Source organism: Aedes aegypti, chromosome 3 (genome assembly GCF_002204515.2).
Source record: "Aedes aegypti strain LVP_AGWG chromosome 3, AaegL5.0 Primary Assembly, whole genome shotgun sequence".
Classification (NCBI taxonomy): domain Eukaryota; kingdom Metazoa; phylum Arthropoda; class Insecta; order Diptera; family Culicidae; genus Aedes; species Aedes aegypti.
The window spans coordinates 278,810,667-279,054,459 of NC_035109.1; the positions used below are offsets into that span (position 1 = coordinate 278,810,667).

The following is a 243,793-nucleotide window of genomic DNA, read 5'->3' on the forward strand; positions in this document are numbered from 1 at the left end:
TGATCAGACTACAAAAAAAAATAGTTAGATTTCAAGTTTTGCTCATTTGAAATCTCTAAATTCTGTTAAAACCTTCGGGCTGTCGCGTTGTTGTACTTTGTACAGCAGCTATGATTTATATGCTTATATCATTTTACAACAAAGAATCTGCTTAAGAACAATAATCAAAAGTTTTTGTTTACAGTTTGGTCCTTTTTAATGCGGAAAATCAACAAATGTACATAGAAGTCGCATGATAATGAACGCACTGTATACGATTCGAGTAGACTACAATATGAAATGGATATATCTCAAAATTCAAATAATTTCGTTACATAGGGCTTGCAGTAAAGTTGTTCTGGAGGTGGAGCGCTATCTGATGGTACCTTGTTTAATTCGGAATTTGTCCGCTAGGTGGCGCTAGTGTGCATGGAACTTTTATTTTTGTTTTGCCATTATCTGGGGAGCCTGTCCATTTATAAAAATGGCTTCTTTGACAAAGTTGTTTAGTGACTCAAGGGCTATCATTGTTCTAGCAAGTTGATTCAAAATTTTTCCACCAGGTGGCGCTAGTGAGCACGAAACTTTTGTTTGCAAATATCTCAGGAGCCTGACTACTTAGAAAGATGGCGTCTTCGGAAAAGTTGTTCAGTATCTCAAAGGCTATCATTATTTTAGTCAAGCTTTTGGCTATGGTCCCTTCGATATCGAGATGTCACCTCTCGTATTTGCAAAACAAAACTTTCGTGCACTTTTTTCTCTTATAAGCAGGTGAAATCAACTCACCTGTAAACAATCTGAACTGCTATGGCAAATGAAATTTAATATGTTGTTAACAAAATCTTAATAAAATCTTAGATTTGTTTTAAAAATTAGGATGATAGTGTTGTCTAATAACACAGAATTCCTAGATATAAGAAATGAATGTAATGTTTGGAATGATACTAATAAAGAAATTAAAAAAACGAAACTTTCGTGCACACTAGCGCTACCTGGTGGTGGAATCACCGCATGTCAGCTCTTGATCTCCTGAACATCTTTGTCGAAGATGGTTTTACAATATTTATTCTAGATCACGATCTATTTCATGTTGGCTACTCGCGTTACAAAAGTTTGCGCGACAACCGGAAGGTTAAAATTTGAGCAAAATACGTCAATTCTAGGGGGAGGGCTAAAAAAGCTTGAAGTTTGTGTGAAGAAAATCGTCTGAAAAAAAAGGATCCCAATCACATTCTCGGCCATAGATGGCACTGTAGGCGATGGATTTCTTTCATAATAATTATGAAATTATTTCACTAGAGAAGTCATTATTTAAAATATATCTGGACAAACATTTCAAAAGGGCCCAAAAGGTCTTGAGCCTTTTTTTTAGAAACGTTGCTGTTGACCCCTTTTTAGCCCGGCCACGCAAACTAAAGCAATAGGGTAACGACTGTTTATTCCGTTCTTGATCGCTAACAAGTGGCGCCAGCGCCAAAAAGTACAGGCAACAACCTTTCGAACATTCAGTTTCTTTCACCGGCCGCCGAGCGACGACACTGTTGTTTGTATTCCTCCCACTGATCACGCTACGCTGGATTCTCAAATTTCTGAAACTTTCAACACAAGCGCATGGAAGAATGGTAGTCGGAGAACTGTCAAAAAGTATGGAAAATAATGAAAAACGTAAATTACTTGCAATTTGGAAACTGGATCAAAAAAGTAGTGATTAGAAATCAAGTGTAAAGTGAATACATAACTTTTTGTGTTTAGTTCATCTTCCGTAGAGCTTTCTTTGCTTCAGGATTTCGTTTTTACTACCACTGAAAAAGAGCCATCTATTGCCTTTTCAGTTTTGAATATCGCCCTATTATCAGAAAGATTGGTGTTAGCTCTTCCTGGTAGTGGTATTGGTGAGCGTGATCGAGTTGAATTGGGCTCAACAGCGTCTTTCAATTACCAATGTCGATGGGCCCTTTTGGAATGTTTGACCAGAAATGGGCCTCAAAATGCCTCACACTGACATGAGATGTTTGAAGCATTATGCGTGATAAAACGTCAACAGCCCACTGTAAAATCGCTAGTGTTTGGTAGTGATGTTTAGGGCAACTTCACCGGTGGTCCAAATCACTGATTTGGTCCAAATTTTTGGACCATGTTAGCTTTCACCGGTGTTGCAAATGATGTTCCAATTTTATTTTATACCAGTTTTCTGGTCTATTTTTTTGGAACATCCAGGAATTTTTTCAAGGATTTTTTTCAGAGAATTTACACAGGAATCTCCTCCAGGAATTTTGCTGGGAACTAGCTCCAGATATTTTTTCCAAGAACTCGTCCGAAGATTTCCCTCAAAAACTCTTCCAGGGATTTCTCCAGGAATTCCTCAGGAGATTTCCAAAAACAATTCCTCTGGGGCTTTCGTCCAGGATTTTTTCTAAGGATTTCGTCCAGAAAATCATTTAGAAATTCCTAGAAGGTTTTTCTCCAGAAATTCTTTTGGAGACTTTTTCAGATAATTTATCCAGATATTTCCTCCTGGAAGTTCTTTAGGGTTCCGAAGTTCTTCAATCAGTTATCCTGGAGTTCCTTTAGAAACGCCTCCAGAGTTCCTCCAGAAACACATCCGGAGCTCCTCCAGGAATTGCTCCGTAGTTCCTTCAGGATTTCCTTTGGAGATTCTCTAGGATTTTATCCAGAGTTCTCTAGGAATTCCTTCAGAGTTCCTCCGGGAATTTTTTCGGAGTCTCACTGGTAATTCCTCCTGAATGCTCCAGAAATTCCTCCGGAGTGCCCTCAGCAATTCTTCTGCATTGTACCCAGCATATCCTCCGAAGTTCCTCCAAAGATCCACCGGGAATTCCTTTGGATTTCCTTCATAGCCCCTTTTAGAATTATCCCATTGTTCTTTCAGGACTTTTTTCTGGATTTCCTCCATTAATTCCTCCGCAGTTCCTCCAGCAATTCTTCCAGAGTTCCTCAAGTAATTTCGCCGGAGTCCATCCAGCAATTTATCTGGAGTTCCTCCAGAAAAATCTTAACTCGTAAAGGCCTGAGTAAAAGCGGCAAACATACTAAAACCCTCACCGCTCAGCGAATACTATACAAATTCAAATAATTTCTTGTCAGTATACTGGCCCACATATCTAGTTTCTAAAAGTGGCCAGAGAAACTCAAGAATATTTCTGTGGCCGGAGTTATTCCGGTGGGTCACTGGGTCGGGCAAATAAGGGCTATATTTTAGGACATGCCGAGTTAGCATTAGTTATTCTCAATTACAATCATTTCAATTTGCATAAATCTGACATTCAGCATTATGAATGAAAAGTTTTGGACCGTTTGCAATGATCTGGAAGAAGCCACTCGGACGTAGTACTCTGGAAAACCAGCTAGAGAATTGATGGATACTAAACCGTTTAAATTCTCAAAAATTAGAGATCAAACCTAATAGTTCACAAAAATGCATTTCCGTTAATCTGGCACAGATGTTAGGATATAAATTGGCCACTTTATAATAAATTTTAGACGTCTCGGGCCCGAAAATGGTAATTTTTAAGATCATTTAAATGCACGAAACGTGGTTATCCAATTTCAACGTTTCTCCAAAGGTTTGAACTGGTGCGTTTATCTTAAAATTTTTTGATATAGTAACCACCTTATAACCGATTCCGGAAACTATCTGTGACTTGAAGATTTTATTCAGAAATTCTTCTCGTGAGTTTGTTCAGAAATTATAAGGGACTTTCCTCCAGAAATACTTCCGGGAATTTCTTCGAGCAATTCCTTAAAAAACTGCTCTGGCGTTTTGAACTTCTACGGGAATTCCTCATGGGATTTTCAATAGCAATTCTTTCGGGGATTTCCAGAAATTCCTCCGGGGATTTTGTTCAGGACTTTCTCTGGGAATTTCATCCAAGAATTTCTCCGGAAATTTCATTAAGAAATTCCTCCGGATAATTTCTCCAGAAATTTCCTCGAGATTTTTTTCAGAGAATTCATTCGGAGATTTCCTTCAGGAATTTCTTTGGATATGTGCATCATTAATTACTCCGGAGTTGCCTTTTGTTTTTTTTTCGTAGTCTCTCCAGGATTAGCTACGCAGTTTCTCCAGGAATTCCTTTAGAGTTCCCCTATAAATTCCTCCGGATTTCCCTTGAGAATTCTTTCAGAATACTTGTCGGGAATCCTTTTGGAGCTCCATCGGGAACTTCTTAAAAATTCATCGGAGAATTCTATAGTAGCTACTACGAGAATTCCTTCGGAGCTCCACCGGGAACTCCTACGGTTTTTTTTATTTCAGGACTCTCAGGGTATTCTTTCATTGTTCCTTCAGAAATTCCCCGGATTTCCTCCATAAATTTCTAGGATCCTCCAGGATATTCTCCAGAGTTCCTCCGGGCATTCCTTCATAGTTCCTTTAAGAATTTCTTCGGAGTTTTTCTAAAAATTATTCCGCAGTTCCTCAAACAATTGTTTCGGATTCCCTTCAGGAAGTCTTTTGAAATTTCTTCAGAGTTCCTCATGGAATTTCTTCGAGTTCTCCATTGATTTTCTTTGAAGTTCCTTCAAAATCCGGGAATTCCTTTGAAACTCCATCGGGAATTTCTTCGGATTTCTTCTATATTTCCTCCCGGATTATTTTTTCGGAATTTCTACAGGAATGCTTCACAGTTCCTCTAGTAGTTCTTTGGAAATTCTCCGGTGTTTCACTAGGAATTCTTCTGGAGTTACTTCGGAAAATTCTCTTCTTTTTCTCCGGGAAATTCTCCAGAGTTCCCCAAAAAAATTTCTCAAGAGTTTCTCCGTGAATTCCTCTAGACGTTCTACGGTAATTCCTTCAGTGTTCCTCGTGTAATTAATCTGGAGGCCGTCCAGAATTTCTTCTTTGAGGATTTTATCATGAAACTCTTCTAGGCAACTACTCCAGGTATTCCTTGAGGGATTTTTTTAAGAGAATTTATCCGGGCATTTCCTGCAATAATTTCTTCGTAGAATTGCACCAGGAATTTCTCCGGGAATTTTCCCCAGACATTCCTACAGAATTTTTTTTTCCAAGATTTCCCCCGAGGATTTCCACCAAGAGCTGCTCCAGGGATTTTCTCCAAGAATTCTCCAGGGGATTTACAATAATCATTCCTCGGGAATTTTGTCCAGGAATTCATTAATAAATTCTTCCGGAGATTATCTCCAAAAAATTTTTCGTGAGATTTTTCCAAGGTATTTCTCTGAGGATTTGAACCAGGAATTTCCCCGAAGATTTCCTCCAGCAATTGCTCCGGGGATGTTTGTCGGGGACTACCTCAGGAGATTTCCTCCAGGGATTTCTTCGGGATATCCCCCTAGAACTCCTTCGTGGAGTTTCAATAGCATTTTCTTCAACAATTTCGTCCAATATTTCCTCCGAGGATTTTTTCTATGACCCCGGAGAATCCGGGGTTTTCTCCAAAAACGCCTCTGGAGATTTCTTCCAGGAATTCTTTTGGGGATTCTTTCCAAGGATTCTTCCGGAAATTTTTTCCAAGAATTCCTTCAGAAAACCTTCGGGAATTTTCTCCAAGGATTCCACCGGGGATTTCGTTCAGAAATTATTTCAGGGTTTCCTCCGGGGATTTTCTCCTGAAATTCCTTCAGGGATGTTTTCAGAGAATTCATCGGGAGTTTTTCTCCAGGAATATCAGCTGGGGATTTACCCCAGGAATTTCTCCGGAGATTTCCTCCAAGAGATTTGAACAATTCCTACGGCACTTCTCTGGGGATTTTCCAAAAGCAATTCCTCCGGGGATTTCGTCCTGGAATTCATCCGGAGATTACCAGGATTTCTCCGGAGACATCCCCAAGAATTCCTCCGGGCATTTTCTCTAGGATTTCCTCAGGAGAATTCCAGTAGCAATTCCGGGAATTCCTTTGGAGATCATCCAGGTTCTCCTTCGTAGTTCCTTCGGTGAATCTTGAGGAGCTCCTATGAAAATTCCTCAGGCGTTCCTTCCTCAACTCATCCGGAGTTTCTCCCAGAATTTTTGCGGAATCCAGGAATTCCATCCTGCTTCCTTCAGGAATTTACCTGCAAGTTGCTCCAAGAATCTCGCTGGCAGTTTCACCAGGAATTCTACCGGAGTTCCTCCAGGAATCCCGCCAGGTGTTCCTCCAGGAATGCTCCTAGGAATTTTCCAGGAAACACACCACCCTCCCCCCACTGAACCATGAATTCCCCTGGGAGTTTCTCCATAAATTCCTCTAGGAGATCCTCCAAGAATTTCTGAGGATTCCGTACCCAGGAATTCCTAAAAAAAATCTTATCGGGAGTTCCATCAAGAATTCCTAAGTCCGTCTTCAAGGATATAATTTCTCCGGAAATTTTTCGATGAGTTCCACTACGCAGAGGTGAATATGCAAAACGCCAAGAATTCCTAAGTCCGCCAGAAATTCCAGGATGAATGAACTCAGCCAGGAATTCCTTTGTAAATTTCGCGATATGTTTAGTACGCATTCCTCCGGTGGTTCGTACGTGAATTTCTACAGAAATTCCTCCAGGGATTCAGCTTGAATTTCGCTTTTCCTAAGCATCACCTACATGTTTTTGTTTTCGTTGATCATTAAAAGAATGGATCATAAAAAAATACATCAACCGGTGCATGCGGGTGCTGTTTGGTCTATTTTTACTGGCCTAATTAATTTTGGTACAGTCCCCCCACAGTTATGGATCAGCTAAGGGTTATTTTTTAGAATAAAATATGATTACAAATCATGGTGACCTTGTACAAAACAAAATTACCTGCCAGGCAATGCCCAATATTTTTGTTTTGTTTTCGAGAATACATATGAAAAATCGCGGTTATTTACGAAAAAGTGTCGATTTCGATAGAAATTTCAAACGTTGTCCATCCCACAGATGTAGGGTCCTCATTATGGATCAAATCGACTCATATTATGGATCAGAACACTATAAAAGCAATTTATCTGTGAAGTAAACGAATGGTGTGTTAGCGAAAGTATACATTTCGGCGTTTCTTTCGAAATCGTCTTATCGTTGATTCATAATTGTGGTACGGGTTACAATGCCCCACAGTTATGAATCAATGATTATATGAAAACGGATAACATTTTATTTCAAACGGACGAATAAAATATGCTAGAAGATGTTATGAATGATTGCAATGCTGTACAGATTTATGGTTCACGTAGATGCAATGTGTTCTGCGTTTTTGCAACTCTATTTGATGAGATATTCTCCGTTTAAGCCAACTTTGATCCATATCTGTGTGCTATCCATAACTGTGGGGAGACTGTAGGTCCATTTTTGGAATAAATTAGGACAAAAAAAATGGACCACCGGTGAAGTTGCCCTTTTTCCAGAATGCGAAATCATCAGCAGTGTTCTGAAAAACTCAATTTCTCATATCTCACGATTGAGATTTTTCATGCGTGAGTTGTCAAACACGCAACTCAGCAGTCAAAAAATCATGGGTGAGTTGGCTCACTTTTTTGACTCATTGTCTCGTATTTCCATTGTTTACTCACACACGGCAATAATTTCTTGATAGTCTGGTAAAATTATAATAATCCTTTCTAACGTTAACAACAACATTCGGGTTTCACGAGTTTTTGACGGGTTTTGCGACTGAATCATTTTTTACGGTTTCAGTTGATTGAGTGATTTTGCATCAAAATCTCAAGTGTGAGATTTGCGAAGCAGATCTCTAATGAGTTTACTCTCTCGTGAGAGCGTATTCATAGAGATTTGAGTGTGAGTCTATCAACACTGATCATCACCTCCAACTTAGTTTCAATACCCTCCGTTATATGAATTATGGTGGCGCGTCAATCGTCGCAAGTTTCTCGTTAATCAATCAATACCCAACTAGAGGCTTGTAACAAAAATGTAATAAAATTTTATCAGAATATGATATGCATATCATATTATGATATAATTTTGTTAGGCTCCGTTATCCATAGAACATAATAAAACAGAAATATATATTTATATTCATAAAGACTTCCAAGAGATAATTGTTACATTTCATCTTATAAATCATCCAAAGAATATTCCGACTCAATTGATCTACCTTAAAGATTCTTTAACAAACATCAATCAACCTATTTACCCTTGTAACTTGCTCGACAACGGAATCGAAAAGTTTTTCTTTCTCAAACTGGATTCAACCGTCAGGAGCTTATAAATGTCACGACACGCGGCTTTTTGCGTGACTGGGACTTCGCCGAAACCGGAAAAATTTCGAGCAAATTATAATTAGGACTTTTCCATTATTGATGTCGTCTCATTCTTTGTTTGACTGTCGTCGTGACATTCTGAATTGGTCACGCTTCAGAGCTCTGTCATCTTCTGCGACTCCTAGCTGGAAATCGGAAAACCAAGCCCTATGTCTATTTCTGGCGCAAAGTCAGTCCATTTTGATTTGTACGCCCTTCTCCTACGGTTGTCTGCTGCATAAATAGCCAGAAAACCAAATTTTAATTAAAACATTCAAATGAGATTTTTTGCGGGACTGTTTATGGTCTTCTGATTTCTCAATTATGTCTCGTTCGGGAAGCTCTGAGCGTTAAGCTCATTAAAATCAAACTCAACCATTGAATTTCCAAATCATCTATTTGATTTTAGTATTTTCTCTCAATGTTCAATAATTCGACAATATTAATATAACAAAAAAGCGTGGCAGTTAGAGAATGGATTTTCTTTGCGCTTATAGGGTCAACTTTTTAAATCCTTGATAACTTGATTTTTAATTGGACTAGTGAGTCCTAAATTAAAATTATGAGCGCTTTCAAACTGCATAGCCAGTTTTTGAGGTTTTTCGCAATTAGTTAGTATTTTTCCCTCTTTCAATGCCGGAATTGGCTAAAAAGTTTTTTGTTTCAACTTTTAATAAGGGATTAGAGCCAGGATCCAATTGAGAAATTATATTTATTTCCTAATTTAGAAAATCGTTTTAAATTTCTTTTTGTAGATGCTGCTCACGTTTTTAAGACGGATCAGGACCTTGGATCATCGTCTGTATCACGGATTCAAATTTTACTTCAAAATTTGGAATTGCAATGCCCATGGCTTCAACAATGCAATTTGTTAAAGTTTCAAGAGCATTGTCAATATCAAGTTTAGTTTGTAAAGAAATGTTAACATTAGATGACTATCCATATATGTTTCATATGTACTCCAGTCGGCTCGAAAATAAATAAAAGTGGATTAGGATTGAGAATCGCTCCTTGGGATATTTGAAATGTAACAGGGACATGATCAGAAGCAAAATCAGCATGAGTAACCAGTTGGCTACAAAGGAGACAGGAATCTATTAAGACCAAATCAATCGTAGAAGGGTTCTAGAAGAGTAAAAACATGTAGGGCTAGCAGGATATTGAATTGAGAAGTATCCTGAAGATCACTCATCAAGTAAAATTCTGCCGTTGAAGCGAATAGGGTCCTAAAGCCCTGTCTCAATTTTATTACCAACTGCTTAAGTTAAGGGCAGAAACACATGTTTACTCAATGTTTAAATGATTTTCATTGGTTTAAGTAAAAAAAAAACATTTTTTTATGATTTTTGAGATTTTGTCACACCCCTTGGTTTAAACTCGAATTTTGGGTATATTTTGTTTTCCGTGTCCCTTCCGAAATGTCAGATAGGAACAACCCCAGTGTTAAAACTGTGGCATTTTTGTCGAAAAAGTGAATGTCAAACAAGATTACAAGTGTCAAGGTTGATATTTGGAACCATTTTTAAAATTGAAGTTAAAAAATGATATAGCCGTTATTTGAGCGGGAAAACTTGCTAAAGTAGTTGCAAGAACATGCTCTTTCGTATTATTGAATAAAAACGAGAATTCATCAAACATTTTAGGACCCAATTATTCCATGACCGATGTATGGCATTAAAGTCACCAATGACAAATTTTTTTTGACTTATTGCTAGTCAATTTTCGCAAATCAGTTTGGAGCAAATTAACTTACTATCTTGAAAAGGCAAATAAGCAGCTATTAAAGTATATTTACCAAGTTGTGTTTCAACAGAAACACCTAAAGTTTCAAAAACTTCAGAACCAAAAAACGAAAAAAATATGTTTTATACGCCTATGAATGATATTTGCAACTCCCCCACATGCCCCATCAAGTCGATCATTACGATAAACAAAAAAGTTTGGATCCATGTTTTAGTAATAACTACTATATGTATGTTATTAGCTGTTAGAAAATTGAACAGCTCGTCCTCTTTACCATTCAAAGAACGAGTATTCCAATTTAAAATATTTAAAAAATATTTGGATCGACTAAAATGTAATCCAATAACAATTTTGTCAGTAAATTTTAAACCAACTTGGACTGTTTCAGTCATAGTGGTGGGTTTGGACATTGCATCAATCATTAGATTCAATTGTTCAGTTAGGAAATTGAAATCAGAGGGCAACATATTACTAGAAGCAGGCAGATTATCTGATGATTTTCCGTTTGGATTTTCGGTAGACGAAGAGGCGGAATAGAAGTTTCCTGTGGCGGCAGGGTTTTTTGTATTTGATTAGAAACAATTAGAACGGTTGCTCGTAGTATGAAAAGGGGAGGAGGAGAGGGATCAAAATTAGTTTGTAAATGAGTATAATCATGCTCATTAATCGATTAAGCGATAGGTTATTGAAAAAAGGGGTATTATTGAAGATTCTACCTGGATAAATCTGGGAACGAAAAATGCCACCGTTCATCTGCCTGGTTCGAGCCTCGACGACTCGCCTAGGTGAAGGGCAATCTCAAAAGTTAGACTTATTATTGTACCCGCAAATCGCTCATAAAAACTTTTTAGTATCTTCCTCCACAGGACAGACGTCCTTAGCGTAAGGAGAACCTCCACAAATCATGCATTTGGCATCCATGCATAAATGTTTAGTACCATGACCCCACTTTCGGTACCGACGGCACCGAATGGGGTTCCGGAAATTTCCTCCAAATTTTTGGAAATGTTCTCATGTCACACGAGCATCGAACATAAGTCTTGCTTCTTCAAAAGCTATAATATTATTTAGATCACTTTTGTCACAGTTAACTAAATAATATTCTTGAGATCAGAAAGAATTTGTGTACACACAGCACGAAGGTACGATGCATACCAACAGTGTAGTTAACATTGTGGGCTAGTAGTGAAGTTCATCGCTTTTCATACCACCCAATTTCTCATACGTATGTACGTTTTCAACCATAGTATTGAACCAACTATTTCGCAAGTCTAACCCATATCCCCCAAAATCCAATTCCATCCTGCACCGAACGGATTGATAATTGATGTAACCATAAAATGTGGTATCATTCATTACACACTCGGCTTGCCAACCCGTACATACTGTGATGGTGGTGGTGGGTGCCTTGAACCGATTGTGTGACGGTTCGGTTTCTGGATTTTGAGCCCGGGGCAGCGGGGAGAGGCCAAGCGGAAACCAAAGTAATTTCAGGCTGACCCTTTCTGTCCCGTGGGACTGCCACTCCAATTTATATCAATTTCGGTTGTCACCCCCTGTCCAACCGTCCAATCCTTCTTCAACATCAAGGATGACACATCGCTGGCATTCATGTGTTTGCTGGCTCAAGAGATAGATCTATTGGAATGGAAGCGGTTGCACCGTGTAGCCAATGCCAGCTACAAAGAGCAGCAAAGTGACAAGCTAAACCCGAACAGCTGCTACTCAGCCTTTTCCTTTCTGTTCCATTGAAGGGTGCTCCACATCAAATTGCTTCACGGATAAACACTTTAGAAAATTACCCTGTAATGAGCTTTTTGCATATGTATTTATTTCATTCAACTTCAGTATCATAACCCTACGCTCGCACCTTACGCTTCACCCCACTCATTAGGTTATGTAGAACATGTGGCTACAGTTTCTTCTGCACGATAATCCGCTTTTTTCTTCATGTCTTTCAGATATGACCTCTTTGGGATGCTACCATAGTGATAACTTCATAATAGCTTAGTATTTTTCGATGGGCCTTAGTTCCGGTCCGATGCGGTGGAAGGGTTGTGTTCTCAATGTGACGCCGTTAGCTTCGTATTACTCCAGGATAACATTTGAATAGTGTCACGAAGCTATATCCGGCCAAAAGATCGTAGGGTTCTCGTGTTGCTTCAACAGAGGAAGCAGACACTCCTTGAGGAAGATCTCTCCGTTTACAGTCCCGGTACTCACGAATGGCGCACTTCGTTTGGCACATGAGCAGATCGCTTGCCAAATCATGTATTTCTTGGCATACTTTGAAAGTTTCTGCTGCCTTACTTCCTCCAGAACATTAAACTAACTTGTAATGAGCGGTGAAGGACAGTAGCCCGGAACTGCCAGAAGTAAGTCTCATCTTTCATTATGAGACAATGAGGCTTCGTTAGCATCTGTATGTACAGTTTCCGGGCCCGTAATTTCCTAATCGTATTTTGCCGTTCGTCACGATTTGGAGCCTTCTACACTTTGTACGCATCCAGGCTCTCCAGGTCTTTGTCTCTCTGAACGAAAGACTGGGACATATTCAACTTATTTGGCCCTATCCCTGACCAAAGCATTGGGATTCCAGTAGATCGTTTTCATGACACGCTTGTGATCCTGATCACTAAAAGAAAATCCGTTCTGACCGTATTTCTCCTTCCGTTCGATGCTCAGAGTTTTGTAGTTACGTTTAATCACACGACTCACTGTACGATTCAGAGTTGTTCTCCGATGTCTCGGTAAGAGAACCGAGAATTTTCCAGGTGCTTACGCAAAATCAATTCCCAAAGTTGTTTTCTAGTGACGCCATGTTTTTCAAATTTCGAAAACCTGATGGCGATGCAGTGTACAGTGTAAACAATTCACTCTAAACTACTTCTACCCAATTTGATTTAGGACACCCTTTACAGCACACATTTCCGTATTTAGCTATTCCACTTTCACTTCAAGTGGCACTGAAAGAGTTCCGATTCTACGTCTGACGAACACACGACGACGCCAGCAGCATAAGCATTGGTCAGTCTAGGGTTGCGAATTACCATACTTTGCATAAACGAAATCAACGGAATTGCGTGAAGAGCATCATTCCAGCAGGGGAATGGGGATACCGAAGAGAAAGAGGGGAGTGTTTTATGGCCGGGTATGGGTCTGGTCATTTTGGATGTTATTCGTCCACATTCTGGAAAGGAAGCAACTTTGTAGCAAAAGCAGTGCGGACTACGAAACGTATTTGGAGTTTCAATTTAGAAGCGAATCTGCAGGTCACAACGACAGGCGAAACAAACCTTATCATTGATGACCGCTTGTCGTAGACAATCTCGGAGCGGACAAGACGGAAACACTCGTTGGTCAAAGTGAGGATGCCAACAAGAGGGCAAATAAATTGATGGACGTAAAAATAACAGCTCTCTAGTCTAAAGTGGGTAAAGGAGCTAGCCATCATTCTGATGGTGCTCCTTCGTTAGGGGGTGACGGTATCCGTCAATGGATACAGAGCATCGTCACGGTTGTCGTTGTTCTTGTCCTAAGATGTCGACACTGCTGACTGTTATTGTGGTGATATTTTCTTGGGTACGAAGCTGACAACTTTGCACCTTTGGGAACCAAGCTGTGGGTGCATCAAATAATAACTTTCAACAACAACAAAAATTGAATAGGGCAAACGTTCCCTTAGTGGAGGTAGCTCCAATAGTGGAGGTAGGGTAGGTGTACCAGTTATGGCCATAGTGGTTCCCTATTCCGCAATACGTGATAACTTGAATGTCTCCACATTTTGAGAAGTTTTGTGTGTTTTAGCTGTAAGATATAGGATATATCTTGATGATAAAACATTCAAAAAGATTATAAATGAGAAAGTCATCTTAATTTCACATATGGCCAAATAGGGAACCACTATGGCCATAACTGGCAAACTTTCCCTAGTGTGTTTTAGCATGTTTCGCACTAATAAATGACTATGTGATATTTTTTTTATGATTTAACATGCGAAAATGATACAAGAAATTGAATAACATTCAAGAAATTTAACCGTTAAACTATTTAAAACAATTATTTTGCTTAACATTTTTGCTCCTCTGCACCTATAGTGGTGCATCAGAACCCATAGTGGAGGGTCCCATAAGAAATCAATGGTTTACGCCACCAAAGGAACCATTCTTTTTTTTTTTTACTTTATTAACGAGATTTTTAACCCTGGGCTAGTTCATCTCGAGACCAACGGCTTTACTTCCCTTCCGAAGGAAGTCGTCACTGAAATTTTTTAGTGACTATCTCGAGAACGGGATTCGATCCCAGGTCCTCGGCGTGAGAGGCGTGTGTTCTAACCACTACACCAGGTCCGTCCCCCCAGGAACCATTCTTAAAACATACCTCCACTAAAGGAACAGTGTTCCTATTATTGGTGCAAGGCTTTTTTCAGGGACATTTCAAATAAATTGTAATTTTTATACGTTTGAATGATAGAAGGATAAGAAATCTATTGACTGATACGTTAAAATAATATATTTCATGATTTTATCGTAATGCTTTAGCAGTTTTCCCTTAGGTGCACCACAAATGGTACATTTGCCCTAACACATCCACGTGGCCGCTGTCCCAGCATATCCAAGCTGAGGGTCGTAAGTTCGAATCTAGCTCTTTTCGTCAAGGAAGTTTGAAGTATATTCGTTCAGACAGCTGTGATGTTGAGATTGCTGGCTTCTTCGACGTGGTCTATGGTGATCCGTTGGAGGAAGTAGAGTTGACCGCACCGCACTCTATCTCCATAGTTGAAGAATTTCCTAGTGTTCAAAGAATCTTACCTGCATTTCATTTCATCTTTCGATCATCTGAGCAAGATATGGATCGAATAAAAAGATATCATCTAGAGCTCTTTGGTCATATTTTTCATGATAATCCTTGGCTCTTGTGATGCTCGATATTTTTTTTTAACTCAGCAATCCTTGGGTTCATACAGTGACAGCATTTAAATATTTAGGTTCAGTACAAATGTAGTGGATGATTCGCGCACTCAACGGAAGTTAGTTAATTTACACATTCCAAAGAACTGATTTTTATTTTAATTAGATTATTGATTTTGCGGCAAAATAGGTGCTTAACGACATTGTTCAACGGAGTATTTTAGAGGAAAATATGGTTTTACAATCGACATCTCGATATCTCTCCATGTTGGCTGTATGACAGATTTCTGAGATAATATTAAAAATGTGTGATTTTTGACGATTTTTTCAAAATGGGGTGTCAAGGAATTTGAGCTTTGTATATAAAACTACATTTTGCCAACAGCAAAAAAATATTATTTTGGTCAACATCGTTCATGTGTCCCTTCAACTCTAAAGGTCTTGTTAAATCTAAAGATGATATTACTTCAATATAATTCAAGTTGGAACTCCTGAAAACGCTAATCATTTTAATTTAACTGCTAAATCTCTCATACCTATTGATTCTATTTTCAAGCAAGCTATCAGTGCATCGCACAATTGTCTTGAACAGATTTTTATACTTATATGCAGTATCCGTATTTTAGAACAGTGCAGAGCAATCTTGTCATGACTTGACAAAAGATGGATAATTTCAACAAGCTCCAAATGTGAATAGGCTAAGTGTCCAATTTGTCTTTTAAATAAAGCACCACACCAAATAACGGATTTGCATGTAACACCCAGTGGCACGATCGGGAAAAATCCTAACGAAAAGTTTCTAGTACAGAGCGGAATCGCTCACACTATACCGCACACTATATATTTTCCAAAAAAGTTCAGAAATAATCTCATACTATGATTGTTTATCTAGGACCTAGGTAATACTTAAAAAATTTAATGGAATATCGACCGTCTAAACTGATTTTGAGATTTAGTGGCGTAATTTAGGTCAAACCTGTTTAGATGTGCTCGGGTGAAAGCTGTGTAAGTTTGTGCTCCGTTCAAATTAAAATTATGTGAGTTAAGTTATTAGGGGTATTCACTTAAAGCTGCGTAACTTGAGATTTTGCGTAATTGTAGCGAAAAAATATTTCAAATGAAATATTCCTCATATGACTCAGTGCGATGGCAAAAATCTAGTTACCTACAGCAAACGGATGTCATTTCAACGATTGTTGTTGTTTGAACTTGAAAAAATGGAATGGAATAAATAGAAAACGAAAGATTTATTGGTAGATTTGGCTGCTGTTTAGATGATGTAATTGTGATAGGTACATTAAAAGATTGAAAATTGAGTGTCGCAAGATGAAGTGTTGTTAAGTTCTATAGTTGTGTTGCATAATATTCAAGTAATTAAGTGCAAGGAAATTAAAACTGAATTCGATTGAAAAAATGGGCTTCGATAACAATTGGGTTGCATGAATTGGGTCGAGTATTTAAATATAAGGAATTTAACACACAACTCGTGCTTGAAACGCAATCACCGCCGTCAGTTGCATCACTCACTTCTCCCCTGTGGCCACCTCCCACAAAGGCGCTCCAAATCACTGGCATAATTTATTCTCATGATTGTTCCCCAGGTATTTCGGACTTGGTCGAATCACCTAAAGATCAACATTTTTACTCGTGAATCTCAACTCATTTTTTGCTGACTTTATTTCCCAAATTGGAAAAAATGTTTGCTTGTTATTTACATGACGACAGTTGTTACAATAAACAACGCCTTCCTTGTTGGAAAACTAACGAGTTTCAACAATTTGAAATGTTTCCTTCACAGTTTACGCAATTACGTGAAAGATTCTATTTAATCAGTTTTCACGATATACGCGAGGTTTTACGCCGTTTAGTGAATACCCCTATTATGTTCAAAATTTATTTGTAATTGCAGTGTAATGTTGTTAGCCGTTCAATCAATGTTTGTCCAAACCCACTTGACTTAAAAACAAATCAATGATGTAAGTAGTATTAATTAATGTTTCGGACTTGACCAGACAAATAGTGTATATTTTTGTAAATTGTAGTTTGCCCTGAAGATGAGCAAATAAATGCTCGAAAAGTCGGACCGAAATTACCCCAATAAATCTCAAAACTTAAAAGAATTAATAGCTCCAAAACCATTTCAAATAAGATAATTATTCCTATATGCAAACTTTTCTCCAATGTGATGGAACGACCTATGGAAATATTATCATAAAAAAACCATATTCACATTAATCAGTTTTTATTTAGATTTTCCTACCAATTTTACCAAATTTTGAAATACGTCATTTTTGGAGATATCTAGTGACTAAATAAATAGATCCCTTAACTTTACATTGTAGTTCAACTTGACGGAACAACTCAAAACTATATTGAAATATATTGAGGTGAAGATCAATCGAAGCCAAACCTCAAATTTTCAAGAGCACGGATCTGGAGAACCAAACATCCGTTTAAGCTGAAACCTTAATCGATTGGTCACTCGCTGGCAGTGACCAATCGATTAAGTTTTCAGCTCACACGGGTGTTCGGTTCTCCAGATTCGTGCTCTTGAAAATTTGAGGTTTGGCTTCGATTTATCTTCACCTTAAGGCATAAATTTAATGAGTTTAGTTACTTAGAAAAGTTAGAATAGATAATTCCTTAACATTCCACTTATTTTCAAAACGAGACTTTTTTCATAAAAGTTTCTGAAAATTGAAACCCAGACATAATTTTATGAAGTTATTGTCTGTACTATAATCTTAATTAAATTTCCTTATCTTCTACCTTACTCGTGAATTTTTCTCAAATATATTCAAGGGGTGGATCACTTCTGATGCATCTGATATATCGCCTATATTAATTAAATGCACACTCGATTGACTCACAATGCATGGCTTGCTCAAACCTTTAATTGTTGTTCTTGTCGAAGTGTCAAACTATTTTTTCCCTAAATTTGAGAAGAGCTGTGCTACCTTTCCCAAAACATGGTCGACACGGTTATATTAAGAGGACTAAAAACATTCTTCATTAAAGTACCGGATATCGACATTTAAGTAACTACTTCTTTAAAAAGCGCAACATTTATGAAGCTGATGATAAGATGGTCTGCAGCTACCGGGAACGTGAAATCGGTCACATAGTAAGAAAGGAATGCTGGCGTGCTCCAATAAAAAGAAAACTTGTCCGATATGAGTAGGGGTTGTTTTGTTGTAAAAGCAACTATTTCATAGACAACAGATCAAAAGCGAAGGAGAGTTTATCCGGATGTGACTATTAACACGCTGTGCTACGTGTTTCATTACCTAAAGACCAATTCTATTCTCTCTTACAAATCTGATGATAGGATATCGACTTGCTGTCATTCATCAACAGTATTATCAGAGACATGTTTCAGAAAATATCTGTCCCATAAAGAACATATTCAATAACTACGTGAACATGTTTGTATAACTAAGCCGAAAGAATATTTGTCTCGGTGTCGAGAAAAGCCAAAATATAATATCAAAAAAAAGTTAGATTATCGTTGTATTGTTTAATTTGTACTTCCATTTCGACCAAAATAATATTTTTGAAACTAGTTAAGCTGAGGGGCTGGCTCTGTTCCAGTAGGGACGTAATGTCAGGGAAAAGAAGAACAAGAAGAAAATTAAGTGTAACGGTAGCATTAAAATTCAACATGTTGAGTGCTATCAAGGTGAAAAATTCATTCAACTAATTAAAACCAAGATGGCGTCAAAATCCAAGACGGCCGCTAGATTTTTTCACTCAAAATAATGGACCGATGCACGCGTTCACTGTTTGACGTTTGAGCGGTGCCGTGTTATTTATGTGACCATGGAAACCAGTGAATTTGGCTTCGCTAAAATGTCAAATTAATGAACTCGTGCAAAGGTCCATACTCTTATTCTTCACTCGACTCGAATGAAACACCAACGATTGAAAACTTGTTTCTTTGTTGTAAAAAAAAAATGTTTTCATTGATTGCACCCGCCATATACGTCAAAATCGTAGAACGTGATCTAGAAAATCTTTCATTTCGTAGGGTAAATACCATTGCTCACCTAGTTTCTGATGGTGATCTCAGAATTCAAAACGAGCGGTGCGCTAATGGTGAAAAAAACGATTTTTCTAACAAAATTCAAGATGGCGGCCAAATTCAAAATGGCCGCCAATATTTTTTTAACTTCAAGTGAAAGCTATATCTTTTCTCTATACGATGCGACTAAGTTTGCTATGTGTTCCAAGCGAAATAGGAGACATATCACATGAAGAAATACCCTATATTTATCAAAAAATGGGCTTTTTCGCAAACTGTTTAGCTAGCTGGCGTACGAGGGGTCCACCAATTTGAGAAAACAATAAGGACCACCCTTAAGTTTTATCGAAAACTAGCGATCAGTGCCATAAAATTGTAATTCTAACGATGGGTGCCGATGGCGGCCTGGTTTCAGCGAGAATGCTCATTACATTACAGTGCACCCCCGTCAATTTGAACGGTACCTCATGCAAACCATCGGGGTTCATTTTTAATTTGAACATCTAGTCACCCTAGAAACGTGTTTCTGGTTACCTCTTTCACTGTTTTGTTTTGATTCTGCATTTCGTTCCACAGCGTTCCATTTCAATTTACTCCGTTCCATCAGCTAAATGACGTTTGAACCATTTTTAATCTGAACGACGTGCAAATTTGCGGGGTACAAATTAAAAAGGGTTCAGATTAAATGTGGTCAAACCAACGGGGGTACCCGGTATTACGACATTCTGTCCTGAACCTAACAAGGTAGTGGAGTTAGTAAGTTTTGCAAATTTAAATATTTTATACCTTATTGTAGGTATTGTCAGCAAATTGTTTTATTGCTTCTCAGTTGGGAACCATTGAATTTTGTGTTTACGGTTTTAGAAACCTTCGGTATTCATTTGCTTCACCATCCGTAAGGCCAGATTATGGAGAACCCACATATAAACGTGATTTAACTCAATAATGGTGAACGAATGTATGTCCAACTTTCATGAAAGCACCAATTTTCAAGAATAAGATAAGAATCTTGATACATATGGGTTTTAGTTAATTGATGGCAGCCAACTAGTGACACTATTTCATACTAATCAGGTATGCTAATGATTGTGCGATATTTGCCAGAAAACCATTCGCCAGAATGACATACGCCAGAAAGTACCATATGCCAGAAAGCCATTTGCCAGAAAGTACCATTCGCCAGAAAATTATTCGCCAGAATGTACCATTCCCAAGAATATACCATCCCCTAGATTTTTTTTTCAGATAAATCAAGTTTGCCATTGTATGAGAAATAATAGAGCCAGAGCATTAAAAAAATGTGAGATTATTTTTGTTAGTATACTCAAAAAAGTACAGGGTCTGTTGGACACCATCTCCAGTTGACTTAGTGAGCCAGCTTCGAATATCCATTTTGGGTATTGTGTTTTTAGTATTCTATTGTTGGACTAGGTACACATTAGACAGTTTCACAAAAATCAAAGTTTCTGGGATTCAACCAGTCACCCCATAGTCCTAGTTGCAATACTAAAACAAACTACCAGACAAATGACCTCGGGGCTATATCACATATGTAATTACTTGGCATCAAATGCGAATGTTGTTTGAAACACGATTGCGTTGATGACATTTGATAGCTGTTTTCTTCAATCATCATCCATCATTGAAAAAGCAAAGCTACTATGTTCAATTTTGTAACATGTCAGCAATTGCGCCATTTGGCAGCAGCTTTAAATGCAGGGGAATGAGGAATGTCGTATTTCCGACGATTTTTTACAATTAATCTGTAATTCGGCTACAAAAATGATGTACTACAATAATGTTCAAAAATGACAAAGGAATGATACTACGGTTGAACTTTTATGATTGAGCATGAGGTTAAGAATCTTGTAGAACAAAAACTGTAGAGAAATGTATGTTTTACATGTACTTTAATGCACAGAAATCAATTTTATGAGGTCAAAACCATCTCTAATCGGCATACAGCGTTCTCAAAAGTTGTAAAGTACTAATAATACGTTCAACTAGTGGTATTTATTTTGATTTTCGTTTTTCCAAATTCTCGTTAGAATTTTTTTAATGTAAAAAATAGCCAAAAACACAAACTCAAATTGAGGCACCTCCTAATCTTCTCCAAATTGGATGAAAATTTGTCTGGTAGTTTGTTTTAGTATTGCAACTAGGACTAGGGGGTGACTGGTTGAATCCCAGACATTTTGTTTTTTGTGAAACTGTCTAGTACACATGAATTCCTTACGGTTCAAAAAATATCAATTTCTAGAGTATTCAACGATCAATTTCAACATTTGAAGCTTCATAAATATAAATTGAAAAAAACAGCACTTAATCCTGAGGGACCGTTAAACTAGAAAGAGGAAAACATACAATAGAATAACAATTGCATTCATTAAAAGCTGCTCTACTATGTATGGAAGATACTGCTTACTGATGTAAAGATTTGATATTCAGAATGACGGATAATAAGGTAAGGTTTTTTTTAAATATATGCTGTCTCTGTAAAATGATATTATGGTTTGGAAGTGAAGTCATGAAGACATGTAACCAACAGTTTTTCGTAGTTTTTTTTAAGTATAAGAAATATTGTGTAAATTAAAAGTTTTACCTCTGTTCAGACGAACTGACTACACTTCCACAATCAATGTTTTGTTGAAAAAATTACATGTCATCACCATGAATTTTGATTTACAGGCTCAAAAAGCTCAAACCTAATTTAAAACAATGAGGATTATCTATTTTTTAGCAAAATAAATTTTGAGTGTAATCTGATTACCGCAAACATGTTAACTGAGCTTCTACAAGCAAATTAATGCCAACAAATATATATGTCATCGCTTTGACTTTATTTTTATTGTTTGGAAGTGTTTTCCAAAATGCTAGGAAGTATCTGTTGCTAAATAACTTTGAGTAGTCGGGTTGATTTCCAGACAATTAAAATTTCTGTGGATCTTAAATGAGTTCGGTTTCATTGCTGAAAGAGTTTTCGAAATCGTTTCGAAAACACCAGACAAAGCTGGACTTCCGACTTTTGCGTGGGATAAAATGTGCAGATGTTAAGGTACATTTGATCATGCTTTGGCGCCACCTGGTGAGTGAATTCTGAGATAAAATGTCCATTGAGTGGAATATATCAGGTCTACAAACAAGTAATCCAGTAAACAAGTAATAGGACTCTGTACTTAAACTGGTAAATCAAGAATTTTTTTTTAGTGTTATTCCAAACATTACATTCATTATTTCTTATATCTAGGTGTTCTGTGTTATTAGCCAACACTATCATCCTTATTTGGTAAAACAAATCTAAGATTCTATTAACATTTTGTTAACAACATATTACATTTCATTTGCCGTAGCAGTTCAGATTTTTTACAGGTGAGTTGATTTCACCTGCTTATAAGAGAAAAAAAGCGTTTTCAATTTACTTAACCTAACTTAACCTAAACATATAACGCATTGATCGTGGCAATAGAAAATTATCGATTTTTGCCTGAAATTATTGATTATTTTATTTGACATTTGTTTCAATGTTTCAACATTGGATATTCTATGTAACTCATTGGTACTATACCAGGGAGGAAGCCTCAGAATCATTTTCAAAATTTTATTCTGAATTCTCTGCAGAGCTTTCTTCCTGGTATTACAACAGCTAGTCCATATTGGTACAGCATACAACATGGCTGGCCTGAAAATTTGTTTGAATATCAAAAGCTTGTTCTTAAGACAAAGTTTTGATCTATTAATAAGTGGATAGAGACATTTTACATATTTGTTACATTTGGCTTGAATGCCCTCAATGTGATTTTTGAAAGTTAAATTCTTATCTAGCATGAGCCCTAGATACTTAACTTCATCTGACCAATTTATTGGAACCCCTCTCATCGTTACAACATGTCTACTTGAAGGTTTCAAATAAAGAGCTTTTGGTTTATGTGGGAATATTATTAGTTGAGTTTTGGAAGCATTAGGAGAAATCTTCCATTTTTGCAAGTATGAAGAAAAAATATCCAAACTGTTTTGCAATCGACTACAGATGACACGCAGGCTTCGTCCTTTGGCGGAGAGACCTGTGTCATCCGCAAACAAAGATTTTTGACATCCCTGAGGTAAGATTCAATTGTTCAGTTAGAAAATTCAAATCAGAGGCAGACATATCACTTGAAGTGGGTACATTATCTGATGATTTCCCATTAGAATTTTCGGTAGACGAAGAAGCGGAGTAAGAGTTACCTGTGGTGGTAGGGTTTTTCCATTTGATTTGAAACAAGTAGAATGGGTACTCATAGTACGAACAGGGGAGGAGCTACGATATCGGCAAAGGATTTTACGTGGGTAGATAGATTCGAAATTGAAAGATTCGAACGGCTAACCGACGGATTAAAATTAGTTCGTGAATGAGCATGATTATGATCTTCCTGATGGGTATGATTCATGATCAAACGATCGTTAACTGAAAAATGAGTATTGTTCGATATTCTACCAGGGAAATTCCGGAAACGACCGTTATCGTAACGGATATTATCTTTCATCTGCCTGGCACGAGCCTCAATGACTCTTTTGCGTGAAGGGCAATTCCAAAAATTTGACTTATGATTAGCCCCGCAATTAGAGCATATGAACTTGGTGGTATCTTCCTTCACTGAACAGACGTCCTTGGCGTGAGAAGAACCTCCGCAAATCATGCATTTAACATCCATGCGACAATTTTTTGTACCATGACCCCACTTTTGGCACTGAGTAGGGTTCTGGTAATTTCCTCCAGGTTTCTGGAAATGTTCCCATGTCACACGGACATCAAACAAAAGTTTTGCTTTTTCTAAAGCTTTAATATTATTTAGTTCTTTTTTGTTATAGTGAACTAAATAATATTCTTGAGAAAGCCCTTTCCGAACAATGCCAGATTGGGTTCTCTTTTTCATAATGATTACTTGGACTGGGGGAAAATCCAAGTAAATCATTTATTCCATTTTTTATCTCTTCAGGTGATTTATAGTCACTTGAGAGACCTTTCAAGACAACTTTTGTCGTCATAAGTAAAAAATTGGTGCTTCTTCTCTTCAAGATGTTTGAGAAGAAGTTCGCGATCTTTAAGAGTTTCCGGCAAAACGCGACAGTCTCCTTTCTTTGCGATTTGGAAGGAAACCTTGATTCCCCTAATGGAGTTCAAGATCTTCTGCCTAAATCCCCCAAATTCGGAACAACTGACCACAATAGGCGGCACTCTTTGCTTCCTCACTTGAATCAAAGAGCCTGGGCTAGAGGCTGCTTCGATTTGGTGTTCGGAAAATTTGTCTAGAGCATCGAACTGATTGCTCATTTTGATACAATTATTCATTTCACCCTTGGAAGAAAGTTCGCATTCCGGGGAAACGTCCTTTCTTCCATTCTTGCCACGTGTTGTGACAGTTTTAAAACCCACTTTTTTGGAAGGAAGTAGTGAATTCAGAGATTCAGAGGATCAAACATGTCGCGCGTCGGTCGAGTGAAAGTGAAAAAGTGGCGTGATCGTTTGATCTTCCGACCTTGACGCTTGCTTCTGCGGGAGCGGGTGACGAGGGCAGGATCAAACATGTCGCGCGTCGGTCGAGTAAAGTGAAAAAGTGGCGTGATCGTTTAGTTCCGTTTGATCTTTCGACCTTGACGCTTGCTTCTGCGGGAGCGGGTGACGAGGGCAGGATCAAACATATCGCGCGTCGGTCGAGTAAAGTGAAAAAGTGCCGCGTCCGATTAGTTCCTTTTTGATCTTTCGACGTTGACGCTTGCTCCTGGGCAGTGCGTCAAGAAAGCCCGAGCAGTCGTCAGTTGTTTTCCCTCTCGGGTCGCGCACCTATTTTCTCTGAGTGCTTTTATATAGCCGAGCAAACGAGTGAAGCTGAAAGTGGATTATTGCTGCTCAAGGATGACGGATCAATTGGTGAGCTCGTTTCATGCTACTATTTCTAATCTTTAAAATATGTATGACTGCACCTTTAATCGTTACAACGGTGAGACGTAAATATGATTTTTCAACAAACTATGAAAGGTTCGTCACTGTGAGTTTCGACATAAACTCTGATTCATAAATTATTTATGTCTTAATTTTATTTTTTTTTTTTTTTTCAAAAAACCTTCTTTCTTTTACCTTTATTTTTGTAATTAAAAAAATAACTTTGAATGGTTCGACACTTCGAGTGTAGACTTGCGAAAGGTTCACTTTATTCAACATACTTTGAAAGGTTCGTCACGTCAAGTGTCGGCATGATTTTTCTCTACATAGATATTGTTTATATCAAATGAAAATATTATATTCACATATTAGCATGTTTATATCTCACCAATAATTATTTATCATGGTCTAATCGCTTATCAAAGTGAATCCTGTGACCCAACGATCCTCCCCATTAACAAACATCCCTCCCAGTAACCTTTGTGGAGATGCAGAGGCAAACACGGTCTCCAAATAGCAAAGGTTACACACTAACATTCCTTCCCCCAATCCCACCTGACTGCAAGGACGTGGCCGGCGCCGTTATTGACCATGTAAATAGAGGCACTGAATTATGCACACTGAAGAAGATTATGGCCAATCCCAGCCGATCTTCTAGTTGATTCTTTGTGCATTTTCACTGACTTCGGTCAATCACGGAATAGCAACCATTGATATGTGTAGTCAGTCTAAGCTAAGCTAAGCTAAGCTAGGAAGTAGTGAATTCAGAGATTCACCCTTCCTTTTGTTAGTTGTTGATACCATGTTTAATGAATAAACGAAAGAAGACGTGATCTCCTAAGAGATTTTTTCCCAAGACGATGTCCAAGAAGGATTACCACCGCTAGCTTTCGCCAGCGAGTCCAACGAAAAATCGAAGGCACGGGTCCAAACAAGGATCGAAAAGGGATGAATAGTAGAAAAAATAGTACTGAAAAGTACTGTTTTAGTAGCACTGAAAAGTACTATTTTATTGCTTTAGGTAGTTTTTAAGAAAACTTCCAAGAGCAGAGAGAATTCGTGTACGCACAGCACGAAAGTACGTTGTGCACTGTGTAAATCAATCATTAAAAACGACCTGCAGGCTTCGAAGCCAAGCGATTAGTGTCACCAGACCGTAAACGCATCATGCCAGGGGTATGGATTCGATTCCTGCTTCAGCCATTGAAACTTTTCTTCAGGAATGCGGCTTTGAATTTTCCTATATTAAGTTTCTAGCAAATTTTATTTTAGAACTTGTTGTTTAAACAATAAAATGTGGTCGGTAGGCAGCGGGTTGTAATAAAATATATCGTTCTGTCTCGAATTCCAAACATGACTCATATAGCCGAACACACGACTTTTTTAACAATTTGTCAAGAAATCTACTCCAATTTCTTCAGAATGTGATCAATTCTTTGAAAAAAGTAATCTGAATTAAAAAATGAAAATACTAATACTTATATTTTAAACCGTCACTGTTTGGAATATGATTTATATTGGGAATTCGAGACAAAACGGGACAAAGCTGCATGCTTTTTACACCAAGAGATGATAATTCTAGCACTTCATATTTTTCAATTACTAGAAAAGACAGCTCACTCGAAGTTATGCACCCAACCAGCAGCAATCATGCGACATATTTTAACTAAATACCGATGAAAATGCCACTTAGACAATTCCACAATGAAAGGCATCCCGACAATAACTGCCATTTCAATTTAATACATCATTCAAAACCTGTTTACCAGAACGCAAGTACGATACTAACTTAAGCACAGAATGTCTTTCAAAGCACAAATTCCCCAAAAACTTTTAATAAGAACAGCCATCCAAAGCCGGAGTAAACCTGTGCAGCTGCTGCATTCCAAACGCAAGCAAATTGTCAACCGGAAACTCTCGAAACAGACCGGAATTCCTGACAGCAGATTTGTGCCAGACTCCGAATTCCTCATTTACACGCCTTTGACCAACGGGCAGAGGCAGCATTCGCTCGTGCAGTTTGCTCTATAAGACAGATGCCACATCCTTTGGAAGATACGCTCAACGGCAGCTACAAAGGAGACAGAAGCAAATATCTCTTACACTTGATTGAATGTTATAATCACCTGATTCCGGTGTCCTCCCTGCTGCAAATTAGATTCGCTCCAATGGATGGTGAGGTTACTTGTGGCAACTGACACATTTTCACACCAATTCGAGCCGATCTGCCTCAAGGCAATCCTTAACATTTCTATGGTTATGAATGTTCCAGTCTGGTTTCAATAGATCTGCAAAGCAGGAAACACTTTGAATGAAATTTATAGGTAGATGGATTGTCATTAATTGATTTGCCTGAAACATTCCTAGTGAAAATCCCTTCCTCGAAGCAATTTCCTATTAAGCGAAGCAAGCTGCTTTCAAGCTGGTATGTGCAAATCATGAATTAGATTGAATTGAACGTGTAACTTTGAGCTGGTTTCGCTTCCGGCATGATGACTTTGACGTGCTCTGTACCATTGTGGTAAGAAAATTAAATGGAATTTAGATCGGAATAATTATACTGTATCTAATCATTCCTAAGTGTCAGTTCACATTACGAAGCTTGAAAACGACCGGTTGTAGTCGATACATGCAGTGTTTCTAGAATAAGATGCACCCTGAAATGATGCATTCTTTCTGATGTTAGAACTTGGGAAACCAAAAACACAATAGCTTTGGAACTTTGGAATCTTTGCCTGGTACGTATCATAGAAAAATCATTTCGGTTGAACACTGAGTAATTGATTTAAGCAACAATCAGTTGTACTTACCGTGACAACTCTTAGGACTTTATTGACATTTAAACTTTGATATCTCGATTTGTGCACAGTGAGAATGATAATCTGATCCCATTAAATCTCTGTGCAACTTCGATTGTTCTGGTCAATCACGATGTGCAACTACGAACTAGACTAGACGTGCTATGATATTTCTGAAAACGGCAATGGATTCAGCAAGCCTTAAACAAGTGAATAGCGGTATTTTGGTACTGGAGACAAAAACGTGTTCCGCAGTGTTATTTGTCCGGTCATTACTTTTCCTTACCCCTAGAACTTCACTATCATTTTGATTATTGAGAGCTGTGTTACTGGTACATGGGGTCTTCCATTGCTGAGTGGTTAGAGTTCGCGGCTACAAAGCAAAGCCATGCTGAAAATGTCTGGGTTCGATTCCCGGTCGGTCCATCTTTTCGTAATGACTATTTCCTTGACTTCCCTGGGCATAGAGTATCATCGTACCAGCCACACGATATACGAATGCAAAAATTCATGCTCATTACATCACGTTCGATATAGGTACACCGATTATTTTTGCCATATCTTGAAAAACGTTTTTACATCAAATGTGGAATAATAAAGAGAATTTGATTGTCGGTAGTCACTAGCAGGCACACTCTACTACTTATTTAGTTGTCACACATCGAGCGTACCTGGCATCAATGAAAATTTTCCATCGATGTTCACCTCAGTTTCCTTCCTCAAGATTCCATGATAAGTGAAGAAAGATGAAGACCACACAAGTTGACTCAATTTTCCACTTGGCGATGCGTTTTTTCTCTTCTACCATGCTGTTCACAGATGCTGTCGGGATTTTTCCTCGCTATAGAATAGTATCCTATAGAAAACGTCCTGCTTACCACCCGGTGTAGCTGCATTCTATAGCATTCTTCTGGTGCACTGAAAATAAGGAATGTACCGAAAAGAAATTAACGATCGTCAAAGATGCTTGGTCTCCAAACATAAAGGGGCAGGATCTGTAAATGATTTTGGAATTTTCAAAAGCGGGTTTCTCGTTCAAAATCACGAAAAATTACACGAAAATGTGTTCATTGTATTCTGTTCTCCAACCGGATCACAGTGATCAAATTTTCATCGAATAATTTTTAGTTTTGAACAGAAAAACTGCTTTTGAACTTTCGATGATGACGATGATTACGATAACGGATCCTTGAACGTTAATGCATATTTTTGTACCGAAGTTTCTTACAAACCGTGAATATTATATACATAGTTTAAAATTGAGATATAAACTTCTTTAAAAGATTTGTTGTATTAAAAATAGATAAGGCACAATCCACAAAATACGTAACGTTGGCAGGGAGCGGAAGAAGTTAGGCTAAAGCTTTACAGATCATACAAATAATTTTAATTTTTCGTACATAAAGCATTACGGAGGGCAAGAGTTGACAATGAGCTCTCGCCGAGCGGTGTCACGAACACGTGCGCAAATTTGCTTTTGAACCGCTCGGCGAGAGCTCATTGTCAACTCTTGCCCTCCGTAATGCTTTATGTACGAAAAATTAAAATTATTTGTATGATCTGTAAAGCTTTAGCCTAACTTCTTCCGCTCCCTGCCAACGTTACGTATTTTGTGGATTGTGCCTTATCTATTTTTAATACAACAAATCTTTTAAAGAAGTTTATATCTCAATTTTAAACTATGTATATAATATTCACGGTTTGTAAGAAACTTCGGTACAAAAATATGCATTAACGTTCAAGGATCCGTTATCGTAATCATCGTCATCATCGAAAGTTCAAAAGCAGTTTTGCTGGTTGAAAATACTGCCATTTGATTTTGATGGGAACAGCTGATCTATGTTAATATTTTCCACCAGCAATTTTTAAGTAGTGTTGGTGACATGTCCTGTGTATGTACACGAGCGCAGAAACCACTATTTTCAATGTTTACGTTACCGTTAAATGGGATATTGATCGAAATCAGCTGGGTAACATTAATCGAAATGGCTCTCTCCTCCTCAAGTTTGAAAAGGGTAACGACTGTTTACTTCGCTCTCAAATGCTACCATTGGCAAAAAGTACAGGCAACAACCTTTCGAACGTTGAGTTTCTTTCACTGGTCGCCGAGCGGCTATACTGATGTTTGTATTCCACTCACTGATCGCGCTACACACGGTACTCAAATTTCTCAAACTTCCAACACAAGCGCATGGAAGAATGGTAGTCGAAAACTGCCAAAAAGTATGGAAAATAATGAAAAACGTAATTTTTTTGCAATTGAACTGGATGAATAAGGGAATGATTAGAAATCAAGCGTAATGTGAATACATAACTTTTTGTGTTTAGTGCATTTTCCATGGTGCTTTATTTGCTTCAGGATTTCGTTTTTACTACCACTAAAAAGAGCCATCTATTGCCCTTTCAGTATTGAATATCGCCATCAGAGCTGGGAATGGTAATAGTAGTAGGCTTGAGTTTTTGTGAAAATCACGTGGTTCTTCTTATGCAGTAGTTTAAAATTGTGAATTTCATCAAGTAGCCTATGTTGGATACATGAATTTTCTTAATCAGTAGTGTCATTGAAGGCTGTGAATGCGGGAAATACAGCGGGAAATAGAACATATTTCTACAGTAGTTTTTGGTTGCCCTTAGCAACGGGTGTTTTGCTATTAGGTATTGCTGTTTGCATTTGAGGTGCAAATCTTGACTAAATGTCCTCCAAATGCGGTAACACAAACCAATCAAAGGACTCCTAGCAACGATTATCTAAATCACCGCTGACCTAGATAGAAAAACTTTTCTTTGACATCGCATTTCTTGTGAAATATCTTACCGCGTTTGGTGTTCCCGCATTTGATATTTGCGTTTCAAACGCACACAGCAATATTAAGGCATTTTGCGTACAGCAGCGATACGCGTGAGTTTCACTGGCTTCGCTGACTGTGATTTGCTATGCTTGCCTACTGTAGTGTGAATTTCAGAACTTTTTCCAACTCTGATCGCCATATTATCATTGTGCAAATTTATCAACTCATTACGCGTTATTATTTATTTATTTAGATAACATCTAAACAGATAACACTGAATCAACAATGTAGCGCCCCAATACTCGGTTCGTGGCCGCATCTCTTCATCCTCGGTTCTGCCCCACGCTCGCCAAATCGCTGCGCGCTTGATCCGCCCACCTAGCTCGCTGCGCTCCACGCCTTCTTGTACCAGCAGGATCCGAAACGAACACCATCTTTGCAGGGTTGCTGTCCGGCATTCTTGCAACATGTCCTGCCCAGCGTATCCTTCCAGCTTTGGCCACCTTCTGGATACTGGGTTTGCCGTAGAGTTGGGCGAGCTCGTGGTTCACTGTGAGCTGGGCGAGCCACACGCCGGCCATAGTAGGCCCGACTTCCACAGATGATGTATTTCACGGCTAACGTTATTGTCAGCCGTTAGCAAGGATCCAAGGGAGACGAACTCGTCGACCACCTCGAACGTATTCCCGTCTATCGTAACACTGTTACCCTGTCGCGCTCGGCCCCACCAGCTAGCATGTAATTTGTCTTGGTCACATTAACCACCAGTTTGCTGCCTTGCGTTTCAGGCGGGTGATCAGGTCTTCAACCTTTTCAAATGTTCGGCAACAATATCCATATCATCCGTGAATCAAACAAATTAACTGAATCTCGTAAAAATCGTACCCCGGCTGTTGAGCCCGGCTCTCCGCATAACACCTTCTAATGCAATATTGAACAACAGGCACGGAAGGTCATCACCTTGTTGTAATCCCCAGTGGGATCCAAATGAACTGGAATGTTCGCCTGAAACCTTAGACAATTTTGCACATCTTCTATCGTCGCTTTTATCAGTCTCGTGAGCTTCACTATACTATCGTATGCCGACTTGAAATCGATAAAAAGGTGATGCGTTGAGACCTGATATTCACGACATTTTTGGAGGATTTACCGTACAGTAAAGATCTAGTCCGTTGTCGATCGGCCATCAACGAAGCCAGCTTGATAATTTCCCTCGCACTCGTTTACTACAGGTGACAAACGAACGACGTAAGATGTTCTGGGATAATACTTTGTAGGTTGCATTTAGAATGGTGATCGCTCGAAAATTCTCACAATCTAACTTGTCGCCTTTCTAGTAGATGGGGCCTATTATCCCATCCTTCCACTCCTCCAGTAGCTGTTCTGTTTCCCAGATTGTGCCTATCAGCCTCTTCGGTCCCATCTTTATGAGTTCAGCTCCGATACCATCCTTACTAGCAGCTTTATTGTTCTTGAGCTGGTAAATGGCATCCTTAACCTCCCTCAAAGTGGGGGCTGGTTGGTTTATATCGCCCGCAGTACTGATAAAAGCATTTCCTCCATTCAACGCCATTCAGGTGTTCATCGGAGTGCTCGATAGATTGAGTTCATCGGAGTGCTTGATAGATTGCCAAAAGATTTATTCTGAATGGATATACAATTTTTATATAATCGAAAGTCGATTTTCTGTTTTGGGATAACTTTGATAATGGAGTATAAATCGAACAAAATTAAATCAATAGGGCGATATTCAAAACTGAAAAGGCAATAGATGGTTTTTTTTCAATGGTAGTAAAAACGAAATCCTGAAGCAAAGAAAGCACCACGGAAGATGAACTAAACACAAAAAGTTATGTATTCACTTTACACTTGATTTGTAATCATTACTTTTTTGATCCAGTTTCGTAATTGCAAGTATTTTACGATTTACATTATTTTCCATATGTTTTGACAGTTCTCCGACTACCATTCTTCCATGCGCTTGTGTTGAAAGTTTGAGAAATTTGAGAATCCAGCGTAGCGCGATCAGTGAGTGGCATACAAACTTCAGTGTCGACGCTCGGCGGCCGGTAAGAGAAACTGAATGTTCGAAAGGTTATTGTCTGTACTTTTTGCTGCTGGCGCCAACTGTTAGCGGTTATGAACGAAATAAACAGTCGTTACCCCATAGCAGAACATTTATAGGGCGTTGCATACCTCTAGGCGTTTAACGCTATATGGAAATTTCTGACTTAGATTACAAAAAAGTCCCAGTAGGTAGAAATTGCTTTCGCTAAGAGATTTGAGACTGAATTCATGTTCTACTACAACAAGGCTGTCAAGGATAAGCGATGAACTCACTATGATTCCATCAATTAGTGATCGTAGAACAGATTGTTTGTGAGCGTTTCAAAAATGCTAAAATGTTATTTTTTTTTATATTTGCATATAAATCCTCAAATGTACTTGATTCCAACGAAAATAGCTTTGACATGAAGTTTTATATTAATACTCTTTACTTTTGCATTCATTTTGCTTAACTGATTAACAGAAACTTTGTTATTTCGTTAAGTATGTCGTGGGTCTCGCACTATCAAAGTTACCCGCATTATCAATGTTACCCCGTTTTACGGTACTAACAGGATTCTATTTATTTATCTTTTTTAGGACAAAGTAAAAGAAAATCGGTCAATGCTTTGATTCTCCCATTATTTTTAACTTTAACTAACTTTTCTTTGTTCCTGACCTGACCCATGTATCCTTCGGGTAAGTGATGAGATGGCTATGACGTGCGAGGCACAAACCTCGCAAAACTTATGATCTCGCCCTAAAAGCCATTGGTCACCGAGTGTGTAGTTCGTCGTTTTTAAGGTGAAGATGCACCGAAGTCACACCACAAAATTTATCAAGAGCACAAATCGGAAAATTAGACATCCATTCAATTCGAAAACTTTTTTTTATCTTTATTAACGAGATTTTTAGCCCTGGGCTAGTTCATCTCGGGACCAACGGCTTGAATTCCCTTCCGAAGGAAGTCTTCACTGAGATTTTTAGTGACTATCTCGGGATGGGATTCGATCCCAGGTCCTCGGCGTGAGAGACGTGTGTTCTAACCACTACACCAGGTCCGTCCCCCAATTCGAAAACTTGATCGATTGGTCACTCGCTGGTGGGGTAACTAATCGATCAAATATTGATCGTGAACGGTTCTCTGGCTCTTCAGATTTGTGCTCTTGAAAATTTGAAGTTTGGCTTCGATTCATCTTCACCTTGAGCAAAAAATATTGACAAATATTTCAACTAACACCACTAGGAGATAGAGGACGGTCTTCTCTTCATCGTGGCATTGTGAAATAACGTGTAAACCCATTCGTTTGATCAGTAATAACAAGCTACACGCGTTGTAACCCGACCAGTGGATTACAACAGAGTTGTAACAGATTTTGTTACTCACTTAGCACAGTTTTTAACAAAATGTGTTATAATTCTGGCTGATTAGTAGTTAAATTAACAAATATCATAAGACAATTTCTTCTACACTAAACAAAATTGAAACCAAATATGTTATAATTTAAACAAACATATAACTCATTTTGTTATTTCCCATAACAGAGTTATAACAAAAATTGTTATTTTCTTTGCTCTCAGATTTTTCGAAACAAATTGTGTTATAATTTAGATTTAAATTTAAACAAATTTGACACAACTTTCGTTATTATAACTGATATTGCTTTATTTGTGTTATAATTTTCTCCATCAACGCAAAGTGCTTCTAACAAAAATGAAACATAATTTGTTATTTGTAACAAATCTTGATATAATTTTGTTGTCACACACTGGTCGGGAACCAATGGTTTTTAGGGCGACATCATAAATTAAGCGATGAATCTCACATTTGTAGGGGAACATGCCGCCTGAGCCACATTTTCTGAACCTAATATCGCGGTTTATGGTGATTAAACCTTTTTAGTATTGGGTGCCGGCATCGAAGTCACAAAATTCTAGAAATTTGCCATAGCTCCTTATTTTTTTTCGTTATTCTTTGCATGGAGCAGAGAAAAGTTCGTTTGAGTTGAGCACCTCAGCTATATTTCAAATGGGCACAAAACCTCCTCGTCTTTTAGTACCTACAGAAAAACATACTTGACCAGTAAATAACAACAAAGTTGTATCACAATTATACTAAAATTTGCTACAACTAATAAAATTTGTTTCATTTTTGCTACAAAAAATCTGAGTTGGTCGAAACTATAACACAATTAGAACAAATTAAGTTATAATGTCAAATACTATTCAAAATTGTAACACATTTTGTTACAATCAATTTAAGGCTAAGTAGCCCGTCATTCGTTTTGGCACCCATGTTGATTTTGCAGCTTGCAATTTCAAAGTGATAAAACTCTGTCATCTTAAGTAATATTGGTTCAGAAAAGTATTACTACTTGCGCTTACATGCAGAAAGTATGCAGATACATTTTCAGCTATGTCAATTCAAAAACGAGTGATTTTCTTCAATTCGCAATCGTGAGACGAATTAGCCACAATTATCGATGCCCAATACAAACTTCAATGACGGCCTACTTCGCCTTGAACGCAATTTGAAATTGATTAAAAAAAAAAACAAATTGTGTTATATTTCAGGTATGAGAAATAACACAATGAGTTGTATTTTGTTTAGTTTGAAATATAGTAAGTTATAATTTTGTTTAAATTATACCATATTTTGTTTAATGTAGTTTAATCCGTAATTAGTATGAGCAACACGTTGAAATTGAAGAGCGACAAAAAATGTGGACAATCAATTTTCAGTTTCAGAAGATCTAATACAAACGAAGATTTCAAAATTTCACGGCGAACGCTTAACAACTCTAAACCAATAAGTTTACAATAGTCTACATAAACAGGTAAGTAAGTTGGGTTGTTTTATGACAGATGGCGTTCGATTGATGTTGATGGAAATTGCCAAGAAAAATCACAAACGGCTTATCACACCAAATTTTCGTTGCTGTAAATCATCAAATTTTTGCTGATTTTTTTTTTTTTTGGGCTGTAAATCCAGCGATACATCCAGCAGAATAATAAATTGCTGCTCATACAGCAAGATGAATTTTGGTAAAATAGACAGTTGTTATGCTGGATATTCAGCAAACTATTTTTCAATTTGCTGATAGATCAGTAATGGGGATTTTGCAAATTTTACTACTATCCAGCAATTATTGCTAATTACACCCGTTTAAAAAAAAACTGATGTGATCATTATCACATTGAAGATTGTAAGATAAGGGGGCAGGCTCCGTCATCAACTTGATAATTTTCAAAAGCAGTTTTCTCGTTCAAAATCATGAATATAAAATATGTGACCATCCTAGAATATGACGGCAATTTAAAATTAAGCTATAAATGGATGTTTTGCACTTACTAGAATCTCCCAGAATGGATTATCTATCAAAACACAAACTAATTCAAATAAATCACAATTAGTTTAATTCTTCACATTACCAGAGCGGTTATAACGAATGAGAAAGTCTTTGCTAGTTTGCTAGTTTACAGTAAAAACATAATTGCTGAATTGAGTTCAGCAATTAAGTTTACTGATCAAAGTCGGTTTTTGAAATATGTCAAATAAATTACTGTAAATCAGCAAAACTGTATCAACAAAGTATCCAGCAAATAATATTGCTGTATTTCAGCAAACAAATCCAACTATGCATTGCTGAATTGTTTTCAGCAAACGAGATTTCTGAAACATGGATAGAAAATTTGATGAGTAAGTTTGATGCATGCATTGGAAACTATGAATTCGGTACGGCTTCGGGTTTAGGTTTTAAAATGTTGGGATACCTAAGGATTTCTAAATTAAAATAATGGGATAACGCAAAAAAAAACATTGTCAAATGTTTTGAACATTTTTTTTTAAGTGGACCACTTTGTTGTTTGCATACAAAAGAAGAAAGAAGAGGAAGAATATGAGATGATGTCAAATCACTCATGCGTGAAAAATCATAAAATTCAAGCTACCGTAATTCGGGGTGTAGTTGATCAGTGGGGAGAAGTTGATCATTCCCGTACCCACATGTATAAACTGCCAAGAGAGCTATTATCCGTTTTCGATTATCACAAGTTATGTCATATCGTATTACCTGATAGCTACTCTTGATGTTTCCAAATTCGGTTCGTCGTGCAAGATAGTTATATCACAGACAAACAGACGTAACACTGACGAAATTTCCATCGACCACACATTTAACGACCATTTCAAATTTGCTATGTTACAAATCTCACAACCAGAGGCGCGCGCATCGTATTTCTTCTCGTTTGACGTTTCACACTACCGCCCTCTGTCGGTCTTGTTGCACGAAACACCTTTTCGTGCCACATGCTCACCAGATGATGATGGTGTAAACTGGGCGATGGATTTTGAAGAAATTTGTTCTAAGTGTTACGTCTGTTTGTCTGTGGTTATATCATGGAAAAACAGATTTTTAAAGAAATGTTCGATGAACCATTGAAGGGTTCTACCCCAAACATTCGACTATTGCCAAGGCTTTATAATGACACCATTTAAATAAACTGTTTCGTACATTCCATATACCCATGTGAACCCAGTTTTATATTTGCATTGAGGATAAAAAATCATTTTCGGCGATAAAAATGTTCTTTTTGTGAGCGGGTTGCTAATTTCAAAAGATAATTGCATACCTTTAGGCGTTTTATTTGGTGTATTCTGGATTTCACAACATTCAATTCTAAAATTGACCGATTTATCAACAAGTTGTAAGATTTTTGAGACTTGGTTCGGGGTCAGTGATCCCAAATTTAGTAAAAAGCATGTCTCTTTATTTTAGGAAACGTTTCACAGTAATTGATCAACTTCACCCCGGAATCGAAAATTCCATTTTTTGATTTCTAAAAAATGTTGTTGTTATTATGATAACAATTCGTAAAAATTTCATTTGTATAATTCGATAAACATCCAACCTGTACAGGTGTTAAAAATATTTGGGTGAGAATACATGCATCCTACTACGAATTATAGAACAGAATCGCTCAAAAGTGATCAACTTCACCCCATTTTACGGTACCGACAACCGCAGAAGAAGCTCTAAATATGGCCATTTGGATCCCTATTGGAATCTGTCTCAGAGTGTCCGGAAATGGTCAAAACCACTTTAAAATTCATGACACGATATTTAATCACTTCTGGGTGCAAAATTATGAATTTTGAGCCGTCGAAAGATACACAGCGTAACAAAAATGACATTTTTGCATGTCTCAAGGATCAAATTATGTGTCTCTAGTAGATTTGGGGTTGCTGAATCTGGTGCCGTTCTCTGAAATGTTCCAGCACGTCACAATTTTTAGCTACAGGTCGCCAAAGTTGTATAAAACACTGGTTTTATTAATGTTTACATGAAATTTAAAGTACAATTTATCAAACTTTTTTGTAATGTAATCCACCAAACATGCAAAAAAGAACTTGAACATCCATTTCAGACATAATTTGATTGAAATTGCACGATAATTTTTCGATTAAACCGATTTTTTCAACATGCTTGCAGTCTCCATACAAAATTCTTCGTTTCTTCTGTACGGCAAAAAACAACAATTCTTTAAACCATCAAAAAATAAGTTTTCCGCATCGAAAGTATTACAAACTTTGATGATAAGTATTGCTATACACATAAAGTTTGAATTCTGTGGCAAATTAAGCCAATATAGTACCTTACAAGCTGGCAAACTTGCATGCAAGTTGGCTGAAATAGTCATTTTTTGTATTTTCTACAGCCAATATCTCAAAAACTAGACGTGCTATGATATTTCTGAAAACGGCAATGGATCTAGCAACCCTTAATTAAGTGAATAGCGGTATTTTGGTGCTGGAGACAAAAACGTGTTCCGTAGTGATATCAGTGCATAGTATTCTTAAAATGTGTTGTTGAAGTTGTTCCTTCCCTACCAGAACCGATATGCGGTGACCATAATCTTAAAATTACCACAATAGTGGTCGTAATGAAAAATTTTAATACATACACTCCCATGCAAAAGTTTGAGTTCACCCCCTAAAAAACATACAAAAGTGTTTTGCCCATATCTCTGTGATTACACGTCCAATTGAAGCTCTCTATGGCGCATTCGAAAGACAATGAGTTATTCTTACTTCGGAGGTATTTTTTCTCCAAAAACATTTTTTTTAATTTTGTTTACTAAGTTTTTACTTAAAGTTGAGACATTTTTCAAAAAACACACTGAACAAACATGGCTGATTTCTTCAGCATTGGATTGACCAAAATTTCAAATCAATATGTGATAAGAATTGTAATCTCATATTCTTTGAACAGCTTTCACGAAATTTTGGCGGAAAAATCTGAAAACTATTTATAATCAATGAGACAGTCATTCAAGTCATCGTGTAAAAGTTTGGGTTCGCCCCTGAGTATGGTGCAAATCGTGCAAAAGTTTGGGATCACCTGAGCCACACGCAAAACATTTTTATCAATATCTCTGCTGTTTTCCATCCGATTTTAATAGTTCATAGTTTTATCATCACAAATAATGGCACGTACATAATTGGTTTGAAATTTCACAGAATTTTCGCGTTTAAGGTAAGTTCAGGTGAACTTTTTCACGATGACTTTAATAACTGTTTCTTTAATTTTGAATAGTTTTCAGATTTTTCCGCCAAAAATTTGCAAGTTCTCTTCAAAGAATATAAGATTACGCTTCTGATGGTACAATGATTTAAAATTTTGGTCGATCAATTGCTGAGGAAATTAGCCATCTTTGTTTAGAGTGTTTTTTTGAAAAATGTCTCAACATCAAGTAATAATTTAGTATACAAAATTTGAAAATTGGTTTTGGAGAAACACCCATGAAGTAAGAATAATTCATTGTCTTTCGAATGCGCCATAGAGAGTTTCAATTGGACGTGTAATCACAGAGATATGGGCAAAACACTTTTGTCTTCGATTGTCTTCGTTACATGAGTTGAATATGTGTAAGAAATGTAAACACAGTTTATATGTAAAAAAAAAAACAAATATATATGTGTGTTATATTTAGTCCGTTAAATCGGAAAAGACGATGCATACCGTCCTTAATTATGTAGCCCATATGTTGAACTTGCCGTTCAATATGAATAGGTTCCCTACTGGTGAGTTTGAGAAATATCACTCAAACGATTGTAGACTGCATACCTAAAGGCGCACTCCACTCAGCTCGACTCGAGCTCAGCTCGACAACTTGAGAAATTTGAAAATCCTTAAACAGGAAACCCTTTTCCACCAATGAAAATTCAACACCAATCTGAATAGAAAACCGGAAACCAAAATCGAACCAATCAAAATGTAGATAATTAAAATGGTGGAAACTGTCGTTGAGTAAAGGTGATTCTAAGTGTCGACAGCAAAGTACACGCGTGTGACATCTGAAATACGGTGAAATCTCTTTGGCTAGTTTTCGGTTTGAGGTTCATTTACGTCAAAATAATAGTGTCAGGAAAAATCGGTTGGACTATAAGGTGACAACCCCATTCAACGTGGCTGTTTGGACTGGATTGCCAAGATCCATACCGTCGGGACACTCGGTCGCCGCTAGGTGGCAAGCAGCTACTCCACCGCATGATAATTCCGGAACGCCAACCAACCCGTGAATACGCTGTGCGGCCATCCTAGACTAGGGCGATAGGAACCAAGACCGTATTTCAAGCCCTCACCGTCCCTGAAGCGCTTCCTACGTTGGGCATCTAAGCCATACGCCCTCTGGCGACCAAGTAAGCTTGTCCTAAGTGCACTCCATGATTCGAGCTCAAAAGGCCTGTAATATTGTAAAAAGATAGTTGTTGGGTACCAACTGTTTATAAGTTTTGTTTCACACTCTTTCGGAAATTAAATCGTTAGAACATGAATTCGTTTGAACTATTTGATTTATTTTGGATATTTTTTTTAGAATTAGGTTTGATAAAAGTAAGTATTTTGAATTGATTTCCAACTATTCAACGGTCTACTTTCGAACAACCGTGAAAGACCAGGCGTCTCCACCATTAACTTGAATTTCATCATCTAGCAGTTTCGAGTAGTCGTTTATAGTTGCTAATTATTATGGTTCGATTAGGTTTCGATGAGTAGAATTGATAAGTTGACTTGAATTCGATTGGTCGAGGTATACTACGTATTTGGGAAAACAAACCCGCCCTGTTTAGTCTCTAGCCGGATTTCAACGGTGACAGTGACGCTTCTTCCGAAGGTGGCGCTTAAGTCACTGTCTACGAGTAACCATTTACGTTGTTTAGTTTCTCTTTTCGTCTTTTGGGTCGTAAAATCAAGGTTACAATCACAGAGATATGGACAAAACACTTTTGCATGTTTTTTAGGGGGTAAACCCAAACTTTTGCACGGGAGTGTACATCAAAACTACAACTGATTTGTGATTTTTTCTAAAAATCTCATCAAAATCGTTTGAGCTTCGTCATCGCGCACTAGAGAATTTAAAAACTTTGATGTCGGCACCCAGTACTGTGAACGTTAATTTTAAAATAACTTAATAAGCAAACTACATGCAAGTGCTTGGCCTTCTTATTCGGCTTCAGGGTTCATGATTTTAATAAGAAACGATATTTTCAATATTACGAATAAACAATTTTTCAAACGTTCTTATTAAAAAAACAACATACATTATACAGACTCGATCAATGGGTGCCAGTATACTTATTTATATGAAGCTTGCAACCTTGCAATATTTCAAATGTATTTTTTTATAAATATCTATAAACTGATCAATGTTACCCCATATTACGGTAATTATTTAAAAAAACAAGTACTGATATGATGTTTATCGAACTATGTAATCGAAAGACTGACAGACAGTTGTAATAATAATCAAAACAATTTTTGAAAACAACAAGGTTAAACATATTCTTTTCTATTATGAAGTTGATCGATTACTGCGATAGGTTTCCAAAAAATAAAAGATATGCTATTCACTCAATTTTTATTACTCAAAACTCTTACTGTTAGTTTTTTGATCGGTAAATTTTAGCATTGCATTTATGAATCACTAAACATTACATTAAACGCCTAAAGGTAGGAAATTTTCCTCTTTACTGTAAATCTCTTCATGGGAAAAATGGTTTTTTCTTTTTGAAAATAAACTCTGTAACGAGTATGTACGGTAGTGCTTCGTGAAGCCCAAGCAGGACAGTTCGGTTTTGCGTCGTCCGATAGATTTGGCTCACGGTTTCGCGCATGTTTTCGTCGCCGGAAATTTTTTTTTTTCCTGGTTTGGACCGTCTTGCTGGGTAGTGCTTCGTGAAGCCCAAGCAGGACAGTTTTTACATTCAGAAATGGAATAGTGAAAAGTAAAAAATGAAAAAGTGATTTGTTTGATTTGTGTCCTCAGTACTGTTGGTTTTTGGCTGCCCTAAGTTCACCGAACCATCCGGAAGTGACAGGCAGCACATAAATTTAGAGAATCAATCCGGTGAGTTTGTTCCAGTATGATACTTTTTCTTTGTGAGCCTTCCGGATCGTTTTTGTCCGCGTCGTGGAACTTCTGATCGTTTCTTGAACGGAAAATGTTATTTTCGAAGTTTGATAATTATGTTCAGATTGCGCATTCTGTCCGGGCGGGTGTTACGCAACTAACAATCGGTTGTGGATGCTTTTTAACCGTTCGATGACCCTGGAGGGATCGATTCTGCTTTTCGTATAATTTTGAGCAGAAAAACCGACTGTGTTATCCTAGGATGTTTAGTTCGAACGCGCTTCCTTTCGTTTTTCGATTATCTAAAAATACAGTACCACCCAGTACAGTTTTTCAATGGGCACAGTACAGTTTTTCAATAGGCGTGATTTTTTTTTTTTACGCGTATCGTTATTTTATACAATCCGATGACCCTGAAGAGATCGGTTTTGCTTTTTACTGGTTATTGAGCAAAAATATTACTGCACAATCGACAAGCATTTCGCGAAATACTATTTATACTAAAAATAAGCTATTGTTTTCTCTTTTGATTGCCGGCATTCAAAGATTAATTTGAAAACGCTTAAATAACAAATATTTATGGTCTATCGCCAGCTTTCTAGGCGAATCCTGACAATATACCTTCCCCAACCTCCAACTCCGTAGCACTTATGAGGGTGTCGCTGAGTCGGTGGCCTCTCATTAAGTAAGTGCTACATCTACATTTCCTTCCCCTATCCCAAGTTACGGTAAAGATGGGCGTGGCCGGGAATAGCGATATTCATGCTTTTAGTATTCTTGTTAATGATTTGAACAAGGTATACTCCCCTGCCTTGTTCTTGAAAGTAGTCATGATGAGATTATTAAAAAGAAACATGAATGTTGCTAGTATCCAATCTACGAAGTATACCGTAACTACGCTAACGCTAACGCTATAAACTCTGTAACGAGTATGTACACAGCACTTAGAGACATGGAAAATTGCTAAGATTGACCCAATTTCTCTACCACCGCTGAATATGTTGCTAATTACTTTCCGATACTGTCCTTAGGAACATACACCTACGTCTTAGCACTGCCGTCGACTGGGTGACTCCCGTGTGGCAACAACCACTCATGACGGTTGAGAAATGGTAGTTTATAGTTGACGACTTTTCCTCAATGGCAAACAGGAAGCATGTTACACAAATTACGTTTCAATTAAATCGACCATCTGTCCCCTCTTCTCTGTTACGTCATTTGTGCATGATGCCGAAGAGATTTTCTCCCACCCTCCCCGTCAGTGGGCGTATGTGTGCGAATGTGCATTATGAACAAGTTTATCAAACTGCAAGAATCACTAGCAGCTTATAGTCACTCACTGTTGTGGTTGCATGCGTTCTGTATTGCTCGTTTCTGTTCTTTGCCGCCCGGTATCCGTCCGTGAAGCTTTCAAGTTTGGTCTACTCTATGGTCTCGGTAATCCTTCCAAAGAAACCGTTGAGCTTGAATAGGGCGAAATGCGGTAAGTGGGGCTTAGCTCCCATAACAATGAGTATGTGTGTACCTATACCTAGCTCTGATGGGAAGTGTGCTTGGAATTCAGACTAAATCCACATCGTTTAGGAAGCACATGAAAGCAGCGAAAGCTGCCGGAGCCAACATTATTTACTAAGGACAATGTAACAAGCGTTTACTGAGTCTTTCGTCTGCACTTTTATTTCTTCAAAACGAAAATATACCTTCAATTTTTCATATTTGTTTTACAGCAAACATATTTATTTTCAGTAAACAAGAAAACTAGCGAAGCGTAGATGGAAATTTGCTATGTAAGCGTTATTTAAAATGTGTTTAAAAATTTTGTGATTTTATGGGATTAGCTTACCATTCTCGATGTGCACAAATCAAATGCTTAAAATTTAAAAGTCGACAATGGCGCCGGCCACGTCCTTAGGTCTTCGGGGGAGGGAAGGAATGTTAGTTATACAACTAACTAGTTGTTAGTTAGACAACTAACTTAATGTTAGTTAGAGAACTTACTAGAGACCGAAGAATCTTCTGCATCTCCACAGTTGTCATGGGAAGGATAGTGGATAAGATAAACATATTTAAATGTCAATGTAGTGTAAACTGAAGAGTAGTGTAGAAATAAATCAAATTCATGTATTGTCTCACCTGTAAACCTATATGAATATACATTTAATTTTCATCGAAGAATGCGTTAATGTTACAAGATCGTGTAAATTGAAAGTGAATTATATTGGAAAATGATAGACTTGTCATTAAAATTTACGTTTATTTTGATGCTCCAAACATGTGCATGAAAATAAACTTAAATTTGCAACATATTTTTAGCTGTGTTGGATAAGGTCAATCTGGGAGTCTTTGATTAGTGATAAGATCCATGATATATTCACGCCTAACTGGATTTGCCCTCGCAAGAGCAAGCGATACGGTCAAAATATCAAACACTACTAACGATTTAGGTGATTCACAACTGTGGGGTGACTGTATGTACCTTTTCGATGTACATTTTCTATGAATCAAATATGAAATAGTATTTTTGCTTCCTTTTTTAGATGATGTTTGATTGGTCCCTGAAACAATACCTCCATGAACTCTTTGTTGTCCCCTCGCTGTGCATGTTCTACAGGGTGCGGCTTATTTTTCGAAAGCTCTCAAACTCAAAAAATTCGTGTGCTCTTCTGAAATGACGTTAAAAGAAAAATCTCAAAGTTTGAGCTAAAATATTAAGATTGAGAGGTAGCGAAAGCGTTTTGAAGGTTTGAAGGTTGAATTTTCAATTTATATAGAATGACCTTCAGCGTAGTCATCATAACTTCATTATTTTCTAACCAATTTTGAAACTTGCAGTACAATTCTCTTCAAATTTAAATTTAAAAGAACAATATATTTGTCAAAATTCAAAACTAGTGTTGCTTAAGAGTAGTTTTCTCCTAAAATTTGCTCATTTCACTGAAAAAATCATCTTTGTTTGATCATAACTTCATGAATACTCAACCAATTCCAAATCTTTTTACATGATTTGGAGCTGAATTAGTAGTTTTCAAACAGTGTATACAACACATATAACTAAAAACTAGTTTTTATTAAAGGCACGAGTTGAAAAGTGCATATAATTTTTAACAAATACATTTTTTAAGTAGGGGTTGGTTCATATATTTCATAACGCTTAAATTGACCATTTTGGACACCCACTCACCCCCTCGTGACGCTTTTTGTGTTTATACTCTACAATTTTCGTATGAGTCGTAACAACGTTGGGACCAGTTTTGGCCATACGCAAAAATTAAGCGAATGAATTGCCATACAAGTTGGCTGAAATAGTCAAATTTTGCATCTAAAAAATGATGATAGTTTTGAAAAGGGCAATGGATTCAGAAACCCATAATTTAGTAAATAGCGGTATTTGGTGCTTGAGACAAAAATGAGTTCCGCAGTGTAATTTGTTAAAAAAAAATATTTTAGTCAAACCGTTATTGTTCCTGAACTCGGGATTGGAAAACCCACTCAAACATACGTATGCATATATCCAAATTAAAGTTATGTTTAATGTGTTGTAAAAATTTCATTAGAATCGGTCAATAAATAATTCAGATCAAACCGTCTTAAGTTGACCATTTTGTATGGAAAATAGAAAAAGTTTCAAATGTATTGTCCAATACTGTATGTGAAGCTCTATCTTTTTCTAACTCATTTGAAAAACTCTCTTAAAAACCTGAAAAAAACATCTATACAATGGTGATTGCTCAATCACGTTAATAGACAGTAGGTACCATATGACCTACATAGATATAAAACAATTTTATATCCCTTTGTCCGGATTGCAAGCAGTCAAACACAATGAGCTCGAAACGGACGCTTTTGGACTCCAGTGACAAATGGCACCAAGGAAGTGGACAGGTCCGATCACAAAGAGGTGTATACCGTTATCGAAAAGAGAAGAAAACTCATTTTCCTCCATTCATACTTATCTCACGACCGACGATGCTGCGAACTGAGAAATGGCAGACAATGAAAGTCCAGTTCGCTTTTCTTAGTTGCATCCTAGCCAAAGATCCCACAACCCACCAGAAGCACCTATAATATCACACTTCTCGCAAAAGACCGATGATCTGGCTTGATTCCTGAATCGAATCTAAAACGTGTTACTGAGATTTCATGAACCAACTGAATGAAAAAGGTTTGAAGCACCAGATAGCCAGCCGTGAATGAAGAACAATATGGGTTGGCGTAGTAAACAGGGGCTAAGGGTAAAATTTATCGGATAGGTGCATAGGAAAAGCATTCAATGTTATATAACAACCACAGATATTGATGGTTTGCTTTAAACATAACTCTGTATGATAGATTTAGGGTATCTGAATTTGCATATGCTAGCTAAATTCTTACCAATGCAACATTTTGCAAATGCAAATTGATCACTGATTCACAAATTTTTGTTATATCATCCTTTGGAATTCAAATATTGCTAAATCAATTTCGACAAATTCAGTACTTCAGTACCTGATAGAGATAGTTTATGTTATCGATTTTTCGTGAAATAACATTTGACATTGCATTAAATTATTTTTAACATCAAAAAATTAAATCGACACATAATATAACAAAGCAAATTTAAGAATAAAAAAATCTCATTTATTTCATTTATTTAGTTAACATCTAAACAGATAACACTGAATCAACAATTTCACGCCACAATACTTGGTTCGTGGCCGCATCTCTCCATCCTCGGTTCTGCCCCATGCTCGCCAGATCGATACGCACTGGATCCGCCCACCTAACTCGCTGCGCTCCACGCCTTCTTGTACCAACCGGATCCGAAGCGAACATTTTTGCAAGATTGTTGTCCGGCATTTTGGCAACATGCCCTGCCCATTGTATCCTTCCAGCTTTGGTCACCTTTTTGATACTGGATTCGCTGTAAAGTTGGACGAGCTCGTGGCCCTTCGCTGCCACACACCGTTTTCCTGTACATTGCAAAAGATCGTCCTAAGCACCCGACGTTCGAAAACTCCAAGTGCTTGCAGGTCTTCCTCGAGCATCGTCCACGTAGAGGACTACCGGCTTTATGAGCGTTTTGCACATGGTACATTTGGTGCGGGTGTGAATCTTTTTTGACCGTAGCTTCTTGTGGAGGCCATAGTAAGCCTGACCTCTACTGATGATACGCCTCCGTATTTCACGGCTTACGTTATTGTCAGACGTCAGCAAGCATCCAAGGTAGACGAACTCGTCGACCACCTTGAACGTATCCCCGTCTATCGTAACACTGCTACCTAGCTGCCCGGTGGGATCCAAATGAACTGGAATGTTCGCCTGAAACCTTCACACAATTTTGCACACCTTCCATCGTCGCTCTAATCAGTCTCGTGAGCTACCCGGGGAAGCTGTTCATGTTCTCGTCCATGATTTTCCATAGCTCTACGCGGTCGATACTATCGTCTGCCACCTTGAAATCGATGAAAAGGCGATGCGTTGGGACCTGGTATTCACGACATTTTTGGAGGATTTACCGTACAGTAAAGATCTGGTCTGTTGTCGGCCGTCAACGAAGCCGGCTTGATAACTTCCCACGAAATCTTTTACTACAGGTGACAGACGACGGAAAATGATCTGGGATAATACTTTGTAGGCCGCATTTAGAATGATGATCGCTCGAAAGTTCTCACAATCTAACTTGTCGCCTTTCTTGTAGATGGTGCACAGTGTTGTGAAAAACTCAATTTCTCACAACTCACGCTTGAGATTTTTCATGCGTGAGTTGTTAATCATGCAACTCAGCAGTCAAAAAATCATGGATGAGTTGGCTCACCTTTTTAACTCATTGTCTCGTATTTCCACAGTTTACTCACACACGGCAATCATTTCTTGCTAGTCTGGTAAAATTATGTTAATCCTTTCTAACGTAAACAACAACATTCGGTTTTCACGAGTTTTTGCTGGGTTTTGCGACTGAATCATTTTTTACGGTTTGAGTTGATTGAGTTGATTTTGCATCAAAATCTCAAGCGTGAGATTTGCGAAGCAGATCACTAATGATTTTGCTCTCACGGGAGAGCGTATTGATTGAGATTTTGAGTGTGAGTCTATCAACACTGGATGGTGCATATTACCCCTTCCTTCCACTCCTCCGGTAGCTGTTCTGTTTCCAAGATTGCGCTTATCAGCCGGTGCAGACAAATAGCCAGCCTCTCCGGGCTGTTCAGCTCCGGTACCATCCTTATCAGCAGCTTTATTGTTCTTGAGCTGGTGAATGGCATCCTAAACCTCCCTCAAAGTCTCTAGGGAAAATAATGGTAGAATTTTCTATATGAATTGCTGATGGAATCCTTATTCTTCTGAAAGAATGTCACTGAAGACATAATCTGTTGAATCACCGGATGAATTCCTGTTGAAATCCTTGGATGAAATACTGGTGAAGTTTCCAAAATAATTCCTGGGTGAATCCTTTAGACAAAAAATTCTGAGAAAAAAAACCTTGAAAAAATCCTGTTAATCTTGAAGGAATTCCCGATAACCTTTAAGGAATTCCTGATAACGTTGGAGGAAATCCAGGCAGAGTTTATGATGGAATCTCTTGAAAAATCTTTGAATAAAATATGATAGAATATCTGAAGGAAATCTTCAATTGCGGTGTTTTTGGAGGAATTCTTTCATTCTTTGGACTGCATTAAACTCTAACAAAAATAACTTCTTTAAGAATTCCTCCAGAAATTTCCTAAATTTTCATTAAAAATTCGTTAGAAGATTCTGAGGCAAATGCCTAGAAGCATTTCTTGATAAATTAGTTGAGGATTTCTTCGAAAAATCATCAAAGAATCTTCAAAAATTTCTACATTAGTCTGGATTACTTCCTCAGAGAAATCCTGGGTTGAAATTATAGACTTATTGAAATTTTTGGAGGAAGCTTGTTTAAGGCAATATTTGTGGAGACATTAATATAAGACTAATTTCTATAAGATTTGATAGAGGAATCTCTACAGTAGTGCCTCTTAATATACTTAGATACATTACTGATAATATTCATGAGATTCTTAACGAAAATCTTAAAAAAAAAATCTAGGAAAGTTCGCGGGAGAACAACAACATGGATTGAACGCCTTTTTTTATTTATTTTTTGAGAGAGTGTCTGGAAGAATTCCTGAATCCCTGACAAAATTCTTGAAAAGCCGGTTTATGATTAGGTACTGTTTAGCGATCTTCTATGGTGTTCTAGTACTATAAAGTTCTTCACTCACTGGGAATTCTGGCCTCCATAGTTATAAAAACATAAATATAATACTTAATAAGTACAATGTAGCTTCACTGTAGTAACAAATGAAATAAAATCAATATTCCATACTTGATAAGGTTTTGAAGACAATCAATGAGTGAAAGAACTACCTATTAGAAAAGCCACGTCAGCTAAGCCTTTACATACACAAATGGTCATAGGGTCATGGCGAGCATTCGGTGTGTATGTCTATGACTGATTCTTATCTAACAGGGGCACTAGAAGACCACGCGGACAATTTCGAAACAAATTATTTTTATACATCGGTCTTATGATCCGAAAGGCTCAGGTATGCTGTGAAATCATTCTTTTCAAGTTACTCATTAGTACTGTTACATTGTTTTAATTCTCTAACAAAATTACATAATCAACTCATTACTAATCACTGTGCCTATATTCTCTCTTTCTCACCTTCTTATCTGTTGCATGCTTATGATCATTACTAATATAATGCATGAGCAAGCACAATAAGAATAATTTCAGGATTGTAATAAGTACATGGATAACTGGAGAGAATAGCTTCGAAAAGGGTGCTAAAAATATGATAATCCTGGTCAGAGAAGTATTATCATCAAGAGTAAGTTACAATTCTTTATTATTAACTCCTGAATCACACATACAAATAAACTAATAATATCAAATATCTTTATTTAAATCAGTTCTGTTGAATTGCGTTCTTTACAGTAATGTTCATCCATTATCAAAAACTCCTAAAGCATCTTAGGAGCAGCCCGCGGCATCACTCTCATATTTTGTTATTTATAAAATTTATGAAAAACGATCAGCTCATTCTTCCTAACGTGTACAATTGCCAGTCTATTTAAAATTTTAATAAGCAAATCAAATTCCAAAACTCAAATTTAGTTGCTACCAGCACATTTACATTTTGCAGCATTAAGCGAAGTATGCACTTCAACAGAAAAGTAATAGCACAGACAAACCCAAGAAACATTTGCCTATTTTATAATCATTTCTTAAGCAATTTCTCACAACTACATACTGAATAGTTGCTTTATTATATTACTTTGCAGCTGCTACGCACACATTGTTCAAGCAAATCTGGCGAAATCATTAGGCTACTTATCATTTAGTGATTGTAATCATGTATTGTAATGATGTTTATTCAGGTTTCACTTAGCCTAATAAGTGTTGGAAGCACCACACAGCGGACAACAACAAACGGCGGACGAGAAGCAATTCGCGGACCGGAGAAGAAATAAAACACCGGCGTACTTTCCAACTGTACACGAACGAATGATCACTTTATTTACATTCTCAACATAACATAAACATCAATAATCGAAAACACACACATGAACGTGGTGTATCCATCAAACATAAAAGTTGTCTCGATACGAGGGGCGCTCGAATTGGACATTACACTCAACACTCCCCCTCAAATCGAAAACCGAGTATCACAGTTGTTATCACAGATCCATCTTGAAATAGTCATCCAAAAAAAAAAACACTTTGAACATCGACAACTTTCAACTACAAAAGTTCATTACATTCATCGTCTTATACAAATCATTTTTTTTTCATCAAACACAGATCGAAACTTAATTCTTCAAACACATCTTTTTCTCTACAAATCGCTCGTTCAGTTCTTCTTACAGGAAATCTCGTAGTAATCGCTTCTTCACAAAGCTCATCGTTACACCACCGGGAAGCGTCTCGATCGCGGTAACAACCGAATCAAACGACGAAGGCAATGTTAATAACAAATGGCAAATTGCATCGGAGTCCTCAACTGCCGCGCCACTTTCCTTCAACTCCCGAATTAAACGGTCAAACTGCAATAAGTGTTCCGGCAAACTAACACCAGCTCCCTCCACATACTTCAATGTGAGTAGCTGCTTTCTGACGAACAATTGCCCGGCAACACCGCGACGCTCAAATACAGCCCTCAGCGTATCCCAAATTCGCTTCGGGGTCGCACAATCTTTGACCAGTTCGAGTTGACTGTCCGCAATGGCTGAAATGATCATTGCCTTACACTTCTTTTCCGCGGCACTTCGTTCGACCATTTTACTTTTCTTCTCGGATTTCACTACCGCAGTATCACCAGCCATCACTCGCAATTCTTCGATCTCAGCAATTTCCCGGTTCACACAATCCAGCAGATCGAACGTATCGAGGATGGTCTCCATCCGGAACTTCCAGTTGTGGAAGCCGGAACCATCAAACGCGGCAATTTTCACCTTCTCGTCCATACCTGGACCCATAACCTGTTGGAAGCACCACACAGCGGACAACAACAAACGGCGGACGAGAAGCAATTCGCGGACCGGAGAAGAAATAAAACACCGGCGTACTTTCCAACTGTACACGAACGAATGATCACTTTATTTACATTCTCAACATAACATAAACATCAATAATCGAAAACACACACATGAACGTGGTGTATCCATCAAACATAAAAGTTGTCTCGATACGAGGGGCGCTCGAATTGGACATTACACTCAACAATAAGGACTGTTGATTTAACAACGCTAATCTAATAAACAACATTATTGCAGTTAAAATTCAGCATAATGTTTAACAACATTTTAATTATTTCCATGTGAAGCCTTTGTTCAGGCGTTGTTCACACAAATTTGGAGAAGTTTTGAAGCGTGTCATTGTATATTTACTTTGTTCTACAACTTCAAAATCACTTTATAAGCATTTATCTCAGCTTTTATTCAACTGCCACAAAATTAATTGAAAACAAATAAATAACCAAAAATCGCTTAACACTGTACTTCAAATGCAGTGTATACTTTTATCATGAATTAATAACCACTTTTAATAATTACCTGGATACTGGATTCAAACTCGAGACCTTCCCATCGTCAGCGGTATACCTTGCCATCTACGCCATCCTTGAATTCATATATCAGCCTTCCAGTGCTCAATATAAACCGCTTGTAGCTGAATATTGATCATGCATGCGCTTCTTTTCAACAATGTCTAAACAACACGTGCTATGCTGATCAACAACTGAACAAGCGCATTATTTCTGCTGCTGTTCAGTACTGATGTAAGCTGAATTCAGTCGGCTATTTTTAGCGCACGGTGAGAAATTTTATGACAATGCTGGCCAAAAATAAAGTTTATTCATAACTACGCTAACGCTAATGCTGGCCAAAAATAAAGTTTATTCATAAAGTAAAAACAGACTGAAATGATTAATTGAATTTCATAATAAGTTTTAACTTGTTAAAACTTTAATTCAATTGATCATTTAAGCACAGACAAACAGACGTAACACTTAGACCAAATTTCTTCAAAATCCATCGCCCAGTTTACACCATCATCATCTGGGGAGCATGTTACACAAAAAGGTGTTTCGTGCAACAAGACCGGCAGATGGCGGTAGTGTGAAACGTCAAACGCAAATTAAAACGATGCGCGCGCCTCTGGGTGTGAGATTTGTAACATAGCGAATTTGAAATGATTGTTAAATGAGTGGTCGATGGAAATTTCGTCAGTGTTACGTCTGTTTGTCTGTGATTTAAGTATACTAAAATTCATTAATTTCATATATTATATTTTTCATTAGGTTAATATTTTAATCATTTGTCGTATTTTTTCTATCTATTAAGCATTATAGATATACAAAATATATTTCAATCATTTGTATGTTAAACGTGCTCTTTTTGTTTTTCAAAATAATCCTATATCAGAAGACTGATTCAAAATATTTTCTAAACGTAATTGAATAATTGTATTGAGCACGTTATGATTGTATCCAATATGTTTTTATATATTAGTAAGCTAGTGACGAATTCGCCAAGGGTAAAAGGCCACTCAAATAGAGATAAATAATAATAATATTAGTAAATTGAACTTTCCAATACATTATGAATACAACGCAATTTTTAGATATTTTGACCATTTTTCGAAAATTTGGCTATAGTTTGACTTCTTTCTAAGGCTTATTTGTTGCTGAACAATGTGCTTAGTAATCGTTATTTTGGACTTCTTCGGATTAACTGCTCGGATGATATATCTATGTTGTATTAGGATTTTATAAAATACCTATTCAGCGTTTAATCGTGTTCATGTTAAGCATGGAAACAGCTGAAGCGCGAAGCAACCAAAACGTTAGTTCGTCTCCTGTACATCTGTTTACCCAATTATATTTGTTTGGTAGAATATTGGCTCTTTAATAGAAGGAAAAATAACTTGTTCAACTCATTAGTAAAACAATCTTGACAAGTCGACAGAGATTCTTTGGAAAAGTTTAATAAGTGTTGATTCTACTATTATTCATTTCAATGAAAAATGTTGAATATTGACTTAAATTGTAGTGCATTTTTTTCAACTGTCACCGTTATTCAACAATAACTAAATATGTATGTTTATTCGTGACTCTGGACTGTAAGTTGGGTTACCACTTTCATGTAATTATTGTTAAATTATTATTTGTACTTTAATTATCATTTATAATATTTCATCAAAATCAATTATCATCAAAATTTATGGTAAGTAACTTTTTCCGATATCAATAACGTCGCAGATGATAATCACTACATTTGGAAAATTTAAATTACTTATGATCATTTTAATCTAATGTGATTCGAACTTTACCCTCGTTGATCCATAGTCACCTACATGTCTTAGACTTGATTTGAAAAACATTTGAAACATTTGAAAATAACATAAAAAAGACATAATATGTTTTGCTTGAATAAAAGCATACTCGAATATTGTTATTCGCATTGTTTTTAAGTTTTACTAATCATGCTGGTCAACATTTTAAGTATGAGACTCTGAAACTTTTGTACGATTTATTGTTAATCAAATGTTCAATAATCTACTAAAATTATGGCTACAACCTATAGAAGCTTTTAATCAGTCAATTGTTAAACTTCTTATGTGTTGTAGAACAAAAACTACTTTAAAAGCATTTTCGGAGGTTTATTCAGCTTTTACTCAAAACACAAACTTCATGTGAAATAACAGCTTTTTTATAAGCGGAAATTAATTTTATTCAATTAATGATTCAACTAAAAATTTGTTCAGCAATGGTTGCTGCTATGCAGCTTGTGTTAAACACGTAAGTATTTTAAAAGCTACCAATTGTTCCTTGGGAACAGACGTAACACTTAGAACAAATTTCTTCAAAATCCATCGCCCATTTTACACCATCATCATCTGGTGAGCATGTAGCACGAAAAGGTGTTTCGTGCAACAAGACCGGCAGATGGCGGTAGTGTGAAACGTCAAACGCAAATTAAAACGATGCGCGCGCCTCTGGTTGTGAGATTTGTAACATAACGGATTTGAAATGATCGTTAAATGAGTGGTCGATGGAAATTTCGTCAGTGTTACGTCTGTTTGTCTGTGGTAATAGCCTATCTCGATGCGTGTAAAATTTCATGCAAGAAATCCTCAAGAAAAGCATTTTTCTTTGATCGCAGTACGCAGTTGAAAAGAAATGTCAATTCAAATGGAGCTCACTGTAGGAAATTTCTTGACCATTTCTTGAACAGAAATTTTTACTTTTCTTTAGCGGAACAGCATACTTAGCTTTAATCGCATTATTGTGTCAAGTCTTATCCAATTCCCTTTACCCTACCCCAACCCGTCCTTTCCTTTTCGATGGTGTTCAAGCGGTCCGCATTACGGCCATTACATATCCCTTCCCCGGCTTTCGACTGACTTGCGCTCTCAATGCCCCACAAAACGCTGCAAAATGAAAATGAAAATGAAAATAACAATATCAAAATGAATCTTATCTCTATAAAATAAATGTGTGAGAAAGTTATGTATAAACATGTGTCGATACACTTATAGAAAATTAATACAATTTTTGCAGTGTAGACATGTATAAAAAAACTCAATATTTCTCGATTACTTTTTCAAATCGACGTAAGTAACTTTTATACGGTTTTGAGAAAATTAAATAGGAAAAATCAAAATCTATCTTCTAAAACTGTTTTAAAATGAATCACCTTTTTAACATTTTTTTGCCGTGTACTTCGCTCAAATTTTGCATACACTCAGCTCACGTTCAAAAACTAGGTAGTTTCTATTATTTCCCACAAAAATAATTATAAGAAAATGATAAGCCGTTTCATTCAGTTACTTTCGACGTTTTTCTACCAGTGAAAATCTGCTCAAGTAGTGTTTTGTTTTGATTCGTGGTTAAGTCACTTTGTCTCTCCATACAGCGGGGCGGCGAAAGTAGTGGTTAGGTTGCGAAAGTTGAAAATGTTACTTTCGTCGTTTTGTAAATCCGGAAATTAAACGTTCTAAAAGTGAAAAGTTGAGTTGGTACAGACCGGTACGTATAGATTTCCGCCTGCTTAACACGTAGGATCGATAAAGTAAGTTTGTATACTTTTTTGACTTGAGTCTGTATGAATAAGTTTTCGAGATTTTCTTTTCTTTTTTCTCAGATCGGTACGTAAACCATGTATGGGTCCTGTGAATCATTCTACCGTTTGCCGAGGAAATCAACACACCCTGGAGTGCCTTATACTTGCATCACAGACAAACAGACGTAACACTGACGAAATTTCCATCGACCACACATTTAACGATCATTTCAAAATCGTTGTGTTACAAATTTCACAACCAGAGGCGCGCGCATCGTTTTCCTTCGTGTTTGACGTTTCACACTACCGCCATCTGCAGATCTTGTTGCACGACACAGTACTTCGTGCAACATGCTCACCAGATGATGATGGTGTAAACTGGGCGATGGATTTTAAAGAAATTTGTTCTAAGTGTTACGTCTGTTTGTCTGTGCTTGCATGTTACCTGGAAGGGTCCATTGCGGTCCCTTGGATTCACTGTTTGAAGCGTCCATTATGCTCCATAATGTGAATTATTCTGCAAAAATTGTATAATAAATGCTGCAATAGGAAATAATTGATGACTCAAATGACTCCGTATTGATATACTTTTGTGTTTGAAACATATTTCATATCTTTCCCATCAAATTCTCGTGAATGGTTGATTAAATTGCTTTTATCAATTCCAAAATTATAATACTCTATAACCCAAACTGCATGGGTGAAGCTCGGTTTGAATCATGAATAATAACTTATCACGAATAAGAATAAAATAAGCAACCATTGAGCAGAATTTGTTATTGCTGTTTTCTCTCAAATTGCTTAGATTACATAGCTCTCATATTACATCGCATCGATGTAATAATTACATAGGAAAAATTACATCGGTCGCATTTATTACACCAATCGCTCACGAATACGTCGGGCTGTGTAATATTACACGATCGATGGAACGACTTGGTTGCAGCGGTTTTGATGTAATATTCAACAACTTTTTTTGCTGTGTAGTTGACAGCCGTACACCCACCCTGGATCACAGTAGTTTGTCCTTAAAAAACGCCATCTAGCTCTCATCTGACGCAACCACTTGGTCTGCTTTACCGACTCGTACTGGGAGCACTTCCACGAAGCTGTCACTGTCTTTTTTGTTTTTGCTTCTCTTCTTTCCTCCGCGCATTCGGTGCGCTTGTGTGAGTGTGGCAAGAAAATTTTCCGAATTTTTCATTGCGGTGTGCTGAACGCAGACGGAAAGCTAAAATCTCTATTTTCGGCGTGAAAAATGTTTTAGAAGTGTGATTTTACGATGAATATTGATAGAGGTTACAGCCAGTCGTGTGATTTTGGTGAAATTGTGTGGTTTTATTGGTGAACATAGGTAAATATGGAGATAAATTATTGGACTTTTCATTCTACATAAGTGCGGCAGCTCAGCCATGAGATAGTGCAGTGTATAATAGTGTTAGTGTGCTTTGCGGTGCATTCGTATTGACACACATAAGGTTTGTTTTGTTTGGATGTGTTTTTTGGGAGAGTTGCTAGTAATTAAATTTTTAACTGTTGTATTTTTGTTTTAGAGTTTTGAGTCAAACATTACGTTCCAAATTCATAAAAGAGCGCTTGTAACTTGATTTATTTTTTCCCCTTTGGATTATCGTATTTGACAGGCTAAGTCCTCTGGTTGGTCCATATCACAAAAAACTTGATTTCTTGACTGATTTTCTTTTCTTCATAAGTTTCTTAAAATAGTCAAGGGTTCATTCACAAATTTCATAACGCTGAAGGGAGTGTCGTCATGATATTACGGCTCATACAAAATTTGTAAAACATTCATATTAAAAGCGCTGGTGGGTGTCAAATGGTCAATTTCGTCATGAAATATATGAATAAACCCCCAAAGTTCCGATATTCATAATGTATAATTCTTGTCGCGATCATTAGAGGTCTTATGAATATCTCTCTCTTTTCAAATTTAAAAAGTAATGCTCTGGAAACATAAGGGCCCTTAAGAATTCCATTATATGGCGATTTTCAAAGCTCAAAAAGGCAATAGATGGCTCTTTTTCAGTGGTAGTAAAAAAGAAATCCAGTAGCAAAGAAAGTACCTCGGAAGAAGAACTAAACTCAAAAAATTATGTATTCACATTACACTTGATTTCTAATCACTACTTTTTTGATCCAGTATCCTAATTGCAAGTAATTTACGTTTTTCCATTCGTTTTGACAGTTCTCGACTACCATTCTTCCATGCGCTTGTGTTGGAAGTTTGAGAAATTTGAGAATCCAGCGTAGCGCGATCAGAGAGTGGAATACACCATGTAAGCTAACATTGTTGTCTGTACTTTTTGCCGCTGGCGCCAACTGCTAGCGTTAAGAACAAAATAAACAGTCGTTACCCTATTGATATATATGATTCTTCATATGAAAGTATCTTGTTATCAAATTGACCCACTTGTTTGAAATGAAAGAATGGTAACCGAGACCTGTCAAAACGCATGGAACGTCATAACGAAGAACGTAAATTACTAGCAATTAGGAAACTGGATCGAAAAAGTAGTTATTAAAAATGAAGCGTAATGAGAATACATTATTTTTGTGTTAAGTTCATCTTCCATGGTGGTTACTTTGTTTCAGGATTTTGTTTTTACTAGCACTGAAAAAAGCCATCTATTGGCGGCGAAAGTTTTGCAAATTCAAATGAATATCTAAGGTTCCCTGTGCTATAAATTGCCAGAATCTTATCAGTTTAATGATTGTGGTGATTTTTCTTCCACCGTTATCATTTGTAACTTCGACTGGGATGCACTAATAACCATTCTAGAACAGCGCCACCTTGGCATTTTAGTTTTGCGTTAGATCACGAATTGCCTTTCCAGTTTTGAATATCGCCCTATAAGGGGAAGGGGAGGAACAGTAGATCGGATATATCCTTGCAGCTACGCCAGTTTATGCAGGAGGGTATGAGTATTGGGAGTGAGGCAATTTTATGTCAGAGAGGTCTTGCTTTGGTTAACAGAGTGCCTTGATGGAAGAATGGAAGCGTAGGGAAACGGTTTGTTGTTTGTCTCTGGTTCTAGTGATTGCTATGAACCAATAGTTTAGGTGTGATAGATTAAAAGTGGAAGATAGAAGACAAAAGCAAGTGAAAGATACAACTACAAAGTACGAAGGACGGGCCTGGGATTGAACCCATGACCATCTGCTTATGGAGCAGAAGCGGTAGCAATATGTATTACCTCTTATTTAGCAATATTACTTCTTATTATTCTCTAAGTATGTTATGAAAGTTGTTGAGATTCTCGAATTGAAAAACAAAATACTTTTACGTCATTCCATAAGGAAATCGCTTGTCTCGCATATATTTTGTTTCCTCAGGGCATAATTTTATCCTAATGTTGATAAGCCTGATAATTTGTTGTAGTCTGACAATAAAAAATGTACAAACTACTCCAACCTAGTTTGTACATTTTTTATTTAGTAATAGTTCCAGCTAAATGTATTGTAAATGAATGAAATAGCTTTAAAAAAACGTTTTACTATTTTCAGGCAGCAACGCTGGCACCACTGCCAGGTGCAACTCTCCGGAACGAACCAAAAGGGAAGGCAAGAAAACTCCACTTTTTTCCGTACCATCCTAAAGGCTGCTAGTGACAGACGTAGAAAACAACAATGGAGGCCATCGTGGAGCAATTTTTGTGCTTATAACATTGTGCTTTTTGTGCGTTTACGTTCGCGGAAACATAACTTTTGATCTGTGCCGTGTGTTGACCGTTTTGTGGTTCCCATTTTGAAAGTGCAGTGAACCAGCCAGCAGTCATGGATTTCGACGAAGATTCTTCCAATACTAGGGAGGCATCCTGCACTCCGCCTCTGCCGACGACCGATTTGACACCCAACGAGATTATGAAATTCGGTCCGGGTGGTGAGGATTTGCCAACACCGGAGAGACTGGTTCCCTCGGAAACCGTGCCGGAAAAACCTACATTGGAAGAAGCGGCCGCCACCACTACAGAGGAGGTTCCTAAGCAACCAGAAACGACGAAGGACGAACAGCAGCAAGGTGTCGTCCCCTCGGAAGCAGACAAAAATGGCGAACAGAACTCGAACGACAAGGACGGTGCTTCCTCCCCCAAGGGGGCAAAGTCTGCCGTCGGAGAGATAGGCGAGAAAACACCGTTCAAGAAGCCGGAAACCGTCGTGGATGAAGGGAAACGATCTGAAAGTGAGTAGATTTCTATGTGTAGTGTTCATTAGCTTCTCATTGTTGAGGTCAAGTTGAAAAAGTTATGTTGGTAAATCAATACTCATGTTGTTGGAAAAGATTTCGCATCTCATGTACAATATTTGCAGCAATTTAAAATTAAACAGAGCGTCGATTCTATTCCCATATATGAGGTAAATATCACCATCGCTGCTAAAATTAATTGAGCAGGCCATTACAGGTTTGCGTGAAAGGTTCGTGTATTTTAGTGTTCTTGACAGAAATGAAATATTGATTACGAGACCTATTATTTTTATTATTATTTTTTTTTATTATTTTTACACTCCCTTAGTGGAGGTAGCTCCAATAGCACAGCTATTTGGGCACTTCAATGATTCACACTGGCACCCCCATGCCAAATGGCCAAATTGTCTGAAACTTTGCAATAAGCAGCACTTTAAAACGACGCATAGGTATTGTGAATTTGATCACAATATGCGTCGTTTTAAAGTGCTTCTTACTATTCTTATTCTCAGTAGCTCAAAAAACTGCCGTAGTGAATATAAGTGCAAAGAATAGGTTCCGGATCCTTATCATATTTGTTGTACGATGTGAAATTTGTGACTGGCATTATGTATAAAAAATAGGCTACGTTAGGGGAGGAGGGTGTCGGATATCTGCCAAAAAATGCTACGTCATTTATGGACGTTCCCAAAGGGCAATTTCTCCACTGGTACATTAAAATCAAGCGTGTGCTAGAATAAGGGCTTGAGTCGCATGATCGATTTCTCTTCATGTATCCTATGTTTTGTGAAAAAAGGTGACAAGACAAGATGCTAGTTTTTCAGCATGTTTTTACTTCAGGACGTAAGATTGCCAAGCGGTCCAAAGAGAAAAAATGGTAACAAACTTGAATCTTGTCACCTTTACTCACAGAAGAGAGGATCGATAAAGAGAAATCGATCATGCGACTCAAGTCCTTATTCTAGCACACGCTTGAAATCACATATTTCTCGCGTAACTATTCAAAAGGGCCAATCCTCAGCTCATTAGTTCTTGTAAATATTTTTCATCACATTTTCAATTGCTATTATCTATTCTACACTGAGCTAACGTCGACAGTGAAAGCTATATGGCACCCATATGAAGCTAGCCGGATAAATTATATGCAATTGATATTAGCTTTATCAATCATACAAACAATTTTCGTATGTAAATACAGTCCACTCTCCACATCTCGGTATCTCTCCCTATGCCGATGATTTGTTTGGTCCCTTCATACTGCATACATTTTCACTCTCTTTATCTCGATGTGATTCTCGTTCCCGATTTTCACTCCGTATTTCGATATGCATATTATTAAAGGATACAAGACTAAATTTTAAGGATTCAAAACGATTTGCGAAGACAAAATGACTTTCTTTTTCCTGATAATGGAGTGATTTCCAATCTAGTTTTCATTAAAAATTAGTTCTACGTCTCAATCTCTCTCTATCTTGATGGTCCCTTCAATATCAATATGTTGTTTAGCTCGAAGGTAATTCAAACCGTGCAGCAGGTCCGCTGCCGGCGGCGCACAGTGCTGCGTCCCTTAGACAAAAGTGAAGAAATCAACTATTTGATTGCACCAAATCAAGTATGCTACCATCAGTGCACCAGTATCCGCTCATGCCCCTATTTCCGCTCACTAGTGTAAACATTGATTTTTCGTGTCAAAAATAAACATTTTTCGCACGGATATATTCTAGCAATATTATCAACATTCAAATGAAGTAGTCTGACATTATTTTCATTTAATAAAATAATTCTTTATATTGAAAACACAAGACCTCGTGAGCGGTTATTGGATCACTAGGTATTTTTGTTAGTTCCAATAACCGCTCATGCAAAAAAATAAACAAAATTTTAAAGAAATGTCGAATTTAGTTTAAAGCCTTCTTTATTGCAGTAGTAGCTATGGTTTGACCATAAAAAAATATCTGGATAAATAACGAAATTCGAAATAATGCATTTTTAGTAAGTTCATCACGAAATCTGCCTACCGTGAGCGAAAATAGGAACACTTAGATGCAGTAACAAATGCAATTAAATAATTTGTTATGGAAGTTTTACAAATTCTTTTTTCTAATTATCAATACTAAATAAAATATAGTATTGATCGACACAATAGTTATTTTATAATAAGCATTTGAACACATAACTTCCCTTAAATGAGCGGAATCTGGTGCACTGATGGTACTTCGCTTACATATATTTGGTATGTGTTACAAGAGTAGTAAAACATTGTGAACTCAGTTATTTATAAGACTAAAGCAACCCAAGCTGTTGAACGAGGTTCGGGCAACTAATGAACATTATTTATTTGAAAATAATTCATGGATTACTACTAATACGATCTATAATTCAATGATTACTTAATTTCTAACATTCCCCCTTGATCTTGAATTACAGAATTCCAAGGGTCTTCATCACTCCTTCAAGCTTCGCTACTGGAATCGCCTTGGTAAGAGCATCCGCGATTTGCTCACCTGTTCCAACGTGCTCAAGTTCGATGATGTTCTGCGCCAATTTCTCTCGCACGAAATGGTGTCGGATATCAATATGCTTGCTGCGGGTTGAATATCCGACCTCTTTCTTCGCCATATGCACAGCGCTGAGATTATCGCAACGGATTTGAACAGCTTCGGATATCCCTTGGAGCTCTTCACGTAGTCCACGCCACCACAGGGCTTCTTGGGTCGCCGCTGAAACAGCCATATACTCCGCCTCCATTGTGGACAAAGCAACTGTGGCTTTCTTCCGACAACTCCACGAAATCGCACCACCTGCTTGCTTGAAAACATAGCCAGTGATCGAACGACGAGTATCGGGATCGTTTCCACAGTCCGCGTCACTGTAGCCGACGAATGCTTCTGCCAACTCCTTCGAATACGTTAGTTTCATCGACTTCGTACCTTTCAAATAGTATTCGTTTCGCTGCTGTCCAAAGTGCCTTTCTTGGATTTTGGCAGAACTGGCTTACCATGTTGACCGCGAAACTAATGTCCGATCTAGTCGACTGCGCCAAGTACTACAGACTTCCCACCAGTTCTCGGTATGGCACGCTCTCCATCAGCGTTCGTTCCTCATCGGTGTTTGGACACGTCTCCTTCGTTAGCTTCTGGTTTGGATCAGCAGGATTCGCCACGACATTGCAATTGGCAACATTGAATCGCTGCAGCAAATCGTTGATGTAGCTCTCTTGATCGAGCATCACTCGGCTATCGTCTCTGATCACTCGCATTCCAAGAATTTTGCTGGCCAAACCGATGTCCTTCATTTGAAATTTGGCCATCAGGTCCTTCTTCAGCCTATCCACCCAACGCTGGTTGTTGGAAAACACCAACATGTCATCCACGTATACGGCTACAATCAAAATCATACCACCTTCAACTTTGAAGTACACGCACGTATCGTAGGATGATCGCTTCAGTCCTATCCGTTTCAACTCAGCGTCCAATTTTTGGTTCCACACCCTACTGGCTTACTTGAGGCCATAGAGTGCTTTACGCAGCCGACAAACTTTCCTGTATGAATTTGGATCGACGAATCCTTCTGGCTGTACCATGTAAATGGCTTCATCACCTAGATCTCCTTGCAAAAACGCCGTCACCGCATCAAGCTGATGGATTTGGAGGTTCATCTTGGCAGCCAACGACATTAGGTACCGAATGGTAGCATAACGAACTACAGGTGAAAACGTTTCGTTGTAGTCGACGCCTTTCACCTGGAAAAAACCCTTTATCACCAAACGGGCTTTGTATCGCTCCACAGTTCCATCCAGGTTCGTCTTCACCTTGTAGACCCACTTGCATTGTAAGGGTTTCCTCCCGCTCGGCAGGTCGACCAGATTCCAGGTTTCGTTCACCGCCAGGGCCTCGAATTCCGCCACCATCGCTCCCTTCCATCTGTCGCTGTCATGCCCGGTAATGGCCTCACGAAATGTCTGTGGTTCGATCCCCGTGTCAACATAATTTATCTGCTCGGGTTGGGAAACGCTATCAGGAAAAATATTACAGCTCATGATATAATCACGATACTTGCCTGGGGTAACGTGCTCCCTCGCACTGCGCCTTACCAACAATTGTGGGTCCTCTGATTGTGGAGGGAGCACGGAAGGTTGTTGCTCCTCATCGATAATCGAATCTGCATCGCTGTAGATCGATTCGTCCATCCGATTCTCCTCATTTGCAGCGCCATCGGATGCATCGTCAGCCTCCATTGGATCCCTCTGGATAATCAACTCACTCCCTTCCACGTTGTCTTCTGGCTCATCTATCGTGTTGTTGCGCTTCGATTGGCATTCATCAAGGAATATCACATCCCTGCTGACAAACACTTTCTTGCTCACCTTGTTGTACACCCTGTACGCCTTGGAGCCTTCGCTGTAGCCAACGAAAATACACGCTTCAGACTTCTTGTCCCATTTCTTCCGCTTCTCCTTCAGTTCATGCACCATCACATTGGTTCCGAATATGCGAAGATGCGATACATCCGGCCGTTTGCCAGAAAACTTTTCCTCCGGGGTTACCGATAGTCCCTTTGTCGGCGAACGATTGACCACATGCGATGCAACTGCGACTGCTTCTGCCCAAAAACTGTTATCCAGATCCGCATCGGACAGCATACTCCTCGCTCTCTCGACCAAAGTCCGATTCATCCTCTCTGCCAATCCATTTTGCTCCGGGTTGTAGGGAGCAGACGTCTCGTGCTGGATTCCTTCCTTTCGCAAAAAATTTCGGAAATTTCGGTTGACATACTCTTTGCCATTGTCTGTCCGTATTCGCTTGATCCGTTCTCCAGTTCGGTTCTCCGCAATAGCCTTATATTCTTGCAACGCCTCGAGCACTTCCGTTTTAGACTTCAGAAAATAAACGACGGTTTTTCGACTAGCGTCGTTGCTGAAGGTCAGAAAGTAACGGCTGCCTCCAATCGACTTGGTTTCCATAGGGCCGCACAAGTCCGAGTGGACCAGTTCCAATACTCGGTCTTCTCGGTGCCCCTTCGCCTTGAACGGTTGACGACAATGCTTGCCTTGAATGCACGGTATGCATCTCTCCGAGGTTTCCACATCATATTCCAGTCCGGTTACCATCTCCTTCAATCGCTTCATTCCACCGGCGGACAGATGCCCCATACGCCGATGCCACATCTCGTACTTGTCGTCCTGAACCAAATTCGCAATGGGCTTCTTCACTTCGGATAGCTTGTAGAGGCCATTCACTTCAAGGCCAATCGCAACTAACTTGTTGTCGGGGTTGACAACTTTGCACTCCTCCTTCGCAAACACCACCTCCTTGCTTACGGAAAGTAGATTAATCGCCAAATCAGGGACGCAAAGAACATCGCTCATCGTGAGGTCCACTGTCGCTTCACCGCAATCTGCCTCCAGCTTCACCGATCCTTTCGCCACAACGGCCACCTCTGCATTGTTGGCCACGTTGATCCTCGTCGACACATTAAACGGATTTTCCAGCATATTTTTGTCCCGGCACAAGTGTGCGGTTGCACCAGAATCAAAAAACCAATCGCTGTCGTTCCGCTCAGATGACTGCACTGCACGTGCAGCAAAGAATGCCGCATGCCCTTTTTGAGTATCACGCTTCTCTTTCTTCTTCTCGCTCGTTTCCTTCTGGCATACCGACGCAAAGTGTCCCAGCTTCCTACAACGGAAACACTTCACGCCAGACTTCTCGACTTGCTTCTTCGATGCGTTTTGTTTGCTGAAAAACGTATTATTGTTTTCGGACGCTTTTGAACCGCCCGTGACCTTCAACTCCTGCATGATCTTAGCCTTGACCATGTCCGCTGTCAGTGCCACTCCGGATGACTCCAGACCCAAAATCATTGGATCGTACTTCTTCGGCAAACCTTTCAGCAGCAAACTGCACATCCAAATGTCGTCCACCTTGAAGCCGACTTCCGCCAGCTGGTTACACGTGAGCATAATTTCGTTCACGTACTCCTGTGGAGACTGGCAAATGACATCATCGTCCCTCTCGGCACCTACCAGTCGAATGCCCGTCAACTTACGAAGAAGACCAATCCTGCGGGTAGAACCGCTGTCCTCGAACGTGTTACGCAAGTTGTCCCACGCTTCTTTAGCAGTTTTCGCATTCTGCAACAGCCCGTAAATGCTCCGATCGATATTCAGGCAGATGGTTGCCAGAGCTTGTTCTGACAATTCCTCACTTACTTCCGGATCTCCTTCATTACGCTGCTTCACGGCACACCAGGGCCGCTCCTTGATGAGGACCATCTTGGTGCAAAACGCCCAAGAATTGTGATTTTTCCGATCCACGAAGCACTTCTCTTGCTTGCAACGAAACCATACCTCCGGGTAATCTCGTTCCGCCAGCTTGCGCACCGGGACGTCTTCCATCTCCAACGACTTGATCTTGAGCACCTACGGCACCATCATTCTTCACGAAAGTCTTCAAAATTTTCAAGATTGAAAAAAAAAAATCCTCCGCCAAACAACGCCGTTTCTATGGAAACTGTTCTGGGCCAATAACCTGATAAAGTACGTCTTACTCAGGCGAGGTTCGGGCAACTAATGAACATTATTTATTTGAAAATAATTCATGGCTTACTACTAATACGATCTATAATTCAATGATTGCTTAGTTTCTAACACCATTAGCCCATATGATGAAAACTAGTGATCCTTTATAGAGAGATAAGTGGAAGTAAAATGGAATTATTTGGCAACAGACCAGCAGTGCTGATTTTTCTCGGCGTCGAGAATAATATTGTAACACGGACATGACTTCCTCATTGCTATAAAGTGTATTTTGTTTCGTTATAGATTTTTAAGCTACATATCAAAACTAATAAACAGCCGAAAAAATCAAAAACTCAAAATCGCATTGACAAAAAATCAAAAAAAGAAAAATATTTCATTTTTTTGCTTCATGTAACATTAGTTTTACCGAAATAATTTCAAGCGGATTACATTACTCTTCAAGAAAAGTTCAAAACAAACATAACGCATGTTCGTTTGGCTCACACTTTGACAGCTCTCGCTGCTCGATTGGCTCACACTTTGACAGAAATGTCAGCTTCCGCGAATCTCTCTTATAAAGGATTTCTAATGAAAACCAAAGGCGTAACCTGTAGTGGTGGTATCACATTTTGGCATTTTTTTGCTTAAAGCCGCGTCATAATTTATATGGCATAGACGCACTAATATCTCGGATGTGATCCAACGGACATTCTGCGTCAATGATAGAATTGATACCCATTTCAAATAATTAATCTATTCGAAGTGGACATTAATACTATTCGCGACGATCAGTTTGCCTTTTGCTAACCAGAATGTTCCGCAGCCACTCTTACTATTAGCTAGCTAGACACATCGTTATCATGTACGACGTAGGGAATATAGAAATAAGTGGCGACAATCTTATTTTAATATGGTTTTTATTACGCGTTGCAAGAAAAAATATCTTTACCACGCGTAATGAGTTAATTAATTTAATAATCATGCGGATTGGATTACCGAACAGCTCAATATAAGCGTCAATTTAGAACTACTACTAAACAGCCTAATTTTGTCAAGACTTCACGACAATTGACATTTAAGCCTCTAATCTTACGTAAAAGACAGGAGTAATCAGAATAGCACTTAAATGAAAACATTCAAAACCATTTCGACTTGACAGTATAAGAAATGACACTACTACACTACTATTTCAAACAAATTCTGATGGAGCAGCTAATTTTCACAATGCTTCCTTTTCTTAGAAGCAAGGGAATATGGATATTTTTCAAAAACTATCACGTCACAACATTAATGAAAAAAAACAGAGTTCATGTGGGCACCAAAGCCTAGTCCGTCTGAGTATTGGTCCTGGTAGATGGGAAACTTGGCAAAAGCCAGACCGAGGGTTCAGCCTTGACAAGGTAAGCTGTCAGGCAGCTCCAACTGAATACAACACAAAAAAAAACGAGAATACCCGCACCGACTGATGTTTCGACGTTGCGCTCATTCCTGGGTGCAGTCAAACCTCAAATTTTCAAGAGCACGGATCTGGAGAACCAAACATCCATTTGAGCTGAAAAATTAATCGATTGGTCACTCGCTGGTGGTGACCAATCGATTAAGTTTTTAGCTCAAACGGATGTTTGCTTCTCCAGCTCTAGAAAATTTGAGGTTTGGCTTCGATTCATCTTCACCTTAACGACGTATTTAAAACGTATTTCATTAAAATAAAAAACATATTTTTGGGGCTACAAATCGACAAGGACCATCAGTGCACCATATTCCGGAAGAGAAGTTAATTATGTGTTCAAATGTTTAGTTTAGTTACTTCAAACTATTGGGTCGATTAATATTTCCCAATGACAAAAAAATTTGACTTATTGCCAGTCAATTTTCGCAAGTCAGTTTGGAGCAAATTAACTTGCTGTCCAGAGCATTGAAAAGGCAAATAGGCAGCTATGAAAGTATATTTACCAAGCTGTGTTTCAACTGAAACACCTAAAGTTTTAAAAAACTTTAGTTTCAAATGACGAAAACAGTTGATGTTTTATACGCCTATGAATGATGATTGCAACTTGCAGTTTAGATCCAGGTTTCAAATACGTTTCAGTAATAACTGCTATATGCACGTTATTTGCTGTAAGAAAATTAAACAGCTCGTCCTCTTTATCATTCAGAGAAGAAGCATTCCAATCTAAAATATTTAAATTAATATTTGGATCCATTAGTATACCATGGATCGTATCACCAGTCAAAGATGACTCCAACATGTGTACCTTATCCTACTAACCCAATATCCTCCTGATATCGTGAAGTCAGTGATTAACATTATGAAATATCCTGCTGATGACCATTCTCATGTTATTTTTTTCTTTGTTATTTGTGATATTCATTATCAAAAACTGTTCGAATTATCCCCAACGTTTGAGCGGATGACGAGAAGATTTAGCAATAATACCCTAATGAACACATTGATATATATTTTCTTTTTTTTTTTCAGAATCTTCATCAAAATCAGAAAAGTCTCACAAGTCGCCTATCAGAGACAAAACTGAACGAAAGTCTGATTCAAAGGATTCGGAACGATCTAAAATCAGCAAAGGCAAAGATCGCGAAAAAGACCACAGCAAGGATAGGGACAAGGCAAAAGAAAAAGAAAAGGATAAGACTAAAGATAAAGAAAAGGAAAATTCTAAAAAAGTCAAACAGAAAGATAATGAAAAAGGTCATTCTAAAGATAGGAAAGACAAAGATAGGAAAGAGCTTGATAAGCGGAAAGACCGTAGAAGTCGTAGTCGTTCAAAGGACGATCGCAAAAAACGCGACGAGTCGAAGTCAGATTCGTTGCGAAGCAAATCGGATGTAAGAAAAGATAGCGAAGATCGATCCAAATCCAACCGTAGCCGAAAATCACGATCGAAGGAACGTGATAAGAAGAAAAGAGGCGTCACTCCGTCAGTCGAGAAAAATCGTAATCTGGATCGCAAAAAGAGCATGTCACGCCAGATTTCCGAGGATCGAAGCAAATCCCGTCGGTTTGGTTCGAGAGATCGGTCGTTGGACGTGAGATCCAAGGAAAGCATCTCAAGTGGAAGCCAAGACCCATCCGGTCGTTTTGGTGCTCGAAACAGTTCCATTGACACATCCATACAGAAGCGTAACGAAAGATCGCCTGTAGCTCTATCCTCGATCAAGCACACGATCAGTCTCCCCATAATAACATGGCGACAAAAGGTTTTCCCCAAGGCACCCGTTCGCCCAGCTCCGATAACTCCGGCAATTGCAGCACTACAGGCTTACGATGATGACACCAACTCGTCGGAAAATGAGGAAACGCCCAAAAAGAAACCCAAAGGGTTAGCGGAAAAGTCCAAGAAAAAGAAAAGTGTAGTTGAAAAAAATAAAAGCAAAGGCAAGGACAAAGAAAAAAGCATTTCAAAAAAAATAAAGGATGGCTCTTCCCATAAGAAAAAGTCTAAAGAAAAACGTAAAGCGGATAAAAAACGGAAGAGATCCTCATCTGAAGCAAAGAAGAAAAAACACAAAGCAAAGAAGCCAGAGGAAGTTCCCGCGAAAGATACCACGGATACGGAGATGGATGTTTCACTGCCAGAAGACGGAGAAGACTTGTTGGAAGAGGAAGAGCAAATTATCAAGCGGATTAAATTGGAAAAGCTAGACGAGAGGGATGAATTGCAGTTCCAAAAAATCGATATCGATTACAGTATCGTCAAACAGGAGCCTTTAACAGATGAAGAGAAAGACAAAGATAAACAAGTTTCTGCTGCTGAAAACACACCAGAAGCGGTACCACCAGAAACAGTGGAGGAGAAAGAGGTACCTCCCGATAAGGTTGACAATGTAGAGCAGAAAGATCCGGTATCATCTGCGCGGCCCAAATTCAGCTGTTCATTCCTGAAAGATTTGAGTAGCGACAGCAAACCAAGTTTATCTCTGAGCACCATTGAAAAACCGGATCTAGAGGATCGCAATCGTAAGGAAACCGATTCTCCGGATACCGATGATTATGCTTCTAATTGGGAAAATGACGAGTTCAGTAGCCCGATAGTAACCATCAGTAAAACATCGATTGAAGCCGCCCCTGCGAAAGAAGAAAGTATGTCTACAACAACGGAAGGAGACAGCAAGCGTTTGAGGCTGGCTCCAAAAAGTATTCACGAGCAGATTATTCCGCTGGATGATTTGCTGGACATACAAAGCAAATTGCAAACCATAAAATCCCAGATGGAACAAAAAACGGAATCGTTGGAAAACACTGCTAATGTTGTTGAGAGTAAGAAGACAGCGATTGCAGGAGATGCTGTTCCGGAAAAACTTGCTAGCGAATACGAAAACTTCATTCAACTGTTGGATCCATCGAAGGAAGTTGCACCAGAAATTGCTTCAAAAGCAGAAGTCGATGATGCAGCAGATGGGAAAAAGAAATCCGCTGAACGAAGGGCTTCTTCAAGCACGTCTACAAGCACAACCACTACTTCAGAGAGCTCAAGTTCTAGTTCCGACTCGAGCTCGTCAAGTTCTTCTTCAAGCTCGAGCTCCAGTTCGTCTGAATCATCAACTGAAAGTTCTGGCGAAGAGAACGTAAAAGTCAAAAAGAAAAAGAAGGTGGTGCTTGTGAAGAGAAGGAAGAAAACACCCGTCAAACCCATTGTTTCATTTGAAGACATTGAAAAATTAGCCAGTGAACTTGTAGAGCCTGACGACAACGAAAGCAACACTGCAATTGAACTCGCACCCCCGGTTGTAATTCCTGTTGCACCAGAAGTGACACCTCCAAAACTCCCTACGCTAGTCTTACCGGATCATCTATTGCCGAAGATAAAAACGCCATCCATCCCATTAACGACACCTCCCAAAATCTATAGCATCCGAGATGATTCGTTAGTAGAACCGATCAGCAGTCAGGAATCCATTACTAGTGCTATTAAGCCATTAACGCTGGAACGTGAATCGCCATTCAAACTAAAACTACAAAATAAGAACAAAGTGATTCCCGCGATGACAACTGCCTTGTTGGGACCGGAAGATGAAGAAGAAACACCAGCAAAAGAGGCGAAAAAAGAGGACCATTCCAAACCGCCGCCTGTCCCTAAAGAAAAAAGTCGACACAAAGAAGAACGCCGTGATTCGAAACGTTCTCGGGAGCGAAAAACCAAGGATCGTTCTCCCAATCGTGCCCGGGATAGAAGTACACCACCCAAGAAACGGCGTTCGAAAGATCGAAGGAGCAAATCAAAGGATCGAAGTCCAATCAGGAAGCGTATCTCGCAAGACAGAGAACGAGAACGTCGAAGGGAAAGAAGTCATCTGGCGCGGTCTCCGCCGTCACGCAGATTGAGAAGTCCCCCTCCGCCTCCCCCGCCTCGACGACGACGAACGCGTTCCAGATCCAGGAGTCTCAGTCCTAAACTTGTACGAAGGCCGCCCAGCCCACCAGCTGAAAGAAGTCCTCGAAGATCGTCAACCGAACGCGAATGGAGACGTTCCAGATCTCCTTATTACCAGCGGCCTCCTTCTCCCAAGGAAAAACCGCCGACGGAGAATCAAATCGATGTGGTCACCAGTTCCGGAACCTTCACCTCTCCCAAAGACCAATCGCCGGTGGCGGGATACAAGAAAAGCATTGCCGATTCGACTATTAGTGATGCTGAGTTGGAAAACCAGAAACGGAAAATTACAGCTTACAGTGAAAGCTCCGCCTATAACAACGTTTACTCCAAAAATTATGGATTCTACGATCCTCAGGATATGGTTCTCGAAGGACCAGAAGGTGGAGATTCACCCAAGAGGATACCATTGGACGATAGAATTAATATTGTGTTAGGAATCAATGGCACTGAAGTACCGAAAAGGATTGAAACTACATCTCAACAACCTCCACCTGAAAGCTATGGCGATTATCAACCAATTCAAACTATTAATCATGACACACGCCAACAACCGCCCCCGCTTCACCCACATCAACAATATCCACCTCAATTCGCTGGATCGATCAACTCCCAAATAGTGCATCCTCCTCCTCAACAACACTACCAATCAGGTTATCCCCAAGAATACCATCATAATATCCCTCCCGGACCATCTGGTCCACCCGGATACGCATACGGTCAAGGGCCGCGTCCTCAATTCTGTCCTGGTCCACGTGGACCTCCGCAAAACTGGCAACGAGGACCACATCCTCCTATTCCGCCACAGCCAATTCCCTCGCATGTCAATCTATACCAAAACGACATGTATCTTCATAATCCCAGCATCCCACCTCCGCCGCCGACATCACTGCCGGTGGATCCGGCCAAAACCCACGTCAAACAGGTAGGTAATGTGTTGGAGATTGTTCCTGCTATCGTCCCGCCTCCAGTTCATTCGATCAAAGTAACTCCACCGCCAACTCCCGTCGAACCTCCCGTGGTCCAACTTCAAAACTTCCCTGTCCAACCGTCCCCCTCGATTGCTCCCATTACTATACCGCCGCCTGCTTCTTTTATCCTTGTAACTCCCAAGATCCTAACCGCCGAAGAGTTGAAAATCCGTCATGAACGAAGGCTCGAATTGAAAAAGAAAATACGCACCGAACGGGAGAAGAAGCGCATGGAGAAAAAGATGCGCAAGGAGAAACTCAAAATGGAGGTCAAACGTCTACTGTCCGAAACGGCCTCGGTGGCCAATGCGTCCTCGTCAGATGAAGAATTTGCGGCCATCAAACATCAAGATTTGGTTTCCTCGTTGAATCGGAACTACGATCGGAGCATACTGCGAACGAAAACCGGTTCATGGTGAGTGCTATTTCAACTGTTCTTCAATTGAATTGTGTCATTAATGCGATCATTTCTTTCTTCAGCGTTGCCAGGAAAAAGGTTCTGTTTGCCGACGGTGTGGCTCCTGGCGACGAATCCTCATCATCTGGTGCCGAAGCGCTCCGGTCCCCTGCCAAGATTGCCGCCTCCAAAACGCGCAAAAAATTGCGCCGGAAACGAACATTGAAGGCCACCGGAAGGAAGCGGTTGATCGATCGGCTGAAGCTACCGGTAAGTGCGATGAGTACATTTCGTTTGATTTGCAGTTTTCCACATACCAGGGCTGGTACATGATTGCATTTTAAAGACTAGGTCACTATTTGAATGCAAGTTCTCATTTCCAATGGACAGTCTCTCAAGCCTTTAAGTCAAATGGTCTTTAGAGTAACTTTTTTCCTTATTTTTGTCCGGCGCTGAATCCTGGTGTAAATTCTTGAATAATTAGAGATTTATATAAAACCATTTCACTGTTTCTTCAGGATTTTTTCACAGATTCCTCGATTCAATTTTTTTTAAGAAGTTCTAATAAATTATTCTGTAAGATATTCTTAGAAAAGCTCCGAAACCAATGCTCTTGGACATTCACTTAAGGATTAGTCTAAAAAATGTTTAAGCGATTTCTCTATGTACCTATGCTAAAAGAAATAGGGATGATCGGGGCAATATGGGCCTGCTAAGGAAAACGTCATGGAATACATAGAAAAACAGCAAAAATTATGCTTTTAATGCAAGTAACTTGTATACTATAAAATGTTATCTTCCATGTTACGTCGATAATTAATGTTAACATCAACTTGCAAATTATTTCCGGAACTTTTTGGAAAACCATGTTTTTCTACGTGGTCACCAACCATATGAGCCACCCTACGGGGCAGTATGAGCCACCTCATTCAATCGAATGATTTTTATTTAAAACAGTATAGAGAAGGGTTAGTGGTGAAAAGTACTTATTGGAAAGGAAATTGTATTAGCTTTGCTTGAAATTGCGCGTTGTGTGTACGTAAGCGCAATTGTTGCGGCTTTGCTCGATCGCTACCGTTTTTCCCTGAATTTCGTGAAATTCGTTTGTTTTATTTCTGGTTTGTGTATGTTATTACGCAAAGTATTCGTCTTCATCCGTTAAGTTCGTCGATAGTCGCAGAAATTGTTATCTGTAGTATTTCCAAGCCGGTAAAAATATCGTGGAATTGTGCCTCTGCTCGCCTCCATTGTTTTGCGCTGCATCTCAACATTCATCGATAAAGCACGAGATGGAAACAAAAAATGATACGATCTGCTCGAAGTGTAACACTGCTGTTGCTGATGGACAAACGTATACAATATGCCAAGGCTTTTGCACTGATGCCTATCATGCAGAGTGCGTCAAATTAACAGATGCCGATGTATTGAGCTTCAAACGAAATCGTTGTATTTGGTGGTTGTGCGTAAGCTGTACCAGCCTGATGAGTCAAATACGGAATGACAAATCATTGCTCTCAAAGCGGTCGAATTTCGCCCCCGAAGACAATCAGTCGATGAATATGGTACTTGCGAACGATATACTGGAGCTGAAAAAGGAAATCGCTATCATCCAACGCACTATTGCCGACCAGAGTGATCGCACTGCTACTACAACATCGATCAATGATAGTCCTCCTTTGGCTCGATCTTCCCCGAAGTCAAACAGAAAATTGATGCATGGCTCGAAGTGCTCTAATGATGGTTCCTCAATTTCATCTGTACCTCGGGACAAAGTTTGGCTATTCTTCACTCGATTGAGGAATACTGTGAGCGAAAATCAAATGCTTAGGATGGTGTCAACTGCTATCGGATCGAAAAATGTTATAGTGAAGAAACTTGTCGCTGACTGGAAGGACGTTTCCACATTGCCGTATGTTTCGTTCAAAATTGGAATTGAAGCAGAATTCAGGAATATTGCTATGCGTCGCTCTACTTGACCCGTTGGAGTTTGCTACAGAGAATTCTACAACGAATATAATATCTGGGAACCTGAATAAGATGATATATTTGGTAGAAGTGTGTTCCATCCATAATCACGTTGTTTTTGTTTTTAGACTTTTTGGCTATATTTTGTGAAGCTAGGTGTTCATTCATGTTGGAAGAATTAGTAAGATGTTATAACCCAATTATGTTGAAAATTATCTGTTTGTTTCTGTTATGTCGTCGCTTGCTCTTGTTTTGAAGTAATTCCATTAGTTTTAAGATCATTCAATTAGACCATATGTAGTCCGTTGAATTAACCATGAAATAAATAAATAAATTCTAGTGGATTATTTATTAAAGATACATAATACATAGTAAACAGACCATGTTATACTAGTACTAAATTGCGATACTTATTCAACGTATTTTCTAGCAAAGTGTTCCACTTGTAAAGGTGCATAAAAATGACTATGCAGTAAAAAAATAATCTGGTATATTTAGTCAATGCATTTGTATGTTCAAAACATCGTTTGTTTTTCTTAAATCTAGGTGGCTCATTTTGCCCCGCCCTCTCATCTTGAAAATAATTTTTTTTTTCAACAATTTTGTTTACGAACAAATCTAATTTCGCTCACGAACTGTTCATTATGATCAGAAGTTTCAATGGATTGGTAAAATTTACCAGAATTATAAAAATAATTATCTTATACCTAGGCTTAAATAAAAACTGACAAAATTATAAGCTTTTCTTGACGAAGGACAAATTTGTACATTTTCGTTTATATCTTGAGTGTTCAAACGAATATTCTTACGGTTTTTATTGTGGTGGCTATTTGAGGCATCCTTTTGCAGATCATAATGACACTAGACATTAAAACACTGTTTTTGAGGTCAAAACCGGGGTGGCTCTTATTGCCCCCATTGCCACTATTTCTAGTTTTCCCATATCTGAAATATCTTCCAATTTTTCTTACAGAATTTTTTTCCCGGAAAATACACAGAGTTAAAAAAAATGTTTGGAAATCATTACAATTTTTTATTATTTATTTGGCTTTACATCAATTATCTTGATAAAACCTCGCCAACAACATTTCGCCAATTCACTCGATTCAAGGCCGCTTCTCTCCATCCTCGACTGCGACCCACGCTCTCCAGGTCCTGGTGCACCTGGTCAATGCACCTTGCTCGCTGCGCCCCACGACTTCTTGTTCCGACCGGATTCGTAGCGAAAACCATCTTTACAGGGTTGTTGTCCGGCATTCTTGCAACATGCCCTGCCCAGCGTATCCTTCCAGCTTTAGCTACCTTCACGATACTGAGTTCACCGTAGAGTTGAGCGAGCTCGTGGTTCATCCTTCGCCACCACATGCCGTTCTCCTGCACGCCGCCGAAGATCGTCCTTAGCACTCGGCGTTCGAAAACCCCAAGAGCTTGCAAGTCCACCTCGAGCATAGTCCACGTCTCATGCCCATAGAGAACTATCGGTCTTATGAGCATTTTGGGTGAATCTTTCTTGACCGCAGTTTCTTCTAGAGCCCATAGTAGGCACGACTTCCGCTGATGATGCGCCTTCGTATTTCCCGACTAGCGTTGTTGTCAGCCGTCAACCAGGATCCGAGGTAGACGAACTCGTCCACCACCTCGAAGGTATCCCCGTCTATCGTAACACTGCTTCCTAGGCGGGCCCTGTCGCGCTCAGTTCCGCCAACCAGCATGTACTTTGTTTTCGACGCATTCACCATTAGCCCGACTCTTGTTGCTTCGCGTTGAAGGCGGGTGAACAAATCTGCCACTGTTTCAAATTTTCTCCCAATAATATCCATGTCGTCCGCGATTGTCCGGATGGTGCGTAGGGACCTGGTACTCACGACATTTCTGGAGGATTTGCCGCACGGAAAAAATCTGGTCTGTTGTCGAGCGGCCGTCGATGAAAACTGCTTGATAACTTCCCACGAACTCGTTTGCTATAGGTAAAAGACGGCGACGGAAGAATCTGGGATAGCACTTTGTAGGCGGCGTCCGCTGTGCTCACGTAGCCATCGCCTTCGCTGTCCTGACCTTCTGTGCCTATGTTCAAGGATGTTTTCTCTCGCCTCAATGCACACTCAATCCGAAATTATTGCCGAATCGATTGTTGCACTTGGAGAGGGCAACCGAGTTCATCCTCTCAGGCGAAAGGCGACATGGCAAAGAGAACGTTGAAATGAACATTGCGCGAGAGTCAGCATCGTTCGATTGGCACGTATGGTCATTGCAATCTACTTGTGTTAACTGGTGATCCATTCTTCATTGCCAGCAGGCTGTTCATTATCGTTTCGTGATCCGATCCTGCGCGTCAATTTGCACCGCTCGATCGGATCACTATTCGATTGTGTGAAGATGCTATCGGTACCTGCATCAATGCGTCGGTCGCTCGGGCGCTCTTAAGAATATTTGCGACCATATAGATTATAGACGGTGCGTGTCAGCAAACTGGCAATGTTTTGAAAACTCGACCCGTTCGTCACGTTTTTTTAAACTTTGTAACAGAATGCATAAAAGACTCCTACGGTATATCAGAAGATACCTATTGGCATGGTAGAGAATTAGAAACTGTCTGCCGAATCTTGGATGTGATTCTTATGATTAGAATTTAAATGTGTACTCGTATATGCGCTGGTATTAAGTACGGCATCTTGCAAGGATTTCAAGATATTTTTTTCCTTTAATTACTATGCGAATAAATATTTCAACAATGTCAATGTTCAACAATGTTTTCAATTTTTAATCAAAAAATCTTACACTTACATCTTACATTGCTAAATGGGGAAGAAAGGTTCTAAAAACCGACGAAAATTCTAACGCAAACAGTCCTATAGTATAATGTTTTCACAAATGATTGTGATATATGAAGTAGCGTCTTCATCTTCTTGTAGATTTGAACTTTCAATTCAATCTTGTGAAATGATTTATCGAGCTAAACAATTCTTTTTCCATTGGTAATGAGCATTTGAATGAAATTCGATGCATAAGGTAAGTTAGTCACATTGATGAGATACACGGAGAAATATTTTTACCTAATTTTTGAGTTTACTTTACCCAAAATTAAGTATATCGATTATAGTTTCAACCCAAAATCTCTCGGTTTTCTCTTTCTCCCACACGAATGTTGTCAAAAATAGAGAGAGCTGCATCTACCCAATGGGGGTACTTTGGTCCAATAAGCCAAATTTGGGTAAATGCAACTTTTCTTATGTTTGGGTCGAAAGAACTCAATTTTGCGTTAAATCAACCCAAAATTGAGTATATTTTTCTAATGGAATTAAAGCCAAACTACCTAGTGGGGACCTTGGAAATTTAGCCAAAATTGAGTTATTGTGCTCAACTACGGAATTGCGTTGAAACAACCCAAAATTGAGTTGAATTCCGTCTCCGTGTAAGCAATTTATAGCATTCGAAATGGTTCTGTAGGTAGGAGTATGACATATTCACTGAAATTTTTCTTTTTTTTCTAGGTTTTTTTTATAGCATTTATAATTAGAACGTGATAGAAGTTTTCTGGATGAGTAATGTTCGAATGTGTCATTATCCAGTGCTTTAAGGCTAAGTAGCCAGTCATTCGTTTGGCAGCCATGTTGGCATAGCAGCTCGCAATAGTCCTCATGGATCATATTGATCCGGAAAAGTATCGCTACATGCAGAAACTATATATATATATATATATATATATATATATATAGGGTCGCAAATCACTGCTAAGTGAGTTATTCACGATTTTAAGATTTTCGACTTGGTCACCTTTGAAACCTCATATCTAATTAACTATGCGTCATACTTTCAATCTCAGCGCATGAATCGAAAGCTTATGATCTAATCTATCTTAGTTTCTTGGACATGATTTTTGTTGAAAATGATTCAAAGGCTCAAATTACGAAAAGTTTGCAAAAAGTGACGGAAAAATCAGCATTTTTCGACGTATTTTCATGAATTTTATTAAAATTATCGTAATTAATGTTAAAAAAGTTCTTCTACAAAATATGCATTAACTCGTTAGCTACCAAAGTGTCTTTGAGAGCAAAAGTGTATCTCTTGTAGATTCGTCACAATATCATGTTAAAAGTTGTGCTTCAAACAGCAAAAATATCCAAAAAAATATCGGCTGATAACTCTATTCGTTCGTCCGTTCGTGTGTTGATGCCTCCGCGTGTGAATGAAGTGCTCGGATGCGACAGATGTCGGTCGTGCCGAAGCGAAGGGAAAATGAAATCGCTTCGCAACATGCGCCATTTTTTCTTCTCTTCGCTGCGTTTGGTTTGCAAACAGTCGCATAAATAGATTTAGTGCGGTCGCCGCACGACCATCGCAGTAGCGAAAGTGTGTTCATAAAGACTGATCCTTTTAAATTCCTCGCACTAGTAGCTGAGCTACGGTGCAGAGCAGATGGGGGATGCGCTGCGCGTGTAGCGAGAACTCAATTTATGCATTTCTCGCTTATGACGTTGAACTTTTGATGCATTTTGAAGGGTTTTAGGTCGTCTATTGATTACATAGAGGTGGACAAGGGAGAGTAGAATTTATGACGTGCCATTCACGCCGTTGTGAAAGTACAACACTACCAAGTAAACCTCGCCCGTGATACACAGCACGAGCGAGGTGAATTCTTAGGTTCAAAAATGTAATTTAGGTATCGCACTAATGCTCAGCGTGAACTGTAGGAGCAGCAGGATGAAATATCTCACAAAATTAGTGACCGTCTATCCTACTACTGCTTGGTTTTCTGTATAAGGTTGCTTACAAATTATGTTCAATAGATCAATAATCTCTCAGTTAACTATTTTTATAAAATCAAATAAAAGACCTACATGTAATATTCCTTATAATTTGCAGTGTCGTATCCAGAAAATTGCTCAGGGGAGACGAACGACGCAAAAAAGCAGATATTTTTTTCAAAAATTGGGATGGCTTAAGACGGTTTAACCAAATCATTTTGTTTTTGTTTTATCCAGCAAAATAATAGAACAACTGCATAAAATTAAGAATTTCTTTTGAAATTGAGTCTTTGGCAGTTTAATAGGTACTTTGTGCAGTCACAACAATTAAAAGTCACAATTTGTAAATCGGTCATTTTCTTAACAAAAAGCCTTAAGCCTTGCAATGTTTGTAATACGAAATCGAATATTTTGAAAAAAAAAATATATCAAATAATTCATCAAATTCCAACATTTTTACTTCATTATTAACACAATTTATGATATTTTGAACGAAATCGACACAATTTTATCAAGCAGGTTGATGCGGTTCTGTACAAGAATAATAAAATATTAATGAACCTCTTGTTATGCTCTAAATCAAATAGTAATCAGATCAGTATCCAAATATTAGTAGTTCAAAATTTCATTTTTTATTCTCTCTCTCTGTTGAGTAACTGAGTTTTATTTTTTTTTAAATTTGAATTAAAAACCAAGAGAAGTGTTAATTTTGAACGATAACATTTGAAATATTTGCAGTTTGCTATAATAGATGGGAAATTAGAAATTAAATTGAATATAATTTAACAATTGAATGTATTTAAATGAACTTAAAACAGTCACAGTCACAATAAGAAATTGAAGCTTTTTCCAAACTTTAGTCAAGTTTTAATCATCAAGTTAACTGTTACTCTAGCGATGGCAAAATCATTTGAAATTTGACTCATGGAACATATTCACGGCATAAATGTGTATGATTTTACACGAATTAAATTAAAACAAAATACCTGCTGGAAACCCACCAAATCCCGGAAATATGCGAATATGTCATTTTTCAAACAAAACTAGTTTAATGTTAAACTGACACTTATATTGAGCTGTTCGGTAATCCAATCCGCATGGTTATTAAATTAATTAACTCATTACGCGTGGTAAAGATGGACAAATTATGGGTGAAATTATGAAAAAAATCCACGTGCTCGGCTGGGATTTGAACCCAGGACTCTTGTATGCTAGACGAGCGCTTTACCAACTCGGTAGCTCGGTAGCTTAGTTGGTAAAGCGCTCGTCTAGCATACAAGAGTCCTGGGTTCAAATCCCAGCCGAGCACGTGGATTTTTTTTCATAATTTCACCCATAATTTGTCCATCTTTACCACGCGTAATGAGTTAATTAATTTAGTTTAATGTTATTTAAAGCTCCCGCAGCAATTTACGGATGCTAATGGTCGTCACTATGGCAAGCCTCTAAAATTTCGTTAAGGGAAATATCCTTCATCATTTTAGTAATAAAACCTCCGAATTGTCAACCCTCCGAGAGGGCAAAAGTGTAAACACGATACGTAGCAAAAAATTTTTTGGGATGAACAATATGTCATTAATAGTATGTCTCACTATCAAGAACTTTGGTGATCACCAAAGCCTCTCACTAATTTGATTTTCAAATCCAAATGTTTAATTTGAAAAATAAAATTCAATTCACATTTTCAAAACTGAATTAGCCAAACATGCTTTTAGAGCGTATTTCTAGTAGATTCACGCCAAAAACTTACTCCAAAATCCACTAAGGTGGAGAGGAAGGGAGGGTGGACCCCTAAACACACCTCCTCCCACTGATCACTTGTTTCTGTTTTGTAGACAATATGATCTTAATTTTCTTTCTGGCGTTATGTCCCAACTGAGACAGAGCCCTGCTCCTCAGCTTAGTGTAGTGAGCACCTACATAGTTATTAACTGAAAAGTTTTCTCCAACAAAGTTGCTGTTTTGTATGCGTATATGACAAAGGCATATACAATTAAAATGTTTCATATTGAACAAAGTCCATGAGACCCCTCCCAGCTCTGAAATTCTTTGGAAATGAGCATGTAGCTTAAGGGCCGCCATAAAAGCACTGCAATATTAAATAAATGAAAAAAATCTAGTGGAATTAAATGGTATAGTACTAAATTCGGGTTTTCTTTTATTTATAGGTATTCCACTAAACAGCACACAATATTCTTAATTTTTCTATTACACAATATTCTTAATTTTTCTCATGACCTCAATTAAATGCTTTTCACACAAATCAAAAGCATGATTACTGCATCCAGATGAAAATATTAATTTAGAAAATTTTCAAGAGTCTATCCTGCAATTTCCAAGTTGTTCATTAGTAAATGACCAATTACCTATGCTACGAATTGTAATATGAAAACAATCAATTCCTGATTTCTTTAGACACCAAAAATATGGAATAAATTCAGCGAGAAAAAACTTTTTTTTTTGGAAATCATCCATCCATCCCTTCAAGAATTCTTTCAATTAATGTTCTCAGGAATTTCCCAGGGATACCACTTGAGGAATCCTTTGTCGGCCAATACCAGGCTGGTTTTCGGGAGGGCCGCTCCGACAACGAACCAGATATCACCGATACATCTTGCAAATGATCTTAGATAAATTCTTGGAGTATAACTAGCAGACTCACCATCTGTTTGGATCGGAGACGAGGTGTCAATCAGGCGTGCAAAGAAATGACACTTTTTCACACCTTCCTCTTCTCTTTGACATTACGTCCTCACTGGGACAGAGCCTGATTCTCAGCTTAGTGTTCTTATGAGCACTTCCACAGTAATTAACTGAGAGCTTTATTTGCCAAAGTTGCCATTTTCGCATTCGTATATCGTGTAGCAGGTACGATCACACTTTATGCGCAGAGAAGTCAAGGAAATTTTCATTACGAAAAGATGCTGGACCGACCGGGAATCGAACCGAGACACCTTCAGCATGGCATTCAGCATTCAGATTTCGCGGATTTCTCCTAGCACTCCTTCACTTAGGAATTCCACTAGGGATTTGTTCAGAATTTCCTCGAAAAATTTTAACAGGAATTCTTCCAAAGATGAATGCTTGTAAATGCTCATGAAATACTTCCAGAGCTTCCTTAAATTACATTCCTTCAGCATTTTCTCCAGAAATACCACCAAGAATACCTCCAAGAGTTTCTCTAAGGATTCCTCTTAAAATACGTCCAAGGTTTCCTTCACGAACTACACAAGAAATAACTTTAAAAAATCTACTAAGGATAGCTTCAGGGATTCTTTAGGATTAATTTCATGGTTTCTTCCAGGAATACCTTCAGGTAGAGGAATATCTTTCAGGATTCGTCCATAAATTACTGCTTACTGGATTATCTCCTATGAATTGTTAGGAAAACCGTCAGGGTTTACTCTAGCAATCAATAATATATCCATTGATTTTTTTTTTTTTCAAAAGTACCACTAGGGTTTTCTTTAGGAATACCTCCATGGATTCCGTCAGTTATAACCCCATGAATCCTCTAAAGCAGTGATTCCAAAAGTGGGCGAATTCACCCCCCTAGGGGCAATTTTCAGATCCAAGGGGGTGAAAATTCGTTAAACAGAAATTGGGGGCGAAAAAGCTGACTGGGAGCAGTTGAAAATAATTACTTATAACCTTTGAAGAACACACTCAAGTACAACTATACAACAAGAAACTATTACTAATGCATCTGAAGGATAATCAATTCTAAACTGAACCATTTTCATGAATTTCTTTATCTTAGACTGCTTAGAACTCTAAGCATGTTCCGTTTAAAATTATGATAGAAAACACTGAATGATTGTCAAAAATAAAATGTTTGTAATATGCAATCATTTTTTCCATATCATGTGAATGATCGGTACTTGAGATTTTCTCTGAATCGAAAAGATTATTCACTGATATCATTGAGAACACAGATAACATGTTTTGAAAGTTCAAAACATTTATCTGAGAATTTAAAGAAATAGTTCCAAATGCTCAATATTGAATACCAGGAACTTTTTTGTATGGAACTTTGAAATAAAAGACTATTCATTTTATAAAGTGGACACTTTGTGCATGCTGTAACTTTTTTAATTTATCAATGAAATTTTAATCGGGTTTCTGTGCATCGTTCGACTAGTATTTTACAATGTTGTGATAATGAAAAATCTCCAAAATAATTAAATTTCACACGAATATGGAACAACGATTAGAACGGTTGATTTTTGGAAGTTATCAAAACCAATGATTGTTAAAAATTGGCTGGAAAATTTAAATATGCAGTTATGGGCAGTACATCGATCGACGAAGATATCGACACATGGAGAGGATAATTACATGCAGAATAAAAGGACCGAAGAATTCATCGACATAGGGTGAGATATCGAGATGTGGATAGTCGACTGTATAAAATACTGATCAGTTAATCGTTTTTAATCATTGTCCGATAACCGACAATATTAAGGGATATGCAAATCGAAGACATTTTTTGGCATACATATGTGTTTCATAAATTAGGGGGGCGATTCCAAAAAAAACATAAGCCTAAAGGGGGCGAAAGGTAATAAAGTTTGAGAAACACTGCTCTAAGCAGTTCCTCCAAGAATTCCTTTAGGGTTTCATCCAACAATTTTCTTAGGAATCTCTCCGATGATTCCTTCCGGAGCTTCTCCATTGGTTTCTCCAGGAATTCTTCCAGAGTTTCTCCCTGTTTTTAAGAATAAATTCTTGGATTTTCTCTTGGAACTTCAAAAATGCCTTCAGGAGTCCTTCTTGGAATAATTTCAGGATATTTTTCATGATTTTTTCAAGAATTCTTATGGAGATTTCTACAGTGACACCTTCAGGAATCGTTCAAAAAAATCTTCCAACAGTGTCTCCATGGATATTTTTAAAGGTTCTTCCAAATATACCTCCAAACATTCCTTCAATAGAATTTCTAAGGTTTTCTTCAATTATACCCGGAAACTCCTCTAGCATGTTCGTTAAACTATTCCAGGAGCTCCATAAGAATTCTTGAAAAGATCATGAAAAATATCCTGAAATTATTGTAAGAAGGACTCCTGAAGGCATTTTTGAAGTTCCAAGAGAAAATCCAAGAAGTTATTCTTAAAACAGGGAGAAACTCTGGAATAATTCCTAAAGAAACCAATGGAGAAGCTCCGGATGGAATCATCGGAGAGATTCCTAAGGAAATCGTTGGATGAAACCCTAATGGAATTCTCGGAGGTAATCCTTAGAGGACTGCCTGCAGGAGTCACCGAAGAAAAGTTTAAACAGAATTCCAGAAAGACTCCCTGAAGGAAATCTTCATAGTTTACTTGCAGCAATCTTTTGGGATATTCATGGAGGAAGGATATTTCTGAAGAAATCTTTGAACGTTTTGCAGTAAGGATTCATGGGTTTATAACTGACAGAATCCTTGAAGGTATTCCTAGAGAAAACCCTAGTGGTACTCTTGAAAAAAAATCAATGGATATGTTATTGATTGCTAGAGAAAACCCTGACTGTTTTCCTAACAATTCATTGGAGATATTCCTGGAGGAAAAATGAAAGTATTTCTGGAGGAGTTTCTGCAGGAATCTCCGAAAGAATCACTGGAGGAGTTACAAGAAGCTACTAGATAGCTCCTATACAAATCCTCGGAGAAATTGATAAAAATATCTTGAAGTTCATCCAGGAGGAACCCATGGTGAAATTTCAGGAGGAATCTTAGAAGCTATTGCTAGCGGAATCTAAGCAGTAATTTATGGACAAATCCTGAATGATATTCCTCTACCTGAAGGTATTCCTGGAAGAAACCATGAAGTTAACCCTAAAGAATCCCTGAAGCTATACTTAGTAGCATTTTTAAAGTTATTTCTTGTGTAGTTCGTGGAGGAAACCTTGGACGTATTTTTAGGGGAATCCTTAGAGAAACTCTTGGAGGTATTATTGGTGGTATTTCTGGAGAAAATGCTGAAGGAATGTAATTCAAGGAATTCCTGGGGGAAGCTCTGGAAGTATTTCACGAGAAATCCTTGTAAATATTTCCTGAGGCATTCAAAGAGGTATTCCTGATAGAATCTTTGGAAGAATTCGTGTTAAAATCTTTCGAGGAAATTCTGAACAAATCTCTAGTGGAATTTCTAAGAGAAGGAGTGCTAGGAGAAATCCACTAAATCCCCGACATTTTAGAGGAGTTCCTAGAGGAATCCTTTGATGTATCTCATAGGAAATCCCTGAAAAAAAAATTGCTATAAGTTACCTAACAATTTCTAGAGAAAATCCTGGAGAAATTCATAAAATAATTCTTGAAGGAGTATCAGGGGTAATCCCCAAAAATATTGCTAAAGGAAGTTTTGCAGATATTCCTCAACGAATTCTTGGGGATATTCAGATTCTCCAGAGCCACGAAAACCTCCTCCACTGACCTGCGATCGATTTAAATAAGGCCGATATCGTCCGCAAGTGCAAGGACCATATGTGACCGTAGGCCTTCCTTAGCCGAGTGGTTGTAGTCCGCGGCTACAAAGTAAAGCCATGCTGAAGGTGTCTTGGTTCGATTCCCGATCGGTCCAGCATCTTTTCGTAATGGAAATTTCCTTGACTTCTCTGCGCATAAAGTGTCATCGTACCTGCTACACGATATACGAATGAGAAAACGGCAACTTTGGCAAATAAAGCTCTCAGTTAACTACTGTGGAAGTGCTCATAAAGACAATTAGCTGAGAATCAGGCTCTGTCTCAGTGAGGACGTAATGTCAAGAAGAAGAAGAAGAAGAAGAAGAAGATGTGACCGTGTCATGATAGTGTCATTTCTTTGCACGCCTGATTGACACCTCGTCTCCGATCCAAACAGATGGTGAGTCTGCTAGTTATACTCCAAGAATTTATCTAAGATCATTTGCAAGATGTATCGGTGATATCTGGTTCGTTGTCGGAGCGGCCCTCCCGAAAACCAGCCTGGTATTGGCCGACAAAGGATTCCTCAAGTGGTATCCCTGGGAAATTCCTGAGAACATTAATTGAAAGAATTCTTGAAGGGATGGATGGATGATTTCCAAAAAAAAAAGTTTTTTCTCGCTGAATTTATTCCATATTTTTGGTGTCTAAAGAAATCAGGAATTGATTGTTTTCATATTACAATTCGTAGCATAGTTAATTGGTCATTTACTAATGAACAACTTGGAAATTGCAGGATAGACTCTTGAAAATTTTCTAAATTAATATTTTCATCTGGATGCAGTAATCATGCTTTTGATTTGTGTGAAAAGCATTTAATTGAGGTCATGAGAAAAATTAAGAATATTGTGTAATAGAAAAATTAAGAATATTGTGTGCTGTTTAGTGGAATACCTATAAATAAAAGAAAACCCGAATTTAGTACTATACCATTTAATTCCACTAGATTTTTTTCATTTATTTAATATTGCAGTGCTTTTATGGCGGCCCTTAAGCTACATGCTCATTTCCAAAGAATTTCAGAGCTGGGAGGGGTCTCATGGACTTTGTTCAATATGAAACATTTTAATTGTATATGCCTTTGTCATATACGCATACAAAACAGCAACTTTGTTGGAGAAAACTTTTCAGTTAATAACTATGTAGGTGCTCACTACACTAAGCTGAGGAGCAGGGCTCTGTCTCAGTTGGGACATAACGCCAGAAAGAAAATTAAGATCATATTGTCTACAAAACAGAAACAAGTGATCAGTGGGAGGAGGTGTGTTTAGGGGTCCACCCTCCCTTCCTCTCCACCTTAGTGGATTTTGGAGTAAGTTTTTGGCGTGAATCTACTAGAAATACGCTCTAAAAGCATGTTTGGCTAATTCAGTTTTGAAAATGTGAATTGAATTTTATTTTTCAAATTAAACATTTGGATTTGAAAATCAAATTAGTGAGAGGCTTTGGTGATCACCAAAGTTCTTGATAGTGAGACATACTATTAATGACATATTGTTCATCCCAAAAAATTTTTTGCTACGTGTCGTGTTTACACTTTTGCCCTCTCGGATGGTTGACAATTCGGAGGTTTTATTACTAAAATGATGAAGGATATTTCCCTTAACGAAATTTTAGAGGCTTGCCATAGTGACGACCATTAGCATCCGTAAATTGCTGCGGGAGCTTTAAATAACATTAAACTAGTTTTGTTTGAAAAATGACATATTCGCATATTTCCGGGATTTGGTGGGTTTCCAGCAGGTATTTTGTTTTAATTTAATTCGTGTAAAATCATACACATTTATGCCGTGAATATGTTCCATGAGTCAAATTTCAAATGATTTTGCCATCGCTAGAGTAACAGTTAACTTGATGATTAAAACTTGACTAAAGTTTGGAAAGAGCTTCAATTTCTTATTGTGACTGTGACTGTTTTAAGTTCATTTAAATACATTCAATTGTTAAATTATATTCAATTTGATTTCTAATTTTCCACCTATTAGAGCAAACTGCAAATATTTCAAATGTTATCGTTCAAAATTAACAATTTAAAAAAAAAAATAAGACTCAGTAACTCAACAGAGAGAGAGAATAAAAAATGAAATTTTGAACTACAAATATTTGGATACTGATCTGATTACTATTTGATTAAGAGCATAGCTACAGGTTTATTTATATTTTATTATTCTTGTACAAGAACAGCATCAACCTGCTTGATAAAATTGTGTCTATTTCGTTCAATCTATCATAAATTGTGTTAATAATGAAGTAAAAATGTTGGAATTTGATGAATTATTTGATATATTTTTTTTTTTCAAAATATTCGATTTCGTATTACATACATTGCAAGGCTTAAGGCTTTTTGTTAAGGAAAGTACTGATCTACAAATTTTGACTTTAAATTGTTGTGACTGCACAAACTTACATGTAGGTTTATTATATGATTTTATGAAAATAGTTAACTGAGAGATTATTGATCTATTGAACATAATTTGTAAGCAACCTTATACAGAAAACCAAGCTGTAGTAGGATAAACGGTCACTAATTTTGTGAGATATTTCATCCTGCTGCTCCTACAGTTCACGCTGAGCATTAGTGCGATACCTAAATTACATTTTTGAACCTAAGAATTCACCTCGCTCGTGCTGTGTATCACGGGCGAGGTTTACTTGGTAGTGTTGTACTTTCACAACGGCGTGAATGGCACGTCATAAATTCTACTCTCCCTTGTCCACCTCTATGTAATCAATAGACGACCTAAAACCCTTCAAAATGCATCAAAAGTTCAACGTCATAGGCGAGAAATGCATAAATTGAGTTCTCGCTACACGCGCAGCGCACCCCCCATCTGCTCTGCACCGTAGCTCAGCTACTAGTGCGAGGAATTTAAAAGGATCAGTCTTTATGAACACACTTTCGCTACTGCGATGGTCGTGCGGCGACCGCACTAAATCTATTTATGCGACTGTTTGCAAACCAAACGCAGCGAAGAGAAGAAAAAATGGCGCATGTTGCGAAGCGATTTCATTTTCCCTTCGCTTCGGCACGACCGACATCTGTCGCATCCGAGCACTTCATTCACACGCGGAGGCATCAACACACGAACGGACGAACGAATAGAGTTATCAGCCGATATTTTTTTGGATATTTTTGCTGTTTGAAGCACAACTTTTAACATGATATTGTGACGAATCTACAAGAGATACACTTTTGCTCTCAAAGACACTTTAGTAGCTAACGAGTTAATGCATATTTTGTAGAAGAACTTTTTTAACATTAATTACGATAATTTTAATAAAATTCATGAAAATACGTCGAAAAATGCTGATTTTTCCGTCACTTTTTGCAAACTTTTCGTAATTTGAGCCTTTGAATCATTTTCAACAAAAATCATGTCCAAGAAACTAAGATAGATTAGATCATAAGCTTTCGATTCATGCGCTGAGATTGAAAGTATGACGCATAGTTAATTAGATATGAGGTTTCAAAGATGACCAAGTCGAAAATCTTAAAATCGTGAATAACTCACTTAGCAGTGATTTGCGACCCTATGTTCCATGGGCACTTTTTCATATCTCATGGAGACCTATCGACCCTCAAATTATTAAAAACATGGAACCAAACACCCTGTATATATATATATATATATATATATATATATATATATATATATATATATATATATATATATATATATATATATATATATATATATATATATATATATATATATTCACGCCTAACCGGATTCGCGATATTATTCGATTAACACATTGCACGCCGAACAAGTGTTCGCTCGCCCTCGCAAGAGTAAGCGACACGGCCAAAGGATCAAAACCACTGAGATTAAACCAAATTCTATTGAAACTAGTATTTTAATGAATTTATGATAATAAAGATGAATATCTATCTATATAAATAAAAATGAAATGATGTTTTTATGTCACGAAATAACTTGAGAACGAGTCAACGGATTTACCTGATTCTTTCACTGTTGCATTCGTCTAGGGTTCCGACGTGTTCGTACGTAGAAAAAGTTTAGGAAAGGTCTTAAATACTGGAATAGTCTTAAACACTGGAGAAAACTAATGTGTCATTTTGTATGGGAGATTGCATGCCAATTTTTCAACAGCCTACTTGATGGCAAGACGAAGTTTGCCGGGCTCACTAGTATGCGATAAAGTTCAAAATATATACTCAAATTTGACAATATGAATGTTGAAATGGAAATTTATTTATAAGATTTCTCTATAAAAGGACCCATTTCTGGTATTTTAAATTAAATTTTATAATATGCATTTTCTACGATTGCTATATTTTACTAATTTTGGTTTACACTATTTCGTTGTACAGTGAACTCACTTTAAATGTTTTCTTTTCAATTTTGATAAAATTCTTATCAACTAGTTCAAATTACTGTAAACGAGTTCGTCCACATAAACTTCACACGAACGCAATTCGTCTTTCCATTATTCTTATAAAAGTATCCAAAAGTATCTACAGTCGAAGCTTGTTATAACGACATCGCAAGGGACCGTCGTTAAAGAGAAGAGTCTCTATAGAGAATAGTTATTACAATAAAATATTTCTCAAGGTGCCGAAAAATGTCGCTATAGAGAGCTTTTGTCACGATAAAAATTATAGTTATAACGAGCTTCGACTGTACAAGACTTTGAGAAAGCCTTTCAACTAATCAATCAAGATTAGTCAATGCTTAATGCTCAATGAGCGACCTCCGGCGCTTTTTATTTGCCAGGATAAATTTTCCTATAGTAAATCTCATACAAATTTTGATCGGCTGGCGCTAAATTATAGTATCACTGATCGAGCTGAAATTTTGCACAGTTTTTACACGACCCAAATGCAATCCAAAAAGTGGAATGGAGCGAGAATCTGATTTTTGTCCCATACTAATGTACTTAGCGCATTAAGGCTAAAAGGATCAATTTGAGCAATGTTAAAAAAAGCTTCCCTTGGTTTGAATTAAACATAGTGTTTAATTTAAACATAGTGTAGTGACATGACAACAACACAACATTTTGAATTGAATTAAAAAAGTGTTTACACCAAGAAATCAAAAACAAATATTAACATGGTATATACCTATCCATTTCATAGTCACCAAATAAACACATTAGGAAAAGAGCCTCATTATTATAGAGAATAATAGTTTCGATTGACACCAACATAACTTTAATATACATTGGTCCATAATGGTGAATTTTGGCCAATATTTTTACAGCAAATTTAAACCAGAATAATGAAAAGAATGTGGTATATTTTAATAATACATTATAAATATACACTGGATACAATACGCACGTCAGTTTTCGTATTAGATGTTCCATTTTCTGAGTTAGGAATATAATCATTGAATCCGTATTATTATTCGCTCAAATGTTCGAAACTTATTTCAAAATGTCCACTCTTCCAAACATTTTATGATGTAGGTCGTTCTAAATTTGGCTTTTATTGCAAACGAAAATTGTGAAAATAATACGAAATAAATTGTTGAAAACATTTTAACTCCCGTTTTTACTGAACAATCCGATTTGGACAATTGGATTTTTAACAAATAAAATAAAATTAAAACAGTTTTCTTCAGCTTTTTAATAAGCAGAACGCTTTGTTGAATGCGAAATAGGGCGATTAAGTATTGCAGTTTGATATTTAAATTTAAACCGTTTAAACTGTGTAACAAATAATATCAAGGATATCTCACGTCTTCTTCTGCAGTACAGGTCGGACTCGATTATCCGGAGACTCGATCATCCGGTGACTCGATTATCCGGGATTCGATTATCCGGAATTTTAGACTCGACTTCTCAAGAACCCTTCCTAAAAATAATTTCTGGCACTGCATCATTTAAATAAAACAACGAAAAAAGATATTGTTTAAGTTGATAAAACAGATTTGAATTATTTTTTTAGTGATTCGATTATCCGGAGGATTCGATTATTCGGAGTGAAAAAAAAAATCGGTACTCCGGATAATCGAGTCCGACCTGTTATATTTTTTTCAACTGTTTCGGATTAAAATAATTTAACTGCATTTATGCTCAACGCTGAAGGAAACGGCAAATGATTGTCCTCATGATATTAAAGTTCATACAAAACTGTCAAATTAACATACAAAAAGCATTATAAAGGGGTGAGAATTGCAGCGTTGTTGAATTTGTGTTGTAAGAAAGTCAATTATACGCACGCACAAGCTGTCGGACTTGCAAAAGCATTGCAAACGGCCAGATGGATCTTCGTAGGTGCGAGCCGTGTCCAAAACGAACAACATAGCAAATAAAAAAAAGTATCGCAGTAGGTACAAATATTGCGAAAACCGCCATGGAATGATTGCGATCAAATGAGTGAAATCCCTCTCTTTTTTTGAAAATTATCGGGCGGCGATTCTCCTGTATGCGATCTGTATGCAGCCGCTAGCATGACATGAATCAATCGGCTACGCTGTGTATCTTTGTTCATTTGCAAGAAGAGAAGAAAATGAACAAGTCAACCGAATGACACAATCCGTTCATTTATTGACTTGCCCATGCGCTGCTTCTCCTACCACCCGGTGCGAAGAGGGAAGGTGAAAAAGAGAATAATTATCGTTGGCTCTCGCTGATTCTCTCGCCGATCAACAACACTGCCTATGTTCTCTGCGCCATTCAGGTGTTCATCGTAGTGCTGCTTCCACCTTTCGATCACCTCGCGTCCGTCCGTCAAGATGCTCCCATCCTTATCCCGGCACATTTCAGCTCGCGGCACGAAGCCTTTGCGGGATGTGTTGAGCTTCTGATAGAACTTCCGCGTTTCTTGAGAACGGTACAGCAACTCCATCTCTTGGCATTCCACCTCTTCCAGGCGGCGCTTTTTGTCCCGCAATAGGCAGGTTTGCTATTTCCGCTTCAGTCTGTCTCGTTCCACGTTTTGTCGCGTATAAATCATTACAAGCATCATACAAAAAATCCTCGAAACCTTTCTACAGCAATTTTTCAGTAATTCTTCAAATCATTTTCATAGGAATGCCTCCGTGAATTCCCCCAGGAATTGCTCCATGGGATTATTCCACGAAATATTCAAAAAAGTCGACCAGTGTATGTTTGTAGAGGGGCCTTTCATAGCCGAGTGGTTAAGAGTCCGCGGCTACAATGTAAAGCCATGCTGAAGGTGTCTGGGTTCGATTCCCGGTCGGTCCAGGATCTTTTCATAATGGAAATGTCCTTGACTTCCCTGGGCATACTGTATAATCGTACTTACCTAACGATATACGAATGCGAAAATGACGACTTTGGCAAAGAAAGCTCTCAGTTAATAACTGTGGAAGTGCTCATTGAACACTAAGCTGAGAAAGTAAATTTTCCGTGGGTTCTTCAAAAGTATATTTATGGTGCTTTACTAGAAACTGTTACAGCAATTATCATTCGTTAAAAAATTTCTTCAAGGATTTCGCCCGAAGTTTCAGAAAATCTTTAAGTATATTTGGTTTTTTTTTTTCACAATTTATCAGAAGAACGACCTAAACTTCCAACCTTCTATAAGAGTAGTCATGCAGCCAGTGGTTCTGGAAGTGCTTCCAAAAAATTTAATACTTGACACCCGTATTGTATACACATGTATACGGTACTATATATATATGCACATGTAATGCACATGTTTCTAATTGGCCACTTCCCTGAGGGCACCTGGAACCTACTATAGATTGGTCTGAGCATTCAATGGTTCTGAATATTGTCCCGGAAGCATCATTTTAAAATTTGAAGCCTACTTGGATATAATTCTCGTTGATATATACATGATTGGAAATACAATCGTGGCTGATCATATTTTCCGGAACAAGTTGTACGGAAATGGCCGTGTCTCGAAAGATTTCCAAGCGTCCACCTGCATTCAATTTTCAATTGAATGTAGATTCCTGAGAAAGAATCGGCAGAAAAAATGTGATTTGTACATGGCCTCGGAAAATCCGGAACATCTCCGGTGGCCAATATGCATAACCAAGCAAATTCCTGAAACTAGACCAAATTTGCCATTGAATGCATTCAGACGCATCCAATTTCATCCATTTTTTCAAAAAGTTATGAGCATTTGAATTTGGGCAAAATTCTGCCTATCTCAATCATTTTACCTATCCCCTGTGTTCCGGATTAAATTCACGCAGAAAACCTTAATGATAATCTTGGATGGCTATGGACTTACTTGAAGAATTTCTGAATGAATATTTGCAGGTAATCTTGAACGAATCTCTGTAATAATATCTGGAGATATTCTTGGAAAAAAAAAATCATGTTGATCTCCTAAAGATATCATGAACGAAAATTTTGTAATAAGTCCGTAAAAGAATCACTGGATCAATTTGAAGAGTTGTTCGGAGTAGTAACTGAAGGAATGTTTGGGCAAATATCTGAATTACATTCTGTTGAAATTTCTGAAGAGGATCAATGCATGGAGTATTGGAATACCTAATACTTGACGTAAAATCACAAGAAATCGTGTACGCACCACACTTTGCGTAACTTTGAATAAAATCGTGAGAAATTAATGATTTTTAGTTCAATTTTAATTCTATAGGACAACTAAATAGGATTGTAAACAAATGTGAAAAAATCGAACGAAGGAAATATAGCAATATAATGTTTACCTGAAGCCAATTGCGCAAATGCTTTAACCTCTGAGAGATGTACGATTGGGTTCTCTTAGGAATTTCAATGAAAACATAGGAGCATTACTTAGTTTTTATTTGATTCCTTTACGGTCCATATTGTTTCTTTTTCCAGCATAAGATCTCTAAAGTTCTTTTTTAGAAGTTAGCTCTAATTTTAACATTTGCGTTATTTAATATGACAAAAATCAATGTTTTTAACATTTGATCTCCTTACAGGATATCAATCTTGAGGAACAAGAACAAGTCGATCCGGAGCTGGAAAGCATGCCACCGCCTCCCCCTCCGCCTGGTTCACCACCGCCTGAACTGCTCCAACCCCGCTGCATTAATCCGCCTCCAGTGCAAATGATTGATTTACGTGATGTTCCACCAATGCTGCCATTTCGTTCTTCTAGTGGCAGTTCTACACCTTCGGGTACGCCTTCTTCTGGTGGCGCTAGCATGCCGCCTTCAGCGTATTCTCCAGCATCAACACCATCAAACGGTGGCAATAATACTACTATTAATCCAAATCACAATATGAACAGCCACGGTGGACCACCTCCGCCATCCAGTGCATCCGGTGTTAGTCCCAGTATGTACAGACCAGTCCCTATGCCTCCGAATATACCGCCACCCCATATGAGAGGGCATCATCATCACAACCATCATTTTCATCCACTGCCACCCCACTTGCATCCTCCTCCACCTCCGCCATCCGGTATGGCTCCGGGTGGATTGATGAAGAAATCCCGCCGGGACGGATACCGAAGTGGCCCCCATCCACCGCCAATGGATCAGTCGCCACATCCGATCGAAACGATTGGAACTTCCGGGCCTTCTTCACGGCACTCTATGTATGAGCCGATGCATTGATGTTGCTTGAAAGGAGAATTCATTTGAGAAAATTTCACAAAACAACTAGCGAACTCAATAATAGTAATATATTATAAAATTTAGATCGTAAGAACATTCAAAAATTTATTCAATTCAAACATTGGATCAAACACCTTACATGAACGAATTATATTCAATAAAACCAATGCATAGGAAGCTGTATTGCAATTATTTTGAACTACCCATCTGCGTGAAAAGTTAGATTTACGCATAAAGAATAAATTTAAACTTAAGCTATCTGTCGTCTTGTGTTGAACATACCTAATTTAAGCATAGATTGGATTTTATGTAAAGTCTTAAGAATAAACAAATGTTATCTTCTGTAGAACATTTAACAAGTATAATATTTACAGAAAGAAATCCCTCGCTTACTTCCTACTTACCCTCTGAAGTTTCTGGGAGTGGAAACAGTCCTTCGCTGAACACCTGGATGATGCTGAAAGCACGAGCGCAGACTATGATGGTAAAGACAGCGGATGACGGCAGTTTACCGGATGATAGACATAACGGATTTGCATTTGGTGCGGTGTTCAAATTTAGTACCGTCGTTGGGTGTGATAATGGGCCGAACCATAATCTGAAATATCTCAGCACATGTTTGGACATTGATATCAAATTTCAATGAAGTCCGGACTGGCTACCACTCCTTTGAGTTCGGCAAACTGATCGTCTGGAGCGAACTGGGGCGAATCAATTGGGCTATTCTACGAGTGGCATGAGGTGAGAATTGTCGGTTTCGTATAGCGAGGTGACAATTCTTGATTCGAATGCAAATCAAAAGGAGAGTCACTTCACCCGAGTCGAGAATTGTCACCTCGCTATACTGCCCATAATCGCATAACAATCCTATGTCGACTTCTGACCGATTTGCTTTTTTTGCATAAATCAACTCAACATCGTCAGAAGATCAATAAAAACTGCTAAAAAAGTAGCCTTTGTTCCTAACTTGTACTAAAACAAATCCCATTTGTGTTGTCCCATCCTGAAAATATTCGCATAACAGTCACATCAAAGTCCGTATAGTGATCGGTCTCAGAATGGGTACCACTTCTAATACTACATTCGGACTCTCGATACTACTAGTTATTCACTGATGTGTAGCGAAGTAAAGGGAAATCAATTATACAGTGAAATCTCCATGAGTCGATGTTCTATGTCTTAATAACGACTCATGGAACAATACTTAAACAAAATTTCATGGTAACTATGATGATTCGCTCAAACAGCTTTCCAAAGCATTTCTGTTCCATGACTCGATGTTTCCATGAGTCTCTGATTCCTTCAGATATCGACTCATGGAGGTTTGACTGTATTTAATACACACTTGCTTACGACATTGTAAATGTCATGTATTCACGTTGTTTCGAAAATATTTTTATATTAATGGATATCACACATAATTATGTATTTTCAATTACGATGCATTACAAATTTTCGTTTTGAATAGGCTTATACAAACATTGATCTTCTTTTATGTCCGTAGGTAACCATTTGGGTTTTAAGGGGGGAATAAAAACAAATAAGCAACAAAAAATTAAATAAAGTTCATTCTACATTTTTTATTAACATTTTGTAATGATTCTTTGCTGCCCCTCTTTGCACAACAGTCCCATGTTGGAAAAGGACAAACTGAGTAAAAGACTATTGAAATGTGGAAACAATTTCGCTCCATTTTGAGTCTCTGTTTGGCCTAAAATGTGTTGAATTACTACATATCACTGTTTGTTGAGTACACGAACAAACCTAATAAATTTCTTTTGAATTCAAGTTGAAAAGTTGCATTAAAATGCACAAAAATTGTAGCGAGACTGTTATGCGATTATATACAATATAATATACCAATGTAATTGCATACCAGTCCCATCATGTTCATCGGCTCGTTCGACAGCTACTAAAACACTCATTGTTATTAATGCACTGGTTGTTTCATTTGCAATTTATATTCTTTGGCCGTAAAAAAATAGTTATTATAGTACAGTCAACTCTCCGTAACTCGATATTAAGGCGACTATCGAGTTAGGGAAAACTCGTGTTAAAGAACACAAAATCAGGGTAACTTTGGTTAAAGGGACCATCGAGGTATCAATGAAAACATTCTTTAACTCTATCTATATTTATCTATATCTCTGCTCTATATATAGCGAGTTACGGATAGTATACTGTATGTCCATGGATGAACCACCAGATAAAAAAAACATCGGATTGAATGATTTCTCAAAACACACGTTATGATGTGGAATGCAGTAAGGTACCGTGGGGCAAGTGGGTAATGGAATTCGCATAGTTGAGATTCTTTCAATTCTAGAGACTTTGAATTGAAACAAATGATGTTGTGTATAATTTTTAGCTTGACTCCCACCATATATAAGCAGCATGCTGAAATTGATTTTTATGAAAAATTGAAGAAAAAAATACAGAAAAAGTTTTTGAAAAATGTCTCCTTACTTTTCACTTGCCCCAAAAGTGGGGCAAGTGAAAAGTTTACCGTTTTGAACAATAAATTCAAAAACAAACAGTTATATTCACGATTTCTATTAGCTTTAACACTTGTTAAGGCTTCCCAATGAACAATAACATAAGTAACATGTAAACAAAGAAAATGTTATTCTTTTCACTTGAATTTTCTTCTGTTCAGTTATGTTAGTTGAAATGATTCGACAACGTTATAACTGCAACATTTCCCATGTTAGTTCTTACATCATGGGACAGCAATTGCATTTCCGCTCTGTAGAATTTCCACCGCTCGTTATTTGTTTTTGAGAAAGTCGGATATGACGTCGGATAACTCTTCAGGAGAAATCAAACGGAATCCTTCAATAACGTATTTAGAATCTTTTTTATGTGGATAGACCTACACCCCATTTTTATGTTTTGAACTAGCTTTACATAGACATTCCACGAGATCTCCGTGTGTTCTCTAATATTGCAACTTTTCAGTCAACGTCTTCCTTCTAATTGGCTGCCCGAAGTAGACATATTATTATTGTAATGTTTGGCAACATTTTTTAGAGAAGTTCCATGATTTCTAATAGCTTTTAACGCTTGAGTATAGTGTTTCCTGAATTATCAGCACGTTATGTTTTTCTATGATAATTGCGAACCATGTTTACTTATGGCTACTCAAAGAGAAAACACAAATTCAATCTCTAATGATAAACTTTTCACTTGTCCCACTCGATAAGAAAATTGACGGTGTTTAAATTTAGTTATTTTTAGATCTACGTCGAATTTATTCTAAAACTTTTTTTTATTGCAGTTTGAAACTGTCACAGAGGACAACTAAGAAGTGGTACAGGAAATTATTTTTCGCAACATTTTTCCACTGAAAATATTAAAATATGATTGTACGCCGCCAACTTGTTACGGAGTAACAGTTGACAGGTTTACAATTTTTCGCTCTATTATGCAATAATGGCTGGAAAATCTCAGAAATCTCTTACCTATCGTAATGTTCTCAATGGCCTCAAAGATTTACGCATGAGTTTAAAACGTTAATTCACATATTCAGTAAAATATATCAATTGTTTTCACTTACCCCATTTACCCACTTGCCCCGCGGTACCTTATACGTGATCGACAATTCTCACCTCACGTCACTCATAAAATATACCCAAATATCTTATTCCACCTTTTAGAGAAATTCCGGGCCTTTCCACCAAAGCTGGTTGTTCTTCAGTGCCTCGGGAAACGATGTCAGCGGGGTTTCCCAGAGACAGGATGTACGAACAACTGTAAGTGGATGAGCGGCTTCCGTATCCTGGCCAGGATAATCACTAATTTATGCGGAACAGCAGACTAACTCTATAATTGGTTTTCGAGCAGTTAGACTGTTCCAAAATTCACGTTATGCGTGAACAAAGCCAATGAGGTAATTTCAGGTTGAAGCCAAGGTTTTGTGAGATCTGATAGCTCATGTAATTGATAGAGAAGAAATCCCGACATGTTTTACATATTTATCTTTAAATTGAGCCTGAAGTACGAACAAATTTTTTGCTTGACGATTTACTACTAGAAAAAGGAGACCATGTGATATAAAAAAAAACGAATTAACATGAAATAACTGTATAAAACGTTTCAGTATAATTTACAAATAATATATACGTTATGGTTTTTGTTCATCTACAATCTATCGATTATATGTGGATCACTCTCCAATCCTCGCTATTGACAATGTTTCTGACTTTGTATATTCCATTATTGCCACCAGTCAAGGTTACTAGCGTTCAAACAATAGCCCAGTATTACCAGCGAATAAGGGATTCGCTTCAGGAGAAAATATACAAACAATATTCTGCTTCGTTTCACTTCCTATCTACCTTTCTAGATATTAGATGCTGTTATGGGTAAAACTTTAACTTCTATATCGCATTGATCATGTGCCTCTACGCATAGCTTTTCACAAAAAGGTAAGAAGGTAGACATACGACAAAGTTGCCGATTATTCGAATAAACAACTAACTATGTAATGCTTTTATTATCTAAACGGCTATGTACAAAGGAAAGGGTTCAAAGTTATTATTGATAGTAGAGATAAATTATTATATCATTCTTTTCTCATTTTCAATTGTTTAACACAGTATATATTCCGTCCTGATGTGTGTATGTTATTGTTAGGTTTGAATTTAAAATTAACTTTTCTCTAGATGTAATATCGATGTGACCCTCGCTTACGCGAAATAATTTTGAAATAGAGGGCTAAATATATTCCAAAATCGACGTTTTTTTTACAATAAATATGTTGATTTTTTTTTACTAATATCGATTTTATTTATTCCTAGGAAACACTTGGACGAAGGCTATTTTGCTATTGATTGATAAAATGGAGAAATTTTGTTTCTACCTTTAATTATACCGCATATCGTTTGACTACTAGTGAATAATAATCTCAGTATAAGTATTTGTAAAATTTCGAATAAAAATTTTAAAGTTTTTACTAAATATGTATCACCCAGATGACTCAAACTATCCATTTTCCACTTGCATTTTAAAATGATAAAAACAACTCTGTTTCGCCGAAAACGGGACAACGCAAATATTTATTATAAAAATTGGCTCAATTGTTAACGACTATAATTTCATAGTACTCCACTCCACTCAATGTTATCAACTACTGGAGCAATTGTAATAAAACACTTTGAGCTATTATGACGACGATATTATCATGCAATAATGGTTAGCAAAAATTTGAAACATATCTATTCTTGTTAGCTATTTTCTCATAAACACTTTGATTTTGACCATTTTGATTAATCGGTTGTTTACTTTCCAATAAGGGAGCAAAATTGTACGACTGTTAGAACACTTGGATTTTATTTTCATATGAGCTAAAATAGTTAAGAATTGGTACGTAATAATACTCCCCGGACTACTCGGTTCAAGTTATTTGGAGACGATCTCTCGAGAGATCGTTTCCCAAGTCTCAATAAGGGGAAATGTTAACGGTGTATTCCTATTTGGTCTTATTAGTCGCTCTTCCACACACGTGAAAGAGGAAAAATTAGCCCTTATGATTTCGTTTTGTGTTTGTCCAAGTGATAAACCTGTTTTATAACGTAATGATAACACGTTGCCCAGTTCCCATAAAAATAAAACTAACTGTTCTGCTTATTCAACGGCAAATCCACATGTCTCTTCGACGGCCTGCGTCAATTTATCGTACATCAGCTGGTACGAATCGTACATTGGGAGATCTATCCGATTGAAACAGGTGTGCGCTTTTGGTAGGTTTTGAATCGGAGCGTCCGCTGTCAGATGAATGGTGAAGAGTCGGGGCCCTACGGCTCCGGTTGAACCCTGCAGAGCACGGAAACCTTGCAACGGTACCCGGCACGAACCAGTGACAAACTGCAGCAACTGAGCGCGCATCTCCGGGGAGTAAGATTCCACAATCTGGAACATAAAAATGATAATATTCATTACACATAATATATCAGCAAATTAGTTCTGAAGAACTATTTCGATTTACCAGCAGCTCCACGAATAATTGCTTCAGGATTTTTTTTTTCAAAGCTTTTTTTTTATTTCTTGTAGAAATTTCTTCAAAGATTATTCAAATCCTTAAATTCTCGATGCTTTTTCCTAGGGATATCTGATATCTTAACAAGTATCTGCAAGAGCTACTTCACATTTTAAGAATATTACTAAGAATTCTGTCAGAGTTAAATAAATAAATAACAAAAGTTCTTGGAAAAAAAACCTTTTTTTCGTAAATTCTTTTTAAATACCTCAGGCATCCTCCAGGGAGTTATTCAACAAATTATACAGGAGATTCCTACATAAGTTCCAAAAAGATTCCTCCTCCAGGCGTATTTTTATAGGAATTTCTTTTACGAATTCTGCTAAGAATATTTCAAAGGACTAGGTCACGAATTCAACTATCTCAAAGTAACCTTCAAAACATTCTAAGCATTTTTAGAAATTCCAACGAATAATGATTTTCTAAGCTGTGTGTGCTAGGATTATTCCAGAAATTAATCCTAAAATACCTCAAGAGTACGAAGCAATTATCTATCACATTTTTTTTTTTTCTAAAGTTCCATCAGATGATTTCTTTCCAATAATTCGATCCTTCGATAATTTCTCCAGGAGCTTTTCCAATATATTTTAGGGGTATTTCATAGAATCCGATTCTTGTGGAATTTTCTGTGGGCGTCCTGAAGTAATTCCTGTAGAATTCCTAGAACTATTCGTGGATGATTTCCTGGAGATCATGAACGGAACTGCTTATTCCTGGCAAATTAGCGGGTAAATGTGAAGAACTGGAAAACTTAAAAACACTATGGAAGATTTTTTTGTGAATCTCTCAAGTCAAGAATGAGGTTAATTTTGGAAATTTTTTTCGAAAAAATCCTAATCAGGATTAGTTATGTATAGGGTGTCCAGACGTTTACAGATATGAAAATCCCTGATATTTCCAGGTTATACAAAATAATCCCAGGTATAAGAAATACTCTAACTTCAGATAGATAAAGTAATGACAAAAGAATTTTGATTTATTTCTGGCCCGCGTTCTTTAAAGAAACCTCAAATGGTAGGGTCGTTTAGATACTTTAAGACAGCTCAATAGGCGGAAAAAGAAAAAAATGACTTAGGTATGATGTTTGTGACAATTTTTTACAATGAAATTTACGTTTACCGCAGTTTTCTAAATTGTAATGATATGACCTAAGGTACCGTGGGGCAAGTGGGTAATGGAATTCGCATAGTTGAGATTCTTTCAATTCTAGAGACTTTGAATTGAAACAAATGATGTTGTGTATAATTTTTAGCTTGACTCCCACCATATATAAGCAGCATGCTGAAATTGATTTTTATGAAAAATTGAAGAAAAAAATACAGAAAAAGTTTTTGAAAAATGTCTCCTTACTTTTCACTTGCCCCAAAAGTGGGGCAAGTGAAAAGTTTACCGTTTTGAACAATAAATTCAAAAACAAACAGTTATATTCACGATTTCTATTAGCTTTAACACTTGTTAAGGCTTCCCAATGAACAATAACATAAGTAACATGTAAACAAAGAAAATGTTATTCTTTTCACTTGAATTTTCTTCTGTTCAGTTATGTTAGTTGAAATGATTCGACAACGTTATAACTGCAACATTTCCCATGTTAGTTCTTACATTATAGGACAGCAATTTCATTTCCGCTCTGTAGAATTTCCACCGCTCGTTATTTGTTTTTGAGAAAGTCGGATATGACGTCGGATAACTCTTCAGGAGAAATCAAACGGAATCCTTCAATAACGTATTTAGAATCTTTTTTATGTGGATAGACCTACACCCCATTTTTATGTTTTGAACTAGCTTTACATAGACATTCCACGAGATCTCCGTGTGTTCTCTAATATTGCAACTTTTCAGTCAACGTCTTCCTTCTAATTGGCTGCCCGAAGTAGACATATTATTATTGTAATGTTTGGCAACATTTTTTAGAGAAGTTCCATGATTTCTAATAGCTTTTAACGCTTGAGTATAGTGTTTCCTGAATTATCAGCACGTTATGTTTTTCTATGATAATTGCGAACCATGTTTACTTATGGCTACTCAAAGAGAAAACACAAATTCAATCTCTAATGATAAAGAGGACAACTAAGAAGTGGTACAGGAAATTATTTTTCGCAACATTTTTCCACTGAAAATATTAAAATATGATTGTACGCCGCCAACTTGTTACGGAGTAACAGTTGACAGGTTTACAATTTTTCGCTCTATTATGCAATAATGGCTGGAAAATCTCAGAAATCTCTTACCTATCGTAATGTTCTCAATGGCCTCAAAGATTTACGCATGAGTTTAAAACGTTAATTCACATATTCAGTAAAATATATCAATTGTTTTCACTTACCCCATTTACCCACTTGCCCCGCGGTACCTTATAAAAAAGCAAAGTTATTTAAAATATGTCTCATTACTTCATTTAGTCGTGTTAATGTTACACCACTGGCCACGATCACAGAGTTTGACGGTGCCAAAGTAGAAGGTGCACCATAATAATACCCGTCTGTGAAACATATCACCTTCCCAATACTTTAGCACACCTCCAACGGTTCATGATTTATCATGAATCGGCTGCTTTCAGGCGGAGGATCTGTTAATATGTACGCCGAACAATATAGTTAACAGGTCGAGGCGACAAATGTTTGCCTGTCTAGTGTTAGTAGTGACCAACACTACAAAATCTAGTCGTTCAAGACCAGGACGTTAGGCAACGATTTTTCGTTTCGATTGTGTTGTTCACACATATGGCCTTCTGTTAAAACAAATGTTCAACTTCTATTCATTTCTCTCGTCGCTCGCTTGCGATTCTATCCATCTTGTCATTTCATTACTTTCGTTACTCCCTTTCACTCTGAGTATAGGTATTGTTATTCACCGAAAAAGCCAATAAATTTTCATAATAATAAAGTCATGCGGTGATTAAACCTTATAAATGGTTAAATATAATCACAGAAATTAACTTAGAAATTATCAGAGAATCCTTTAAAGGTTCTTCCAGATATAATTCTAGACAGCCTTAAGTCCTCCAGGATTTTATCCGGTAATTCTTCCATCAATTTCCCTAGGCATCCTCTAAGAATCCCGTTTGAAACTTCTTCAAAAATTGAACCACAAATTTCTTTGTAGATGGCTCCAGGGATTTCTTACAGAATTGTCATCCGGAATTTCTTTAAGATCTTAACTAGAATTTTCTCTAAGGATGTCTCCAGGCAATACTCAGGCATTTCTTTAAGAATCCTTTGAGATTTCTCACGGAAGTCATCAGACATCAGACGGAATCCTTTAAAACATGTGTAGGAATGATCGGAGGATTTTCTGGAAAAAAATATGCTGCAGTGTTAACCCATCTACCAGCAGCATCAATTTTTTACCACAAAAAAATCAAATCGCAATACCTTTCTTGTTTCTAAAAATGTTTGCCATTTTTTCAAAGTTCTCAAAAAACTCTTCTTTTTTCAGAATCTGCGTCGATATTGATTATTGATCATCTGGTTTTGAAGATATTCCAATTTTCCTTGGGGGACCTACACTGCCCATAAATGCATGTCAGTCCCATGTTTGCTGGATTTCCTATTCACATGGGACAATTGTGCGTTTATGGGCAGTACATTCCCCATACAAAATTTATTTGTCCGCCGTTTTTAGTAAATTCATCAAAAAAAATATATGTATGGGCTAACTTCTCTGAAAAAAAAACATACAAATGCTCATATGTCCAAAACGGTTACACTAAATGGAACTTTAATCCCTCTACCAGAAGATTAGTCTTTTTACCGCAAAAATAATCAAATCACGATAAACTCAATATTTTTGCTCCATTTTTTCACAAGTTCTCAAAAAAAACTCTTCAAGTTTAAGAGCACGTGTCGATATTAATCATTGGTGATCTGGTTTTGAAGATATACCGATGTTCCTTGGGGGACTGACGTTCTCCATATAAAATGTCTTTGGTGGCCATTTTGTTTCTGGTCAATTTATAAAAAAACATAAAATGTGGACTATACAATGCCACATAATAGGAAGCTACCCTTTAAAAAAATAATAACGATCGGCTAAGTATTCTGGGAGATATCTCAAAATCACGATATGATGTTTTTTGGAGATTTCAAGGTTTTTATTTGACCAGCGTGGTACCAGAAACCTAAATGATCATTACTCAAACACGGCAGCACCTAATTGCTTAATTTTTTCACAACATACTCCCATTAATGTCTTGTACCAAAGAGTGAATATCCGAATACGATAGAAATTCTGTAGCCTGATAAATTTACGAAGTTTATGGCTACGCGTCAATCCCCAAGGAATTTAAGAATATCTCCGGAACCAGATGAGCAATAATCAATATCAATACAGATTCTAAAACTAGAAGAGTTTTTTGAGAACTTGTAGAAAATGGTTCAAAACTATCGATGAACAAAAAAGTTATCGCAATTTAATTTTTTTTTTTCGGTAAGAAACGAAGCTGCTTTAGGGGGGTTAAATACAGGATTCCACGGTATTTTTTGAGATATTTATTAGGAAAAGTTTGGAGAAATCCCTAGAAAAAAAATCTAGAGGAATCAATGATGAAACATATAAAAAATGACGTAGAAATTCTTGTTGTTGTTTTCTTTTTTTTTTCTTTTTTTTAAATATGTGAACATTTTTTTTAACGGGTATGGAGCCAATTTTGGAAACAATTGTCAAAATATTCTTTGAAAATCGCAGGGAGAATATCTGGTAACACTCTAAAGGAATCTCTATAAAATTTATGGAGAGATTCCTGTAGGAGTCCCTGAAAGAATTCAGATGATATCTCTAGAGAAAACACTAGGATGATTCCTGAGGCTTTTCCTCGTCAAATCTGAGATGAATTGTACATTTAAGTCTCATCAAAAATAAAGACTTTTTAGAAACTTGCATTCATATGGAGACCTAATAAAGATGTGTAATGTATTATTGTTCAAATGTAGATAATATAATATAATAAATAAATATAAATAATAAATAATATAATAAATTAATAAATTCATAAATTTCAATCATATCTTGGGAGGTGGATTAAGTGTCATACCCGAAAAGATCCTCATTGAAGGTGAAGATCAATCGAAACCAAACCTCAACTTTTCAAGAGCACAAATCTGGAGAACCAAACAATCATTTAAGCTGAAAACTTAATCGATTGATTACTAACTGGTATTGACCAATTCATTAAGTTTTCAGCCCAAACGGGTGTTCAGTTCTCCAGATTTGTGCTCTTGAAAATTAGAAGTTTGGCTTCGATTCACCTTCACCTTATTGAGCCTTGAGGAAAAGTTCAATAAAAATCCCTGATAATTCCAGAAATTTCTATAAAAACCAGGGAAATTTCATTGAGGCAGTAGTTCATTGTAGAATATGCTCATGACAAAGGAATTTCGCGTTAATATCCCCCAATTTCGGCTGCGTCGCTATCAAAACGTTCCTAGACCTGTATCCCCTATCAGAAAAGAAAATTTGTACTGACCTGCCAAAACCATATGATCTGCGGCGTCTCCGGAGTGCACTGCTTCAGCCGTGTGTGCGTCTTCCAATCGTTCACGTCAATCTTGCTGATACCACCAATCACCAGTTCCAGTTCCCGTTCCTCGAAGGGTCGCAAAAGTTGGCTCGGTATCAATTCACCAAATCCTGTTCAGAAAGTCAAATTTATGTTCCATTCATAAAACAATATTTGTCTGATCAATTTACCTTTCGACAGTGCTAAAAACTGCTGTTCGATCCCTCGCATAAATCGATAGTTCACATAAAGCTTTACGTATTCCCGTTTGTTATCCTCCGTCACCTGCACCGAAGCACCATTCTGTTTCAGTTCGTGTACCTTCAGCGCTCCAAAGCTATTGTTTTCCACACTGAACGTCGAGTCTATCACCCCGTTGATATTGTTTTCTCTGAAAATGTCGTTCAACAAGTTAGTGATCCATCGGGATCTCTGACTAAAGGGCATGAAAAAACTTACAGCATCCATGTCAAACTTCGATGTAGCTCCGGGTCAACGTCTTCGATGTCATTCAGTGTAATTGGTTTATTTAGCAGCTGCTTGTAGAAAGGCAGTGTGAAGCCTCCGTCTAGCACGTGGTTGTGAAATACAGCAATACCCAGTATCCGCCCTACAAAGTGGAAGTACGACAGGTGGTCCGGGTTCACTCCTAGATGGGGAGATAGACGAAATATTTGCGTTAGACGTGGACAATGAAATCTCTTTTTGCTACTCACCAGAATCCGGGTTGATTTGCAGCGAGTATCGATCGTCTCCGCTGTACTGGAACAAACCATACTGGGGGTTCAGCATTTCACGCGAAAGCAAGTGAAGCCACTCGCGAGCCACTCCTCCGTAGTCTAGACCTTCTTCGCCCCTAAACTTTACCATTAGCCTTTTGCGCATGTCACGTGGTCGCATTTTCATAATCAGTCTATGGAAGTGTAAACAATAAGAATATTTGTTTCAATATGATAAATCGTAGGCAAGCGATACATTTATCTTCGTATTCTACAAAAATAAAAAATAGGTAGTACTGGTTTATTATGTGGAGCTACATGTTCAAAGCGCTGATAGAGGAGGATAATTTGTTTCTATTCGGGTAAACCACTGCGACCATTAATCTTTGATAGAGATGTACCGAATATTCGGCCGGCCGAATATCTCGATTTTTTTAATTTTGCCGAATATTCGTTCTGCCGAATAATAAAATCCGTGACCGAATAATAACAAAATAAACTAAACTGTAAAAAAAAATTATGTTTATGTAAGGAAAATTTAAAAAAATCAATATTTTTTTCAAATGATGACCGAATTTTTCTTCTTATGGACACCTTGAATAGACTTTGATGTCAAATATTGAAAAAGTGAGAATTTCTCTGTTCTATGGCGTTACCATTTTTCGCAAATCAAATTGTATCTCATCTTGCAGGAGCTGTAACGTACCGCTTGGCTAGTTAGAAGCGTTTGAAAATTTGTTTTCAAGGTATAGATGCATCGAAGCTAAACCCGGCATTTTCAAGAGCACACATCTAGAGAACCAGACAACCGTTTGTGCTGAAAATTTAACTTTCTGGTCAATCGCTGGTGTTGACCAATCATTCCAATATTCAGCGCGAACGGCTGTCAGATTCTCTAGATTTATGCTCTTCGATGCAGGTTTGGCTTCGATGCATCTTCACCTTAAAGTCCGTCAATTATCAGGACTTTCTATACGTTCTATATTATTTGCAAAACCTACTGATCACGTTCTTCTATTATTATGAGAGTCAGGGGTCTGTCGTCTATTTGCCTCAGTTTTTATGAAACACTTCCAAAAGTCGGATGAATAGTAAACCAAATTTCTTTTAAAAAAATCAACAATAGGATACAGCTTCCTAGCTTCAGAAATACAGAAATCCTCAGAACTTATGATTTCTGCAAACGGTTTCAAAAGCTCAAGAAGACGATCATTCATTTCCATTTTTACTTCGTTTAATTGTTCAGCTTAAAAAACTACACATACGGGTGTTATTCGGCCGAATATTTAGGTTTTATTTGACCGAATATTAAGTCATTATTCGGCCGAATATTCGTTTGGCCGAATAATAATATTTCAACTATTCGGTATTCGGCCAAAGGCCGAATAGTGCTATTCGGTACATCTCTAATCTTAAGTGCATGTTGTTCTACTCCATTACTGTCGATGTATTGAGAAATGAAAAAGTACCTAGTCGTTTCAAAAATAAACTCTGAAAATCGCACCCATTATTCAGGTTTGGCCAGTAAGCTAGTTGAATGATACTGACCATACATCGATACTCTAGCTATCAAATTGCTGTATCGTGTTGGCATGGTAAGTAGCGTAACCCTTGGCACGATGTAAGTAGCGTAACCCTGGTTAGGTGGCCTATTCGGTGGAAACCGGAGAGCGAACGATGTTATGTGTTAAGAATGAAGGACAACTACAGCCTGATCAGCATCCATGTGGGGAGTGGAACGTGATTGGCACTGTTCAAAAACGAAGGCAAAATCAAACTGGTTGGGTGAAAAGTGCCAGAGTGCCAGACTTAAATAATACTGCCAGGAGCCGCATTCCAGAGACCGGTTCTCGGCTAAACATAGTTCAGGGCCACGAAAGTTGAAAAAAGTTGAAAATTTTAATCAAAATTAGTATTATAAGGCTTTTTAAAATGATATGCCATTACGAAGAGGGATACAGCGATGATAGACTTGACCAACCATTCTACCAAAACAGTGTACATGGTAGCTGATAGAGACAGAGAGAGGCCTTGCGGTATTGTTGTTAGTGCTGAGGTAATGTTTGATGGGGATATGAATGAAGTTTTTGAAGAAATTGTTTATCATTGTCACATGCAACAAGTGTTTTTAATTGTGGCATGTTACAAGGTAGTTTCCCGTAAAATGAAAAGACATGTTGCAGCCAGGGGTGAGAATATTCGCATCACGAAGTACGAGTGTAAACCAACACAAAACAAACATGACAGAATCGCGAACAGGCTTAGTGTGAAAAAACTCGCATCCACACAGCTCTGAAGAACATACCACAAGAAATAGCAAAAAGTTAGGGAACATTTACTCGCAAGTAAGCGAACAAGGTATGATTTAAACTACCAGTTTGTAGTCAAAAACACTCGAAAACCAGACATCTCGTAGGAAAAATAGCTTTTTTTACAAGAGCGCAATTGCCCATGAACAGCTTTGAACACGTTCACGAATAACTTTAGCTTCGTTTACTCGCGAGCACGATGCGAGTGAATCAGCACTCGGATGCTCGCGAGCTTTTTGATTTGTTTTTATTCCGGTTCAGCAGACAGGTACGCAACTTTCTATCACTGGTTGCAGCTGCGAAGCGAATAGGACCTTTTAAGAACTATGTTACCATATAAGGTCTAGCAACTTGAGCGTTGAAAGTGGAACTCTCCCATTTTTGAGCGAAAAGTACTACGGACAATATTCGTTGGGAAACTAGAAAAAAAATGTAGCACAACTTTGAATCACAAGTCTATCATGTGTAACAAAGCAGAATGTTATTAAGCAGACTACAATGGGCAGGGTACGTAGTGCGAAAGTAGCAAAAAGAAATTTTCAAAATAGAATTCATTAGGGAACCAGATAAAGAAGGGGACTTCGTGGGAGGACACAAATACGTTTGCTATACGCAGTAAAAGAAGACCTGAGAACCCCAAATCTTCGAGGCAACTAGAAGGATCGTCCAAAATCTACAGATGGAGATCTACAATGCGCTCGGCAATCGCAAAGAAATACAAGGTAGATAATTGCTACTCATGTTTTGTCAGGTCGCTTGGTACTTCTATATTTTGCAATAGTTGCTATTATTATTTAAATAATTTACTTTCTATATTGAATTAGTAAGTTGTAGCCAAAATCCATTATGTAAAATATAGATGAATAATGTGTTTTAAATGAACAACTAGCATACCTGTAGCTCTCCTCAAAGATTTCCTGTCGAGACACCTCCAGCCGGCAGTGGCCAGACTGGGGCTGTAGGGCTTGCAGCTCGACGCGCAATGATCGTATCTTTCCGACCAGGTCTCGTCGATACTTGGGCAGTGATTCGGCACCATCCAGCAACCCTTGCGGCAGATCGGGAATGTTGTTAGGTGGTACTCGGTGCGGTGTAGGTTCCTGAAATATTTCAATTTTATACGGTTAAAACAGTAAAAAATGAGTAATTTTGGTGCTTCCAGTGTTCCATTTTTTATTGATTCCATGCAACACGTTGATAGCCAATACATACCACAGGCAGTCCATTACTGCCGGAAGCGGTCGCTTCCGGTGGCATCATTAGCCGAGAACTTCCGGCAACAGCCGTCAAAACTCCGTTGTTTGAAACCTGTGGACCAGCACCGGACAGAGAGCTGAGGGCAGTTGCTGCAACCGGATTCGTCGAAGAGCACCCGCTCGCTGCAGATCCGCTGGAAGAACTCTGGCTGACAGGAGGTTGTGCTTGTTTCCGGATGATTTGTAGGATATGTCCATTTAGGCGAGGATCCGTGAACTGGGTAGTTCGATTGTTGTGATCTACGAAATACACCCGACCTGATGCGGTCTTTCGTTGTTCCCAACCGTGCGGCAGGGGACCCAAGGTTTCCGGTGCGATGTTTTGTGTATCGAAGTCTCGCGGTATCCGTGGATCATGCCATGTGGACATTTTGGTTGGAATATGATAGAAATATACTTGTCCTTGTTGGGTAGTACGCATTTCTGTTAAAGAATATATAAAAAAAGTTAGATCGCGATAACCATTTTACCTTTATCAATCATACCGTAACCAGGAGGAAGATCAACTGCTGGTCGTATCACAGGAGCGCTCCCACGGCATTGTGGTGGCATAACCGGTGACGGCCGTGTCGTTCGAGATGACCGTCTACGCGAGGATGACTCATCCGTGTTACGCGAAGAGCGACGCGTTCTTTGTGCTGATGGTTCCCTACTTCCTTCGGGTGTGCTATTGAGAGCTGGCTGTTGAGGCTGAGGCTGGGACCTTCCCGGCCCTGATGGCGATTCCATGTGATGTCCATCCACTGTTCGACTGTTACCGTTGTGGTGATTGGCTGGCAAAAACGGAGGCACTTGTGGCTGCTGCTGTGACATCGACGTGTTGCTTGCGTTATCTCGAACAGCATGTGTCGGTGTGCTGTTTGCAACGGAGCTATTGTTACTGACATTCGAGTTCGCCGAAGAACCGTTCATCAAAACTCCGTTGCTACTAACATTACTGGTACTGGAATTGTTAAACACTGAAAAATTACCTCCCCCACCTGCAGAAACGTTTGCAATGTTGCTGTTGTTACTGCTAGTATTATTACTATTACTGCTGTTAGAAGTCGGTGTGCTGTGTGCATTTGGGATAATGCCATTCGATTGAGGTGAACGTGCGGCGGACGGATCAAGCGATAGTGAACCAATTGCATTTGGCAAGCCCGATAACATCTGAGGATCCCTGCAAAAACGAATAAGATATTAAGTAAACCGTTACTACCCAATATGTAATTCACAATACCTTAAAACTCCTTGATTCCGCGTCGCGGACAACTCAGTCGTTTGTTTCGATGTCACTGGGCTATTGACCTCGCTTAGCGGGCTAGTACTGGAACTAGGCGTTATCAGCATGCTGTCATCACGTATCCGAGCTGGACTTTTCCCATCATGTCTTCCATGGCCTCCACCACCACCATTACCCGGTCCAATCATTGAACCGTTCGTTACACCGGTACTTCCGTTCTCCATATCCTTCGATCGATCCTTGGATAAATTGCAATTTTCCTTGTTGTTGGAGTTGTTGAGCATTATCTCTGTCGAATGCCTTCGGCTGCTGGAGTCACTGGATTGAATACTATTGATACTATTATTTGTGGCCGATTTCGACGGACCGGGTGGTATCGAGTCGGCGCTACTATTATTACTGCTTCCGTTACTTAAAGCTGGCGGAAGGGAACCGGCCGGTTCCGTTGGTCGGTCCCATTGTGTGGTTTTGGTGACGTGGTTCACGTAATACACACGATTATTCTGAGTTAGACGCTCCTCCCAACCAGCGGGTAGTTCATCCTTCAAAATCTCTTCGTCGTCGTCTGGGCCCCGTACATCGCCAGCTGGGCCAACGATTGCCAACGGAGTACCGCCAGTGGTACCGTCCCGGGACATGAGAGATACGATGATTTGTCCTTTAACTGGATCCGGATCATCATGCGAGGCTTTGCATAACTCTAGCCGTTGATCTGAAAAATTGAAAAAAAAAACATATTTTTTTTACTTTTATTTTTTAGAGATAAGGCTTTCTAACCGGTGATCCGTGGGCCCCTATGAGATCGTGACAGCTTCTCAGGGGTTCGCAAAGCCATCATAAAAAAGGGTAGTTTTTCTTGCTTTATGGATAATTGTCAAGAAACTTTTACTTCGCTTGTTTTGCAAAAAAACGTTGTTAACAGTGTTCATAATAAAGACACTGACAAGTTAATGATTGGCCCTTGAAGGACGCACCACACTAGACAATGGACTAGCATGCAACGCCCAGTGGCACAAACGAAATACGTTCCTGATAAAAAAAAATTTCCCGTCTGAAGCGGGAATCGCGTCCATAATCCTCGATGCGGCTATGTAGATGCTTGGTAACACTAATCACACGCGGTTATTGCAAAAAAAAACGACGTAAAAGCCGGGGTCAGATTTCTTTATACAAAACAAAATGCTCTACATTATTATTCGTATGGTCATGAAACGTCGAAAAAAAAAGACTTTTTTAAATTATTTTTTACACGATCCGTCGGCCGACGAAAAATAAAACCTTAGTGTGTATAAAGTATACTTTAAATTTAAACGACTCCAATTAAGTACACAGACGCACATGGAAATTCGTTGCTTTTGGAATTCAAGGTCATTCTTTCATTTGGTCAAATTGTACGCTACGATCCGGTTCGGTGTTTCACGTGAAACTCAAATATGAAAGCTTGCTTATAATGCTGTATTGAAATCAGTTATCCCATATACTATAAGGATCTCCATCTACTCCACCGCTACAGTGATATGATTATCATCAGCCTGAAACGCACACTTTGTAACGGTTTTCAATACGAGAAAAGCTCTATTTGGAATTTCCACCGTTATATGCTTTTAAATGTCTCTCATAAAGTGCTTCACTGTAATTTACATTAACTCATTGAGCTAAAAACCATGGTCAATATTTTCCCATTATACCAGTAAATTTTACTTGTCTTATCGTTTTGAAATGTGGAAGAAAAACTTTTTTTTAATTATGCCAAATGGCTTCATGCTAAATGGGGTAGAGCCGGCAAAATAATGACGGGATTGAAGAAATTCGAAATTCTTCACTGTTTCCAATCAAACTATCAGCGGAGTCTTCTCGCACCCAAAGTTTTTAATGAGATTTCTGACTGATATCTGAAGTACTAATACTTCAAAGATTTTTGCAAAGATTCTAGTTGGATATCTGACAAGGGTTTCTGGCGAAAGTTTCAACGAATTTTACCAATGGCCATTAGTTGCCTTCCGAACAGTGATGAACATGTTTCTTGATGTACTCAAAGCAGCTTTCAGGTATGAAGCATGGTGGAAACTTACCAATTCTTTGGACAATTTGTTGACAAGTGCTTTACGAATTGCGGTGGAACCCATGAGGATACCCGAATAAATCTTTCTAATCATGTGAAACTCTTTAGGGATGGTTATCGAAGAAATCATTGCAATGAGTACAATGCATTGTACTCCTTTGAATATCGATATGATGAATAAGGGATGATTCATATATGACGTCCATCGTTTTTTGAGATTTCTAGACCACCTCTCCCCCCTCTGTCACGCTTTTGCCAATACCTTCTACACGTACTGTCACAATTTCGTAGACACCCCTCCCCCCTTCCTCCCCTAAATGATGAACGTCATTTTTGGATGATCCCTAATGGTGAAGGTTTTAGTATCAACTATCTACCTGATTTGTTTCAATTGAATGTTTAAGAAGACTCTTTTTATAAGTTCCGTATTAAACTTTTGGAAACAGGTGTGGTATTTTCCTGCAATATTGTTAGTACAATAAGTGATTTCCAGTCGATTTTGTTATAATTCTTGCATGGTGGTGATTTAAAGACGTGACTTTTGGGTGTGTCTAGTATGGATAACTGTTGATTAGTTATTGGATATTTATAGAACTTCAGTTTATAGAACTAGTTTATAGAACTGCAAAGGGGACCAAAGCCTCAAAAAGGTTGGGAACAGCTTTTATAGACCATCCTAGTTATCAGGAAATTTGGCTTTCAGTATGGTTTCGTGAGTCAATATCTAGACTAAATACGGTACATTTTTAGGCCACTAGTCTGTCAAAAGCTACAAAGACTGAACGTAACTTTTTTTGGACAACTCACATTCGCAACAATCAGCGAATGAAAATTTTCACTTTTCTTTGAATGAATACTATTTTAAAATCTCATATTCATGTCTATCATATGGATTGTAATCGAAAGTCTGTAGACAATTTGAGCGGATATTCTTATGATTTCTACCTATTGTGAATCAATTGAAATTAGTTTAAATAATGTCATTCTTTCAAGGAGATGAGATTGGATCGATTTCCATACGTTTCTCATTTAAATTCAAATATTTGTTCAGCACTTGCAAAAGCAATACTCATCAACATATTTTCATATTTAGAAGATTATTAAGGTATTACAAAGGTTGTTTTTTTAAACCAATCAAGAAAAACGCATTCCTGGACCATTTTTACCCTCAAGCACTCGGTCTATTTTTAGTAAATAACGCTTTAAGATACTGTCAGGAACTCTTCGATGATTATTCCTCAGAACATTTTTTTTTTTTTTGGATTTGAACCACTGCGACCATTAATTGATCTATTGTGGTATACCCCTGTTTACTATCGCAACGTGCTCAGTACGGAGAGTTACCATTCAGGATAACTGCCGTTATCTGATGATGCGAGGTATCCCAATCCGGAATGACCTTTAAAATAAATTTAACTACTAGATTAGGGTTCTGTAACCAAATTTCAGAAGGATTTAGAATGCCCTTGTTGAAATATTTTTTCCTACTTGCAAATAATGCTGGACAGTCACAAAGCAGATGTTGAGAGGTCTCTTTTTCACAGCCACAAAACCGACAGACATCAATTTGACTTCGACTTATCTTTTTCAAATGATATCTTGCCGGACAGTGTCCCGTAAGCAGCCCAATAAATATTCTTAGTGATTTTTTATTTAAATTCAAGATTTTTTCCGTTATTTGTTTGTTTGGAGTTATGAAGAGTTTTGATTGCCTTAATTTGTTTATAGCTTTCCAATTGAACTGAATCATATTGTCCTTCCATTGCTTTAATTCCAATTGTGTTACACATTAAGATATTCCACAGCAAGGTTCTGGTCCTACATACTGAGAACTTGCGCCTTGTCTGGCAAGTAAATCGGCTTTCTCGTTTCCTTCAATCCCATAATGGCCTGGCACCCAGTACAGATGGACCTGGTTTTTCATAGCCAATTGCTTAAGAATTGTTATACATTCCCAAACCAATTTTGATTGGCATGTGAAACATTTTAATGCATTCAGAGCCGCCTGACTATCTGAAAATATGCAAATCCTTGCATGTCTGTAGTTTCTTTTCAAACATATATATGCACATTCTAAGATGGCGTATACTTCTGCAAAGAAGACGGTTGTCCATCTTCCCATAGGTATTGAAACATGAATCCCCGGGCCTATAATACAAGCTCCGGCGCTATCATTCATTTTGGAACCATCTGTGTAAAAAATAATCGATCCTGGTGAAATAATAGGCCCTCCTGATTCCCATATTTGGCGATTCGTATTAATCACTTCATATGGTTTATCTAGGTTCAGGATTTTTTCCATCCAGTCTTCGATCATCTGTACTGTTTTATCAATACGAAAATCTTTCAGTATACTAAGATGCCCAGAAAGATTGCCTTCTAGAAAAATGGTAGTTCTTCGCAGCCTTAGCGCACTCCTTTCAGCTTCCATTTGCACGTATTGATGTAATGGAAGCTTATAAAGAACTGCCTCTAAGGCTTTGATGGTGTAGTGTGCATTGCTCCTGTTATAGCCGTACAGACCAAACGTTGAAATTTCGCTAACTTTTGTTGGGATGTAATTTGATTTGTTTTAGGCCACCAAACAAATGAGGCATAAACAATTCTGGGTCTTACAATAACCGTGTAAATCCAATGAATCATTTTAGGTTTGAGTCCCCATTTTTTACCAAATGTTTTCTTACTCACCCAGAGAGCATTCGTGGCTTTACTTATGACCTGCTCTAAGTGTAAGCTCCAGTTTAGTTTATCATCTAGAACAGTGATTCCCAAAGTGGGCGAATTCGCCCCCCTGGGGGCGTTTTTTAGTCTCAAGGGGGCGAAAATTTGTAAAACCGAATTTGGGGGGCGAAAAATCCAGAAAGGGGGCGAAAAAGCTAACATGGGAGCATTTGAAAATAATAACTCATAACCTTTGGATGACTCTTTGGATGGATCTGAAGGTTAATCAATTTCATCGTTATATCTTTAATCATTGTCATTTTAAAATTATTATAGAAAACATTACATGATTGTCAAACTCGAAATATTTCTGTTATTCATTGCGCTTTTTAAATATCATGTGAGTTTTAAGAATGGTCAGAATTTGAAATTTTCACGAGATTTTGCAGATGCACAATATATATAAGGATCTCTTTTTGTATGTGAACTTTAAGGTTTGGAAGTTAATATTTCTGGCATCCAGCTTTTACAAAAAAAAAATCTACAGTGTCATTTATGATGTTTTTAATCATGTTATAAACAAATTTTGGAAAATTTAGCCTACAAAAATCTCGTTCCAGCGATGCCAAAGACAAAAAAAACTCTATTCGTAAATAGATTTGAAGAAATTTCAGAGATGCGGTGGATTTATACCTCCAGAACGTCCGAAAAATTCGAGTTTTTCTTGGTGTTAGAAAAACACCCTTTTGATAAATTGAATTGATGAATTAGTTGAAAAACGTTCTGGATTTTCATATAATTTTCAGGGTTTTTGGATTGGATAAAGAAAAGCGTAAGAAACGTCAGGCACTGATTATTCACAATTTCTGAAAATTATTCCAGTAATTTTAGAAATAGCAGATAAATCACAATTCACGGGGTGAGATCTTTCAAAAACGAACAATTGCGAACAAAATCATTGCAGTTCATCCAAATATGACATATTCATGTAAAAATAAATGCGTTTGCTTGGAAAATATTGCAATTGATTCAGTTTTGGAGTACTTTGCCCCCAACTACGTCACAAGGCGCCTATGAATACATTACAGTTGTTAAACTGAAACTTTTACCGACTAAATCAGTAGCCTGTAATGTACGCAAGATATTTTTCAAATCGATATTATAATTTACAGCCCAGGTTACCGATATTTAAGAAAATAATTTTAAATGTACATAATAGTTTTTGTATTATGATTCTTTGGATATGCGAGTCGAAGACATTTTTTGTCCTTATTAAAATATTTGAATCACATATCAGGGGGGCGATTCCAGATTAAAATTGGCCTCAAGGGGGCGAAAGTTGAAAAAGTTTGGGAAGCACTGATCTAGAATGACCCCTAGATACTTTACACTGGATGAATATTGTAAAATGGATCCATTAATTATCAAGCTTTTGAGTGTAATTTTCCTTTTACGAGTAAATGGTACTAAAACTGTTTTTGATGGGTTTATATTTAGCCCTTCATTTTGGCACCACTCAATAGTGCAGTTTAGTGCAGATTGCATTCTATCTGTGATGATATTATCAAACTTTCCACGTACTATTATGGCTATATCATCAGCAAATCCTATAACTTCGAAGCCTCTTTCTACTAGTTTATTGAGAATGTCATCAACAACAAGGGACCATAATAAAGGCGACAATACACCTCCTTGGGCCCAGATAGCCGTAGCGGTAAACGCGCAGCTATTCAGCATGACCAAGCTGAGGGTCGTGGGTTCGAATCCCACCGGTCGAGGATCTTTTCGGGTAGGAAATTTTCTCGACTTCCCAGGGCATAGAGTATCTTCGTACCTGCCACACGATATACACATGCAAAAATGGTCATTGGCATAGTAAGCTCTCAGTGAATAAGTGTGGAAGTGCTCATAAGAACACTAAGCTGAGAAGCAGGCTCTGTCCCAGTGTGGACGTAACGCCAGAAAGAAGAAGAAGAACACCTCCTTGAGGACAGCCCTTAGTAGTCCTTATCGTTATCGATGATTCCCCCAATTCGGAAGACACTTCTCTACTTTTCAGCATTTTCATTATCCAAACTCTAACGCTGGGGTCAAAGTTTCTTTTATCCATTGATTGTTTTATAGATTTGTAAGTCGTATTATCAAAAGCACCTTCCACATCAAGAAATGCAACGAGAGCAATTTCTTTTTTGCCAAGAGTACTTTCTATTTTTGTAACTAGATTGTGTAAAGCTGTGACAGTAGATCCTCAGAACATGTATTAAGTTTAGATTTGTTCAAGGCCAATACATAAAGCACTTGGTAAAATCATAGGGGGCAGACATCCGTTTATATCATGTGCAACAGGCCGAATATTGTGTCGAAAGTTTGTAACAAAAAATAGTTCAAACTACAAAAATAAGAAATAAATAAGGGATTGTTCAAATATTACGTAACGCGACAGGAGAAAGGAGGGGGTCTTATCTAGTGTTGCAGTCTACACCAAAATTTAATAATTTCTATACAAAAGCTGTTACGTGGGGGAGGGAGTGGGTTAAAAAATCCTAAAAATTGTCTTACGTAATAAATGGACCGCCCCTTATCAGTTGCTGTCTTCATAGTTGATGTTTGTCCTAGGATAACCAACATGGCACCAACACTAAATCAACAATTTGATGTCTAGGTTCGGACAGTATTAATTTGCATGCCACATACTACAACTAAATTAGATCCTAAATTGACTGAATATATCACGAGAATTAATATTTGTACCTTTGTAAGGTCCCAGTCCATTGCCCTCTAGCAGACTTTACATAGGCAATAATTAAAATCAACACGCACTCAACATTTAACCTTAAAAGAAACAAACAGTTCGTACCACGTCCATTGGGAAGCGTCCAGGGATTACTATAGGTATCCGCTACATACAGCATAAGATATCCACAAAGAAATTTATCAAAGATGAGATCCAGAAATCTACCGAAAAACTTGCAATTCAAAAATACTTTTTTGCAGTACAACAAGGATATGGCTAGGCACCTGTTGAAGCTTTAGGGGAAATCCACCAGTGGTTTGAGCGAAATCTGCAAATTGAGTATAGCTAATTGCTATAATGAGCTGATGAAAGTTACGTTTTCGACACGGTATGTGAATTTCCAAAAACCTTATTCAAAAAATTGTTTCCCGTGCGCAACGAAGTAGAAATCGCACTGGAATTTTATTACAAATCAAGTAGCAATAAATTAAAATAAATTGTGATAGTTCCGCGAACTCCCTGAGAAGTCGTCATAGCCCCTAGGCATCCGCAGAACATCAGTTATGAACCACTGTAATAGCATCGAAGCATTCAGCAGTCGCATAGATGCATTCATGGAAAAAGGCTCATTGCCTTTTTTGATAATGAAAAACCAGGGGAATCCCAAACAATGTATCGTGGTACTCCCATTGTAGGTACATATGTCGTTTCCGTTTTTATGGTGTAGTGCTGCATCGAAATTAAACTTGTACAGTCTGATGAAAACGCGTGTAGTGCTACACCTTAAAATACGAAAGACCTAACGATTATTGTACTAAACGATTCTTCCCAATTACATTAAACAAAACAACGGAGTAAATCCGAAGATCTGGATCGTTGGCCAGAGTTGTGCCGTTAAAAACGTTCATATCTTAAGTTCCTTATTGCACAGTTCGGCTTAAGGCTCAAGAATCCATCATTCAATCATAAGCAATCATCAAAATTGAAAAACCAGTTTTTTTCGTTCAAATTAAAAGAAATCTTCATAAAAATCTATCATTGCAATGTAGATAGCAAGTGTACTGCAATCTATCATTGCAATGTAGATAGCAAGTGTACTGCAGTGATAGATTTTCTTGAACATTGCTTACATTTTGAGCAAAAAAAACTGGTTTTGAAAATTTGTAAAACGATGATGCTCTTAAATCAATCTCGAACATATTGAATTTGGCCCGTAAACAAAGTGAAACTTGAGTCTTATTACTGAAGCATTTGTATGCAAGTATTCTTCAGAAGGCATACCTACGTTCTACGTAACGGTGGTCAAGAGAAATCGCCAGCAAACATCCGCTGACAGTACAAGTGTTTAGCTTTTCCGACTGCACACTATAGCGTTTCAAGGTCATCTACGTGTGAATTTTTGAATCATTATTGCCATCGACCGGCACTGCTATTCTAGCCTTCTTCGCCCGTTTTCTCACCCACGTTTCCCATGCTGGGCGGGCGGTTCAAGTGCTCTCTCTCTCTGTGTGTGTATCAGCTAAAACTTGCTCATCAACATTATTATCTACAGTTTTATATTTATATATATACATGGCGCGACGTCGCCTTCGCTGACCGTATACATCGTGCCGCCGTTTGTCAACAACTGTTAGCGCCAGCGCCAAAGTTGATCCTCCGTCATGGTTTCCGCAACCTGTCGGTGTATTTAAGAATTTAAATAAAAATACAGTGACCCCACATTGTTGAACCACCCACAATTAATGGACCAGCTAATTTTTCGAAGACAATATTTCAATTATATATAGATCGAAACATCACAGAAACATTTTTGCTGATAAGCTACACAATCTGTTTAACCATTTCATTGCTTTGCTCTCGGTGTAAACCAAATATATCAATGCATTGTTGTTGTAGCCTGTGTATTTTAAGCTAACTGCGTAAGACGCATAGCTGTGGGTGCTAGCATGAAACGATGTTTTAAAGGATGATACGAAGATAATTGTGGGACAATACGTTCTCAACAACATTTACAGGTTCACTAAACATGGCTGTACGAAAAAGCGGAATTTTAAAATCAACGAGTGGAAAGGAAAACACCGTTCTGCAATTGGCGAAAAGCCACTCTAATAAATCAAATAAAAATAATAACTCTGATCTGGGGCCCACAGAGCCATAGCGGTAAGCGCGCAGCCATTCAGCAAGACCAAGCTGAGGATCGTGGGTTCGAATCCCACCGGTCGACGATATTTGCGGGTTGGAAATTGTCTCGACTTCACAAGGCATCTCGTACCCGCCACACTATAGAGAAATGCAAAAACAGCTCAATCGGTAAATTGGTCAATCGGCAAAAAAAAACTGTTATGTGAAGTGCTTATAAGAACCTTAAGCTGAGAAGCAGATCCTGTCTCAGTTGTGACATAATGCTAGGAAGAAGAGCTAGGAAGTTCTCATAACAGTATGAACAATTTAGCATTTAATTATAAAAACAATGAACAGGTATGATTATCTGAATCATAAATCACAAAAATGCAGATTGATTCATATTGGATACAAGCTTTTTATCGACCCATCATATGTTATATGTAGACAATGTGCAAATAAGTGATAATTTTGATTTCCAATATTTTTTCCAAGTACTACAAAGCCCTATATGATATATAATAGTGGGGCCAGTGTACTTACATCCTGTATCTTTGAGCCGCTGGATTGTGCTAGATACGATCCGGACGCATCCCAGGAAGCCGGAACCCTGGCGCTTCTGCACCTTGCGCTGGTTCCAGATGGATATCGTAATGTTGTCGTTCTTGCCCAGGTACAGATCGTAATGGGTATTCCACTTGGGCTCCAGCGATGCTTTGCATATTTCCGTTTTGTACTCTTGTGCAGTGCCATCGACGCGAATTTTTGCGAAAGGGTCCGGTAATCCTGTTGAAAAAAAGAAACAAAAACCGTTAAGTATCTATCCACGAATAATGAGCAGCAACGCAATCATGCAGACCGAAAGAGGTCAAGTTCTATTAGAAGAATTATATGAGAAAAAATACTGTACAGAAGGAGCTCCCAGCCATGAGCTGCCGAAGTGTAAACGCAAACATAGTAATTATGGAGCAAAACAAAAGCCGAAATTGAGTGGTCTCAATGTTAGGCAAAATAGAAAACAACAAAATTCATCAATGACAGGAAGTGGAACCGTTTGAAATGCATATGTTTCAACCCTCGCGTTCTTCCTTGCCACGCCAGCCGATAGATGGGTGAGGTATGGTATTTTTAAACTGTAAGAGGAAAGAACAAACTGTAGGTAATGCATTCGTGTTGGTTGGGGCGACCCGTGAACAACCGCTTGCCAAATGTGGCAGTATAATAGCAACGGGTTGAGGCTATTGTACAAGTGCACACATTTTGTGGTTAACTAATTCCAACTGACCCTTTAGAAGCGCGTTCATATTTCTACCGTAATTATCAGTCATGCATATCCATCTTCCGTTAGAATGCTTTGAATTATATTGTTATTGTGGATGCTATTGAAATGTTATAAGACATTTTTTTTTTAATATAATGCATCACAGTTCTTATAAAACTTCCGAGATGAACCGGCCTATGGCCAAAAATCTCGTTAATAAAGGGAATAAAAAAAATCTTATAAAAATAAACAGTAAATGTTCACACAAGAATTTTGTTGAAAATAAGGGCAAAGTCAAATAGTGAATCTATCGATGTTGGTTTCTACACAAGCATCATACAATTTTCTAGTATAGAAGAAAAATAAAATTGACCTATCTGGGACCGGTTCCACGGAGGTGCGATATAGAACCGAAAAATTACCCAAGATCAAAGCTGGTCCCATTATATAATTCAGTTCTCACATGACACCCGTTCTGTAGTCGAAACTAACAAGTTGAATCAAATTCATACCGATAAGTTGGATAAAAGTTGACGAAAAGGGAATAGTGTTGTTATTTTTACTCGGTCCGACCCAGTGTCCCACCGAAATAACTCCGAACCGGTGAACATTTCCAAAAAAAAATTAATATATTTTTTTTTAAACTAGACATTCATACGATTCCATTCGAGCTAAAAAAAGGCAATCCATCAAGAATTTTGAACATTTATTCAATTTGCTGGGTTGAACTGCATGGAAAGGATAAGAATACAATACAGCAATACAAGGGCAAAATATCGATATTAGGATAATTTGCTAATTTTAAGAGGCGAACCAGCTGCGAAAGCTGAATACCGTAATCCGGGGTAACATTGATCAGCGGGGTAACATTGATCGGGATGACTCATCTTGTTAAACGTTCAAATAAAGATTTATTGATGAAACACTTTCGAACCATGAATGGTGCCTTTCTTTCGTATATTCATAAGCGAATGATAATTAAGGTTTTTGCCAAAATTGCGTTTAGTTCATGCGCAAATTTGTCAACTTTTTGAAACAATGATTTCTATCATTTTCACTGACACTACCGAAAATTCATGTCTCACATGAGTTCTGCAGACGATGTGATCAAGGAAAATGAGGGTGTTACTAAAAATGGCATCGCCGAAAACGATTCCGTTGTCAAATCTTTCATAAGTTTATTCAATTAGGCAACATCAACTAATTACTATTACGAATGTAGAATTTCCTGAGGAAATTGCCTACTTTTAGGCGTATTCCGCGGTTCAAGGTGTTTTTAATTTTGAAATAACTCAAAAAGTAAATGACTTGTAAGAGTTTGGTCTTCATATTCGGCTTCAGGGGCCCTGATTTTAGTAAGTAACGACATTTCCAATATTAGCGAACGTTGTTTACTTGGGTGATCAATGTTACCCCATATCAGCTGAATCAAAAAATCACTTAGAACATTTTTTTAAACATGTTTAAATCTTTCGAAAAACAAAATACAGTACATAGTTAGGAGCGGTGGGTGCCAGTACTTGTTTTAAAAATATGAAACTTGTAACATTTGTATTGTGAAATGAAAAATTTAAGAAAAACTAAAAAAAATGATCAATGTTACCCCGGATTACGGTACCTCTATAATAAAGATATAAAAATGCTAATAGTTGAAAGGTTCTCTCTAATTGTCGAACATGCCATAAGACATAAATGAACTGTTCCAACAAAAACAAAAAACGTGATTTTTAACCGATCAATAACACAGCAGATAACATTTTTGCGTATCTCATGGATAATCATGCGTCTCTAGTAAATTTGAGGTTGCTGAATCCGATGCCGCTCTCAGAAATGTTTCAGCATGTCACAATTTTCAACTAACCTTAAAAAATCACCTGGGACAGGTGAAAGAATTACTAGGTCAATTATGTAAACAATTTTAGGCAGAAAAAAAACAATAATGATGATAAATTTTCGAGTGTTTTGCGCCTGAACACTATGAATTTTTGAAACATTTGATTTTATCACAAGCATGAATTTCGCGAGAAATTTCATTGAAAATTATTATTATATAATTTCGCCTTATTTTTTTCCGAAAACTGCACCAGAAATAGCTTGGAATAGTTGACGGCTTCCTCAATAATATCTGGATTAGGGTGGTTCAAATTCAAAAATGTTTGTAAATCCAATCTCCCATTTTTTCCTTACCATCCTTACCATAAAAATAGTGTTCAGTGAAATTTTCAGTTTTCTCGGTAATGGTTTTAAGGTGGCCTCAACGCGTTAGTACTGGAATGTAAGTACACACTTATCGTCTCATAGTAAAAATTGCTCTTCAAACCATAATAAAGAAAGCTACTGAAGAGAGCAAATCAATCCGAACGATGGGAGAAGAGATATTCATAAATTTATTTGATATTATTTAACCTCATATGGAATTATAGCGCTGCCAACTTCTGCAAAAATTCCAAACAATATTAGCTCAAAAGGATTTATTTCTTCAGCAACATCCTTCATAAGGGTTTGCAAAATGAGTATTCACTTTGAGATGAAGTTTGTACTTTTTTATAATTCATTCTTTATTAGTTCATATTTTTGGATTAACATTAAAACTGTGCAAAATGAGACTTTAATGAACTGTTGTTCCTCGTTGTTACTTTCCTGTACTAACGTATTTGGAACATTTTTCAAAATTTCTCCATAGTAATTTCCATATAATCATACATTGTCTTTGGGCCACCTTTAAATAACGTAATAACAGAACAATATTTATATAATAAGAATGGTACGTGAGATATGGGAGATCGGATTTTTAAACATTTTTAAAATATGAATCGCTCTAATCTGGATTCTGAACTGTGCCAGGAAAACCCAATATAAGAAAATAATAGATTGCTAACCCAATTCAAACTGAACTTTGCTAACAATGGCAGTTTCCGCCACATATTTTAGTCATCTCAATATCTATAGTGCTTCTACGGCTACTCACTATAAATGACCATACCCAGCAACTGGCAGGCCCCATAGTACGGCTCCATTCAGTCAAGCAAACCAATCAGTGCCCCACAGAGACTCTTTCGCCTTCGGGGGGCTACCCGAACGACTGAAGCTAATTTTATGTAGGGGACAATGGAGCGAAATGTTACATTATTGGGTTAAGATTGTTCGACACTTACTTATTGGACATAGAAGCATAACAGCACAATTGATTCAAAGGTATTTTCCACTAAAAACAATTGTAGAACTAGAAGACTACGTATGACTACACAACAAGGATTTTCAAATGTATTTCAATGAAACAGAATAGGAGCTCATAACAACGGACCTGGTGTAATAGAACACACGCCTCTCACGCCGAAGACCTGGGATCGAATCCCATCCCCGAGATAGTCACTAAAAAATTCAGTGACGACTTCCTTCGGAAGGGAAGTAAAGCCGTTGGTCCCGAGATGAACTAGCCTAGGGCTAAAAATCTCGTTAATAAAGATAGAAAAAAAAAGAAAATCATAACAACTAGAGTTCTTAATTTCATCAGATTTACTAAATTTGTGTAAAAAAAATCTCAGAAAACTGAAAGCTCGGAAAAAGCATCGATGGTACATTTGTCGCCTTTCTTCCCTATGGCTATGGCAGATGCGTTGGGGTACAACATAAATAACATTTATTTCCTCCGTAGCTTATTAGTGTGACCGCGTTGTTGCCGCTACTGCGGTGATTTGATGTGGTGCGATGCAATTTTGGTTTTCAGGGTATCTTTCGGGCTCGTCCGTCGTATTGAAGTCGTATGGGAAAAGAGTCTCGAGGCAGAAGAGGTGGGTCTTACTCAGTGTCGAATCGTTCGGCCGGAATGATGAACAACAACAATGGCCATTATGATGAGCGCCATACAAACTCACGAGATCTGACCCAATCTATTTTTTGCACGCGAATGATTGTTTTGTGATGTGATTATCACGTCATAAGCGAAATTCTGCAAATAATAACTAGGATTTACAAGCTAGTACCTACTTCCCTCTTAATATCAGATCACTGCTGTTGCTGTGTAAGGGACGATTCAAATATGAAGTCCATCGTTTTTTGGGATTTCTAGACCCCCCTCCCCCTCTGTCACGCTTTTTCCAATACCTAATACACGTACTGTCACACTTTCGCAAACTCCCTCCCTCCCCCAAATGATGGACGTCATTTTCGAATGATCCCTAACTTGGCGATGCTTAGCGAAATTGTTCAAACATTGTTCAACTTCACTAATATGCAGCGTTTAATCCAACAAAGTTGTTGTGTTCAACAAGCATTAGTTCGACAATATGTAAGAAGCCATGGTTTATATCATTAAGATTATGTGGACCAGTGAATGAATTGTTAGTCGACACGACATTGTCCTCTCCTCTTGTCACAACAATCTTATTCCGTAACAACAGTTTATCACAAATTGAACAGAATATGACAATGATTGCTAACCGCATGCGTAGAGCATTTTCTAGGTTTTGCATTGCAATTTTCGAGAACTCTCTCCGTGCAGGAAAACATTTCTACAATATTAAATACAACCATAAAACAAATTTGTTTTTCTAACCTTAAGGTGACACGGGAGACCGTGTTATTTTCCTTATCTTTTGCTTAATCTAACAATTATCATTAAAACTTTGTAGAAGCAAATCTCGAGTTTTAGTACACCGATGAAGCTGAACATTTATTGGGTTGTGCACTACATATAAGGAATCATAGTGATGCATTTTTCTCATCGATATATGGAATGGTTCTTGGGATTAGCTTCTTCAAATGGATAGGATTATTATGATGACGTCCCGTGCGGCCTTAACATGATTTGGAAAGGTTAAGAAAATATTTTCAGAAACTGATTGAACTGGTCGTAGTAAATACTAAGACATTTAATTAAACATAATCGATCACTGCAAATACGCCCACATCGTACTAAAGGCGAGAGATATATCTCAAAAACTAGTACCGTGTGTAGGCGTGTGTGATTATTATTCTACGGTAGGTAGTCACACCATTGCCTTGGTTACACCGTCAACTACACTCAGCTAATCTGTTCATCCGTCCCTCGTAGTCTACGTACGACAAAACAAACTCAATGCTATTTAGTGGGTGACACTGCTGCCACAATTAGTTGATGTGCAACGCATTATAAACATTACGTGTCAATTTATGGGCAACAAGCGCACAATTCGACACGGTTTGCAATTTTTGCCATTTTACTTCTAGTTTACTGTCTGTGCCGTTCGTAGACAAGGTATCGACATGCCAGTGATATAAATGGTTCATTATTGTCGCCACAACATTGTATGTAACATTTAGTGCAGAGATTAATCATAATTACAACTGAAATAGTGGCCAAAAGAGCTTGCTTACCTAACTGTCCCAAAAATACCAAAGTAATATGTTTTGGCTTTCCACTTATTACAAATTGTTGTTACCACAATGTCTGTAAAACTCATTTTAGAACTAATTAGTCTCAACAACTTTAATAAACCTATGACAAAACTCTGTTAAACCCCAAAAGGCCCACACTACAATAGGTTGGTTAAGACTAAGTATTCCTTAGAACCGTTTCTAAACTTCTTATTTTTTCTAGCGTATAGATACATCTACTCTTGTAGAGTAAAACAAAGCTATTGTATAGTCCTGTTGAGCTCAACTAGCGGTATATAATCTCTTGCGACATCCTACAACACGAAATAAAATCAGTGTTTAGAGCTTATAATCAAACAAACATCGTCAATACATTGTTTATGAATCTTTTTTTTATAATATTTAAACCAATTTTTTATTTCCAGTTTATCTTAAAGTCATGAACCTGTAGATCGCCGTCAATAGTATATGTTGGGGAATTGTCCATTGCCGCTTTCGATATGATGGACTTGAGTACAGACCCCAACACGGAATTAGCCATTATTAGTAGCGCGATCAGCAAGAAGGATAGGGGTGAGGTGTTCCAAGGTTTCGATGGCTCCAATTAAACATTCACATAACACTCACGGATTACTAAGTCCAAACTACAATGATATTTATATATATTTACACTAGTGATTTAACTTAACAAAATGAACATTGAACACACCTGCAGGAATAAAATAGACCCCTTTGTGCGGTCCTTAGCCTCTTGCCCAGCAACTCCTATCCCTACCTCCTCGTGGTACTGGCCGGGGTACGAGTAACCTTGGGGAAGATCGGGTAACCAACCCCCGGTGGGAACTTTGGTCGTATGCTGACAGGGAAGGGGGGGTTTGCTTTTGCAAACCTGGAGCGTCTGTACTCCACGTTAGGAGCGGCTCACAACAGCGTCTGTTCCCCATGTCAGGGGCGGCTGATCATCGTCCGAGTGCCAGAGAAGGACTCTAAGCTAAACTGCGCACTATGGCCCTCCGAACATTTAGGGGGAATGGTCCTCCGGAAATCTAGGGGGTTGGTGTCAGGCCCTGCGAGCCAGCCGTAAAAACACATCAGCACAGGAACGCCAACGAGAGAATACGGACCGGAACAATCGGCAAAGACCACAGCGACGAAAATGGACTAGCGATTGGAAACTCGGTACGTGGAACTGCAAATCTCTCAACTTCATTGGAAGTACTCGCATACTCTCCGATGTACTGAAGACCCGCGGTTTCGACATCGTAGCGCTGCAGGAGGTGTGCTGGACAGGAGCATTGGTGCGAACGTTTAGAGGTAATCATACCATCTACCAGAGCTGCGGCAACACACGCGAGCTGGGAACAGCTTTTATAGTGATGGGTGACATGCAAAGGCGCGTGATCGGGTGGTGGCCGATCAATGAACGAATGTGCAAGTTAAGAATCAAAGGCCGATTCTTTAACTTCAGCATAATCAACGTGCATAGCCCACACTCCGGAAGCACTGATGATGACAAGGACGCATTTTACGCGCAGCTCGAACGCGAGTACGACCGCTGCCCAAGCCACGACGTCAAGATCATCATAGGAGATTTGAATGCTCAGGTTGGCCAGGAGGAGGAGTTCAGACCGACGATTGGAAAGTTCAGCGCCCACCGGCTGACGAACGAGAACGGCCTACGACTGATAGATTTTGCCGCCTCCAAGAACATGGCCATTCGTAGCACCTATTTCCAGCACAGCCTCCCGTATCGGTACACCTGGAGATCACCTCAGCAGACAGAATCGCAAATCGACCACGTTTTGATCGATGGACGGTACTTCTCCGACATAACCGACGTCAGAACCTATCGTGGCGCCAACATTGACTCCGACCACTACCTGGTGATGGTGAAACTGCGCCCAAAACTATCCGTCATCAACAATGTACGGTACCGACGCCCGCCCCGGTACAATCTCGAGCGGCTGAAACAACCGGATGTCGCCAATGCGTACGCGCAGCATCTTGAGGCAGCGTTGCCGGATGAGGGCGAGCTCGATAGGGCCCCTCTTGAGGACTGCTGGAGGACAGTCAAAGCAGCCATTAACGACGCTGCCGAAAGCGTTGTCGGATATGTGGAACGGAGCTCAAGAAACGATTGGTTCGACGAGGAGTGCCAAGAGGTTTTAGAGGAGAAGAATGCAGCGCGGGCTGCAATGCTGCAGCATGGTACGCGGCAAAACGTGGAACGATACAGACTGAAGCGGAAACAGCAAACCCGCCTATTCCGGGACAAAAAGCGCCGCCTGGAAGAGGTGGAATGCCAAGAGATGGAGTTGCTGTACCGTTCTCAAGAAACGCGGAAGTTCTATCAGAAGCTCAACACATCCCGCAAAGGCTTCGTGCCGCGAGCTGAGATGTGCCGGGATAAGGATGGGAGCATCTTGACGGACGGACGCGAGGTGATCGAAAGGTGGAAGCAGCACTACGATGAACACCTGAATGGCGCAGAGAACACAGGCACAGAAGGTCAGGACAGCGAAGGCGATGGCTACGTCAGCACAGCGGATAGCGGAAATCAACCAGCTCCCACGATGGGGGAAGTTAAGGATGCCATTCAACAGCTCAAGAACAACAAAGCCGCTGGCAAGGATGGTATCGGAGCCGAACTCATCAAGATGGGCCCGGACAGGTTGGCCGCTTGTCTGCATCGGCTGATAGTCAGAATCTGGGAAACGGAACAGCTACCGGAGGAGTGGAAGCAAGGCGTTATATGCCCTATCTACAAAAAGGGCGACAAACTGGAGTGTGAAAATTATCGTGCAATCACCATCCTAAACGCCGCCTATAAAGTGCTATCCCAGATTCTCTTCCGTCGTCTATCACCTATAGCAAACGAGTTCGTGGGAAGTTATCAAGCAGGTTTCATCGACGGCCGCTCGACAACGGACCAGATCTTTTCCGTGCGGCAAATCCTCCAGAAATGCCGTGAGTACCAGGTCCCTACGCACCATTTGTTCATCGATTTCAAGGCGGCATACGATAGTATCGACCGCATAGAGCTATGGAAAATCATGGACGAGAACAGCTTTCCCGGGAAGCTCACAAGATTGATCAGAGCAACGATGGACGGTGTGCAAAACTGCGTGAAGATCTCGGGCGAACACTCCAGTTCGTTCGAGTCTCGGCGGGGACTACGACAGGGCGATGGACTTTCGTGCCTGTTGTTCAATATTGCGCTTGAAGGTGTCATGCGGAGAGCCGGACTTAACAGTCGAGGCACGATTTTCACGAGATCCGGACAGTTTGTTTGCTTCGCGGACGACATGGATATTATTGGGAGAAAATTTGAAACGGTGGCAGATTTGTTCACCCGCCTGAAACGCGAAGCAACAAGAGTCGGGCTAATGGTGAATGCGTCGAAAACAAAGTACATGCTGGTTGGCGGAACTGAGCGCGACAGGACCCGCCTAGGAAGCAGTGTTACGATAGACGGGGATACCTTCGAGGTGGTGGACGAGTTCGTCTACCTCGGATCCTTGTTGACGGCTGACAACAATGTTAGTCGGGAAATACGAAGGCGCATCATCAGCGGAAGTCGTGCCTACTATGGGCTCCAGAAGAAACTGCGGTCAAGAAAGATTCACCCCCGCACCAAATGCACGATGTACAAAACGCTCATAAGACCGGTAGTCCTCTATGGGCATGAGGCGTGGACTATGCTCGAGGAGGACTTGCAAGCTCTTGGGGTTTTCGAACGCCGAGTGCTAAGGACGATCTTCGGCGGCGTGCAGGAGAACGGCGTGTGGCGGCGAAGGATGAACCACGAGCTCGCTCAACTCTACGGCGAACCCAGTATCGTGAAGGTAGCTAAAGCTGGAAGGATACGCTGGGCAGGGCATGTTGCAAGAATGCCGGACAACAACCCTGTAAAGATGGTGTTCGCCACGAATCCGGTCGGAACAAGAAGGCGTGGGGCGCAGCGAGCTAGGTGGATTGATCAGGTACACCAGGACCTGGAGAGCGTGGGTCACAGCCGAGGATGGAGAGAAGCGGCCATGAACCGAGGGAATTGGCGAAATATTGTTGGCGAGGCTTTATCAAGATAATTGATGTAAAGCCAAATAAGTAAGTAAGTAAGTACGGTAGGACGTTCTCTTTGCCTCGAAAACCTAACCGGGACTGAAAGAACTGCCTTTTAATAACATAGATCTACCTAAGAAAGAGATGTGCATGCTCACGTCTCAACCGATGGCTATTCGTTTCCGAAGAAAAGTTGTGTTAGGGTTACTATCCAACAGAATAGAATTTTAGATTAGTGTCATTGAGAATTAAAGGAGGAACTATCTATTGATTGACTAGCGCCCCTCGAGAAAAATGACTCCAAATAAAATGAAAATGATTTACAAATAAAATGTTACCGCTTTTTATAGTTCCCTGAACAGTATTTTTGATATCAGTGACTCTACTAACTGAATTTTACTGCTCTCAAGGAGAAGACGACTTGGAATTTCGGTTTTAAATAGAAATTTCCTAATTATGAAATCACGACTGCAATTTTTGCCGCATGGTTTGGAGAATCCGCTATTTTCACGACAGAATTTTATCCACTCGCGATTTTTGCGCTTGGTTGGTCCGCTACAAATCCTCGAAATCCGCGAGAACCGCAAAATTCGTTCCTGTTTGAAAAGCCCTGGATTTTATATCTAGTAATATTTATACTGAATGTTTTATTTAAGTGACCTCCTAAAGCCCGAGGTTGGTCGGTTGTACAGATGTAGAAATTGGTAAGAGATAGAAGTGCCAGAAAATTGAACTCTTTTTTCATGAATTTCATCTGTTCGTTGTCTCACTAGAACGAGAAGTTCACACGTAATAATCAGATAGTTATACGAAAAGGATATATACCATTTCTTTTGTCTTGTTCTGTGTTCTGATTAGCTCATAATTTTGCACCGATTTTTTCTATATGATTATGTTTATGGACATAATGATATTGGTAATCACAAGCAGACTGCATTCCAATAATATGTATCAGACAATTGAGCTTTAAAAAGACTTCAATGTGACTTAGTGCAGTCTTAAGAGTTTCATCATTGTCTATGAAAGTCAAGTATGATGAGGTTTTGAGTATAGTAGACACTACACAACTCCCTTAAAACAAAATTTATTATCGACAAGCTTGGCCAGTAAATGAGTTATAATAGAAACACTTAAAGGTATTTACAAAGCATTTTACAATGGTTTTTATTGAAACGAGCGTTTCATTCTATTCAATGCTTTCACCTCTAATAAAACATCAATAACATCTAAGATAGGCATTTAAATTGTTCCTTGGGTACCCATCAAGTGACTAAGATCTTGAAAAATAGAAACTTCAAAGATCTCCTGGAAAAAATACCAAACAGGGATGGTACACAAATTATGTCACACTAAATCTCGACTTTTTTGACCCCCCCCCCCTTTGTCTCGTTTTTTGTATGAGTCCTTCGAAAATTTTGTAAGGCATGTTACACTTGGCTTGACCGCCCCACCCCCCTTGGAGCGTGACGTAATTTGTGCATGACCCCACAGATACAGAACACGACCAGACATCTTTCAAAACTTATTTAGAGATTCCGTATGTGCTTTACGCCATATATTGTTCAGTGCATTTTTCATTATTTTCTCCAGAACTTTAAACTGAATGTGATACAGCTGTAATTTTCCTTTTAGGTATTATTTCGAAGATTTTTTTCAAGAGTCGATCCTGAGATTTTTCATGGAATTCTTCCAAGATTTTTATTCCGGATACCTTCAAGAATTCATTCAGATTTTTTTTTTTCCAAACATTCCAATTATTTTAAAGATTCCTCCTGAAACTGTTCAAAATAGTCATTAGATATTCCGAAATTCATCATAGGGATAGGATTTCGTTCTAGTATAATATCTAGTACCTAGTAGTAACGCTATGGCCTAGTAGTATCTCTATAGATATCTGCATTAGTTATTACGAAGATTTCCTAGAATTACGTTTAGAATTTTCACCAATGGTGGTCAATCGATTCAGGCAGGATATCTTAAACCCATTTGGGGAATCAAATTTTCCTTCCAAATCCTAAAAAAAAGGATACTGTCGTGTTTTGTCAGAAACCTTCAACGTTCATCAACTAGAAACATCTCAAACATCTAAAAGAGAAGAGACATGTTTTTTTACCAAGTATGACTAATCTTAACTTCAAGGTCGTCTTGAATGCTCTCCTCAAGTGAATATAATAAATCATTTGCAGAGATCAAAATTAAAATGAATGTTACTCTTGGATTTATACCTTGTACCATAACACGCATAGAAGGAATATAAGGTTTTTTATAAACTTTGAAGCATTTTTAATTTTTTTAAATGGTTTATCTCAAAATTTAGAAATGTCTGGGTCTTATTTACAGTGTGATAGTGTACATTTTTAATTTTTCTACAATCATCATATCAGAGAAGAAGAGCTTGGTGGCATGGAAATAATTTCAAGCCTGTTTTTTCGTTAGTTACACGGAAAATAGAATATGTTCCAGAATAAAATAAAAGCCCCGCAAAAATTTAAATTGTTAAAAATTGATCACCTGAAGAAGCTTTAAGGAACAATTTAAAAGGAACAAGAACAAAATTAGAAAAAGCCAAAAAGCAAAAATTAATAAATTTGTGAATAAAAATATAGCATTGCCGGGGACGGACCTGGTGTAGTGGTTAGAACACACGCCTCTCACGCCGAGGACCTGGGATCCAATCCCATCCCCGAGATAGTCACTAAAAATTTCAGTGACGACTTCCTTCGGAAGGGAAGTAAAGCCGTTGGTCCCGAGATGAACTAGCCCAGGGCTAAAAATCTCGTAAATAAAGACAGAAAAAAATATAGCATTGCCTAAAACGTGTTTAGATCGATTTAAAACAACGAAAAATGATATTTAGATCGAAAGCAAAAAATTGGGTATAACAAATGTTATTTGAAAGGTAAAAGTTATGTTTTATGTCCAAGTGGCATGGGACCATTTCCTGAAGCCTGGTGGTAATTTCAAATTTTCATTTACCACTGTCTTGAATTCTGAAACAAAAAAAAAGTAATAGTACACATCTACCGTGCAAAAATAGACTCGCAATTGTTTGATTTAGAAAAAAAAATCAAGTCAACATACATGAATTAGTCCAAGTTTTTGACATTCGCGATATATTGGCGGTCATTAAAAGTTAATCTATTGCTTAGCGCCATATGATATACTACCGGTGCTATCTCTTTCCCGCACAAAGCCGACCCATATGAGTGCACATCATCGCATGCTACAGTCTTCGGAAGAGATTTTCCTTCCTTCGGTCAACCTCCTCCTCCACTGTTTTCGATCCGGCGCTTACTTGAAAGTCTTGGCTCGAAAATACCGCCACCGCATTCACTGTCAGACAGCGGTAGCGGCGTCGGTTTGCGAAGAATTTGCCTTTACTGCTTGTTGTTTATAATAGGATTTTGGCAACCGAGAAAATACTCTGGCACGTTTGCAAATGCCAACAAACGGGCAGGAAAAAAACACCGTGAGAAATTTCAGCTACCAATATTGGTTTCGGAAAAATTAGCGCAGATTTGTACCGTATTTTTTGGTGATTTTGATTAGTTGTTTTCCCTTCTGTTTGCTATAATGTTATCAATACCAAAAAGCTGAATGCTGGAAAACAAGAACGTCGTTGAACCTTTTTTTTTTAACTCAAACTATATTTTAGTAATAAAAAACGTCAACGCGATGTTCGTTTGTTTTGACAACAACTCTAAAAACTAAATTTGGGCTTTTTGAACGAAAATATGTTTTATAAAAATTCTTCACAATTCAAAACTAATGGATATAAGGAATAATTATAATCCAAGAATACTGCGTAAACACCCAAAGGAAGGCATAGGATTTTTCAAATACCTAGACAGAATTTTAATAATTTCATCGAACACAAAAACAATGGAATAAAGAATCAGTTTCAGAGAGCAGCAGCAAATATGATTTGTAGTAAGCATTCTCACAATCTTTCAATCACTAAAAACTTTTTAAACACAATTCGACAATAGTTAAGATGAACACCGTTCGCACCAGATCGTTATTTGTTTGTAAGAAATTAAATCGCGTTACATGGTGATCAAATTCACCATACTGATCAATTTTACCTGAATTTACGGTACTTTTTCCTCTACTGTCCTAGTGTGAACACCCAGAATAATCCAATGGTGGGGTTCAGTGATGGTTAAGTCACAAATCACGTAGCTTACAACAGACCGTCCGTTTAGCGCCACCATAAGAACTGTATCGGAAAGTAATTAGCAACATTTTCAACTGTCCCAGAAAAGTTGGGACGATCTGACTACAGTCGACTTTCCTTGAGTCGATATTGAAGGGACAATCGTACTATGAGTCGATGTCAAGTAATGGAACATCGACTCATGAACTTATTTTTATGATTCTAAATGTTCGTTCTAATATATCGTCTAAAAATGATTCAAAAATCACGCTTTATGCAAATTGGGCAAATTTTAATATAATGTTGAAACACCAAACGTTTTAAGAGACTTATTGACATATTTTGAACTATATAAGATATTGAAGCTTTACCAGAAATTTTGGTACAAAAATATACATTAAGCTTTGAGAATAGGCATCTTGAATGTTGCTAATTTATTTTTGATACAGTCCTTCCATAGGAACATCTCATGACTGCACACACAGGTTCAACCGAGGAAATGCTTCAACTTGACCGGATCGAGTGCTGCTGTTGCCAGCTGTTTGTTGTAAGGCGATCTCGGTAGCAACCTAGCGCTATCCTATCGATCAGCCAGCGATTGAGTAATCGCTCATGGAAAGTGGAGAAATATTTTGGCAACGAAGAAACGTTCGCGCCATGCGCGCCATTATTACGAGATTCTGATCGATGATTGATGAGTGTTGTTTGATCTGCTGAAATTGAACCATTGAAAGGGGAGAGGTACCACCCGAGATCAAGTGGCATGTGGCCTTGAGGGGGGAATTTATCTACGGTTGTTGAGGAATTTATGCTTATTCTCTGATGAGTTTCTGGTGATCGAGTTTCAATCAGATCAGTGCCATGGAAATTCCGCACGTTGTTGGAATGAAATTGGCAACATCAGTCGAAATGGCAACAATCAAATGAAAAAGCTCGGAGCCAAAAGTAGGGTTCTCAAGAGCATGATAAAATTTGACGAGAACCCTGAATGAGCACTTAAAATTGAAACAATTCTTGGCCACCTGTTTGAAGGGAAGCGTTGTGATCCTTGAAGATTCAAGTTATCTGTAGAAACAAACTCTAGAATAACCTTTATTGTAAAGGACACAAAAATACTACCCGTTACAACCATATATCTATCTACCTATATTTTAGTGATTAAATGATCTTTTTTGCTATTGTATTAAGAACCTACATTAACCTAGTTGGTGAATCTACACAGTTGTTTGGCGGCATCCACAAATTACGTAACGCTCGAAGGGGGGGGGGGAGGGGGTAGGCTCGAGCGTTACAACTCATACAAAATTTTGAAAAATTCCATACAAAAAGCGTTACGGAGGGGGGAGGGGGTCGAAAATTTCCAATTTTAGCGTTACGTAATAAATGAATGCCGCCTTTTAAATTTCCAAAAATAGAAGACGTAATCTCTGAAGGAAATCTTTGGAGAAATTCCCTGGCAAATTTTCAGAGCAAGCTCTGTAAAAATTACTTCCCGGAGTAATATTCTGTAGACATACATTTAATCGTCTTTTACGAATTCACTAGAGGAGTTTCGGAACTAAAAATTGTAGGAAGAATGTTAAGCGTAATTTCTGGAGGGATTCCTAGTGGAGCCTCTTACAATATTCCTGGATTTCTATGTAGGAAGCAATACGAATATATGCTGAAGTCTTCTTTACCAGAATCGGTAGAAAAATCCTGCAGAATCTTTGAAGAAGACTCGTTAGAATCTAGCTAGAGCCTCTAGGACAGACCTGCCCAACCTTTTTGGCTCTTTTTCGACATAAATGGTTGGTGCGTTCGCAATAATAGACCGATATGAACAAAATTAGCGTCAAATGAAAGCTTGGTAGTATATTTGTCTAATCAATGCTGCAAATTTAAAATTTATATCAACATATTTGCTTCCAATGCAATTAAGTCCATAAAATGATTCGGCCCGCGGGCCGTACTGATTTTTACCAATGTTTGCAACGCTAGCGAAGAGTTTGATACAAATTTTAAATTTGCAGCATGGATGAAACAGATATACTACAAAGCTTTCATTTGAGACTAATTTTGTTCATATTAGTTTATTCTTGTGAACGCACCAACCACTTATGTCGAAAAAGAGCCAAAAAGGTTGGGCAGGCCTGCTCTAGGACATACAACAGTATATGGATGGAATGTATGGAATAAAAAGGCCTTCCATAGTGGTCACACTTATTTTCAAAAGGAATATGTTCAGGAATCTACCTTAAAAATACTACATTACAAAGGATTGCCAAGGAGTTTTGAGGAGTTGGTTTGAGAATTTATTTTATAAAATCGATACAAAAGAATGCAGAAATGCACTTTCCCGAGACTCTCGAAATGTTTTGATGAAATTCTTCGTAGTATAACAATATTTTTGAGGATATTTTACGAAGTGAAGTTTTTGGGGAATCGCTAAGGGCATTTATCGAGACATTCGTGGGTATCTTCACGGTGATTTTGAAAGAATATTTGACGAAATTTTAAAGATTCTTGAATTCTTAACTGAATTGCGGAAAAAGTTTTGGATGGAATTCTTGCCAGAGTCGATATTGATTATTTTTTTTAATGCGAGAAGGGCATTGAACGAATTTCTGCTAAAATACTTTATTTATAAAATTTAAAAAAGTATTTCCGAACAAACTATTCATGTAAATCTTGAATTTCAGAAAAAAAATCAATGGTCTCTGGTGGAGTTATTTGTTTGGTAGTGTTTGATTGAAAACTGTTTCTAACACTTTTTTCCTAACTACAAGTAAAATAACATATTCTTCTAGAAAACTAAAAAAATGTCGTATCTTCAGAAGAACTATAAAAATTAAAATTTTCACTATCGCTTTTAGGGTTAACGAAAGGGTAACACCTTTAGCCATATATGTATCGAGTTACATTTTACAAATATTCCCCCTTCTTTTAACTCTGGATGCCTAAACCATTCAGCATATGTACTCTAATATCCACTTGAATCGTGTCCAGCTGGTGTAGACAATGCATTCACCAAAGGTGGAGTCGCGATTCCATTCCAGGGCACAAGCATGTTAACGGCATGGTTTACCGACACGCATTTTACTATGTGCATTCTGTTTATTTGTGTATTCGTTCAGACAGTCAGCCGGCACTCATTGAGACGATCAGCAATTGCATTAGTTAGCTAGCTGATGATGGTACAATATGGAAAGTGTATGGGTAGCTAACGCCGGGCACCACTACTGTCTGTCTGTGTAGGCGAAGCGCACCGCACCGGAAGTTCAACGAAGCGTAGCGCAAAAAATAGAGGCGAAACTAACCAACTGCTGTGCTGGATAAATGGCACAAAAGATAAGCAAAAGTGAAGAATTAAAACATCGAATACTCAGTCACAAAAATCTTAATTGTTGTAGGCAGTCATGTTTCCCTTCACCACACATTGCGAAACAGAAAATCATTCGGTTGTACTTTATGTGAGCTTCGGATCGGGCCAATTATTATTACACAACCTACGGATGTAGGCAGTGGTAAATGTATTCTTTTCTACGTAACTTTGAGGCTTAATTAATTTTATAAGTAGTGGTCTATAATGAATGAGACATCATCCAACTAAATTATTAATGGAATCCAAATGATTGACCCTTACACAATTCCGTGTGGAACATTGTAATAACGGAAAATATAGGTAAGCAACACTTCTAGACTAACATATGAGAATGGCGGAACAACCTTTTCAAAGGCTGATTTTGAAGAAGTGAAAAATGACAAATGGAAAACCGAACAAAAATACTGCCAAAGGTTGTAGCTGTCGTCCAATTAGCTTGCTTTCCTCTATCAGCAAATGTTTAGAAAAAAGTTATATTGGACAGTGTTTGGCATGATGTTCTGATCGTAAAATTAGAGGAGAATCCAATCGACCTCTCAGTGATGGGCAAGAGAAAGGTTCCAAAAGTTGTTCCACCCTTTTCAAATGGTTATCTTGACTCAATCTCTACTAATCTTATATCGATTCATTTGAATTACGGTGTATTGCCTGCCAATAGTTTTTAACCATGTTTCTCATTCTGAACTATTGGGTTGATCTAAAATTTGTGCGTGAATTATAGAACATACAGTGTAATAGTAAACCAACACACGCCGGAATATGATGTCAATGCACATTATGTCGAGTTGAGAATTGACACTGAAGCACACACAACAGTGTGTGATGGTGGCGCCAATCGTCATCAAAACGAAATTTCGAACAAGTGGTGCGCCCCTGTCACCGACTCATCGACCGTGACGGTACGGTACGCCGAAATCAATCATCAAATTGCTCCACAAGTCGGGAAATAGAAACAACGTAGGCCACTAATAGCGACAAGTCCGCAGCATCCAATCTGTAACAGAAAATCGGCCTTCCTTGACCGCAAAGAAGCGATTTTTTTATAAGGTGATAATTATTCCAAGATTAATGAGATGCGGAACCAACAGCGTGTGGCTTGTTTTTCTGCGACGAAACATATTACCCACATTTCTTCGAGCGGCGTAAATTATGGCGATAGGCATAGTCAAATTGGAAGCTTGGAATGTTATGTGCAGGGATGAATGAATAAACAATTAATCTTTTCTTAATAAAACGCTACTATGGCTGCAATAGGCCACTTGGTTGGTGTGAAATTTGTCAACATATTTCAAATTGATCTGAAATCTAGATCAAGTCCTGAATTTGCTATCATGGGAGTGGGCCATTTCACATAAAGACGTTTTGCATAAGGACATTTTGCATACGGACCTGCAATGCTACCTGTTCTTGTATGAAACTGATTTATGCGAAATGGGTCATCCCTTTAATCTACCCTTAGGGCTGCATATTTTTCTCTTGAATGCACTAAACAGCAAAATGAACAGTGCTGTTCATGATATTTCACAATTAAATATTCTGACAGTCTAAGCTTGTTTTTCTTCTTTAAAAATCCTGCAACGATTTAATTGATCTTGACCGGCAATAGTCAGTTGTGTAGCTAACTGGTAACGCTTAAGGGCTTTGGATCTGGAGATCTGGAGAGCGTGGGCCAAAATCGAAGTTTGAGGGCCATGGACCGAGTTTTGGCTTCAATTATTACAGAGCAGACTGGGACTGGCACTAGACCTTTTTGGAATATCAGAAATTTGGTAAACAAAAACACCCTGAAGTTGATTCTAGCGTCGAGCCACAAAACTTGCTAAACACATGGTGTCCGTTCAAAATCATTTTTCCAATTCTCGGATGCCTAAAAAGTAAAAAAAAAAACGGTTGACAAAATTACCCCACGACATGATATTTTCGTTTTTTTATGCAAAATGCTCAAATATTGAGGATTTGCACAAAATTATTTATGATTGATTTTATTAAATTTATAAAATACTGTGTTGAAATATCAAAACGAACGTTTACTTCCTAGAATTAATTGGAGGTTCACAGAGAGTTGGAATTATATGATAAAATGTTTGCTCTATGTTTCTCGACCACATTTCCACAAAAGGGCAAAGTTCCGTAGCAAACCAAATCTTTCCTAAGAAAGCCTTCGGAATTATACGTTAGACATGACCCATGGCTGGTTCCTGGAGAAATTCTTGATAAGATAAAACTCTTGTTGGATTCAAGTAGGGATATTTTTAACTGAAACGATATCTTGCCAAACACATTTTATTGTTCTCTTATGAAACTGGCTAATTTTTTTGACATAAATTAAAGAAATAATCAATTTATTTATCAAAAATCTTGTCATGAATTCATTAATAATCTAACAATAAATTTGCTAGGAATGATGAAAAAATCTCAACTTTTTCAAGAACTAGTCAAACTAGTAATCCAGACAAACCACAAACAAGAAAGTTTAATTCGTAACTAATAAATATGAAGGAATTTCCCATGAAATTCACCTTATATTTGTTTGGAATTTTACTTGGCATTTTGCAAAGATCTTTTCTAGAATCCATTGAAAACCTCTTTTCTAGAATGCCCTGAAAACCTTATAATTACAAATCTACTACAGTAGTTTCTCGATTTTATCACTGTTCATTTTAATATCGCTGCATTATGACACTCTCGATTTTAGCACGTTTTCTGTTCGATTTGATCACGCTATAATAATTGTATGAAGTTCAAATATTTTACATTAAAAATAATACTAAACATTCAACATACATCTCTCTGACTCATTTCTAACGTGATTTTCATTTCATTCGTTTTATTTTTGTAACATAAAACTCAAATTTTGTTGAATATTTTATAGCAGAAAAATACATTTTCATTACATCACGCCAAAAATTTTCGGGTCCGTGATATAATCGAGAAATTAATGTAATTATATTTTCAGTCATCTTCGAAGAACTCAAGAAACTGGTCAATCCTCGATGCCCACTCGGATTCCTGCAATGATCTCATTACAATTTTGCTATGAGCCTAAATGTCAAACTATCAAGCATCTCATCAAGAGCCTTGTCAGGAATCCCTAAATACCCTTCTAGAAATTTATCAAGGATATTAATGATGTTCTATGAGATCTTTTCGTTCAATAACTTGTCGACAGTAATCCAGAAAGCATTTCACAAGAACTCGGTAAAAATTGGCAAAACCGAACAAGTCTCTAAAGCTTTTTACAGGATTTTAAAAACATACTAGAAATCGTTAAATATCTCTTTATCAACTCACCAAAAGTTAGTCGTTCACCTCCCATCAAAATTGTCTAGTTTTGCCCATAGTGCTTTAAATTGTATGAATGAAACTGGTATTTTTAGGTGTGTCTTCCAAATTACTGGGTTTTTCCCGGTCATTTGTAATTCCCGAATTTCCCGGATGGATGGACACTAGAGTGATGCGAATTTTGAAATTTCGGCACCCCTATGCTTAAACGATTTTAATTATGGTAAATAGCATTCTCCCAAGATTTGAAATGGTTCGGAAGATAATTGACTGTGGTTTGAAGTTTATAAGTAGATTACTATGGAAAACGCCAACCTTTTGTGTTCAGCGCTCTATATCCTCTTCATAATATTTTATGGAAAAGTGAACAAACTCTTTTCATGTGAAATTTGAATTTATTTATTTTGATTTTAAGCTTCCACCAACATTTTTTCCGATGTTTTGTAACAAATTTTGGATTTACGTTTCAACAAAAATGAGATTTATTTTACAGGTATTGCTTTTATAGATATAGAAAAAGCAATGGACAGTGTTTGGCATAAAAGCATACAATCACAAAAAAAACTTTGATTTTCAAAAATCATTGTTAGAATATCTACTAAATCGTGCCCTTTAGGTTAATCATCAAAACTCTAAATCCGATAGAAATCCTATGTTTCTCAAAGCAGTAATCTGGGACCAACTATGCCTTTTTATTTATTTGCAATGTTTTGTAACATACATGTATATTGAATGATTATTTAAACGTAATATAAGAGCTAGTCTGAACGCAATATTACGACAACAAACATGTTTTTGATTACCTGTTTGGTATGGAAACTCCCCATAGTGAATCTGTAGAAATACATTTACATTGAAACTTTTTATCTTCCAGAATAGATAACTATTCTGATAGATCTCATAATCTTCACGTTATATCACACACTTTTATCACTCACTATACAGGACAAGTCTATAATTGCAAAGTATTATGTCGTATGGGTCCCAATGAAATAAACCTTAGCCTAGGTCGCCGTTTTTGATTTTGTATATGAATTCTACAAAATCTGCAACCTTGACTTAGAGCATCGCTGTTGCTCCCATAGAAGGTGAAAAACACGATAAAAAGCTTTCAATTTTTCCGCTTATCACTATCGGAATGAATCACCTTTACCAAACAATTTCATCAATTTACGATATCAGGTACGAATTACTCACAGCGATTGAACAAACCGGGACCATCGTGCAAACATCACTTAGCTGCGTCAATGTGATACATTCAATTTGAAAAGGTCACTGCAAACTTCTGGTGGATTGCACCAGACGAAAGGATTATTTAATGTCTGGTATATTAAATCAAGCCGTCAGCGTCTTATTCGTACCTTCTTTTCCAAGGTGCCGGTGCTCCATGTCGAATGCAAACTACAACAAAGTGATAGCGTACGCTTGTCGTATGGGCATTTTTACTACGGCTCGATCTTTACCCCTTTTGTGCACTTCAGCAGACAACACATTGGCTTGTTCGACCCTAGTAGGGTAGGTGTACCAGTATTCACCACCCTAAGGAAACATGTTTTGTATATATCAATGAAAAGACTTTAGAATACTGTCCATACGCTAAACGAAAGCTTTCAATCCATATTTTGCAGGGAAAATATATAAACTCGTCAGAAACTTGGTGTTTGTTTTGAAAATTAGGGTGACGAATACTTAATTATCAATTATTCATTGATTTTGTATGGAAGGTGACGAATTAAGAAACACCATCATGGCGAAATAAGGCTAAAAAGAGCTAAAAATTTTATTGTTTTCTCAATGAACGTTTAAGTATCTGAGAGTGTTGCAACGTAATTTTACAATTATTTAATGAACACGTATCCATATTTTCATCGAAAATGGTTGGAATGACGAATACTGAAACTATGGCCAATACTGGAACATCTACCCGACTGAAATGTCGTCTCACTCAGCGCATGCCACCGACCGCAGCGGTGTACTCATTGCAAACTTTATGCATCTATTGCGATTTATTATCGATGAGTCAATTTACAAGACGGAGGCGGTGGCGCTTGATAATACACAAGTGATGGATGAAAAAAAAATGCTGTTTAATGGTGCGAATGTTAATGAAACTCCTTCGAGTATTATGTATAATAAGGGTTAACACACAAACACACTCAGGAACGTTGCGGGGCACGACATGTTGTACTCGAGTAAAGCTCACACTGAAGGGTAGCGAAGGATTTGATAATTCGCGATTATTGACATGGTGACAGAGAATTTTATGACAAATTGCGTATGGATTAAAAATCCCGCACCGCTTATCTTATGGTTTTAACAACGTAGGAAAATTTTCCTTGTCTTGTTAATTCGTACAAGGTTCAACATAGTTCGATCAGTTTGTGTTAGGCAGCACTGTTGTAAAACCGCAGCCAAATCAAGAAGTTTGAAGAGAATAAACTTGTAGAACCAATCAAACTTTCACACTGAAATTTTGATGGCACAAATCGTCTAATTGACGGGTATGATGTATGATATGATCAGATATATGATCGTGCCTCTGGAGCCGGTCTTCTGATACTGTTTGGTTTTCAAGATTTGAGCTTTTCAAAGCTGTAGGCTTGGTTTCAATTTATCTCCACCTCATGGATGTCATATCTGTTAAACACAATTCAGGTATTGGGTAACACTGTAATCCTAATTTGGTAATACTATTAAACCTATTATTAATATTTTGTTAACAACTTACAGTCAACTCTCCCTTACTCGCTACTACTATAGTAGTGAAGGCGCTTCAGAATCATTTTCAAAATTCCTTCCTTACTACAAGTTTCATGCGGGATTCGTTCTTTAGCGGAGAGACCAGTGTCATTCGCAAACAAAGATGTTTGGCATCCCTGAGGTAACTCAGGAAAGTCAGATGTGAAAATGTTCTATAATATTGGTCCCAGAATGCTACCTTGAGTTACACCTGTTCTTACAGGAAGTCCGTCAGTCTGTATAGTTTTTGGTATTTTAGCTCTTGTACAAAGCTCTTTACAAACGCATTCTTCTTCTTCTTCTTTTTGGCGTTACGTTCTCAATGGGACAGAGCCTGCTTTTCAGCTAAGCGTTCTTATGAGCACTTCCACAGTTATTAACTAAGAGCTTTCTGTGCCAATGTTGCCATTTTCGCATTCGTATATTGTGTGGCAGGTACGATGATACTCTATGCCCAGGGAAGTCAAGGAAATGATCCTGGGCCGACCAGGAATCGGCTAACCACTCGGCTAAGGAAGGCAACCTCAAACTCATACAAGTTGTTAATATAGGAAATCACTTCATATGGAAATTCCGTAATTTTCTCCATTTCGGGACGACCATGACATTCATAACAATTCTTTTGAATTGTGTGAGAAATTTTAAAAAGAAACTTTTACTCCACTTCAAATTAGCACTACCTTTCTCTACTAAAGAAAATATCAGAAGACTATAGTTCCAATTTTTTTCCTTACAGCAATTTCCTATGAATACTATAAGTAGGTATTAACTACCAACCTAAAAATCTGCAAGTGAATCGACCTTTGTTTCCTAACCCTCGCGTTAAACTTAACTTTCAGTTCACCCGTCGGTGCTCACATGAACAACAGCATTGCCACTTTCATCTATTGGCTGTAGTAGAGAGGCATTCGAACTGTGTATACAGTACACAGTTCACAGGCGTCGGCCGGACGGAATGTGGCGGAGCACTCGTCTTATTTTAGCGCCATCAAATTCGCTCTTTATCTATCTATCGAAGTGATGACTGATCCGCCACAGAATGGGTGTATAGCATATATGTCTGTATGAATAGGGGACCAAACCACCCGCCTGTAGGTCCGTCAGAGGAACCATCCCACAGTGGGTCTAAAACGGACAAAACCTCAAAATTCAAGGTAGTTTTCTCCGAACGGTAATATTTATTCAGTTTTCTTAACAATTTTGTGGTTTGGATTTAGTTTGAAGCAAATTTATTGGGTTTAAATTCATCAGCTTGTTACGAATGTAGAATAAGCTCCAATCGTAATGGTATCTTGACCGAAATTTTTCGTAGATATATGATTTGAATAAAAATTTTCAATAAATTTATGCGTAGTGATTTCATGTAAAAAAATCTTTCAAAACATGAGTTTTGTTAGAATTAGTTACACGGATCTTCACATTATTCAAGGGGACAGTATCCACCATTGATTTTCAAAAGCAGTTTTTTCGTCCAAAATCAAGAAAAATTACACAAAAATGTGTTCACTGTATACTATTCTCCAACCGAAACACATTGAACACATTGTTATAAAAAAATGTTCATTTTGAACAAAAAAAAAACTGATCATAAAACTACAATGACGGATTCTTGAAAGTTAAGATCCTCTATAATATAATACATAATAGTCGGGCTCAGAATTGATATCACTCGGTACCCAAGTTTGACAGATCGCAGTACACTTTTCACAGCATTCAAGGTTCTGTTATATCATCTCATGTGCCAAAAAAAATTTGGACAGATCTAATGGTTTCTCTCGCAAATTATAAAAACAATATATTTCAGTCGAAAACAAGAGATTTTGGAAAATCAAAGTCCATAAGTAAAGCTAAAATAATACAGTATTTTCCATCTAAATGAGCGTTTTAGATCTGACCGTCATTTGTTCTAGATCGAAGCACAGTGCATCCGTTGACGCGACGCGGCAGTGACCCATCGTCAATTTAAGGATCCGAAGATCTTGATCCCGCTGGCGGCCGCCGCCACCGGCGTCGTTAACTTTGCCACTTATTCACCCCTGCCGCGGAATAACGGCGACTGTCCGTCGTCATCGTCTTCGAAGTTGGATAGCCGTCGTCGCCGCAGAAGTGGTCGTCGCATTCGTAGCGCGCCAGAGTGTCCCCGTGTCCCATTCCACATGGTTGTTACCGCGCGATTGTTCCCGAGCAGGAATGCATAACAAGGAGCTTTCTACAGAAAACCATATTTTTGTATTATGCCATAATCAGGTATTGTTCAGTAACCTAGGTATTTTTTAATTCCTTATCCAAGTTGCAGGTATTACTGGAAACTGTTTGGCATGCAATGCCTTGATTTGGTATTCAATAGCAATTTTCTCCCGCTCGGGTTGCTATCATATTGGCCGTTCTCCCCAATTCTCGTATAGTCTTATTTTTTCGCAACTGGCTGGCGGCCGTACGGCGTCGTTTTGTTATATATTTCGTCTCGCCGGTAGACTCTTCGTCTCTCGTGCTCGACCGATTTGGTGGCGACGACGACGGCGGCAAGTATTCGCAATAATGCTATCATCATGGTCGATTAGTGTTCAACAAACAACACTCTCGATCTTTTGACGCCAACGGGGAGATTTTACGACACGACCATTCTACTCGAAGATGTTTCTAAACACTTGTACAGCTGACGTACGGTTCGGGGAAGTAATGTATTGGAAAGTGCACAAATTAAGCAAGGTACACAGGAGCTAATTGAAATGGGTGGAGCAAATTAAAGTGCTACGGTTTGCAAGAGATGTAAATAGTGTTAAATGGTTTTCATGTACTTCTACGTAATAAGTGTTTTGACTAGTAAACACTATATTTAGTTATACTGACGGCCAGTTTTTCTAAAAACGACTTTATAATGTTAATATAAATTAGAGCTGTCCAACCTTTTTGAACCGAGCGCCAAATCTCAGAAACAATAATGTGCTACGTTTTTTCCCTTATAAGCAGGTGAATTCAATTCACCTGTAAAAACTCTGCAACGGCAATGCAATATGTTGGTAACAAAATGTTAATAATAGCTAAATTTAGTTTTACCAAATTATAACAAACGATAGTGCCCAAATTTTTAGCATTTGTTTGGTGCTTAATATGGATTTGAAAAAACTTTGATCGGTTCGGTTCATTCAAACTTGCGTTTTTTAAGGAATACCAGCCTTAAAGCACACTTAATTTAAAATGCCAAATACAAGTTTATTTTTACCGAGATTTGCACAGCCGAGAAGTTAGCGAACTATTTTTAATATATCTCAGAAAAAACATGCCAATTACACAGCGTAACAAAAAAATACCATAATTGCGTTCTTAAGGATCAAATTATGTGTCTCTAGTTAATTTGGGAATGCTGAATCTAATGCCGTGCCAAGAAATTTTCCGATTCAATTTAGATTAAATCGACCTTCTCAACACGTTTGCAGTCTCCGTGCTAAACTCTTCGTTTCTCTTATATGGCATGCAAGTTTGCTGAAACAGTCAATATATAAAAAACTGGACGTGCTATGGTATTTTTGAAAACGGAAATGGATTCAGCAATCCTAATTTCAATAAGTAGCGATATTTTGGAGCTTGAGACAAAAAAGTGTTCCGCAGTGATATCAGTAAATCACCTTTTCTAGTCAAGCAACACCGCTAGCGCATGACGGCTCACCATAGTAGCATGTCCGAAAGAACTTGAAACTATTGAGAACCAGAGCTACAAGTCCAAAGCCCTGATAAAGGTGGATGGTTGTGATGGCTATGACCGTGGTCATCATGTAAAGAACAAGCGGACAATGCTGTATCGTGTTAGCACCGAGGAGCACGATGTTGATAGCGCAACCCTGGTTAGGTGGCCTATCGAAGACTCTTCACCAACCAGGAAAGGCAAAAGTAGAGCAAACGGATTGATTTTACGGCAACAAACCCGGCAACGAATGAAGGACAACGATTAAAAAGTTGGATCTTGGAACGTGAGAACTTTGAATGAACCCGCGCGTGTTGGGCTCCTGATTCGTGAACTGCGGAATGTGGGCGTGAACGTGGCAGCTATCCAGGAAATACGCTGGCCGAGCACCGGAGAACGCGAATTCCGAGCGGTGGACCCCATCGCCAACACTTCATTCAAGTACCACATCTACTACAGCGGTGGCGACAGAGCAGAACATGGACCCCATCGCCAACACTTCATTCAAGTACCACATTTACTACAGCGGTGGCGACAGAGCAGAACGTGGGGTTGGCTTCATAGTGATTGGGAAGCAGATGGAGCGAATTATTCGGTGGAAACCGGTAAGCGACCGAATCTGTGTGTTGAGAATGAAGGGCAAGTTCTTCAACTACAGCCTGATCAGCATATATGCGCCAACGAACGATAAGCCTGATGAAATGAAGGATGAGTTCTATGAGCGCCTGGATAAGGCCTACGGAGAGTGCCCAAAACAAGACGTCAAGATAGTCATCGGCGACGCAAATGCGTAGATCGGAAAAGAAGATTTCTTCCGTCCCGTCATTGGAACGAAAAGCCTTCATTCCGTTACCAATGATAATGGCCTGCGACTAGTGTCCTTCGCTGCTGCTAGAGAGATAGCAATCAGCGGTACCTACTTCGCACGAAAGAATATCCGCAAACACACCTGACGACACCCGAGTGGCGATGCCTGCTCCCAAATAGACCACGTGCTAGTTGATGGGCGACATTTCTCAGATGTCATTGAGTCAGGACCTTCCGAGGCCCTAATATCGACTCGGATCATTATCTCGTTGTAGCTAAAATTCGGGCGTGGTTATCCAGCGTCACGAGTTCCGCAACACACAGAACGCTACGCTTCAATATACAACGCATGTCGACTGATGGGGTAGCTGCACAGTACCGTCAGCAACTAGACGAGAAGTTGGTAAGAGTCAACGTTGCTGGAGACGTCGACAGCCTGTGGGACCCTATCCACGAATCTGTGACAACAACGGCGCGGGAAGTGATCGGCACTGGTCAACGACGAAGACGGAACGACTGGTTCGATGAAGAGTGCCAGAGGGTGACAGACATGAAGAATGTCGCCAGAAGCCTTATGCTTGTGGCCGGCACCCGACAGAACAGAGAGCGGTACAGGGCAGCGAGAGCCGAAGAAATTCGAATCCACCGCAGAAAGAAACGGCAGCTCGAAGAAAGTATGGTAGCTGACGCTCAAGAAAGCATAAACCGGAATGATATGCGGAGAATCTATGCAACGGTCAATGGTGCGCGGCACAATACCGTACCAGTGCCCGCCATGTGTAATGAGCGAGAAGGGAATTTGCTGACCGATAAAACGGCAGTGGCTGCCAGGTGGAAGGCAGCAATTGTTGAACTTTTCAGCAGGCTGGTTGGATGGCCTCATCCGTCCTATCTACAAGAAAGGGCACAGACTGGAGTGTGTCAATTACAGAGGAATTTTCTGCTGAATTCGGCGTACAGAATTCTGCCGCGCATTCTGTTTAACAGACTGAGACCGCTCTAAGAGTCGGCGAATACCAAGCTGGTTTTCGTGAGGGCCGTTCGACAACGGACCAGATGTTTAGCTTGCGAATGATCCTAGACAAATTCCGGGAGTATAACTTGCAGAGTCACCATCTGTTTATTGATTTCAAGGCGGCATACGACTCAGTGAAAAGAAATGAGCTTTATAAACCTAATTGGAATCGCTCGCAGGTCAGTGGAAGAAGCCTTCGTGCCTCTGAAGAGGGAGACAGCGAGGGTAGGCCTGACCATTAATTCTACCAAAACGAAGTACATGGTTGCAGGTATAGATAGAGTCAGGTATGGTGGTGTAGGTGCTAAGGTAGTGTTTGATGGGGATGTGTTTGAAGTTGTTGAAGAATTTGTTTACCTTGGAACACTTGTGACATGTGATAACGACGTTTCCCGCAGTGTGAAAAGACGTGTTGCGGCTGCGAATAGGGCCTTTTACGGACTACGTAACCAGCTTAGGTCCCGCAGCTTGCAAACGGAAACAAAATTCGCCCTGTATAAAACATTGATTCTTCCGGTGGCTCTCTACGGGCACGAAGCGTGGACGTTGAAAGAGTCAGACCGAAAAGCTCTCGGTTTTTTCGAGCGTAAAGTGCTGTGGACAATACTCGATGGGAAACTCGAAAATGGCGTGTGGCGCAGACGCATGAATCACGAGTTGTATCAAGTGTACAAAGATGCGAATATTATCAAGCGTTTAAAATACAGCAGACTTCAGTGGGCTGGTGACTTAGTGCGAATGTCGGAAGAGAGAATTGCGAAAATAATATTCAGCACGGAACCAGGTAGAGGTCGGCGGCTTCGGGGAAGACCACGAATACGCTGGCTGTACGCAGTGGAAGAGGACCTGGCGACCCTAAATGTTCGAGGCAAATGGAGAAGTTTCGCCCAAGGCCGACGAAGATTCTACAATACGCCCGGCAATCGCGTGACGCTACGCTGTAGCGATCAAGGTAAGGTAGGTGTCTACGAACTTACGGATTTTTTTTTTCACAACACCGTCGGCTGGTTTAAATCGTAATAGACAGAGTTGCGTGTTATAGTTGCTGTCTATCAATATAAAGTATTGTGGTTTCTAGATATTGAAAACTTTTCAAAATATTTTTGTTTGAATTTCATGTACCCAAAACATTTATTTACAAAACTAGGAAAAATATTGAGAAAAGTATGTGAGTCAAGTTACAGATAAGTAAATTTGATTCAGATCATAATGCAAACTAAAACTTTTGAAAATACTATCAAGGGTTTGATTTCTGATATTTTTTTATGGAAGAAGTCTGTTTTTTGCAAATAAATGGGGTGTTTAGGGATTATTCCTTCTACTTCTTCTACTCATGCGGTCTATACCGTTATGTATTTCAATTTGCTATTGGTTTGCTCCACGGAGTACATTGCAACATAAAAGCTAAGGGGGTATATTTTGTGAGTCATAATAGAAATAAAAATTATTATTCTCGAAATATGGATAAACGTGTAGAAACATCTAGACCAAATCGTAATAATTTGAATGTGAGGATGTTTTAAGAATGATTTTAAAACGCGTTCGATCACATTGCAATAATGAAAAAGATGAAATAAAACGGTTTACCTTTGAAGTAGTTTGAACAAGCATGTTATTGAAGAATCATCAGCTTTAGATTGAAGAAAATCTATACAATTGGAGACCTATGTAATGAAAAACATAACTCATTTGCAAGAAGGTCAATTATTTCCAGTTGGCAAAATATAATTTCATTTACATAACTAAAATACCTTTTAACCCCCCAGTTTGCATTTCCGAAAAAAATAACACATTTTCATGATTATATCAGAAAAGTGTCATGAGATCGGCTTTCGATATAGATGCCGGGATAATGGTAGGACTGCCGTTTGTTCGGTTATAGACAAACCGGAAGTTACTCAAAATATGAGTTGAACTTTTTTTTCGTCCCTTAACATCCCATTTTACGGTAAGTTTAGTTCCTTGATTTTTTTTTTTAATTTGTACCTTTCAAAACTTGTATCGATTTTTTTTCAATTGTTTAACCGTTGTTTCTTGTGAGCTGAAAAATACCTATGGTTCCAAATATCTCTACTGGCCCAGAATTGTTTTGAAGTGTTTTGCTAGATTGTGTGAAAATTATGATTCTTTGGAAGAAATTCTTTTCGTCAAAACTCCGCATAGGATTCTTCATGAGTTATAACTAGAATTATTTTGAAAACCTACACTCGCAAAAATAATGAAATTTACATGTGACCTAATCCGATCTATACTGAATTAATTTGTGACTTAAATGCATTTACAACACAACTTTATGTTTCTTTCGATTTAAAGTTCAAAACCATGAAACGAAATAAAATTTCCAATAAATAAAATAAATCGCAGTATCCTGTGAAATAAATCACCGTAATTGAACTGTAAACAACAAAAATACCGATTTTCCAGTGAAATCTACTATTATACCGACAAAATCCGTGAAATCAACTATTTTACCGGATAAAATCCGTGAAATCTATTATTTTACCGGAAAAAATCCGTGAAACAAACAATTTTACTGTAACCCTGTGAAATACTAACGAACAGTTCGGTAACAGCATTATTTTCACCGAACTTCTGTGAAATCGTGTGACTGTCACTCTGGCAGGCATGAGCTTCCTTTTGTTTCAGTTTTTGCACACCACTAATAAGCAGTGAAAGCTGGCTTAGTGGTAGCAAGCCTTTTTCCTGATCGGTATGTCGGGAGTTCGATCCCCGTCTGAACCATTTTTTGTGTTTTTCTTTATGATTTTGTTCAAAGATTTTACTGATTGTTCGGTGAGTTTTCACCGAAGCTTCAGCTGTTGAGATTACGGTGAAATTTCACCGTAATCCGTAATTTTTTTAAATGTGTAGATTGAAAATTACGTTCACTAATGTTGCATGCCGTAGAATATAATTATGGGATAATAAGAAATTTCTGAAAAATCAGCTAAGTTAAACAAAATGTTAGCAAAAAATTACTGATAATTTGCTCCTCTAATTTAGCAAAATGTTTCTTATCAGTCAAAAAAATATGGGTCTGTAGGACTGTCACACAAACATGCCCAGGCAATATACCTATGTTCAGGAGGTAAACCTTGGCTAGGATTCTATGGAACTCTATAAAAAAATCTGTGAGAAATCTGCGATTCTGCGTAAGCCCTTCCTAGGAATGTGAAAAATACATGCCTATGATTTTGTAAGACTTAAGCTTGTATTCAAAATAGCCCATCAAATGGCGGAGATGGTTTTAGAGAAGAAATTGTTCGATCGATTCCGTATTTTTTGAAACATCTCACTTTTGTGACATCACAGGCGATCGAACAAAACGATGAATCCGATCAGTGTTTCTTTCTCCCTGATTTTCGATAATCGAAATCGATTAAAAGGTCAAATCAACCTTTCGAAAATTCTTAACTTACATGTTTTAAAACTAAGGTAGATACTTCGGTTTACGCCATAGTGCCAGTATTCGCCACCCTGATTACGATATGAATTTGAACAAAACGTTTAGCCTTTCTTGAATATCTTTAAAATGATTCTGCAACATCGAAAAAAATCAAAATTTGTACAATAAGTAATAGAAAAAAAATCAGCATCTTCAACCCTTATCTAACTGTGCTGTTCATAAATTCATCACCCCGTCAGAAATTAATGCAGGTGACAATTTTAGCAACAAACATAAACAAATATAGTGAATACTAGGGTAGGTAATCCAGTATTCGCCACCTCAATTTTAACTACAACTTTCAACTTGAATTTCTATTCAATTTTACAAAAAAAGTGTTTGTAGAAACAATAAGAACAATCAAGTCAAATTCCAAGAACAGTGACTATAATAAATTTCTAGTAAGGTCTAAAGTTTTGTCCGTCACTTTGTATCAAACAATATCCTCTGATTGGTCACAAACCGAGCTCATGGCAGCATCAAAATCAAATTAACACATCATTTTCTGCTTCAGAGCAAGGTCACCACCGGTACCATTCGCGTAGCCACAAAAACTTATTTTTTCTGCATAATTTCCAGATTTCTCCACAATTCAGCAAATGAGCTCTTCAAATCGGAGCCAAAACACAACAAAAACCACCGTTTTAGTTTCTACCACTGCCACTGCCGCTCATATGCCGTGAGGAAGAAATCGTTTACGGTTGGCCAATCAGCGTGATCTGTGGAAGCCGTTTACCAAAAACCGAGAAGATGCAATTGAATGAAAATCAGCAGAGAAAAAAAAAGCTCAATAATGTCAGAGCTACCACTCCCAGACGGCACGACTCTTGCCTAGCTAGCAGTTAATGGGGGTGCCCTATAAGACCCTTCGATCTTGCCTTCGATGATGGCCATGTCTTGGTGGTCGTAAGCGATTCTCACTTTTTATTGGCCTATTCTTTCGGTCAGTGCCAGCTAACGGTGGTGCTGCTGCATTTTAATGTCTCGTTGTCTATTGAGAGAACTGTGGTTAAAATGAACAAATTGCTTTTGGCTGACTGTTTTTACGCAAGCAGCACTAGTATTCTTGAGCTTGAACAAATTTATAAATTGCAAAATTACACGAAAATTTTGTCTAACTTTTCAATGAAATGACAACAGATGCTAATAATGTGTATTTCGTGCTCAATTCTTCTATGAATGATCATGATGTGGATAAGAATACCTATACTCAACTGGAAACATACAAAACAGCACAGTTTACAAGCGCTGTGATATGCAAATTTAGGCCCTTGAAAATTTGCAAAGTGAATCGTGAAACGAACACTTAACAACGAAAAATATGTGCAAATAATGCTAATGGTATGGAAAATGTAACAGGTTCAACTTTTGGCCAAATGACATTGTGTCACTATTTTTACAGCCCGTTCTGTTATGGAGGACTTATGCACGGTGTTGAAATTCAACCAGTTGTAATACTAAATATTATATCTAGTGTTTCGTTTTGAAGGTAATATGTTGAGCTAGAATTAGATTTATTAGACAGAGCTTAAATGTTACTCAAAAGGAACGAACTTTTGCCCCGAATTACTCTATACTAGCCATGAGATCCATCCAAAAGTGTGGCAAATGTCACCCCATAGTCCCAAAGTTATTCAGCACGACAATAATAAGAATGTTCTCACAAGTATGATTCAAAATACTTCAATTATATAACTACAATTAAGTTTTTAAGAATAGAACCGGGTTTTATAGTCCCCAACCAAAGGCCACTCGACTGGCGCTATAAACTCAAACCGACAGACCACGTTCCATGGAACCTGTGACCTTATTCTCGTCCGTTTGTTCACCTCTGCTGGTACCCATCTCCAGTGCTCCACGGGCGACAGATTTGCAACGCTCGATGATGCCAAAAAGCTCTATTCATCGCTTCTCTGTCGTTGTCGTAATCGCAGTCTTGAGTGTTTCACTCTTTCAACTTTGTCGTACCATCGTACATTGCCACTATGCTGGCTATGGTATACTATCAGTTTCACCCAAGTGAAAATAGCTTCCATTAACTGTCATTGCACCCCCGATCATATTCGCTCGGGAATGGCTCTGCCAGCGACTGACTCTCTTGTCAAGCACGCTCGAAACAATAGAAATAAAACAGAAAGCAGGGAATCGCTCGTGCACAGTGCGATGACATTGGAATGTGCTCCCATGGCACGGTATTCCATTTTTAACGGTACCAAGGCAAACTGGGCTCATGAATGCAATATAGGTCGTGAAACACCCAGTCAGTGCAGTGTGGCTCTATGAAGCGAACAGAGCTATCATTGCAAAACCATTTTCGACAACGAAAGACGCCGTAGAATGGGAATCGAAACTTTATCCGAAAAATACTGGTAACCATCGCTTGGTTCGTTTTCAGTCAAACGTTCGTAGTTCTTTGTTGATGGCATGCTTGGCATAATGTTGAACCTATCAAATTGTGCACCATTTAAAGAATAGTGCATTCCAAGAATAAGGTAGGTTCATTACCCTAGTCATCACCAGATAATCAAGTATATTGTAAAATAATGCATTTAAGGGTCGCCAAATGATATAATTTGTATGATTATCTCTAAATAATATTTTTGTCCAATTCTTTTAAATATAAATAAGCAGTAAGTTCAAATGCCAATGATTGATATGCTGCAAAACAATGTTTTATAAATAGTCTTATACTTACGGAATAGATCTTTTCTGGCTAGGTTTCGTGCGCAGAGAACTGAAAAAGAGAAGTATAATAAAGTTATTTTTTTCTTATTCGATTATTCATTATATAGTCTTAAGATTGAAATAAAATACAGTTAACATTCGATAAGTGCGAGGCATTAAGGTGAAGATGAATCGAAGCCAAACCGCAAATTTTCAAGAGCACGGATCTGGAGAACCGAACACCCATTTAAGCTGAAAACTTAATCGATTAGTCACCACCAGCGAGTGACCAATCGATTACGTTTTCAGCTCAAACGGATGTTTGGTTCTCCAGATCCGTGCTCTTGAAAATTTGAGGTTTGGCTTCGATTTATCTTCACCTTAAGCTGCAATGATTTTTAACATCAAGTCTGATAGCTGCAATAAATGTGCAGTAAACGCACCAATATTCGTCAATTTTGTGCCAAACGAATATTTTTCGTATACACTTTTTTTTTAAAGACACTACACGTTAATGCTTCCAGTGGGCTATTTGCCCTTTGAAGGAAGCACCACACTAGACAACGGACTAGCATGCAACGCCCAGTGGCACAGTCGGAAAACATTCCTCTCGAAAAGTTTTTCGACCTGAGGCGGGAATCGAACCCACACTCCTTAGCACGATGCGGCTAAATGCCTCGGTGACACTACCCGTACGGCTACGAAGCCCACATGAGCCTATCTGCATTTGACATCAATTGACAGACTGCAGGCGTATGTCAGTTGCTACAGTAAACAATGAACCTTTTCACTAGACGTTTCAAATTAGCTGATCTTGAAGCAATTTGGCAGTTCTTCCTTCCAGCTTCGTATATGCAACGTGCCATAAATTCTTTTGTTCTTTTGACTTTTACTGTGCGCCGTGTGTTGGTGCTGCCCCGCTCTCTCTCTCACAGGCAACATGAAAACAGGGCGCAGCGTAAAAGTCAAAAGTTGTATAGCATGCATAGGCTCACGGTCCTCCACCGATGTAAACAAATGCAAACACGGACCTGTCACATGAAAAGGCCTATTGACAAATTGTTGCAATTATTTCAACTTGTATATAATCAGTTATGTTTAACGCAAAATCAATTTTTTGTTGTTACCCGATAGTGAAGCAATTGGGTTTATTCTACGAATTGCGTGAGGTGAGAATTGTCGGTCTCGTATAGCGAGGCCCCCTTCAGAATCATCCACAAACCCCCCACCCCCTCCCCAAAAAATGTTTGATGACAATAAAAATCGAAATAAAATATAAAACAATTTATTTTGAATTTTTGAATTATTGTACATGACACTTGTTATTGCCAAAAAGACTCCTCAGTTACGTTATTTTATGTTGTACAACTAAAGTAGGAAACCCTCGCTTGTATTACACCCCATCATCGTGGCTGTTCTGAGTTTGATGAATCACGCGACAACCGACAACTTAACCGTCCGGCCATAGATCGATTGATTACTGTTAGAACTAGTTTCTTGTTGCATGCGATAAGCGCATTTTTTGACATCTCCGTTGTAAAAAATACCGTGGTAAAAAAGCGTCAATATCCTGGAAATTTGATTACCAAAATTATTTTTTTCTGAATAAAGCAGCATACACTGCTTTCTGATTTCTCATGTTTTTTAAGATACCCTGCATGAGGTGTCCGGTGATGATGATTTCCCTTATAAGAATTTACTAAAGAAATCCATACATCAATTTCAAAATTACTGAAGGAATTTTTCAGACAATACATAGCGGGAATTTTTTGATATTCTGTATAAAGTTTTAGTATAATTAAATGCTCAAGGAATATAGTATAGAACTTTTGCAAATCTCATGGAAATTAGTTAACTACTATTAAGGGTAGACAATTATCGCCGTCAAATGGAAAAAGTTGGCAACGAAACTTTAAGAAGAATCGACATTGTCACACAACCAGCGCCGGATGACGATTTGCAGCAGAGATCTGGTTACATAGGCTCGGCGTTATGATGAACAAATAATCTTTGTTCGTTATGGGCAAATCTTCGTTCAGAACTACTGACCCGACTAAAAATATGAATCGTATCTTAGACAGATTATGAGAATTTTTGAAAAAAATAAATAAAACAAAACACGTCTGGAATCGAACAAATGATCTCTGAATCGTCAACTCCACACGCTTACCAACAGATCTATTGTAGAATCATGAGGAGAGTGGGTTCACTTGCTAATAAAAGCAATTCTGTGATGGCATTCGTCGTTTAGTGTATTGCAAGTGAATATACAATAAAAGCCTTCTTTCTGTGAGTCAGGGTAGCAAACGGAATGAAGAAAAAAAATGTTCGTTGACGATTTCGGATTGAAGTTAGTCGTGTATTCTTTCGATGACGAGATGACAACCTGCCAGAGTTATTATACTGCATGGCAATATTTTCGCGTTAAACTTCTATTGTAATGTACTACAAGATACACGATAATATAGAAAAAATGGGTTCTTTTTACATCAATTTGTTCACTATATAGCATCATGAAACTGTAGTAGTTTATGAACCAAAAATGGAGAGTGAATAAGTTTATAAACGTCATTCATGGAAGAATCCTGAGATCACCATACGAAAAAAAAGTTGGAATTATTTCTAAAACATGAAATAACACTTGATACATGAATCTCTGTACATTTTTTTTTCGAGAAGTTCAAGAATGAATTGCAGAATCTTAGTAAATATAGTAAAAATTTCTTTAAAAAATTTTCTTCGGGGTATTTTTATTTTTTTTTTTTTTTGGGAATTTCGTTAGTGCGGCTCAAAGAAAAAAATCTCTGGAAATACTTAGATGAGTTTCTGGTAACTTTTGCGGGGGAATCTTAGGCAAATGATTATATAATTCTCTAGGAAATCACTGAACAAAAAAAAAAATCTTTGTGTATCTTATTGGAAGAATTTTTGGAAAAACAGATTAATGTATTACGCTAGAAACTTTATAAGAATGTTAGAATTTCTTGAACATTTCTAAGTTGGGCATTTTTGGAAAAATTAAAAAAATCGAGAGTTTTGAAGGAATCGGAGGTGTTGCTCTTTGATTCTAAAGAAATCTAAAATAATAATTATCTGTGAAAAAAAATGCAGATAGATCTTCGGAGAACTTCAATGAAAAATCATGAATAACATTTTTCCAATTGATTTTTTTTTTACTTGCTCATGAAATTTTTGTGGAATATTAGGAGGAATCCTCTGGATATTTTTTGCTGTGATTTCTTAGAACAATCAAAATGAAGAATTTCAAAAGCAAACTGCTTTGAAGAATTCGTGGAACAAAGGAGCAATGATTAAAAGAGATGATATCAGAAAATCGGAAAAGATTTTCTGTGGAAATCCTAGTATGAAATCCCGTAGGAATTTTAAGGGGGATCTCTTCAAATCACATGGTTGAATACCTGAAAAAAATGTGGAAGAATCACAAAGGACATTCCTTGTGATTTTATTTGCTTGAATTTTTTAAGGATTTTTAACTGGATTACAAAAATAATGAATTTGTAAATTAAAATTTACAAATATCACTGATGTGCCGCGAAATGAGACCAAATAACAAATAATTAAAATCAATACAAACCTGTCAAAACTACGAAAGGTGATTGGGCAAAAATGTATGGGGTTTGGTCCCGGAATGTACACAAATGACTCATATATCATTTGAAAGATCTAAATGAGACAAGAAAAAGTTGATATGGGGCCAAAAATATTCGTCGAGGGAGAAAAAAGTTATGTGTGCTGGAAAGATGTGAAAAGGGGTATGTTTTGAACAGTTTTCTATTAATTAATATTTTCTTGCGCAAATGTTTTGAACTCGTGCGTATGTATGTACTTATGCATGCTTTTATTTAAACTGTTTAGATTTTTCAAACATTGTGATTTGACACAGATTTTAGGACCTCTTGTATTGCTGCAATGTGAATAATTAAGGCATACGGAGATAAAAAAATAATAAGGATATAGGTATGTGCGATTGACAAACACGTCGCTTTAGGTAACAGGACACAAATATCAAATCGTATTATCCTAATTCAGTGTTCTAGTAATATGTTTGTATAAACCAGCAGTTTATGTACTCAGGAAGGAATTTCCAGACTATATCCGTTTTAACATTACAGTGGTTGCGTTGTTGGATTCGGTTCTAAACTGGTAGAAATACCTCACTTGTCACACACAACTTAAGCGTGCTCGAAATCTGCGCGACAGTTACCACACTTCTATCTTTAATATCAATAACATAATACTGGCATGCTACTGCCTCTCAGAGAAGGGAATCATTTGAACTGGAAGTAACTGTAGTGTTTGACTGTTTGCTGTGTATAAACTGCCAATAATCCGAGCAGAACCATTTCAGTTTGCTATCAATGTCAGTTCCATTGGCGACGCCTGAGCACATGTGATTCGCTAAGATCGCTAAATACTCATGAGGATATCAATAATGTGAATGTTCTGAAGTAATCACACTTGAGCTGGGAACAGCTTTCATCGTGATGAACGACATGCAAAAACATGAAATCAGATGGTGGTCGATCAACAAAAGAATGTGCAGGTTGAGGATCAACGGTCGATCAACAGTACTGACGATGACAAAGACGCAACGACGACGACGAAAGCAAGTAGGCCTGCCACCCAAGCTTCCACGTCAAGATCATCATGGGAGATTAGAACGCCAAGATGAGGAATTGAGATGGACTATTGAGAAGATCAGTGCTCACCGACTGGCGAACATGAATGTCCTACGCTTAATTGATTTGCCATCTTCAAGAATATGGTCATTCGCAGCACCTACTTCCAAGATAACATCCCGTACTAATATAACTGGCGATCACTACTGCAAACGGACCCAAATCGATTAGGTATGGTTTGATGGATTACACATCTCCGACATAATCAACGTCAGAATCTATAGTGGTGCTAACATTCACTCTACCCTCTACCTGATAATAAGAAAACTGCGCTTAAAACTCCCTGTCATTAACGACGAACGGTACCGACGCCTGCCTCAGCAAGACCTTCAGCGACTGAAGTAGAAGGATATCGCTCCGCATCTCGAGCAGTCGTTACCGGAATTGGTTTTGCTGGCTGTTCTACTACAGTAAATGTAGCTATAAACTCACAGGTGGAATCATTGTGCGTTAATCATTTTTCTCCACGGCTTTCGTCTACCAACTCGTAAAAAGATAATGATTGACATTTTAACTTGAGACTGGTTGGATAATGTAGGAGTACATGTGACACTAAAGGTCCACGTATGCAGTATACAGCGTGAGATGGTTTACATGGTGATTACTATATCCTGTCAGTAAAATAAGTAATCATAGAAAAAAAATGGTTAAATGAATTTTAATTACCAGTGCATATCCAGTTTAGGACATCTATAACATTTGTCTCTGCTATACATAGATAACAAATTAATTTGTTTACCTCAATTTCCAGCCACAAGCATTGTTTCAGAAGCATTACAGTTAACACGCACGTTATTCAAAAGCATATATTTTAACCAAAAAATACATATTTTTTTCGCTAAAATTTTCCATAATCAGTCTCATTCTATTCCCTAGTAAGTCTAAAAGATTGTGGTAACATGCTGTTTCAATCAGGCAATTTTTTCAGCGAAGTTTAGTCAAAAATACATATCTGTGGAAAACGTGCGTGCCAAGTGCAATGCCTTTAAAACAACACATATGACTAAAAACTAAGGTAAATGAAAAAAGATTTAATCTTTACTTTGTCAAAACAAACTTTATAGATGTGCAAAACAGGATGTATACCGGAAATTAAAATTCATACATACATCTCTTATCTACGAACATTTACTTTAGTGACAGGAATTAGTAATCACCCTGTATACTAGCGAGCTAGATTGTCATTGATTTAACCACATGAAATTCTAAAACAACGCATATGTTACTGATAAGTTCAAATGAGCATTTCAATTCACATTTAACTTTTTAAAGGCTGATTATGTTGTTCATTGAGGTTGAGCTGATTGATCTCTTTGCAAAATCCGTTCTGGAGAAATATGTACTTTAGCAAAAACAATTAAGTCAGTTCTCTTATAAGACATCACACATTTTTCTATCACCACTGTTTCCAAATTGTTTTTCATCGAATGAGGCTGACATTTGTTTTATTTAAAAACAAGTCGTAATGTTACCTTATTGCGAAAAAAAAAGGATTGGTCGGTCAATTAACTGCGATTAGTATAATGTGAGTAGCAGGGTCTGATAGAAAACTTAACTGAATATACATACATATTTCATCGTCCGAGTGCCAGAGAAGGACTCTAAGCTAAACTGCGCACTATGGCCCTCCGAACATTTAGGGGGAATGGTCCTCCGGAAATCTAGGGGGTTGGTATCAGGTCCTGCAAGCCAACCGTAAAAACACATCAGCACAGGAACGTCAACGAGAGAATACGGACCGGAGCAATCGACAAAGACCACAGCGACGAAAATGGACTAGCGATTGGAAACTCGGTACGTGGAACTGCAAATCTCTCAACTTCATCGGAAGCACACGCATACTCTCCGATGTACTGAAAATCCGCGGTTTCGACATCGTAGCGCTGCAGGAGGTGTGCTGGACAGGTTCGATGGTGCGAACTTTTAGAGGTAATCATACCATCTACCAGAGCTGCGGCAACACACGTGAGCTGGGAACAGCTTTTATAGTGATGGGTGATATGCAAAGGCGTGTGATCGGGTGGTGGCCGATCAACGAAATAATGTGCAAGTTGAGGCTCAAAGGCCGGTTCTTCAACTTCAGCATCATAAACGTGCATAGCCCTCACTCCGGAATCACTGATGATGACAAGGACGCATTTTACGCGCAGCTCGAACGCGAGTACGACCGCTGCCCAAGCCACGGCGTCAAGATCATCATAGGAGATTTGAACGCTCAGGTTGGCCAGGAGGAGGAGTTCAGACCGACGATTGGAAGGTTCAGCACCCACCGGCTGACGAACGAGAACGGCCTACGACTGATAGATTTTGCCGCCTCCAAGAACATGGCCATTCGCAGCACCTACTTCCAGCACAGCCTCCCGTATCGATACACCTGGAGATCACCACTGCAGACGGAATCACAAATCGACCACGTTTTGATCGATGGACGGCACTTCTCCGATATTACCGACGTCAGAACCTATCGTGGCGCTAACATCGACTCTGATCACTATCTAGTGATGGTGAAACTGCGCCAAAAACTATCCGTCATCAACAATGTACGGTATCGACGCCCGCCTCGGTATAACCTAGCGCGACTGGCCCAACCGAACGTCGCTGCCGCATACGCGCAGCATCTCGAGGCAGCGTTGCCGGAAGAGGGCGAGCTTGACGAAGCCCCTCTTCTTGAGGACTGCTGGAGCAACATAAAAGCAGCCATCAACAACGCAGCCGAGAGCATCGCCGAGTACGTGGAAAGGAGGACATGTAACGATTGGTTCGACGAAGAATGCAGGCAGATTTTGGAGGAGAAGGATGCAGCGCGGGCTGCAATGCTGCAGCAAGGAACGCGACAAAACGTGGAGCGATATAAAAGAAAACGGAAGCAGCAAACCCGCCTATTCCGGGACAAAAAGCGCCGCCTGGAAGAAGCGGAATGTGAAGAAATGGAACAGCTGCATCGTTCTCAAGAAACGCGAAAGTTCTACGAGAAGCTAAACGCATCCCGAAAAGGCTTCGTGCCGTGAGCCGAAATGTGTAGGGATAAGGACGGAAGCATCTAGACGGACGGACGTGAGGTGATTGAAAGGTAGAAGCAGCACTACGATGAACACCTGAATGACACTGAGAACACAGGCGACGAGGGTCACGACAGGGGAGGAAGTGTCTACGTCAGCACGGCGGATGAAGGAAACCAACCTGCCCCCACATTGAGGGAAGTTAAGGATGCCTGGTGGTGAATGCGTCAAAAACAAAGTACATGCTGATAGGCGGAACCGAGCGCGACATAGCCCGCCTGGGAAGCAGTGTTACGATAGACGGGGATACTTTCGAGGTGGTTGATGAGTTCGTCTACCTCGGATCCTTGTTAACGGCTGATAACAACGTTAGTCGTGAAATACGGAGACGCATCATCAGTGGAAGTCGCGCCTACTATGGGCTCCAGAAGAAGCTGCGGTCGTGAAAGATTCACCCCCGCACCAAATGTACCATGTACAAAACGCTTATAAGACCGGTGGTCCTCTATGGACATGAAGCATGGACCATGCTGGAAGAGGACCTGCAAGCACTTGGAGTGTTCGAACGAAGGGTGTTTAGGACGATCTTTGGCGGAGTGCAGGAGAACGGTGTGTGGCGGCGGAGAATGAACCACGAGCTCGCTAGGCTCTACGGCGAACCAAGTATCCAGAAGGTTGCGAAAGCCGGAAGGGTGCGCTGGGCAGGGCATGTTGCAAGACTACCGGACAACAATCCTGCAAAGATGGTGTACGCGTCGAATCCGGTTGGCACAAGAAGGCGGGGAGCACAGCGAGCGAGGTGGCTTGATCAGGTGCAACAAGATCTGGAGAACGTGGGCCAAAATCGAGGTTGGAGAGATACATCCATGGACCGAGTAAATTGGCGTAACATCGTTAACGAGGTTTTATCAAATTAATTGATGTAACACCAACTAAATAACGATTTCAATGTTTTTATGGTCTAACATCACCATGTAATATTTTCATCTCTGAACCAAAGTCCTAATTCACTTCTTTAAGACATAGAGCTTTTCATCATCATATAGGTGCAGAAAATATATATGTTTTTATTTTTATTCGATAAAAAATATAGCAAAAATATAATAAAATACATAGAAAATCCATCTCAAATCATGCGGAATAACTTTTTTCTCCCACGACGAATATTTTTGACCCCATACAAACTTTTTGTTGTCTCACTTAGATCTTTTAAATGACATATGGGTCATCTGCATGCATTCCGGGCCCAGATTTGCCCAATCTCCTTTGTGAAAATCTGTAAAAAAGTACATGCTGTACAAAAAGTATATGCTAGGCTAGAAGGGTCTCCTCCAGAAAAAATCCTAGCTACACCAATGCCTGTGGCTCAAAATATACTCATTTTTCATGGTATCATGGTATCAAACATGCAATAAAAATAAGAAGAATGTTCTATCATTTAATCATTGAATCATGTAATCCTAAACATCATCCCAACATTATCCTAAAATGTGTCATTTTCCATCATATATGGAATAGTTTTTTAATGAACGTCTTACAGACTAAGCGGAACTTAAATTACTTATGTGAATGATGTAAATGCTTTGCATTGGCAATACATTATTATTTCTAGAGTGAAAGCATTCAATGATGTACATATTTAAAGAATTCGAGGCGTTTCTCGATTGTGTCTGGTATTAGCGGCTAGGGTTATGCAATTATCTGTGTATTTATCGATATATTCAGTTTTATCGATACGATATCCGATATCTCTAGACCCGATATTTTCCTATATCGATAAAAGTATTGTCGGTCCGCTAATCAGAACAATATTTAAACTCCGTCCACAAATTACGTAACGCTCTATGGAGAGGGATGAAGTAGGCTCAAGCGTTACGGTCCATACAAAAAAAAATCTATATAAAACAAATATTATGGAGGGGGGGAGTGGTTAAAAATTGTCAATTTTGACGTTAAGTATTGAATCGACGCTGCCTTATTGATTTTATTAGGGGAGGTGTACCAAATTTGGCCACCCTAAGGAAAAATATTGTTTATACATAAAAGACCTTTGGTTATTGTCAATACATTAAACGAAAGCTTTAAATCCATGCTCAGCAGGTAAAATATAAAAACTTATCAGGAACCTTGTTTTTGTATTAAAAATGGGGGTGGCGAACACTGGACCACTTGCACCAGTATTCGCCACGATTTTAATTTCTGTTCCTGAATTCGCCACCTACGTTGATTTCTCATGGAGGGTGGCGAATCAGGAACACCATGGCGAAAAATAGGTGCAAAGGAGCAAAAATTTTAAGGAAACTGATTTTTTCTATTATTTTCTGAGACAATTTTGCTATTTCCAAGAATGTTTCCGTATCATCCTAAAGCAATTTTTTGAACACTAAACAATTGGCAACCATATGTTGTAAAACGGTACATAATCCGGGGTGGCGAATAACTGGTACATGGCGAATACCGGTACATCTTCCCTACATAAATGAAACTGGATGAATAAAATTTCAGAAATCTATTTACGAATTTACGGGGTTCAACTCAATTTGGATTGTTCCAACACAATTTCGTATTTGAGTTTAACTACTCAATTTTACCTAAATATCCAAGGTCCCCACTAGGTAATTTGCCTTTAATTTTATTAGAAAAATATACTCAATTTTGGGTTGATTTAACGCTAAATTGTGTCCTTACAACCCAAACATAAGAAAAGTTCCATTTACCCAAATTTAACTTATTTTTTTTTTATCAATAATTCTGCAAGAAAAAAATCTTTCAGCAAACCCTAATAATCTGTAGGCGAATTCCTACGGCAATTCTGAATCAACCAAGGACTTCTACAGAGTGTGCTGTGATAGTTCTATAGATATTGCTCTGAAAATCGCCAAGAGATTCTGCAATGCTTTAATAGATTATATCAAAAGTGATCGCACGTTCAGAAATCTCTAGCACCACCACACTCGTGCTGTGTATAACACGATGCCACTGGTCTAAGTTAAATCTATAACTTCTTCCGAACATTCTTCAAGAATCTTCTGATAGTTCTCTATGGATATTAAGGAACTTCTCAAGATTTGTTTCCAGGAATGCTATGTCCCCGAACACATACAGAGTTGGCCATAGTTTTTTTTAGAAATCATCCAATGATTCATTCAAGTAAGCTATAGAGAATTGCTCCACTAGTTCTTCTAACGGTTTAAGAAATTTGTTGTAACAATTATTACAGTTAGTTCCCTTGGAATTTTACTGTAGATATTCTGAATCGTTCTTCAAACGAGCCAGAACTTTTGGGGTCATGCGTGTTCACTAGGCATAAGAAAATCATGAAAACCCTTATCGAGTCTTCTATTTTCCATAAGATTAAGTACTACTCTGATAGAATATGCATGGGTGTTGAACGGATGACAACTAATTTAGTTGATTTTTTCAAGCTTGCTGGTGTTCTTTGTTTTCTTTTGTTGAATCATGGGTAGGTCAATCCTGTCTTACCCAGGTATTCTTGTGCGTAGTAATAACTTTTACCTATCCTACCCACTTCCCGCGCCACTCGGTGTAGTGAACTGAATAAAATTGTTGAATTTTCTCTTTCATTTTGATCGCTTGAACTTGGTAAAATCTAAATAGTCATTTATTTCACATTTGTTATTGTTAGGTGATTTTATCATTTTCTCGTGCTTCAAAAAAAAGAAGTTATTGACGAATAAAAGTTATGTTTCTGTAAATTTGGAAATTGAAATAGGTTATTCTGACTTGCTGTCGCCTATAAGAAGAAAAATTTGTCAAGATTCTAAAAAAATATATAAAAGAAGTTTCCAACGTTTTCATTACTATTACAGTGTCTGACAAACGCCAATTTTGGTTCTCAAATTGAATCTAGCAATCTAGTATCCTTTTGAGAAAAAAACGCGTTTTGTATAGGTCTTCCAGATTTTGAAATAAACAGTAACAATTTCACTTTAGTCAGTATCTCCAAGTGCATTAAAGTTATTATACATGCATCTAATTAAATGTTTTCCACTTCAGAAGTAGTGATTTTAGATTCCTGTTGTTAGATTTTGCGATTTTCTACACCTATCTGGGTATATTTTTAACAACTAAAAAATCCTGGTAATTCCCGAGACAAAGAAAGTAGGCGGAAATTGGGCACTCTATAATGCAATTGCGAAAATTCTAGCCTTATACTGGTTGTGCAATGCTGTATCTGTATATATTATTGATAAATTTATTGTGATTTTGAGTTACCGTCAAACGGGGTGACTTGCAACACTTTTCAACTTCAACCAGACGAAACCATGATCTAAACGTCATCTAAAAATCTAAATTCCTTTTTGAACTTTCAATGGCCATCCCTCCCACTGAATGAGATGACACAAAATTGAATCGATTTTTTTATCATATTAAGAATCATAGAAAAGGTGAAATTTTTCAAAAGTCCTTGACTTGCAACATTCAATGCTAATTTAGTTTTTGCCAACAAATTTTTGATATTTTTTATTAGTCGCACTCGTTAAGTATTGTTTCTCGTGTATTTGAAGCATTCGAACCAGTACAAGAGCATTGTGATTACCTAGTTATAAGAAAATAAATGAGATATTTTTGTATGGGAAAATGAGGCGTTAAATCATCAAGGTCCAATATTTTAACTGGACCATATTTTGAACGGGTGTTTGTAGTTGATTGATCAATTATTACTCTTTTGATTATGAAGTGGACCTAACACAAAAGTTCTCCACTTTTATCTAACTCTAAATTGCTTAAAAATCAAGTGTTGCAAATCACCCCGCATAGGTACATGTTTATAAAAAGTACTTTTATTAAAAGTTGTTGCTACAATTTTGTAAAATAAAATTCGCCATGTTATCACTAATTAGTTAAAGAAACACCATGTAGAGTATTAATTATGTAAAGTAAATCTACCTCATGTTTTCAGACCACGATTTCGAACCTGCGTCAAGTATTAATTTTGAAGACATTTAAAAGAATTATGTTTATTGTGTAAAAATATTTCTAATAACTGCTTTAATTGTAGCCACTACTTGAATTGTGAGTCATATTTATTGTACCACCGTTTTAAAACAAATTTTCTTTTGATATTTGTATTTTATAGTGCAGATTCGTTGTAAAATACAATGTGTTGCAAGTCACCCCGTTTGACGGTACACATGTTTTTCTAATTGTGTAGATTTTTTTATATATTCATTGGTAGTGTGGAATATGTACTAATCATTAATCATTATTGCCAAATAGCATGCAAACACGTAATGAGAATAAGGAGACCGAATAGGTATGATTCTTCGAAATATATACTTACTTGTGATTCGAATCTTCTGAGTGCCATTCCGTCGTGAATATTCTAGTTTATTCATCTTTTTTTGCTGTAGTTTCAGCGGTGCAGCTTTCGAAATCTGCCTCTTGCTTCCAATCACACTTTACATTAATATACCGCTATCACCACTAATATGTGCGCGGTGCTCCAACGTTCAATATGTATTTTTTTTTTTCTTTCTTCACTTTTCCCGTCACGATCTTCCTCTGGATTACGCTTCGCTCCGGTTTCTTCTGGTTCACTTACACCAAAAACTTATGTCTTCACTCGCACTGACCGCACAGCTCACCGTCGCATTATCATGAGATATCACAATAACAATACCAGCGCATGCAAATATGCGAATGAATGGTTTGCCTTGGCTTCAATTTTTTACTGTGGATATCCAGGGGCACTTTTCATCAACACAAATATGATAAACTATCTTCAACTGCACTAAATTCTGATGCGTAACAAGAAGCAATTCTGTGCATCAGAATAATATCATTTCGCTACCTAAGAATCTGTGGATGGAACTACCGACACATTTTCAAATCCGAAAATCATCTCTGTACCTAACGCACTTATTAGTTTTAGCCACTTTATTCCTTAATTTTCAGATTCGATTGATGACTTGAACACAGACACTCGCGCACACGAATTACAGTGAAAACAACACTAGGCGCTAAATCGAACGTGCAACTACGGGGCACGGTCTGCGTTTTCGTTTCGTTCACGGGAACTTCAACTGCACACCTTTGCGGATGGATGGTATGGTTGTACTGCTAGCGAATACACTGTTGCTGCTGCTGCTACTGCTACTACTACAACCAGCCTCCGATGGTAGTGGTTTGGGAACACTGCACTTCTTACTTGACTGTCGTCGGGCTGTAACACTCATCTCTTACACAGCATGGGCTAGCTCGACAGATCAACAAAGACAGCGTGTTGATGATTTTTCTGTCGGGTGGGATCTTTGAAGGTTGCTACTTCGCGGCCTATAGCTACTGCTGGATGATTACTATTTTATCTATTTTTCAACAAATGGACATAGTAGCTAGATTGTGCGGAACAATGAACCTGAAATAGGTAATACAAGAGAAAACAAGAATTAGGTTTTGTTTAATAATAAATTTATTAGAATACTTGAGAAGTTGGTTTTTATGTTAAGTTTCAGTTTGAGTTTCTAAAAAAATAAAGTGAGTAATTTATAGATTATACGATATGGGAACGTATTTCCAGGAAAAAAAGAAGGATTTTTTTAATGTGGAGAAACAACCCTCAGAGTTGCTAGAGGTAGAGTTACTGTACACGTGCTATAGCCTTAGGTGCAGGAGCCACATTGCTTGTAAGCGCACGGGAGCGCTGTACATCGTGAGACCTTTTTTGGTGCGCCTCATCTTTCTTGAGATGTGTCTCACTGCGGTCTCATGCGCTCCGTCACATGTGCTGTTTAAAATTCAGCGCAATCATTGAAGTGATTACAAAAGTTTTTAACGAGGATCGAAATTGTAACTTTTGAATCGCGATTCTTCGATCATATCATGTAGGCCATCTAGACACCGGCCTGCATAATGAGGCGAAAATAGCTGTACAGGCTCTTCGTTACTGTTGTTGTTGTTTGAGAGGGACTTTAACCCGAAGGTCATTCGTCCCTCTCTTCGTTACTAAGCAGTTGTTTCACAACTTGGATACCGATGGCGAGCCATAGCGCCGAGCAGCGCATGTGACGAGTCTCCCCGAGAGCACATCACCTAGCGCGCGCTTTTAGAATTTTCGTGAGCCTCCACCTAGCGCAGCACACTAGGATTCCGATGAGCTGAGAGACGGTTTGGTTGGAGGCTCGTCAGTACATTTATGTGCTCCTGAGAAATATGTAACTCTAGCTAGAGGATTCCATGGAATAATTCCTGTAGGCATAATTTCAGTCAGTACACATGACAAAACTTTTTAGGTAAACTATGTTTAAAAAGCTAGATTGATAATTGAAAGAAACAGAGTAAGAACTCCTGGAGAAATTTTAGAAGTACATAGGATAATCCTTGATATGTTTTCCAGGAAGAATTCCAGAAGAATCCTTTGGCGATCTCATGGGAAAACTATTCGTCAAATTGATGTAAGAATAATAAGAAACATCTTGGGACATAATAATGAGAGAATCTCTGGTGGAATTTTCTGGAAGAATCAAAGTTGTACTGCTGAAGTATTACCCAGAGGAATTCCTTCATGCATCAATGGATCGCTGAATGAATTTCTGGAAACAATTCTGGAGGGAATTTGGAGAAATCATTCAAGTTTTTCCGCGAGGATTATATGAAGGAATCTCTGAACATCTTGTAGAACGCGTATCTGGGACATTTTTCACATCGTAAGGGAAATTTCTGACAAAATTCTGAACAGCGTTCTTGTGATACAGTAGGCAATACGGCTGGTGATGGGCAGAACTCTCTCAGAATCCAGGACATAATTCTCACAGCACAAGCACGAGCAGATTTGATTCTACCCCATTACCCCGAATGACATTAACCCGAACGCCATTACCCCGAATTCCAAAACTCCGAACGACCCATTACGGTGACATTACCCTGAATTCCTATATTATAGGGAAATGTCATCAATATCATCATGTCAAGATAATTGTAAATACGGGAAATAGCTTTCGGAATGATGGAATTCGGAGTAATGGTACATTCGGGGTAATGGGGTAGAATCCTAGATTTTGACGTAACCTTGAGCAGTGGTGGAAAAGTTCGCATCGCGAGTAACCGATCAAGGCGTGATTTATTATAGTATTGACAGACAAATTAATTGTATAACCATCAAATCGTCAGTAAACTACAAAAAAAAAAATCTTTGAAAACCATAAATCTCTGAGGGGAAGCAGCTTTTTTCCCAAAATCACAATTGACTCTGAACAGCTCCGAACACGATCACAAATCACTTTAGCTTCGGGAGCACGACAGATGCGAGTAAAGCAAAGCATTTTGTTCCAGTTCAGCATAGATGTTCGCCACCTTCCATCACTGACCTTAAGAATAATTCTCACAGAATACTAATACTACTACAGAATCCTGCGAAACAGATTTACAATCATGAGAAGAGATTATAGGTTCACGAGCAAGATACACAACATTTTTTCTCCAAAAATAACAGGCTTTTCTTACTGGCTGACTGCCGATCTATATTGCAAAAATGTTGGAATTGCTTGTGAATAAAAAAAATAACTAATTGTAACAAGTTTTTTTATAGATGGATCAAATTCTAAATATTTCTGTGAAATTTACCATGTTTCATTATAAGGTAATAATGACCTCATTTGCTTGAAAACTGAAGGTAAGAAACAGAAACTGAACAAATCGTACGATCCGTCTTCGAGTTATGTGCGGCTTATTTACATCTGGGTAGGCAGGGCATTAACATCAGATATGACAGTGAAAGCGCTCTACACTGGGTATGTATTTCCAATAATTCCAACTATACTGCCGTTCTACGCATAATTGTCCCGCGTTCGATAAGGTTTACATAGAATATGGGACAAATAGGCGTAGAAGGGCAGTATAGTTGGTAGAAATAATGGAAAATGTGTTTGTATGCAACAATCTAAATCCATACTAAAAAAATAGCTTCTTTTAAACAACTTTTCTGAAAACATGAATGCCTATTGGTAGGTATTTATCTCATATAGAAGTAAGCAAAGAGTGAAAAAGAAATTAAATAAAAAATCACCATCCATCGCACTTTTGTAGCTTTTTGCTTCGGATGAATTAGCATTTGAAACTTTAACCATAAATGAATAATTTATTACTATGAAAATTTAAAAGTTGATTATTTTGGTGTTTCAAAATTGTATTGTAGGAATCTTGTGCGGTTTCTTGGAAAACACCAAATCGAATATACTCAAAAGCTCTGGAAGGAACTAATGTGGATTCTTAGAATTATTCTTGTAGGAATCGTTCAAAACTCTCATAAAGTAACAACTGGAGAACTCGGTGGAAGGATTAGAAGTAAAAAATCTGGAGGAAAATCTGGGACAGCCCCTTGTTTTTAAAGTAATTCCTATGGAAATTATTAGAGGAGTGCTTAAGGATTTCCTGGAATAAATTGTGAAGAAATTCCTTCGAAAAATCACTGGATTAATATCTGGGAGGAATAGTGGAGCACTTAAAATAACATACACATCAATGCTCCATGAGAATTCACATGAGCTCACAAGATTGTTCATTCACTTGAATTAATCTGCCATAGGGAAAGACAATGAATAAAAAGGAATTATAATAAATCCAGCGTAGCTTTCCTTATGGTTGATTTGTACACCTACTTCTGACTGTATTCTGATAGAGTAAAGTGGGGCAAAAGTTCGAGTGGGGTAAGAGTTTCTTTTTTAAATTTCTAGCTCAATTCAAAATAAATCTTATAAATGTCATGGTGGTTCGAATGCTATTCATGTAAGAGACTTTCACTCCAAATATCATAAAAATCGATTGAGATTTGGAAAAGTTATGGCTATTTTTTGTTTTTCAACGTGAATATTGTAATATTTGGTCAAACTTTCGTTGCATGGAACCAATTGAAGATAAAATCTTTTTCAATATTTTATGTAAGGGCGTTTCTAGGCCTATCATAAGGTTGCTTTGAGGTGTATTAGTTTTTGCATAAATGCTTGAAAACAATTTTTGGCCCATAGTGGGGCAAAAGTTCGAATCAGCGGGGCAAAAGTTCGACCCACGTATAAAATCATGGAAACATTTGCAAATTGCCTAAAATCCACATATTATCTTCAAATTTAGTTATATTTGTCTGATCGTGTGAAAACTTTCACCAAAAATTTACATTTTCACCTAGTTTTACGGAAAAAACTGCTATTTTTGAGTATATTACAATAAACCCGGTTTTGGGCGGTAAACTTAAATTTACAACTAGTGTAAAGTATGCCTCTCATAAAAGGATCGATGTTTTGTGTTTTAGCCAGCGAACTTTTGCCCCACACTAGATTCGAACTCTTGCCCCACCGGTGGGGCAAAAGTTCGTTTAAGACAATCAATTTTGAAACTGTTATAACTAAAAATGGGTAAATATTTTGACACAAGTTTGTTCAGCAAAATTATAGCCAATATGTTGAAGGTTCACTGTATGGTATTTGTTTTGTTTTAACTGCAATTGTTTTCCTGGAAACTTTGATTATACCACTAAGGTCGAACTTTTGCCCCACCTTACTCTACTGACTGCTAATGGTTCGAATGAAAGACCCGAACTGTGGACATAGGTATTATTTTTTTATTTTTTTTTTCTTGTCGATTGAAATAAATTTTGGAACGATGACTACCTGTCTACATATCGTCCTTCCCCGGCAAAACCAAAAGCAACAGTACTCAAACTTTCCACATGATTAATAAACTTGCAAAAATAGTTCGAGACCATGTTCCATTCCCTAAAGGCCCTCCTTCGAAACTTATATAATCATGATCAGTTTTATACGATATCAATGAAGAAAACAACGTAATTCTTGTAAAAACTTATTTGGAAATACATAAATTTTCCGTTTGAAATTATCGTAAATTAACAAGGTCAAAAAAAATAAAATGATAAAGCCAATCAAGCTATCATCAGCTACAGCTACTTTGTATGACGGTGCGGCCATAGTAACGCGTGTGCGTCTGCGAACGCGATGCGATCAAAGCATTTCCTGTTGTTGGCATTCTGCTTTGCAGGCTCGCACACGCGCACGCATCGCAAGACGCGTTTACTATGGCAGCAGCCTGAATATGAAAGGTACGGGTACTACGTTAAACAACTTAGGAACAATAGTTCAGTAGTTTATTCTTGGCCACCTATGATTCACGTGAGTGCTACGTATAAATGCGATGGAAAACATTCTTCGTATGTTTTCATGTAGCACCGACGTTTAGATTATTTTGAGAGATTTTTTTTTGAGGGTGTCTGAAGGAGTCACTGAATTTATTCGAGAAGAACTCTCAAAGCTTTTCCTCGAGGAATTTGAGTAAAAAAAATCTGAAGAATGTGTAGAACAGTCGCGTAAAAAACTCTGAACGATACCTGCTACCAGCTAAAAATGGTTTATAAATAACTGAAATGTGGCCTATCAAAAAGAAGCATTTTCTAAAGAAAATTAAAAAAAGATGCAAATGTATCGTTCAATACTGTATGTATAACACTATTACTGAACATGTTCTATTAATGGTTGTAGTGCTTAAAAGAAAGATTAAATGAATTTAGGATTATGTTTACGTGAAATAGAATAGAAAAGCCTCCGGATCTCCAAGAGGTGGAAACGGAGATTAGAAGGTTGAAAAACAACAAAGCCACTGGAGTGGACCAACTACCGAGTGAGTTGCTAAAATACGGTGGTGATGCACTGACAAGAGCGCTGCACTGGATTATTTCCAAGATTTGGGAGGAGGAAGTATTGCCGGAGGAGTGGATGGAAGGTGTCGTGTCATCTACAAAAAGGGCGACAAGTTGGATTGCGCCACTTATCGTGCGATCACAATTTTGAACGTCGCCTACAAGGTACTCTCCCAAATTCTATGCCGCCGTCTATCACCAACTGCTAGAGAATTCGTTGAGCAAGGGGCTCAAGAGAAGATGGGTCGATCAAGTTGAGGACGATGGGCCGAGTCGAATGGAGACGTCTCCTACGTACAGCAGAAGCCACCCAGGCCTCAGCCTGACTGGTAAGCTTTCAAATGACGAATTCAGTCATCAAAAAGGAGCTTCCGTTATTTTTGACATTTTTTTTCCTGGACCCCTTACTACTACATCCATTACTTTCAGCCCGTGGCTGGTTCGTCCCTATAGAAATAAAACAAATCTTAGTTAACGATTATTCTTTTATTATAGAATGCATCACTTTTAGGGTTGAAAAACAAGGAATTGTAAAATAAAACAATACATTTTGAAACCTATGTATTCTTGAAAGTCTGTATGCGAAAAAAGTCTTTAGGGAAGATTTCCCAGTACCAAACACCTAACCCACTGAATTCATAATGAAAAAAAATATTTTTTTTTTCTGCGATCATGGTGCCAATTTTTGATAAATATTATCACATTTGCACCGTACAAAAGGAAATTTGAAAAATAAAAATATGAATTATGACCAGCGACGCGGGAAGTGGGTAGGACAGGTAGGACATGTACTACATACGAAATTACGAAAACACCTGGGTAGGACAGTTAAAGGCCATTCCTACCCATGATTCAGCAGAAAAACAAAGCGCAGCAGAAATCCAGTAAAATCAATTCCGCGTTTAGTATCATACAGACGTACAGTGAGAGGCAAAATAAAGTGCCCACCTTACCAGTTTTCGAATTTCTCTCATTGATTTGGTTCAAATTAAAGTTAACACACCTAAATCTTTTGTGATATTTTATTTTTGATGTTCTTTTAAAGTTGCACTTACGAAATTTTGATTAAAAAAAGAATTTTACTTAAAGAAAAAGAAAATCAATTTGTATTGAAAAAAAAGTAGTGACAAAAATAAGTGCCCACTTCCTTCTTGGCCCCAGAAAAGATGATTTAAGAAAAATAAAAAGCAATTTAATAGTTAATGTGTCCTCCTTTGGCCTTAAGGACTTGCTGGAGGCTCTTCGGCATGCTTTTCACCAGGTTTTGTAGGTGTTGTGGATCTAGTTCTTCCCAGGCGCGCTCCAAGGCTTCAAAATAATTATTTTTGTTGGTAACACCAGTTTTTTCAACCCTAGCATCGAGAATCGCCCACAAATTCTCGATGGGGTTGAGGTCTGGGCTTTGTGGAGGCCATTCCAGCGGTTTAATCCGACAAGACCGGAAGAAAGACTTGGTCTTCTTTCCAGTATGCTTCGGGTCGTTGTTCTAGAGAAATATGAATTTCTCTTCAAGGCCCGTCTGGATCAGCGAAACCTCCAGATTTTCCAGCAAGATGTTAATGTAGGAATCTGCCGTCATTATTCCGTCGATTTTCACGACGCTTCCTACTCCACTCCATGAAAAACACCCCCAGACCATCACATTTCATCACATCACACTTCCATGCGTCACCGTTCCTTGGATGTGGCGCTCCTGAAGCTCGAGCTGTCTAACCGAGAGCGGCGGGCTCGTGTGTGATGCAGAGCACCACATCCAAGGAACGGTGAAGCATGGAGGAGGAAATGTGATGGTCTGTGGGTGTTTTTCATGGAGTGGAGTAGAAAACCTCGTGAAAATCGACGGAATAATGATGGCAGATTCCTACATTAACATCTTGCTGGAAAATCTGGAGGTTTCGCTGATCCAGACGGGCCTTGAAGAGAAATTCATATTTCTCTAGAACAACGACCCGAAGCATACTGGAAAGAAGACCAAGTCTTTTTTCCGGTCTTGTCGGATTAAACCGCTGGAATGGCCTCCACAAAGCCCAGACCTCAACCCCATCGAGAATTTGTGGGCGATTCTCGATGCCAGGGTTGAAAAAACTGGTGTTACCAACAAAAATAATTATTTTGAAGCCTTGGAGCGCGCCTGGGAAGAACTAGATCCACAACACCTACAAAACCTGGTGAAAAGCATGCCGAAGAGCCTCCAGCAAGTCCTTAAGGCCAAAGGAGGACACATTAACTATTAAATTGCTTTTTATTTTTCTTAAATCATCTTTTCTGGGGCCAAGAAGGAAGTGGGCACTTATTTTTGTCACTACTTTTTTTTCAATACAAATTGATTTTCTTTTTCTTTAAGTAAAATTCTTTTTTTTATCAAAATTTCGCAAGTGCAACTTTAAAAGAACATCAAAAATAAAATATCACAAAAGATTTAGGTGTGTTAACTTTAATTTGAACCAAATCAATGAGAGAAATTCGAAAACTGGTAAGGTGGGCACTTTATTTTGCCTCTCACTGTATCTGTAGTGATCGATTTCTATTAATTGAATTTCTTTTTGAATTGGTACTCGAAAATCAATCGATTTTTGTAACATTTTAGATACGCCCTTATGATACTGAACACGAGAATTAGACTATTATCTGTACAATATACAAACAAACTCGATCAAGGTCGTACTTTTTCTTTTGGAGGATGGAAAACATGATAAAGTTTTTGTCCAGTGTCCAGTGAAGCGTGACATGGTTTGTGCATGACCCCCAAGAGGTTTGGCTCGTTTGAAGAACGATTGAGAATATCTTCAGTGAAGATACCGGGAAACTGACTATACAAATTGTTACGAATACCTTCTTTAGCAATTAGAAAAACTAATAGAGCAATTCTCAATGAATCAATGGAATGTTTCTAAAAAAAACTACGTCGACCCTTGTATATGTTTTGGAACAAATCACCGTGAGCATTCCAGGAAGTGAGAAGATTATTGAAGCATCTTTAGAAGAAGTAATGGATTAAACTAAGACCAGTCGCATCGTGTTATACACAGCACGAGTGTGGTGGCTAGCGATGTCTGAACATGCGATCTCTCTTGGTATAGTCTATCAATGCATTGCTGAATCTTTTAACAATTTTCAGAGAAATTTCTATAGTACTCCCACAGCACACTCTCTAGAAGTGCGTGGGAGAATTTGTGGAAGTAGCTCTTATTATGCTCCTGAAAATAATTTGAACAAATTCTTTTTGATATTTAGTGGCATTTAGTATTTTTATGACAAATACTCAGAGCAAATTATGAAGATTTTTAGAAAGATTTACTTTTTTGCAGAATTATTGAAGAAATTCTAGTAAAATATTTGAAAGAGTTTCTGCACGATGAAACATTTTTCAAGAATTTAAAGTTTCTCTTGAAAACTTTTACAATTAATCGGATCACTTCGGCGCAAAGAAAAAAAAAACTACTCAAATTCACAGAATTTTTATTGTTTATCCATTTTTAAATAGACGAGGATGTTAGAACAACCTCATTGGTTTTAAAAACAAGCGGTTTGGTCTATTTCTTTAAAATTTGTTCAATGAAACTGGTTTAAAAAGGTATTGTTCAATATGAATGATTACAAAAGTTGATCCAACGAATTGTGGTAACGACTGGCATGACAATGAGAGGGTAAGAAGCAGAAAAGTGTCAGTGACAAAAACGTTGTTTTGAGTAAATCTGCTTTGTATTTTTTCAGCAATTTTCTATTCCATGCAAATTATCTAGGAGTAAAAAATAACAAGCCAGTCTTCTAAGTATTATCTTTTTTTTCTGTTAGGAGGAAAATCACCTGAAAATATGATTAAAAAGCTTAGAAACACGTTTGGCCACTCAAATATAGCGTTTTTTTTTTATTTTCCAGCCTATGATTCCATAGGGTTAAACATTTTCTTAGCTACATTGTGCATAAAATATTTGCCAACGTTCGTCCTACCTATGGTTTTGCCACACACAGCCTTTTAATTTTGAAAAATGAAAAGACAGTTTTTGTTAGATTTTTAAATCATTGTATGCTTTTTTAGTCTTGACATTTTCTCCAATTTAACTTTGGCCTTATGCGAATAAATTGAATTGAATGGAGTTTGTTCAATGTATAATTTTTGAGTAAGGAAGGATTATAACTTTTTAATATAAATTTCATACAAGAATTGCATATTTCATGCATTATTTACCATTACCTTTGGTGTAACTATAACTTATTGCTAATCGCATAAAAAAAGCTATCCAAAGTAATAGACAAGAATCTGAATGGACAATATTCCTCTATGTCAACACTACTAGAATGCAATGGACATTCAGTAGTTCTTCGCAATGCAAGAAGGTGGAATCGAGAAACGGGAAAATAAGGTATCGGAAGGTATTTACCAGCAAGACGTCGTGTCTTCGTCGCCTCCGACCACAGCCACAGCAGCACAATCACAATGAAGCCCCGAGCTTAATAATGAAACAAAACCTCCCTACAGGCTCACTTGTGGCCACTGTCGTCTCGTCCAGAAGCGGATTCCACTTTTTTTTTTTTTTTTGGCACTGTGTGCGTGTGCAGCAGGTCTCGGTTTCGCCGTTCGTTGCTTTCTCCCACTGTGCACCGCTGGCCCCGTCCGTCTCTTTTGCTTATACTAGATCCACTTCTCTCTCGGATCAATTAACATTTTCTGGTTCCTCTTGCGCTTTTTGGGGCTGCTGCTACCCAAAAACGTCACTTTTTCCCCGTCCGAAACACGATTCAACACCCCGAACTATGGTAACGGTCATACTGGACACCACTTCCGTCGCGAAAAGCACTCCCGAGTGCAACCAGAAAAACGCGACCAATCGAAAATAGGGAACAAAATTTTCACGACTGCAAAGAATGATGGACACTTTACTTTTGAGCTGAGGAGACGACGACGGCGATCTACTTGGTGAGTACCTTAAGCAGTTTGCGTGTGAACGGAAAGATGAATGAAACTACACTGACATTACTACGGCGGATGGCAAGTCGACAACTGAAAGCAACGGGATCGTGCGTAGTTGAAAAAAGTACCGGTAGGTAGCGAACGGAAAGTGGAGTGCGTTCACTGAATTTACAGTAAAATGTCGCAGACAGCGGGTATGAATCAATGTGCTCGAGTCCAGAGGTGCGACTGAAGAAAACCAGTCGTCTCTTTCATTCGCTTGCTTTCCAACAAGGCGGGTCCAGCTCCTCCTAAGGTGATACATTATGCTCACTTTGAGGATAAAATCAGGAAGGACTGGCCGTTTTGTTTACAAACATCTGAGACAGGTAGTCGGACAATTGGGTTGTTTAGTGATGAAAAATTCACAGTTTTTTGAAGCTTGATCGAAAGAGCACATTTTTTTCGTAACACGGTTTTATTGCACTTTATTATCTTAATTTTGATATAGTAAATGCAAGGGACGCAACCTCACCTTTGCTTTATTTCACGGACATCTTGTTTCAAATTCCGGACAACTCACGAAAAGCAAAACTCAAATAGTTTGTTTAATCTATATAAATAAAAATGGAATGTTGTTTGTATGTCACGAAATGGCTTACGAACGGGTCAACGGATTCGAATGATTCTTTTTCCGTTTTGTTCATCAAGGGTTCCGACGTGTTTGTATGTATAAACATCCCAGGATATTTGCCGGGAAAGTTGGACAAACGAGCGTGAACGGAACTGTCATTTTGTATGCGACGATCAACAGCGTTTTTCAACAGCCTACTTGATGGCAAGACGAAGTTTGCCGGGCCCACTAGTTATAAATAAAACTCCCGAATTCATAAAAGCAACGTCAAAACTATTTGCGCATTATAAACATTCATGGATTGCTATTAGAGTGTCCATCCCGGGACAAAAAATCCCGGGATTTGACAAATTTCGGGATTTCCCGTTGTAGGAATTGACCGAAATAATACACAAAACTTTGAGCTCCATATTTTTTAATTTTCATTTTTTTCACATCTCATGCACATCCGTTCTACACAAAACTCTTTTCTAAACTGACTTCATTCAGCCACCAATAGCCGTGTTCATCTCGTTGCGCGAAGCTTTCTCTCTTGCTGTTTCTCGCCATTGCGGGATAGCGTGATCAAACGCGCTCTGCTCAGCACCAGTCGTTCAAGTGCACGTGTGAAAGCTCGCTCTTTCAAACTCTCTTCTGCTCTTCATCTCTGTAGTGTTGCCAAACGCTGAATGTATTTGAAAACTTGACTCTCGCCGTTTTATCTTACACTGACAGGAATAATGATCAAACTTTTATTCGTATACGCTAATTAATGTTTAACGCTATGTTTTTACATTGATTCTATTAATAGATTTTATTTATTCTTATATTCACACTTATTACTCCTACATCCTTCTCCTCCCCTTATCTCAAATGTATATTGTTACGAGATAATTGTATTAACAGATTTTTTTATAGTTGATATCGATTGACAATGTTTATAAGGAATTTTGTTGCATGTGTTCTGAAGACTGTTTGTAAGACTCTTTGACTCTTTGAAACATAACGAAAAATAAAATAATTCACACTTGCTTGGTTTTGACAGTAAAATAGATTATCAATAGGAAATTGTCATTTTTAACAATTTTTATAATGTTGTACCAATATGTCTAAACTATGTTCAATAATAAAAACAATGAAATTTATCATTATATAGCCTAATACTTATTGCAATAATTGCATACATATTTTTCCATAATCATAATCAAAAACAGAACAATATTGATTCGTTATTTAAATTTATGTTAACATTTAATGATATTATATTATATTGAATTCGTTAATGACATGTTAAACTTTCTATGAGTTATTAATAAATGTTATTTTCATAGTTATAATAATAATATTGATATCATGATAATTTTTTTAATAATGCATTGCGTTGGTCGATATAATGAACAACTATTTTAAACATAAATATTTTTTTCGCTTAATTTTTTTTAATTAAAGGCTTTAAATTTATAATTCATTCGCCTCTTATTAATCTTAAATTCTGTTCAAAGTAAACTATAAAGTCCTGTATCCTTTAAGTATTTCAACATTTTCTCTTCTTCATTTCTGTTATTCCCTAAAGCTATGACAATATTTGAATTGATTCCTATTCTGTTTCTAATGCCATCGAATTTTCTGCATTCTAGTAAAATATGCTTTATATCTAATGGAGTATTACAACTATCACAAATTTCAGAATCTTTGTTTTGGAGCAATGTTTTTTTTTGTGAGGATTATTATGTTTAGTAGTGAAATTTACATGTTTTTCATCGTTGCTTCAATTGTTATATATATTATATCAATAATATTTTATTAAGCAGATTTAAAAGAAACCATAAACTACTATTTCAACATGTATTTATATGCCTATGACTGATCTAGTTTATGCTACTAGGAATTGAGTTCATAAGGATTCAAGAATTCATCAAGCAACAAAACCAGAAAACAATTCAACAACTTCTTTAGAATGTCATTCGCTTATTACACAAATTACTCTAGCTTCTTTTTTTTATCATCTCCTAATATGTCTCCGACTGATCTAGGGCTTTCTAGAACAACCTCGAAGAATCCATTAAATATCATAAATCTCAAATCAGTTACTTCTTCATCATATATTCATAATCGTTCAATGACATGCTCACATAAATTGAGGTTAAAATAAAAATCCATAAAGCAACAAAAACATAAATTTAATCTAACAACATCCTTACATTGATTCTACTTCTTATCATAATACAATTTACACTTACTACTATTTTCGTCATTTGTTTGTAGGCCTCTGAATAATCTAGCTCATACTACCATGGATTGAGCTTAACAGGCTCGAAAAATCCATCAAGCAACAATAATTAGAACATATTTTAACAGCTTCCTCAGAATGTCATTCGCTTACTACACAAATACCTCTAACTTCTTTTTTATCATCTCCTAATAAGTCTCTGACTAATCTAGGACATGCTATCATGGGTTGAGTTTATCTGAATGGAAAAGTTCACATCTAAATCGACATATTCTACAATCAATAAAACATCCTCAACTGATTCCAATAACACTTTCTAGTGTGGAGCTTACCAGGCTCCAGAAGTACCAATCAAGTGTCCAAATCAGCAAAATTCCATAAACTTCTACAGCATCTTTCAATCGACATATTCTACAATCAATAACCATCCTCAACTGATTCCAATCACACTTTCTAGGGTGGAGCTTACCAGGCTCCAGAAGTACCAATCAAGTGTCCAAATCAGCAAATTCCCATGAACTTCTACAGCACCTCACAATCGACATATTCTACAATCAATAAACATCCTCAACTGATTCCAATAACACTTTTTTTGTGTGGAGCTTACCAGGCTCCAGAAGTACCAATCAAGTGTCCAAATCAGCAAATTCCCATGAACTTCTACAGCACCTCACAATCGACATATTCTACAATCAATAAACATCCTCAACTGATTCCTATAACACTTTCTTAGGTGGAGCTTACTAGGCTCCAGAAGTACCAATCAAGTGTCCAAATCAGCAAATTTCCATAAACTTCTACAGCACCTTTCAATCGACATATTCTACAATCAATAAACATCCTTAACTGATTCTAATAACACTCTCTTGGGTGGAGCTTATGAGGCTCCAGAAGTACCAATCAAGTGTCCAAATCAGCAAATTTCCATAAACTTCTACAGCACCTTTCAATCGACATATTCTACAATCAATAAACATCCTCAACTGATTCTAATAACACTCTCTTGGGTGGAGCTTATCAGGCTCCAGAAGTACCAATCAAGTGTCCAAATCAGCAAATTCCCATGAACTTCTACAGCACCTCTCAATCGGCATATTCTACAATCAATAAACATCCTCAACTGATTCCTATAACACTTTCTTAGGTGGAGCTTACCAGGCTCCAGAAGTACCAATCAAGTGTCCAAATCAGCAAAATTCCATAAACTTCTACAGCATCTTTCAATCGACATATTCTACAATCAATAACCATCCTCAACTGATTCCAATCACACTTTCTAGGGTGGAGCTTACCAGGCTCCAGAAGTACCAATCAAGTGTCCAAATCAGCAAATTCCCATGAACTTCTACAGCACCTCACAATCGACATATTCTACAATCAATAAACATCCTCAACTGATTCCAATAACACTTTTTTTGTGTGGAGCTTACCAGGCTCCAGAAGTACCAATCAAGTGTCCAAATCAGCAAATTTCCATAAACTTCTACAGCACCTCTCAATCGACATATTCTACAATCAATAAACATCCTCAACTGATTCCTATAACACTTTCTTAGGTGGAGCTTACCAGGCTCCAGAAGTACCAATCAAGAGTCCAAATCAGCAAATTTCCATAGACTTCTACAGCGTCTCTCAATCGACATATTCTACAATCAATAAACATCCTCAACTGATTCCAATAACACTTTTTTGTGTGGAGCTTACCAAGCTCCAGAAGTACCAATCAAGTGTCCAAATCAACAAATTTCCATTAATTTCTACAGCACCTCTCAATCGACATATTCTACAATCAATAAACATCCTCAACTGATTCCTATAACACTTTCTTAGGTGGAGCTTACAAGGCTCCAGAAGTACCAATCAAGTGTCCAAATCAGCAAATTTCCATAACCTTCTACAGCACCTTTCAATCGACATATTCTACAATCAATAAACATCCTCAACTGATTCTAATAACACTCTCTAGGGTGGAGCTTACCAGGCTCCAGAAGTACCAATCAAGTGTCCAAATCAGCAAATTTCCATGAACTTCTACAGCACCTTTCAATCGACATATTCTACAATCAATAAACATCCTCAACTGATTCTTATAACACTTTCTAGGGTGGAGCTTACCAGGCTCCAGAAGTACCAATCAAGTGCCCAAATCAACAAATTTCCATAAACTTCTACAGCATCTTTCAATCGACATATTCTACAATCAATAAACATCCTCAACTGATTATAATAACACTTTCTAGGGTGTAGCTTACCATGCTCCAGAAGTACCAATCAAGTGTCCAAATCAGCAAATTCCCATGAACTTCTACAGCACCTCACAATCGACATATTCTACAATCAATAAACATCCTCAACTGATTCCAATAACACTTTTTTTGTGTGGAGCTTACCAGGCTCCAGAAGTACCAATCAAGTGTCCAAATCAGCAAATTTCCATAAACTTCTACAGCACCTCTCAATCGACATATTCTACAATCAATAAACATCCTCTACTGATTCCAATAACACTTTTTTGTGTGAAGCTTACCAGGCTCCAGAAGTACCAATCAAGTGTCCAAATCAACAAATTTCCATAAACTTCTACAGCACCTCTCAATCGACATATTCAACAATCAATAAACATCCTCAACTGATTCCTATAACACTTTCTTAGGTGGAGTTTACCAGGCTCCAGAAGTACCAATCAAGTGTCCAAATCAGCAAATTTCCATAAACATCTACAGCACCTCTCAATCGACATATTCTACAATCAATAAACATCCTCAACTGATTCCTATAACACTTTCTTAGGTGGAGCTTACTAGGCTCCAGAAGTACCAATCAAGTGTCCAAATCAGCAAATTTCCATAAACTTCTACAGCACCTCTCAATCGACATATTCTACAACCAATAAACATCCTCAACTGATTCCAATAACACTTTCTTAGGTGGAGCTTACTAGGCTCCAGAAGTACCAATCAAGTGTCCAAATCAGCAGATTTCCATAAACATCTACAGCACCACTCAATCGACATATTCTACAATCAATAAACATCCTCAACTGATTCCTATAACACTTTCTTAGGTGGAGCTTACTAGGCTCCAGAAGTACCAATCAATTGTCCAAATCAGCAAATTTCCATAAACTTCTACAGCACCTTTCAATCGACATATTCTATAATCAATAAACATCCTCAACTGATTCTAATAACACTCTCTTGGGTGGAGCTTATCAGGCTCCAGAAGTACCAATCAAGTGTCCAAATCAGCAAATTCCCATGAACTTCTACAGCACCTCTCAATCGACATATTCTACAACCAATAAACATCCTCAACTGATTCCAATAACACTTTCTTAGGTGGAGCTTACTAGGCTCCAGAAGTACCAATCAAGTGTCCAAATCAGCAGATTTCCATAAACATCTACAGCACCACTCAATCGACATATTCTACAATCAATAAACATCCTCAACTGATTCCTATAACACTTTCTTAGGTGGAGCTTACTAGGCTCCAGAAGTACCAATCAAGTGTCCAAATCAGCAAATTTCCATAAACTTCTACAGCACCTTTCAATCGACATATTCTATAATCAATAAACATCCTCAACTGATTCTAATAACACTCTCTTGGGTGGAGCTTATGAGGCTCCAGAAGTACCAATCAAGTGTCCTAATCAGCAAATTCCCATGAACTTCTACAGCACCTCTCAATCGACATATTCTACAACCAATAAACATCCTCAACTGATTCCAATAACACTTTCTTAGGTGGAGCTTACTAGGCTCCAGAAGTACCAATCAAGTGTCCAAATCAGCAGATTTCCATAAACATCTACAGCACCACTCAATCGACATATTCTACAATCAATAAACATCCTCAACTGATTCCTATAACACTTTCTTAGGTGGAGCTTACTAGGCTCCAGAAGTACCAATCAAGTGTCCAAATCAGCAAATTTCCATGAACTTCTACAGCACCTTTCAATCGACATATTCTATAATCAATAAACATCCTCAACTGATTCTAATAACACTCTCTTGGGTGGAGCTTATCAGGCTCCAGAAGTACCAATCAAGTGTCCAAATCAGCAAATTCCCATGAACTTCTACAGCACCTCTCAATCGGCATATTCTACAATCAATAAACATCCTCAACTGATTCCTATAACACTTTCTTAGGTGGAGCTTACCAGGCTCCAGAAGTATCAATCAAGTGTCCAAATCAGCAAATTTCCATAAACTACTACAGCACCTTTCAATCGACATATTCTACAATCAATAAACATCCTCAACTGATTCCAATAACACTTTTTTGGGTGGAGTTTACCAGGCTCCAGAAGTACCAATCAAGTGTCCAAATCAGCAATTTTCAATAAACTTCTACAACATCTCTCAATCGACATATTCTACAATCAACATCCTCAACTGATTCCAATAACACTTTCTTATGTGGAGCTTACTAGGCTCCAGAAGTACCAATCAAATGTCCAAATCATCAAATTTCCATAAGCTTCTACAGCACCTCTCAATCGACATGTTCTACAATAAATAGACATGCTCAATTTATTTCGTTTCACTATTTTGATGGAGCTAACCAGGCTCCAGAAGTACCAATTATGCGTCCAATCAGAAAATTTCCTTAAACTTCTACAACACATCTAAATCGACATATTCTACAATCAATGAAACATCCTCAACTGATTTCGATAACACTTTCTTCGGTGAGGTATTCCAAGCTCCAAACGTATTCAACGTAGTACCAAAATCCGAAAATCATCAACAATTCCTTTGCAGATTATATTTTAAATATTCTCTATTAATATCGCCCATAACACCCAACTGGACTTTCAATCTGCTCGACCCTATCGAGTGGGACGCCCATATCATGGACGTACCAGCATTTCAACTGGACTTTTAATCTGCTCGACCCTCTCAAGCGTGACGCTCATAACATGGACGTACCAGCATTTCAGCTGGACTTTCAATCAGCTCGACCCTCTCGAGCGGGACGCCCATAACATGGACGTACCAGCATTTCAGCTGGACTTTCAATCTGCTCGACCCTCTCGAGCGGGACGCCCATAACATGGACGAACCAGCATTTCAGCTGGACTTTCAATCTGCTCGACCCTCTCGAGCGGGACGCCCATAACATGGACGTACCAGCATTTCAGCTGGACTTTCAATCTGCTCGACCCTCTCGAGCGGGACGCCCATAACATGGACGTACCAGCATTTCAGCTGGACTTTCAATCTGCTCGACCCTCTCGAGCGGGACGCCCATAACATGGACGTACCAGCATTTCAGCTGGACTTTCAATCTGCTCGACCCTCTCGAGCGGGACGCCCATAACATGGACGAACCAGCATTTCAGCTGGACTTTCAATCTGCTCGACCCTCTCGAGCGGGACGCCCATAACATGGACGTACCAGCATTTCAGCTGGACTTTCAATCTGCTCGACCCTCTCGAGCGGGACGCCCATAACATGGACGTACCAGCATTTCAGCTGGACTTTCAATCTGCTCGACCCTCTCGAGCGGGACGCCCATATCATGGACGTACCAGCATTTCAGCTGGACTTTCAATCTGCTCGACCCTCTCGAGCGGGACGCCCATAACATGGACGTACCAGCATTTCAGCTGGACTTTCAATCTGCTCGACCCTCTCGAGCGGGACGCCCATAACATGGACGTACCAGCATTTCAGCTGGACTTTCAATCTGCTCGACCCTCTCGAGCGGGACGCCCATAACATGGACGAACCAGCATTTCAGCTGGACTTTCAATCTGCTCGACCCTCTCGAGCGGGACGCCCATAACATGGACGTACCAGCATTTCAGCTGGACTTTCAATCTGCTCGACCCTCTCGAGCGGGACGCCCATAACATGGACGTACCAGCATTTCAGCTGGACTTTCAATCTGCTCGACCCTCTCGAGCGGGACGCCCATAACATGGACGAACCAGCATTTCAGCTGGACTTTCAATCTGCTCGACCCTCTCGAGCGGGACGCCCATAACATGGACGTACCAGCATTTCAGCTGGACTTTCAATCTGCTCGACCCTCTCGAGCGGGACGCCCATAACATGGACGTACCAGCATTTCAGCTGGACTTTCAATCTGCTCGACCCTCTCGAGCGGGACGCCCATAACATGGACGTACCAGCATTTCAGCTGGACTTTCAATCTGCTCGACCCTCTCGAGCGGGACGCCCATAACATGGACGTACCAGCATTTCAGCTGGACTTTCAATCTGCTCGACCCTCTCGAGCGGGACGCCCATAACATGGACGAACCAGCATTTCAGATGGACTTTCAATCTGCTCGACCCTCTCGAGCGGGACGCCCATAACATGGACGTACCAGCATTTCAGCTGGACTTTCAATCTGCTCGACCCTCTCGAGCGGGACGCCCATAACATGGACGTACCAGCATTTCAGCTGGACTTTCAATCTGCTCGACCCTCTCGAGCGGGACGCCCATAACATGGACGTACCAGCATTTCAGCTGGACTTTCAATCTGCTCGACCCTCTCGAGCGGGACGCCCATAACATGGACGAACCAGCATTTCAGCTGGACTTTCAATCTGCTCGACCCTCTCGAGCGGGACGCCCATAACATGGACGTACCAGCATTTCAGCTGGACTTTCAATCTGCTCGACCCTCTCGAGCGGGACGCCCATAACATGGACGTACCAGCATTTCAGCTGGACTTTCAATCTGCTCGACCCTCTCGAGCGGGACGCCCATAACATGGACGTACCAGCATTTCAGCTGGACTTTCAATCTGCTCGACCCTCTCGAGCGGGACGCCCATAACATGGACGTACCAGCATTTCAGCTGGACTTTCAATCTGCTCGACCCTCTCGAGCGGGACGCCCATAACATGGACGTACCAGCATTTCAGCTGGACTTTCAATCTGCTCGACCCTCTCGAGCGGGACGCCCATATACATGAACATGCCAGCGTTTCAGCTTCCGCACCATTCATTTTATTCACTTTTCTCTACCAAACAGGCAAACATTTGTACTGACATTTCTTTTCAGTTACGTACTGTGATCAAAGAACAATGCTTTTCTTAACCATTTTTCTGAAAAAAGTGACTTCTTGTTACAAATAGTAACTCGCTACCAGCTCTGATACAACTTCTCCAAATCCAAATCAAAAGTGATTCGCTACCAACCCTGATGTAATCTCTGCCAATTCTGCACCATTCATTTTATTTAGTTTTCCTTACCAAATAGGCAACATTTGTGCTAACATTACTTTTCAATTGCATACTTTGTTCAAAGAACAATGCTTTTCGAAACCACTTTCTAAAAAAAATGTTTGTTTTTTTTTTAATTGTTGCAAATAGTGATTCGCTACCAGCCCTGATACAACTTCTCGAAATCCAAATCAAAAGTGATTCGCTACCAGCCCTGATGTAACCTCTGTCAATTCTGCACCATTCATTTTGTTCAGTTTTCTTTACCAAAAGAGGCAAACATTTGTACTGACATTACTTTTCAAATGCGTACTGTGATAAAAAATAATGCTTTTCGTAACCACTTTTCTAAATTTTTTTTTTTTTGTGGCAAATAGTGATTCGCTACCAGCCCTGGTATGACTTCTCCAATTCCAAACCAAAAGTGATTTGCTACCAGCCCTGATATAACGTCTGCCAATTTCGCACCATTCATTTTATCCATTTTATTCATTTTTCTCTCTAACAAACAGGCAATTATTTGTTCTGATATTACTTTTCAATTGTGTACTGTGATCAAGAAATAATGCTTTTCTTAACCATTTTTTTCTAAAAATATATAAATGACTTTTTATTGCCAATAGTGATTCGTTACCAGCCCTGAAACAATTTCTCCAATTCCAAATTAAAAGTGATTTGCTACCAGCCCTGATGTAACATCTGCAAATTCCTCACCATTTATTTTATCTACTTACCCACGCTACCAAACAGGCATCTTTTAAAATCATCCATCCACCAGCTATCACTTTTTCTTCAATTTTTTCTCGAAAATCCATTCTTCTCACTTCTTCGGACACTCACAAAACATTCATTTTATTAAAAATAAGATAATTAAATGTATCATAACGATAGTCAATTACCTACCGCTCTGCGCCATTGTAGGAATTGGCCGAAATAATACACAAAACTTTGAGCTCCATTTTTTTTAATTTTCATTTTTTTCACATCTCATGCACATCCGTTCTACACAAAACTCTTTTCTAAACTGACTTCATTCAGCCACCAATAGCCGTGTTCATCTCGTTGCGCGAAGCTTTCTCTCTTGCTGTTTCTCGCCATTGCGGGATAGCGTGATCAAACGCGCTCTGCTCAGCACCAGTCGTTCAAGTGCACGTGTGAAAGCTCGCTCTTTCAAACTCTCTTCTGCTCTTCATCTCTGTAGTGTTGCCAAACGCTGAATGTATTTGAAAACTTGACTCTCGCCGTTTTATCTTACACTGACAGGAATAATGATCAAACTTTTATTCGTATACGCTAATTAATGTTTAACGCTATGTTTTTACATTGATTCTATTAATAGATTTTATTTATTCTTATATTCACACTTATTACTCCTACACCCGTTTCCTGGGATATTAGTCTTGACATCCCGGGATTCCCAAAATGTACGTAGAATTTGATGAAAAACACTAAATTTCAATGAAAAACAATGACATTTTTTCACACTTATTGCAATTTTAGAGATAACTTTCCATTCTACGGTTGAACAGAAAGCTACCGCAGCTGTCACATTATTGATTTTCACAAAGCATCATCGATCGGCTACGATGATACCTTGGAAACCACGCTAATGACTGTTGGTTTCTACCACGTTCCAAAGTTTGGGTCTCTACAAGCATACTTTGATTAGATGGTTTCGTTCAATGATACAATGATTTTCAAGCCTGCGGTAGAACTTCGACAGCTGCGGTAGAACTTGGCGGCTACCGCAGAACGGAAAATTTTCAAAAGAACCGTAATACATGGAAAGACCAATTTATGAAGTAAGAAACACCTTCTTGTTCTTGGCATTACGTCCTCACTGGGACAAAGTCAGCTTCTCAGCTTATTGTTCAATGAGCACTTCCACAGTTATTAACTGAGAGCTTTCTTTGCCAATGTTGCCATTTTCGCATTCGAATATCGTGTGAATCGATCGGAAATCGAACCCAGACACCTTCAGCATATCTTCATTTTGTAGCCACGAGCTCTAACCACTCGGCTAAGGAAGGCCCCTAAGAAGCATCTATATTTATTTATCAAGTTGCAAAGTTTTAAAGCATTTCTCTTCAATATTAGCCGTTTCGTAAGCCTAGGATGTGAAAGCAAATTTGAAAGTACATCTATACTTCAGTCCATAATTTTCAGTTTTTAACTTTTAGCATGATATTCTACAGTACATACTTTCAATGATATTTAATCATTTATTTTGTTCTAAAGTTGACTTTTCAAATGCCTCGAGCAAATTTTTTCAACGCACTTCCATTCATAAGTGTTATAGAGAATTTGTGCAAATCCCAGGCACACTTGTAATTATTCCAGCTAAGCTAACATATTACGTACATCGCCAAATTGCTACTACACTTCATCCCCATAAGGAAGAACCCCTACGGATAAGTTTGCCGTTTTATCTAAAATTAACCAACCCCATTCAAGGCATACTGAAACAGCACGGAATGCAGGCGGCCTACAAAAGTGGCCACACACTGAAGGTGTATTTGTGTGCCCTCAAAGACAAGACCCCTGCGGAAGATCTGTCTGGAATCTATGAGATTCCATGCAAAGACTGCCCATCAGTTTATAATGGCCAAACGCGAAGGAAATTTAAAATCCGTTTGAGGGAACACCGAAACGCTGTGGATAACGAACGAGTCCATGAGTCTAGTGTGGCAGTACATTCTGTTGAACTCAAACACAACATAGACTGGGACAAGGTGAAGCTTAAAAAGAGCGTCCGAAAAGTTTCCCATTTAAATGCTTGGGAATCTATGTTCATCTCCAATGCCGAACAACCGTTGATGAATGACGACGATGCCCCGATAAGTTCGCCGCTTTTTCACTTGACGAAACTGGACTTCAAATAGTGTTATCTCTTTCTGACGTGTACTGGAGAAAGTACGAAGCTGTTTTGTTCTCTTCTGTGTAATCAGTTGGACATCGTCCTGTAGATGGGCAACATCGAGCCCGAAACCGGTCGACGAAAAAGGTAAATGTTTAAATCCTTTATATGTTTGTAAGAACAAAAAGTGTTGTGTCCAGTCTCGCGTCGCGTCTTGTGAGTGAAGCATTGTATTGTTGAATTTCTACTTCCATTTCAACCAAAATACTAGTTATATTGAAAGTTTGGTAAATCCCGGGACAAGCTTAGATTTTTGTCCCGACGGGACGAGCAAAATGGCCGGAAAATGGACACTCTAATTGCTACATAAAATTATTATTGAATCGCGCCTGAAAGTTGGGAACTTTCGAACGGGAAATTTTAAAACATTTGGGCTCATTCATTTATTTCATAACGCTGAAAATGACCATTATTGATACCCACCCACCTCTTCGTAACGCTTTTTGTATGAATATTCTACAAATTTTGTATGAGCCGTAACATCGCGAGGACACCCACCCACCCCCTTCAGTGTTATGAAATTTGTGAATAAACCCTTTCAATTGAAACCTTCTCCATACAAAGTAGTGTCTGGAATTTGAATCAATACGGTATTTCTGAGTGCAGATTTTCAAAACCGTTCAGGTATTTTTGAAAAGTAATTCAGCAACAACACGTGAACGTGCACCATTCTTTGACGTTCCAGTTCGATTGTTTACGTTCAAATATGTCGACTTTTTATATCGACTCCAATCTCGCAAGCGCGCGAGTTTGTGCAGACCAGAGTCTATGAATGGAGAGTTGCGCGAAGAGGCTTCTTTGAATGGTTGTTCTTCTTTGTCTTCGAAAATAGCCCCTATCTGTTTTGCTGGTCTGCTCGATAGGTAGACGGTTTGACAGTTCGATAGGTAGATTTGGTTTCACTCTTCGCGCAACTCTCCATTCATAGACTCTGGTGCAGACTTCCAGTGGTTTAATTCGTTCCCATCTGAAATTGTGAAACAAGTAACTGTTTTTGTATTTATTGTGAGAATGGCTATTAATCTAAACCTAAAGTCAGCTGACGTGAAAGCAAGTCTCGAAGATCCTGCCAAATTGCACTACATTCCAGCTACAATCCGTGGCGATGGCCCAGCCAAAGTGGAACAGTATTTTGAGTCGTACACAGACGAATTGGAGGACAAAAGTGTGGTTTATTATCTATAGAAACCTGCATAGTTTAATATTCACTATCTTACAGCTCTCGTGAATGCTCTTCGTGGATTCCCGCTACGAGGGAAACGATTCACCTTACCTGCGGCCTATAGTGGCGTTATATTTCAGGAAACTAAAAAACCACTGTCAGCGGACGAGGAACGGAATTTAAGCTTCGCTGGTGCCTTCAAGGAGTTTACCTATTGGAATTACGATAAGATACCCTCGAAGAACGATGCGTTTGAAAAGGCCCTTGATTGGATGGAACTGTCTGACGCTTTGCATGAACCATTGGATGACCAAGAAGATACCAAATCGGATGTAAAACAAGAGAAATAAACTTTGTTGGTTGTTTGTAATAAAGTTTTTATTACTTCCATTGTATGTCACGTAAGGGTTGAAAATCTACAATAACTTTGTGGAAGTTTCAGAAAATCTTTCCTAATCAAGAAAGGCTCATCTACTGTAACGTAATTATTAAAAGTATATATCTTAAAGCTATTTTGTTTCTTTTTACGCCGCACTCTTTGGAGGTTGCCGGTAGACTCCCACAACGACTGCGTGGTCACGTTCGTATGGTTCCAGTGTGATTTGCTCCTGAGGTTTCAACTTTTCTGATTGTAGTTTTTTGACTTCTGCCGCGAACACCGCTTCCGGAACGGCTGTCGAATCGATACAGGAAGCCTTGATCGAAATGACGAAATGGCCTCCGTTTTTCAGGAACTGGTGAGCATTCAACGCGACGATACGGGCCTGATCGGGCTGGGCAACGTCGGCGAAAATGGTGTCAACCAGGCCGACCAACATTCGGTACTTATGGGGATGACGAGCGTCTTCAATGATGGGGATAATGTTGGTCCGCTTCTTGGCGACATTTATCAAATCACGTCCCGATCGGTGTGAGAATTCTACGGCATAGACCAGTCCCTCCGGCCCGACAACGTCCGATACATGCGAAACCGTAGTTCCCGAGGCGGCGCCCAGGTAGAGAACCTTCGAGCCTGGTGGCATGTGAATTTTGTCGACTCCTCCGAGGACGGCAGCAGCCAGCTTCGACCGGAAGGGATTCCAAACTCGGTATTCATTCTTTTCGCCGTTAGTCTGCAATAGAAGTATGCTTAGTTAGAGGGTGTTTAAACAATAGTTGTTCATGAGAAGCGAGGTACGAATCAGAAAGCAAGTTCTACAATGAAAAGTCTAGGAAGCAGTGTGCCTCAGGCTCCTACTTCGTCGACAGTTCACCGTTGGCCACATTCCTGCCAATTCAATACCCCTGTGCAACTTCATCATGTGTGAATTAATTTCAATTTCAGGGCTGGTAGCGAATGAGTGTTATCTTCAAAATAAAAACTTTAGAGATCTGAAAGTAGAGGCCAGACAGGAACCAAGAAGGGACCGAAAAGAAACCAAACGGGGACTAAGAAATCAAGAGACAGAAATTGTTTTTTTTTTTTCAATTAATAATGCAATGAAATTTCTATACATTTTTGAGAATTATTCGTTTTGACAAAAATTACTTCTCGTATTACTGTATGCGTTTATTTCATGATTTTCTTTTAGAATTCCATCAGAAAAAAGTTGTCGAAAGTTTCCTTCAGATGTTACTCCGAAGATTTTTTCAAGAGTTCATATAGCAATCTGGATTTTTTTTCCAAGGATCATCATAGGAATTACTCAAGAGAATGGATCAGCTAATCTTCTAAAGATTATTTTATGAATTTCTCGAACAAACTAACTCGAACGAACTAACCCCAATTGACTAATGGATAAATTTCCTAGAATTTCCTATTTGGAATTCTTTTTTAATCAGTTCATGCTTAATTTATGATCTTTGGTAACAAAGAGTGAAGCTTGGTGTTACTAAGCAAACAAATGGGTTTATACGTTATTTAATAATGCTTTGATGAAGAGAAGACTCTTCTCTATCTCCCAGTGGGGATAGTTTTTATCTTGGTCCATTCGTTTGCTAAAAACAACGAGCTACACACTCGGTTACCAATGGCTTTTGAGGCGAGATTACAAGTTATGCGAGAAATGTATGAAGTACAATAAAAGCTATAAAAGGCATCTACAAAATAGTGTCCAAAATTTCATAAGTATTCTCCTAAAAATTTTGTTAGAAATTCATTTAGAATTATGTAAGAACTCTGTCAAGGATTTTGTAAGAATTGTCCCGTAATTTTAAGAATTGATTCGGTGATAATCTTGACTAGAATTCTGTAGAATCATACAAAAGATTTCATAAAAAGATTGTCGAATTATTCCGTAAAAATCTAGTTGAAAGTTCTGTGAAAACTCTTTGCGAAGGATACTGTTCATTTTTTCCCCTAGATTATGTTAAATGCATGTACAGCATGTTAATGAGTAAGACTGTGTTTCACAAAAAAAACATGGAAGAGAAATGGTTCATGTAATTCTAATAACATTGGACTATGCAATGAAACAGTTATTTTAAACTTCAAAAAGATCTTTGTAAGCTAGACTCACGTGCAGATAGTTTATCTGAATCAGGGTTGCTTCACTAAGTAAAGAGTAAAAGTAAAGAATGATCCAGCTAAAATATTATTACCATACACATTCTACTTTGGCACCGTCAAACCCTGTGATCGTGGCCAGGGACAGGAATCGACCTTATAATTCTATCAAAAATTCGAATTCAGAATCCAAACCTAGTTCATTATAATTTTACCCTGAAATTCGCGAGAAGCCAGTTCAGGAATCTGTGAGAGTTGTGCTCAGAGTTCCGACAGAAGTGATCCAATATTCATTTGAAAATCATGTACTGGCATCTGTGAAAATACTGTCCAAGACTACATAAGAATAAGCCTCAAAATTTTATTAGAAATTCATTTAGGATTATGTAAGAACTCTGTCCAAGATTTTGTGAGAATTATGTCCCATATTCGGAGATAATCTTGGCTAGAATCCTGTAGAAAATCACACTAAAGATTTCATGAAAATGTTGTCGAATCGCTCCGTAAAAATCTTGTTTGAAGTTCTGTGAAAACTCTTTGCAAGACTTAGCGAAAGATACTGTTCAATTTTTCCCCTACATTATTTTAAATGCATGTACAATATTAAGTGTAAATCCAGCATGTTATTCAGCAAAATTGTGTTTGACAAAAAAAACATGGAAAAGAAAAGCTAAAACATTACTATGGAAGATAATCAAGCTAAAACATTAGTATGGAGTTAAATCAAAAGTTAAATCATTTAGATTAAGTTTATTCGAGTTTAAAATAGGCAGAACAGTCAGATATGAGAAAATTCTACAAATTCATCATATACCTGTTCTAAACATTACTTACATTTACAGATTACAGAATATACATTTACAGATTACTACAGATAATTACAGATATGCTTCACGGAATTTTTTTTCATAAAACAAATCATAAGATACATTCATAAAATCAGATCTCTTTCAGATTTCCAGGAAATTCTTTAAGAATACCATCAAAAATTACCCCAACGATTCCTTTGGTGTATTTATCTAAAAATGTCTGTATCTATCTAAAATCTATTTACCTAGAAATGTCTAGTGTTCTAGTTCTAAGAGAACTTTCACAGTTATAAATTGAGAGCTTCCTTTGCGTAGTCCAGGAAATTTCCACTACGAAAAGATTCTGGTCCGACCGGAAAGTTACAGAATTACTGTTTTAATTTACCGATCTTTCCAGAGGTTGGGATTATGGCTAAATTCATCGGAATCCGTAAAATGTGCTTTGTTTAAAAATTTGTTTGCTTTGTTTTCCTTGAATAACACTGACGAAAGTTATTAAGCAATACTTGGAACAAACTGAGCATGAGCCTATGAGCTCCTGGAGGAAGTCTTGTTGGGTTTCTTGAAAAAATCTCTTGTGCGAAATGGAGGAAAACTTGGATACTAGCAACATTCATGTTTCTTTTTAATAATCTCATCCTGACTACTTTCAAGAACAAGGCAGGGGAGTATACCTTGTTCAAATCATAAACAAGAATACTAAAAGTATGAATATCGCTATTCCCGGCCACGCCCATCTTTACCGTAACTTGGGATAGGGGAAGGAAATGTTGATGTAGCACTTACTTAATGAGAGGCCACCGACTCAGCGACACCCTCATAAGTGCTACGGAGTTGGAGGTTGGGGAAGGTATATTGTCAGGATTCGCCTAGAAAGCTGGCGATAGACCATAAATATTTGTTGCTTAAGCGTTTTCAAATTAATCTTTTGAATGCCGGCAATCAAAAGAGAAAATAATGGAGGAAAACTTGGTGGAACAATAACTAGAAAAATAGCTGGAGGCAATCGTGGCATAATTTCTGAGATTTTCTCGGAAGTGTATCCTAATTAATTTACTAAAGGAAGTAGGGTTGTAGTGCTGAATGATTTCTTGAAGAAAATTATGGAGAAACTCCCTTGAGCAATCGCTGGAGGAATTTCTCGGCGAATTCTTGAAGGAATTGACGGAGAAATTCCTAGAAAAATTGCTGGAGAGATCCCTGGAGGAATAGGAAATGATGAAATGGAAAAAATGGTGAAACAATAACTGGAGCTAATCCTAAAGATAATACCTGAGTATTTCTTACTGAAATTACTAAAGGAAGTAGCGTTGGCGCGCTGAAGAATTTCTTGTGGAAAACCCTGAAGAAATTTCTATAAGCATCTCGTTTAGCAAACGCTGGAGAAGTTTATGGATAAATTCTTGAGAATTGTCGGAGAAATTTCTAGCAGTATTACTGGAAAAATCTTTGGAGGAGTTCCTGAAAGTATTCTAAAAGAAACGTATGGAGAATTCCTGAAGCATTTCCTCGAGTGAAGTAATTCCTAATTGATGGTATCTCTATGGAGCCTCTTTGATTTTCAGGATTAATTCACAAGGAGAAAAAAGAAAGAATAATACTTGGGATCAATTTGGCCATAAAGGAGACATTCCATTAAAAATAAAGTTTTTAGAGATTTGCACTAGAATAGACCAAGTCTCTATAAAGAGCCCTGCTACCAGCCCTGTCAGACAACCTAAAACCAAAACATTCCAACTCACCTCCACCGAAATACGCTTCTCTCCGTAAACTTCCGATCCGGGCACCAGATTCAATGTGACCAGCGCATCTTCCTTTCCTCTGGCGATGAAAATTCCCTCGTGACGATGCGGTTCGATGACAACGGTTTTGCCTCCCTTGAAGCCACCGCCTTTAGCGCCACCGCCGCGGCCACCTCCACGCGGACCTCCTCGGCCACGTCCTCCACCCCCACGCCCACCAGCACCTCCCCTTCCGCCGAATCCACCACGGCCTCCACCACCACCTCCTCCTCTACCACCAAATCCACCACGACCTCCGCCGCCGCCGCCTCCTCGTCCTCCGAATCCACCACGGCCACCAGGTCCTCCACGACCTCCTCCTCCTCCTCCACCGCCTCCACCTCCACCTCTAGGCGAGAATCCTAATCAGCGAGAGAGAGAGTAAACAGAGGGAACGTGAACATTGAGGTTATGGTTTATATTGGATATAAAAACAATGCGGTGACCGAGTGAAACTCAAGAATTTAAATTTGTGAATTTAAAGAGTTCTGGTAAATATTTTATCGTATAATCCACAATTAACAGTTTCAAAATAGCATTAATTTATCAAATCAACATATACGAATCAGTACAACCGCCACCATTCCACCTATCCATCGTCCTACCTGGTTTTCCCATAATTATACGAGACTTTTATGTCGTTTCAACGGTATTTTACAATTAAACTTTTTAACAATCTAATGAGCACTTCAAAATAAGAAACACCATATAATACACAGCTTTTTTCGAGAAAAATATAAATTCCCAAGCACACGCCACTACGGCTACGCTAGATCAAAACACGTGTGGGTCCGCAGGCTGCGGCTGTTTGACTTTTTCGAAAGCGATGGCCGCCGATCCGCAGATCTCTTATCGTTTTCGTGTCACTGATGGGCACGCTAAAAACATACAAATCATATGCGAGATTTTTGAGTAGTATTCCAGAGACCAACAATTCTGGACAAACATTTGAAAAGGGCCCAAGAGAACTTGAGCCTTTTTTCAGAAACGTTGCTGTTGAGCCCTTTTTAGCCCGACCACGCAAACTAACACCACTATCAGAAAGATTGGTGTTAGCTCTTCCTGATAGTGGTATTGGTGAGCGTGATCGAGTTGAAATGGGCTCAACAGCGGCTTGCAAAGCCAATGTTTGGTTGTTTTACGGTTTTGGTTTATGCGGCAGTTCTTCGAATAATTCAATATAAACAGCATAAACGGCAGTACCCGCAACTATTGAAACACTCACAATCATTAGATCATTTACCCTTTGACTTCCGTATGCCGTTTTGATTCATATAACGGACACTTAAGGCTAAGTAGCAGTCATTCGTTTTGGCAACAATGATGACTTTTCAGCTTGCATTTCAAAGTGATAAAACTCAGTCTTGATAGTTTATATTGATTTGAAAATGTATCACCTTACGCGCTAACATGCATAAAGTATGCTGATACTTTTTCAGCTGTGTCAGTGCAAAACCAACTAATTTTCTTCGATTAGAAATCGAGAGATGAAAGGGCCCATTCACATATTTCATAACGCTGAAGGGGTGGGTGGGTGTCTTCAAGATGTTACAGGTCATACAAAATTCGGAAAATATTCTTACAAAATGCGTTATGAGGGGGTGGGTGGGTGTTGAAAATGGCCATTTTTGGCGTTATGAAATTTGTGAATAAACCCAAATAGCAACAATCATCAACGACGCGTACAATTTTCAATGACGGCCTACTTCTACTTAAGGTCTCAGTAAAGTATAACTCATTATAAAGCATATAAAATAAACCATGCTGTATGATTGTACGATGCTGTATGATTCCTCCACGTTATCGAGTTTTCGAAAACCTTTAAATACTTTCGAATGTGGGTGAAGATTTTAATTCCACAACATGGATAATTTTAAATAATTATATATCTGTAGACCTTTTACAATTCTTACTCCGGACGCTACCTTACTTAGGGCCTGTTCAACATTTCATAACGCTGAAGGGGGTGAGTGGGTGTCCTTGTGATGTTACGGCTCTTACAAAATTTGTAGAGTATTCATAACGCCGGGTGTCGAAAAAGGCCTTTTTAAGCGTTATGAAATATATGAACAAACCCTTTCGTGTGAAATGTTTCCCATACAAAGTAGAGTGTCCGGAATTTAAAGCTGTCCGTAATATGAATCAAAACGGTTCCCATCCTGTAATAAGCTGGATTGGATTGATAAAATTTGTTGTTTAGGTCGCTTTGAAAAGTTACGCGAGAAATGTCAGGTAAAATTATTAAATTTTTAATTTAGCGTGCAATCTAAACGACAAGTTGCATAGTTTTCGAATGACCCCTAGCAGTGACAGTAAAACGATATTTTGTTGCCCATGTTTTGTAAACACATTTTACGTTTGAAATTGCTGGAACCGAAGTTCAAGTTCTCAAGAGTTACAAGTTTTAGGAAAATTTAGTGAATTTTCAGTTTTCTAGTTGCATTTTTACAATGACCACTACAAAAATAGACCAGAAGGAGTATCTGAAGCGTTACCTCTCCAACGATAAGGACAAAAAGAAGAAGAAAAAGAAAAAGGACAAATCGGCTGGCAAAGGAGCAAAGTGAGATCATAATTCTGTGTGTTGTTAAATTTAACTGTAAAACAAGAAGTTTCCTTATTTTCCAGCGTACGAATAATAGACGCCGATGACTTCAGTTCGCACGTGCAGCACGAAATCGAAGATGAATCGGATTTGTTGGCGCTGGGCGAAGAGGCGCCTCAAATTGTTGGTATCATTGACGAGCGCCCTCCGGAACTGAAGGCCAAGGAGGATTTCAGCAGCAGCAAGTGGAAGAAATTGTCCGCCGATGATGGCGATAGATGGGGGACTGTTGATTTGGTGGGTAGCTCCGTTAACCAGTCTAGCAGATCACGCCGGAGGAACTCGGATGAAAGTCCTCCGAGGAAAGGAAAACGAGTTCCGGAACCGGATGCAAGTCCTCCAAGAAAGTCTCAAGGGAAAGGACGACGTGGAAGCATAGACGAAAGCCCACCAAGGAGGAAGAAATCCAGTAAAAGAAGGGACTCTGATGAAAGTCCTCCCCGAAGAAAAGAATCTAGTCCTGGAAGGAGGACTACAAGAGTGGAGGACGATTATCCTTCAAGAAAAGCGAAAGGATACGATTCGGATCACAGCCCACCAAGAAAAAGAGGGAACAACGACGAAAGTCCGCCGCGGCGATCTCACAAAGAACGGAAGCGCCGAAACTCCGATGAAAGCCCCCCGAGGCGATCCAGAAGACAGTCTGATTCGGATCAAAGTCCTCCTAGGAAGCGCCAAGATGATTCCCGAAAAGCTAGGAGACGAAAGGATTCCGATTCCGACGTGAGTCCACCCAGACGTTCCAGCAAGCCGGATCACAATCGTGTGAAACAGGAGCGTAGTCCTTCGCGAGCATCGGAATTCAGTCTGCGGCGGGTCAAACAAGAACCTCCGGACTCCGACGAAAGCCCTCCCAGACGAACAAGACGTCGATCTCCGAGTTCCGATCAGAGTCCACCTCGACGGGTGACGAAACGTGAACCCGCCAGTCCCCCCGTAAGGGTCAAGCGAGAACGCAGAAGCGAATCGCCCCGAGCCGGACCATCCACGTCCCGAAAGATGACCACCACATTGGATGGGAAACGGGCCGGCTTGCAGGATGCTCGTGCCCTCAAGGAGGAAACGGAAAAGTTCCGTCGAAGGGAGACCGAGCTGTTCGATAGGATGTCCGCCGATGCTTCTGGACGGTATGCCAAAACGGTGGTCCGGGAGAAGTCTGGGAAGCGACGGGACGTCGAAGAGGAGTTGCGGAAGGAGTTTGAGAAGCGGAAGCGGGACGATAAGAAGAAGGAGATTTACACACGTTGGGGAAAAGGGTAGGTATTCAAAGGTTGGTAACGAGTCACTTTCTAGTGACTTGGTCACTTCTTTGATGTAAATCAGTGTATGGTCTATTTTATGAAGGCATTTTACAGTCGCCCCACAGTTATGGATCAATTCTTTCTTTTTTACTCAAGGTGAAACAGTTTGGAATCAACTTTTAGGATTGCACTCAAACTTTAAAGGCACAAATCTCGCGAAGAAAGCATCCAACAACAGTGAACTTTTTATGTTGGCTTTGTGCACTAGCAGAAAGCTTAAAATAAGAAGATCAGAAACGTTTTTTAACTATTTCCCCGTTAAGTGCCTTTGAAAACGTGAGTAGGAAAACAAGTCGGCCATTGTGCCCCAGCCATCTTTAGATTCCGAGATGTTTCACCTTAAATATAGGCTCAAGCGCCGTCAGGCCGTTCACCGGAGCCGAAATCATTTTGATTTGTTTTACAATTTCATATTGATTTCTAACAAACTATGTTAGTTTTGGGGAATTGTAAAACTCGAGGTTAGGGAATACAATTTCTGGTGGATAACGATGGGATTTGAGGGTTTGATTAATGACATTCAGCAGCGTTGTAGCAGTATGATGCTGTTTGTCAATCAAAGAGCGGACTTGAATGACCTGTTACAGTAACGATACAACAAAAACTAGTTGGGGAGATGAGATATGGACAACAAAACAAATGACAGGCAGGGTCAAACGAAGACATTAATTTTCTTCAGAAACTGGGGAACATGCAATGGAAGTTCAACCTACCCAACACATCTCAACTGTCTTCCTTATCTGGTTTTCCTGGGGCCCTGAGGATTTCACATAAGTCGGTTCTGGCGATATCGTGTTCGGGACAATACCAGACGACATGGTTTATGTCTTGGTAACCTTCGCCACAACCACATTGATTGCTATCTGCTAGACCTATTCTAAAGGAATGTGAGCCTAGGGAGTAGTGGTTGGACATCAGGCGACACATTACCTTGATAAAATCTCGACTCATGTTCAACCCCTTCAACCATGGTTTAACTACCTGCCCAAATTATCTTTATCCCATTTTTGTTGCCATTTGATCAGGACTAACTGGCGAGCATTTATAAAAATAATCATAGAATTTGATACGTTGTTTGTAAATATCACCTTCCATAGCGCCCACTTTGAAGAGCGTGTCCGCCTCCCCATTGCCCGGAATCGAGCAATGAGAAGGGACCCAAACCAAGGTGATAGTGTTATTCGATAGAGCCCTCAATGTGGATCGTATTTCCCGTAAGAAATACGAATGCTTTACCGGTTTCATTTCAGCTTTCTATTCAGCTTAGGCTATCCGTCAAATTAGTATTGATCAGAGAAAAGAGAGGCAATTTGCTCGAATGCGAAGTGTATCACCGCTAATTCTGCGACACATACAGAACAAGAACTATAAAGTTTGAATGCGGGGCCATGAAATTAATTAAATACACCAAATCCAGTGGAATCATTTGTTTTGAATTGTTGGTGTAAAAAGTTCTGTCACTACTGACTAGGCCGATTCATGGTCAGATCAAAACAAAAACCATAAAAACAACGAAAATCATTTAGAAATTGATTAAAAATGTTGTTTGGACTAATTTTAAGCGTTTGATACCAAAATTGGGACAGGGCTTTAGGGCCCTCTTTTTCCCGCTCGAATAACGGCTATATCATATTTAAACTTTAATCTAAAAAGTGGGTCCATAAATGAACATTGACACTTTTGATCATGTTTGACGTTCGCTTAGTTGATAAAAAACACCACAGTGGTTTTAGTTTTAACACTGGGGTTGTTCATATCTAACATTTCGGAAGAGACACGGAAAACAAAATACACCCAAAATTTGAGTTTAAGCCATGGGGCGTGACAAAATCTAAAAAATAAAAAATAAAAAAAATGTTTTGGACTTAAACAAACGAAAACATTAAATAATTGAGTAAACATGTGTTTTTGGCCTAAACTCAAATTAGAACAGGGCTTTAGGACCCTATTGCTTTTATAGTCATTTATCACTGACAAGGTACCGGGCACCCCCGTTGGTTTGACCACATTTAATCTGATACTTACTTGATACTTGATGGGCTACAATACGCTACGTTGAATCTACGCCGAATGGATAATTCTTCTCCACTGGGCTCGGTCCTGAGCCAATCGCTTCCAGTCGCCCTGAACGTTAAGTGCCCTTAAATCCTCTTCAACTGCAAAAAGCCAACGTGTGCGTGGTCTACCACGAAGCCGACGGCCTGGTCCGGGTTGTCTACTGAATATTATTTTTGCTTGTCGTCCTTCCGGCATTCGTACCACGTGACCAGCCCAACGCAGCCTGTCGTGTTTTATGAGCTTGATAATATCCGTTTCTTTACATACTTGGTACAACTCATGACTCATGCGACGCCGCTAGATGCCATTTTCTTGTTTACCGCCGAGTATTGTTCGCAGCACTTTACGCTCAAAAACTCCAAACGCTTTCCGGTCGACCTCTTTTAACGTCCAGGATTCATGGCCGTATAGACCGGAAGGATAAGAGTCTTATATAGCGCGAATTTTGTTTTCGTCTGCAGGCTACGGGACTTAAGCTGGTTACGGAGCCCGTAAAAAGCCCTATTCGCAGCTGCAAGACGCCTTTTCACCTCGAGGGTAACATCATTATCACAAGTCACTAAAGTACCAAGATACACAAATTCTTCCACTACTTCAAATTTTTCACCACCCAGCACCACTTCACTACCAACGTCACGATTGGAACCACGCAGTCTACCAGCGATCATGTACTTAGTTTTGCTGGTGTTGACGGTAAGTCCAATCCTCGCTGTCTCCCTTTGAAAAGGTACGACGGCTCGACGATCAATTCCGATTATATCGATATCGTCCCCAGGAGCATATGCGATCGGGTGACGATGGTACCGCTTCTTTGCACGCCCGCTCTCCTTATAGCTCCTTCGAGAGCAATGTTGAACAAAAGGTTAGAAGAGCATCTCCTTGCTTCAATCCATCTAAGGTTACAAAGGAGGTTGAAGTCTCATCCGCAACCCGCACACTTGATTTCGATCCATCCAACGTTGCACGAATCAGTCTAATCAGTTTCGCCGGAAAACCGTGTTCTACCATTATCTGCCATAACTCATTTCTCTTTACTGAATCGTACGCCGCCTTGAAATCAATGAACATATGATGAGTCTGCAAGTTGTATTCCCGGAACTTATCAAGGATTTGTCGCAAGGTAAACATTTGATCCGTCGTTGATCGGCACTCACGAAAACCAGCTTGGTATTCGCCGACGAAGGACTCCTCCAGCGGTCTCAATCTGTTGAACAGAACACGCGACATTATTTAGTACGCCGAATTGAGGAGCGTTATTCCTCGGTAATTGGCGCACTCCAATCTGTGGCCCTTCTTATACAGAGGGCAGATGAGGCCCTCCAGCCAGCTAGCAGGCAATTCTTCTTCCTCCCATATCCTTAACAGAGTACGGTGCAGTATTTCGTACAGCTGCTCACTACCGTGCTTGAAAAGTTCGGCCGGGAGCTCGTCTTTTCCAGCAGCCTTACAGTTCTTCAACTCATTAATCGCTCTTCTAACCTCATCTAGCGTCGGGGGCTCCACAGCTTGTCCATCGTTGCTGATGATTAATCTGTTCTCAGACGCGCTCGTGTTCTCTCCATTCAACAATTGCTCGAAGTGTTCTTTCCACCTGGCAGCCACCAAGATTTTGTCTGTCAGCAAGTTACCTTCGCGGTCATTGCACATGACGGGAGACGGCGCAGTTTTTCTCCGTACGCCATTGACAGTTTCGTAAAATCTCCGCATATCGTTTTGTTCGATGCTGTTTTGCGCCTCAGTAATGATGTCTTCTTCATACTGCCTTTTCTTTCTGCGGTGAATTCGTTTCTCGGCTGCTCTAGCTTCCTTGTACCGCTCTCTATTCTGCCGGGTACCAGACATTAACATCCGACTTCTGGCAACATTCTTCTCATCCGTCACATTCTGGCACTCCTCATCAAACCAACCGTTTCTGGGTCGTCTCTGAGCAGTACCTATCACCTCTCGCGCTGCTGTGCTTATCGCACCGTGGATAGACTCCCACAGATTGTTGAGGTTTTAATCTGAACACTTTTTAATTTGTACCCCGCTAATTTGCACGTCGTTCAGATTAAAAATGGTTCAAACGTCATTTAGCTCATGGGACGGTGTAAAGTGAAATAAAACGCTGTGGAACGGAATGCATAATCAAAACAAAACAAGAGTAACCAGAAGTTCAAATCAAAAATGAACCCCGATGGTTTGCATGAGCTATGCACCGATCAAATTAGCGGGCCAACTAAGGAGTGTATCGAAAAGTAGTCGCAAACATTCAAAACGGTATATCTCAGAGCATAGTTCATCTTTTTAAAAGATTTTTTCACGCAAATCTTCATCGTGTCATCAAATATTGAAGCAGCTAAAAAAATATTGAATAATATGCAGTCTTAATATAAATACAACAAGGTTTATAAAGCATGGAAAATAAAATCTTGCACAAAATTACATTTTTGAAGTGTCTTCTGAAGATTCGATGATTTGTATTGAACAAAATGTATATCAAACAAAATAGGATGAAAAGCTTATTCTATCGGAAAATATGTTTACTTCACACATCACGTAAAAAGAAATTCAAAAAAAATAAATTATTGCTCTAAAAAAGCTCAATTATTGGAACAAGGTCGGTTTTAGAAAGTCACTTTTGTTTAATCAACTTTTGAAGCTCTGTCATATACAGCGGTAATTATATATAGTAACATTTTTTGCTTACGTTACTTCATAAATATGCAAAGAAACTTTTTCAATCAAAAAACAATTTTTTATTCATTACAATCGTTCGATATTACCATTAACGTGTAGAAAGAAAAAATCAAAAAACGAGGTCCTTAAAAATCGACTTTTTTTGATTTTTTGTATTTGCTCTCAAATGCTTGTTAATAAATTTTTCAAAATATTTTTTACACTATGTCATGAGAGTTGTGGCACAGAATATATTAGCATAAACAAAAACCATTTTTTCTTAAAATTTAACACATTTATTAACATATCAATTTTTTCAGAGATGTGCAAGATTTTCATCGACATCTGTTAGTAATTTGAAATATCATTATGCAAAATGCCACTTTATTGAAACAATGTCACCGCATCATCATTTTTAAATACATTGTAAAGCATTTCTGATCAAAAAATTGTTTGTAGGTTCAACCCTTTATTTTTGAGACTGTTTTGAAAGTTTGCGACTACTTTTCGGTACACTCCTTAACTGAAGAGCATTGCAAATCGCACCACAGTTATGAATCAAGTATAAAACGGATTCGAATAGAAGCACCAATATGAATATTCGATAAAGTAATTATATTGTATAATATTTCTAATATTTCAAAGATTATACTTCCTAAGTTTTAAGGTAATCCTTCTTTTGAAAATCTCTTGTACAATCTTCGGAAAATACTGAATGGACCTGCAATATACTTCTAGTTTTTGAATCCAAATTTTTCTTACCCACGATTTTGATCGACATTTTTTTTACGTAAAGTATTTTTATGAAAACTGCTTATACAAACAATGTTGCAAATGGATTGACTATTTTGACATCAATTTACAAATTTCTTCAATAGTAAATTTACTTTTTACTAATAATTTCACTATTGAAACAATTAGTTGACTATTGTTTTGAGGCCCTTGTAAAATTGGTTCAAAAGTCAAAACTTCAAAGCAGTTTTCTTTATAATGATCCTCAAATCGAAAAAAAAACACACAGCCTTTTAATTTGCGAAACAAAACAGCTGTTTTTTCCACGTTTCTCAACAGGGGGTCCGCGAACCCCCGACCATGCAAAAAGCACGCTAAAACGAACACCTCGAAGCGAGCCGTTTTTTCGGCATTATCAAGATTGAGAAACCGTGTTTTAGATAAAAGGATTATTTCTGAGGAAACTGTTTTTACAGTTCTTGTATTTACTACAATTTCACTAGGACTTTAATCTGGGATCCCCTCTTTTAAGAAACGTTTTTTTATCTATTGTTTCTTGGAACAAATTCTCCTTCGAAACTTTTTGAGAATGCTTCAAAAAATATGTTCATGAGCAACTATAACTGTTATAATTTGGTATAAATATAGATAAGAGGCCCAAATGTAAAAGGGTGTAAATGACATTTTGGTCGGTTTTGAGTTAAGCATACTGAAAAATGCTACTGTTTCCAAGCTTTCCGACGTTAATGATTCTCCGTCCCACAGGAATGATAACATAAATAGTATGAAATTTAATTGTTTTTTGACTCCTTGTCTCAAGATCATTCTCGGCAACCGGGAAAATCGAGAATTGTCACCTTTAACAAGGTTTAAAATGAAACAAGGACCAATAAGTGTTTCTTCATGTACTGAAATATCCTGTTTTCTTCGTTTAAAACAGGGCTGCCCAAAGTACGGCCCGCGACCTCATGTTGTGCGACCCGCGGAGGGTTCGAAGATTCTTTCATATTTGGCCCGTTAAGTAGTCTACCAACCCGAAGTTAGATAATACCAAAAGTTTATAATTTTCAACCAATATTTAAACTTGGTAATTATTTGAATTGATTATTGATTAATTGGTTAATTGATTAATTGAAGATTAAAATTCTTAGGCATAGGCTAATATTCTCACAGAATACAGGAAATAATATTTACTAACACCTGGACGTTATTCACGCAGAATCCTAGACAGGATTATAAAAATACAGACTTTTTACAAAATCTTGATCAGGATTTTTTAAGAATTCTAGTCACGACTTTCACATTGGAAAGATTCTCACAGAATTTTAACCAAGATTCCATAGACTTCAGGTAGAATTTTCAACGAATGTAATAAATAATTTTTTATAATCTTGGGTAAGATTCAATCTATGTTAAACTTGGCAGGACCTTAAGTGAATTTATAAAAAAAATTGAACAGGTTTCTTCTGAAATACATTTTTGCTCTTTCAAAGATTTCAAGGTTTCATTCGAAATGATTATTTAGTAAGATTCTGAAGGAATTCTCGGCACGGTTTTTGTAAAATCCTAGACATTCTGACTAATATTTTCGTAAAAGTTTGATCAGGATTTTGACACATTTCGAGTCATGCTAATAATACTAAGTCGAATAATCCAAATTTTTGGGGTAGATTCTTCAAAACATTCTGTAGTATTATACAATTTTGAAAAAAAAAATCACGGTATCTAGTTGGAAGCTTATTTGCTATTATCTGTTTTTTTAATTTCTTCAAATGAAGTTTACTTCATTCACTGATGTTTGTCAGATTTTAAGAACTTCATTTATTGACTTTTGTCAGATTTAAAAATGTGGCCCGCGACACAAAATTGTTTATGCTTTTTGGCCCTCGGTTTAAAAAGATTGGGCAGGCCTGGTTTAAAGCAGTCAGGACTAGAGTTCATTGATAGATCTTTAAGCCAAAACACACCACAAAATGATGATCTACACAAAACATTGGTCGATTTCAGCAGTAGCGTTAGTTTTGCAAGGTATGTTTTTGAGAGAATAATGAAAGTTTTAAGCTTTACCTCAAATCCTAATGAGAAAACATTATATTATTGATTGCACTTTACTAAAATTCGTTCAGTTATTTTATAAATCTCCTATAAGCGGTTTCTTCACCACCGTTTAAGTCTTAAATCTAGTTAAGCCATATGGGTAAACGTGATTTGCGACGTAAGCGAAGGTGAAGAAATCGGCCCTAAAACTCTTAGCAAGTTTAACTATGTATGTAATTGAAATTTCTGTTGGAATTGCGGTTTAATCAAACATTTTGTTTTTACTACAAGCTTGCATAATTTCTGGGGATATGTGAAAGGAACGTACTTCGGCGACTTCGAATCGAACATCGGTTTTAGATTGACTGAAGGTGCAGTAGAATCGTTATACGTTCTGTTGTTTAACGCGCCCGATCTAAAGTGCTGAAGATTTGTGGAATCTAAGCCCACTAGAATGATTCTATAATTTTAGAAAACATTGCATTACATTTTCTTACATTATTATATACCTATTTCTGTTATGTGAAAGTCACAAACGGTGATTTTAAGAAAAACAGCTCTTTTGTTTCAAAAACATTGAAAAGGCTTTTGATTGTTTAGTAAAGAGTTCTTCATAAAATTGTTTACATAAGTGAAAAGTTTGAAATTATGGAAGTACAATATACCTAGCGAAACCTACGTATTTTCGGCCGTTTTGTTCTCTTCGTCACAAGGGGTTTTAGTCGGCCAAATCTTGTAAAATTGAAAAGTAAGTTGCGCTTATATGTCAAAAGTATTGATGTTAAATTTGAGCTCAATAGGTTCTAAAAAACCTCCCATGACAAAGAGAACAAATCCGCAAGAAATACATGAAGTCACCCAAATTTCCAAATTTGGTTTTCAATAGTACTCCACTGGGCCTAAAACAGTTTAATTAAAAGGAAACTAAACTGATTATGTTGAGTCAAGGCACCTCTTTCCGTTAGCTCTTAGCTATCCAAAAAAGAAATTGTTTCCGATCTCAATTTTAAACGTTTTTTTTTTGTTTTAGTGTGAAACAAGTAGAGGAATACAAAACTCAACTGGAGGAGGCAGCACACGAGATGAACAAACCACTGGCCCGGTACAAGGACGACGAAGATCTGGACGATTACCTGAAGCAGCAGGAACGGATCGGCGATCCCATGTTGGAATACATGCGCAGCAAGAAAAAGGAAAAAGATCGCCAAGAAGGGCGCCCGCAGAAGCCGGTTTACAAGGGAGCTTTCCCGGACAACCGGTTCGGCATTCGTCCCGGCTATCGCTGGGATGGCGTCGATCGCTCCAACGGCTTCGAGAAGAAGTGGTTCGAAATGATGAGCAAGAAGAAGGCCGTTGAGGAGGAAGCTTATAAATACAGTGTGGAAGACATGTGAATATTTGTAAGTATTCTTTATTGAGACGTTTTTTCAATACTGTAGGTATAAACTTAACTATACAGTTTGGTTCAGTTTTCCTTATATATCACCACTGTCCCTGCGATGCTTCCTCTTCGATATACATATTACTATGTTTTTAATGACTACTTACGACGCCTCTTCAATCACGTAGGATTTCCTTCAGAGATTATGTTACTAATTCTTCCACTGGTTTCTCCAGTTGTTATTCTAGCAAAGTTTTTAAAGATTCCTACAGGAATACCTCCAACAAAAGAAAATAACCAAAGGCTTATCCCAGAATTTTTTAAAAAAATGACAATAGATTTTTCCAGAAAACCCTACTATAATTAATCAAACACGCAGCGAAAACATTTTTAATGTCAACAAAAATCTGTATCATTTCAACCATTTTTCTGTATTATTTGCCGGCTTATAATATCCTTTCATTGTTTTAATAACAACAAGCAGTTCAGTTTAAAAATATTAATTGTTGAATTTGACAGCTGGGTCCAATGCGGTTCAACAAGATTAATTTTTGATTAAATATTTTTTTCTTTCGAAATAACAATATTTTTGCTTTAAAATAAAACATAACATTTTTAAAATAAATCACACTTGGTTTTTAATTTGAAAATGTTTTTATTAGAAATAAATAAAGATTTTATTGATCCCAGATCTGCTCCCCCTCCGCCCCGCTAAATTTTATTTTGCTCTTATTTTGAAATAAAGAAAAACGATCATAACTAGAATGTCCATTTCCCGGCCATTTTGCTCGTCCCGGGATTTAGGACAAAAATCTATGCTTGTCCCGGGAAATCCCGGGATCCCGGGATTTATCAAATTTTCAATTAAACTAGCATTTCGGTTGAAATGGAAGTAGAAATTTAACAATACATTTTTTTTTTCATATGTTAAAAAATCATTGTGGGAACAAAAATGTTCGCTATTCCTTTTCTACACTTCGAAAACCACTACTGGTGCCTCATTTTGGTTTATTATCATGATTTTGTAGATGATGTTTACATTTTTATGAATTTCACCCCAACCATTTTTGTTTACCAAATAGGTGGCACACTTGCCCCAAAAAGGATAGATTTCAACCAAAATGGATTTTGTATGTAAAACTAAATATTTTTTTCGTTCAAATGCCACAATTACTTACACATTTGTATAGCTTACAAGGTACAGTACGTTTGAAAAATTCGTTATTAATTTAGAATTTAGAAACAGCGAAATCTTATAAGAAATCACTGAAATTTTATGGTTTTCACAAAAGTCGATGTAAATACGTGAAAAATAGAGCAATTTGCGTCATATTTTGAACATTGTATTATAGCTATAAGGGAACATATTGTTAAGCTCAAATAAAAAATAAAGTTTGTAGTTTTTACAAAAATCAGGGGTGGCACACTTGCCCCAAATTCCGCTTCTTATTCTGATGAAGTAACCTAACAAAAAACAAAACTAAGATTTTTCAAATTCTCTATAACAGTTATGAATGGAAGTATGACAACAACTTATGTCATAATTTTCAAACATTTGTACATTTCAACATTTGAAAAGTCATAAAATCTTTAGAACAAAAGAAACGATTAAAGATCATTGAAGGTATTGTAGATCATGTAGATCAAAAGTTAATTACTAAAAAAGTATAAACTGAAATGTCGTGAATCACAAGTCAGTCCCATCTGCATTTTGGTCAAAATTGAGTTGATATCAGTTTTTATTATATCTTCTAATGATTCTTGAGCTGCACTAACGAGAAATCACTTTTTGTTCAGTAAAATTAGAGAAAACACCAAGTCAAATTATCCCATAATGAAAAGTAAACGCATGTCAGTCCCACTGCAGATTTTCGCATCGTGTAACACAAAAATGAATCGTTATTTGGTCATATTTATATTATTCTTGGAAAGGTAACACAGTGTAAAGCAAATTATGAAAGTTTCATTGAGATCTAAACATGTTCCAAACTTCTGGAATTTTATGAATATTTGTATGAAAAACGAGATTGAGAACTTCTCATTCAATTTTCTCAATGCCTACTTTTTACAGATGGTACTGACTTGCGATTTGCGGCAATTTAGGTGTACTTTCAAATTAGTTATCTCAGCATAGCCTTATAAAAACGGCTAATGTTGAATGATACTTGATAAATTGATCTTTTCATGAAAATAATTACTCGTTTGTTCTCTTTTTCTTTATGCTTTTCTACTTTATCAAATAAGGTTGATAGTGAAATAAAACGTCATTGTTCTTCATTGAAATTTAGTGGTTTTCATAAAATTCTATGTACATTTCGGGAATCCCAGGATTCCCGGGATGTCAGAAATAAAATCCCGGGAAACGGGAAATTCCGAAATTTGTCGAATCCCGGGATTTTTTGTCCCGGGATGTCCCGGGATGGACACTCTAATCATAACTTCTAACACCGTATATTTTTAAACTCAGTGGGTGATACTTTTTAATCGGATCTTGAGAGAAACGGTGTTTGACTGTATTTTCGTATGATGGCTTGTGCCTCCGACGAGTTTTTCAGCAAATAGGTGGCCGTGCATGAATCCCATGTGATCCTTGGTTCAGAAGGCTTTACAATATTATTTTGCACCAAAGCAGAGCTGCTGCCACTTGCTGGAACTTTTTGGACTTTTGGTAGCCTCTAAAAATAGTTTTATGTCAACAAAAATAAATAAAGATTGAAAATGGCATAAGTACCTGCGCTGTTCTCTAAATATGCAATGGATGAATGAATTTGGTCCACTCCGCAACCCGGTCAACCAGTCATCGTTAGCGATCGATATCGATTCGTTTTGAATCGGTGGCGATCGCCATCGCTGGGTAAAGATTTATAAAGAAATTGTAACACTGGTTGACCGGGAAGCGACGGGGGTAGAATCAGCAGCTCGATTTCTTGCCGCTGAATCACTTTTAGCGTTTCAATCGTGTAAGAATTAACTGCTGGTTAAAAGTTACCAAGAAGGGCTTCAATAATAGCTTCAGTAATTCTAAAACTGTTCTATCAGCACGACTTCCTCCACGGATATTTTTTCCACATCGAGTTCTTCGACGAACTCTTCCGCGTCAGCTATTTTTTCTTACACTTTACAGCGCGAAATAAAATGGCGGGCAACACACTGCCTTACACACTGAGTTAAATTTTCGTTTCAAATAACAATAAAAGTAACTGAAACAAATAACTCTATGATTTGAAATAAAAATTTTATTTTGTTGTTTCAACAAAAATCAAATTGAAAATGCTGCCAGCAAATCCAACAATATTTTTATTTGTTTTGATAGAAGTCATTGCTGTTTCAGCACAATTTGTTGATTTACAACAAACAAAGCTTATTGAAAAAAACAAGAATAATTATTGTTTTGAATCGTTGTTAGTTCTCTGCGTGAATAATTCCTACACCAATTTCGTCATATATTATTCCAGACATTTTCATATTAATTCCGTCATGAATAAATCCATGGTTCTCCCAGGATTTGCTCCAAAAAATTGTAGAGATTATTGTAGGAAATCTATTAACAGCTTTTCCAGGAATTCTTTCATGAATTCTTAATGAAGTTCATCCAAATATGTATACAGAAAATTCTTCAGAATTATCAGGGAACACTCCTGCAGTTCCTCCTCAACTTTCTCGGATGATTCTCAAGTGTTATTTCCATGGATTCTTTTAACGGAGAAGAAGGGGTTAGAAATGATGGGCAAGACGTAGGCCGTTGAGGAGGACACTTACAAATAGAGCGAAAAAGATAAGTTTTTGGTGACTCTTGCTGGGTTCCGATCGGGGCACTTTCGATTGCTTTCTGTACAAGTTCTCACATGGTAAGCCTTCCTCTCGTGACGACCAAACGGGCATGTGCGGCTTTGCATTAATACTTACGACGCCTCCTCGATTTGGCAGCTAAATTTGGATGAAATTGAAGTGTACCATTAGATGAGTTGGCAAAATAGTGATCACACGGCAGTAGGACTCTTTTATGGACTTGGTCTCTATTCCAAAGTTTCAAAAAACTCTTTTTTCTAATGTAAGGTCTTTAATGCCTCTGATTTCAAAACTATAGGCATCTACCTTCAGGATCTCTTACATGACTATTTCATAGTAAGTTTTTTGAAGATTTCTCGAGGAAAATCTTCAGGAATTCTTCTAGTTATTTTCACAGTGTATTCTTCCGAAATACTTTCATAAACTTCTCCATGGAACCCTCCAGAAATTGCAACCAATTCTCCCGAGAATTCGTAAAAATTTCTCCAATGATTTCTCAAAGGATGCTTACAAAAATTTCTTCTAGAAATTCTTGAGCACTCTTATAATTTTCACTGGGATTTCATCCACAGATTTTCCACTACTCTCTCTCTGGATGTTATTCTAGGCGGTCTTCTACAGGTTCCTACAGGAATTCTTCTAGAAAATAACGAAGGCCTGTACCAGAGATTTTTTTCAGAAACCCCTACTAGAATTGCTTAAATAGTTCCTACGCCAATTTGTTCAGCTATTCTTTCAAACATTTTCATATTGATTCCCTCAGAAGTTCATCCATGGTTTCTCCCAGGAATTGCTCCAAAAATTCCTCCAGGGTTTATCCGGGAAAGCTAGCTTAGCTTAGCTTAGACTGACTACACATATCAATGGTTGCTATTCCGTGATTGACCGAAGTCAGTGAAAATGCACAAAGAATCAACTAGAAGTTTGGCTGGGATTGGCCATAATCTTCTTCAATGTGCATAATTCAGTGCCTCTATTTATACAGGGTCAATAATCAATTGGGGAAGGAATGTTAGTGTGTAACCTTTGCTATTTGGAGACCGTGTTTGCCTCTGCATCTCCACAAAGGTTACTGGGAGGGATGTTTATTAATGAGAAAGATCGTTGAGTCACAGGATTCACTTTGATAAGCGATTAGACCATGATAAATAATGATTTGTGAGATATATACATGCTTATTTGTAAATATAATATTTTCATTTGATATGAACAATTTCTATGTAGTGGAAAATTATGCCGACACTTGAGGTGACGAACCATTCAAAGTTTGTTGAACAAATACCTAAATGTAACATTCCTACAGCTGTCAGGACGAAAGCATGTGTTATTATATTTTACTTATTGTCACTTACTTATTGTAATGTCAAACCATTCAAAGTTTTTTTTTTAAATTACAAAAATAAAGGTAAAAAGGGGTGTTCTGAAAATAAAAAAATGTGAAACATAAATAATTCATGAATCAGAGTTTGTGTCGACACTCACAGTGACGAACAATTCATAGTTTGTTGAAAATTCATAATTACGTCCCATAATTGTAACGATTAAATGTGCAGTCATACATATTTTATAGATTAGAAATAGTAGCATGAAACGAGCTCACCAATTGATCCTTTATCCTTCACTGTGCAGCCACAATCCACTCTCAGCCTCACTCGTTTGCTCGGCTATATAAAAACACTCAGGAAAAAAAGAAAAGGCGCGCGACCCGAAAAGGAAAAAAAAAACTTGGCTTTCTTGACGCACTGCCCAGCAGCAAGCGTCAAGGTCAAAGGATCAAAAAGAACTAACCGATCACGCCACTTTTTCACTTACTAGACCGACGCGCGACATGTTTGATCCTGCCTTCGTCGCTCGCCCCCGTAGGAGGTCGAAAGATCAAACAGAACTCTCCTCCAGGGTTTATCCGGGAAAATCTATTAACAACTCTTCCAGGAAATGAATTTTATCTAGAATTTTCTCTATCAATTCATCCACTCCTGTTAGTTCTTCCAACTTTCTCGAGTAATTCCTCAATTGCTACCTCCATGGATTCTTTAAATGTTTAATTAATAATATTTTGTTGTAAGGTTAATCAAATGTTAATTTTAATACTACTGCGATTATTCCTGTAGTTCCAGATATTATCCAGGGATTCAATTGATTATCTTTTCAACAAGTATCTTAGCAAATTATTCGAAACATTCCTCAACATTGTTACAAGATTCCAAGAATTCCTTTTAATATCTTTGCTGGAATTTCTTTCAGATATCACTGCGGGACACGTTTTTGTCTCCAGCATGAAAATACCTCTATTTACTTAATTAAGTGTTGCTGAATCCATTGCCGTTTACAGAAATATCATAGCACGTCTAGTTTTTGAGATATTGGTTGTTGAAAATGCAAAAATTGACCATTTCAGCCAACTTGCATGCAAGTTTGCCAGCTTGTATGGCATTTTTTTCGCTTAATTTGCTACAGAATACAAACATTAAGTGTGTAGCAACTATTATCACCAAAGTTCATAATACTTTCGATGCCTAAAAGCTATTTTTTGATGGCTTCGAAAACTATTGTATTTTGCCATATAAGAGAAACGAAGAATTTTGTATGGAGACTACAAGTATGTTGAAAAAGATCGGTTTAATCTAAGCTTAATCGAGAAATTTCAACCAAAATATGTCTAAAACGAAAGTTTTAGTCCTCTTTTGCATGTTTGGTGGATAAGATCACAAAAAAGTTTGACAAAATATACTTCAAATTTTAGGTAAACATCAAGGAAATCAATGTTTTATACAACTTTGGCAACCTGTAGCTAAAAATTGTGAGAACGGTATCAGATTCAGCAACCCAAAATCTACTAGAGACACATAATTTGATCCTTGAGACACGCAAAAATGTCATTTTTGTTGCGCTGTGTATATTTTGGGAATTTCCTCAGAAGTTTCGTCAGATATTACTTACAAATACGTATCAGATTTTTTAGGAATTTCTTAAGTGACTTCTGGCACTTCACTGGAGACACACCTGGACAAAATCCTGTGTAAATGCATTGAAAACTTCCTTGAAAATATATGAAAGAATTTCTGCAGGAATTCTAGGGGTCTGGAGAAACTTCTGAAGGTATCGTCAAAGAAATTTCTTTGTTGAAATCTTAAACAAATCTTGAATGACAATTCTAGAGGAAATTCTGAGTTAACTCAGGACATCAATGGAACAATCCCTGAATTAATTCCTAAAGGACTTCGAACTTTCTTGAGACATCTTTGGAGAAACTCTTGATGGGTTACCCTTAGAAAAATTAGGTGCAGTTTGAAAACTTAAAGTCGCTACCAGCTCTACGATCAAATTATAAAACTCACCGTCAAATTTCCCTGGAAAACGTTCTTCTTGCTGCCCTTGATCCGTGTCGAAGCAACCTTTTCCATCGTCAGCAAACTCCGTTCAGCCACCAGCAAATCGGAAATATCCCTGCGGTTTAGGTTTGTCGTCAGAGCGTCTAGGTTTCGTCTTTTCTGGCGCCAAATTTGCGCCACATCTAGTTTGGTATCTCCCTTCCACTGGAAGCCAAGCATGGTCACATCCAACCGGGTCATCATCATTTGCCTTCGGAGGTTATATTCTTCCTGTAAATCTGTATGGCACTGATCCAGTTGTGCCCACTGGGCTTCATTCAGATTGGTTTTCGGGACGAACAGAAGATCAGGAGCATTGAAGTCTGTTGCGAAGAATTCCTTTAGTCGGTGAATGATCCGATTGAAGGTTTCAGAATCAGTGATATCAGTTCCCATACTGTTCACGTCAAGATCCAACAATTGGAACATCTGCATCACTGTGCTCAATGGTGTCCCAGGATGCTGAAAATTATATATGACTCAATTTCCAAAAGCAACAAAATTTCACCGTTCCTATGAACAGACTCATATTTATATAGGGCACTGATTTCACATAATGTTGATTAAAAACTTTCATATGATACCTACCATTTGATAGTTTTTTTTACAAATATGATGTGAAAACAGTGCCCAGTAGGAATATAAAATTTGAGTCACTTCACCTGCACCAAATCGATTTGATGTTTCATCTCCTCGTTTCGCTTCTGCTGATTGATCACACCCGTAACGCATTCCGCAGCCAGAAATTCTATCAACAGCAAAGAATCTTCCTCTGAGCGATACCTGGAACTTAAGGGCCCGTCCAGCAGTCGATGGTATGGGCAACTTAATTCCTTCAAAAACGAAGATATCTCCATTGCGAAGCTCCACCGAAGATACGGTTTCATCGACCTCCGGTGCGTATTGTTTGATGATTTGAGTGAGCCAGCACACCAAATCGCGGTAATTTCTGTTGGATAGTCCGGCACTTTGAATTCCTTCCAGCGATACAGCTTCATCATCTTGTGGGAGAGTGTATCTAATAGGTGATTTTCGTGATTGGTATTTTTTCATGCAATATTTAGAATTTATGCTTACCCCAATTGTAGTAAAATGTTGGAAGTTTCCATCTTCGATTTTAGTCACTCCATAATCTATTTCACAACTTGTTGATACCAATCGCATACAGCGTACTCCGTCTTCATTCAATATGTGGTGCATCTTAGTGATCCTTTATTAGATGCACCTAATACTGCGCTGTACTATATGATACGCAATAAATGTATACACGCGCGTGTGTACGTATTAGACCAGGCTTGCCCAACCTTTTTGAGCCGCGGGCCAAATTGGTAACAAATATTATACGACGGGCCGAATTTTTGCTTTCACAAGATTTAAATGTTTTTGTGAACGTTCCTCATGGTGAAATTGAGAGGAAAATGTTTTAATCTTCTTCTTCTTTCTGGCGTTACGTCCCAACTGGGACAGAACCTGCTTCTCAGCTTAGTGTTCTTATGAGCACTTCCACAGTTATTAACTGAGAGCTTTCTTTGCCAATTGACCATTTTTGCATGTGTATATCTCGTGTGGCAGGTACGAAGATACTCTATGCCCTGGGAATCGAGAAAATTTCCTTTACGAAAAGATCCTCGACCAGCGGGATTCGAACCCACGACCCTCAGCATGGTCATGCTGAATAGCTGCGCGTTTACCGCTACGGCTATCTGGACCCCCCTGGGCTAGTTCATCTAAGGATCATGAAAAGTTCACATGTTTTCATTTATTCAAAATTATTCATGTTGCGGAAACAAAATTTTCACCCGCCTTTCGAAAGCTAGGAGTTTGAGCTAGGAGGCCTTAAGTGAATCAAAACGGTACCGAGTTATAGAACCTAAAATTTATAACTCTATAACGCGATATCGAAACACGAAATATCGAGTTAGTGAGAGTTGGCTGTAGTTCCAGAGCTCCATTGATTTTCGATCTTGAGACAAACCGACCCCGGTAAATACCCAGGTAAATACTATGCAATAGTTACTCGAACATAATACCGCACACATAAGATTAACTCAATAGTCAACTAACTGTTCCAATAGTAAAACTACTGATGAATAAGGGAGTGGGCCATTTGGTATAAGGTCGTTTAGCATAAGGTCATTTGGCGTTACGTCCATTTGGCATAACCAGAATTGTACCCTTTCTTTCAAAAGATGACTGTTTTCCATAATTGTTGTGCCAAATGGCTTTATGCCAAATGACATGGACCCGATAAACAATCATTTTACCGTTGAAAAAAAAATCGAAAAGGCTAGTTCATTTGGCACATTGTTAGAGCATTTTTATGAAAACGACTTGCTTATAAATACAAAGTCGATCAAATTCATGGAAAAAGGCGTTAACAACAAAAAGGTAATTTTCTAACTTGAGACTTTGCGTATCCCGTAACGCAGGTAGATCACCTTTACATGGTGCGTTATGAGATCTGCCGAACCAATCCCTAGAATCATCTTTTTTCATCTTAGGATTATTGTTCTGGTAATTTGAGTGTTTGCAGCATTTAGGGTAGGCTATTACAGGCTGTTGCGGATGCAATAGGTGAACAGTATGGCTAAACAATTCATTTTAACTGCGTTCTTTACATGTAAGCAGTACTTCTTGATGTTGATTACTAATTTGAAGCCTTGCGATACAGATGAAATAAACAGTTTTAGTACTAAAATAATTTAAAGCTTTTAAAAAGCGTCGTCTTTGTACCAATTATGGTAATAGTGTTCCAAGCATTCGTCATAAAAGTGTACCTATCATGGACTATCTATTATTTGTACGAAATTAATTTAAATGCCATCCACAGCGAATGAGAATGCAACACTAATAAGTAATTAAGTTAAATTATGATTAAATCAATTTATTGCAATGGGTTTATGGGAGCAAATAAAATATCGAAGAGAAGTAAACATGTTGTGAAAATTCAAAATATGATACAAAACAGCGTTAATGAACTCACATTACCTTTCCGGTTCATGATTTTTGGAAAAAGAATGAAAATCAAAAAAATCGAATACAGTGAAACCTCCATAAGTCGATATTGAAGGGACCATCGACTCATGGAAATAACGAGTCATGGAACAGCAATCCTTTGGAAAGTGGCTTCTAGGGACCATCATAGTAACCATGAAATTCTGTTTTTAGTATGGTTCCATGAGTCGATATCGAGTCATGGTCCAGGATTGCTGTTCCATTACTCGATATTTCCATGAGTCGATGGTCCCTTCAATATCGACTCATGGAGGTTTCACTGTATTGTTGAAACGACCATCTCCACCATGAAATTGTATAATTGAAAAATCCTTGTAATTGAGGATAAAACTTGATATTTTGCTGTATTCTACGAGTGGCGTGAGGTAAGAATTGTCGGTCTTGTATTATAATAGCGAGGTGACAATACTGGACTCGAGTGAAGTGACTCTTCATTTGGTATACACGGCGAGTCACTTCACTCGAGTTGAGAATTGTCACCTCACGCCAATCGTGGAATAAACCTTACCGCCTCTCCGCCATGGATGTCACCTGAAAAATATTCGTATAAGGATATAAGAAGTATACTTCTTTTTTCACTGATCATAAAATGTAAACAAACCGCCTCCAGAGTATCGCCATAATTGGGCTCTCATACACTCTTTGTACCATCGCCATAGTGGATATAACATTTTTTTTCTCAGTAGCGATACGAGTAGTACTGGGGCTTTTAATCTGCCCCAAGTTCCTGCCCAACATTTGCTTTTAAAAGCCTCTATTACATTCATCACACAAACGTTCCTAAGCAATGTTGCTCAAATGGTCACTGTGTACCCTAGCAGCAATCAACCCTTGCCGTAGTTTTGCAGTCTAGTATTCCAGACTAGTATAAAACTATGATAAGACTTGAAATGCTGCTAAAGTGGTTGAAGTGAAGAACGAAATAGTTTTATTGAAAGGTCCTCATTCCCTAATTCATTTCATCAGTCACTGTCACATAATTACCAGACTTTTGCTGTTGTCACTTTTGTTTTTAACACTATCACTATTATCACCAATTAGACACTCATTAACTTTCCTAATACACATCTTATATGTATACTTTCCATTATATCACTTCACTTTCACAGCTACAATTTTTATCAAAATCACATCAAACTACTTTCATTATAATTAATTTTTATTAGCATTTCCCATCTGTTATCATAACTAAATAATTAAAAAAATATCAAACTACGATTTAGCACTACGATCAAGAAAGTTACAGTAGAAAAATAAAAACACTTCGATAAATTTTACAGCACTCGCTGTCATTATGAACTCTTTTATTATGAATGGCAATAGTTTTTATATTCAGAGAAATGATCGCAGAATGTATTATAACCATCATTAAACTAGTAGCATAAATAAACAGACGTACCACTGAAGGTTCATATTAGTATTATTATATATGTGTTTTTAACAAAACTATCACAATCACTTTCAATGCAATTTTCAAATATTTTCATCACCACAATCACTAATTTTGAAACGACGAGTGCAACGCACAGTTCTACCAAACACCCATTCTTATGATGCATTATTACACGATTGATCACACGTTAGCTTTGAAACTTAACCACCATTACTGATTAGTACAAAGGATGCTAAAGCTTGTGTAAACGAACTGAAACATCAACAACCAGCACTGTTTTTTAAGTAACTACTAAGCCCTGGCGGTCCCTCCGTTCGAAGAGGACCTGATAATATGCCGAAACATTTTATCAGATCCTCCGCCTGAATGCAACCGTTCCATGAAAATCATGACTCGTTAGAGGTGTGCCAAAGTATTGGTAAGGTGAAATGTTTTACAGACGAATATTATTATGGTGCACCTTCTACTTTGGCACCGTCAAACCCTGTGATCGTGGCCAGGGATAGTGGATATAACAAAATTTACAAATTAAAACGGTAAATTTTGCTCTCGCTAGGCAACATACATGTCGGTTAAAGTGGCTTTACTGGATGAAAACATAAATTTCGTCACGGGTGTCCTTTAGCAAACTGCTAAGAAACTAACATATGCGTGCGGCCAGATTTTTTCAACGTTCAATTTTCGGAGTGTATTTTACGGATGTTCTTATCAAGATCTAGTTATATCTAGTTTTATCATTCCTGTGAATATTAACCATCATATTGTAGTGAAACATTACAGACAATCTTTTTGTTACCACTATTGCCACCATTGGTACTTTAGCCATATTTGGTACTTCTACTTCTACCTTAGTCCTACAGTTTCTGAATTGACCAATTTAACTTAATTGATTCCTTCAGATGTTTCTGAGGAGACCAAACAAGAACGGTATCGAAATTGATACTTTATTGGCGTCCAATGGCAGTTGAGTGATACGACATGCATTACGCTAAGGATACGACTGATAGGGGCAATGGGGGGCAATATGAACATACGGGGCAATATGAGCCACCCCGGTTTTGACCTCAAAACAGTGTTTTAATGTCTAGTGTCATTATGATCTGCTAAAGGATGCATCAAAAAGCCACCACAATAAAAACCGAAAGAATATTCGTTTAAACACTCAAGATATTTACAAAAATGTACAAATTTGCCCTTCGTCATGAAAAGCTTATAATTTTGGCAGTTTTTAATTAAGCCTATAACACAATTATATTTATAATTCTGGTAAATTTTACCAATCCATTGAAACTTCTGATCATAATGAACAGTTCGTGAGTGAAATTAGATTTGTTCGTAAACAAAATTATTGAAAACCAATATATTATTTTCAAGATAAAGGGGCGGGGCAAAATGAGCCACCTAGATTTAAGCAAAACAAACGATGTTTTGAACATAAAAATGCATTGCCTAAATATACCAGATTATTAGTTTTACTGCATAGTCATCTTTATGCATCATTACAAATGGAACACTTTGCTAGAAAATACGTTGAACCAAGTATCGCAATTTAGTACTCTGCCCATACTCGCAATACAGTCCCATTAGGAAAATCATCATGTCGAGAAAAACGCAACTGAACATTATTGCAAAAAAAAAATCATAACGCCGCTGCCCGCAGCAAAAAATTTTAGTGCCATCCATCAAAACATTATCATTAGAGTATAAGAAAATTATCAGTAACCAAAATATTTTTAATACATTTGTTTTTTATGTACAAATCCAAGATACTTGCAAGTGGGACTCGTTATCCGAGTGCTTTTCTCATCATATTCAAATATACCCGCATACCAGTCCCATTGCTTGGGACTCGCTTACTTTGTTATCGCGCACCTTGACGCATTTAAAGCCAAGTTTACTGTAGATTCCGTGGCACTTTTACTTTTGCTACTATTAGGGTTCTCATCTTCTAGTTACAATACTTCTTGTAAAGTATTAGACTTAGCGGTGACAGTGACAGTCCTGAAGACATTCCTGGATTTGATGAAAGCGTTGCGACCGGCCGATAGGAAAGGTAATCTGGATTCACCTGCAGCACGTTTATATTGGATTTGAAACACAGTACTCAGGCGGGCAAGTATTATTTAGCTTGATTTCGGCAGAGCTATTCGACAGTTCTTAGAAACCCATAATGCTGCCTTCTTATTGGATCTATTCATTTTTCAGCATTGGATATGGCTCATGCATAGTTTGACCAGTTGACGATACCAGTGCGCTGCAGTGGTAATTTGCGTATTCCCACATTGGCCCAAAAAGCCTTTCCCTCGTCGTTGGAAGATGAACCTACCAAAGATTTTGTGATAATTGGTCAGAAGACGAGGGCAATCACAGCAGTAAGTTTGACTTGGAGGGCAGCTACTTATCTTATTTTTAGTTTAGACTCTTATAAGGTTTAACATTTAGATATTTTTTCTTTCACTTAGCGCCCCATAAGTTATTTCAAGCAATAACAATATTTGTTATGGAATAAAGATGGTTAAAAATACTGTAATTTGTAGTATTTATTTCTCTTATGGGATGAAAAGTACGAGCCAAGATTATAGAAATCATAACAGGAAGAGGTTTGCTTGAATTTCATCGTAAACTACTAGTGGGACTGTTATGCGGGTACTTTCAATATGGGACGCACCTGATTTGATATTTTTTTCGCATTTCGTCCATACAAAAATACAATTTTAGGTATGATACCTAGAAGTACACTAATAATAAACATGATTCACGAAGAAATCTCAAAAGTGATGAAAATTCAAATGGGACTGTTATGTGAGTATGGGCAGTACTAGTATAACATGATCTGTTTACTATGTATTATGTATCTTTAAAAATAAGCCGCTAGAATCAATAATTTCAAGCAAAGCTAATACAATGTCCTTTCCAATAATGTACTCTTCACCACTAACTCTTCTCTATACTGTTTTAAATAAAAATCATTCGATTGAATGAGGTGGCTCATACTGCCCCGTAGGGTGGTGTTCCTTCAGATCGAGCGGACTGTAAATTTGGGGGGTCGGATAACGACGGGAAAATTCTTTCCGTAGCCAAGCAACAACGCGTCTTGATACTCTAGACTATAGAACTCAACTGGTCTTTATTTCGCAAAAAAACAGAAAAATCGAAAAAGCAATAATGTGTGTGTGTATTTGTCTTTTTAGGGTTGTTGACGTACGGTGTGTGGTAGGGATGCGCAAGTAGGCGAACATCATCCCCCGCGTTGAAATCTGGATTTCAACACTCTTCCTGATCAAACGGCAGCAAACAGACCTCCGTCACAGCACGCTTGAACTCTGCTCCATTTGCTGTTCTCACCGTTACGACGCGCACAACGCCGTCACTTCCAGGGTGCGTTTTCAGGATTCTTCCTAGTGGCCATTGTAGCGGCGGCATGTTCTGGTCCACAAGCAACACCAGTGAACCCTCTTTGATTTCCTTCGTTTTCAACCACTTGGATCTATTCTGAAGTTCTGGCAGATATTCCGCTGTCCACCTTTTCCAGAAGCGCTGCAGCATGGTCTGCACCAACTGCCATCGCGATAGTCTGTTCTCTTTCATATGCAAGTAGCTCGGTTCGGGTACGGCTTGCATCTCTCGAGCGATCAGGAAGTGAGCAGGCGTAATAGCTGTGTAGTCACTAGGCTCATCCGAGCTTGGCGCCAAGGGCCTAGAGTTTAGCACAGCTTCAATTTGCGTCAACGTGGTATACAGTTCTTCGTAGGATAGCTTCCGGTCGCCGACAATCCGCTTGAGGTGATGCTTTACCTGTTTCACACTGGCCTCCCATATACCGCCAAAGTGTGGACTTCGCGGCGGTATGAAGGTCCAGTCGATTCCCTTGTTGGTGCAGTAGGTTGTGATTCTTGCGGTAGCACGTTGGTTCTGGAACATCAGCCATAGTTCATGCAACTCTGATTTAGCCCCAACAAAGTTGTTGCATTGTCAGAGTGCATCGATTTCGGACACCCACGCCTGCTGACGAAACGCCTCAAAGCCGCGAGAAACGCGTCCGTCGTCAGATCGGAAACTAGTTCCAGATGTATGGCACGGGTCTACAGACACACGAACAAGCTAACGTAGGCCTTCGTAAGTTGGGGTTTGCGAGCTGTAGTCGAAGATTTAATCAAAAAAGGACCAGCATAGTCCACACCGGTGTTCGAGAAGGTAGGAGCTGGCTGAATGCGATACGACGACAGATCGCCCATCAACTGTGTCGTCTTTAAGGGGTTGGCTTTGAAGCACGGTATGCAGTCTCGAATTACCTTACGAATTGTACTTTTCACATTCAATGGCCAGTATCGTTGGCGTACGACTGCGAGTAATCCTTTTTGCCCGATGTGCAGGTTTTCCAAATGCAAATACCGGACGAGTGCCTCAGTAGTTGGGTGCTTCGCTGGCAGCAGCATCTGATGACGACTATTATACGGTATGAAGGCTCGCTTGATGCGCCCTCCAACTCTTAGAATATTATCTTTCGGATCCAAGAACGCTCGTAATCCGTTGAGCCGATGCTTAACGTCCTCGCCGTCCATCAGAGCGCTAATTTCCTGTTGGAACGTTTCGCGTTGAATCAGCCGTACTACCAGGAGCGTCGCTTCACGAATTTCGTCGGCAGATAGCGGACCTTTCTTCACCACCCTTTTTCTAGACATGATGTATTTGGCAAAGCGAACGAAGTAGGCCGAGTAGCGCACAATCTTCATAAAATTGCTCACCCTGTCAAAAATCGGCATTCGTCCAATTGAAGCAGTTATAGCTAGTACTACGCCAGCACCAGATCGCATTTCCGGCAGTTCTTCATCCGGAATCATAGGTTCATCCACTACCTCGACGACAGCGCAATTGAATGAAGGTGGACCAGTCCACCACATCTTGGATTCGGCAAGTTTCCTCGGCTGTTCACCCCGGGAGATTAGATCCGCCGGGTTCTCATCCGTAGGAATATATTTCCAGCTGCAATTCGGAGTTAGTGTTTGGATTTCACTTACCCGATTCGAAACAAAAGTATGTAGCAGGTGAGGAGGTTTTCGAATCCACCCCAGTACGATTTTCGAGTCACTCCAAACAACTGTCGATTCAAATTTTAGTTCTGTAGCATCCAGCAGCTTCGTTACCAGCTTGGCGAGCAATAAAGCCGCTAGCAGTTCAGCGCGAGGAGTGGTGATGAGTTTCTTTCTCCCTTTCTTCTTCGGTAGAATGTGACTCTTGCTGGAAATCAGTCGCATCTGGAATGAACCATCAGGAAAGACGGCACGAACATAAAGACATGCCCCGTACGCCAAGTCGGAGGCGTCAGCAAATCCATGCAGTTCAAGCTTGAGCAGACCGTTCCATGAAATCCATCGTGGCATCCGCACTTCCTTTAGGACTATCATTTCGTTTCGGAAACTCCGCCACTTAGAGCCAACATCGGATGGAACTGGGTCGTCCCAATCAATCTCCAACTCAGCAACTTCACGCAAAATCAGCTTCGCGGTTGTAATCACTGGTCCAAAGAATCCCAGAGGGTCAAATATTTTGGCTAGTTGACTCAGAAGCTTTCTGCGAGTTATTCCCTCGGAGTCGACATAGTCCGGAACCGACACAGAAAACCAATCCTCAAACGGGTTCCAAGTGACGCCCAAAGTCTTCACGACTGCATTCGAATTGTCATCGGTTATCATGAAAGAGTTTCCTCGAAGTTCTTCGGGAACAGCTTGCACGATGTCAGCATGGTTGGCACACCATTTATGAGCGCCAAAGCAGCCCTTTGCTAGCAAACCTGTTACCTCTCGTTGGAGCTGGCATGCTCCACCAAGAGTATCAGCTCCCGTCAGGATGTCGTCCATATATGTTCCCTTTTCGATGACTTTTGCGGCTTCCGGGAACTCTTCCTTGTGATCAGCAGCAGCTTGCTTGAGTGCCATGGTTGCTTGGAACGGCGAAGGTCCCAGGCCGTATGTAACCGTCTGCAACTCTCGGACTGTCAGCGGATCGTTTTTATCGTACCTCCAGAAGATGCGTTGGTACTTGGTGTCCTGTTGATGAACCCCAACCTGGCGAAACATCTTCGGAATATCCAGCGTAAAGACGTACTTAAACCCTCGGAAACGGAGCAGGATCGCAATTAGATCGTTCTGGATAGTAGGTCCAGTCATAAGGACATCGTTAATCGATACGCCTGTGGAACTTCTGGCGGATCCATCAAAGACGACTCTCAGCTTGGTCGTCGTACTGCTGGGGCGCAGAACGCAGTTGTGAGGTAAATAGTAGACCGATCCAGGTTCCTCGTTTGGCTGTTCCTGTACTACTCGCATGTGTCCGAGCTGTTCGTAGTCTCGGATGAACTGCGAATATTGCTCCTTTAATTCCGGTTGATTGTCCAGCTTCCTTTCCAGATTCAGAAAGCGCTTCAACGCCATCTGACGTGAGTCTCCCAGTTCTTGCTTGCGTTCGTTGAAGGGGTGTTGCACAACGTATCTTCCTTCTTCTGTTCGTTGGTGTGTTCGCCGGAAATGATCCAGGCACATCTCGTCATCCGCCGTATGGGAAAGGCGAATCCCGTCGCATGCTTCCACCTTGTAGAAGCTCTTAAGCAGTTCGATGAGTGGTTCGTCCTCAGCGGTCTGGCAGAAGTGCGCGCGACTACTGCCGCATCGCAAGCGATTACTCCTCCAGCGATCCACCCCAGCTTCGTATTCTTTAGAGCCGGAAGGTTTGGCCCAAGCTGGTGTTGGCCATCAACTAGAAGATTCCAAAAGAATTCCGCCGATAAGCATATCGACACGACCTCGTTGGTTGAACGTCGGGTCGGCCAACAACTTGTCGATTGGGATGGGCCACTCCGAAACGTCAAATGATTTAACCGGTAGATCACCAGTTATTCGAGGCGTCACCAGCAGATCTAGCTCGGTTGCGAAATCTGTATGACGAGATCTGATTGTCGTACGTAACGAACGGCTAATCCGAGTTTTATTGCCGTTCAGACCGCTAACTGTGACGTCAGCAGGTACCGTTCTCATTGAGAGAAGGTTCGCGAATCGCTCCGTGATGAAATTCATCTGGGAAGCGGAGTCTAGAAGCACTCGGCATGGATATGCAGCGCTACTCAAGCCGTCGACCAAGACAACGGCAGTCGAAAGCAAAGTTTGCTTCTCGGAATTCTCAGCACTTGCACACAAGGTTGTCGATGACCCTGCTGTAGTATTGGTCGTCTGGTTCACATCTGGTGTCGCAACTAGAGTCGATGAAGGTTCTGATGACTTCGTAGTGATGCCACTGCTAGAGGCCTTTCTGGATGACTCCTCGACGTGGAGCGTAGTGTGGTGTCGCTTGCCACACTCGCGACAGGACTGCTTCGAAGAACACGCAGCGGTTCGGTGGCCTCTTCCCAAGCAGTTGAAACAGGATCCATACTTTTTTAGCAATTCGTACTTCTCACCGACACTTTTGTTTTTAAAGGCGTCACACTTCCAGAGTTCATGGTTTGCCTTGCACATTGGACACTTAGGTTCGATTTTCTCATTTTTAGTTTCACTTGACACTAACGTATGGCCTTTTGCCACCGTTTTGTATTTAGCACTCTCCGTCAACGGCTTCATGGTTGTGTCGAGCTTCTCGTAGATACGACACTGCTCTTGCAGGAACTCCAGCATCGCATCATATGTTGAAAGCACATTCTTCTTTTGCCGACCTTCCCAAGCCACTCGAAGCTTTTTATCCATTTTTCCGGCAATGAGATTGATTACCATCTGCTCTCCGAGTCCATTCAATGGCAGATTCAGGTGCTTTAAGGCCTCCACATTCTTGGTACAGGTGTCAATCATTCTCCGCAAATTCTCTGCGTTCTCCTGGCCAACCTTTGGTAAGTTGAACAGATTTTCGACGTGTTTGTCGACTATGACTCGTCTGTCCTCAAACCGCTGGGCGAGCACCCTCCATACGGCGTCGTAGTCATTATTATTGACCAAATCTTGGTCGATTACGCCAGCTGCTTTCCCTACGAGGCTTTTCTGCAGGTGAAACAGTTTTAGCGCCGGTTCCTCCTGCTGGTATCGATCCATTATCGTGGTAAACATCGCCTTGAATGAATACCACTTCTCTGCTGACCCATCGAAGGTCGGTAGAGGCACTTGGAGCGGTGGAAGGTAGGGCTGTGCTGGCAAAACAGGTGGCATGGCAGAATTGGGTGGTCCTTGAGCATGAGCATGTGACATCTCGGCTATCGACGCCGCCTGCATCAGCATGCCCAATTGGATGGAAACGTTGTTGTACAACGCCTCGAAATCAACGTAGCTCTCGGTGTGCTCAGCTAGACGGTCTTCAGAGAGCGGCAGCACGTAGATCTGGTTCTGGATGGCATTGCACTCGTGATAACAGCTCTCCACCGTTTTCTGATGGAGTTGGAGGAAATGAATGTTTTTAGTGTTCGGATTCGGCTGATCGTCACTGTCCCACAAAGCTGCTCTAACACGGGCCAGCTTCCCGTGAACCGCCACTCTCTGATTGACCAATCCCTTGAGCTGCTCCTCCATCCTTTTCATTTCTTGTTTCTTCTTCTTTGCTTCTTTTTGTTCAGCAATCGGCGTAGGCGTAGGCGACGGCACAATGTCCGATGGCTCAGGCAAAATGTTCGTGAATTTATTCACTACGGTCTTCGGAGTTCTCGGTGTATTTTCCGATTCAATGTTCGTTGGCTGATGCGCGACCGTCGTTGGCGTTTTCGTTTCCGATCTAAGCCACGGTAACATCTTCCGTCTCGATCGCGCACAATTTTTCAATCGCACTCACGCACCGATAATTGTTCGATGCCATCCGCCATTTGCAAAAAAAGCACACCGCTTGAGCCTAGCCGATGGAACTTTCACTTTTAGCACTTATTTTTTCGTTTTTTCCGCTTCGGAACGCCGTGACGTCGTATCCGTCTTGGAACGGACCAGATTACGAATCCTCCGAAGAGTATTCCTTCACTTTTCTTCTACTTGTAGCGACCGCCACGAGCAAAGCTGCACCCGTCCGGCAGCAGCACGAACCGATGCTCGAATTTTCTTTCGGTATCGCGGAACTTTCACGAGAACCACGTCGATCGTTACTGATTTTCCCGTATCCGGTTCTAGAAGGACCACTAGGTTCCTTCAGATCGAGCGGACTGTAAATTTGGGGGGTCGGATAACGACGGGAAAATTCTTTCCGTAGCCAAGCAACAACGCGTCTTGATACTCTTGACTATAGAACTCAACTGGTCTTTATTTCGCAAAAAAACAGAAAAATCAAAAAAGCAATAATATGTGTGTGTGTTTGTCTTTTTAGGGTTGTTCACGTACGGTGTGTGGTAGGGATGCGCAAGTAGGCGAACAGGTGGCTCATAATGCCCCATATGGTTGGTGATCACGTAGAAAAACATGGTTTTCCAAAAAGTTCCTGAAATAATTTGCAAGTTGATGTTAACAATAATTATTGAAGTAACATGGAAGATAACATTTTATAGTACGAGTCACTTGCATTTAAACCATAATTTTTGCTGTTTTTATATGCATTCCATGACGTTTTTTCTTAGGCGGCCCATATTGCCCCGATCACCCCTATCACTTTAGATCTAAAAATTGGTCGCAGTGGCGGAATAAAAAAAAATGGGACAATTTTCCAGTTGATGGCAAAGGGTATTTTATGTCATCAAAAGTAAAACAAATTTTGTTTTCGAATGTTTCGCAAACCTTAGCATATTTATTTTAAATATATTAATTCGGCAAAAGACATCCTACGAACACACTTCTCTACAATAGAATGTACCTTTTCAGTAGTTAGTGTTAGTGTCTAGCTTCATTGAAATGGACAATTGGAAAAATGCCTTTCTTATTCTTCATGCTTAAACTTCCATCTAGCGACGACCCCCGCGGTTGTAGTTGGACCGGCCACCTCCGCCACTTCCGCCACGACCGCCTCCGCTGCCCCCACGGTTGTAATCATTGTCGTAATCACGATCACGGTTATTATCGTAGCCACTACCGCCGGAACTACCTCTATTGTATTGCTGGTCTCCTCCGTAGCTTGAACCGCCACCTCCGCCGCCGCGATAATTCGAACCGCCAGAGCTGTTGCTGTACTGATCGCTGCTAGAGTATCCTCGACCGGCACCGGAACTATATCCGCTACTGCTAGTATTGCTGCTGTAGCTTTGATTGTAGTCTGAAAACAGGTTGACTCAATGTGTTATATTCGAACGTTTTGCTCTAACTTCAAGTCATAGGTGAATACCTTTTTGTGGTTGAGACCATCCTCCTTGTACACGACTTCCACCGCGGCTTTGCTGGTAACCTCCACCTCCCTGATGTTGTTGGTAACCACCTTGGCTTCCCTGACTGTAACCCCCGCCGCCTCCCCCTTGACTGAAGCCTCCTTGTTGTTGCTGTTGCTGATAGCCACCGTGTTGCTGATGTCCGCCATGCTGTTGGAATCCTCCTCCGCCGCCACCACCACGGTTCTGATGTCCACCCTAGAGGAAAAGAAACTTTTTAAAAACTACTTCTTATAATTGAGGGATGATTATTGAGGTCTTAAACTTACGCTAGCATCCTATCCGTTGCATTCAAAATTAAAGGGAAATTGATCAATTCTTGGAATGAGTTATGAAGGAAAGTGAAGCTTAAGCAGCTTAAGAATAGAGTTCTTTAACAAAGGCAACAAGGTTGTTTTACCTATATTCTAAAGCAAACGAACCTGTTGAACTTTTTATTATAAAATTTTATCCGTCAAAGCTCTGCTCATTAGTCGTTTTCTATGGCTTAAATTCAGATCTGTTCAAAACTTTGGAAAAATATCTCACCAAAACTTAGTTTAAGGGTGGGTTTGTATAAGTATTTTTCCAATCTAGAAGGAATTTTGAAATAATAACTACGCATAACTTTCAAGAAAGCCTTCCTTAGCCAAGTGGTTAGAGTCCGCGGCTACAAAGCACAGCAATACTGAAGATGTCTGGGTCCAGGATCTTTTTGTAATGGAAATTTCCTTGACTTCCCTGGACATAGAGTAAAATCGTCCCAGTGAGGACGTAATGCTAAGAAGAAGGAGAAGAAGAAGGACTTTCAAAAACATTAACATCAAATAAAAAATAATTCAAAAAATTAAGTAGTTGATAGAATTACTGAATAAATTACTGGATGACTTAGGCTTTCCTTTGAAAAATTGGAAAAGTAATCTCTGAATAAATTTCTGGGGTTGTCATTAACAAAGTCCCAGGTTGAATTGTTGTATCTGGAACAAAACTTTTGCAGGATGAGCTTCCGAAGAAATATTCGGTGTAATGCTGGAAGGAAACTTAAGGTAAATACAGGGCTGGCAGCTGGTATATTTTTAGAGATTTTGTTTCTCTCTATTTTTATGCAAGAATCTAAAAAGACTATTTTAAATGGAAGCTCTGTAAAATCTCTTTTTATCTAAAGTCGCTATTTTCCTCTTCTTGCAGTGATTTCTGTTTCGAAATACAGTCAACTTTCGTTCGTTGCACTAAATCGGTAGCGCACCTAGTGAAAGACTTTCACTAATCGGGCTGAGTTTTCAGTTGTCAAAATATCGAATACAAAAGAAATTCAGGGCTGCCAACATTGATGAGTCTAGATTTATGTCAAAAAGTGACGTTTGTCTTCGTTTTAAGTGGGCTATAGCCTATCTAACGGGAGCCCAATTAAAACAAAGCCCACCTAAAGATAGTGCAACGAACGAAATTCGACTGTACCTATCCAAAAATTTCCACAACGGTCAGAGGCTTTCAACCAACTTCAGTTTTCTACCGATTATCCAGTAATTATCCTAGCAGATCTCCCAAAGATTCGTACAGGAGTTCTTCCAAGTTTATTGCAGAGTAGGAGGAGAAATTTATAAGGTTTTTTTTTTCAGGGGAATGCCTCAAAAAATTCTTACGCCGATTTTTAAAATTATTTCTTTAGCCATTTTAATATCAATTCCTTCGTGAATTCATCTACGTTTTATCACAAAAACTGCTCCATAATTGTTTCAGCAATTACTTCTCGAAATTTGTAAAAAAAAACTTTCGTGCATTCCTCAATAAATTCGACAAATGTTTCATTCATCTTATTGTAAAGTTACAGACAATTCGTTCGAGAAAACTGCCAAGCCAAAGTGAATCATGAAAGTGTCATGCAAGTAGTTTTGCCCCATAACATTCATAGAAAAATGTCTGGCTGATTTCCTGATTCATAAGATGAGGGGCCCAGATAGACGTAGCGGTAAACGCGCAGCTATTCAGCAAGACCAAGCTGAGGGACGTGGGTTCAAATCCCATCGGTCGAGGATCTTTTAGGGTTGGAAATTTTCTCGACTTCACAGGGCATAGAGTATCTTCGTATCTGCCACACGATATACGCATGCAAAAATGGTCATTGGCATAGTAAGCTCTCAGTTAACCTTTACGTTACCGGCCTCAGACAAGGCATTTTCAAACAGCTGTCATTTCGTAAATTTCCATTCGATTTTTTTGAAACTATGTCAATAAAAGAAGAATCAACTTATTAACATGTGATGTGGCTACTTCATAGCTCCAAGCACAGGTTACACCAGGGCCTCCTTGGAGATATTTTTGTTTTATATCCATAACAAACCGTGTGACATGTCAATCTTCGTGAATTCGAAAGAACATGTCAATTAATGAAGTATGAACTAGGTATCAACTAATTAGGTCACTCTTAAGCACCTGGTACTGGTTCCGCCAAGGCCTCTTAGAGGACATTTCAGTTTCACGTCCAAAACCTATTGTGCAAAGTTTCAATCTACATGAATTCGACAGAACATGTCAATTAATGAGGAATATATCCTGGGTTACTACTCTTTAGCATCACGCACAGGTTCCAGGAAGGCCTATTTTGTGACATTTCCGTTATTTGAAGGAGAAAATTTGTCAATAAATGAAGAATGATTTCGCTACCAACAAATCTGATCACTTCAGAGCACAAGGAACAGGTTTCGCCGAAAACTATTTTTAAAATTTTCCCACGGGTAAAGCATAATGAAAACTCTGAAAAGCATTCAAATAAATCTAGGATAAAATACATACAAACTGATGTGGTTCTCTTCACTGATGCAGTCTCAGGCAGGATCTTTCTGAACAGATGTTTTCCACGAATTTTGGAAAATCTGTTATGCAGATCTTCATGAATACGCCAGGAATGCACTGTGCAACTAGTTAAAACTCAGCAGAAAGCTGAGAAGAAAACTAACAAGGAATCCACCAGAACATTGTTTCGAACATCATCAGAAATCCAACAAGAATCCTAATAGGGTTTTGACTAAAATATTACCAAGGATCAATTGTAAACTTCGAAGAATATTTTTTATTAATTACTCAGGGTTCTTAATAAATTTGTTGATAAAAACTTAAAAGGAATTCGCTTAGAAACTCCTCATGAATACACCGTAAAAACAATCTGATGATTTATGAAATTCCTTTGGCTTACTGACCTTTGGCATATTTACTTCCAATAATTGTTTTTCCCGTTTAAAGAAGAGAACAGAGGAATTCCACGTACAACAGAACAAAAATTTTGTTTAGAATATGTGAGGAATTTCATCAGAAATTGAACAATAATCTAGGCAGCAATTATCTAATTTGGAACCCATTTGAGATTTCATCTATTACCCGTAAAGGGTTTTTCTACAGATTAGTGTTCGGCCCATCGATTGTGTCGCTTGCCCCATCGGGGGAGAACGGTGCAATAGAAATCAGACGTGTCCGGTTCGCGCAGTGCGAAGAAAAAGTTGTGTATTCCAGTCATAAATGTTTGGTCCATCGATTGCATTGCTTGCTGGAGCGAGCGGTGGAACCGGAAACACCCACTAACCCAATGTACTTTCCACGACAATTTTGGAGATACAGAGGTATATTCAGTCTTTGAACTATCGATTCGTGCTCTTTGAGAATGGTTCGCTAATCCCAAGCCCCATTCATTAAATATCTGTGCATATTCGACTGCTCCGGTCAATCACGGAGTGCAACTACGAAGCGGTCACTTAATAAGACAGTTCATTCGCTCCAATTCAAATTGTATTTCTCTGGAGTGGCCAAAACTTCGTTTATTGACAAGTTCCCTCGAATTCATGGAGATTGGGACGTCACACGGTATGTTTCCGACAAGCAACGGAAATGTCCTCAAAGAGGCTTTGGCGCAACCTATGTCAGGCGCTCTGGAGTGGCCAATTCTATGAATATTTAGTTTATTATTCCTTTATCGACATGTTCTTTTGAATTCAAGAAGACTGAGACGTCGCACTGTATATTTCAGACATAAAACGGAAATGTCCCCAAAGAGGCCCTAGTGAAACCTGTGCAATGATATCTGGAGTGGACACATCTGTTTGTACCGGGGTTTTTCTTCTTTTATTGACATGTTCTCCCGAATTCATAAAGATTGAGACGTCGCACGGTAGGTTTTGGACATAAAACAGAAATGTCCCCAAAGAGGCCCTCGTGGAACCTGTGCCAAGAGATCTGGAGTGGCCACAGCTGTTTGTACCGGGGTTTTTCTTTTTTTATTGACATGTTCTCCCGAATTCAAGAAGATTGAAACGTCGCATTATCTTATATTTTACATAAAAACTTTAGTGCAGTTACAACAATAAATAAAAAAACAATCACATTTCTCAAATTTGGCACCCTTGTGATCCCAGTACAATGCGGAATATCTCCGGCATGGTTCCGAATTCAGCATTCTCCATTTATGACAAATAACTGAAACCTATTTTAAGCAAACTGACGGTGGTTTCAAAAAAATCGAATGGAAATTGACGAAATGGCAGCTGTTTGAAAATGCCTTGTCAGAGGCCGGTAACCTAAAGGTTAATAACTGTGGAAGTGCTCATAAGAATACTAAAGGATGGTACACAAATTATGTCACGCTAAATTTCAACTTTGTTGAACCCCCTTTGTCACGGTTTTTGTATGAGCCCTCAAATATTTTTGTATGGCTTGTCACGCTTGGCTCGACCCCCTCCCCCCTCGGAGCGTGACGTAATTTGTGCATGAGCTGAGAAGCAGGCTCTGTCCCAGTGGGGACGTAACGCTAGAAAGAAGAAGAAGATCATGGAAACCTTAATCTCCCGATTCCTGTTTAGATTATTTTGTCGTATGCTCTCTTGTTAATTTCATTTCGGTATCTTTTTGGTCTCTTTTTTCAGCATAAGGTCTTTAAAGTTACCATTTTGAAAGGCTCAGTCGCTACCAGCCTTTCAAGATTTTAAGACTAACAATTGAAAAGGCCTCATCTCCAAAAAGTAAACAAAGAGAAAAACGCAATCTTGTTTTGTTAAACAATAATTCAAATTGATATCATAAATTTAAGCACTGTATGCTATTTTATCGCCCAGGAAGTCGCTGAACAAATTGATTTATAGCAATGAATATTCATTACTATCATTTTAGCCAAAAATCCTACTAAAAAAATGAGTTGAAGGAAATGAGGCTTTTATTTTACCAAATGCTATGCAGCCCTTTTCATTTGTGCCCATAGACGCCAGCCGACGCTGATGAGGCCAGTGAGTTGACGCCTTTGTTTACTCTAACATGTGTTGAAGCCTTCTAGTTGTGGCTTATTTTTTCTCTATTTTCAGATGTGGCCTTTTGAAAATCATTCAAAATTAATGATCAAATTAGAAAAATATAAGTGTATAAGAGTGTTAAGTGATAAAGTATGGTACATGGAAATCCCTCCTGCGAGAGAAGATTCGTGCGATCGAATAAATATGTTATTTACTGGATTCTTCGTCATCCATTGCATAATGTTTGTGCTACGCAAGTGTGCCGTCGAGAAATTGTATTGAGATATTAGTTCAATTGTATTAATATTTCAATTTAACGTTACTTCTCATGAAATTGTAACCAAATCGTGTTTTGTTAATAGCTCGTGAAGTACAAACAGTCTGAAACAGGTATTATCAGGTAGTATGATACAAAATCCACCAGTCCACAGGAATTCGGAATCAATTAAAAATTGATAATGCTCGCCGTTGAGACAATCGCTGTGTGAAATAATACCAAGAGCAGAGCGACTGTAGCATAACTTACATCTGCTTAGTAAATTTGAAACGTTTTTCATAATCTAAATTGCAATTTTGATGTTTGTTTAATAGGCCTCAACTCGGTTTCAGTTAAATATAGAAATGAGGCCTTTTAGGAAAAGGCCGCATTTGCGATGAATATCCTGGTTTGCGGAAAATGAGATGAGGCCTTTTGGAAAAATGTTATTTTATCAACTTTTATGTATATTTTTGAATGTCTATTGTACGTTTCGGTAAGAATATGCTCTTATACACTAAAATCAGCGGAAACCCGATTTGTTTACATTTTGAACTGGAGGCCTTTTGATTTGTTGGTCTTGAATTTATCACATCATAAAGGCGTAACTTCAAAACGATGATGGCCCTATGATTTTTTTCCAAAATTTAAGCCATAGAAATTGACTGGGAGTACGGGGACTACAAATTTGATGATCTTGGGGAGCCCCGTGGGAAATAAAACATCATATATTATCCAACTATTGTACTCACCCGACCGCCACCGAATCCACCTCGTTGGCCACCGCCTCCGGGCCCGCCGGTGCTACGTTGAGTTTGCCACGAAGGCATTTCCAGCGGCGGTGGCTTATGCTCGTAGGCACGTCCACCCCGATCCGGAACCCGCCCGATAATGTGCCGCTGAATTTTACTCTTGGTGTTCTTCCGAACGCTGGCGCTGCTCGTTTTCTCAATGATGGCCATGATCTCCCGGGCGCCTAACAGGGCAGCTAAATCTGTGTCTTTTCCTCCGGTTTGCAAGGAATCAAGTACTTTACGCTTCTCAGCGTATCGCTCGTTCATTTGACCGTCCTTGCCCTTTACGCGGGTGGACCACTTGAAGCTTTGGATCGTAACGTCCAATCGAGTGAGCAACATCTTCCGTCTCAAATCGTACTCCCCATCCAAATCCTTCTGGAGGCTGTCCAGCTTGTTCCATTGCTCCATGGTTAGCTTCTTTTTCGGGGTGAATAACGGAGTGCTCAGTCGTTTTTCGCCAGCAATTCGAATGGTATCGTCCAGATGAACGTTGATTTTCTCAAACAACACCTTAACCGGAATGTTGTTCGGAGGTTTTCCCAATCCCAACGTAATCGAAATGTCCTTCAAGGCCGAAGCGGTGGGAGACTCAAACAGCGTGATTACGTTGACCTTTTCCTTTTTGGGTTTAAGCGATTCAATCATCTTGAACGCCATCAGTTCGTTAATCAGATACTCCAGCAGGATTATTTTCGAGTCGTAGGTTTGCAACCGATCCGAAACATGACCGGAGGTGAGATTCGCATACGGACAAGTCAGTTCCTTCAGAAATCCGGACAGTTCCAGGACAAATGTGTTGGCGTCGTCGCTTTTCGTGATTTTCTCATCCAACTTTCCCAGCACTCGAATTTCATCGGTGAGCCAAATGACCATATCTTGAAATTCGCCGCTTTTAGCCCCAGCAGCGAGTGCCGAGGAAGCGTAGTTATGATCCAGAAACGGACCATCGTACCTAGCGTTAAATACAAAACATTGTTTTATCTACTTTTACCCATAATCGAGACCCTTACCCTACGTTCCTCAGCTCGTCTAGAATTTGCTCTTCCATCCTTTTCCTCGAGACTGCAATCTGCTTTGCCGGTGAGTGTTTTGTCGCTGTTTCTATCATTAGATGCATGAAATTTCTTGATATAATACTGGGATTCGAAGTATCGTAAACCATATTTACCTTTACCTTAGTTATGTGAATTGATTGCCGACTTTTAACTAAAACTTGAATAAATTTAATTTTTAACCGATGCTTCTTTTTTTTTGGATAGGCCTATTCAAATGACGTCTCAAATCAGCTGATCGGGAAGCACTTTGACATTTCTTCTATGAAAATGACAGGTCCGTGTTAGCACCGGTCCTCCACCGATGTAAACAAATGCATAGACGGATCTGTCACATGAAAAGGCCTATTGTCTTTTCGACTGGCTAAGACCACGAGTTGGTCCATCTCGCCGCCGTTGGCT

At 38.5% G+C, this 243,793-nt stretch overlaps 7 protein-coding genes across 11 annotated transcripts; 3 read left to right on the forward strand and 4 right to left on the reverse strand.

Annotated features, from left to right (window-relative positions):
• Window positions 1-56,536: 56,536 nt before the first annotated feature.
• LOC23687474 (zinc finger CCCH domain-containing protein 13) lies at window positions 56,537-95,845 on the forward strand. 3 transcript variants are annotated; one of them, XM_021853312.1, is made up of 6 exons: window positions 56,537-56,845; window positions 58,890-59,565; window positions 68,568-72,400; window positions 72,590-72,861; window positions 72,927-73,113; window positions 94,856-95,845. In XM_021853312.1, the coding sequence occupies exons 2-6, from the start codon at window positions 59,160-59,162 to the stop codon at window positions 95,492-95,494; spliced, it is 5,337 nt and encodes a 1,778-aa protein (XP_021709004.1). In that variant the 5' UTR covers window positions 56,537-56,845; window positions 58,890-59,159; the 3' UTR covers window positions 95,495-95,845. The 3 variants fall into 3 exon arrangements, with proteins under 3 accessions (XP_021709004.1, XP_021709002.1, XP_021709003.1); XM_021853310.1 differs by having other exon boundaries at window positions 68,568-72,861; XM_021853311.1 differs by having other exon boundaries at window positions 56,537-56,721; window positions 68,568-72,861.
• Window positions 95,846-99,572: 3,727 nt separating this feature from the next.
• On the reverse strand, window positions 99,573-182,295 carry LOC5573069 (E3 ubiquitin-protein ligase SMURF2). The gene is made up of 13 exons (XM_021853314.1): window positions 181,691-182,295; window positions 170,952-172,025; window positions 157,979-158,017; window positions 122,659-122,901; window positions 112,535-113,249; window positions 111,798-112,474; window positions 111,269-111,735; window positions 110,951-111,156; window positions 107,745-107,941; window positions 107,488-107,677; window positions 107,220-107,419; window positions 106,996-107,159; window positions 99,573-101,404 (listed from the first exon to the last, which is right to left on the reverse strand). Exons 2-13 carry the CDS (start codon window positions 171,004-171,006, stop codon window positions 101,120-101,122), a joined length of 3,438 nt encoding a protein of 1,145 aa, XP_021709006.1. The 5' UTR covers window positions 171,007-172,025; window positions 181,691-182,295; the 3' UTR covers window positions 99,573-101,119.
• A 13,724-nt stretch (window positions 182,296-196,019) lies between these two features.
• On the forward strand, window positions 196,020-196,689 carry LOC5573068 (ribonuclease H2 subunit C). The gene is made up of 2 exons (XM_001654349.2): window positions 196,020-196,322; window positions 196,377-196,689. The coding sequence occupies exons 1-2, from the start codon at window positions 196,169-196,171 to the stop codon at window positions 196,667-196,669; spliced, it is 447 nt and encodes a 148-aa protein (XP_001654399.1). The 5' UTR covers window positions 196,020-196,168; the 3' UTR covers window positions 196,670-196,689.
• LOC5573067 (rRNA 2'-O-methyltransferase fibrillarin) lies at window positions 196,680-202,224 on the reverse strand. The gene is made up of 3 exons (XM_001654348.2): window positions 202,000-202,224; window positions 201,356-201,756; window positions 196,680-197,431 (listed from the first exon to the last, which is right to left on the reverse strand). The coding sequence occupies exons 1-3, from the start codon at window positions 202,010-202,012 to the stop codon at window positions 196,844-196,846; spliced, it is 1,002 nt and encodes a 333-aa protein (XP_001654398.2). The 5' UTR covers window positions 202,013-202,224; the 3' UTR covers window positions 196,680-196,843.
• Window positions 202,225-203,710: 1,486 nt separating this feature from the next.
• Window positions 203,711-214,714, forward strand: LOC5573066 (BUD13 homolog). Its single transcript, XM_001654347.2, has 3 exons — window positions 203,711-203,957; window positions 204,023-205,255; window positions 213,816-214,714. The coding sequence occupies exons 1-3, from the start codon at window positions 203,845-203,847 to the stop codon at window positions 214,177-214,179; spliced, it is 1,710 nt and encodes a 569-aa protein (XP_001654397.1). The 5' UTR covers window positions 203,711-203,844; the 3' UTR covers window positions 214,180-214,714.
• Window positions 214,715-216,601: 1,887 nt separating this feature from the next.
• LOC5573058 (protein FAM98B) lies at window positions 216,602-222,527 on the reverse strand. The gene is made up of 5 exons (XM_001654345.2): window positions 222,404-222,527; window positions 221,989-222,344; window positions 221,294-221,788; window positions 217,926-218,093; window positions 216,602-216,841 (listed from the first exon to the last, which is right to left on the reverse strand). Exons 2-5 carry the CDS (start codon window positions 222,325-222,327, stop codon window positions 216,647-216,649), a joined length of 1,197 nt encoding a protein of 398 aa, XP_001654395.2. The 5' UTR covers window positions 222,328-222,344; window positions 222,404-222,527; the 3' UTR covers window positions 216,602-216,646.
• A 12,909-nt stretch (window positions 222,528-235,436) lies between these two features.
• Window positions 235,437-243,589, reverse strand: LOC5573059 (protein FAM98A). Of its 3 annotated transcripts, none has more exons than XM_021850111.1 (6): window positions 243,514-243,589; window positions 243,350-243,440; window positions 242,295-243,291; window positions 236,307-236,315; window positions 235,998-236,235; window positions 235,437-235,928 (listed from the first exon to the last, which is right to left on the reverse strand). In XM_021850111.1, the coding sequence occupies exons 2-6, from the start codon at window positions 243,385-243,387 to the stop codon at window positions 235,621-235,623; spliced, it is 1,590 nt and encodes a 529-aa protein (XP_021705803.1). In that variant the 5' UTR covers window positions 243,388-243,440; window positions 243,514-243,589; the 3' UTR covers window positions 235,437-235,620. The 3 variants fall into 3 exon arrangements, with proteins under 3 accessions (XP_021705803.1, XP_021705804.1, XP_021705805.1); XM_021850112.1 differs by having other exon boundaries at window positions 243,508-243,589; XM_021850113.1 differs by lacking the exon at window positions 236,307-236,315.
• Between the last annotated feature and the right edge of the window lie 204 nt (window positions 243,590-243,793).

Coding starts and splice junctions, on each gene's coding strand:
- LOC23687474 (XM_021853310.1), top strand. CDS start 59,160: ATGGATTTCGACGAAGATTCTTCCAATACTAGGGAGGCATCCTGCACT. Junction 72,862..72,926: donor CGAACGAAAACCGGTTCATG/GTGAGTGCTATT, acceptor TTCTTTCTTCAG/CGTTGCCAGGAAAAAGGTTC. Junction 73,114..94,855: donor TCGATCGGCTGAAGCTACCG/GTAAGTGCGATG, acceptor ATCTCCTTACAG/GATATCAATCTTGAGGAACA.
- LOC5573069 (XM_021853314.1), bottom strand. CDS start 171,006: ATGAATAAACTAGAATATTCACGACGGAATGGCACTCAGAAGATTCGA. Junction 158,018..170,951: donor TCAGAAGATTCGAATCACAA/GTAAGTATATAT, acceptor TCTCTTTTTCAG/TTCTCTGCGCACGAAACCTA. Junction 107,160..107,219: donor GTTTTTAGCACTGTCGAAAG/GTAAATTGATCA, acceptor CTTTCTGAACAG/GATTTGGTGAATTGATACCG.
- LOC5573068 (XM_001654349.2), top strand. CDS start 196,169: ATGGCTATTAATCTAAACCTAAAGTCAGCTGACGTGAAAGCAAGTCTC. Junction 196,323..196,376: donor AGACGAATTGGAGGACAAAA/GTGTGGTTTATT, acceptor ACTATCTTACAG/CTCTCGTGAATGCTCTTCGT.
- LOC5573067 (XM_001654348.2), bottom strand. Junction 197,432..201,355: donor AGAAGCGTATTTCGGTGGAG/GTGAGTTGGAAT, acceptor CTTCTATTGCAG/ACTAACGGCGAAAAGAATGA.
- LOC5573066 (XM_001654347.2), top strand. CDS start 203,845: ATGACCACTACAAAAATAGACCAGAAGGAGTATCTGAAGCGTTACCTC. Junction 203,958..204,022: donor TCGGCTGGCAAAGGAGCAAA/GTGAGATCATAA, acceptor CTTATTTTCCAG/CGTACGAATAATAGACGCCG. Junction 205,256..213,815: donor TACACACGTTGGGGAAAAGG/GTAGGTATTCAA, acceptor TTTTTGTTTTAG/TGTGAAACAAGTAGAGGAAT.
- LOC5573058 (XM_001654345.2), bottom strand. CDS start 222,327: ATGATGAAGCTGTATCGCTGGAAGGAATTCAAAGTGCCGGACTATCCA. Junction 218,094..221,293: donor TTTTCCAGGGAAATTTGACG/GTGAGTTTTATA, acceptor ATCCAAATTTAG/CTGCCAAATCGAGGAGGCGT. Junction 216,842..217,925: donor TTATCTTTTTCGCTCTATTT/GTAAGTGTCCTC, acceptor AACTATTTTTAG/AGGCTACCAAAAGTCCAAAA.
- LOC5573059 (XM_021850111.1), bottom strand. CDS start 243,387: ATGGAAGAGCAAATTCTAGACGAGCTGAGGAACGTAGG. Junction 243,292..243,349: donor GACGAGCTGAGGAACGTAGG/GTAAGGGTCTCG, acceptor ATTTAACGCTAG/GTACGATGGTCCGTTTCTGG. Junction 235,929..235,997: donor ATGGTCTCAACCACAAAAAG/GTATTCACCTAT, acceptor ACCTGTTTTCAG/ACTACAATCAAAGCTACAGC.